This window comes from Phyllostomus discolor, chromosome 12 (genome assembly GCF_004126475.2).
Source record: "Phyllostomus discolor isolate MPI-MPIP mPhyDis1 chromosome 12, mPhyDis1.pri.v3, whole genome shotgun sequence".
Taxonomy (NCBI): Eukaryota; Metazoa; Chordata; class Mammalia; order Chiroptera; family Phyllostomidae; genus Phyllostomus; species Phyllostomus discolor.
In genome coordinates, this window is record NC_040914.2 from 76150747 (window position 1) to 76439104 (window position 288358).

Genomic DNA, 288358 nt, shown 5'->3' on the forward strand with positions numbered 1-288358 from the left:
AGGAGGGGGCGAGGAAGCAAGGGGAGTGACTGACACAGGGCACAGGGTTTCCTTAGCAGTGACGGTTTCATGACTTTGTCAATGTATTCAATGCCACTGAACTGTACACTTTAAAATGGTTAAAACAGTGAAATTTATGTTATATGTATTTAAATATAATGAAAGAAAGTGAGAGAAAGAGCAGTCAGGCAGGTTTGGCAAAGTATAGATAGACCAGCGGGTTATTAGGTGATTTAGGCAAAGGCACAGAAATGGGAGCCCAGGCAACAATCAGTCATGGCAGCTAATACTTCTTTTTTACAGGTAGCAGCAGCACTGTCTAAGTCATTTGTATATATATATCTATCTATATATATATAGATATAGATATATCTATATCTATATCTATATATATATATATATTTTTTTTTTACAAAATGTACCAGGGTGTCTCCTTCGTGCCAAATGCGGTGGGCAAGCACTTTCTGCAATTTCAAAATGTAGAAACCACTCTGTGAGGCAGGTTTTATTGTTTCATTTTACAGATGAGGACAATGAGGTCAGGATTACTAGTTACTGGTCCAGAGCCAAACAAGATAATAAGAGCTGGTAGTGGAACCTGTGTAAGTCCATACTCAAAGGCACACTACTCACAGGTCACTTGCACGAGGTCTTACTGCCCCATTGACAGGGAGGAAGCAAAGGTACGGGAAATGTAGGGGGCTTTCCCAGGCTCACAGGGTATCACATCTACACAACAGTATTTGGGTAGGGTCCTTATTGCTCTTAAATTTTTTTAAATATTTATTTTTCTAGCTTTATAGAGGTATAATTGACAAATAAAGTGTTGATTTAATACACCTTGTATATGTACAGATCTTGAAAGGATTACTGCAATCAGATGAATTAACAACTCCAGCACCTGTGGTGAGAACACTTGCGATCTCAGCACCTTTCAGACATACCACACAGCAGCCATTTTCAGCCTTTTGCATCTTGTGGCGCATGTAAAATAATTCTGTGGCACTCCCCCAAATATATTTTTGTCATCCTAAGATAGGTATAATTTTGATTGACTTACAAAAAATAATAAAAGTAATTACCTACTCTTTTTGCTCCAAAGTGACTTAAAAAAAATCATGTGCCTATACTTTTACATAAGGATTTCTGGTACCAAGAATAAACCAATTAGGTGCAACCTTATTATGCGATGTGACCTACATAAATATATTTATGGTTGAAGACAGGACATTCATACGGGATGGTTATTGTCATTTTTTTAATTTGACAATCTAAGGGAAAAGAGGTCAGTGTTCCTGACTAAACAGTCAGGTATTGCATGTTTTAAAAATTCTTGCAGCACGCCAGTTAAATATTGCTGCTATGCAGTATTACTAACTATAGTCACTATACCGTACATTAGATCTGCAGCACTTACTCCTCTTATAACTGAAAGTGTGTGCCCTTGGACCAATATTTCTTATTTCCTGCAACCACTAGTCCCTGGATACCACTGTTCTCTTCGTTTCTATGAGTCTGACTTTTTTAGATTCCACATGTGAGATCATTCAGTATTTGTCTTTCTGTGTCCAGCATAATGTCCTCTAGGTCCATCCACCTTGTTGCAAATGGCAGGATTTCCTTCCCTCTCGTGGCTGAATAATAGTCTGTTGTATGTGTGTGCATTCCTATTTGCATCTTCTCTGTGCATTCGTTCACTGATGGACACTCGGGTTGTTCCCTGTCCTGCTGACTGTGAATAATGCTTCAGGAAACAGGGGGAGCAGATGTCTCTTCAACATACTGACTTCTTTCCTTTGGATAAATACTCAGAAGTGGGATGGCTGGATCATATGATAATTCTATTTCTAATTTTTTGAGAAATCTTCTTACTGTTTTCCACAGTGCCACTCCCACGGGCAGTATTCAAGGGTTCCTTTTTTCTGTACGTTCTCACTAACATTGTCTCTCTTACCTATTGATAATGGCCATTCTAATGGGTGTGAGGTGATATCTCGTTGTCATTTTGATTTGCATTTCTCTAATTATTAGTGGTATGGGGCACTTCTTCATGAATCTATTTGTTTTCTTTGGAAGAACGTCTATTCAGGTCCTCTGCCAATTTTAAAATCAGGCTCTTGTCATTTTGTTGTTGCTTTTTGTTTTCTGTTGAGTTGCACAAATTCCTTATATGTTTTGGATGTTAACTGATTATCAGATACATAGTTTACAAATATTTCCTCCCATTTTGTAAGGTTGTCTTTTCATTTTGCTGTGCAGAAACTTTTTTTGTTTGATGTAGTTGACTTTGCTTTTGCTTTTGCTGCTTGCGCTTTTGGTGTCATGTCCAAAAAATCATCTCCACAACCCACATGAAGGAGCTTTCCCCACTGTCTTTTCCTTGAGGAGTTTTATGGTTTCAGATCTTATGCTTAGGGGGCAAATCTCATTCTTTTGCCTGCTAATATTCAGTTTTCTTAACACCATTTATTGAAGAGACTGTTCTTTTCCCTTTGTGCATTCTTTGTGCCCTTGTCAAAGATTAGTTGACCGAATATGTGTGGGTTTATTTCTGTGCTCCCTATACACAGTGCCATTGCTCTATGTGTCTATTTTTATGGCACTATCATACTGTTTTGATTACTATAGCTTTGCAATACAGTTTGAAATCAGAAAGTGTGATACTTCCAGCATTGTACTTCGTCCTCAGGATTGCTTTGACTATTCAGGGTCTTTTGTGGTCACATACAAATTTTAAAATTGTTTTTCCCATTTCTGTGGAAAATACCATTGTCATTTTGCTAGGCAGTAGAATGACTCTGTAGATGGGTCTGGGCATGAACATTTAACAGTGTTAATTCTGAGCCATAAACACGGGATTTCTTTCCACTGATTTGTGTCTTCTTCCTCTCTTTCATCAAGCTCTTACAGTTTTCAGTGTACTGATTTTTCACCTCCTTGGTTAAATTTCTTCTAAGTATTTTATTATTTTGGTGTTATTGTAAATAGGATTATTTTCTTCATTTCTTTTTCAGACAATTTGTTGTTAGTATATAAAAATGCAACTGATTTTGCATACTGATTTTGTATCCTGAAACTTTACTGAATTTGTTTATTAGTTCTAATAGTTTCTTGATGAAGTCTTAAGGGTTTTCTATGTATAAGATCATGTTATCTGCAAACAAAGACAATTTAACTTCTTTCTTTTGGGTTTGGATGCATTTAATTTCTTTTTCTTGCCTAACTGCTCTGGCTAGGACTTCCAGTAGTATGTTAAATAGGAACAGTCATTCTTGTCTTGTTCCTGATCTTAAGGGAAAAGCTTTCAACCTTTCACCATCATGCACGATGTTGGCTGTAGACTTGACATATATGGACTTTATTGTGTTGAGGTTTGTTCCTTCTATACCTTGTTGAATGTTGAACTTATCAAAATTTTTTTTTGCATTGAGATGCATTGAGATGATCATGTAATTTCTACCCTTCATTTTGTTAATGTGGTATATTGAATTATGGGTGGGTGTGCCTCCTTCTGCGTCCTGGGTGAGTGGGACTGCTTCTGAATCATGGTTAAGAGGGGCTGGAGCCGGATCTCAAGCTGCTTCAGTTTTGGTTCACAGACAGAACCAAATTCAGTGGGCCTGTTACCTGGGGCATGGCAGGCCTGATTCTTGCTGGGTCCCTTGGCAGATGATGCTGGTGGCAGGGTGAAGGTCAAATGGAGCTGTAGCCAAGTCCACAGGGGGATGGTGGGATGGTCTGTTTCCAGATCTGTAGCTGAGACCAAGGTGAATGGGTCTGTCACTTGGGGGCAGCTGGCTCAAAATGACCCTCCTTGGTTTGGGGCTCCACCAGGGTTTCAACAGTCTACTACCTGAATCCCAAAGGTCCCACAGAGGTGCTTCTGTCCATGGATGGCTGCCAAATTATTGTTGCTAAGGGAGGATATGATGGGGAACCTCCTATTCTGCCATGCTGCAGACATCACTTCTTGGTCCTTAAATCTCTTTTCTTAAATTTTAAAAAAATCTTCACCCAAGGATATGTTTACTGGTTTTAGAGAGAGAGGAAGGGAGAGTGAGAGACAGAGAGAAACATTAAACTGGGAGAGAAACATCAACCGCTTGCTTCCTGTCTGTGCCCTGACTGGGGATCAAACACAACCTGAAACCTAGGCATGTGCCTGACAGGGAATCAAACCCGTGACCTTTTGATGTATAGAATGATGCTGCAACCAAATGAGTCACTCGGCCAGGGCAGTCCTTAAATATCTTGATGGCCCAGAATATCTGTGTGTGGCTGTGGACTGTCCTGTGTCTGGGTGGAATTCACGCCAGGGAGAGATGGGGCTAGAGTGGGTGTTGGGTGTTGCTTTATCCCATTTCCCCTGGGTTACCCTGTGGGCTCTATCTCCAGGACTCCAGTTCACCCCCAAACCTGATTTCTCCCAGCAGGTGCCGGGAACCCACACAGTGCCTTTGTGTGAAGTAGACAAAAGTGCCCTGGGGTGGGGGAGAAATCACAGAAGAGGCCCCCTTGGCTGGAGCAACAACAGAGCATTGTTCCTGGCAGTCTCCACAACCATGGTGGTCAGTGGCACCCAGGGTTCCCCACCTCAGGGAGTGGTGCTTCCGACCATCCAATTTCACATGAATGTAGGCCCATTTGGCATCCCAGCTGCCTCCTCTCCCTTACTCTGCCCTCAATGTTTGTCATCCCTATTGATTTCACCCCTTGGAATCTCTTGATTCTGTCCAATTCTCTGCATCCAAATCTAGGCTCGTCCTGGTGCAGGTCTTCCTCATCTCTTGCCTGGAACCCTGCCACAGCTTCCTCCAGTACTCTCCCCAAATCTACTCAGGACCCGTCCTCCCTACCCCTGGAGTGTTTATTTTCCAACACTCCAGCCAGAGCGACTTTTGAAAATGCAAATGTGATCATATTCACTCTTGCCCCAAACCTTGTAAAGGCTTCCCATCATTTTTAGGATCAAGACAAAACTTGTCTCTTGGCCAACAGGGAGCTACCTGCACAGCCTGCATCCTAACTACCTTTACTGCCACATCTCACAACCTTGCTCCTCAAAGTTCTAGTGGCTGTGTGACCTGGGGTGTGTAACTTAATCTCTCTGAACTTGATGTTCTTCACAAAGAAGGAGGATTAAACTAAGACAGTTGTGGCTCAAGGCATGGTAAATCAACACGTGGTAATATGTAATTTCCTGAGTCAGATACTTGGCTAAACCCTTTACAAACTCTGCTTCTTGATTCCTCCCCAGATCCTCACGAGCTGTGAGTGTGAAGCTCAACCACTCACTGTAGAAGAGCTTGAATACAAAGCCCAGGTCAGGCCTGCTATGAACAGGTGTGCTCAGTTTTCCAGAGAAATTTTTTTGGCAACTAAGGGCTTCATGAATAAGCCACTTTTCTCTACCCTAGTGACATCTTCAGGAACAGAACCATTCTGAAGGATTCCAGGTTGTGCTAAGGTGGGCATTACCTGGTATTGAGGAAGGTGTCTTTGAGATCTTTGCAAGTGCCCAGTGCATGTACATCTAGGTAGTCCCTGATTTCTGGTGCCATTCAGGCCAGAGTGCACCTCCCTCTCTTCCTATAAAGTCCCCACCTACATGACTTCAGCCTAATTAACTTCAGGAACTTCCACTGGATTCTTATATAACCTGATTGGCAGGGAGAAGGGTCCTCTGTGGTCATGGAGTGACTCTTCATTGGTAGACAGCTGTCTTTGCCAATTTCAAACTATTTAAATTTTTTGTTTTAACCAGCTGGATATGAATATTGACACCTTCCTCTAGTTGAGCTTCCTGGGCAGCAAAATGAAAAATAAATAAATCTGAAAAACTGCAAACAAAAAAGAGAAGTCAGTGACTCCAACCCAGCACAATTATAATTTTTTAAGGCTTTTTAAAAAGATTTTAAAAAATATTTTATTTATTTATTTTTAGAGAGGGAAGGGAGAAAGAGAGAGAGAGAGAGAGAGAAACATCAATGTGTGGTTGCTGTGGGCCGTGGCCTGCAACCCAGGCATGTGCCCTGACTGGGAATTGAACCTGCGATGCTTTGGTTCGCAGCCCGCGCTCAATCCACTGAGCTACGCCAGCCAGGGCCCAATTATAATTTTGATTGATTTAATTTTTGACCCTGACTTAGTCATCAGTGTCTTGGAGCCAAGCAGTGTGCAAGGCCTGGGTGGGAAGGAGCAGGCAAACCCATACCTGGGAGAGAGCTACAAGTGAGGATTTTGTGATACTTTGAAATAATATGAAAAACATAATTCTAAGTTTATCTGCTTTTCTGTCAAATGCAGCATGTTAAGAATTCTTATATGGCCGAGTGTTTCTGTTTGGCTGTGACTGAGGCAGTGGGTAGAAGGCACAGCTGTCTAGAACTTGCTCCAGGCCCCATCTCACGATGTCTATGGTGATTGTTTGGAACCCTCCAAACCTCTGTGTGAGTGCACTCCAGTGTTTGGGATTCCAAATCCTGCTTTTGTCTCTTTCCAGCCATGTGAGCTTACTGAGCAATTTTTCCAACCTCTATGGGCTTCTCATTTCCACTTAGGATTTATCTTATTTCCATATCGGTAGCTTTTCCAGACGACCTTCTGTGGTTCTTCTTTGGTATTTCTTTAAGGCATTTTTCCTGCAAAGGAATCCAGTGACCAGCCTCAGCAGAAACCCTGAGTGATAATTCTGGAAAAGACTTAACGAGGTTGCCCAAGGTTGCACAGCTGTTTGCTGCCCTAAATCAGGTTTTTATTATTGGCAAAAAGGAAATGAGCAAGAAACTCATATAAAGCATTTTTTTTTTACCAAATGAAAATAGTTCCATCGTCTTGCGTTTGGATGATCAAAGAAATTCTTGCTCAGTGTAAACAACTCAGAAAATACAGGCAAGTATAAAGAAGAAAAATGAAAAGCAGTGGTAATTCCAGCACACATGAAAAGCAAAGATGATGCCAGTGAATAGAAATAACATTCCTGGGAATTGTCCATAATTTGGGATTTTTTTCTACGAGTACCCACAAACGCGTAGTTATACTATATAAATATATTATAGCAACATTCATACTATATTTATATTCATATAGCTTACATTTACATTGGCACATATTATTATATTGGCACATATTAATTACATATAAAAATATACCACATATAATAAATAGATTTTTACCACGCACGTGCACTCAAGATTGTATTTATGATACTGGAAACCCTTGAGCAACACCAATTTTTGCCGGGGGGGAATCCCGTCAGAGAGGAAACGATTGCACGCTCCTGGAGCAGAGACCCCGAGCATATGAACTACAAGTCCCAGCAACCAACAGCGCGGACCCGGCGACCAGAGTATGAAGAGACTACCAGTACCAGCAGGCATAGCGCAGAGGCCGGGACTACGAGTCCTAGAATGCACCGCTCGCAACTCGCGCAGGGACCTCCGGGATATGTAGTCGTTGGGGGACTAATTCCTATTCATTCAATCTCAAAGAAAATGCAAATTCCTCCAACAGCCCACCGAGGCGACTTCTCACCGGCTACCGAGAAAGCCGGGCGCACCCTGTCTAAGTAAGAACTCTTCGGAGGTCCAAACCGGGTGCGGGAGCAGGACGCGTGCGCATGCTCGGGTGTCACCGGCGCGGGGCGACAGCGCAAGCTAGAGGCCTAGGGCTGTAAGCTCCGCCCCGGCTCTCCGAGCACGGTCCCGGGAACCTGCGCAGACTGTGCAGGGCGGAGGGCCGCGGGAAGCGACTCGTAGCGCCTGCGCAGATCGACTGCTTCTCTCGCGAGGACGGGCGCCATTATCGCAGCTCCCCGACAAACACCACGAGAATTCCGCAGCCCACACGGTAATTGCAGCTCCCGCAGCCGGTCGCGTCTCCACCTCCCCCTTCCCGCGGGGCGAGAGCGAGAGCGAGATCTCCCCTCTTCCCTCCTCCCTTCGCCCTCCTCCGGCCGCGGCTCCCGCGCTCGTCACCCCTACCTAGGACTCCCTGCCTGGCCCGCCAACGGCCCGCTGCCTCCGTCCGGTTGCCCCTTCAGCGCCCCCGGGCCCCGCCGCCCTCCCCCCTTTATCTGCGGGTACTCTTTCCCCCCTCGCCGTTCCTCTCAGCCTTGTCAGCCCCTCCGGACGTCCCAACGGTCTCGGCGTCCCCGGGCACCACCGCGCCTCTTAGTCCTGCCGGCACCACCTTAACCCCCGCTGCTCCTCTTAGCCCCTCCTGGCGCGCCCTCAGCTCTGTCAGCCCCCCCGGGTTCTGCGGCCCCCCAGTCCCTGCGTTCTCCCGTGGGCGCACGGCGCTCTACCCCTAGCATTCGGATACCGGGGCGGCTGGGTCAAAGGGCCGAGCGCAGGCTTGTTTTCTTCCCAGAGGAGGCTCTTGTTTTCTTGTCATTAATTTTCTTTTGCACTTGCAATCTGCCTCCCTCCCCTCCGCCCCCGTGCGGTGCGCCGCGTAGGACGGTCCGGGTGACAGGTCCGGTCCCCGAGACCCTGCCAGCTGCCTATAAACTTGGGGAGCAGCCCTGCGATAGTTGCTCCCAGACGTCCCGAAGGCTGCCCTGCAGACTGACGGCTTGCAGTTACAGGAGGGGGCGGGCTGGGTCTCACTTCTATGGGAAATGGGAAACTGAAAAGCACCCAGAGGAGGACCCTGCGGTGTGGTAGTTCCTGTCAGTCCGACTTCCGACTGGCTGGCATCCTGAGTTACCAGTGTGAGATGGAGCCCCTAGAGTCAGGAACACAAACAGCATCCTCTTAATTTGCTTATAGTTTCACAAAGGGAAATAGGGGCATAAGGTGCCGGGTTAGGAATAGACAACTTTAGACGTCAGAGATGATCGGATCCCGTTATCCAGACCTTGATGAATGAGGATTTCAGCCCCCCCCCCCCCATACTTGTTGCTATTTCTGTGGTTTAATCCTTTGGGAATGTGACCCCATGGCTAAAAAAGACGTGCATTCCACCTCCACTGTGTGAGCGAATTGGACACATTGCCTTAATAGAGGACCGATTTGTTTCTGATGGGACGGTAGGGATTACTTTGATATGGGAAAAGTAAATATTCCCCGAAAAACTGTCAACAAGAGTGACTTCGAGGGATAGAGGGCTTTCCTGCCCGGACCAGGGAGGGCACAGTTTAGAGTCTGGCGGTGGAGCAGGTGATTGCTCTCTCTTTGCAGTTACCTGTTCTTCCCAAATGCCTTTGAATGTACTCCAAAGCCTGATTGGGTTGGTAAAACTAGCACTAAACCAAACCAATTGATGAGAGGAGACAGTCCTTTCTAAGGGTAGAGTTGTAACTGGAAGTTCAGGAAACAAAAATAACTTAGGATATTTGAGTGGTTCTCAATGGCGCTATTCCCCTGCTTTCTGAGACGGGGGGAGGGGGAGGGCGAGTCAAAGGGCCGAGCGCAGGCTGGTTTTCTTCCCAAGGGAGGGAAACAGTACATCCCGAAGTAGATGATTGATCACTTTACATGCAGCTTGTAGGACAACCCTGGTACCAATACCCAGTGGTAAAACAAAACACTGAAACTGCCTATAAATTTAATTCTATACGTTCAGCTCTGTTTCCCCTTTGTTCTGCAGTTCATATGTTCTTGTCATGTATTCTGCCATCGTTGGCTTCACTTTTTAAAAAAGCAGCTGCCATTTACGGATCATGCGTTGTGTCTGGGAGTGCGCTGTTCATGTACAGTGTCCCTCATCACAGTGGCCCGATGAGCTAGAGATTGCCCTGTGTGGTGGGTGAGGCGACGGAGACTCAGGGAGGTTAAGTGACTTGCCTAAGACACACAGAGCCAAGGTTTGAATATCCTTAAAAAATTAAACATACATATATTTAATATTTTAAAAATACTTATTTATTTTTAGAGAGGGAAGGGAGGGAGAGAGAGAAACATCAATGTGCAGTTGCTGGGGGTCATGGCCTGCAACCGAGGCATGTACCCTGGCTGGGAATCGAACCTGCGACACTTTGGTTCGCAGCCCGAGCTCAATCCACTGAGCTACACCAGCCGGGCTTTATATATTTAATATTTTAAAGTAATGTACATGATGAAATGTCGTGAAAAACTTAGAGTGAGAAGCAACAGTCCCCATCCCACCTTTTAGTCCCCCTTCTCAGAGACTTCCATCTTTTTGTTTCTTCAAGAAGTTATTCATAGCTCTAAACAATTATTCATTGTACACGTTTTTGACTTTGTTACGATAATATGATTTAGCTCTTCACATCATATCCCACTTTTTCTACCCCCTGAATTCACTAGTTCAATGAACTTAAATTGTTTATAACTGTGCAAATATTCTTGCTTCCCAGCCAAGTAGTGCATTTCCCTTCTAATACAGCTGTTTGCTTTTTCTATTGTTTGTAAAGGCCTTTCTTTTTCTTTGCATTGTCTGCTTCCATCAACTTCTTACATTGTTTTAAATTTCCAAGGAGAAGTGTCAGATCTCTCTAACCTTACCTCTCCAGCCCTCTGTCCTCTTTTTCTGATCGGGACTGATTACTCCACGCTGGCACAGGCGTCATCCTAATGCTTTCCTTTGTTGCACACCTGGGGTTGTTCAGGACTCTGTGTTTTAATCTTGGCTTTCTTCATTTCAGTGAGAACCTTTAGCCAAGTCGCAGTATTCCTTTTGGGTAACTTTTTAGGATCCTCTGGTTTTAGGGTATTTCCAGAGTGCCAAAAGACATGCTCTTTGATCCTGGGGGCTTGTCCTTCTGCTCTGAGAAAGTCTCTTGTATCATTTATTTGAGAATTTCTTCTACTCTTTTACTCTTCACCTTTCCAAGTTCCTGTTAGTTTGATGATGGACACCTTGACCCTCTGAATCTCTTGTCTTTATTTTCTTCCTGTGTTATTTTATTCTTATTTCCGGGAGAAGACTTTCAGTTCTTATTCCAACTCTATTTTAAATTTATTGCCATTATTGAAATTTTAATTTCCAAGAGTATATTTGTTCTGTCCTTTTTCATAGTAGCTTATTGTTTTTGTGCATCATCTCCTTGATACTGAGGGTACTAATAAGGACTTTTTTCAGTTCTTTTTTTTTTTTTTTGGTTCTCTGATTTCTTGTTTCATCTAGTGTCACTGTTGTCCTTTTAAAAATACTGGCTTTTTGCTTCATATGGCGAGTACTACTTAATTATTGGTAATTGTTGTTGTCTAAAGCAAGAGGAAGCGGATGAATCTGAGTCTGAGGGCTGGCTTTGAAAATGTGTGGGTCTCCCTGTGGGTGGTTGGGAACTTGTTACTCTGCTTGGAGCTGGAATGCCAGATGGCAGGTCTTCTTTGGGCCTTTCTGCTTAAGGAAGACCCCTTCAGTTAGGGGGTGCACCACTTGGTCTAGGAGTCCCCTCGTGTAGCTCTTGTGTGCCAGGACTGTCTTCTGTGTGCAGGCGCAGCCCTCGCTCTCTGCAGAGGGCCCTCCTCTGCCTGTGCCCGCTCTTGTGTGCTTCAGACTGCCATTCCCTTTGCCCTTGTTAGAATCTCTTAGCCTGCCAGAAATTTGCAATATCTCGTCTGCCGTTTTATTTTATTTCTTATGGGTTTATTTGACAATGTTAAAAATCATTTTAATGGGATGAGCAGAGGTCCCATGTGTACTGGCCAGTCCCTTACTATGAGTAGGAATTCCAGAACCTGTGCTGCCATTACTGTGCTCCCCTCTCCTGCCTCTGAGTGGCCTAGGTGATGGCGTCCACCGTCAGTGGACCTGGGGTCAGTTATGATCCCCATGTCAGCTTCCATATTGCAAGTGTGGGCAGATGGCGCGCATTCCTTGTGGAGGTTCTCCTGTCTCTGCAGCATTGGCGGGTGCCAGGCCCCACTGGGGAAGGACAACCATAGATGGGCCTTGTAGCAAAGATTGTGATTTCAGATTCTTCAGTTGGCTTTTCACTGTATCATTGTACTAAAAGAACATTTCAGTGTGCCAAAATGTAAGGAATGCCTCCAGTTAAGGAGTGATTACTGTACTTGAAGTATAATCTTGATGTATTTTAATTGATTGTCCTTTGAAAATTGTGCACTGGGAAATGCATCAGCTGTGTTTGCCTAGGCCTTGTCTAGTGAAGTGGTCCATGGGCCAGCAGCATCACCAGCATGGGGCATTTTAGAGAGTTGCAGACTCAGGCCCTGTCCAGACATATGGATTCAGAATCTGCAGCTTTTGTAAGCTTAATTTTGAAGTAGGTTTAGACTTAGAAAATAGTTGTAAAAATTGTTTAGAGAGCTTCTCTACTCCCTTCACCTACTTTCCCTAATGCTGACATCTTACATAGTCTAATATCCTTAGGAAAACCAGAAAATTAATATCGGCACAGTATATTAACTAAATTACAGACCTTATTGAACTTCATCAGTTTTCCGCTAATGTCCTTTTTCTGTTTCAGGATCTACTCCAGGATCCCACTGTTCATTTGTCATGTCTCCTTAAGTCTCCTCCAATCTGTGATATTTATATAGCCCCAAAGTATCTCCTCCAATATATTTATAAATTGCAAAGGGAAAAATGGTAACTTCACAGTGAAGAGCCTGGCAGAGACCACCCTAACATTGCCAGTAATAAGACAGAGTGACATCATGTGACCTGGTATGACGCACTGAGTCAGAAATACATACCCTCAGTCTAGTCATGAGAAAACTCAAATTGAGGGACATTCACCAAAGTAATGACAAGTGCTTTTCCAGGTTTTTTGGGTTTTTTGTTTAACTGAAATTTATTTTCTCATAGTTCCTGGAGACTGGAAATCTGATATCAAGATGTCAGCAGGTTTGGTTCCTTCTGAGGCCTGCCTCATTGGTTTGCAGTGTAGTGAGCACTGAATATATGCCAGGCACTGCCCTGAGTGCTCTGCATATGCAAACTCATTTGTTCTGTGTAGCAACGTTGTGGGGTAGGCGCTGTTACTTGATAGGTGAAGATTCAGGCACAGGAAGTTGAAGTGACTTACGAGTAATGGAGCTGCTCTGTAAAGCAGGCAATATGGCTTCAGGATTGTATGCTTCTCCATCTCAGGGTGCTAGCTCTCCCCTACTTAGTGCTTACTGGTTGCCTGCGTTAAGCTTTTTACAGACATGACGGCATGTGATCTTCACAGAAACAGGTTGCTGCTATTTTACAGATTTGGAAACTGAGACTCATCTCTCTCGGGAAGCAGAGAGCTTATATGCATACACTTTATTAACATGTACAAAATAATAGCAAACAAAGTTACTGCCATGATCAAAATGCAGAGAACCAAAGAAATGATATGAATATATTTTCCAAATCTATTTCAGTTAGCATTCACTTAATGAATTTTCTGAGGTTTTAAGTAACTTAAAATGATAAGCTGTGTAGTAGAGAAGTGATTTGTATCATAATGGTTTTCCCCAGAAGTTAAAGAAAAATGACTCATTTGGGCTAATAGTACTCCCAGTTTTGTGAACTGATCTTTTTCTTCTAAAACAAGCAATATTGTGACAAATTCAATAAAAGTCTTTTTAAAAATTTTTGTTTTATTTTATTTTGTTAGGAGAAGGCAGTCCCAGATATTTTTGAGAAAGCTAATTTCTTTTCTGAGAATATACCCCAAATTCTTGGGTCATCACCTAGGTGGTGTAATTATCAGTATCAGCTGAGATAAAACCTTACAAAGGCTGTCAGAAAATGTATAAAAGGCAAATGGGAATGGTTTCCACGCTTCTTTCTCTTCCACTGAGGTTTAAAGTTGATTATGAATACTACTTCCAGAAATAAACTTCAGGTTTTGATATAATTGAAAAAAATTATAAACTTAATAAACTTTCTCTCATTTCTTGTGGTATTCCCCCTTACCAAATAGTAGTCTGGGGATCTTTTTCTGATCTACTCTTTTGTTTTGTTTTGAAGATTTTATTTATTTATTTTTAGATAGAGGGCAAGGGAGGGAGAAAGAGGGGGAGTGAAACATCAATGTGTGGTTACCTCTCATGTGCCCCCTACTGGGGACCTGGCCCAAAACCCAGGCATGTGCCTTGACTGGGATTCGAACCAGAAACACTTTGGTTTGCAGGCCCATGCTTAGTCCACTGAGCTACACCAGCCAGGGCTGATCAGCTGTTTTTTAAGTGCATATGCTTTTTTCCAGATTGATTTTCAGGATAAAGCAAATAGTTCTTTTTCTTAAAAACCTACACTTTTCCCAAATATTTTCATTTATTGTTGTAAAGCAGCATATCAACATAAAATAAAATTCTGAAAAAAAACCCCTCTAATCCTATCACATTAATGTTGTACATCTGAGAATACTTTTCCAGTTTTTTATCTTTAAAAGACACTTTTATAATATGATTTGACTACATACGTACATAACTTTCAGTGACTTTCACTTAAAAAATATGACATTGTTATTTTCCCTGTTTCTGTAGTTCTCATGATAAGCTGTAATGGATATATAATATTTCTTTGAGTGGATGGATCATTACTTGTTTAGCTGTTCTTTTATTGTTGGTCATTTAGGTCATTTCTAGTTATTCTCTAGATGGAACGTGGCCATGAGTGGAAGTGTCCAATCTTGAAAGACAGACTCAATTTGCATTTAAGAAGATTGCCAGGTGTTGTATATTCACTTTGATGCTGAAGAAATACTTCCTGTGCTAGATTGTTGCCAAGGAAATAAGAGATAATGAACCACAAACCTTGTTTTGTGGGCTGGTAAATAGGTGTGTTAGGCACAGGTTCTAGATGAGTTTATATTAATGGTTTATTGATAACACCTGTTATAGCTTATTAGCCTTAATTTTTCCTTATGATCTTCATCTGTATCACAGGTGGCAAACACAAGGCTGGTGGGCTGAATCCGGCCCTCCATCTTGTTTTATCTGGCCGAGCACCTTGTTTCTACTCGGTGGCAGCGCTGAGCTCCTTGCCCCTCATTAAGGAGTAGTTACATTTCTACAGTCCTAAAATTATATTCGGCCCTTTGAAGGCAACTGCAAGGCTGATGTGGCACCTGGTGAAAATGAGTTTGACACGCTTGATCTATACTGTATGTATCCTGGAAACATTAGCTATACAATTAAATATGGTACATGACAGAGCAAGACTGACTGTAAAATGCCCATGTAACTTAACCACTTTAATAACTACTTAAATTTGGAAACATTAAACGTTTTCTCATTTTGAAGAAAAGACTTCTGGGGGGAAAATCCATATTAAGGGTCTCAATGACAGTGTCTCAGATAAAAGCTTTACAAGTCCCCACTATACCAGAGGTAAATAAAGATTGTTCCTGTGTTCTATGACTTCATATACATGGTGGTAATAAAAACAAATAACATAATGAATTGTTCGTCAGAAGTGCTCTGATCATTCTGAAATGCTCAGTTTTGGGGGATGTGAGGAGTTTTAGAGACTTTGAGAGCAAATCTTGAGTGGGGCCATATGGTTGCAATTTGCTCTTAAAGAGCTATACTTGTTTTCTTGTTCGTGGCCAGTACCTGGAGCTCATTCAGCACATCACAGAAGAGGAGAATCTTAGCAGTCATCTCTGCCTTCCCAAATAGTTGTGTTTTTTTATTGTATTTTTCCATTACTATTCATCCCCCCAAGCAGATAGTTTACAGAACACTTAACTCTTGGGTTTCCCACTTTTGTCTTGTGCAGGTTGTGAAACTGCTTAAAAATGAGAGCTTCCAATTCTCATCCCGTTTCATGCCCTCTGCCTTGCCTTTGGCTCTGTCCGCTTCCCAGGGCTGTGCTCAGCCTGTCCTCTTGGAAGACAGGGTGTCCTTAGTCATAGAAGGCAAGAAGCATTCCTCAAGGAGGAATTGCCCTTGACCTCTACTTAACCCCCCAGGGCCCTGCTGAGGTTGGGCATCTACAGCATAGTGCCTCAAAGTAAGTCTCTAAGAAGAAGTAGAGCTTGATGTCAGCACCGGGAGCCTCCCATTGCTTGAAACCTGTGGATGATCTTGAGTTAAAATATGGTGGAACCATTCATTAACTTCTTAAGCCACAAGCAGATAGTTTGCCCCAAATCACATGAATTGGTCTCTATTTTCAATTTGCTGTGTCTTTCACATTTATCGATTTAAGTGTTTTTGACCATCTTCCTCCATGGTGGGGAGACAGTGAGGTTTGCCTTGTCCCCTTAAGGAGCCTCACATTGGTTGAGGGGGCTGGTGGGGGTGTGAGGGACTCGGTGCCCCAGACAGATAAGCCACAAGGTTGGATTGCGTACAAGGCACAATCTTGGAAGAATAAAATCTGTCAGAAAACGCCATAGAGGGTGATGAGAGGAGAAGTTTTTTAGTTAAGTCCCTGAAAAAGTTGATAAGTGGAATTGAATGTGGAAATTGACTACCATTACTTTGTCCCAAGTTATTTTGTATTAGCCTTTTAAATAGCATGAATAATGCATTGAAAGTGAAAGTGGGCGGAAGGGTTCAGGTAGGTGTGGAGGCGAGACTTCCCTCCAGAGTGCGTTCAGGAGACCTGGGCCTGCACTCAGCTGTTCAGGCTGTGGCCTCTGTGACTGGGCACAGGCTCTGCCCTGGCAAACCTTTCAGTAATAAAGATTTACATTGTGTGCTTCAGAAGGTGCTGCTTGTGGTCTTGTGATTTTTCGTTTTCCCTCGATGTGAAAAACCACCAAAGCAGAGGCTAACCTTTCTGAACTAGAAGTGGGTGTGGATACACGGGCAGTGAAAACATGGTATGTGTGCTGCTGGCACTTCCTCGTTTGAGTGAACTGATGTCCCCTGAGTGTGGCCCAGGCACAGTCATCTCAGTCTTACTAGTTGAGCAGGGGAGGACTCGGGCAGCAGTTCTTCCTGTCACCACGGAGTGCAGCCCTGCAGTTCCATTGGTAGGTGGATGGCCAGGTTGGGACCTTCTGCTGCCAAGCCTTCCTCCCGGGAATTCGCATCAGTGGGAGCCAGGGATGGGCCTCGGGAGCAAAGTGCTATGTTAGGCTTCATTTTCCATCCAGAACACTTGTGTGAAGACGCCAAGTAACTCGCATTCCCCTTGGGTTAGACTAGCTGACAACAAGGCTGGATGTCCTGTTAACCATTTAAAAGTTGCAGCTATCAGGGGCAAACACAGCTTTCAATTAATTGGTCTTCTGGTCTTGAAATTAAATGTTTTTAGATTTTCGGGATTCAACTAATTTTGCTTATTTTTTTGCAAAATGAGGGCTTAATATCTATTATTTTAAATTTGTGTGATTTAAATTTGTGTAATTTGAAATTGTATAAAATGCAGTCATACGTTAGGGAGGAGAAAGGAAGCTCAAGGACGTACAGTAAGATGAAAGCAAATACACACTGCTTGGGGCTTCCTCTGTGTGTCGTTGTTAATAAAAAAAATCCAGTTCAACTTGCTTCGTGGGTTCTCCTGGGATCATTCAAGAGCTCAATAAGCCTGCTGTGCCTCATTGGGATGTCTGTGAATCCCCTATGCCCTGAATCAGAAATTGCTCTTTATGGTTAACAGGAAGCGGAGCAGGAAAAGCCAACCCAGATCTGGAGGTAAATCCTGTAAAAGCCGAGGCACCTCTCAGGAGGTCAAGATTACTGTTCTTCAATAATAGTCTCTAATTTCTTTATCCCTCAGTCTCAAGATTCTTTGATGCTGCTGACATCATTGGACACTAGGGCAGAAGTCAACAACCTTTTTTGTGAAGTGCCAGATAAATATTTTTGGCTTTGGGGGATGGAGGTCTCTGTCACAGCAGCTTAACTCTGCCCTTGGAGGGTGGAAGCCTGCACGGGCATGGTGTTTTTCAATAAAACTTACCTATAAAAACTGGCACTTGGCCAGATTTGGCTCTTAGGTTGTAGTTTTTGGATCCCCAAGCTCTAGACTAAAAATACCAATGCAAGTTGGAGAAAGGAGTCACGGTGGGGAGTTCAGTAACAGTAAGATGACAATGAGGCACACTTCAGCTGGTGCCGAGCAGAGTGCTGTCCTGTAAGGGGTTACTCTCCGAGTCTCCTTTGTTGTCCACGCGCTTCACCGCTGACCTGGAGAGCTTCGGGCAGTCTGGAGGAGTCCACTGAACCATCTCATCTGTCTGGTGAAGTCACTGAGAGTGGAGGTCAGAAGCGTAGTTTATTTCGAGAAAATCTTGGAAAGAAAATGTCAGTAGCAGCCTCTCAGAAGTATAATTAGCACTGGCAAAGTTATGGTCAAATGAAAATGCTTTTATCCATCCTGCCTTTTTTTTTTTTTGAGAAAAAGTTTCAACATCTCTTTATAGGAATTGGGTTTCTTTCAGGCTCAGAAGTTGCAAGAATATTACAAAGAATTACAGTATAGTCTTCTAGATTCTGAGATGTTAATGTTTTCTATTTGCTTTATCCTTGCTCCTCCTCTCTACAGTTATGTGTGCATATGTATTTTTTTCTGAACAGTTAAAATGCATCTCTTTATCTTTAAAATACATTTGTGTCCAATTTTTTTTTTATCGGCACCTGAGGACATTTTTTAAAATTGCTTTTAGAGGAAGGGAGAGAGAGAAACATTGATGCAAGAGAGAAGCATCAGTTGGTTGCCTCCCATATATGCCCAGACCAGGGATTGTGTCTGCACTTGGACTGGGGATCAAACCTGCAACCTAGGGGTGTGCCCTGACTGGGAATTGAACCTGCAGCCTTTTGATTACAGGGTGATACTCTAACCAACTGAGTCACACCAGCCAGGACTAAGTGTCTCTTTCTTAAAAACGAGAATGTTCTTTAAATAACCACAGTACAGTTATCAAAATTAGGAATTTATCAATGATGTAGCTCTATTATCTAAGCAACAGATCTAATTCAGATTTTACTAATTATCCCAGTAATGTCCTTTATAGCGAAAGAAGAGGGGACTCCTTTATGAACTTTGATGAATATATTTTTTCCCAAGAACATTTGGCTCCCGTGGTGATACTATGTGGACATGTCTGCCAGGGCCTTGCGTGGGTCAGCCAGTGTCCACCACATAATCTTCGTGGGCCTCCCTACACTTCTGTCCATTTTCTGTCTTAGATCACGTTAACTAATTCTGCTTGGTCGCCCACTCTGCCTCTGAGGGGTTGCACTTGCTGACATCTGTTGTGTGGGTAAGAAACCTTTGCAGTGATTTCTGCATCTGCCACTTGCTGCTGTTACTTTTTTTTGTTTGTTACTTGTTCTAATGACTTCAAGTTGGGAGTTAATTTTCTTTTGTTTTGTGTAGCTAGTTAGGATTATAACCCCCCTTAACATTTTGGCATGTGCTAGTTGTTTTGTTCGGTTTCTGTAAAATTGTGAGGTGGACAGAGGAGATTAGGAGGACATTTACCCCTGGGCTGCTGACCACCCCGCTCCCAAGCCTAGTAGTATGAGGCAATGAGCGGCAGGAGCGGATGGGCGATAAAAGGATTCTCATTTCTGGAGGGATCTGAGAGGCAGATGGATGCACCAGCCCAAACTCCAGAGAAGGGCAGGAGAACATGTGGTGATGGCTAACTTCTGAGCTTAGTTAACCAGACACAAAATGAGTCACTGTGGGAGCATTCTCTACTCCTTTCTACCCCACCGCCACTCCTACACTGCTCTCTGCTGTCCTCATAAATATGCATGATGTATGTTTCAGATAAGGGGAGCGGTTAGGGATGGGCCTATCTCTATAAAATAGGGACACACCTCCATCAAAGGCTGTGAAGATTAAATGAGATCGCGTTTAATGTAGTGCTTAGGATTCAATAAATGGTAGCTCCTGTAATTATTGTTATGCATTATCATCAACTTTACGTGCCAGGTCCTGTATCTTTTTATACTTGTCAGCCTCAAATGCTGCTGATTTAATTGATAGAAGTTTCCATATAGTCTGAATTTTGTCTGATGAATTTACATCACAGAATCTTAGAAATTTAGAATTTGACAGGAGCTTAGAGGTGTTTTAAATTAGTATCAGTTGCTGATTAAAAGCTTGGCTGTGGCTGTGAAGTGCGCTTGTAAGTGCAAGAAGCACCGTGACTTGGTGCTGCCACTGAGGAACCTGCCAGTGTCACATGCAGGCCCACACTCTGGGGGTGGGGAGCCCCGCAGCCCGGCCCGGCCGCTGCTCTCAACAGTCACTAGGTTTCAGACGCCCTCCTCTTGTCTCCAGGGGGGTGACTTTTCTCTTGTACTTTGTATTGTGAATTGTGATCACTGTACAGTGTTGTAACTTCCGTGTATTATTTGTTAGTGACAATTTTTTGAGAATTTTAAATTAGATGATTTTAGATAATTTGCAATGTTGAGTATGAGTTTTTATTACCTAAGGGCCAATATTTTTTATATGAACATGTTATCATGGGAAAATGACTTTAAAATTTTACCTCTAATTTAGTATCTGAGCATTAAGTGAGCTATAGTTGGCTTTAAGTATATAATAATCAAAATCAATATAAAGTCTTTCTGAAACGTAACTTTCTTCTATGGAGGTACAAAAATCAACCTACGTCACCTAATTCATTTCACATCTCTGAATGTTTTTCATTTTAACTGTAGAAATGTAGGTACAAGTGCAGTGATAGTAGGAGAGAGCATCAACTGCGGTCTCCAAATACAGTATTTACTGCTTTCTTTTGACTTTTTAAAATAAGAAGATGATTGGAACCAAGATTTTTGCTGTCCTTGCAGCTGAAGGATTGCAAGAGCTGTCAGGGACTCAAAGCACACATTTCATGATTATCTGTACCTGTCTGACCATTTGAGCCTGAGGGTCTTTACTTTATTCCCTGAACAAGTATTTGCGGATGGCTCCCGTGCGCCCGTCATGGTGCTCATGGCAGTGGTGATCCCAGGCACAGAGTACTTGTTTTTACCTTCAAGTGAGACTTCGAGCCACCAGAGGAGCCACTACAGCCCCGAAGCAGCCATAGACAGCATTGCAGATGTGGCTGCGTTCCCATAAAACTTGATTTGTGGACACTGAAATTTGAGTTCCATGTAATTTTACATTTTGAAATATTGCTCTTTTGATTTGACTCATGGGCTGTACAAACAGGTGGAATCATAGTTTTGGTCCTTGGGGTAATAGTTTGCCCACCATTGCCTTAGAATGCATTTGTCGAGTGAGTGAGTAAGATTATATACAGACAGATGAGGGAGCCAGACTGGGAAAGGCTTGAAACCTGGATGGAGGAGTTTAGATGTGATGCTCTCGGTAGAGGAGGGCCATGAACGTGCTGAGCTGGGCTCTGGGAGTTGGAAAATTCACTCTGAAACTTAGAGGATGGATGAGAGGGCCTTGGCTTCCTGCCTCAGCCCTTTGTGGCTTTGGGAGAGACAAAGGGACACTCAGGCTGCCAGATCCGTGGACTCAACTTTAGAGTGTGTCCCAGAAAGATGACACCTACACATCAGAGGGACTGGAGAAGAGTCCAGTTCATGGATGATGAGGCACTCAGCAGACCAGGTTCAGTGGGAGAGAGGAAGAGGGAGTCAGGTTGGAAGCTGTAAGCGTGAAGAAACCATAAAGGCTGGTGATGGTTGGATACTTCAGTGGAACAGAGCAGAGCTAACCAAAAAAGGAGTCTGCAGGGTTCTTTCTCAGAGGATTTGGGATATAGTGGCATCTCCTTGAGCAATCTTCTTGGGGAAAAAGAGCTAATAGGGACATGAGAATACTTCAAATTTGGAAATGTTGGAGCATTTTATTGTCTGTTGTTTAATGAGTATAGGGTGGTTTGAAATACTGGACTAGGGAAAGCATTGGTGAGAGTTTAAGGCAGCAGACAGACATTTGGAAGAGATGGGTGTGAGTCCCATAATCAAAGTGGGTGCCTGCCAGCACCCCCTGGGAGATAGTGCTTTCCATTGTGCTCCTCTGTTTCTTGGAACCCCTGAAGGGGCCTTATTGGTTAGTCAAAGCATTGTAGCTGGAGTGACCCAGCTGACATGGAGCAGCCAGGTGGATGTACCTGCTCTGCAAGGGACAGAGCTTTCAGAGGAAGGTAGAGATCTCAGGTGGACCTTGGAGCAAGGCCCCAGGAGAGGGAGGGAGATCTGGATGGGTGGTCTGAGTGAAGAAGGAAAAGAAATCCCAGTGCCAAGATGCAGTCAGGCATTGATTACAGGACTCTCGTCTGGTTCCTTGGAGAAAAGTTCCAGTGACAGTGGGTTTGGAAACCAGATTTTTAGTTTGGGATCCAGAAGGCAGAGGGAAGAGACAGCGTTGGAGATGGGCTCCAGAATGTGCTCTAGCAGTTCAGCGCAGGAGAGATGTGATGCTGGTAGCTGGTGGCAGGTAGGGTAGACTGGAGAGTTTTATTATTTTTGTTTTTTTGTTTCCTAAAAATTTGCTTATTCTAAAACGTTTTCTTTTGGAATAATTCGAGGTTTACAGATATGAGAGATAGTACGGGTTGTTCTTATGTATCCCACACCCAGTTTTCCCCATTGACAGCATGCATCACCATGGTGTGGGGCAGTGTTTGCCAACATGGAGCTCTTGACCTAGCATGAGCGTGTTCCACCAGATCAGTGATTTTGTACCACTGCCTCCTAACTTGAATCTGGAGAAAAGCCGCTAGAAGAGTGCAGCAAATATACAGGTGCATATCCTTCATCCAGATTCACAAGGGGTTGATGTTTGGCATGTTGCCTTGTGTGTTTTTCCCCTGCATTTGAAAGTAAGTTGCAGAGATCAACTTTGATCACCCCTAAATGTTTGAGTGCTCATGTCTGAGAGCAAGGGCATTCTTTTTCATAATTGCAACTAAAAAATGAACAACAATTTCACTGTCACTTAAGATGCTGTCCATATTTAAATTTCCCCTGAAATTTTTTCTGTGGCTGAACCCCACTCTATCCCTAGGACCTCACCGCACATGGCAGGTCTTAGTCTCGGTTCATCGAGATTAGAGCTCTGCTAATTTGTTTTGTGCTGTGGACTTTTCACGAGTCCTGGCCAGCACATCTGCCCCCGCCCGCCCTCTGCTGCTGCCCTGTCCCCTCCTGACTCTCTCAGTTCTCAGTAGCCTTCCTTGATCTTCTGGGGCTGGAGTAGCTGTCTCAGTCTGTGTTCCCCTAGCACTGTTTTTAGCCTTGACTAAGCAGTAGGTCCCAAGTGTCACTTCTTTGACTTATTACATCATTAGTCCACATCTTAGGGGTGAGGTTATATGTTTGTAGCATATGTTTAGGTATATGTATATACAGTATGTGCCCAGTGATTACTTTTTGAATAATGTATGAATGAATGCAAAAAGATCACCTCATATTAATTGTGTAAGTGAGTTCATAGAAACTCATTCAAGTTTCTCCTGGAACTAAGAAATAAGGTTAAGGTGTTACAGCCTATAGTCAATTGTACATTATTAAACTTATTCATCTTTGGCAGATGTCATATTTTATTTGATCAAAATAAATACTTCACAATGTAAGTAATTTAGTAACTCTAAGAAAAGAATTAAAATATGGGTGTTATGTATGTAAAAACCAAAATTTTTGTTGCAAGATATATTCAGGCTTCTGCAGTATATTTACATTTATCTTTGGCAGTTGGTAAACCAAGTAAAAGTTACTTTTAAATGCATTTATGGTTTATATTTTATAGCAGAATTTATCTGTAATTCACATTAATGCATATGTGGTTTTTATGTTTTTTTTTCTAGAGATGTACCTGAGAGCAGTGGTTGTCCAAGTGTGGTCCACAGAACCCCAGGGGTGTCCTTGAGACCTTTCTGGGGGTCTGTGAGGTCAAACCAGTTTCCATAATGATTGTAAGGGGTCATTGCCTTTTTTGCATGTTGACATTTGCACTGATGGTGCAGGGTCAGTGGTGGTCAAGTTGCTGCTGCTTTTGCATAATTGAAGTGGAGGCCTCAAACTGCAGTTGTACCATTGAATTATTTACTGCCGTGCAATTGTAAAAAAACCTTTTTCACTTAAGAATGCCCTTGATGAAGCAGGGAACATTGTTCATTTTATTAAATCTCAACTTGAGTACACCTCTTTTAAATATTCTTTGTGACAAGACAGGATATATGTGGGAAGCACTTGTGCTGCGATTCGGACTGAAAGGATTCCCTCGCGGACAAGCCCTCCTGCAATTATTTGAGTTGCTAGCTGAACTAGCCACTTTTTTTCCATGGACTGCCAGAAAAGAATAATTGAGTAGAATTGACTAGTTTGACCAAAATTTCCTACTAAATGAACAAAATTAGCTTGCCACTTCAAGGAAAGTACTAACACTATTGCCAGTGATAAAATTTGAGCTTTCAAGTGAAATTGGAATTTCAGAAAGCTTGTATCTCCTGCTCTGAACCTGACAGCTTCCTAATACTTAACGACTTTCCGATGAGATCAGGGTTTCTATTAACGAATGTGATGCTTTTGATAATATACAGTAAACAACATTTAGAAGATCTGCATATCTCATGAATCAATATTTTCCAGATGACAAATGCATAATGTTACAAAATCACACCTGTATGAAGGTCCATTTAAAGGGCACAGCAGACCAATGGATTTTAAAGTCACAAAGTACAAAGTTCACTGATATGGTTTTAGATTCCACATTGCAACAGGCCTTTAGGGAAAAATTAGACACTTGTTGAGTTTTGGTGTTGTATGAAAGAATACCTGCAATTGCCCGAAGGCCATTACAGTACATACTTTTCCCTTCCCCAGCAGCACCTCTGTGTAAGGTTGGGATTTCTTCATATGCACCAACCAGAACAATCTATTGCAACAGATTGAAAGCTGACGCAGATAAGAGAATCCAGTTGTTTCCCATTAAGTCCGACATTAAAAAGGCTTGTAAAAATGCTGAATTATATCCCTCTTCTTGTTAAGATTTTGCTGCTTTTGTTGTTTTGGAAACTACAGTTATTTTTCATAAAAAATGTTTTGTATGTTAATATGTCCTATGTTGGTTTTTATAATTTTTAAATGAATAAAGAAATATTCAAACATTTTCTGTTCTAATTTCAAATGTGATTACTATTGGTAGGTATACCCATTCAAGCACAAGGTTTTGGGGCCTATCTAATTTTAAGAAGGTAAAGGGGGGTCCTCAGACAAGTGCGTGTGTGGATTAGGACAGTGGGTGCTGTGGGATCAGCTTACATCCGGCTTCTCTTTCCTGCATTTTTTTTTTGTGGTTTATATTTGAGGAGGTTTATATAGTTTGGAAAGCATGAATAAAAGTGGCAAATTTAATCAAATATATTAATTGTTAAGGAGAAAGAACCAGTCCTCTGTGGCTAATTTGACCTTCTTTTCCTGATTTTAAACTTACACATTTTTGTGGGGGGTGGGAGGACTGTCTTAAACAGGGGTGTCAAACTCATTTTCATGGGTGGCCACATCAGCCTCGCAGTCACTTTCAAAGGCCGAATGTAATTTTAGGGCTGTATAGATGTAACTACTCCTTAGCAGTTAAATGAGAGCTCCGTGCTGCAGCCGGGTAGAAACGAGGTGGAGGGCCAGATTCGGCCCATGGACCTTGTGTTTGCCACCTGTGGTCTTAAAGAAGAAACAGTGTGGCCTGAATTTTCCTAAGTGGAAACCGGAGGAAGAAGTGTTTCTTGCTTTATGCCAGTTCCCTAGTTTATCTAGTACCTGGCCAGTCATTTAGTCATATTTCTTTTTCCCATTTCATTGTTTGCATATCCCCCTACCAGTCCACACTGAGTTTGGGAGAAAGATAAGTAAGCTGAGTCTTTTCTCCCTATCTCAGTTTAATAAAAATTGGTTTCTTTGCTTACTCCATACTGGTTTTTAATTAATTTATTACTTATATTCAAAAGGATTTGACTAAACAGAATGATCTTTAGTTTTTTGGAGGTTTCCCTGTTTCTAGATAGAGATTTAGCTTTTTAACTAGGTACTAATTAACCACTTTCTTAAGTGGGAATGGAAATTACTGTTGCGATTTTTATGGCATCGTGGACTTGACATTCGGGGGTGGATGTGATAGGGGAGTAAATGTAAGTCCACAATACCATGTACCCCCATATAAGCACAAGGTTTTGGGGCCTCATTAATTTTAAGAATCCAGGGAGGCAGATCCTGCTGTAGGACTTTGGTGACAGTGGTCCTTCCCCATCACTCCTGTCCTGTTCCAAGCATCTTTTCTGTGTAATTGCACTCTAAGAATTGTATTTAGGATCATCTCCCTCTTGTACTTGTTCATGGCTACATCTAACCCTCAGAGTAATATTTGTGTCACCTATAAAAGGAAGTTAGGATAGCAGTAGGTGACTTCCAAGGCCCCTCCAAGATATGTAAGGGGTAGCCCTGGCCAGATAGCTCAGTTGGTTAGAGCCTCATCTTGATATGCCAAGATTGCGGGTTCAGTCCATGGTCAGGGCACATACAAGGATCAACCAGTGCGTGCGTAAATAAGTGGAACAACAAATCGTGTTGTTTTTTTTCCTATCTCCCTTTCTCTCTCTCTCTAAAGTCAATAATAATAAAAATGATATATAAGGGGTATGCCAAGCTTTTTACCCAGGCTTGTGGACTGCATCTCTTGAGTCGTTCTGCATGCATGTGGTGGCTGGTAAATAATTCTAGTAGAACAGGTCACTGCCTGGGAAATTATACACCTGGCTGCCTTGTTCTGCCTCTTGTGGAAATCACCTGGCCCAAAACAGATTCCGCGGCAGGGACTGGTATAAGAACAACTCTGTGACAACTGTTCTAAAAAATTGATGGGAAAAAAAAATCCCATATGTTGAGATATCCCTAGTGAGATGACCCACGTGATGTCATTCCCACAGTGACTGAGACTGTTCCAGAGTCCATACAGGGAGGCTTTGTTTGGTTATTTTTTCTCTTGCTGCCCTTGTCTCGTCATGAGAGCTGATAGTCTACAGTGTTTTCCTTTTTAGCCTTTACTGCTGAAGCTAAATTGATTGCTCAATTACAGGAGCCTTTCTTTTATTCCTGTTTTAGTGGCATTGTGGTTTTATAGTATAGGTATCCAAGGTTAAGTTTTCTGTAAACCTTAACAATGAATTTGCAGTGCTACACTTCAGCTGATGAGCAACAGCTACGTCTATTGCTGACAGTTGGTGAGCAGCTTGTTGCGTTTTCACTGTTAACGTCCTGAGTAAGTGGGATGCCTTTGGTGGGCTCCGAACAGATGAGAGACAGTCTGACATGAGTTATGACAGGATCCAGAGAGCTTTTTTTTTTTTTTTACCAGATATTGGGAACAATGATGGGGTAAAGGCAGAGCAGAGAGGCCCCTGTGAAGGCCAGTGCATGGCTTCAGATGTGTGCAGAGTGCCTGTCGTGAGAGAATTTGCCCACAGATAGGACATGAGAGAAAAACCAAGGACTGAAGGTTTTTGTTCTAAGCAACTGGTGCCATAAATTGAGATGGAAAGTGTGGGAGGAGCAGGTTGGTTGTGGGATTGGGTATTGGGTTCAGTTTGGCATGTTATAGTCGGGACCAGACCCCCAGGGGAGCTGTCCAGTAGCCTGTTTGCTTCGTGGATCTGGAGTTCACATGTGAGGTCTGAGTTGAAGGTGAATCTGCACCACCAGCACATAGACAGTATGTCAGGATGATTGAGAAGAGGTCCAGCACCAGGCCCTGGGCCCTCCGTGTCAGGGAGATGATGCAAACCTTCAAAGAACCTCTGCAAGGCAAGGCCAGCAGAGTGCAGCCAGACCTGGAAGGTGAGGGAGGGAGATCGGCTGTGAAGGAGGCGGGAGTAAGCCCTGGGCAGGTGCTGCGGTGGGGAGGACAGGTTGGGTGGGGGCAGTTTGGTGAGTGGAAAAGCCAGAGTCTGATCAGGCTGGCTCTAGAGAGAATGTGAGGGGAAGAAATGGAGACAAGCATGTACAGGTGACTCTGGGGAATTCTGCTCTGAAGGAGAGCTGGGGAATGGAGAGGGAGGAGAGGGAGGTGGGGAAATAGCAGCACAGTGTGTATTGGGAATAACCTGGGAGGCCGATTGTGAGGGACTCAGAACTGTCGAAGTGCGAGGGCCCCCAGCTGTGAAGAGGGGAGGGCATGCTTGTGGACAAGAGGAAGGCCAGGTGGTGCCCATACCAGCCACAGTCAGGGAAACCAAATTCCAGGGAAGTGGTGGGGAAGAGAAAGCAAGGTTGGCAGCTCACTGAGGGAAGGAGGAGCTGGGATTTGGGAGGGAGAGGAGAAAGTATGACACAGCGGTCCAGGAGAATGGAACTACTCAGAGCAGGGAAGGGCTGTTTTGTTCCTGTGGTCAAGGTTGTGTGTGATGGATGCACACGAGAGTTGTGAGCTATATATGTATTGCTTTGTATTAGAAAACCAATTTCACAGGTGATACACAAATATGGGCGTATAGAAAACTCAACAATCCAGAAGGATCAAGAATGAAGGTCACCTCATTCTGTCTGTAATCCCTTCCTCATGGGTAACCTTAAGTTCAGTATCTCATTTCAGACCATCTGGTGTGCATTGGGATATGTGGACATGTGACTGCGTACACATGCGACTTTCAGAAAACGGAATAGGGGTCATATACATACTGTCTTGCAATTTTCCTTTTATACTCCTTTCTATTAGTATTATACTCTGGAGACCTTTCCTTTGCAGTAAACGTGATCAGACCAGTGTCGCTCACATCGATGTCGGCAGTGTTTCACCGTGGGATGTGCCATCGTGAACCACCTCCTAAGATCGAGCACTTCAGTTGTTGATTTGGTCGGTGGGCTCCTTTTTCATGTGTACCCAAGACGATGCTCTCCTCAGCTACTCGAGAGGTTAGGGTTCAGGATTTTAGGGTGGGTTCAGAGTATTTTCTTAAGCCACTTGCAGAGCTTTTAGAAATCAGGAAGAAGCTTGAAGCCCTTGGAAACTTTCCACTAGACTTTTATGAGAGACAAGTATTTAACTTGAAGGCTCTGGGTCCAGGGAGACCCCGAATGGGGCTTTGGGGTGGCTGCATGTGACAGAGTCCAGAATATGTTGTTTTAAAGCAGAGTTCTAACTAGTCATTGCAATTAAAGACATTATTGAACATTCATCACAGCCCAGTTGTTGTGTTATATTAAGACTGTACTGTCCATGACTTCTGAGAAATGGCAAATTTAATTTGCCAAAATGGCAACCGTATGTATTGTTCTGTTCCAGTTTTCTCGGGCTTGTTGCCCTAGTTTTTTCTATTCAAATCTTCACTGTTAGCAGAATTTTAAATGACTCTTTATCCTGGCCACAGAATCATTTTGAGTAAACAACTTGGATAACGTATGGTGGCCTCATTTGGAAGAGGTTAGGATTCAGGATTTAATGGTGAGTTTGGAGTATTAAGCCACTTGCAGAGCCTTTAGAAACCAGGAGAAGGCTTGAATTGTGCCTTTGAAAACTTTCCACTAGACCTGTGTGTGACACAGGTGTTTAACCTGGAAGCTGTAGATCCAGGGTCATCATGAATGGGCTTAATATATCCACGGTATATCACTTAGGTTAAGCTTGGCTGCATATGACACTGCAGAATATGTTGTTTTAAAGCAGGTTGTTGGTTCTTTTTTTTTTTTTTTTCTTATGAGGAAGTCTGGGGCAGGCAAGTCCAGGATGTGTGGTGGCACTGTAGATACGAGGACCCCAGGCCACATCTTTCATGTTCCTTGCTCTGTGGTCCTGTCCCAGCCTCATCCCTGGAGTCCAGCAGCAGGAGGACAAGAAGGAGGGCAACAGCTGTGTGCCAGCTTTCCTTTGATGAGCTGTCCTGGGGCTGCCATGCACCATTCTGAGCTCATGTCCCATTAGCTCAGACTTGGTCAGGTAGCCGCAGTGTGCAGAAGGTGAGGTGGGGAGCCTCCTCGGGTGGCCACATGGCCCTATAAACGAGAGCTCCTGCTCTGGTGTTGGTGAAGCCTGTGAAACTTGGCAGAATTTTGTCTGTGTGCTCTTTTCCGGGGAAAGGGTCCATAAGCAGTCTGTGACTATAAAGTGTTTTATATCTGTCAAGTCAGAGCTCAGTTGAGTGGTATTATCTGAAAACTGCCGCCTTCATTAAAGTTCAGTGTGTCCCTTTAGTAATCTTTTATACTTTGGTTTTTAATTTGGAAAAAAGAAGACTGAGTTTATGGCATGAGTAGCTTTGATCTTCAAACTGAGCACCAGTTAATCTGTACTTGGAGGTCATCTTCAGGGCGCACAGATTTAGCACGACACCCTATTTCCTTATCCTGACAGGTTCTCCTGGAGCAGTTGCTGAGGATGAAGGTTGAAGAAATTCCCAGTGTTCAGCACAGGCACCAGGTGCAGAGAATATTACTGGATATAACTGAGGTTGGAACTGAGAATTTTCCCCACAGTTTATACCTAAATTCTTATGCCTAAATATTTAGTTTTCTGATCACCTTAAAAGTGTTTTTCATTTTTGGAGAGGTGATAAATGCACTTGATAAAAAAGTATAATAAGGTGAAAAGTGAAAAATAATTTCCTTTACCCTTAGTGTTCCAGGGATATTCTGTGCACACCTAGCATATTTCTTTTTTTTTTATTTTAATTTTATTCTTATTTTTTTATTTTTTATTTTTTATTTTAATCATTGTTCAAATACAGTTTTCTCCTTTTTACTCCCCATCCAGTCTATTTCTTTAAATAAGCGTGTTGTGCACATTTTGCCCCATTTATTATTATGTAGCCCTGCATTTTGGGAGTTGTCCTTAGAGATACTTGCCTCCTTTGACAGTTGTTTGGAATTCCAGTGTTTGGCAGTGCCATATTTTTTTGTTGTTGACGCACATTTAGGTTGCATCCATTCTTTTGCTGCTAAAAACATTGTCTTAGGGTTTGTTTGTTTTTTTTTAGCACAAATCTTTGAATCTGTGTGGTGGAAAGATTCTTGAGTGGGAAAAGGTATGATCAGGCCTGTAGCCAGAAGTGTTTTGATAGCTGTACTCCTTGTTGCTCTTCAGGATTAGCCTCCCACCAAAGGCACAGGAGAGCTGGCTCTCCGTCCCGACTTGCGCCCAGTGCAGTGCACCAGGCCGCGTGCCTGCGGCTTCGGTTTTCTTCCTTAGGGTCACCTTGTTACGCATGGGTTGGATCTTCTGTGTCACTACACTACTTCTTCATCTCTTTTCTTTACTCTTAAAATTTTTCTCCTTTTCTCATTGTTTTTCTGAAGGCATCATTTATTGTGTTTACTTGCTCTTGGATTCCTTCTCGTTTTCATTTCCAGAATTCTTTTTCTTTTGCTTCTAATCTTTTCTGAGTTCTGTCACTTCATTTGGGGCTTTTCTTTTGATGGTTTATGATTAACAGTATAATATTACCTTCATGTATTTTAACTTGTTTTGAAATATTCCATATCACTTTCCTCTCTTTTGGCGACTTATCTTTCTAGCGTGTTTTCACTTCTGTGCGATGTTATTTTATGCCTTATTCTCTTTTAAAATATATTGTATCTGCATGAATTAGACCTCAGTATTTCTTCTGTTGTTCATTTTTATATAGAATTAATTTTCCTGAATATTTAGTAGGGAGGCTTTATTTGAATAGTTTTACTAATTTCAGTGTTCTAGAGCTCTATTTTCTGTGTTTTTTAGGGAGTTTTAATGAATATGGCAGCTGATTTTCGCACCTCTCTTGGCTTTGTTTTTCTCTCCCATATCTAGTTAGACTTTCATTTGCCTCTGTCACTGTTTCCCCTGTCCTGTATATTTTGTAGTCTGTTCCCAGTCATTTCTTTTCAGTGTGCTTGACCTGAAGGGAGCCTTGAATGATTAATTTTGAGTGTTACTGGGGCCCAGAATGTTCTAGGCCTTCCAGACTTGACTGCAGACCTCTTGTATTTGTCTGCTGTGGGAGTGTGCTCACTTCCTGGTCTCACCTGCTGTTCTCGAGTTGACACGTTGCTTCTCTGCTTCCTGCTGCATACCTGCTTTTATCGTGATGATCTCGCAGCTGTCAGTGGTGTGTCCCCGCTTACTTGTATTTGGGGGTTTGTTAGGAACACCTTGTCTCTCAGTTCTGTTACAGACAGTGACCTGAGTTTTGGTTTTGCTATCCTAGTTGCTCCGTGTGTCTTTATGGGAGGATTTGGGGACATTAAAAGTCTTTGTTACTGCCATCTTTGCCTAGTGGGACTATTCAAGGGTTAGGTCAGAGTGGTTCTGAGGTCCTTTGGTTCCCGTCCAGATTGTTGGTCATCAGTCTCTTCTTTGTTAAGGACAGTGAATGCTTTCTCGTCTTTTTCAGTCTTGTGTGAAGTGTATAATCTGGGAATAAAAACACCTTTGCCATTTTAATGATCATACCTTTGGCCAGATGTTTATGTAAAAAAGCTACATTTACTCCACGAAGGAAGATTTGAGAGCGATTAGTTCTTCCTACACGTTGTCTTCCCTGGGAAATGCTGGAGCTGCTACTGTTTAAGCTGTGGAATTTAAATCTGGATAAAAGAGAAAAGGAACCACGTTATTTACAGGAATTAAGAACACATGTACAACTTATGAATTTAATTTAATGCCTGTTGAAATATACCATTAAAAGAAGCTGTCAGGAGATTCCGATTTGAAACTAGAGGATCTAAAATTTTCAGTCATCTCCTCCCTGCTCCACAGGAGTTGTGACTAGGGACCGTAAGTGCTTACGGTTATGGAAGGAGCTGTGCTGTGGGGTTGAGCGCATGGTTTCTGCCCTCGGGGAGCATGTTGTCTAGATGGGGAAAGATACATAAATAATTTATCTTATAAATATTTACTTAGAAATAAAGTATAATATGATACAAAATATTATGGTGACATTGATTCCTGAGTTCTTCAGGACATCCTGTTTTCCAGTACTAAATTTAGATCCCTGGTTGATAGGTCTTATTTGGAATGGCATGGCCTCATTTTTGTTTTGGAAAATAAGTTCACAGTGTTTTAGGAGCAGGAAGAAAGTAACTGACTCTGTCCCAGACACAGTGCTAGGCTCAGGGATGACAGCTCACAGCACAGGTGGCCCAGCCCCGGAAGGGTACAGTGTGGACAGGATGGTGGTGCTCCCGGGCACAACAGTGGGGCTGTGCTACAGCTCAGGCTTGTGCTGGAAGCCAAGGGGAAGCAAAAGAGAGGAACTCGGAGGGGAGGGCAGTTTTGAATAGCAGAAATGGAGTATGGGCATAGCCTTGGCTGAAGGGGCCATTTGGGTGAAATTTGGGAGTGAGAGGTATGTTACTGGTGGAGACAACAGTGTGATGGTTTTCTAGGGTGTGGTGTGTATAGCAGGAGCTGAGACCCCATGGGGAGCAAGCAGGCAGAGGATGGGATGTGTTCTGTGGGCAGCAGGGGACCACTGGAGACTTGGCTTGGGATGACACGTTCAAACCATTTTAGGAAGGTGACTTTGGAGGTGGTGTGGAATGGATTGATGAAGTGAGAGGTTCTCAGGTAGGGGCTAGTCTGGTGGTTAAGGACAGACAAAATAAACATTTTGGGGCTCTTTCTCAATTCTCAAAGAATGCTAACCTTTTGGTGTTTGGGGGCAAGAAGAACTCTGTTAAAAACTGTCTGATGTCCTCTTGAATATACATGGCTAGCAGTTTTCATTTCACAGGTCGTGACCGTTAATCTCCCTCTCCTCTGCCGTTGTGTTTGTTTTGTAGGTGGCAGAATCCCAGTCCTGTGTGAGTTTGCTTCTTCCTCGGTGACTGGCCCCTCTCCTCTCGTTCTGGATGATGTCAGAACAGGATCTGGCGGATGTGGTGCAGATTGCAGTAGAAGATCTGAGTCCCCATCACCCAGGTACAGAGCTGCGGGAGAGTGAATGGACTTGATTCTCTCTGTGCTTTAAACATCCAAAACCTCTTCCAGAAGTTGTCTTTAATCCTTTAAAGAAGGCAAGAGAAAGAGTGATGCATGCTGTGTGTGAAAGATGCGTTCCCTGATGGGTAGCTCTCCAGCACTTTGTCCGCTCTCCCCTCTTCTGACGGGCACAGGCACTGGCAGACGCTCTTGCCCTCCTCCTACCCCACCCGTAGGGGCTCCTGTGACAGCTTTCTTCCTTACAGTGGCCCCTTTCTAAGATTCACTATTGTCACCGGCCATGGAAATCTTACTGTGTTCGTATGTACAGATTGACTGCAGTTTTTTTTGACAACTGCATGATATTCCATTTATAGGTGTCCCCCCCACCCTGCCGTTTCTTGAAAATTCCCCTTGTGGATGGCATTTCATTTTTTGCACTGTTTTTCTATCATATAATCCCCTGCAATAAAGATTCCTGCACATATATCTTGGCAGATATTTTTTATGTTAAGTTTCCAGAAGTAGAATTGCTTTTTGTATGTTCACAGTTTTGATAAGATACTGACAGACTTCCCAGAAATGTTTTACTAAAGTCAGCTGAGTGAGAAGAACTTTTTCCTATACTTCTGCAAAGGCTAGTGATTTTTCTCAATGATGTTAAAGGTGTACCCCTACTTTGAAAACTTAACTAAATGTTTGTTTTAAGAAGGCCCTAAATTTCAAGAACTTCACCTATGAAAAATCTTTGTCTACACTTTTACTTTATAAAAAGATTTCTTAGTAAGTTTCCTCCTTTTTTTCTACCTTAAAGTTTCACATTTCTGTTAAGTTTGAAGTCACAAGTGCACATAATTAAGTCAGAGTGTCTTTTGCCCATTTTTCTTTCTAGAATGGTAGAAATGCTGAACTATTTTTTTCCCATAGAAAAGAGAATTTTCAGAAAATTCTAAGAAAGCATGATGTCTATCCTATATGATCTAAAAAAAAACTTCATTTGGAAATTAGGTATCTTAACAGAAGGGGAGAGTAATATAGATAATTTTGGAATTAAATAAATAGTCATAAAGAAATGAGGCATTCTTCAGGAATACTATTCTTAGTTTCTCCCTTATTTTGCTTTTGATTTTTTTCACAAGTCAGATTTAAAAAAATTTGTCACCATCAAAAGTCTAGATTTTAAACAGCTTCTTCGTGGACCGGGGGCTCACGTCCATCAGCTCACTCAACTTTAGCACCTGTCTCATCCCCGGGAGCTTTCCTAGAACTGCTGCCTTCACCACGAAGCTCTGTGAGTTTTCGTACTTCGTGCTTGGGCTTCTTCACCATTTTGACTTTCTAGACACCACGGAGCAGATAAATACTGGCAAGCCTTTTCTATGTCTTTTCCAGTGCTATCTGGAGTCAGCGTATTGACCACTTCTTTCAAATAATTTGTCTGCAGTTCTCGGGTTGTGATTTGTGTCATCATCTTTTGGATTTGGTGGACCTGTTGATGTGGAGCACAGGATGTCTCCTGAATCTGATGCTTTTTTTTTTAATTGGTTATGCTATTACAGTTGTCCCATTTCCCCCCCTTAATTCCCCTACACCCTGCACACCTCCTCCCACCCACATTCCCCCCCTCTTTAGTTCAAGTCCATGGGCCGTATGTATAAGTTCTTTGGCTTCTACATTTCCTGTACTTTTCTTGCCCTCCCTCTTTCTATTTATTTCTACCTACCATCTATGCTACTTATTCTCTGTGCCTTTTCCCCTTTTCTCCCCCTCCCACTCCCCTGTTGATAACCCTCTGTGTGATCTCCATTTCTGTGATTCTGTTTCTGTTCTAGTTGTTTGCTCAGTTTGTTTTTGTTTTTTTTTAGGTTTGGTTGTTAATAATTGTGAATTTGCTCTCATTTTACTGTACATGTTTTTTATCTTCTTTTGCTCAGACAAGTCCCTTTAACATTTCATATAATAAAGGCTTGGTGGTGATGAACTCCTTTAACTTGACCTTATCTGAGAAGCACTTTATCTGCTCTTTCATTCTAAACGGTAGCTTTGCTGGATAGAGCAATCTTGGATGTAGGTCCTTGCCTTTCATGACTTTGAATAATTCTTCCCAGCTTCTTCTTCTCTGCAGGGTTTCTTTTGAGAAATCAGCTGACAGTCTTATGGGAACACCTTTGCAGGTAACTGTCTCCTTTTCTCTTGCTGCTTTTAAGAGTCTCTCCTTCTCTTTAATCTTAGGTAAGTAATTATGATGTGCCTTGGTGTATTCCTCCTTGAGTCCAACTTCTTGGGGATTCTGAGCTTCATGGACTTCCCAGAAGTCTATTTCCTTTACCAGACTGGGGAAGTTCTCTTTCATTATGTTTTCAAATAAGTTTTCAATTTTTTGCTCTTAATCTTCTCATTCTGGAACCCTTATGATTCGGATGTTGGAATGTTTAAAGATGTTCTGGAGGTTCCTAAATCTCTCCTCATTTTTTTGAATTCTTGATTCTTCGTTCTGTTCTGGCTGAATGTTTCTTTCTTCCTTCTGGTCCACACCGTTGATTTGAGTCCTGGTTTCCTTCCCATCACTCTTAGTTCCCTGCGTATTGTCCTTTATTTCACTTAGCATTGCCTTCATTTTTTCATGTAATTTCCTGTAATTCAACCAATTCTGTGGGCTTCCAGATTACCAGTGTTTTGAACTGTGCATCTGATAGGTTGGTTATCTCTTCATCGCTTAGTTGTATTTTTCCTGGAGCTTTAATCTGTTCTTTCATTTGGGCCTTTTTTTCTGTCTTGGTGCACCTGTTGCGTAGTGAGGGCCTGAGCCTTAGGAGTTCACCAGGGCGGGGCAACACAGTTGCTGTGTTGTGATGCTGTATGTGGGGAGGGGTCTGAGAGGGAACAGTGCTGCTTGCTCTGCCCTCTGCCAGTTTTCAGTCAGTTCCCCCACTTCCCATAATCAAAGTTTGATTGGGCCCTTCTGGTGCTGATTCCCAGATGAGTAGGTTTGTGTAGGGACCTGTGGGTCTCTCCAACAAACTCTGCTGCGAGGCTGGGAGTTTCTTCCACCACCGCAACCCCCACAGATGTTTTCAGTCAGTGGTTTGAGGCTTTATTTCCCCCTGCCCTGGGACCCTGGGTTGCACCGTCTGTGTTGCTCCCTAGTTGTTCCTCCCAGTTTATCTGCATGAGGATGTGGGTCCGTCCATTCTGCAATCTGCCACCTCATCAGGCCCGCCAGCCGCCTTTCCTGCCCCGGTCCTCCAGCCGCCGCCCTGCCCGCCGTGGTCCTCCGGCCGCCGCCTTGCCTCGAGTCTTCTCTGCCCGGCTGCCCATCTCCACCCCTCCTACTGGTCTGGCTGAATGTTTCTTCTTTAACTCCTTGGTTGTTGGACTTCCATACAGTTCAATTTTCTGTCAGTTCTGGTTGTTTTTTGTTTTTAAATTTGTTGTTCTTTTGGTTGTACGAGGAGGCACAGTGTGTCTACCTATGTCTCCATCTTGGCTAGAAGTCTGATGCATTTTTTAGTAAAACCAGCACAAAGTAAATGAAGCAAGTAACGATTGGTAGTTTTTTTTTTTTAAGATTTTATTTATTTATTTTTAGAGAGGGAAGGGGGAGAGAGAGAGAGAAAGAAGCATCAATGTGCGGTTTCTGGGGGTCATGGCCTGCAACCCAGGCATATGCCCTGATTGGGAATCGAACCTGCGACACTTTGGTTCGCAGCCCGAGCTCAATCCACTGAGCTATGCCAGCCAGGGCGATTGGTAGTTTTGACATCAACACGAGCTTCAATCACGGTCTGCCATTTTTTGGCCACAGAGCACGTTTTGTCATGGGTAAGATCCATGCCATGGGAATTAGTCAGGCATTTTTGCCCCGAACATCCTCAGTAATTAGCTTGAATTTTCCTAAATGCAGTGCAACTCTATCATTCTGCATGTCATTTAGGCTCACTTCAAAAACACAAACCTTGCCCTAACTAGTGTGGCCCATTTGGTTAGAGTGTTGTCCCATAAACTGAAAGTTTGCAGGTTCCATTCCTGGTCAGGGCACGTGCTTGGGTTGAGGGGTTGGTCCATGGTGGGTGCCTATGAGAAGCAACTGATGGATGTTTCTCTTTCACATCCAAGTTTCTCTCCCTCTCTTTCTCCCTTGCTCTCTCTCTAAAATCAATAAGCATGTCCTCAGGTGAGGATTAAAAAAATAAAATAAAATAACCCTTGAGACAATCAGATGTGATTTTGGTGCCTTTGAGTTCTTGTGACTAGTGTTTTTCCAACATTTCTTGTAGTGAACCCAGTTGGTGCTTTCACGTCACACTGATCTTTTTTTAGAAACTGGATCAACCACTTTCTTCTTGACTCCCTTTTTGCCACCTTTCATAAGGCGCTTGCTTATTCCTGCCCACTGCCATGGTGTGCTCAGAGAGCCAAAAGCTGGTTCCGTTTTTTAATAAGAAGCACTATCACCTGTTAACTGGCAAAATCAAGAGGCTTGTTCAATCAGATCATTGAACAAGATTGGGGATATGAGTATAGCTATTCAACTACAGTTTTCTCTGTAAAAACTAACCAGTTTGTTTAGAACTAGAACTTGTAGCCTTGACCTCATTAGCACCACACCTTAGATACCATTGAACTTAAAAAAGAAGCAGCCCTACCACTATATATAGCAATGAAAAAAAATCCATGTTTATATTTTGGTAGGTGAACAACAGTTTCTTTAGAAAGCGCACACTGTATTGTTATAAAGGAAAAATGTTCCGGTTACATAAAATTTAGCCATTTTTAGAACTATAAAACTCTTTTTTAAATTTTTTAAGATTTTATTTATTTATTTTTGGCAAGAGGGGAAGGTAGGGAGAAAGAGAGAAACATCATTTGGTTGCCTCTCACAAGTGCCCCAGCTGAGGAGCAGCCTGCAACCCAGGCATGTGCCCTGACCAAGATTTGAACCTGTGACCGTACACTTTGCAGGCCGATGCTCAACCAACTGAGCCATGCTGGTCAGGGCTAGAACTATTGAAATTCTGAGAGGTAACTTCCTACATAAATTTCTTCTCTGTAGATTATAGTCCAAAGAAGGTTTAGAGAAGTCATTTCTAATGTCGTTTTGTTTCATCTCTGTTCCTTAAATAACTGAGAACTAGGATTCATTGGCAGTTTAATGAAAACCTGTGTGCAGAACTCTTGTGAGGCCTTCACAGCCAGAAAGCCTGCAATTTCTGACCCAAAAGAACTCTCGGCACACCTGGCAAATACCAAGGTGCATTACACATGTTTGCATTCAGAATGAGTTTAGGATTGAGATTATTTTCCCCTTATCTCTAAAATATGACCTTTGTGAAATTTAAAAATATAGTTAAGCAAGTAGAAGCAACAAAAATTTCTCATAATCTTAGCAATAAGACTACTTTTAAATTGTTGGCATGTACGTCCTTCCAGTTTGTTCTGATTTCCATTTAAAACAAAAATGTTTAGTTTCTGGTTTTGCAGGTACTCGCCATTGAGCTGCACTTACTTTACCTGTCTGCATGTGACTTTTACCAGACCTCTATTTAATTGTGATGGCTTTAAAATGAGTATTGAGTTCTTTAGTCTAATTTTAAAAGTAATGCATGCAAAATTATGAAAAGCAATTCAGCAACAGACAAAGAAGAAAAGAAACTTGCAGTCCCACAGCCCATGGGAAGGTATTGCTGAACCCTGGTTCCTGTGCCTCTGTCATCTGCCATGGACACGTCTCACTTTCCATGTCTGCTTCACTGCCCTTTGCTTCCAGATTGAGGTGCTCCACTCGGCCAAGGGGTGTGGTTTTTTTTCTGTAGTTACAGGGATCAGCTTTGTGACTCTGGACAAGTCACTTAACTTCTCTGGTGTAAATGTGTGTAATGCACCACGGTATTTGCCAGGTGTGCTGAGAGTTCTATTGGGTCAGAAATTGCAGGCCTTCTGCCTGTGAAGGCCTCAGAAAGCTGTGCACGCAGGGCTGTCTGTTTAGCAGATTAAAAGGATTCCAATAATGATTGTCAGGGTTCCTTTCTGTCCTCCCAGTCCCAGTAAAATTACTGGTTCCTTATGGAGGTAAATAGACTGTGACTGAAGTTCTCAGAACCTGTATTTTGTTAACCACAAACACTTGTAGGCATGGATTTCTCCCCTTTTTACTTAATTAAATGAACATCCATTCCCATCTACTTCTGTGGAGGTAGGTAGGGCATTTTCTGCAAATGGGATCTATAGTGTCTGATGCAAAGATCTTAGGTAGGCAGGCTGCCCCTTGTTATTGTTGGTCCTTGGCTGGTTTCTGCAGGGGAGCTTCGGGTAGTCACCTCTGGGAGATCATTTTACTGCTCTTACTGAGGAACCATGGAGAGTTTGTGTTAGAGTCATAGGCCTCTGCAGTGTCTCTACACTTAAGAGCTTTGAGATGAGTCATTTTATAACAATAGGTTTAAAGGCATTGATGCTTAAAAAAATTAAGATATTATTTGGAACCTCAGCAACATATACAGCCTGTTGAAGTGGAGGTGCTTCGATTGAGATGGGGCCTGGGCCACAGTGACCCATGCATTTGGCTTCCCCTGTGCCTGCCCCCGACCCTCCCTTAGCAGATGAAAAATCAAATGCCAGCAGGATGAGCTGTGTCCACATCTGTAGACAGCCTTGTGTGAGGGGCTGGAGGGCCTCTGTTTGGGGTAGTCACTGTGCCCCTGCTGGTGTCACAGCATGAGCAGGCATTAGTTCCAGCCTCCACGTGGAAGAAGGTGGGTAGGTTTCCTTGAATGAAGGTGGTTGGACAGTTGTGGGCATAGGGAGGATTGGAGGAGGAAGAGCTGGGACGTGGTCAGACAGCACTGTCCCAGTGAGGCAGGCATCGTCCGTCTACAGCGAGTTTACCCAGCTCGAGTGTAGTGTGGGATGCATTTGAAAGGAGGATGGATGATATGCCAAAGTGTGCACGCCCCTGCTTTATTCTCCACGTGTGGACACTCTCCCACAAGTGCTCCAGTGAGTGCACTTCTGTGTGCACATGTACATATACACAATATTATAACATACATGTTCTATATCTTCTATATTTGTATATTGTCATATACTGACATTCATTTCTATAAAATAGATTCACAAACTGATATCACTGTTAAAAAGTGAGTTAAAGCTATTTACTGGGAGGACTGTCCACATTACATTGCTAAGTGAAGACGAAAGGTACAGCTCTATTGAAATAAGAGGGCCTTGGCCCTCTGGTACATATGCGCTATGTTTGTGTCCATGTGTGAACTTGTAGAAAGAGGTGAGGAATACTACATCAGGCAGTTAGCGATAGTGATTTCAGGCAAGGAGATGAGAAGGGAAAAATACTGTAGCAAACTGGAAAATTACTCATGGTATCATGTTCAATAAAAAACGTTGAATACGAAATCTATCTGTCGTTGCCAGTATGGAAATGTTTAGTGATTGACTGGGTCTAGGGCAAGCAATCAGGAACAGAGAAACGTGGTTTGCAGAAATGATGTGATTGTGGACAGTTTTGGTCTTTGATTTTGGGGCTATCTTCAATATTGTTTTGTAGCTAATTTTAGATGACAGGAAGGCAGTTGCTTATCTGTGGGGAAGCCATGATCAGCTGAAAATTGCTGATGGGGAGGCATTGATTTCAGCAGCACTGTGGAATAGCTTTCTGTGCGACTCAGTGTGTTAAGTTTGGGACTGTTTTGATCCTCATCACCTAAGAAAATGTAATAACCAGGAAGGATTTCAATTTGTAATGAAGTAGGCAACAGACAAGACTTTAAAGTGTGAAAATATTATTCATTTGGTTTTGTTATGCTGAAGTTCAAACAGGGTAGCCTAATAGAACATTGAATAAGAAACACATAGTTCTGGTGTTAGGATCAACTCAGCAGCACATTAGGGGATTTATTTATCCAGTATGTCAGCGTGTTTTTTGGGTTTTTTTTGAGATTAAGGAGAGAACTTACTTTCTGTAAGTCATGTCTGAAAATTTTAAGTTAAAACTATAAAAAAGGAAACCATGGAACAGGTTGTGTCACTTCTCATTTAACCTTAAGGTGTCAGATGGTTTACTATCTTAATATTAAAACAGTCCGTAGAACTTTTTATATTGAAGTTTAAATCTTTTGTTTCTGCCTTTGGTTTTCAGTTGTACTGGAGAATCATGTAGTGACAGACGAAGATGAACCATCTTTGAAACGCCAACGATTAGAGATCAATTGCCAGGACCCCTCTATAAAGGTAAAAATACTAGTGTATTTTATTAGTGATATCTTAGTTTCCTAGGACTGCCGTAACAAATTGTCAAAAATTGGGGAACCTAAAACAACAGAAATTTATCCTCTCGCAGCTTTGGAGACCAGAAGTCTGAACTCGGGGTGCGGGCGGGGCTGTGCGTGCTCCAGAGACTCTGGGGAGGCTCTTTCCTGCCTCTTCCCATGTCTGGTGGCTCCAGATGTTCCGTGGCTGTGGCCACATCACTCAGGTCTCTGCCTCTATCCTCACATAGACGTTCCTTCCTGTGTGTCAGTGTCCGTTTCCCTTATTCTTCTCTCTCTCTCTCTCTGTTTTTAAAATTTTATTTATTTATTTGCAGAGAGAGGGGGGGAGGGATAAAGAGAGGGAGAGAAACATCGATGTGTGAGCAAAACATTGATCAGTTGCTTCTTGCACACTCCCAACTGGGGACCTGGCCTGCAACCCAGGCATGTGCCCTGGGCAGGAATCGAACCAGTGACCATTTTGGTTTGCAGTCTGGCATTCGATCCACTGAGCCACATCAGCCAGGGCTTTCTCTTTCTTTTTTTAATTCTCATCCAAGGACATGCTTAATGATTATAGAGAGAGGGGAAGGGAGTGAGAGGGATATTGAGGTGAGAGAGAAACGCTGACTGGTTGCTTCTCGTATGTGCCCTGACTGGGGATGGAACCTGCAACTAGATGTGTCCTGACTGGGAATCGAACCCATGACCTTTCCATTTATGGGCTGATGCTCCATCCACCTGAGCCACACTGGATGGGGCTCTTTCTCTTCTCTTATAAGGACATCATTATTGACTTTAGGTGTCATTCTAATCCAGGAATATCTCACCTCTAGATCCTTGATTTAGTTTTACCTACAGAGACCCTTTTCCAAATAAGACTACATGTATAAATTCTGGGGATTAGGATGTAGACGTATCATTTTTGGGAGTCACTGTTCAACCTCCTACATGGCACGTAAAGCCATTTTTCTCCCTTAAAGATTATGAGGAATCAACATTATTTAGATTGAGATTGCTGCCAAATGAGGCATTTTCCTGTAGAACCGTAGACCTGTTGTGGACATAAGGAAAGAGAGCAATTTGAGTGGCTAACGTTTTCCATTTGTGCCGAAGTACTTCTGTACTACCATTTAAGTCACCTAAATTTTAAAGTTTACTAGATGTGGTCTTGTAAACCATTGAATCAGTCAGTCAGTGATTTTGGATTTTGGGGTTTACGTTTTTGGTTTAGTGTTTACAGAATCATGGAGATAAATATCAGCACATATGAAAAGTTTAAGAAAGCCATGCAAATGAAAACCATAGTATAGGAAGTAAAGAAAAAAAAAAAGAGAGAAGAAAACCATAGTAACTTTTCGTGTAATCCCTCTACTTACATGGGGTGTCTTTCTAGAAACATTCATGTCGCCCAAAACTTAATTTCATTAATGAGGGGAAGCAGCGTAAGCTTAAACATGTAGGTGATTTAAAAGTATATTTACAGTTAAATTTGTTTCACGGTAATGGATAGAAGATGGATGCATTAGTAACACCAAATTATCACATTTAAAAATAAAATGCAGTTGTAGTTTTACCACCAGAGGTACATTTATTATAAGCATAAACAGAGCAGAAATGTATAAAGTAACAGCTGAAAGTGGCCCAGCCCAAGTCCTAGCCCCGCTGTCAGCACATCAGACTGGGGCTGTGGTCTGCACGCCGCCCATGTGCGCTGCTGGAGCCGGTGTGCTGCCAGGTTGCCCGGAAGTCTTCAGGGAATGGATGTGACTGTTTGTGGTCAATATCACTTGATAGAAAAGGTTTATTCAGAATATATTCTCTGCTCTTCTCTGTTGTTTTATTAGTTGGATAATTGATTTATTAGTATTTGTTTTATTAGTTTGTAATTGTTTTATTAGTATGTAACTGCATTTTGTCCAAACTGAGGGCAGGAGTATTTTAAATTTAGAATTAATCGTTTTCCGCACTGCTGCCCCCTTACTGCCATGTCTACCAGGCAGCTAGACTAATGCATTTAACTTCTTCAGCAGTTAAGCTGAATCTGTTGAAAATACACTGTTAAGAGTAAGTATTTTTTCCCTCTCCCAGGCCTTGATGCCCGTGCATGATGTGATATTGCTCTAATTTTGCTTTTTTGCTTCCAATTAGGAGAGCAGGCCTAGCTAACGCTGTGGGTCAGCAGCAGTTAGACGGCATGTCCTGTCCATCCGTCAGAGGCCAGCTTTTTACTTGGGGCAGACAAGCAGAGGGAAAGAGGAAAGAAAGGGAGATTTATTATTTTCAGCTGTTGACTCTCAGGCCAGCCTTTCCACTACATTGAACTATTGGGTGCTTTATGAACTTGCTCCTAACTAGCACTCTGAACCCTTCTGCCAGCTGGTGAGACTAGCCTAGCTCTAGGGTATTTGCTGCACAGTGGAAGTCTGACCTGAAAGCATGCTTCTCATGGCAGGAGTGGCAGTTGTGGGAAGTGAAGAGCTTTCCTGGCTGGGTGTGTATTTGACCCATTTCTTGGGTCCAGAGTCATGCATGACCCTGCTTATTGGAATCGATTGGAGTTAGTAATTGGGACTTGGCTCAAAAACGATAACCGAGTGTGAGGCAGCTCTTCCTGTCAACCACTAGGTGGCAGACGTGCTGTTCATGAGCTTTTCCCCAAGTTTTAACGTCAGGACCGTGGGGATAGTGTGAATGTGTTGGACCAATGGCTTCCATGCTAGTTTGATGTTGCGAGTAAATATATTTTTATAGTTAGATGTGATTAGTTTTATGTGTAAACTTACTGATTAATAGAAGAACATCCTAAAGACTACATACATTTTTATTATATGGACTTAAGTGTTACTAAGGATCAAAACTACAAATAGAAGTAAAACCATGATTTAAGCAATCACATTTTAATACAAGAGGTGAACTTGTTTACTCAAATGTTTCTGGCTGAAAACTAAGAGCTAAAGTGCAGGCATTGTTCTTATTGGGTAGACACAGTTCAAATTAGGAAATAGCCATTTGGTATTCCTTGCAACTATCTCCTTCAAGTTCAAGATATCCCTTTCTGAGTTTTTCTTTTTTTCACTTCCAGTCATTCCTGTATTCCATTAACCAGACAATATGCTTACGAATGGATAGCATTGAAGCCAAGCTGCAAGCTCTTGAGGCTACTTGTAATCATTAGAAGAAACTAGCTGGATCTGGTCACAAACAAGCAGCACAGTCCCATCCAAGTTCCCATGGTAGCAGGCTCCCCTCTCGGTGCGACGCAGACGTGCAACAATAGTGCGATGGTAAGAGCAGACCAGTGGGCCGTGTCCCCTCCTCACCCAGGCTCCCAGTTCATTACCATCGAGTGGCACTGCGCACGAGGGCATCTGCCTCCGCAGTGGCACGGCACTTCTTTCCCTTAGACCCAAACTGAACACGTGACACCCTGCTGGACCGGCTTGGAGTCATTCTCATATTTTCTTTCTGACATAAACCAGACTGGCTCATCTTTTGTTTGGAATTGACCCATCAGATCTTTGAAGACCCATCCTCCCTCCCTCCCTCCTCCCTCCCCTCCCCCTCCCTCCTCTCCCCTCCCCCTCCCCTTACTTCCTCCCTCCCTCCCTCCCTTCCTTCCTTCCTTTTCTTCTTTCTTTTCTTTCTTTTCTCTCTGACAAATCCTTAGATATTTTTCTCCATAGTAGTATTTATAAATTTTACTTGAGTATATTAAACTTTCCATTCATATCTGCAGTTTTTATTGTGCTGATTTAAAAAAAATATTTAGAGCCTTATCTCAGTGGGATGTGTAATAGGGTATGTGCTGTTTGAATTGAAACTTTATGAAGAATCTGGTTAGATTGGAAGGATGTCTCAAAATCTTTGATGTGTTTGGACTTAAGAGGTACTAAGGATCAAAATCCTTATATATTCGTTAGTCCACAGCACCCTGTCACCTACTTGAGCCCCAGGGACAAGCTAAAGCTCAGGCTTTGGATAGCAGTTCCATTCATCCTGTCGGCATTTTTATGCTTTCTCACAGCTGGCTACAAAGAAGCCATATTTTTTTGCCAGTGGCAAAATTTGTCTTTGTACTTAACAAGATCTTGAAGCATTTTTACTGAGGGCCCTTCTGTTGTGGTTCTCTGGATTGACTGCTGCCTCCCGCTTTGTGTGTCCGTGAGGAGTGAGGGCAGTGGGATGTGGGGGGGGGGGGCATCCTGGTAGATGCAGAGGAGTAGGAGCCACAGTGAGACAGAGGGACAGCTGGCCTTGCTGCCAGGGTCGCCTGGATTCCATCCTGCCCGTGTGCCTGGAAACTGGAGAAGCATTAGGGGCTTTGTGGATCTTTCAGGGGAATGTGGGATTGAGGAGTTCCTGGTTGGGATGCTCACAAACATGCCTTAGTTTCCAGGTAGTCACACCTGCCCTGGTTTGTCTGGGGCAGCTGTGGAGGATACCTGCTGGGTGGGAATAATTCGTAGTGCTTCCTTTGACTCTGAAAAGTATCCTGGTGTGTTTGAAACACCTCGTGCCCTTAAACTTGATCTCCAGCTGAGGGTCAAAGACTCTGTGGATCTCCTTCCCCCCAGGGGAACCTGGTGCAGTCTGTACTGTGGCTGAGATGGGGCCTTTTGTCCTGGTTTATGTTTCGTCCTAACAAATCACCCATGCATTTACTCCTGGCAAACATTTGTTGAGGGTGTCCTCTGGGCAGGCAGTGAGTCTCAAACCTCTGAGACCCAATGCTTTTTTTTTTTTTTTTTTTTAAGAATAATTTTTTTGTAATGCCCTCTTACTCTAGAATGCAATGTTTAGATAATATAACTTATAGTTAAAATACGAACATAGTGCCTTTAGTGAAATGGAAGGAGAATCAGAAGGATAGTAGTTCATAATAAAATAACATGTGTTTCAATATGTAAATGGTTGGATTAGATACATAAGGAGGCAGTGAATAGGCCAAATGCCCAAACTCCCATGTTGAGTCCTAGTTGGGGACTCATACTAGTTGGTGATGGAGTATTATAAAATGATGAGCAGTTTTGCTGAAGTTTCAAATAAAAGTATACTCTTTCCCTAGACTTGAGCAATAGTTGAATTCCTGGAAAATTCAAGTTTTATAACTCTCTAAAAATATTTTGTGTGTAAATGTAGAATGGAGTAAGATTCTGGGGTCAGAGAGCTAGAAGCATGTTTTTTACTAATATGAATGTGTGGGACATTTGAACTTTGTGCGAGAAGATTTTTTTGTTAGTTGAGAGTGTTTCATGCATTGAAGGATGTCTTAACCTTTTTGGCCCATACCCACTAAATCTCAGTGGTGTCCCTTAATTCTGATAACCAGATGTGTCCCGCTGGATTTCAGCACTGCCCCACCCCCCAGCCCCAGCACCTCCATTGCTCTGGGGGTAGGAAAAGAATGAATGACATGCTTCCCGTTCATTACTAAGAACCTTGCATATTCTCAGGACAGCCTTCCTCGGTTGGGTATCACTTCTTTACCTGTATTTGGAAGAAGGGATCATGGTTACCTCTCCTATGAGATGAGGGAGGGAAAATGCTGACAAAATCTGTTTATTCGTATTCCACCTTTGATTATTTGTGGTGCTTCCACCAGGTCAGGTGGTCGAGGGTGGGTGCCCAGGGACTGAAGAGCTGCTGCAGCCGTGGTTTGGACCTCCAGGGTGACTTGTTTTGGCGTTGCTTCTGTGTCAGGAGGGGTGTGTTGGGCGAACAGGCCTCAGCCCATCACAAATCACCCAGGTTTGAAACTGCTGGGACGTCCTGGGCTAAGTCATATAGTTGTGTTGGTTTCTAGTTACCAGTTTCATCAGCTTTAAAAAGAGCAGAGAAAGGTGACTTAGGCTAGCGCTGGAGCCCGTTAGTTTCTCTCACTGTTCTCATGACAAAACTGCCACACTCACTCGTGCAGGTGTGCGAGAGAGGGCGGCACCAGTTCTGCTGAAGTTGACTGGTGGTCCTTTGGGTTTTGGACTTGTTTGACAATAGAGCTGCTTGCTTGGGGAAGGGCGTTTCCTGGCTGCAGGGAGCCACCTCTCTCTGGCTTTCTTTGCCTCATCACATTGTTCACCAGCTGTGGGGAGGACCACAGGCAGCTCTCCTGGCCAGGACTGTCACTGCATTTCCCTCTGTGGGGGACGGGTTTCATTATGCGCAGACTTGCCATGGTTTTCTCGGTGTGGTCAAGTTAAGCGTTCTTGTACTAGTTCTGATGTAGAATCTAGTTAGGTTTTCTAGTTTTAAGAACTGTATTGTTGAGATAAAATCAACCTATTAATAGAAAACACTTGTATATTGGAACAAGGCTTATCAATATTATTAATCAATTATTACTAATAAAGGTTAATGTAAGATTAGTCATTAGAAGGAAAAAATATTCCATTTTCTCATAAGCATAGTTTTAAATAGGATGCATGTGAATGATTTTTAAAGAAGACACTAAATCTGGCATTTCTCTCTGGGTAGTTATGAAAATGAGAAAAAAAATTGCCAACAATTGAAAGCTATTAAGAAATTTGGGGGAGAATTAAAGGATAAGAATTTAATCCCAGTATATCAATAAAAATGTATATTTAAATTAGAAAATCACTAACTTATAAACACATAAGTAAATAAGAATTGTGTGTTTTAAGTGTGGATAGTGGAATTTAGAAAGGAAAAATAAAGATTAGAACTATATAGGTCCTAAATTATTTTATATCCAAGTAGTATGCTTTTAAACATTACTTAGGATTCCTTTAGACTCACTTGAATCATTACATTGTGAATGATTTGTTGAAGACTCTGAGTATACTCGTACATCCTAAATGCTGACACCATAAAGGTCTTTTTAGTTGTAACGAAGCCTGTGGATAGTGGGTGACAAGCCGTTTGCTGAAATATCACTCTTCCTTCCCCTTGAAGAGGCTGCATGTGGCCCAGAGCCAGCCCCGCCTGCAAGGGGCTGGTGCAGCCTCTCAGCTGTGGGGCCCAGCTTTGAACCCCAAATCCACTCACCTGTTGGTTATTTCTAACTAAAACTGGCGTGGAGTAGACCATGCTGTCAGTTCTAGGAGTTAGTCTCTTTAATTCCCGGAGCCCAGAGGCGGTAGGCTGCTGCCAACCTCAACTGGAATTTTGGATCCTGATTTTCAGATCCCATACCTGAATGAGACTTTTTAAATAAATTCAAGAAAAAAAGAAAAATCTTTTTCTTTGGTGCTAAAGTTTAATCATTGTAGTAAAAATGGGAGGTCACTTGGGTGGGGTCTTACCCAACAATGGTGTTCTCCTTGGGGAATAGAAAAATCGACTTGAATTCTTTTAGGTAGGTGCTTTTTTCTTACTTGCAAGTGAGCCAGTAATTTGGATTTTGCTCATCATAATTCTAGGAGTTGCGACTTGAGGTTTTAACTCTAAACCTGTTTTGCATTGGTACTAGGAAAGTCTGTGTAGAGTAGGCTAGGGTCTTCCTTTATTTATTTATTTTTAAAGATTTTGTATATTTTAGAGAGAGGGGAAGGGAGGGAGGGAGAGAGGTCAGGAAACATCAATGTGTGGTTGCCTCTTGAGCACCCCCTGCTGGGGACCTGGCCTGCAACCCAGGCATGTGCCCTGACTGGGAATTGAACCAGCTACCCTTTGGTTCGCAAGCTGGCACTCAGTCCACTGAGCCACACCAGCCAGGGTGGTTCATTCTTTAAATGTCCAGCTGGGACTGCCAGGATCAAGTCTATGGCCAGGGCATTTATACTATAGATCAGTGTGAAAACCCATTTTTTGCACGTTTTTGAGTTTTGACAGAGTCATTTGAGGAAACCACAGTAGTAGGGCACAGTAAGTAGGACACAGCTGAGCCTGGTGTTGGCCCGATTTGGGGTGCTGTCCTGGCTGATGATGGCTCTGGAATGCCAGCCAGCACGACTGGCTGCACATGTGGCAGTGGGTTGTGGATCGTGGGACAGAACGGCTGCTTGTCCGGTGGGGTCTTGTGGAAACAGACTATCTGATAAGTCAGATCGCAACTCAAGACCCAGATGTTTTGGGTTTGTTTTTATTGACTGAACATATTGACTAACTAGGAAAATGTTTGTTTCTTATTTTTCAAAGCAATAGATTTCTATTTTGTTATTTTTAAAGTTTTTCTTATAGAGAGATGTATCATGTAAGACATATGGAGGGGCAACTTTTTTTCCCCTCTAAAGTGATTATCGATCTACAGAAAATTAAAATATTTGATCAAGAAATTATTTTAATTCCCTTTAGTATGCTGGTTTGCTGGGTCTCTGTTTTGCTTCCCAGAGAGTCTTTGGTTTTAAACATTGATGGATATTTGCAGAAGGACTGTTCTGGTCTTTCGAGCCCTCATGGCTTATGGGTACAGAGAGGTCTAAGGTTATTTGAATTGTGATGGAATGGTTTGGTCTCAGCCATGAAGGTCTTGTTTAATTCTTTCCTTACCAAATTTTGAATTTTTGATGTTTCTATTTAATTTTGTGTACATATGATCTCTATTCTCAATTGGTCTACACTATCTCACACACCTGCAGACTTTTGATGACTTTGTTGGGATTCCCTGTACATGTCAGGGCTGAGTACTAACTGAAGCATATGAGTAGTTTACACACATACAATTTAGGGAATCATTCACATAATCTGATGACTCAAATACAGTCTCTACTAAAACAGATAAGCATAGTCAAACATGTTAATAGACTGTGCATATTCTAATAATTTGTTGTACTCCTGGTTTTAGAATAACTCATACCTCGGTGACTGGGATTGAGTTGAGTTTGTAGATTAATTTGGAGATCGCCCTCGCACCACCACGGAGTCTTCTGATGGGTGAGCGCGGTGCAGCGCTCCCCTCGCAGAGGGCTTGACTTCCCCGTCAGCAGTGTCGGGGGTTTCGGTGTGTGACTCTCACCCATACTGTGTTCGATTTATCTCCAAGTCCTTCTGAGTATTTTTAGGTGCTGTCATAAATGCTGCTGTATTTTAAATTTCACTGTCAAGTTGTTCATTGGTAGTATATAGAAATATAATAGGTTTTTCTATACTGACCATTATTCTGTATCATTGTTAAATTAACTTATTTTAGGAGCTTTTCTGTAGGGATTTTAAAAATGTGTATGGTCACATTGTTTTTAAATAACAAGTTTTATTTCCTATTAATTTCTACATCTTTTCTTACTTTGTTGCACTGGCTAGCCTCTCTGTTTCAGTGTATTCTTTTTTATATTTTTGCCTTATATCTGATCTTTGAGTGAAAGCATCTCATCTTTCACCATTAAGTGTGATGTTAGTTGTGAATTTTTCATAGACATTCTCTGTCAGGCTGAAGAAGTTCCCTTCTATTTCTGATTTCATGAAAGTTATGTTATTATTTTTGGGATACTTTATCATGAGCAGGTGTTGACTTTTCACATGCTCTTAATGTATCTGCTTGACATGATCTTATGCTTTTCCTTCATGATTCTCCCGTTACACTGAATCATACTGACTGATTTTTGAATGCTAGACTACCCTTGCATTTCTGTTAAAATAAATCTGACTTGATCATAGCGTATTACTCTTTTTATATATTTTTGGATTGAGTTGCTGATATTTAGTTAAGCATTTTTGCCTTTATATTTATGGGGTATATTAATCTGTAGTTTTCTTTTTTGACCTGTCTGTTTTGTTACCAGGTTAATATAAGCCTCAAAAAGTGAGCTAGAAGTTGTCCTTTATTGGCTATTTTCTGAATGTGTTTCTATAGTTTTAGTTTTATTTATCCTTTAACTATTTGACAGGATTTGCCAGTGAAGCTATTTGTGCTTAGATTTCACTTATGAATTCAGTTTCTTTAATAAATATAGAACTTCAGTCAGTGTCGACCCTCTTGAGTTAGTGTTGTTTAATTTGTATCTCTCAAGGGGTTTTCCCTTTTCATCTAACTTCTAGAATACATTAGCATAGCACTTTTCATAATATCCCTTGGAAAGACCACATGATATTTAGGTGACATGTCTTAATAGTTTTTTAGGCTTTTCTTATTACAACTTTTTGAGGAGTGCTGGTCAGGTGTTTTATAGGATGTCCCTCAATTGGCATTTGTCTGATGCTTTCCTCATGATGAGGCTTGGATTGTGGTTTTCGAAAGGAAGACCATAGTGGTAAAATGCCTTTCTGGTTGCATCTTACCGAGGGTGTGTGTTGTCACCTTGGCTATTCCCGTGGGTGTTGACACGTGGATCGCTGGGCTGCGGAGTGTGGGTCGGGTGTCTCCACTGTGTGGTTGCCGTTGTCCCCCACCCCCTTCGGCCCGTGCTCTTTGGGAGGATGTCGTTAGGCCCAGTCCCTACTTATGAAGTGGGGAGGCACACTGCATCCCCTGGAAGGTAGAGCATCTGTACACACTCTGTTGTGGGAAATTTGCCTTTTCTTCCCCATTTATTAATTTAGTCCTTTATAAATGGGTATTTATTTTATACTTTGGGTTAGAAAGCCAATAGAGATAAGCCTCAATTTACAATGATTCAACTTAAGATTTTTCGACTTTACAGTGGTACAAAAGCAATATATATTCAGTAGAAACCATACTTAGAATTTTGAATTCTGCTGTTTCCCTGTGCTAGTGATATGCAACACGGTACTCTGGTGATGCTGGGCAGTGGCAGCAAGCTGCCGGTCCCAGTCAGCCACGCAGTCACCAGGGTCAGCAACTGATACTCGACGGTGTACTCATTGTGTTAGATGATTTGCCCACTGCAGGCTAATGTGAGTGTTCTGAGCACGTTTAAGGCAGGCTGGGCTAAGCTATGATTCGGTGGGTTAGGTGTGTTAAATGCATTTTTGACTAAATGATATTTTTGATCAGTGGTTTTATTGGGATATAATCCCATCATAGGTTGAAAAGCATCTGTACTGCTGGGTTGGCCAAAAAGTTTGTTTAGTTAGTTCTGTAAAATAAAAGACACAGTTTTCATTTTTACCCACAGCTTAATTGATTTGGAAGTTTTGAGTATGTTGACTATGTCCCACATGGTATAACCTTCTCAGTTCATGTCTAGATTTGATCGCTATCAACCTCAACTGGTCTACCCGACCGTGGAGTATTGCCCAGTGAGAAATCTCCGGCATGAAACTTCGCAAACCACTTTTGACACGTTCGATCAGTCACAGCACCTTCTCCACACACTGCACATCTTTTTTTCAGTTGTGTTTTTACCTTTCTTGAAATAATAAAGCATAATATGCCAAAAATGTTGCTTACTTTATTCCACCTTTGATATTAAAATGGATACATGGAAATTCATCAATTTTGATAATTTTTTTTAAAAAATGCATGCTGATATGACAGCTGTCACAATACAGTCTAACAAAATTGTTTCAAATGAAGTTAAAGACAACTAAGTGCTATTAGAGCCATCTTACGGAAAAATACAAACTTTTTGGCCAACCCAACACTTTATTTTGTTCCTCAAGTTGTTCTAGCTTTGGCCATTGGGAGCATTTTCAGGTGGCTCCTATGGCCTTTGACACCCCCCTCTCCACCCCAACGCTGTGTGATTATTTTTGGTCTGAGCACTTCCGTACTTTCTGGCACCATCAGACCCTCCGGGCTCACTCATCTTGTGTGTTCGCCTAGAGCAAGCCTTTCCTCCTTTCATGGGAAGATGGCGTCAGAGTCTGGATCTGGGTACCGGGTGTCTTCTAAGTGTTCCCCACAGGGTGCATTCCTGTGGGTGCCACATGCGGGTGTCGTGCTTTTCTGTGCGGGGATGGGTGCTATTCCTACGTGGGGGTCAGCCCTGTGGTTCAGGTTTCCCCTTTTCATTAGTTTCTTATTAGTAGTTTCTGTAGCTCCTTGGAAAGAAGGAAAAATATGCTTTCCTAAGCAGTGTGCTCTTGTCCTGATTTGCAGCCATTAGTTTGAGTCCACAGGCGTTTGCTAATGTGCAAGCATGGCTCCTGTGAGGTGGGGTAAGGTGCAGGTTAGAACCAGGCTTTCCAGCGTCTGCTCTGCAGTCTCTCTTAAGCAGCTGATTTTTAAAGTTTGTTGCACTAGCTTTTCCCCATTTCTTTGGTGCAGTTGGTTTTTTGGGAGGGGTTGGTTTTATCCTCTATTGTGCTCATCTCATTATACTGGAAAGAAACTTTTAATGCTAATTTATTCCTGTCCCTAAGAGTATTTTTGGGGATCCTGGTTGTTAGGACTTTTTAATCTTTAACCTGCAAACAATAGAAACGAACCCTTTAAAGTAAATTTTAGTAAATGTTTCATTTGAATGCTTGGTGTATTGATTAGGAAACACGAACTGTGTGATAAAGAATCCCAGTACTTGGGCGTTGACACCATGGAGCTGGCCCCTTGCTCATGCTTATGGTGCAGTGTGGGTGCTGCTGGGCCTCCCCCAGCTCTCTCCCCGCCTCCATGCAGCTCTGAGGCTGGTGACTACCATCCGTGCTCTGCCATCCCCTAAGGCCCCAGAGGCCTTCGCCTGGGAAAGGAAAGGCTGGAGAAGACACAGTCTGGCCTGGGAGAGGCACATCCCCGTCCTGTTTACATCCCATCCAGGAGCACTTGTAGCTGAGGATTGCTACCCCCAGCCTCCCCACCCCCCTTTTTGCCCTTGTTGACACTCTAAGACTGGTAAGCAGTTCTGTTTTTGTATGTACATTGCACCAAACTGAAAAATTTCTTGCTTTATTGTGACCCAGGTTTGTGCTCGGTGTGCAGGAGTGTAATTGTGAAAACCAGAGAGAGAGAGTGTGTGCTTCGGGAATAAGTATCTGTGGGGTTTTAGAAGAATCTGTCCGACATATCTTCTTATAAGTAGAAAGCAGAAGAAATTGCTTGAGATTCATGCTGGCTTGCTTTTGTTAATTGAGAGGTTTTCTTTGAGATAATTTACAAAAATTAGAAAATTAATATTATGTCGATTTCCCATGCTCAACTTGATGAATACTCACTTTGAGTTGCAGAAGGATCAGTGGCCAGCAGAATATAATGTAGTGAGGCTCAATTATAGGTGGGAGGGAGACAAAAACTCCCTCAAATAATTTTCAAATATTCTGATGGAACTCCATCCACCCAGCCACAAAACACAAAATTGGAGATCACTGTGTGAACAGAAATATTGCCTGACTTGACTGTCTCACATAGGTAATGAGTTGTGGAGTTCTTTGCAAATAATACAGTGCTGTGTAAAGTTTTTGTCTTACCTAAGCCTTTGAGGTAAGATCTGCTACTGGTTTGGGTTAATACAAAAAGCTCAGAATGTGAACTCCCAAGGGTGGGGCATTTCTGCCGTGCCTGGAGTGGGCTTCTCACTTGCTGCCACTCAGGACAGTGTTGGTGATGGAGGGTTCAGAGAATTGGACCTCTGGGCATTTTAAGTTATTTAAACTTGTCTTTGGAAGATTAGTTTCTCCTCAAATGGAGTGTGCCCTTAGCACCCATGTGTGTAAGGCGAGGCTTAGGCAAATAACCTAAGTAATTGTGGACAGTCTGAATAACTTGATGCAACAAGCCCATGTCCCCTTAGCCCTAGATGGTTGCTGAGTGAACATCTATAGACATGTCACTACTGATATATCAGACTTGGTGGCGGTCGATTTCTTATTCCTGGATGCGTTCTTTGCTTGGACTAAATGCTTTTGGCGCTCATGGAAGCTTTCCTTGATCTTTGGAAATTGGAAATAAGCAGTGACTGTGCTGCTCACACAAACCCGATTCTCCCAGGGGAGCCCATTCTGCAAGGGAGCCTAAGAAGCATTTGTTCAGTTGAACGCAGTGCCCTGGAAGCTGGGTAGGGGTGGAAAATGCAGGCAGAGCTTGTTCGTTGATGTTTGCCCATCCCCTTGAGCTTGACACCTGGATCGGTGTGGCGTTTTCAGAGACATGGAGCTGGCTCTAAATATTAAACTATTTGACTTCGCTGGTTCTAAGGGGTTTTCTGTTTCTCTGTTAGTGTTCAGTAAGGGGGGGCGGGTGTATCTCTGCATGTGTGTCCCAGTTATAAGTCCCTGAAATCTGTATGGGGTTTTAGCAGATTCTGTGTTGGAGTTCCTATGAAGCATTCTAAGCATACACAGACCCAACACCTCTAGTTCTTCAGTAGGGCGCTTGGGTGCCGTCTCTGGTCCCAGGTCTGCACGTGTCCCTTGTTAGGCTCTCTGCACGTCACATGCCGACCTCCTCTCCAGTGTTGGCTGATCCTATCCTGGCCCCCCGCCCCGTTCTTGCCTGCGCTGTACGGGCTCCAAGCTCTGGTTCAAACCAAGGGGCTGCTTTTGTACAACTTGCTTTTAGTTTTCCTTTTGTAATCAAAGCTGGCAGACACAAACTTGTGAACATAGTTTACAGTCTCCATTTTCTAAGTCTTTTTATTCTGGTAGGGTTTTTTTTTTTTTTGGCATAGATTTGAATAAAGCCCCTAAGTGTACATTCAAATGATAGTCCATTTTTTGTAACTGATGAGCAAAAGGGGCAAGGAAGTTGACATTTTAAAGTAATGATACAGGACAGCAATTTCTTGAAACTGACAGGAACTTGAAACCTCCTGCGTGCGACTTGGAAAATGTTTGCCATGAAAACTCTGAAAGCTGAAGATATAAAATAGGTTTCAAAACAAAACAGCTAAGTTGCTGAAACACTGAAGTTGTAGCAGGAATTGAAATGGGGTTATTCCTGCTCTTGTACAGCGAGCGGCTAAGAGTGTGACGCCTGCCTGGTTTCCGGTCCAGGCTCCGTCACCGACAAATGGTGAGAACTTGGGCAGAGTCTCACCTTTTCTGAACGTCAGTTTCTTCATCAGTAAAATGATAATAAAAGTAATAAGTTAGGGTTTGTGTGAATGAGATAATTGTAAACCAAAAAAGAAAAATCAGGTTTAGACTGTAGTAAAGAATAAAAGGCATTTATTTAGCCAAAAGGAGCTGCAGCCCAGGAGATACTGGTTCAGCCAGCAACCCAAATTGTGTTCCACTGAGACAAAAAGGGCTGTCTTATGTGTTGTCATTGTTGTTGTTATTGAATGTATTGGGGTGACATTGGTTAATTGTACAGGTTTCAGGTGTACAGTTCTATGATACATCATCTGTGTACAGTATTGTGTGCTCACCACCCTTCCATTACCATTTGTTTTATTGTTTTTGAGTGATGTGACAGTTGCTATTCATTATGTTACAGATAGTGCTGCTGCTCAATTATTAGAAATTGAGAAAAAATATATGAAGAACAGACATTATCAGTAGGAACTTTATGGTAAATGCTGACCATGCCACGTCATTTTGACAGTTCTTGAGAGCAACTGTCTGCTTCATCAAAAAGGGAACCCCAGCCCAGCCCGTCGCCCCAATCTGTCCTGTCTCACAGCAGCTCGTTAAGCATCAGCCTTTCCAAGGCGGGTGCTCCACCAGCGTTCCGTGCTGTAAGAAGCAGTGCTAGTCCACACAAGCAGTGGGGCTTTCTGACTGCAGGGAGAGGGCTTAAATTCTAGTACTGAGTCTGCTACAAGTACTTTGATTTTCTTGGCCCCAGCTTCCTTATTTGAAAAATGGAGATAATTCAATAATTATAGAAGCTGTAAGTCTGAGATCATGGTGCCAGCATGGTCTGGCAAGGGCTCCCTTCAGGGTTCATAGTGCCTTTTTCTCTGTGTTCTTACCTGGTGGAAGTGGGGGAGGCTGTCTTTTATTTAAAAAATTTCCCGCTCAGACGCTAAATTAGGTCTGTTTTATGTAAATAAGGTATCTACTTGTGCAGTACTGATTGGATAGGGCAGGTCTCAGTCCATAGGTAGAAAGTCAAAGCCAGGGTTTCCCTGCAGTGGCTGACTCAAACAATGTCAACAAACAGGGCGCAGCAAGGGAAGCCGAGGGTCTCAGCGCCCAGAGTAAGGGAGAGGCCCGTGTCGGGACACGGCCACGAGGCTCTCGTTGTTTAGAAAATCTGGGCCCTCAGTTGGCCTGGGGAGTCCATTTCCAGCAGATAAATTCCTTCTCAGGGCTCACATCGAATGAATCTTCCCAGGGTACACAGCATGCATATAGGTGTTTAGTGTTCCTTAATTCTCCACAACTCGGTGAGGTTTAAAGAATTAATATTAATGTTGGTGTTCCCTGTGTCTGGTATCAGGCAGGCCTTGTGATACATGCTGGGTGCACACCAGTTAGACCATAGGGTTCTAGGTCACCCTCAGGTCAGTGTCTTCAGGAACTCCGATGTGTGACAGCATCCTGGGCCTTCCCCTGGCATTGCATTCTTAGGTTTCTGTTCTGGCTTGTGATTCTTAACCGTTTTTCTTTTAGCATTCGGATTAGCAGCAGGCGACTAAGGAGATCTATAGGCAACAGCCAGAGGCTTGCACTCAGCTATGAGGCTCATTCTTGAATTCATTCATGTCTTAAACATACAAGCTTGACTGTGTACTGGTCATTCACCTCAGCAGTTGTGATGCACAGCTGAACAAAACAGACAAAAATACACGGACAACCACAGAACAAACTAAAGTAAAATAATCTAACTGTGTAATTGATGAGACGGTGCTATGTGCTATGGGGGAACAGTGAACAGAACAGACTTGTGCCAGGAGTATAAGGTTGTGTATAATTTTGTTGTTTTAAACCAGGGGCATCCATCAGAATCACCTTGGAAATTGCTTTAAAAAAAAAAAAAAGTCCCAGGCTGCCTGGGGTTGGGCCCTAGCTTCCCTAGGAAATTCTGATATTTCAGAAGTAGGGGGCTCTAGACTCTTGCTTCACTGATTTTGGTTAAGAACGCTGGTTCTGCTGCCTGAAGATTTTGGCTCAAATCTAACTTGGCCAGTTACTAGCTGTGCAGGCTTGGGCAAGTTGTTGACCTTCTGTGCAGTGAAGACACTGCAGTTTCCCCTCTGGCTTCCAGAATTGTGTGATTCCTTTCACACAGAGCCCCTGGGGTTGTCCTGCTACTGGGACTGTCCCTGCTGGAGTCTGTGGGGTTCTACACTCACAGGCACTGTCCACAGGGGTGAATGGTCTTCGTTTCACCCATCATGGGTCACTGGACAAACCTATAGGGTGTGTTTTACTTGTGATACTATGGGTTGGCGAAAAGGTTCGTTTAGTTTTTTTCCATATGATGGCTCTGGTAGTGCTTAGGTGTCTTTAACTTCATTGAAAACAATTTTGTTAGATTGTATTGTGACAGTTGTCACATCAGTGTGCATTTTAAGATTTTATTTATTTATCTATTTTTAGAGAGAGTGAAAGGGAGGGAGAAAAAGAGGGAGAGAAACATCAATGTGTGAGAGTGCCCAACTGGGGACCCGGCCTGCAACCCAGGCATGTGCCCCGAGTGGGAATCGAACTGGTGACCTTTCAGTTTGCAGGCCAGCATAAGCCACTGAACCTCACCAGCCAGGGCTTAGCCTGCATAAAAGAAAAAACACACACACACATCAACATTGATGCATTTCTGTGCAGCCATTTTAATATTGAAGATGGAAGAAAATACTTAACATTTTTAGCTTATTATGCTTTAGTATTTCAAGAAAGGTAAAAATGCAACTGAAACCCCCAAAAAGTTTTGCGCAGTGTATGGAGAAGGTGCTGTGACTGATCAAACATGTCAAAAATGGTTTGCAAATTTTCTTCATACTATTACATTTTGGCTAAATACCTCTTTGTTGTGGGGCTGTCTTATGCGTTAGAAGATGTTCAGCAGCACCCCTGGCCTCTACCCACTAGAAGCCAATAGCAGGAGATAGCTGACATACTCAAAGTATCCAAATCAATAAAATTATTGGTGAAAATGAAAAATGTATCTTTTATGGAAAAAACTAAATGGACTTTTTGGCCAACCCAATATATTTAGGCAAGAGTATTCAACTTATATAATTAGCATAATCTTAGAATTAAACAAGAATATTTAGCTTGTGGACCAGAAGTGCCAGAAAATCAAACTGCGTGGAACTTCGATGTCCAAGGAATTAAAGAGACAGTCAAAGAGAACAACCAGGCTGGCAGCGCCACAGCGCAGCTAGGAGTTTTGCCCTGCCTGGTGACTACCGAAGGCCACGCCCCCTTACAACTTATCAGGGGCCCCTAGCAAAGAAATAGGGCCAAAATGAAAGAACAGAGCAAAACCTCAGGAAGAGAGCTAAGAGAGGAGGATATAGCCAACCGATCTGACGAAGAATTTAGGGCCCTGGTAATCAAAATACACACAGAACTGATAGAGCTTGGTCAAAAAGTGAAAGAACAAATGAAAGATACCTAAAATGAAACAAAGCAAAATATTCAGGGAACCAACAGTGACAGGAAGGAAACCAGGACTCAAGGCAACGATTTGGAACAAAAAGAAGAAACCAGCATCCAACCAGATCAGAATAAAGAAATAAGAATAAAAAAAAAAAAAAGAGGCTGAGGAATCTCTGGGACAACCTGAAATGTCCCAATATCCGAATTATAGGGGTGCCAGAAGGAGAAGACCAACAGCAAGACATTGAAAACTTATTCGAACAAATAATGAAGGAAACATTTCCCAGCCTGGAGAAGGAAATCCAGGAAGCCTAGAGAGTCCCAAAGAAGTTGGACCCAAGGAGAAACACACCAAGTCCCATCATCATTAAGTTACCCAAGGTTAAAGACAAAGAGACAATCTTAAAAGCAGCAAGAGGGAAGGAAAGAGTTACCTACAAAAGAGTTCCCATGAGAATCTCAGCTGGTTTCTCAAAAGAAACCTTGCAGGCAAGAAGGGGCTGGAAAGAAGTATTCCAAGTCGTGAGAGGCAAGGACCTATATCCAAGAATACTCTATATAGCAAAGCTATCGTTTAGAATGGAAGGGCAGATAAAGTACTTCCCAGATAAGGTCAGGTTAAAGGAGTTCATCATCACCAAGCCCTTATTATATGAAATGGTAAAGGGACTGATCTAAGAAAAGGAAGATAAAAAGTATGAACAGTAAAATGACAACAAACTCAAAACTATCAACAAATGAACCTAAAAATATAAAAGAAAGAAAAACAACAAAAACAAAAACTAAGCAAACTAGAACAGGAACAGAATCAGAGAAATGGACATCACATGGAGGGTTTTCAGTGGGGAGGAGGAGGGGAGGTAAAAAAAGAAAAAAAAGAATATTCGGCTTGTCAATTAGCATAGTCTTAGAATGACAACAATCAGAACAGTCTATGGGTCTAGCTATTTCCCTTTTCCTTAATCTTGATTAAATTTTTACTTAATGAGCTTAAACAACATATAGGTAGAGGCATAAATAATGATTTTAAGATTGCAAAAGAATGAATTGAATACATAAGAAAGTTTTTAAAAACAAAATGACCAAGGAATAGATAAATTGATCAATGGAACAGAATAGAGAACCCAGAAATAGACCCATACATATATACCCAAATGGTTTTTGACAAAGGTGTAAAAAAAAAGTTCAGTGGAAGAAGGACAGACATATAGTGAATGGTTCTGAGCAATTGGGCAGCCACAGGCAAAAAAGAAAAAAACACTGATGTCAACCTCAGAGCTTGAAGAAGAATTAATTTAAACTGGATCACAGATTTCAATATCCAGTGTAAACCTGGAAAACCTGTAGATGAAAACACATGCGAAAATCCCTGGGTGCTAAGCAGACTTCTTAGGCTGGACACTGAAAGCATAAAACGGTAAATTGCACTTGATCAAAATAAGAAACATGCTCCATGAAAAACCTGCTGGGAGCATAAAAAGACAAGCTACTGCCTAGGAGAAAATATTTGCAAACCACTTATCTGACAAAGGGCTGGTCTGTAAAATAAAGTACTTTCAAAACTCAACAGTAAATAAACAGCCCAATTAGGAAATGAGTAAAAAATGCCACAGATACCTTACCAAAGAGGAGATACAGGAGGGCAAACAAGCATATGACATCTAGATGTTTAATGTCATTAGTCATGAGGGAAATGCAGATTAAAACCACAGTGATATACCGCTCCACACCTATCAATGGCTAAATAAGAAAAGAGCGACATCACCAAATGCTGAAGAGGATGTGGAGAAACTGGTGGGAGTATAAGATGGTGCAGCCACCCTGGAACGCACTTTGGCAGTATTTTGTAAAGCTACACATGTGCTTGCTGTATGGCCCACTGATCACATTCTTAGGCATTCATCCCAGAGAAATGAAAACTTATGACCACACAAAAATCTGTACACAAATGTCCGTGGCAGCTTTACTTGTGATGACCAAAACCTGCAGACACCTTCGCCTTCTGTGGGGGGAAAGGTTAAACACAACAGTCTACCTATAAGCAAACACCGTGCCATGGAAAACTGCAGCACCAGTACCGAGCGAACTGTGATATGTGCTACTGCTTGGATGACCTTGGCGGGCGCAGTGCTGGGTGCAAAAAGCCAGTCTGTGAAGGTCGTGGGCTGTATGATTCCATGTCTATAACTTTCCCAAAATGTCAGAACTGTAGGTTAGAACAGGTGAGAGGTTGCAAGGGATAGGGTGGGAGGAGAGGGTGGGTGTAGCACGAGGCCGCTCCTTGGTGTTGATGGAACAGTAAGTGGATCTGCACATGATGTCAGATGCATAGAACCACATGTGCATGCATGCACACGCTAGTGAAATCTGAGCAAGGTCTGTAGTCTTGTTAGGATTGTCCCAATGCTACTTTCCTAGTATTTTTACATAATTTACTTTTCTTTATTGTTGACACTAATACAGGTGCCCCCGTTTCCTCCACTACTTCCCCGCCTCCACCTATCCCCTGCTCCCTCTTCCTTCTGGCCATCACCACATTGTCGTCTCTGTCCATGGGTTATGCATTTATGTTCTTTGGCTAATCCCTTCACCTTCTTTCATCCAGCACCCACCCCTGACAGCTGTCAGTCTGTTCCATGTGTCCATGCCTCTGTTTCTATTTTGTTCATTAGATTTCACACATAAGTGAGATCATATGGTATTTGTTTTTCTCTGACTGACTTATTTCTCTTAGCACAATAATCTCCATGTCCATTCGTGCTGTTGGAAAAGTAAGATTTCCTTCCTTTTTTATAGCCACATAGTATTCCATTGTGTAAATGTACCAGCTTTTTTTTTATCCAGTCATCTACTGATGGGCACCTTGGGCCGTTTCCAGGTCTTGGATATTGTAAATAATGCTGCTATGAATGAATATAGGGGTGTAAGTATTCTTTTGAATTGGTTATTTCCGGATTCTTAGGATATATTCCCAAAAGTGGGATAGCTGGGTCAAAAAGCAGTTTTAACTTTTTGAGGACCCTCCATACTGCTTCCCACAGTGACTGCACCAGTCTGCATTCCCACCAGTAGTGCACGAGGGTCCCCTTTCTCCACACCGTCACCAGCACTTGTTATTTGTTGATGACCGCTGTTCTGGCAGGTGTGGGGTGACACTCATTGTGGTTTTAATCTGCATGTCTCTGCTGATCAGTGACTTTGAGCATTTTTTCATATGTCTCTTATCTGTCTGTATGTCCTCTTTGGAGAAGTGTCTATTTAGGACCTTTGCCCATTTTTTTTATTGAATTGTCTTTTTGGTGTTGAGCTGTATTAAATTATTTATATATGCTCCTATTTTGGAAATTAACCCCTTATCCAATGTATCATTGGCAAATGTATTTGTTTTCCCATATAGAGGGTTCCTTTTTCATTTTGTTGATGGTTTCTTTTGCTGTGCAGAAGCTTTTTAGTTTAATGTAGTCCCATTTGTTTATTTTTTCTTTATTTTCCTTACTCCAGGAGACATATCAGCAAAAATATTATCCCAAGAGATGTCTGAGATTTTACTGCCTATGTTTTCTTCTAGGATTTTTATGGTTTTTGTGGCTTTTGATATTGTACTACAGGTTATAGGATGTCACCACGGGGGACACAGGACTTGATATACTACTTCCTTTGTAACTTCCTGTGGATTTATAATTACTTAAAAATGTGTCATCAGGGTTCAACCAGAGAAGTGAAACCAGCAGGAGATAATGTGTCTAAGAGAGAGGGGGGCAGAAAGAGTAATACAGTACCGCCACGAGGGATTTATCACACAGGATTGGCTTACAGAGTTGTGGGAGCAGCCAAGCATATCTGAAGTCTAGGGCAGGTGGGCAGGGAGGGGAGGTCGTGTTCAGCTGGCAGGAGCTGGAGTCTCTTAACACCAGGGAAAGCCTAAACCGTCTTTCAGGGTTTCATCTGATCAGGCCAGGCCCACCCAGCATGTTCGTTCTTTTGAATAATTTTAACCAATTAGGACTTTTGATTACATCTGCAAAATCTCTTCATAGCAACATCCAGATTAGTGTCTGATTGAATGGTGGCCATAATTCAGCCCAGTCAAGAAACTTAATATTGTGACATTTTTTCCATATCAACCCTTAGATAACTACTTCATTGTCCTAGTGTGATATGGATGTCCCATAATTTTTGACAAACAAAATATTCTTTTGTACAATTTGAGGTTGACATAAATTGCATTAGTTGAAAGGTTGTAATTTCTGGCATACTGTAATATTGATATTTAAAAAACAAATATGATTCATTGCTCTTTAAATATTTTAATCTAAAACCATCATTCATTTAAAAAATCCCATGAATAGGCTCTTGACAGCCAGATTTTACATCGTTCCTTTGCTGTTTCACCTTTCAGTCTGTCAGACTCCTTAGTACCAAATGGGGATAGCAGTCAAAGCTAAATTAAACTATTTATTTCCTGCAACAGTAAGGCTCCGAGGGTTAAAGAAGTTTATTACAATTATAAATACACAGTTGAGCAAAATAATGTATTACTTTTGTTTATAATGAATTCTTAATAACCCAATATTTTGAATGTATTCTTCAGATAGATGTGGATTTAGTTTTAGTTAATCGCTGAACTCATGACTTATTGCTCAAAATGAGACAGGGTTCAGCACTGGTTTTATTTCTCTTTCTGGTTTTTATAGTTTTAAGTTCTGAGAAATGTTCCCATAAATAAATATGTGGGAGAGGAAAGAGTTCCTCAAGTCTTCAAGTTACATGCCAGAAATTGTTGTGGTCTATCATCAAAAATTACTTTTGATGATCTGTGAGCTGAATATTTAACTCGGTCCTGTCAGTGTTGTTGAAAGCGAAGAAGGGTTTGCCAGTGGGTCACCAGAGGCACCGCCGTGTTTCAGACCCGTCCTGGGTTCGCACCTCAGGCATTCATTTCCTGGATGGACAGTGCACCTGAGTGTAATCAGAGTGATTATAATTAGAGCGAGTATAATTAGAGTGAGAGGTGATTTTTTTTTTAAAGTGGACCAAACAATTTGACCTCACAAGGAGATAATTTTTAGAAAATAGTACATTCTGAAAGGTGAGGATCTCGACATTGAGATGCTGAGAGCTGCCCACACTTAGGAACCTCCTGGAAGTCTTGGGATACCTCTAGGGCTATGTTTATTCCAACATGAAGCTGGTTGCCTAATAATCTTTAGGAGAAAAGGTACATTTAGTCAAAACAAGCTGCCAGGTGGACATGAATAAACTTCAATCTGTGCATTTCCTGTGGGACTTCTCAGACCTTCAGTGCGCTAATGCCCACGAGGGGACTGCTGTGTGGCCCAGCAGCAGAACTTCCTTACTGTGACCTGCTCAGGGTGTGGGCATGGGTGTCGGCATGTGTATGGCATCCTGGGGGATGCTAGTGTTCCGCAGAATACACTTTGGGAAACACCAAAGTGTTTCCCAAAAAAGGCACACCTTTTTGTCTCTTTCGGTATACAAGAAGCATGAAATCATCAGCTGTATGTGACCAAGTCAGAGGCCACCTGTGTCACTTGCAAAGTCCTCAGGGTTTGGTGGTGACTTTAGGTGTCACCAAAGAACAAGTAGAATAATTGAACAAATGACCTTTCAGTGAAGTGTAGTGGATCATGCTCTTATTTCTGAAGAGCACCCCATGTCCCTGCAGTTTACTCAGGCAGGAGACAGTCTTTGTGTGCCATGGTTTGGGGAGGGGACAGCTCTGTGGCTGTGGCAGTGGGCTAGGTTTTCATGTGTGCTGTTGGCTACGTGAATCTTCTCAAGTACAGGCAGTGCTTCCCCACAGCTGTGTTTTGGAGAGTGAAGTCCAAGAACGACACTCTCTTCAGATAGCATTGCTGTGTGTATCAAGTGCTTGTTCTGGCACTCTGACCTCCACAACAAAGCAGACTCTAAAATTTCCTGGGGCATGAGCCCTGAGGGCTAGCGGTTAATGACTGAGAAGTCTCAGTGAGTGTACCTCTTGAGACAGGCTGTTGGCTACAGGTGAACATAGAGTGTTAACTTCTAGGAAGGTACCTGGTGAGGGTTCACTTCTTCCCTGTGGTCATCTTCCTTCGAAACAAAAACCTGAGGCCACTTGGTCACGGTTCCTGCACTCTCCCAGTGGAACCTGGAGGCGGCCAGTGCGGTGCGGCCCGCCCGCAGGCCCTCTGCTGTGTTTGCCCTTTCTTTCCAGGGCAGCTCTAACATTTTGGCACGATATTGATAAGTACAGTAGTTACAAAAGCCAAGATTTTTCCTGCAGGAATTCATTGGGGCAGAATGAGTAAAAATATCAAGCTGTTTTTCATGCAGGCATGCTACTTTAGAAACCTTATTTACTGTGCGTAATTTGTGACATCTAGATTTATTCTGCATAAAGGTTTAAATACTCCTTTCCTGTATTAGCCCATTGTACAAACTGAGAATACCAACAACAAGGAGGAAGGTTAAGTCTCTATTTAAAAATCCCCATCTCCTGTTTATTCTCTGCCCAGTGTAAGCTGTTTCCTCCTTTAAGTGTGGTTTCTCTTGGAGCCACCTCCCTTCTGTAGTGCTCATCACTGGGACCTGACTGTATTGAATTACTCTTATGCACTCTTACAATGAATGTTGTTGTTTTAAGGTCTTCTTTTTCTTTGTGATTCTTTTGTTCCCTAGCGTCGTCCCCCAGACTACAGTAATACTCAACAATGATCGGCAGAACGCCATTGTAGCCAAGATGGAAGACCCCTTGAGCAACAGGGCACCGGATTCCCTGGAAAATATCATTAGCAAGTCAGTAGCCACAACACTATTCCCCTTTTCACTGCCACTGCCACCATGATGAGTCCCCTAGAGGGCAGATCAGTGTTCTGAGCTGGGCGTAGTGGGGCATTTCTGTCCTCACTCGGGTCGGGCACGTAGGCACAGCCCACAGTTCTTTGCGGTTGGAAGGTCTGTGTCAGGCTGCGGGCTGAAGTCCTGCCGGGTGAACTGGAAAAGAGCGAGAGTGCGGGGTTCCGAGGGAGGCGGTGTTTGGGACTGTTGTGTCCGGTGTAGTGTGTGGTGTTGGGACACTGTGCTGTGTTTTCACAACAGTCAGTCAAGCCTTATCCTCTTACCTGTTCACGGCTTACTCACATCTGTCTGTCTGTCTGTCCAGCAGCATGTCAGGTGAACAGACATCCTCGTGTAAGTTTGCTAAGTGGTGGAGACACTTGGAGGTGGTGGCTTTTTTCTCACACCTTTTTCTTTTGAGACATTTTGAATGTGACCTTTGTCAGAGATGGGAGTGCATAAAGGGCTGTGTCGCCACCCTGGTGTGATGGTGAAGTGTGCAGCGGGTGGCCCTAGGGGCTCAGCTTTTCCTGATAAGGTGACCCTAAGAGGGCTCTTTTGCTTTTTGTTTCCTACCCATGTCTTCTCAAAGTTCTGTTTTGCCTTTTCTCTCAGTCTCCTTTTCAGACTGTTCCTCTTCCATCTGTGTCCTATTTTCTTTGTTGTTGTAGCAGGGTCTCTGGGAGCCCAGCTGTGCTGCTGAGGGCCCGTGTGCTGGGGTGCAGGGAGACAGGGCGGTGAAGGCCGGGTGTCTGGGTGCTCAGTGGCCGAAGAGGTCCGGCAGGTGGAGAAGAGGCAGGGTCAGGCATGCCTCTGGAATGGCTCGGGTGGAGTTAGCCGTCAGAGCCTGAGCCTTTTAGACAGGCCTCTGTGGAATGGAGAAAATGTAATGCCCTTCTCCGGGTAGGGCAAGGATTCAAAACACAATTTGATGTGTAAATAGGGAAATTGTGCTTTTCTCCTTTTTCTCAGTGCATAGCAGTCCACGTGAAGGGATGTTGAAAGGGTCATTAAAAAGGCAAGTAGCATGTCTCTGGATAATCTTTTCTTTTTCTTTTTTCCTTTTTTGAGTACATTTCAGAGCTGGACTGTGTCCTGCTTTTGTGGCAATATCTCATTGTTCTGTGCAGGGTCCCTGGTGGTGGTGAGACTGTTCTGTCAGAGGTACTTGACTGGCTTTTCAGACCCACTTCAGTGTTTTCGTGAGTGGGAGTAATCGGGAGTGATAACTGCATTTTCAAAGGCCGAGTCATTTCTAGAAAGTCTGGGTCAATGGAAGTCTCTAGCCAAACTTCTTAATTTCGTTTTTCCTTTGAGATAGCCTTAAAAGGTACTTTTCTGCGAATGTCAACGTTTGTAGGAGTATCTCAGACGACAGCGTTTAGGCCTTGCGTCACAGACGCTGTGATTTTAGTTCATGGCGTAAACACTGTTTTAAACATGGAAAAGGAGATACAGTTTCCTCCAACCCTGGACTGTTCCCTGGCACTAAATGGCTGTTAATCTCGGTAGAAGGCGCTGCGTGGGAGGACCCTGGCCCGCCTCCCCGTGCGGAGTTAGTCTCTGACCAGGGAAGGAGAGAGGAGCGTGGCAGGGACCGGGCTGGTCTCTGCTGTCCGCTGCGCGGCTCTCACCACACTGATGCTGTTTTTGTTTCCGCTCAGCGCGGTTCCCGGGCGTCGGCAGAACACCATTGTGGTGAAGGTGCCGGGGCAAGAAGACAGCCACAACGAGGACGGGGAGAGCGGGTCCGAAGCCAGCGACTCCGTTTCCACCTGCGGACAGTCGGGAAGTCAGAACATAGGGAACAACGTCACCCTCATCACCCTCAACTCCGAAGGTGCGCCCCCAAAGCCTCCCTTCATTTCCTGAGTAGCAGTGCGCCCCTCGTCTTAGAAAACGAATATATGTTTTTGTTTTTAAAAAGTGATGAAATATAAAAATGATAAAGTGAAAATAACCTGAAAAATTCCAACATCCAGAGCTCTCTGTAAATCATCTGGGATTTTTCTATGTTAACGTACACACTGATTTACAATTTTATAGTTTGCTTTTTTCCTTGGCGTAGTAGAAGTTTTTCCACGTTAATACAGATTTACAGAATCATTTTCAGTCCATTTCATGTATTTAGTCAAGCTTTGGAGGCATTCTAGTGATGGACAGTTGTAATTTGTAGCCGGTGGTATAACTGCTAGTGGGCTCGTTGTCTCGGACAGTAGGTCGGGCCCTGTCTCTGAACTGATGAGGGCCTGACGTGGACCCTCAGGGTGCCTGCACATTCCAGTCCAGTCCACGCCACGCGGCATGTTGGCTCTCCGGGGAGACTTGGAGGGAACAGCGTGGCGTGGCCGGTAGCCTGTGAGTGAACCCGTTTCACCCACACCGGGGTTTCTGTCCCTCCTTCCTCTTTCCTGCCTAGGCCTGAGGTACACTGTCCCCTGTCCCCTGGTCAGTGCGACTGGCCTGGTGTGCCCTTCGAAGGACTCTGCCTCCTGGTACTTTGTCGTGCCTTTGGGGGCTAACTCACTGCTTCCTACACAGTGGTCACTACAGCATGAGGAGAAAGGGGAGAGCTTGGACAAATTTAGTGTTGTTATTGAGGTCAAAAGTCTGAAATTTGTTTAATAGTAGGAACTTGTGAGGTTTTTCTGCTTCTATGGCTAAGTCGTTGATTTTTCCCCAAAACAAAAGGTAGAATTTCTACTGAACAAATATTTTCCTATTAGAAAGACTTGTTACCATGTCTGAGACATTAAAAATAATGTTTTTCTCAAAATTTCTCTTACATAAATTGATTGGAGTGGGATGGCAGAGTAAGGGGGAGAAAAGAGAACTACGGGCAACTTCTTTTTAAAAGTGAACTTTAACTTGCATACCATAAACTGCACTATTTTGTGTCACACACTTGAAGTGGTTTTTAGTGTACACACAAAGCCATGCAACCATCACCACTGAGTCCAGGGCATTGTCATCGCTCTGTAAAGAAACCCCACGCAGTCACTCCCAGTTCTCTTTCCTCCCAGCCCTCCCTCCTCCCAGCCCCTGGCAGGCACTCATCTGTTTCCTGTCTCGATGGATTTGTCTACTATGGACCTTTCACATACAGGGAATCATGTAATGTCCTCCACATTGTAGCAGGCATCAGTATGTCCTTCGTTTTTATAGCTGAATAATATTCGACCACATGGATAAGACCACATTCTGTCTATCCATTCATCTGCTGATGGACACTTGTTTCCACTTTTCTGCTGTTACGCATCGTGCTGCTGGGAACATATGCCTGCAGGTTTCTGTGTGATGGCATGTTTTCATTTTTCTTGGGTACCCAATCAACCCAAGAAATTGGAGTGAAATTGCTGGGTCAGAGCAGTTAGTTTTGTTACACATTAAATTTGAGGGAAAGAGAGATTTGATTTATCCTCATGAGTATTGGATTAAATCACATTTGCACGAATTGCTCTTACTCTTTTTTCACGTGGATTTTGAGTAAATACTCACCAGATCTGGCTCCCCACTTCAGGTCTAATGTTTGTTTGGTTTAAACTGCATCAGTTAAGGAACATAATAGTGGATAATTTGGGGAGAGTTTGGGGTTATCATAAAAGCAAAAGATTTCATCTTTTAAATTTATGTTTCTTAATGTGATTGATTAATGTAAAATATGTTTCAGTGGCGGGAAACAATAGATTGAAATTAAAATGAACATGCAAAAGGAAATCAAAATTTGAGCATATTAGTGCCTGTAAGAAAAAAATATGGATTTTTTTCATATCTGCGTCTAAGTTCTTTAAATATGAGGCGATACACTTTGTGTAGAACATTTTTCTTTTTTTTTTAAACATTTGGTTTCTTCTTTTAAAAAAAAAAGATTTATTTATTTATTTATTTTTAGAGAGGGAAGGGAGGGAGAGAGAGAGAGAGTGAGAGAGAGAGAGAGAGAGAGAGAGAAACATCAATGTGCAGTTGCTGGGGGCCATGGCCTGCAACCCAGGCATGTGTCCTGACTGGGAGTTGAACCTGCAATGCTTTGGTTCACAGCCTGTGCTCAATCCACTGAGCTTTGCTCTTTTTTTTTTTTGAATTTTTTAAGATTTTATTTATTTTTAGAGAGGGAAGGGAGGGAGAAAGAGAGAGAGAGCGAGAGAGAAAGAGAGAGAGAGAGAGAGAGAGAGAGAGAGACATCAATGTGCAGTTGCTGGGGGCCATGGCCTGCAACCCAGGCATGTGCCCTGACTGGGAATTGAACCTGCAATGCTTTGGTTCACAGCCTGTGCTCAATCCACTGAGCTACGCCAGCCAGGGCTAGAACATTTTTCTTTAGCAAAGACTTTGAACAAATTTTATAACAACATTTAAAACCTATTGTTTCCCTCTTTTTTAATAAAAAAAGGAAAAAGAAAACATTGTTTTGATCAAACATAACTTTGATATACAACACAGATTGTTAGGATTGGGGCAAATTGCAGACATCTTTCTGATTTTAAATTTTATTTTGAATAAGAGGTCATAATTCAAGACCAGCCTGTTTTACCATTTCATTAGGAGAAACACTTTGTAATAAATGTGTTTCTCTGACACTGCCCTTGGGGAGGTCCCCCCAGCGGTTTCAGTGTGACCAGAGCTTGGACTGAGCAGCTTTAGTTGGTGCAGTGGCTTGGGGAAGATGACACAGAGGCTGACGGATGGAGTCGTCTCTAAGTCACTGCTGTGTGTGTCATGTTGGAGAAAGAGCTAATCCATTCATGTCTCTTGTATCAGATTCACTGCTGACCTATAGTGGCATCATCTGTTAAATATTTCTGTGAGATTTATGAATGCGCTGAAGATTGGATTAGCTGTCTCCTGCTGTGCCCTCCCTGAGACTAGAACAACTTGCTCAGCTGGAGAGAATGTCAAGTCAGCTAGTTTGTATTAAAGAAACATTAATATGCAAACTGCTAAAGGGCCATAGGCTTGTCTTTAGTTCCTGATTAGAGCCCAGAGCTATAACAAGACAGCTTGTTCTTATCTTCTTATAAAAATATTTAAGCACCTGAAGTTTTAGAGAACCACAGGTATCAAAATGGTTACTTCTGAAGAATTCTAAATGGTTTGCATGAATTGACATGCTGTTTTATATCAAATTTGGAGTTACTTTAATATACTGCAAAGGTACTGTATCATTTTATCCCAGTAATTTGCTTAGGCAGTTCCATCTGCCATGGCATAAACTCCAGTAGAATAAGAAAAATGTGCTAACTTTTGAGAGCAGTGAACAGTAAACTTATTCCCTAGTTTTTACTCTGTCTATCCTTGGAGGTTTTGGTCTTCGTGTACCTCTACTTGTATGAAGTACAGAAAGTGTGTTGGGCATACTCCTTCAAAGAGTATGCTGGCTAATGAATTAGAGAAACAAATGAGCAAACGTGGACCAGAATGGAATCTGTTGATTAATAAAGGGGTTTAGTTAGATTCTTAATGAAGAATTTAAATTTTTGTTGTTTATGCTTGTGGTAATTTTCAGAAAACTTGACTAATCCTGTGCATAAAATGTTGGGTACTTAATTTTAGTGGGAAGGTTGTACTTCAAGTGTAATTGGGTTAATATCAGAGATTGGCCTCATGAATGTTCCAAAGCCCAGTCAAGAAGCTGTCTCATATGGCAGATAGCTGTGATGTGCTCAGTGAGGGCGGTAAAATGTAGTTCATTTTACTGGGAGAAGCAGTTCATTTGTGAGGGGTGGTCCATCACAGCAATGGGAAGCCGAGTCATGTTCCCCGGGATGTTTCTGGTGCCCGGGACTATGAAGTAAGGTTAATACAAATTGCTGGATTCATAAAACATCAGCCTTATAAACATAAGGAGGGAAGTTTAGCCAAAAACATTTCTTGAGAGTTTATTTCCATAATTTGTTTTACATAAACTTATTTTTACATAAATTTTTTGTGTGATAACATTAAAACACATTTTATTAGTGATCATAAAGTGGCTACTAAGAAGAATAGGATTATAGACAGGTTAGTGACCAAAGTAAAATCAAGTTAATAAAGAGGAACTAGTGTAAGAATGTCAGTGGATATTTGAGTGTAACCATATAGTGAATGCTGCGCTTTTCCTAGATCGGAGAAACCGGGCGGGAGGACAGCCTAGAACAGTGTCTGGGAGGATGATGCCACTTCAGAGTGCATTTCAGAGTGGACAGCATGTGACACTGATTAGGGGCACCCTGTCTGTGCCCAGGGGTGACCACTCCTTCAACACTTGCTTTTTCATGGTTGAACTCGTGACAACATCCGTGCTATAAGCAGGCAGAAGTCACAGGGAAAGATGCCTGCCTGGCCCCACTCTGCTGTTGAGGTTTGACCTCCTGGCCATCCCGGCCTGAGTAGGTGGCCTTGGCCTTGGTCAGTGGTGTGTGGTCATGCTGTTTCTCTGAAAATACACTGGCAGCAGTGGGAAAAGAATCGACTCCACTACCAAGAGCTGTTTGTTTTTTTCCATTTTCCTGTATCATTATCCTCTTTGTGACTCAACCTTCTTGAATTGCCAGTTAAAAAACACCAAATTATTAACCTGTGTAAAGCTTAAAGATGTCACATCACTCCCAATGAGCATGTGTGTTTGGGCCACAGGTACAAAGTTACTGTGTCTAAAACCAAAAAGGGGTCAGGGGGTAGGGTGTTACTGGCACTGGAGGTGTCACACGTGAATGAGGTTCACCGTCAGAATGTAAATGCCTCAGTTTATAAGGGCTCAGAGATCGGTGCCAGATTTTAAATGCCACGTGATCCAGTGCTAGGAGGAAAAGCCTCGTTTGGCTCATTCCCGGCCCTGTCCCTCCCAGACTGCCGGCTCCCCTGGTCCTCACCTTCAGCACTTACCCATCACTTAAAAGCCGCAGCCCTTCTTTCCTGGCTCATCCTCTCACCCCAGAGTTAATGATGTTTTCTCCAGAGATCGTCTGGTGTAGGAGAGGGACATGGTGGAGGTGATAGTACATTGAAACGTTTGAAGCAGGAGTTAAATAAGCACCTTGGAGTGAGGGTCAGAGGAGAAGCATGTGAACACTGGGCTTGGGGAGTAAAAACTTGTTGGTGAACTTAAAGCTGGGAAAGGGCAGTCTAGAGATTGGCTTGAATATGGATTTAATACTATTTTGGAAATAGCTCACAAATACCTTGTACTCCGAGTATTAATGTTTGACCCAACACATTTCCTAAAGTAGCTTCTGTGACTGACCAGCCCTGCAGCCCCTGGAGGCACAATGGACAGCGTGGTCCTATAGCTTTAGAGCTCCAGGTGCAGCAGGGCAATGGTGTAGAGGCCTCCCCTGTAGCCTTTTCTAATTGTTCCTTTTTAAGTTTACACAGACATTCGTGTTCTCTGTGCTGCATGACACATTGCAACCAGCGCAGTAGTTGGACGGCCCTGTTTGTTATCTCACAGCTTGCGGGGCTGAAGTCGTGGCTCACAGGCTCACAAGGCCTGAGTCATGCTGCCAGCCGTGCTGGACTGGTATCGGGGGTGTTGGGGACGGTCTGCTTTCAAGGTTATTTGGGGTGTTGGCAGGATTGGGCTCTTTAGTTATAGGACCAATGTTCCTATTTTCTTATGGCTATTGGGCAAAGACTGTACTCAGGTTCTTGTCCCATTGCTCCTTTGTTTTACAGTGACCCTTTAACATCTCCATGTCCCCGTCCCCCTCTGCCACCATCAGAAAAAACTCTGCTTGTACAGGCCTTACGTGATTAGGTCAGGCCCACCTGGAGACTCCTCCACCCTAAGGGTGACTAATCAGTGGCTTTAATGGTATCTATGGGATCCTTTTTGTCCCATGACATAATCATGTGCAGAGGTCACGGGGCCACCTTAGTATTCTGCCCACCACACACTGCACAGCATGGCTTTAGTTTTGGTATTGTGTGTACAGCTGTCTGGTGCACTGGACTCCAGGTGTGTGGGCAAGACTCTCCCAGAGCAGGCTTCTCAGTCTTCTGACCACCTACTCCTTTGTAAACATGGAAGACTTGAACATTGGAGATATCAAAAAAAAATCACACTGATTTGTGTCATTTCAGACAGCACGTGTGTGTCATCATGTGTATGAGATGTCCTGTCCCTTAACTCCTAACCCCAACTGCCGCTCAGTGACACTTTCTCCTCTCCCAGGGATGTCTTGGAGTGAGTCAGGCCCCAGCTCTCTCCACCCCTTCACCTCATGGATGTGGTGGAGACTCTGAGATCTTTTACCGAAATGGAAGAACAGAGCAATCATAATTGTTCCCAAAGATGCGAGCAATTCCCCACCCCAGATTCTGATTCTGGTGAGATAACTGATGGCGAAGAGATGTAAGAGCAGAAGAATTGTGCAAATAATTGAAACCACGCCCCACTAGCACCTGCAGAAATGCAGGGGGTAGGCAGAGGGAGGCTGGGGCGGGACCTGAAATGTGGGGTGGGGACATGCTGAGGCTGTAATTTAGGCCTTCCTTGAACTCCATGCAGGTGGTCGTTAGCCATCTGGGTGCCAAATTGCAGAGAACTCGGCTCGTGGCGGGGCACAGACTCCTTCAGGGATGGTTGAAGAAATTTTTCACTTTAAAGAAGTATTTGAGCATTACTGGTAAAATCTCTGTAGTAGAATTGTTGATCTGAAATGTCCCACTCAAAAAACAAAACAAAACAAAAGTAGCCTGTACCAGAAAAGCATTTTACAAGAAAATGGTAGAAGGTACCATTTCTAGATTAAAATCTCTGTAATTTGTAGTTTGGGGAATGCCAATTCTTACAGATTTCTAAAATTCTCAAATTTTGTTCCATGCAATTGTGAAATCCTGATTTCATAGGAAGGATGACTTGCCGGAAGGCCGCCTGGCCTTCCCAGTTGTCCTCTCCGCAGGGGGCTGTGCATGTGGTTCAGAACACGCCACGCCTTCCCTTCTCTTTTAGTCATTCCAGCCCCTGCCCACCCCAGGATCGCACTGATACACGGTCGGGACGATCTTTTTGAAGCGTCTGTGTATGACATCATAGATATTCAGCTAGCAGATGGCCAGAGTTGACATGTTGTGAAAAATGCAGCTTTATTTTTACATAAATAAAAATAGCCTCCCAGGGCCCTGAAATACCCCAACAAATGATTGTTTATGGGGCAGATAATTATAAGTAGCACAACAATAAAATGTTTCCTGTATTACACATAGGATTCTTACTTTCTACCTCAAGTGGAAGAAATTAATAATTATTATTATTTTTTTGCCTTTTTTATAAGATTTTATTTGTTTATTTTTTAGAGAGGGAAGGGAAGGAGAAAGAGAGAGAGAGAGAGAGAAACATCAATGTGCAGTTGCTGGGGGTCATGGCCTGCAACCCAGGCATGTACCCTGACTGGGAATCGAACCTGCGAAACTTTGGTTCACAGTCCGTGCTCCAATCCACCGAGCTACGCAGCCAGGGTGGACATTAATTATTTTTAATTACAGTGAATCCGTATCCTGGCTCTTGAACACTTTGAACCATGATGTATGTATACAGTAATGCGGCCTGAAGGTTTCAGAACACTGCCTGAGATTTCCTGTTCCCTGAATTCTGTGTGGATTTGTTTCTGTTACCATCCATATTGGAACTATTTCTTTTATTTTATGCATATGTTGCTTTTGAATTCATACACAGTTTGGGCGTCTTTTACAAAGCCAGATGAAAGTTAGTTTGGGTGTAGGTGAAGAATCCACCTTGGCCCCAGCTCATGACCGCGATGAATCTGCTCTCTGCAGACTTGCTTAGAGATGGCAGAGGCCGACCTTGGGGACCCAGATTGACATGAGGTCCGTTGTATTGTGGAACTGACACCATGTTTTGTGTCTTTGAACAACCCTGAAGCATGTAGGGAGTCACAAAGTATTGCCTCCTTTTGGTTTGGTTGTTATCCTTGGGCAGAGGCTGAAACAGGTCAGTAGTCACCTCTCACAGCTGTGAAGAACTGAAGATGTAGTCGCCTTAATAGCCGACCGGCCAGCAGCTCTCAGCAAGGGTATGGTGGCATCTGAGAGCAGAGGCAACATAATTGGGGTCCGCAGGGGTGTCCAAGCAGCATGTTTGTGGAAAGTGGGCACTAGATCCCTCACTCTTTCCCCATGAGAGCTGCTGACACCTTGGGACATCGTGACTCTTGAGATGTTTCACGTGGCTGGCGGCCGGAACACCACAGGCAAAACCACATCATCTTTGGAAAGAGGTGAGGTGGTAGGTTAGGCTAGATTGGTGCGAGGTGGCATTTAGACTACCCAGCCTTGCACTTTATGAGGCCATTCATGCACAAGATGTGCATAGTGCTACTGTCCGCAGATATGGGTTTTGCTGTTTGCTTTGGAGGAGTGAGGATATGTCATATGAAGTCAGCTTAGTTGTCCAGTTGGGTTGGCAGAGAGCCCCTGAGTTGCAGTACTGCATGTGAAGAAGACCTGGTGCATAGTAGGTGCTGAGTAATGATTGTCTGGTTTCTTGCCGCACACAACCCACTCTTGCCCCTGGAAGAGAGATTTGTTTCCTAGTCTAGGCCTTGGGGAGAACAGCGTGACTGGGAGCCAAGGCTGACTGGCATTGTTGGCAGGAATGTGCGTCACGGTCTCAGGGGAATGTGTGTATGTGTGTATGTGTGTTGACAGGTGGGGAAGGAAGCATAACAGCGGCTGGTTGTGTTTCTTGGTTTTGAACCTGACCACGGGAATGTGGCCGTCCTTTTCATCTCAGTGCTTTCTCCTGTTCATTTCATTTTCCTGGCACTAAAATGGAGCCTCAAAACAAGTATGTGTATTTTAATGGTAAGAAAATTCAAGTTACTGTTGAAGGGTTTTCATTGTAGGTTTTTCAGAAGTGCCAGTTAATTTCATTGAAGATTTAAATGATTGGAATAGAAAGCAAGTTTATTTTTCTTATAATTCAACTGGTAGTTTTCTAATAAAGCTACTAGAATCTTTCTATTGTTTCACATGCCAAAACTGGACCAAGCAATTTTAGTAAAATAAATATACCCTTTCTGAATTGTCAAAAGGCAAATTTCTCAAATTTCTCAAATATTTATGTGGGCAGGTACTCTGTCTTGTTTTCCATTTGAAAACAAGACTCTTTCCATGACTCTTTGTCACTGGGAAGAAGTGGGGGTCCAGACGGGGACCCGGTTCCGAATCGGAGGTGAATTAGGGCTGAGAATGTCCAGGGAACAGAGCTGAGTTGGCAGGTGCACCAGCACGACTCGGGCGAGAAGTGCGCATCCTGTGGCCCCGCTGAACCTCTCCTTGCCAGGGAGCTTGGAGGCGCTGCCTGTCTCCCCAGGGTCCCGAGGATGGTGATGGTGGGTCCCTGTCCTCTGCTCCGGGGAGCTGGGTCTCCTGTCCCTTCCTGGGGCAGTGGTTTTCAGCTCTGTTGTTTGAGTTGCTGGAGCCTGTGCTTCCCGGCTGCCTAGTTCAGACTTTTTGCTCTAGAGATGACCATGTAGTCATGAGTCATAGGGCATTTACGTGAAGTTAGGAATGAGTAGGTTGTAAATAGGGTATAAAATGCCTTATAAAATCTTGAGATGTTTGATTGAAATAAAGTTTCTAGATAATTTCCTGCATTACCAGAGAAATTTTAAGTCATTGTTTTCTGGACTGGTAAGAAAAGTCAATTTTTAGACTAATTTACTTTTCTGGGGGGAAGCAACAGTATTCCCTGAAATAATAACTACGGTAGCAGTTTAAAACGACATTGTTGATCCTCCAGAATACTCCAGTTACATTTCTGGAAGTCTGTCCACTTTTGTCCTATCAGCTTTTGTCCATAGGCAAGGGGCCAGCAGGGAGTGGGGTCGTTGTGGGACTTTGAAGCTGACATCTTACGGTGGCCCAGGAAGGAAACAGCCCTCGAGGGCCCGCCGAGCCCACCCCAGCCCCTCTCTCCAGTCTGTGCTTCTCATGCTCCGTGTTGGACAGTTGCCTCCTCAGCTAAGAGGGCAGCGCCACACTTTTCACTCTGGGCCCTTCGGCACTGCCCTTCACAACGCCGTTGGCAGAAACCGGTCTGTGGGCCCTGAGGCGTTTCTGGTTAATCAGTCTTACTGACGAGCAGGTTTTACATAAAGAGTGGCTTTCATTTATAAATTGTTTTTGTTAATTTTACATCATGGTTTGCCTTCAAAAGAATTAAGTTGCATAATTGAAGTCTTTTTTTCATTCTTCCTGTTGAAGCAATTTGAAAATATCTGCCTTCACACACACTCATGTGCTTCCTGTGTCCATGTAAATGGGCAGCCACAGCGCTGGCCTGCGGGCGTGTTTTCTTCATTGTTCCTGGAATTGTGAGGCTCTTCAGTGCGTGACATTTGCAGGAAGCATGGCTCTTTCTCCTGCATGTCACCAGGGCAAAGTGTAGGGTTTAGACAAGGTGAAGTGCTTCTAGTACAGGTGTGAGTGTCAGAGCCCCCCACTCCCCCCTCCCCCCACTCCCCAACAAGCATGTGATTCCAGAGGCTGGGCGGGGCCTCTCCACCACGGTGCCAGTGGGAGACCTCTTGGTGCAGGGACACAGCTTTGGTGGAAGAAGAGGATGGGGTGTGGAGGACAGCCCAATAGGAAGCTAATTCTCAGGGCTGGAGTAAGAAGTAAGGTTCACAGAGAGTTTACACAGACCTCGAGTAGTCATCCCTTCTTGACTGAAGGGCCGCCCTGCCTGCATTCCTTCCACTCACAACCGTCTCAGTATCACTTGGACAAGATGTTGACTCGCTGTTGTGGAAGACAACACTTAGCTCTCGCCTGGTGTTTACATTGCTTTGAATATGTTATGTAAACATAGAGGACTTGCTAAGCAGAGTTCACTTTGCTTGTTATTCCTGAGAAAGGCCATTTCAGTCTTCGGCAGTGTTGGCAGTTAGGCTGAGACCCCAGCTCACCGTCTGGGCACTGGCCCGTGTGCAGTGTCGATGGCAGTCGGGGAGGCAGGATAGCACTGTCCAGGACCCCCTAGGGGTTCAGAATGCGGCCACCCTTTCCTGAGGGCTTACATGGGATCCTCTTGTTTAAATATTTAAGTCCAAACATGCATGGTATCAGTTATAGCATCAGTACCTGAATGTGGGAAGGTTTGCACGCCATAGATTCTGTCCTGTGATTTAATGCCCATGTGCCCCTGGTCCTTCCTGGACTGCTAAGTAGCCCCAGAGGTGACCAGTTGTGTTGTTACCCCATCTCCCATCCGTTTGCTGTCAGCACAGATTGTGCTACTCCCTGTTCAGTTTTCTCTACTCACCTCTTTGGCCAACTCTTCCTGCTCTGGCCACACTCGCTCCATTTCATTCACATAGCCCTTCCCAGCCCAGGCCAGTGCAAAATGCTTCCTCCTCTGGAACCTGCTTGTGGGTGGCTGCTTGCAGTCCTCTTGTTACTGAGGCTGTCTCTTGTCTCCATCTGAAGTGGTCAGCTCTGCATCTCTGTGGTGTGGTGCTTCCCCTCTTGCAGCTGCCACCTTTCTGTTTATTGTACCCCCCCTCCCCTCTGTTCATCAGCTCAGTATGGGTAGTTCCGCTGGCTGACTCAGGGTCTCAGATATCCATGAGATGTATCCATGAATTTCAGTGTGTTCACTTACAACTTGACCCGGAGCAGTGTGGAGGTGATTCTGAACCAGGTGTGGGGAAGCTTGGCCTATCATTGTTTCAGCTAGTGAGGCAGCCAGCCACCGAGGGGATCTCAGGAATCCTGCATTCTAGCAAGCTCCTCACTAAGCAGAGCCTCCATTCCTCAAAGCCCTCTGTCAGGAGGGGCTAAACATCATCAAGAGGTTCAGCCTCCTAGGCCTGATTGGATTGGAATGGTATGCTGGGGTTTGGTGAATTTGGCCCAAGTGGGCAGAGTTTGTTTCTCGGAGCCTCCCACTGATGGGGAGAAGCATAGATGGCCTTTCACCCCCTCACCCTCCAGTCCTTGGAGTCCTTCTGCTGTTCCTTTAGGTCACTGTGTCTGAGGCACATCTTTGTATCCCATCTCAAGGACTCTGGCGTGAATAATGCAGTTCCCACTGAGTCCTTCAACTGTCTATAACCAAGTTTTGAACTAAAATACAGTTTCCTGGTCCCAGAAGACTGTCCCTCTTCTCTTTAGCAGCCCTCCCCCAATTCTCTCCTCCTCTCTTACCCCGTCTCTTCTTCTTCTCCTCCCCGCTCCCCTCCTCGTGCTCCTTCTTGTACCCTTTCTCTCCCCAGCCCCACTTTCTCTCTCTACTTGCTTCACGCCTTGACTGCTGCAGGTGGAGGGTGGATCTTCTTTTTGGAGTAATTAGACTCAGTGGCAGGTATAGAGTTGCCCAGTGAAGTATTTGTAGATAATTAATAAATGCCCAAGATGTTAGAGCCCTTCTGGCATGCCAGCTGTGACCTCATGATAGCCCCTCTGAAAGTCTAATCTCATCGAATTTAGAACATGTATTTATTTTGTTTTCCCGTAGAAAGGCTAAATATAACAGTAGCTGACTGACCTTCAGAAAAAAGCATATATCTGAGCATATGCTCATGGCACTACCTCTCCACCGCAACTGTCAGTGTTTCTGAGAAGTGAGGCTGCTTACTCATCTCTCACTCTGGGTTCCAAACCTCAGACCTGTGATTTGTTTGCTGCCCTCAGCCAAAGCCAGGAGCCACCTCAGCCACCTGCAGCAATCCTTCACCCGCCGATGCACCCTGCGGGCTACGGGGACACCTCACCCGGGCACCTAGCCTTGCCTGCTATCCCTAGAAATCTCACGATTCAGGAGCGGGGCTTGGTTGGGGGGGGGGCGCTTCAGTGAAGGGGACAGGGTGTAGGAGTCATAGACAGCTAGCCACTTGGTCTTTTGCTCTGCTCCAGGCCTTTGGCAAAGCAAGGCAAGCTGGCCACCCTTTCTGGGGACCTCTTCTGTGCATGGAGGCTGGAATGTAAATATCAGGGCGTTTGGGAATGAAGTTCACGAGAAATTTTGAACTAGTGATAACTGTGGCTGTGACATGACTCGACAGCCACAGGTCTAGTAGACACTCCAAAGAAAGCTGGAGTCTCTGAGATCCCAGCCAGCCAGAAGGAGGTTCTAACTCTGCCTGTTAATGTCCCTCCCCTCCCACAGTGGCATACTTGCACAGTGATTGTCCCTTGCACCTTAACTTGCTTTCCTGTTAGGGTCAGAATAGATTACTTGTAAGCTGCTGAGTTTCCAGGGAGAATCGATAGTTCTTTTGGCTTGTGATCATAAGTGAAGTGCTTTTCCTCCTGGGTGGGAGGGAGAGCTCGCCACCTCACTGCCCTCCCTCTTCTCTCCCCACATCAGCGTTATGCCTAACCCGTGATTATCACTGTGGCTTTGCCGAAGGTACAGAAAGTGGGGTCCTTCCCAGTCATGAATGTTGAGGTCTGGGTGTTTGCATTTTAGATGACTACTGAGAAAGCCAAAGGCTGGGGCATGTGGACGCAAGGCTTGGGGGTGTTCAGTCTGTTACTAGGAACTGTTGAGATCTTAAAGTCACAAGTGGTGTGTCTCCACAGGGTTAAAGAAAGAATGAGTAGCAGGAAAGGAAATTTGGTCGTGAGGAGAGGAGAGGGGTCACAGTGCTCTGAGCAGGAGGTTGGAAGGTGCTTCTGATCTGTATATTTCCAGGTTCACTGCTGGGAGGTCAGAGGGGTGAAGGTTACACAGCAGGACAGGGGAAGGACTCAGAGTGAGGAGAGGAGAGTATGGGAAGCGTAGCAGCCCTGAGCCCTTTACTCATGCTGAGCTGGCTGCTGCCCCAGCTCCTCAGCAGGTCAGAGCAAGAGCTTACATCATGTCAATAGTTTGTCTCATTTAGGATTGCCCAGCCTCCAGAGCACTCTTCTCAGAGCAGTCCCAAGTGGAGATTGAGTCACAAGTCCTCTAGACACAAGACTGTGCCTTGGTTCTCATCCCAGAGATGGGCACTCCATGTGGCTGTCCCAGGCTGGGAGCCCAGATTCAGCCTGAACCTGAGTGGCTTCCCTCTGTAATCCCCTTCCGGGTGCTCTGAGACCGCTCTGATGTGCTGCCCTCTGGATGGCGGGACAAAGCTGAAAACAAACAGTCTTTTTTAAAAGCTCTTACCCTGCTGGAGTTGTAAAAGAGAATCTGGGGTTTGTCTGATGTCACCTCTTCCAGATGCATGGGTCCGTGTGTGGAATCCAGGCAGCGTTGTCACCGGGTGCTTCTGGGGGCCGCTGCAGCTACCTGTTATCACACTTGTGAGAGCTCTGGCTGGGCAGGCCATTGGGTAGGTGGCAGATGTGCCAGCAACACACAGCACTCTGCCTTCTGTTTGCTTTTAAGTGAGTTAAGAAGGTGGGCTTAGGCCTGTGGAAGCCAGTCTCCACGGCAGAAGAACATTTACATGTTATAGCATGTTACGTTAATCTTCCTGAGATGCATCAACAGAAACCCAGGCCAGTTCTTTGGGAACGATGTCCTTGTTTCTATTCTTGGTCAGGTGTAAGGTCCCACACCACTGTTTTGTGACCCCAGTCCTCCTGGCCAACATTTGGGAAGTTGGGGGAGTGATTTGCTGACCAGCCCCCACAAGTCCTTCCTGTGTATATTTGAGCCGAGCTCTGGGCCCTTTGGAGTATGTGAGCTTATCTGAGACCTCCTTCTCTCTCTCAGAGGACTACCCCAAACGGCACCTGGCTGGGTGACGAGAACAACCCCGAGATGCGGGTGCGCTGCGCCATCATCCCTTCCGACATGCTGCACATCAGCACCAACTGCCGCACGGCCGAGAAGATGGCGCTGACGCTGCTGGACTACCTCTTCCACCGCGAGGTGCAGGCCGTGTCCAACCTCTCGGGCCAGGGGAAGCATGGCAAGAAGCAGCTTGATCCCCTCACTATCTACGGCCATCCGGTGTAAGTGTGGGGCTTCCTGTCCTCTGTTCACCCTGCGAAGGAAGGACCTGGCTGCAGGGTGGGCCTGGGAGGCAGGACTTTTGGGATGAGTCAGGACCTCCACTATTGTGTTGAGGGGACACTGGTGTCAGGACTTGTCACAGAGCAAGGAGAGGGGATTGTAGATAGAGCATTTCCTTTAGTAAATGCCACCTGTGCCCAGCTCAGAGGAAACACACTGGGAGTGCGGGCCTTTTAGACCCTGAAAATCATTTCAAGTAGCTTCTGACAAACTGCATGCGAAACCAGCTGACTTCAGCCCCGCAGGTGGGGGTAAAGCAGTTCTCAGATGAACAGAGAGTTGTAGGAGTCGCCACTTTTTCTAAGGGACATGAAGTTGATGTGTAGTTAGCTGTGGCATAGGGTCTGTGTTATAACTACTCAGCTCTGAAAGCAGCCACAGACCAAATGTAAACAAATAGGCATGTAAACGTGACTTTCCGAAGCAGGCAGGGGCTTTGTGGACTATCTGCCAGCCCATGCTTTAGAGCATGATGCCTAGTACAGAGGGCACCACTCAGATCTGTGGGCCTGGCACAAATGTGTGTGCAACACATGGGTTTCCATGGTGACAGGGTACTGTGTGATAGCGTGTGACAGTGTAACTCACAGTGCGAGAGGTTACTATTGGGATGCAAAGAGGAACAAAAGCAGTTCTCAGTTGTACGGTGCGCAGTCAGGTATGTGTGAATGCTGTGGCCCCGAGTGCATCACAAGAGGCGGTCAGCCACACCACAGTGGCTGGAGGCAAAGGCCCGACAGAGAGCGGTGGCTTGCGCAGAGGCTCCAATGATGGCCTGGGTTGGGCTCTGGGTTTTGTAGGCGTGATGGTCTTTTGGTGGTGGGCTACTGTTCCCATAGGGAATCATGGCTCTCGGCACGGGGTGCCTCTGATTTGGAGAGGTGCCTTGGAACACATTGGTTATTAGGCAAAGCATGGAGAACATTCCATGGTGGAAGCTGGGCAGGGGTACTCATAAGCATGTAGGGATGGGGACAAGGGGACATGCTGTGCCCAGGGAGTCCGAGTGGCATGGTGGAAGCGCTGTGTGGTCCGAGTGAGCTAGTCCTGCTTCCCTGCATGTGGGGCAGTTGGCTGCCTTCCGAGCTGTCCCTTATTTGGGAACCATTGTAAACTGCCGCCTTCTCAGCGCTAAACTTCAGGTGGACTTTTGAAAGGTTGAAAGTATTTGTTGACCTTTTTTCCTTTTGGCCCAGTTTATTGTTGATTGTTACTCAAAAAATGGGACAAATGAACAGACACATCAAAACTACTGAGCATGAGCTTAAATAGTGGCAGTGTGGGCATTGGATACTTTCTTCACGCCCACCTCGGTCTTAGCTGTTTCTTTGCAGACTCTGGGTGACACGGACATTTTCAGTGATCCTCAAATGGTCTTTCTCCCCGTGTCTCTGTTTTCACGTGGCCGACCTCTCTGGGTCTCCACTGTCATCTCCCTTGAACTTGAGATTACATTAGTAGTGATAGTGTGTTTTTCATTCCTTTGCAACTGATAAGCCCTGTGCCAACCCACCAAGGATGCAGGGTGCTCTGTTCATTTGATTTCCTCTGTCCCCTTTCCCACAGTGTGCCCCGCTCCTCTGTGAGCCTCATTGTTTGAGAACTGGGAGTCTGGTTTTATGATTTGAACTGCCAGTGTCAGCCAGGGGCTGTCTTTCCCTGTGTCTCTGTCATTGCACAGCCATGTTATCCTGGTGCCTCTGTCATCACATGGCCATCTTCTCCCTGTGTCTTTTCTCCTCTCCTTCTAAGGGAACCCGTCATACTGGATTTAGAGCCCACCGTATTCCGGTATGCCCTCATTTTAATGTAATTAATCACATCAGCAAAGACCCTCTTTCCAAGGGAGATCAATTCTGAGGTCCTGGGAAGGACATGAATTTTGGGGTTCATGTCAGCACAGTACACAGGGCCTAGGTTCTTTAGAACTTCGGTAATCAAATGTGTTTCACACAGCTTCTTGGTGGGGGTCCCATCAGTTGTCTGTGGGGAGGCTGAAGCACCGTTTGAATGGAGAACTGGGAGGAAGCTTTGGTCAGTGTAGGCCAGTGGTGAGGCAGGAAGAGCCTGTGAGATGCAGAACAGTTGGGGGCCTGCTCACAGGTCACCTGGGTGCTGTGCTTAGAGAGGCCTGACAGTGACATTGGCCTCTCTCCTCCTATGAACTGAGGAGTGGTGTCACTCCATTGTGCTTATCTTTATTCAGCGATCACCACTGATTGGGGAGAAGGGGCTAACCTGGCCTTGAGGCTAGGACACTGTGGATATGCGAGGTGTACACGGTGCATCAGTGAGGCACGCTGGCCCTACCCACACGAGAGAGTGTGCCGGCCAGTTTCCTCTCACTCAGAGTGCTGAAGATTTCTGTTGTTTTTATAGGCCAGTCACTATAAAGTCAAGACTGTAATTTTAAGAAATAAATTGCTGGCACTCAGTTTTCTGCTTCTCTTTCCCCTGGAACTTGAGATTACATTAGTAGTGATAGTGTTTTTCATTCCTTTGCAACTGATAAGCCCTGTGCCACCCACCAAGGATGCAAGGGTGCTCTGTTCATTTTATTTCCTTTGTCCCCTTTCCCACAGTGTGCCCCAGCTCCTCTGTGAGCCTCATTGTTTGAGAACTGGGAGTCTGGTTTTGTGATTTGAACTGCCAGTGTCAGCCGTGGGTGTTATGGAAAGGGAGAAGGCAGTTAATCTTTAGGAGGTGGCCAGACAGCTTCCTAGGAAGGCAGATGGGCTGACTCACAGGGGCCATCTTTCTGGAGGTGGCCCAGGGGGCTTGCCCGCTGAATGGCTATCCCACAGAGATGTTGAGGGGGCTGAGTGGCTCACCCTCCAGATGACGTGGTTCTGCAGCTCCCCAAGGACCCCGTGCCCTGGGGCAGTGAACCAGAATTGGCCTTAGAGATGCGCTGTCTCCTACGCAGGGCAGCCAGGACGACAGCCCAGCTGAGGGGAGTCATGGGGGCAGAGGCTGTGGCGTGAGATCGATGTCATCATCTTCCTGGTCTCCCGAGTCCCCCCAGTGGGTCTCTTGGGTGCTGTTGAGGGCCGTGAGGCACTTCCTGGGCTTTATGCCATGACCATTTCTTTTCCACTTGGGTGGATGCTGGACAAACCTGCATTTTAAAGCCGGATCTCACTCCTAACTGATAATTCAACTTGTAACTGAAGTAAGGATAATGGCATTCATATTTCATGAGTTTTTCTTATGAGCATCAAATAACTTCAGAGGTAAAATGCTTCACAAGTGTGAATACCAGGTAAATTCAGATAAAGACAACTTTAGGAAAAGTCAGAACAGCAGTGTCTGTCTGGCAGCAGGTGTAGTCAGGAGGCTGCCCCCTCTGCTCTAGGGCTCCTTCCTGGAGCTGGCCCACCAGTGCCACAGGGTTGCTGAGGGCGGAGCTGACCCCAGTGTGTCCTCCCCTTAGGGCTCTCAGCGGGGAAGCATTTGTGTTGCTGATTCATTAGTTTTCCTTGGCAGCCATCAGGGTGGCATTTGTCATCCAGTTGAGTTGCTTTTGGAAGGAATTATGTAATAGGATGTCTTAGGAGAATTTAGAAATGGATAATGTATAACTACGTGAATGTATATTTTTTTTCTCCAAAGGATGTAAAGTAGGTTTTAAACTGGCAAATTGTTTTTTTAAATTTATTTTTATTTTTTAAATATATTTTATTGATTATGCTATTACAGTTGTCCCATTACCCCCTCTTCATTCCCCTCCACCCTGCACACCCCCTCCCACCCATATTCCCCCACTTTAGTTCATATCCATGTGTCATAAGTTCTTTAGCTTCTACATTTTCCATACTATTCTTGCCCTCCCCCTATTTTCAGCCTACCATCTATGCTACTTATTCTTTGTACCTTTTCCCCCTCTCTCCTCCTCCCACTCCCCTGTTGCTAACCCTCCATGTGAGCTCCATTTCTGTGGTTCTGTTCCTGTTCTAGTTGTTTGCTTATTTTGTTTTTGTTTTAGGTGTGGTTGCTAATAATTGTGAGTTTGCTGTCATTTTACTATACATGTTTTTTATCTTCTTTTTCTTAGATAAGTCCCTTTAATATTTCATAAAATAAGGACTTGGTGATGATGAACTCCTTTAACTTGACCTTATCTGAGAAGCACTTTATCTGCCCTTCCATTCTAAGTGAAAGCTTTGCTAGATAGAGCAATCTTGGATGTAGGTCCTTGCCTTTCATGACTTGGAATACTTCTTTCCAACCCCTTCTTGCCTGTAAGGTCACTTATGAGAAATCAGCTGACAGTCTGATGGGAACTCCTTTGTAGGTAACTGTCTCCTTATCTCTTGCTGCTTCTAGGAATTTCTCCTTCATTTTTACCTTGGCTAATGTAATTATGATGTGCCTTGGTGTGTTCCTCCTTGGATCCACTTTCTTTGGGACTCTCTGAGCTTCCTGGGCTTCCTGGAAGTCTATTTCCTTTGCCAGATTGGGGAAGTTCTCCTTTATTATTTGTTCAAATAAGTTTTCCACTTATCGCTCTTCCTCTTCTCCTTCTGGCACCCCTATGATTCAGATGTTGGAATGTTTAAAGATGTCCTGGAGGTTCCTAAGCCTCTCCTCATTTTTTTGAATTCTTTTTTCTTCATTCTTTTCTGATTGTATGTTGTTTTCTTCCTTCTGGTCCACTCCATTGATGTGAGACCCAGCTTTCTTTCCATCACTATTGGTTCCCTGTGCATTTTTCTTCATTTCACTTATTGTAACCTTCATTTTTTCATCTAATTTGCGACCAAATTCAACCAATTCTGTGAGCATCCTGATCACCAGTGCTTTGAACTGTGCATCTGATAGGTTGGCTATCTCTTAGTTGCTTAAAAGTATTGGTTCTGGGGCTTTCATTTGTTCTTCTGTTTGAGCCATATTCTTCCCCCCTTTTGGTCTGGTCGCACCTGTTACGTATGAGGGGCGGAGCCTTAGGTGTTCACCAGGGTGGGGCAACCCAGTTGCTGGGTTGTGACGCTGTATGTGGGCGCGGGGTCCGAGAGGGAACAATGGCACTTGCTCCGTTCTCTGTCAGACTTCAGTCCCTTCCACCGCTTCCCCCAAGTAAACTGGGCCTTGCAGGTGCTGATTCCCATGTGGGCGGGCTTGTGCACCCCGTGGGTCTTTCCAACGACCTCTCCTGTAAGGCTGGGAGTCTCTCCCTGCGCCTCAGCCCCCACAGGTGTTTTCATTCAGTTCCCCGAGGCTCTATTTCCCGGCATTGGGACCCTGGGACTGCCAGGTCAGCCAGCTGCCTTGCGCACAGTGCCTTGCTTCACAATTGCCGCCTGGCTGGGTCTGCCGGTTGCCACCCCTCGGCCGGGGTCTGTCAGCTGCTGCTTGTGCACCCAGGGTCCACCCGGGATGCCTTATGCTGCTGTTCCCAATGCTCTTTGTGCCGCCACTCCTCTCTGCCCGACTCTACCCCTCCTACCGGTCTTGATGAAGGTGTCTATTTTAACTCCTTGGTTGTCCGACTTTCATACAGTTCGGTTTTCTGTCAGTTCTGGTTGTTACTCTGTTTCTAATTGTTATTGTCCCTGTCATGGTTGTGCGAGGAGGCAGAGTGTGTCTACCTACGCCTCCATCTTGGCCGGACATCTTTTGTTTGCCACAAACTGGTTTTTACACAGTTGAATTTACATGTTAATGTTGTATACACCCATATATTCTTTTCTGTTACTAACACATTTTTAAAATCGGGTATAATTAATTAATTCCCTGAGTTATTCAGAAGGTTTTTTCCTTGAGTGTGAAGGTATGAGGAGAATGAAAATGGTTTGTAGAATGTTTCTCTTTACTGAAGCATGCACTTAATAGGATATTTGGATACTGTGATTGCTGTTTCTTTTCTTGAGTTGGAGACCACAGTTGTAGTTGGGCTCCTCTGCAGCTACAGGCAGTAGTTGGGTTCTGCTGTGACCATATAGCTGAAGTTCTGACAGTTGCACCCTCTGTAATTACAGCCAGGAATTGAGTTCTCCTGCAGCTACACAACTGCATTTCACACTCAGGTTCTTCTGCAAAGATAGCAAGTAGTTGAGTTTTCTTGTTGTTAAAGTTGGTCACTAGCCCAGAATTTTGAGAGGTCATCATCCCCTGTGCCTAAAGCCATACCCAGCATGTAGCAGTCACTTAGTGGGTATTGATTAATGATTCTGTGATTATTTTAGAGATGACCTGAAAATCAGAGCAAGAGTTGCCGCTTCATTTATATATTTCCTTTTATGCACCAGGATTGCGAAGTGCTGCTAAAACTATCTTAGGTTTTGTTCTTCTGATCCTATAAATCCCCTCCTTAACCCAATTTCCTTTTTATTTTATTTAGATTACAGAAACTTGGTTTGGTTTTATTGTATATAGAGTCAAAGATGTCTTAAGCATAAGCAAGAATGTCTTTCCAAGACAAAGGAACTTTGATACTTATATAGTACTGGGGAGAACAAACAGTTCCTTTGTTTTGATTAATTGTAGTATTTTGGTCTTCATAGAAACTGGTTTTAGGAGTTAGGCATCAAGTTAATTCTCAGTAGATGGTCCAAACTTAAAGCTCTTAGTAGTCAAAACAGGACGTTTTTCAGCTTAATCTTTTTATTATTCAGTTTTTGAATTTCATCCATTTGTTTTTCCATTAATCAGTGAAGTTTCATCACGGGCCAGCTAGAGAGGAGGTCACCCTGCTGAAAGCATTTCTTGTGGTTCCCACGTTCATGGACCATTACTTTCTGTTGATTCAGCATAAAGAAGATTGTGAAGTGACTAGTGTGAGTTGGGCAGCGCTGGCAATGAGTGTCTCCATTGTCATTTATTCTTCAGTGGCCTCCCATATCACTGGGCCCCTTGTTCTTGATATGGGGTCTCTGGATGCCATTCAGTCACATCTTGAGGGCTGTCTGTAACGTAAGATGTTAGCAAATGTGGGTACCAGGAACACGCTCTTGGGTACAGGGCAAGCTACTGGAGGACTGCAAGATGCTGTATATACCCTCTGTGGCCAGCAGTTCAGTGGAGGTACTGCCTGTGTATCTGGGGAGTAAAAAGTCACCTCTGCCCTTAGAGAGTGTCTACCCTGATCGGGGAGACACCCGGAGAGTTACATAAGCCAGGCTCAGACTCAAGTAGCAATGGGAGAATGTCTTATAGTTTTCCAGTTAATCGACAAACGTTGAAGCATCTACTCTGGGCCTGGATATTCTGGTTCTTGGCATACATGGGTGAACAAAAATAAAGATCCCTGTGTCTGTGAGGGAAACAGAGTAAACACAATAAATATACAAATTCTTCAAAATGTTAAAGACCCAGGACAGGGGTGGAGGTGGGAGGGACCCTTAGGGCCAAATGGACTGGTTAAGGGTGGGATTGTAGAGGTCCTGTTTGAGCCAAGACTTGAAAGAAGGGAGGGAGACAACTGGGAAGACAGGAATGAGCAGAAGGAATTTTGAGCTGGAGTCTGGAGAAGCAGTTTTGATAAAATTGTTGGGCACCTTGATTTTCATGTTCGACATCCAGGGAGTTAGAATAGAGAGAAGCGTTGACTGTAGAGCATCTGGGAAGCTCATGTAAGCCCTCAGCGCCTAGCTTTGTGCCTTATTTCTCTCTGGTGTGGGTGGTGCCAGAGTTATTTAAAAGTTAACCTAACTGGCATGCCTGAGGGGGAGGCTTGCAGCCCCAATCACATTTTTGTGTTCAAGTTGTTCCCAGACAGCTAAAGGGAGGCCTTCATCTTGTGGTGTTTATTTGGGATGTGCTCTTCCAGGTCACCTCTTCTATAAATTCGGAATCACGGAATCTGACTGGTACCGAATCAACAGAGCATCGACTCCAAATGCCGGACAGCCTGGCGGCGGAAACAGCGAGGCCAGAGCCTGGCCGTCAAGAGCTTCTCCCGGAGAACGCCGTCCTCATCTTCCTACAGCACATCAGGTACACTGCGGGGGCAGCGCGGAGCAGTTCGAGCTGCGGGACTCGGGGGAGAGTCCTGAATGAGGCTACTCGCCTGCAAAACCTACAGCTGCTACTTGGAACCCAGTGACTTGAGCCTTAACTCTGGGCACACATGTGCAGTGTAAGTTACTTAGCAAATGCTGCTTATGTGACAGGTTAGGGTTCCCTCCCGGAGGCACTAGAAGAGGGCATGTAGACCAGGGCCACCACACACCGATGTTGCCTGGCGGGGAGGCAGAAGCATGGGCTCAGTGAGGACCACATTGGGTGCTGTACTGAGCAGTTCCTTTACTTCCTCTGTCTGCCTAGTCATTTACCGTGTTGCTCTGTGCCAGGTGTTTGGAGTAGGAGCAAGCACAGCCACAGTTGGGTAAGGGTAGCATTCAAGGTGCAGCTTTTAAAAAAAACCACACGAGGGAGATGAGCATAATTATATTCCCTTGGCCTTTTGGTATTTATGTGGCTGAAAGGATGAAGAATGAGTTTCCAAGCTGTCGCATCTAGTCTCACGCCCCCGCTAATGAACCCTTGTAGGTACCTCCTTTCTGCTCAGTTTGCGAGAGGCCAGAGGCATCCTGGTCTGAAGGCTGCCTCCTCGTGAGTGCTGGGATCAAATGGGTTCTGAGAGAAACACAGAACATACTCCTTTTTTAATCAAAAATTTTAAAAAGAGTACATTGCTTTGTATGGTCTGTTGATGTAGTTCTCTATTTTAATATACTGCATACTTGGCTAAAATTAGGTAAAGCAAATAGGTGGCTCGTTAAAGGGCCTTCTGGGGTTTCTGTCACTGTTTTCCTTCTGCACACTGTGAGCCCAACAACGCAAATCTGTCGTTCAGGCTACTCTGGCCACAGAAATAGTTCGGTAATATGTAATTAAATCAGGATTTTATTATTGGTAGTATTTCCAGCTGGGGTGTCTTGCTTACTTTGGAATTATCAGCTGACATAGAAAGAACTTCCAAATAAATGCTTATAAATCAGATTCTGAGCCAAGGTTAGTGCTGCCAGTTTGAACATAAACGATAAAATCACTATTTTCAAGGAATTTTTTAAAAATCAATTTATTAAAACACTTGTATTTTATCTAACAACACTATAAATTTATATGTGTACTTGAGTTTAAGATGGCTACATTTTATTGCCTGAAATACATTCAGCTGGTTTTTTCCCACAGTCTCACTGGCGAGTTGAAGACCTTAGGTGGGCGTCTATTTAGTGCCCACTATTTTAGAGTTTCAAAGACTAGCTCTTAACAATCCTCAAACTGCAAATCTGTGTGGGCAGCTGGTTTTCTCTAGGTGCAGAGAAGGGCCAGGCTGGGGAGGGTAGGAGGCCCGCTGGATGGCCTCTCCTTTCTGTTTCAGTCTCTTCCGGTGGGCGGCGTGGCCCAGGGCCGCCTCAGCGCCACCCCGGGGCCTCATGTCAGCGTGAGCACCCTTGTCTCTTGTCACTTCCCACGGGTCTTGGTCTGTTCTTGATCAAAAACAAGTCACCAGTGAGAGTTTTTGCACTGGATTTTGTTATCAGTATGAGTTACAAAACATGAATTCCAGCTGGTCTTCATGTTGTATAATTAAAGGGAGCTATTGATTAAATGGTGAATTCAATAATTTGAATCTTAGGTTTGGGAAGCATCATACACAAATCTTCTGCGGTGTTTTTAGAACCCTGGAGACTATCATTCTTTTTGTTACATTTTTGAAAACCAGCAAAATCACTTGATTTTTATTAATGTTGGAGCAGGAATTATTTGGGAAGCTACGTAGTTATATAGTTCTTATTAACTAGCAGAGGGCATTTTACATGTTTTGGTCACTACCCTCTTAAAGAAGTTTGAAAAAGTGTTTTTCCTTGGGTATTTTTAAGTTGACATTTTATAATACTGACACCTAAACTTTTTAATTATGTTTTGAAATAATTTTAAAAGATTTAATTTCTGGCATGTTGCTGTATCACTTTTAAAGAAATATTTGCAGTGGGATCTATATACCATCTCAATTTGATGCCCACCATTAAATCACTAGGAAAAAATACATGAAAGGTTTTCTTCAGTAATCAGACATTTATATTTTTCTTTATTCGTATTAGTTCTCTCACAGAATTTCCTCCTAATGTAATGTATTTATGTTTAAAAGTTTTTATTGATCCATCATAATTTTCTGCAACAAAATGTGTAAAAATTAAAAATGATTTCTGAGCCCTTAATGTTCTAAGTGTTTGAGAAAATTTCTCTGAGATATTACAGTTAAAATTAATACACATCATCAGTACAATCATCTCATAAGGGAGTGGAGCTTTTTTCTGTAGTTACTTTAATTAACCAAGGACAAATATTACTTATTGCTGGTTAAAACAGAGTTTAATATCCACTTTTTTATATTTTTTTCATTTTGTCGATACATCCTGAGGAACTTCATTTAAGTAAGTAGATGAGAACAGTCTATGTTGGTGAATAGTCAGTTCTTTAGTTTCCTTCCATGTGCAGGTCGGATATCTGTTTACCTAACGCTAATTACTAGTGAACTCCATTGGGACATGCTGACTGGGGTTTCAGAATGAAAAGCCTCCTTTCCTGTTCTCTGGGAGTCTGGGGTTGGGGATCAGGGAGGAGAAGGCGGCCTGGGCGTGTGCCTGTGTGGCTCATCTGCAGAGCTGTTGCTGAGCCGTCTGTTTCCCCGCAGAGACCATGATGAGCACGCCACCGCCCGCCACGGAGATACCGCAGCCCCAGCCTCAGGCCCTGCACTACGCCCTGGCCACGCCCAGCAGGTCCAGATCCACCAGATTGGAGAGGACGGGCAGGTCCAAGTAGTATGTACCCCTCTATTAGTCTGTGTCAGCGAGTGGGTTGAGGGGAGGGTGTGCGGGGATCAGGAAGGGGATCAGGGAGGACCAAGACCAGTCCTCCCTGTGTCTCTGGGTCGCATGGATAGCTTGGGCTATCCCCGGGAAGTGCCATGTTGAAGTAGAAGTAGTTGGGGTACGAGCCAGCCCTTAGCATTTCGTAATGAAGGTGATTACTGGGTGACCGCGTCATTGTCGTGGCCCCTTCGTGGCCTTCCTGCTTTGCTGCACCCACTGGTCACTGGCAGCTCCAAGGGTCTGTGCTGCTGCCTGTCCTCCTGGGAGGTATCAGAGATGTATCAGATATTTTTTTCATTTCAGAAACAGGGCACCCTTTAAGTGGGGAGAGAAAAAGTAATTTCCTTTTGGGGTCAGTTGACAAAGCTGGTGGTCTTAGTTATTGTGTAGTACTTCCTTTGGGTTGTGGGGTGCGCACTGAGCTTGTGTGGGCAGTTAGCTCGGCAGTGAGCCCACCTGGCCTCGTTGCCCTGTCTCTGGCTGTGCCAGCCCAGGCGGAAATTTCTCCAGATCCTTCATGGGTCCTGTGGCTGAGGTGTTGGGGGCAGGAACTTTGCTAGGGAACGGGATGTTTCCAGTGAAGTTGGAGTCACACCAGCCTCTCTGTCTTATGCCTGCATTACTGGGCTTTCTCGTGGAACACACGGTCCCATCTCAGGGTGGCCTCAGTTTGCCGTTGCATTCAGCACACTGCCTGAAAAGGGTGGGCTTCGAGAACGTGCTGAGGAGGACTTTTAATTGGGCTTTTCTTTTTCCAGAGGAGATGAAGTAGTTACAGTTAGTGAATCCTTGTTTAATTGATAGTCACAAAAACAGTTAATCTTAGTAAGAAAGTTTTGTGAAAGAATTCCAGAATAGATAACTTGGATACAGGGTACACATAGACCTAGTAAATGAAATCAATAGAAATTTCTATAGTAGTTTACTGTAAGATCCATTTCCATCAAGAGAGAATTTTAAGTAAGATCATGGGTATTCATAGCACTGAGCAAAGTTAAGATTTATAGGAATTATTTATCTGCCTGTATCTACAAACATAAATGCATTGTATAGTTGGATGCTTTGATTTTTTTGGAACCACATTTACTAGTGTTTATTCCAGCTGTTTAAATGGTTATGTGTTCCATGATTTAAAAAATACTGCCTGACCTGTTTTTAGTGTGGGTACATGTGTACAGCTCCCCTCCCTGCAGCCCCACATCGCTGGGTGGCCCTCCAGTACCCCCAGACCGCTGGGAGACCCTGCTGGCTAGTTCCATGAGGCTTCTGGTCCCTCTGAGTTAACAGTATGATTTTTTTAAAGTTATTCTAATTCTCTGGTAAATTCTATTCCCCTTATCTTCTGTTTGTCCTTCACATTCTGAAATTTGCTTGTTCAAGCAAATTTAAAGACTTAACAGAATTTTCTTAGGCCCCATTGCTCCTTTAAGAGTTATTACAAAACGTTCTGTATGCGTTATATACTAAAAGTTTAATTTCAAGAGGCTATTTAGTAGCTAATACTATGCACATATTGTTTTGCACTATTGAAGATTTTAGTCTTTTTTTGAATTGTGAGCAGATAAACAAGAACAAAACTTTCGGAAAGCATTTCTTGTTTCCTCTAGTTTTGATTTTCTTCTGATGCTTCTTGTTGTCTTCTCTCGCTGTGGATCCCACAGGGTCACCTCCACATCACCCAGGTGCCTCAAGGGGAGCAGGTGCAGATCACGCAGGACAGTGAGGTGAGTTGTGGCCCCCAGCACTGCCCAGTGCCCACTCCATGCCTGTGGGCTTTCTGCTGTCTGATCTTCGTTAAATGAGGTGGACGACTGGGGGTTCCCAGGCAGCAACATGGAGCCCAGCGATGACCACCTGACTCTAGTTCCCTATGCATCCCCATCTGGTTTTCTTTGTAAACACTCGCTATGGTTTTGCTTCCAGCTGGAGCTACCCTCTGAAGACCCCTCTTCTCTCTGCCCACCCTCTCTGTCTTCCCAGCTGAGATGCAGACCTAGCTTTCAGCATGGCTCTGACCCTGCTCTCCTGCCTGGAGAGCTCCCCAGTATGCCGGAATGGGAAGAGGAGGTGGGGCCCCCTCCTGTGATTGTGACCTCACAGGTTCTCCTCAGTTCCACAGGCCTAAGCTCAGTCTCTGTAGGACAAATGCCCATATTGTGGGTTGGTTGGGAATTTCTGGGTTTTTCTCCACCCCCCCTTAATATTTTTAGAGATGGAAGGGAGAGATATCAGTGTGTAGTTGCCTCTTGTGCATTTCCTACTGGGGACCTGGCTTGCAACCCAGGCACGTGTCCTAGACTGGGATTCAAACTGGCGACCCTTGATTCATAGGCCAGCACTCAATCCACTGAGCTACACCAGCCAGGGCTGGTTGGGAATTTCTTAAGACAGCACATGTATGTCCTGTGAGCTTTCAGTGCATCTTTTCGTAGTCTCCCCACCCCTCCCACTTCTGAGATTGCCTCAGCTGCCTTAAGTTCATGAGACCCAGGCTTCTTATCACTGGTGTCTGTGCTTTGGTGTTCCACTTTTCATTAATTCTAATTCATGGTAAGGACAGAATTCAGGGAGTCTTTTCCAGCTGCACAGTGCTGTTATATGTGTGTATCAGCTGCTGTAGGGGGTTGGTACATGAAGGTCTGGTTGACCATCTGGGTTTTTGGAAGGTGAGGCCAGCCAGTCGTGGTGCTGATATTCTCAGAGCTCCTCGGGGGGATCTTGTCTTTCTAGCCTTCTTTCACAGGGCATGGGTGGTTGGTAGCTGTCTGTTGTAGGGACACTGTTGGCTGTTTCCTACAGCACTGGACAGTGTCAGCAGACTCAGCGCACTTGCCTTCTTGTGACTTTGTCCCATGGCTGCTAAGTGGTGCTCATGCTCTGTGCTGACCGAGTGTGATGTGGAACAGCGTGCCCTTCGCATGTGGGCCAGGAGCAGAAGAACATACTTGTTTCTAGGCCGTGAAAATAGTATCAGCTGTGTACCTGACCTGCACTGTGGTGTGTCGTTACAAGGTGTCTGGTTTCCTCACATACTAACTGCAAAAGCAGGTGCAGGACCAGCCGCAACTGTGGAAAGTCCTGGCTTGTCAAAGAGCCTTTCAGGAGAAGCTCTTGAGAAAAGCATTGGACTAGTTTCAGAGCTGCTTTGTGGACATTTCTCTGTATTCTAGCAGTCACCTAGGCTGCTTTTCTTAAGCAGATATGACATTAGCTCCCTTTTGACTTTCCAGTTCCCGGAACCTAGGGGCTGAGCTGGGGGTGGAGGTATTTGCTTACTGACGTGTGGACGGGGCGCTTGCCGAGCTCCCATTCTGTGCTGGTTGCTGTGCTGGCTGTGGCTGCCGTGTGAAGTGCAAGTTGGGGGCTCCCAGCACTGTATGGAGATGATTGTGCTGGGGGGCCCATCCAGAGAACAGGGGGCTCTTGGGAGAGGGGCTCTGGGATGTTTTACAAGGGAGATTTTTTTCATTTGGACCCTGAAGGTCTGTCAGTGGGCACAGCATGCAAAGGGGAAGAGATGAGCAGAGGTTCTGTGGGGAGAATGGGGAAACCTGGCTGAGGGAATTCCTATGAGAGGAACAGTAGATACCTGGTCAGAGGAGGGGATTGATTCATTTATATGAATAATTATTTGACTGATTGGCATGTGGCTAGATGAGTGAATGGGAGAGAGCATGCTGGTGTGGCCAAAGCATCAGGCAAGGAAGGGAAGGCGAGCAGCAGGCAGTGATCGAACTCGGAGGTGGTCCTGGAAGACCTGAATGTCAAGGTTAAGGAACTGGAGGTGATGGCAGAGGAATCTTTCAGCTCAGCCTGAAGTGGGTTGTATGGGAAATGTGCAGAGTGGTGCAGGAAACCCGCAGACTAAATGGGGTGTCCCATTGAAAACCAGGGAGGCTTCGTTTTTAAAGGCACAGACAGGTGGGGGCCACACTGTTCAGAGGTGTTACTCTAGAAGGCATGGGCCCTCAATCAGAATGCTTAATTTGCTGTAGCCATTTGAAAAGAAGGAAACTGGATATAATAGTAACAGGAAATAACCAACATATGTTTGTTTCTATATTGTTTTTGTGAGAAAAAAATCATTAGAATATTTCTTGAATTTCAATTTTTAAAATAAGTTTTGCCCCTTTTCCAGTTTTTGTAACTGAACCCCTCTTGTCTAAATAATCCCATATTTTTTGTTTCCATTAGGAATTAAATGCAATGAGTTAGAAGAAATTGCTGATAGTATTAATGCTTTGTAATAAGTTATAATATGCAATTGTCTTATCACAATAGTCTTACTCATGTAAAAATTAAGTAATTATTTTGTCAAAATGAGGATGTCTGTAGAGACATTTAGCAGAGCCCACCAAGCTTAAGGCAATTGTTATTATTTTTTAAACAAGTGAAAATGGCCTTCTAATCGGTGAGATTCGAGCAGGCCCTCGGTGTGGCTGACGGCACTGTGTCCTGCCAGTCACCCTGCACGTGCTAATGCTCTGTAACTGTACAAGGCGTCCCCGTGGGTGCAGAGACCTCTCTGTGCCATTCTGGATTCTTGTGAGTCTAAAATTGTCTCAGAAAATTAGAAAAAAAATTACATTTGCTTTTGTTGTCAGGGGTATGATGTTTTTTGTTTTTTCTTTTTTAAGTTTGTTTTTGCAAGAAAAAACAGTAACTTGTAAACTCAGCTTAAATTTTTTGTTTTGGGTATTTATTGCTGCAAGGGTTGAGTTTTGTAGAATTGGTGTCAATGGTTTTGCAGATTATTCACTAATAGCATGAGGAAGTTCCTGCCATTGTCTGCATCTTGGCGTCATTTTTGTCCTTTATCTCTTTTTTTTCATTCATTTTGCAGGGCAATCTACAGATACACCACGTGGGACAGGATGGGCAGGTAAGTGCTCACCTTGCCTTTACTTCATGCTGGCTTGCCATGGTGGATCACCAGACATTGCATTGCCCAGGGAGGGGCTGGGGAGCAGGGAGCCAGAGGGTGGTGCTGTGCTGCATTAGTCCCAGGGTAATAAAGGCTCTACTCCTGGTGGCTAAGGAGGTCCTGAAGGTTGTGGATGTGTGGACTGCAGGGCTCTGGGCTCCATCTGCTTCTTTGTGGGGTTTCGGCAGCTCTTTGTCTTACGGATGAAATCTCCCTTATTGGTTTATCACTGCTTTCTATAAATTGACATGAATATTGTTTATGACAGTGTTTCTGTGGCAGCTATATATTAGAACAAGGGAGGTTTTTTTCATGGGTATTGCTGTCACACTCCAACTACTATCTTTTTCCTAATCTCAGACAAAAAGTACCTGAGGCAGTCATTGAACATACTTAATGTGAGTTGTCTTTACAAAGTGAGGAGTGATTTGCTTCCTAAAGATCTAGTAAAATTGCTGGTGAATTCGAGGATTAAAATTTTCATGTCCTTTTGAACAGTTCCTATTAGAGTGATGGCTGTAACCTCTGAACAGTTGTCAAAACGCATCTGAATGATACTCCTTTTTTGTAAAACGTATGAACCATAAACAGAGCTTATTTATTGTCAAGATAATAATACTGGTTATTCTCAAAATCAAGTGCACACTCCCTTTTGAAACACCTGTATTCCGTTGTCATTCTCAAGGGCCTGCTGTCTGCCGTGAACGGGTCGTGGAGCATGTATCCCTGGACTAGCGAGTGAAAGGATAGTTCTGGCCCTTGGGTTTTCTGTGGAAGCCTCAGAGTGCCTTGGGAGAATTGCAGTAGACATTAAAGCATTTGTTTAAACTGGAGTTTCTTAGTTTTAAAGTTTCTTCTTGAGCATACACATGAGGTTTTAATCAGTGTCCTGAAGCAGTATTGGTATATAAATATAGCTGCTGTGGAAAAGATCCAAAAAGCCAAAAAATGCAAAATTTAACCCCCCCCCCCCCCCCCCCCGCAGTTGTTTCTCTGTGCTGTCTTGGTGATAAAGTTGTTTGCCAGGCCCAGGAGAAGTTGGCTGTCAGCAGTTTTAATTTGATGTTTCTCTAGGTCAGGCAAGAGATGTCCAGCCTAGGACAGGAGAGGACAGGTCACTATCAGTAGTTTATCTCTTTGTTTTTGACAATTTAGTAGTTTGTATTCATCCTGGGAGTGAAATTTGATTCTAATTAAATGTTGTTAAACTTTAACTGATGAGAAAAATAAGTCTGTTGCTTTTGACTTTCCCATTGTTTCTGTCTCTATTTCTGAGCAAAATTGCACTAGGGATTTTGAAATACAATCAGGTTTTCATATTATATTACTATCATGTCACTGTGTTTATCAGGCAACACCATTCCAAGTAAGTCTTGAACGTGGACAACCCAGCTTTGTGGACAGGTATAGCAGGCAAAGGAGCTCCGTCCACAGTTGTCAGCTCAGGAAGGACTCCTAGAGTTTACATCCAAAGAAGCACCTTCTGAAACTTCCCCAAACAAGAGTGCTCTCTCACTCTGCACACTCACCAAGTGCTGCTGCCTCACCTAAGTTCATGTTCATGCCTCATCGGCCTATTCACATGAGCAGTGGTGATTTACTGCTGATTTATGTCTGTTTAGGCACATCTTCCTCCAAGTTCCCACTGTTTCTCTTAGCAACCTCTCTACAAAATAAACAGAACCACTGCACTGATCACTTTCTTTTATTTTATTGTTATTCTATTACAGTTGTCCCAGTTTTTCCCCCTTTGCCCTCCACCGCCCAGCCTACTCCCCCACTCTCACAGTCCACCCCACACCCCACACTGTTGTCCATGTCCATGTCCATGTCCTTGGGTCATTCATATGTATTCTTTGACTAGTCCCCTCCCCTTCTTTCTACCGGTATCCCTTTCCCCACTCTCCTCTGGCCACTGTCAATCTGTTCCACGTTTCCATGTCTCTGGTTTTATTTTGCTTGTCAGTTTATTTTGTTTATGAGATCCCTCTTATAAGTGAGATCATGTGGTATTTGCCTTTTACTGACTGGTGTATTTCACTTAGCATACTTTTTATTCTCCAGTTTCATCCATGCTGTCGCAAAAGATAGGAGTTCCTTCTTTTTTTTCTGCTGCGTAGCATTCTATTGTGTAAATGCACCACAGTTTTTTTTTTATTCATTCGTCTACTGGTGGGCACTTAGGCTGTTTCTAGCACTTGGCTATTGTAAATAGCCCTGCTATGAACATAGGGGTGCATAGGTTCTTTTGAATTGGTGATTCAGGATTCCTAGGGTAAGGATACTTACTTCCTGATGCTGGGGGCTGTCGAGCCCCTTCTTGGTTCTGTTCCTGTGATAAGGTCATGGGTGTCCTCATTTCTACTAAGATGTGTATTGCTTGTCTTGCTTGTGTTGGCTGAGTGTTTCCTAAGTCAGTGCAAAGCGCCTGTGAAAGCACTTTTCCCCGGTTCCTTGGGAAAGAAGTGTGCTGTGCCGATCACTGCTGCTGCTGCTGCTGCTGCTGCTGCTGCTGGTCAAGCCCTCAGCAAACTTTATTTCCAGGAGAGAAATCTGATGCCTTTACATTGCATTGACTTTACTATACTACATTTACATAACCTTGTAATGTGCTTCTGGCACAGGACCATACTTTTTGAGTCATATATTTTCTTCAAATTAAATATCAAGAGATCCTAGTCTCATCCCATGTCGGGGTGTGGCACCCGGCAGGTCCACTGTGGGTCCGATAAGAGCATATGAGCACCTGGTACTTTACAGACATGGGGGCTTAGGGCAGCTGTGTCCAGTGCTTCCCAGTCCTGGAAGGAAGGGTCTGGAAAGATGACCACCTTGCAGACCCTCAGAGAACCGGAGGTGGGAAGCCACATTTCAAGGGATGGCAGTGGCCACAGCAGGTTTGAGGCATTACTGGGCCTTGCGGTGTGTTCAGGTGTTTCCTGTTCTCTTCCCTCCGTCTTTGGCCGTGCACACTCTCCTGTAGTGATCATTCCTTGTCCTTCATCTAATCTGCCGTTTCTGGCCAGATGGCCAAATTCGTTAGGGTTGAAATTAAGATGCTGTCACTAATTCTGGTCTTGGGTTCTGGACCAGGACACCTCCTTGGAGAAAGACGCATGGGCCTGTGGCTTGTCCTTCAGATATTCACATGCATTTGTGGCTTTGTTCCTGGTAATTCTTATTGTTACAAGTCACATTATTAAACAAGCTAAAATTGTTCTGATTTCTCTTGTCCCCATTCTGACCATAGGAACTATTAGAGTATAGGTGACTTTTTATACCACTACATGCTACTGTCTCCTTTCTTACTCAGTGAGTATTTTTAAATTAGTCATTTACTATGTATCTCCATGGCATCCTGCCAAGAAGGTCAGGAAGAGAAGGAGCCCTGTCCTGGAGGGTCAGTTGCAGCTGCTTTGTTCTGGGAGGTCCTGCCGGGAGCAGCCCTGGACATCGGCCCAGCTTCTGGCAGAAAGAGAGGCCTTTCTCCATGGGCCCTGAAGCCACGTTAGACCTAGTGCACCTGAATCTCCCACTTACTGTCTGTCAGAGGAAGGCAGGGTTGCAGGGCTTCCTACCCCCGGGAGGCTCTGTGATGCTAGGCACTCAAACTAGGGGATGGGGGAGAGGTAAATGACCCTTTGAGGGCTCTTGCCCTGCTGGCCATGTCTGTGCACTCCCGTGGTGCTATCACCTGACACCCTTGTTTTGGCCGCAGAGGAGGCCCATTTTGGGATGGGATATTGTTTGAAAGAGAGCCAAGTGGGTGGGAGAGTTATAACTGGGGTCCGAGTCTTGCTGCAGTGCTACCACTCCATTACTGTGTCCTTTCTCTGCTTGGGTGTCCTCGACTCTGAAATGGGAGCTGCTTCAGGAAGATGTGCCTTCACCAAGGGCGGAAGGCTGACCAGTCTCAGCCTGGCATCTGGTTGGCACCGGATGGATGCTCATTGTACACCCAGGCATCTCCCTGGGAGAGTGGGTGCATTTGTCCAAACCCTCAGAAACTGACTGTGCAGGCAGGGCATGGGAGTCGTGAATAGGTTCTGAAGAAAGATGTTTTTTATGCTACACACTTGGAAAAGTAAGATCTGTTCTGTTCTTGAGTGATGTCACTGGACTGTGATCCTTAGAAATTTTAGGTGTAGGTTCTGGCAGAGAATATCCCTTTAGAATGTGTGTGTGTGTGTGTGTGTGTGTGTTTAGAGACATTATTTAAAAAACTATATACTTAAAGCATGAATGGGAAATACTCCAGTTCTTCTTAAAATTATGGCCATGAATGAACCTTTCAAAGAAGGCAGATCATCTGAACCTCATTACTGTGAAGCAATTTGGATTAGAACTTAACTTTCTTAAATGAATTAAAATTATTTGTTAAAGAAATGCCAAACATAATATAAGCATGTTTTAGTAATCTTAGGGAATGGTTAGCAAGTGGAATCTTGGATGGCAGGAGGCATTATGTTTGTGTTATTGAAAATCCTAGATTATGGCTCACAGTGCTGCCAAGGTTTGGACTTGACTGGCGTGTGACCGTGCAGGATGCTGGGGCGGAAAAAGGCTGAGGATGCTTGTTCTGATTCCTCGGGGAAAACTGCCAGTCACGTCTCTTACCGAACTTCCATTGGGTACAATGGACATCGTGGTCAAGGCAGCCTTTTCATGTGTCTCAGTGGGCTTGTTCCTTTTCCTGAACCAGGAAGTCAAGTTTAAGCAGACATAAACAGAACAGTCTTCAAAGCATTCGTGTTACTTGGAAGGTCAAGGCCCAAAATTCAGTTCAGCCTAACTTTGGTGATTGTGTTTTCTCGGCCTTGCTCCTTTGTACATTGAAAATCCTTGTAAAATTATGGGGACGTTTTAACCTTGGCAAAACATTTTACAAAAACTTTTAAATGAATAGGATCTGGCCCAGTTTTGAGCATTGATGAAAAATGGTGAGGTTAAAAACATATTTCGGGAGTGACCCTTAAATTCTGATTAATTGTATCTGTGTCTTTGTAACACAGTGTTACTGTCCTTCACCTGGAACTTCTTCAGTCATTGTCCAAAACATCTAGACATGTGTCACATAGCAGTCTGCATTTCGCCGTCCAGGGTCTGCTTACTTCCCATGTGGTGTCGGCCTAATGGTTCTGCTCCTCGGGACACGGGCTATACTTTAGGGGAAAGTGAGGATTCGAGCAAAAGGATGCACATCTTGAGGTGGGGGGAACGTTTGCTTTCCGGAATGAGCACCTCTCCTGTGAGTAGGTGTTTCTGGAAGCAGCGGCCTGTGGCACGGGCGGGTAGTCGTGTGTGCTGCCCTCTCCACAGTGTGGGGGGCAGGAGCCCGAGGCGCTCAGTGGACATAGACAATGTTGCTACAAAGTTGAGCCCTTCCTGGGAAAATAAAGAGGATCCCTGAAACCCCTTTCAACTATTAATATTTGGATTTGAGCCTCAAAAGTGGGTCCTGCCACACAGCCCCCACAGAGTGTAGCAGATCAGCACCCAGACCCAGCATCTGGCACTCCCTCCCTCGTTAGGTGAGTTCAGGAAGGTGCTTGGTTGGCCCGGTGGTGCTCTCACACCCTGTGCTTTGCCAGAGAGCTTTTTTCAGTGAGAAGAGGAAAACAGGCACAATTACCCTCAGAGAAGGGGAGGGGAGGATGTGCAGAGCCTGGGGTGGCTCACAGTCATGCTCTGCCCTTGTCCCACCTCCCCTGTGGGACAGGTAAAGCCACCTCTGTACAGCGAAGCCTGCACATTGTGGGGTCTGGTGAAATAAAGCATAGTGCACATCTCTGTCTTGTGAGCCCCTCTGAGGGCCGAGAGGCGAGCACCATGGGTGTGAGTCAGGGCCTGGCCCGAGCTGGGCACCCTCATTCTTCAGATCCCTGCTCTCCCTGAGCCCTGGACAGGAAGCCTTTGGCACGTGGGGGCTCTCGGCTTTGGTGCTCTCAATGGAACAGTGGTGGTGCGTTCCAATCCCTTCCTCACCCCACCTCTTCCCTGATAGCGCTAAAACACTCACAGCTGTTGTGTCCACAGAGGATTTCTGCTTAATTCAGTCTTTAAAGCACCAATGACCTGATTTTGTGGTGCTTCAGGAGCTGATTGCTGGTGTGTTTGGTGTACTTTGCAGTAATACACTAGAACGCTGGGTGTGAACATGCTTCTATTTACATGGCTAGGACTATGTACTGTGATTAAATAATTTCTAAGAGATCTAAATTTGAGCCCATTTAACAGCATCCCCAGGTGCTGGCAGAAAGAAACTGTGGTCTCAGAAGGCTAACCCATAGGAAGATGAGGGGAAACCGATGGGTAATACTTCTAGACCGTGAGAACAAAGACTGTGGGGCAGATTCAGATGTAGTTAATCACAGCACACGCCAGCCTCTCAGAAATCACATGCAACTCAAACAGTTGACTTCAATTTAAATGGTGAATTTGGGGTAAAAAATTCCCAGGTTTTTATGTGGAATATTTGGATACTCACTTTAGATAGCAAGAGATACATACATGCCTTGGTTTTGATTAATGTGTTGTGATCGAACACTTGGCCAAGTCAAAATAATTTTCCAGAAGTATCGTCGTTTGGAGAAACAGCTAAACAATTTGGTTCAGTTTAGGAGACTACGTTGCAATTATAGAATTAAACATGGAAATAGATTGGGCAGGGAGATTAAATTTGAATAGTGGAGGAAAAACGTGGCCAAAAAGAAAGGATGTTCATTCTGAAAATGTCCTCAGTGTCCAGCTGGCTTCCACAAAACAAATCACAATATGAAAGTATAAGGTGTTAAAAGTTTACGTCTGTGTGACAGATGAGGGTGATGGCGGTTTTTGAAACTATGAGGCGTGCCCTGCCCTGCGCTCTGCAGGGGGCTTTGTGGAGTCAACATAGGATGCGGGCCTGGCTTCGGCACCACAGTGGAAGCAAGAGTGCTCCGAGGTCACACGCTTGGTGACATGAAGCTCCCAGCCACATGACTTCATATCAAAACCAGACATCTCCTGTAACTCATTTCAGTGATCTGAAGTGAAAATGCTTTATTTTTTCCCCTCTTACTTCTCTAAAGATAATTGTTTCTTGGGGTTTTCGATTGCATAAGGCATAGAAAATGTGTTCTTTTAATTAGAGCGTCATGTAATACTCCTCAAATTAAGAACATTCTTTAGGAGAGAACCGGCATGTGGGCCTGGTTTCCAGTTCTTTGCCAGATGAGCATTTCAGCCACATGAACAAGGATGTGAATCCTTCTCTTTGGGGTTAATTCGGATGTTTCAGGCAAGATTCCCTGGGAGAAATGCAGCTAAACATAGACACGGCGCTTCGCATTTAGCGTCTGTACTGCCGTTGTGGCCTCTGCTCCTGACGACTGCCTTGAGCATTTGAGTTGCCAGTGAAACCGGGTAATGTCTCCACTTTGTCATGTAAGTGGGAGAGATGGTTGAATAGGAAGTTACTGTGTCCATAAAATCTCAGACATTATTTGACATTGGCATTGCTGTACAGAGGGTTCTAGTTCTAAATGTGCCTGAATGAGAACCAGTCGTGAACAAGTCCTGATTCAGTTGTAGAAAAATACAAACAACCAGAAATCCATACATTTGTATACATTGTATAAGTATGGATGCATGTGTATTTGTTGTGTTTTAAATTATTTGATAAGTTGCAGATGCTAAAAACTTTTATCATAGAACTTGTAAGCACAAGGACACTTCCCTACACAACGAGTTAATTGTCATTCTCGTTTCAGTTACCTCTTGGTGTATTAATAAACCACCTCCAAACTGAGGGCTGAAGATGATGACCATTTATTATTTTTCATGACTCTTTAGGTTTATTTGACCCAGCAGGTGATTGCTCTGCTCCAGGTGGTGTCTCTGGGATCATCTGGAGGCTCAGCAGGCTGCCCTGTCTGGGGGCTCACTCCCAGGGCTAGAGTGTGCTGGCCTACGGCTCGAGCTCAGCTGGAGTGACCACCTGAGTCCCTCAGGTCTCTGCTGTGCAGGCTCCCTGTGTGGCCTGGGCCCTCATGGTATTGTGGCAGGATTCCGATGGGGGATGTAACCAGCATTTAAGAGCTAAGGCTGTGGGCCCTGCAAGCCCACATGATGACTGTTTTCCTGGAGGGGTGGTGTGGGACATGCATGCAGGAATTGTGAATGGGGAAGGAGGAGGTGTGAGGTTGCCCTCGTCCCTCGGTGCCCATGCTGTGCCTGACGTGACTTGACTCTGAGTTCTTTAAGACAGGGCCCGCACCCTGCCCGAGTGCCTGTGAGGCACTCGAGGAAGCATGGGCTGCTCTGGAGTCTGGTGATGCTGTGGCAAGGCAGTGCTGCAGTTGGAGGATGGACATATTTTCACGAAGACAGTTATCGGGAGAATCCCGTGCTGCAACTGCCCCCACCCCGAAATGACCTTCCCTGTGCAGGCTGATGGGTTGGGGGTTAGTGTGTCAATGCCAGTGTTGTGACCTCAGCAGATAGCAGCCCACCCGTGTGGCATAAAATCCACATCGAGAAAATTTATATGATTGATTAACTGTACTTTGTTGAGGTAGCTTGGCTGATGATAAAATTAGGTACATTTTCATAATTATACATCATTAATTATTGAATTGTTTAATCATTTTTATTGTTATTTTCTTACAATTGTCCCAATTTTCCCCCCTTTGCCCTCCTCCGCCCATCCCAACCCTGCTCCCACGGTCAGTTCCCACACTGTTGTCCATGTCCATCGGTCATTCAGACATGTTCTTTGTCTAATGGGGTGGCATCAGCTAATAAAATTACCTAGGTTTCAGGTGTACAATTCTATAATCCATCACCTGTGTATTGTATTTTGTGTTTACCTTACCACCCAAGTAATTATCAAACTGTTAAAAGTCTTGAAATTCTTTTGCTTTTAAACAATTGGATTTTTAAAAATATAGATTTATATAGTTCCTGAGATTCTTTTGCATTTTGCTCATCTTGTTTCTTTGGCAAGTTTAAGAAAAGGCCTAAACATTTATTCATGTGACTAAGAAATAATGCTCCAAAAGCAGTCTGTTTATGAATAATTGGCAGCTGCTGCTGGCTGACCTCAAATTCCTCTTGAAGCACATGCCTGTGGCTCCTCTCGGTTTACTGGGCTCTTTAACACCCAAGGACAGGCACCCATTCCTGAGAGGGTGCTAGTACATTCATTGTGTTAGTTAATACTAAGTTGCTAATAAAGGTCAGGCACAACTAAGAAGTCAGGGGTCCCTTTAACTTTGATGTAACATATGAAGGTTCCCTATCATATACAAATCCCTTCAGACACTAAATTATGCCATTCTTTCCAAAACATCACAGGGAGTTTGCCATCTCCCTGAAGTGACTCAGGTACCCTTTCTGGAGCAGGACATGGGCTTTCTCCCGTGTCAGAACCTCTGGTAGTATTCTGTAGAGGAAATGAGACAAATTCAGGAACTAGGTAAGTGTAACTCCCCTTTTATACATGGGCACAGTAGACAGTCACTTTTCTAGGGTTGTGGAGGGGGGCGAAATCAGGGGTGGATGAAGACCCCAACTCTCATGACTCCTGAAGCTCCAGACTAGCGCCATTTCTCTAGCACATCATTGTCACTATTGTTATCATGGACGTCACTGCCACCTCCACCATCACCGAGGAACCGAGTGACTTTTTTGATTACCTTGAGCTGCGTTCTAATCTATCTTCTCTACTTCCTGACTTCTCTGCCTCTTTCTGTCAAGACCAAGATGACAGTGTTTCTTTTGCCCAGCTCATAGGAGTGTTTGTTGGGAGTAAGGTACCTGAAGCTATGAAATGTCCAAGAAAAGTAAGGGATAAATCCGTGGAAGCTGTTTCCTGCCTTGTTACAGTGTGCATTCAGCAGGTGCTTAGATGTGGAGCAGAACCAGGAAGACGTACAGTGCTGTTTCCAGATAGAGGCTGCATGCATGGTGTGGAATTTGACTCCAGCAGACTGAGATTTAGTAAGATTTGAACTGACTTTGTACCAGACTCTGTTACTAGGCAATATTATATCGAAATATTCAAATCTGGGTCCGTTAATTCTCTGTATCTGGAAGATTTCCAGCCACTCAGAAAATCTTGAAAGTCTTGAGCTTTAGCCGTGCTGCTTAGATTATGGATCATGAATTGGTTTAGCACTGTTTGGGTTAGTGTATATTGTGACACTGATAGGTTTTCTTTTCCCAGTTGTAGCTAATGTCATCTAAAATGTGCATGAAAGTTTATATGTGTCTGTAGGTTAAACTGTGTCAGGTCACTTGATAATCGGGGAGCTTCTGTGTGTGTTCTGGTAAGCCCATCTTTGTAATGATGAGTACACCATGCACACGCAATAGTCTTAAAGTTAAGCAACCCAGTGATAAATCCAGGTTAGTTTCATTGTCTGTTTGCGAGGTAACTTGACCAGTATCCAGCTAACAGTGGCTTTGGCGTTCTTTAAAGTTTTAAAACTTTCTTGGCTTCTTTGGCATTTTTGTCCTGCCTTATATATCGCTTAAAGGTAAATTTCAGTAGCTTTCAGAATTTTTTCCATGAAATGAGGCCTTCTAAACCCAGCTGGGAAAAAGATTTGAAGAAATGAGAAGTAGCCAACATTTTATGTGTAGAACTTTTTTGGAGTGTGTGAAAAAAGTGTGTGTGGGGGGGTGTGTGGGCGTATGCAGGGTGTGTGTGTGCATGCATGCACATGTCGGGTGCCTTTATCTGTAGCAGTAAAATATTCTTGTATTTCTGGGAGGCTTTAATCCACTTTTAATGGTTTATCGCACTGAAGAGAACAATGTGAGCCTCCCAAATGGTATATTCTGATCACTTCACTTCTATTAAAAATGTTCCTTCTCTTCCGGAAAATATGTTCCTGCATTGTATGCCAAAACACAAACAGAAACCTTGGAGAATCTAAGTCGCTCAGGGAATTCATCCCTATAGAAGAGTCTTCCATGCCAGAAGTGGTAGAAGAGATCATTTAAGCCATTAGAGGTCAGAATGGAGTGGGTCTGGTGTTGACTAGTTTCAGAAAACATCCTAGAAAAGTCACAGAACCACTGTGGGTCTTCTGCTGCCTGGATGAGGAGCCTGGCCTGCCGGCAGCTCTGGGCTGGATGGGACTGTGGGTTCATCACCCTGTCTGAGGCAGCTGGCCCGGATGGGCCAAGGGGCCCACGGTATTCCCTGCTGCTGGCTCTGATTTTTCAGGAATCCTTTTGGTCCCCAACAGAGGCTTGTTCTGTGAAGCAAAAGGGGGCCGGGTGCCAGTGGGCACAGAGGACCCGAGAACTCACTGTGCTGTAGCTTTCTGGTCTCCCCTGAGCAGTGTGGACTGTCAGGCTCAGGTGACGATTGGTTGGTAATGCTGATGAGTCCCCTTAGGCCTGTTTTGTCCCTGTAGTTGTAAGGGACAAGACTGTTTTAGTTCGGAAAATATCAGGAAAAAGCTGAAAAGTAGTTTGGGCTGAGCAGGGTGTTATAGTGATTTTTAGAGAGAAGTTGGATGAAATGATCACTTAAATGTATATTTTCAGAATTTAGGTAGTTGAAATGATGATTCTTTGAAGGGACTCTTATTAGTATAGGCTGAATTAGCTCTATGGCAAGGGTGTCAAACTCATTTTCACTGGGGGCCACGTCAGCCTCACGGTTGCCTTCAAAGGGCCAAAAGTAATTTTAGGACTATATAAATGTAACTACTCCTTAACTAGGGGCAAGGAGCTTGGTGGCTGCAGCCGGGTAGAAACAAGGTCCCCGGCCAGATCAAACAAAGTGGCGGGCCGGATTCAACCCACAGGCCTAGTGTTTGCCACTTGTGCTCTATAGTGAAACGCCGAACAGGATTTCCAGTGATTTGGACACGTGGCATGCTGGTCATTGTGCTCATGGCCACCTGGGCCCCTTCGGTTGACTTCCATGTCAGACTTCTGGCTTGAGATAGTCCAAGGAGGGGTGGCAGGGCTTAAAATTCTAGAATCCCTTTTCAATCAATTGGTTATTGTCAGATATATGTTTAAAAGGTTAAGTAGTTTTAATACTGGTAGATCTGATTTTTATTCATTTTTATTTTGCACTTACCTGGGGTGGTACCAAATTATCAATACTTGATGATTGATGGATGGATACAATAGTAATTATTGCCAGTTAGCACTTAGTTAATTGTAAGATACACAAGTTAATTGAAGACATTTTGAAACACTCTTCCATTTTTAAGCCATTAAAAATGTAGCATATATTAATAATTTTAATCATGAGTAACTACCTGGAAATGTATAGAAGAGTACTTATTTAAAAACTGCAGCTCAAAAACCTGAAAAATTGTGGCTCCTCAGTAATTCTAATTTTCTTTTCAGTGGGATTCAAGCTGTTGAACTTTTTCTGTATGGGGAAGTTTTGGTCATTTCTTTGGGCTTTTCTGAAACTTTTTGTCACCCTCTTTTACATGTGTCTGTGTTGCCTGCTAGCAGGCCTTCTGTCATAGGAAGGAACCGCCACCTGGTTGGGTGGGCGGCCTGAGCCCACACCCGGGGCCAGGCCAGTGTACCTGTTGGTTTGCATGGCTATGCAGAGCATCTAATTAACGTGTAAAGGATTCTTTAGACCCAAGAACTTCATTCTATAAGCCATGAGAGCAGTTGCTGTCTGTTGAAAGGAAGCAAAGTTAACCAACCACTCCTGCACCAGAAACTTAGTTTCTGAACTTCTGATTTGTGGAGAGTGGAGGTGGGTGGAGGGTGAAGTTGCAGAAGCAGGAATTTACCTGTTATTAGCTCCAGATGTCTCACTTCCTTTTAGACAGAGAAATTGGGACATTTCACTAGGACATTTTATACCTAGCAGGCCTAGCAGGCCTTGGCTTTTCCCTTGTGCAAATTCTACGAGCTCTAACTGGTCCATGTTTACAAAACCGGCAGATTGTTCTCCCTGCCCCTCACCGTGGTTGTGTTTGGACTCTGGTGGTGCCATTTCTAAAAGGAAGTGCAGATAGTGGAGAAAACTCAAGGGAGTCAGCACTGGTAAGGGCACCCTAATTTGCAGTGTGTCCGGTGCTGCTGGTCCAGAGGCCGCAGATTTCAGGAGTACATTGCCTTCATCGCAGGGTGCTGAGCAGGGAGGGATTGAGGCCATCAGAGGAACCACCTGCTGGACAGTCCAGTGGCAAGAGGCATGAGCAGTGGGGCCTGCAGTGTTCTGAGTTCTCACAGACAAGAAGACACCAGTGAGCCTGGCTGAAATCTCACTGAGCCCTCAACCATTGAATGACATTACTGCAGAAGGAAAAAAATTTCAAGCACAGTGTAATTCTCCACTTTTTACTCACTTTGAGAGTGAGCTGCTGAAGGCACTGCTAAATTCACTATGTGTTTATGAGGAATCCTTCATGGAGAAACCATGGACGCAATCTGATCAGAGTCCCTGCTTAAATTGTGAAAGCTGCTGCTCTAACAGTGTGTTGAAATGGCTAAGAGAACCCTGTGCTGTTTAACTCACTTGCTGAGCTGGCGGGGAATTGGAGGACATGAGGCCCAAATCCCTATCTTTCTTATCAGGAAACTGCAGTCCGTGGGCATTTTCACAAAGACAGGTTTACAGAGGAGCATACAGTGTTCTGTCTACATAAGGAGCTATGAGAGATTTGGCACAGTCCATAGCAGAACCAGTGTAAATGCTAGTATTATGACTTTTTATGGAATTCCAGAGCAGAGGTCAATTTCCGATCAAGTAACACACCAAAGGGTCAGAGTGCTTCCCCTTATTCTGAGCATCCGGAAGGTTCTGCATTTCTTCTCGCAGGGTTAATTAATTTGCAAATATTTGATAAAATTTATTACCATCTTCCTTGACATTTTTTCTAGGATTTTCAGTCCAAAGATGAAACGAAGTATATGTGACATGCCACTGGGTTTGGATTGAAGAGAAAGTGTGGTATCGGGGACAATCTCACGCCTATCTGAGACAGGCATGTGTGTGTGTGTGTGTGTGTGGGTAAGAGAGACAGGGAGAGGGGGCATTAGGAACACATTGAACTGATAGCTGCTTTGTGTATAATGTTCAGGGCATGCAGATAATTTAGAAATGATTTTTATGTGTACACGAATACAGTCACTTATTGTTAAAATTCAGGCCGTTGTTTTATATTGACTCCCAAAGTAAAACAAACAAAACACTTATAAAATGACCCAGACTGATTTGTAATTCTGCCTCTTCATTTGCCCCTTGGAGCTATTGCTTTCTCTCAACAACTATTCTCACTTAATGTTCCTGTGTCATCAGGTGTGTGTGTGACACCCAAAGGTGTGCACTTGGTATTAGGGACAGTCTGTAGAAATCAGCCCTGTGCCTGCTATTGAAAGTTAGTGTAAGCTCTGAGGATGGTGTTCTTGCTAGTGAAAGATGAAAATGGATTTGTGCTGAAGATTTTGAAAGGGAAGCCCTTAGAATAGTGATAATGTGGGCCAACAATCCAGTTCTAGATGCTCCTGTCCATCAGTGGATGCAGGAGTGGGGCAGGCAGTGACCGAGCGGTGAGCTGTGAACCCTCTTAGGTCACACGCCACTGGTGGGTCCATAACATTTGAAGACAATCAGGTAAACTGGGCCCAGTTAATGGAAGGTTTGCTGAAATAGGATGGAAAAAATGTGGATCCTTAAAAATAGGTCCTCGTGATGTTAACAGTTTGGCAAGTCTTTTTGAGAGAATTATCTTCCATTTGGGATGATGCTTTGTTGGCACCTGAGTTGAATTCCCAGAAGCCCCTCCAGAGGTCAAGTACGCCAAGGCCAAATACTCTGTGACTGGCAGGTGTTCAGACAGGTCAGCCAGGAGGGCTGAAGTGAAGGGCTGGAGGCTGTTTTATTCCCGAACACTGAAGTATAGAGGACTTAGCGTAAATATTATAATTTTCCTTGTTTTAAAGGAAAATTATTTTTAAAGTCAAATTGGGCTCTCGAGGTTTCTGAGTTGTATGATTTGCTGTGTAATCGTTCTTTTCACTTTTTTCTGACACATCTCAGTCACACACAAGGGATTGGCTCTGGCCTCCTGGTGCAATGGAAGCAGCCAGGAGGAGTTGCCGCAACTGCATTCAAAGCCTCTTCTGTTTGGTTCTGCTTTTACTGGCCTGTGATCCTGGGCACGTAAGTTAGCCACTGAGGCCCTGTTTCCTCCTGGCAAAGTGGAGCTAATGATAACAAACAAGATGGCATCTGTGCCGAATGCACAGTGTGTGGCCAAGGCCCCAGGACCGCAGCCAGTCCCACTGCTCCCATGTAAACTCACTGGCCCGGACAGTCCTGCCCACCACCAGGGCTTTGGGTCCCTATCGGCTCACATTCTGGCCAAATGATGATTGACAGGGGCTTTTCCAATGACTACAGTAGCTTCTCTGTGTCCTGACACTTGCAGCCACCAGCAGTAGCCAGGACGTCCCCCAGAGAGACACACTGTGTGGTAGAGCAGGACGCAGGGGCATCCCGGTTGTTTGCTCCTTTTGTATGAACCCTTGTTCTCCTGGCTCGGTCTTCTCTAGGCTCCCTCACCCACTGGCTTCCCTCTTGTGCTTGGCCAATGATGGGTGTAGGAAGAGGGAACCCCGAGCTCCAGGCCTTTATTCTGCTGATTGGCCCCAGGCCCTGGCCTGGCTGCACCCTCACCCCAGAATAGCTTGAACTTGTAGCTTAAACTCCTTATCTGCCAAATGGTGCTTCTGAGATGGTGCTTCAGAACAGTTTCCCCTCCCTCCCTCCTTTCTTCCGCCTCTCACTTGCAGTTACTGTGGTGGTGGTTTCTCATTTCCAGTGCATGAGTGATAGCCTGAACACAGCCCCACGCTGGGTGTGACACAGAAGCACACTATAAAGTCTGAGCTCGTTCTTCACGAGCAGCCCACACTTTCCTCGCCAAAGGTGGCCCACCATTGGTTGAATATGAAGTGTTGCTTTTTGAGTGTTTTTCATTTGGACAAAGTGTAAAGCAATTTTTTATACCTGAAGTTGACCATTTGCATTGTTGACTCCTGGTGTCATTTAATATGACCTTGGAGTGGGGTGCCTTCAGCGCACTATGCAGTGAGAGCACACAGTTGTCATATTCAAACCAGGCTTTTCTGTGTTGGCCAAAGTGTTTGCAAATGGCATGCTGTGCTTTAACAGTGCAGACAACTCCTGGTCCCATCTGAAGGGTGCACCAAGGGAGAGAGAAGGATCTGGTTTGGTTCCTGCTAAGGTGTTCAGGGTTGGGAACCCTTCAGAGGCTGGGGCACACTAAAAGGCAGTTGTCCTTGCCTGCCTTATATTTTTCACTTTCTGAACCCCAGAGGGCAGAAACATAGTCTCTCAGTGTCAAGGGGCCAAGGTGAGTGTGCTGTAAACTCCCCACATGCTCCCAGAGAAATGATCCCTGGTGTCAGGAGTCCAGGGACTCGCCCAAGGTATTCTTCCTGAGCTGAACTTGAAATGTATATAAACTAGTGCTTTGAACCATTGAAGGTAACGGCATGTGTGTGTGAGAATGTCCCTTCATTTAAAAGTCCTACAAAAATTAACAACAGTGGGTTTTGAACTGAAGGCTACTAGAGATGCCCATTGGCTCATTAGCAGTTTTTTCCTTGCACAGCGATCTGTCCTTCCAGCAATCTCCAGACTGACCAAGAGTGCCTAGATTGGTCTCTCCCTGAGCTGGGTCCTTTTGGGGATTAAATAGTCCTTGAAACTTCCTCTCCTAAGCATATCTGTTCCACCTCATTAGAAGGAAGGTGACATTGTTTATCTGCCGTCACCCTCTGTCTGAGTTCTGGCAGGTGTAAGTGAGGGGTTAAACAGTAGACATGTATTCCTCCAGTCTGGGGCCAGAAGCTGGAGATGAGGGTGCTGGCAGTGAGGTTCCTATGGCGACCCTCTGTCCCTGGCAGTGTCCTCCCATGGCTTTCCTGGGTGCGTGCGTGGAGAGGGCACTACTCCCATCACAGGGGCCCCACCCTCATGGCCTCATCTAACCCTAATCACCTCCCGAAGGTCCCACCCACAGACACCATCACGTTGGGGAATTAGGGCTTCAGTATGTGAATTTAGGGGTAGGGGGTCATAAATGTTTAGTCCAGAGCACCGTGTCTGTTCCTAGAAGGGATTTGGGACATTGTGACTGAGCTCTGCTATGCTGAAAAGGATTTGGGCCTGAAAATATTTGTGGCTACTTGGTTCTAGATATTTGGACCAGGCAGTACTCTCATTGTGTTTTACCTCAACGTGGCATTTTCTGAGACATTGCCTCCTGGAGAGTTCTTGGCCCCAGGTGGATTTGCATCCCAGTGGCCATTTGCACAGTGGGTCTTGGTGAGGGGACTGAGTGGTCATAAGAGCTGCTCCTATCCAGCATTGATTCAGACAAGTGACACATTGTTAGCATGTAGGAGGAGGTGCCCCTTGTCCTGCAGGTTAATTAAAAATCATTCTGAAGGCAGCCAGTTCTTCTCAGTAGGAAATTGGAATCTGTCTTTTTAAGGGACCATCAGCTTGTGTCTTCTAAATTTTGGCAGCTTCTTATGATGGCCTTTAAGCAACAAGAACAGTTTAAGATTCATGCTGATGTATAGCTGCTCTCACCTGCAGTCCCACCCTACAGTGTTCTTCTCTGTGTGTCTTGCCAGGTGCTGTCATTTTTGTACTGGCTGCGCTCGGTTCAGGAACCACTGGACCCAGCGCACTCCTGCTCCCATACATCTTAGGGTGTCCAGGAAGCCTAAGGCCTGCGATTTGGAAGAGGATTGTTGGCTGCTCCTTTAAAAGGGCCAAGGGGCAAACCAGAGGCCTGCCTGTCAGGAGCTGATGAGTGTTAGGGAGAGGAGAGGAGCTGTCAGGATGTTCCCAGGAAGCAAAAGGCTTGAACTTCTGTCAACTCAAAACAGTTGACCAGGTGGCCCTGGGTATGGAGTGACTGACTGCATTCTAGCTGAGGGCCTGAAAGTGTGAAGACTGCTCCTGGGCCATCATCCCAAGACTCCTACTGAGTGGCTTAAAACGGCATTCCCTCCCAGCTCTGGAGGCCGGAAGTCCAGAGTCATGGTCTGCAGGTGCAGGGCAGCACTCCCCACAACGGCTCTAGGGAAGGATTCTTCCTTGTTTCTTCCAGCTCCTGGGGGCCCTTGACAGCCCTTGGCTTGTGGATGCGTCCCTCAGCCTCTGCCTCTGTTCCCATGGCATCCTCCTTTCCGTGTCTGTGTCCACATTCCCCTCTTCTCATAACGATGCTTTTCATCGGATTAGGGCCCATCTTGCTCTAATTGTGACCTCATCTTTTGCCTCCTCCAAGATCCTACTTCAAATAAATTCACATTTTAGGTTCCAGAGGTTAGGACATGGAGGTATCTTGGGGGAGACAATTGATCCCACTATACCCCTGCCACCATTGGCAAAATGTTGGCCTTCCGCCCCACCTCGGACCCACATCCCACGCCGATGTGTGATAGACCCAAGCTCTGCACCGTGAAACAAGTTGTTTGTGAAGCGATGTGAGTGTGGTGACATTCTGGGTGCTGTGGGGCTTCCCGTGGGAGGTCTGTGTGCCCTCTGTGTCTCCACGTCCCTCCCAGACCCTCCAGCTCACGATCTGATGTGCACATAGGTGCTTACAGGAAAGTGTGCTTGACAGTGGGCAGGGGTTTCTGCACTCCCTGAGGCACTGAGGTCAGCCCTGGAAACGGCGTTGCCTCTAGAACTGGGGCCTTGAAAGGGAGAGGTACTGTCCTCACCACAAAGGCCCTCTGTGATGAGGACAGAGACAAGTTCACACCTCATGAGACTTTGTTTACTTGGTGTGTAATGGTCTTACTATTAATGAGTAGTAGTGCTAGTCCTACTGTTGGTAGTTGGTGTGGAAATCAGTTTCTGAAATTTTCTTAAGAGATGGCAGGCACCGTAGTTTATCAGAATGGAAAAATGACACTGGGCTGACAGGCTCATCACCAGTGTGAGGAATGTAGATGTCCCGTTAGTCTGCATCTCACAACAAATCATCCATTGGCAGGAATAGCGAGGCTGCATTTCTGCAACATGATGAGCTTTTGAATTTATGCAAGGACTCTAAAGGCCTTTCTGCTGTGGGTGCTCCCTGCTGTAGGAGACCCCTGGCCTGGTTTTCCCCAGGGAGGCCTCTGGTCTGCCGATTGCTTTCCCGATCACGCGTGCAGTCTGGCTTGAAGAGTTTGAAGACTGGTACGTCCTATTTTAAAATCACTCTTTCCCATTCCAATTAGAAGGGAATGTGAGTTGACATTCATATCACCCAGTAAATCACAGACATTTATAAAGTGGTACTTTATGAATGCTTCCTACGGAGTTGAACTCAGTAGGAAATATGCATTGCCTCTTTTTAATTTTCCCTTCACCCCGTGGCAGTGAATGCAACAATAGTTTCTGCTGCTACGTGCAGTGAGTCTCCTGAGTTCGTGAACAGTCAGAGCTGCGAGACCGCTGACTGTCCCGGGACAGCCTGAGGAAGCAGCTCTGAGTGCAGGGCTTGTACAGTCTCTGTCCTGCGGGCTGGTGGCCACTTTGTCCACGTCATCAGTCGGGACGATAGCTGGCAGCATTCATCTCCGTGGTTGGGCTGCCAGCTCGCTGCGGTCATGAAGTGTGATGGCTGATAGGCTGGCACACCCTCTCCCTTCCCAGGGTCTGAACGGGGCTATAGTGATGTGATGCATCACTTACAGACACAATTAAAATAAACCTTTTATTTTGATCCTGCTCTGTCTCACCCACTCCCCACCCACCCACCTCTTCTAGAAACTAGAGGTCTGGACCCCTGGGGAAAAGTGGCGGGCCTTAGATCTTACTGTGGCTGAGTTATTAAATCCCCACCCCAAACCCAGCCCCAATCAACTGGAAAGTTTTAAGATGCATGGTTAAGATTTGTTCCCAGGAAAGCTGGCCTATCTGGAATGATGGGGAATGAATACCAAGTATCTCCAGACTTCCGTTTCTGCTTTATTCTGTTTTTTAGGTTTTGATTTGCTTTTGCCTAGATTGTGTTTGAGATTCATGCTCCAGTGCTGGAACAAGCCGCAGAGCATACAGCAGAACCTGCTTTTTATTAACTGCTTGCCACGCGGAATCTTTGTGTGCACAGAATCTGGACCTGGCTTCCTTGGGGCAGCTTCCCATTGGCTCCAGGCTGTAAATCCGGCTTATGGCTATTAGCCTGTTAACTTCACAGGTTTAGCTTAGCTGGCCATAGGATGCTTTCTAAAGTGTTGCATCAGTTTGGGTTGAACCCTGAGGGCCGTGAGAAGTTTCTGTGCTGGGTCTTGTTGAGGAATGATCCCAGAGGAGCCTTGCTGTGTGAGCTCCTTTTTAACTGTGTACTAATGGCGATGTGGTTTATGAAAGCATTCAAAATGGAATCCAGGGAAACAGACTAGTAGTGATCCGTCAGAAGGCTTAAAGGCTTAAGCATGGTAATTTGTTTTTGGCATCTGCTATACAAATACACAAAAAAGATTTCAGGCAGGTAGGTGTCCCAGCCAGTGGTCGTTTGGGAGTGCCCTGGGGCAGGCATCGCTCTCCAGCTCCTCACTGTTGTAACGCAGGGAAGCTGCTCTTTGAATTAATATCCAGATTTTCAGCCTGGTTGTGATCGTGTTCCCTTAACAAGTTCCCATAAACACAAAACAAGGAAGGAAGCGACTGTTTCCAGGAGGCCTCAAGATTAGTGGTCTCATTCCTGACCACACACTCGATGAGACTGTTAAAAGCAGATCTTGTAAGTGCATTGAGGGGTTTTTGTTGGTTTGTTCTGGGGTATTTGGGCTTTTTTCTTTTTTCCCCCTTTTTTTCTTCTTTTGTATCTATGTGTATTCTTGGTTGGATTTGGAATTTTATATCAAAATATTACAGAAAAGTCCTTGGGTTTCTTGCATTTACTTTAGGTTTTGCACTAGTTTTGCAGTATCTCAGTTGGGTATTAAACAGAATTGGTAATGTGGACAGGAAGACCAGATGTGTGCTCCGAAAAACTGCATTTAGATCCAGGATCCCCCTAGTAGGCTGCTTTATATTTGTGTCCTAGACCATTTTTCTTTTGTCCGAAAATAACTGGCTGTGCTTTGGAAATGTGCCGGAGAACCTTCTAAATGAAGCTGGGAAACTAGCTGGCGCCTGCACCCCATCTCTGAGTGCCTCCTGGCCACACGCTGCCTTTTGGGGAGCCCCGCTGTAAGCGCAGCTGCAGGCTCACTGTGGCCGGCAGCCCAGAGGTGCTGCTGCTGGCTACTGGCCTGGGAGCTCACTGCATTCCACTCTGATCTTACTATGTTCCAGAGCCTGTTTGGAAGAGGTACCAAACAGAAAGTGAGCAGGAAGAATGAAGAAGTAGCTGAAAGCTCATCTTTGAGAAATGAGTGGGGAGTCACCTAAGCGAGCTTTGTCCCACAGGAGATGGGGCCGTGGTCGGTTGAGGAGGAGGCGGGCTTAGTGTCAGGTGCCCACCCTCTTTCCCAGTGCTCAGAGTCAAGGCGCTGGAGCTGGGGCAGCACGGGGGTGGGGGGGGGGTCTTGCTGAGGACTCATGGTGGGGGAGGTCCCCCCAGGGCAGGTTTGTTCTGCAGGGTCTGGAGTAGGAGGAAGGAGGAAAATGATAACTAAGTGGCCGGAAGATCTTTTTCTCCAGTGGTGTGCACGTTAAATGTTTAACTCCTTTCTGAATCAACTTAACAAACCCAAAGCAATGTGAAACATTTTAAAGGCAGAGCATTTTGAATGAATTCCCAGTGGAGAACCTTTTCCTGTTTTTATTTTCATTTACCAGCCAGGCTGGTAATGTGCCTACCTTTGCTATTATAATGCTGCACTTTTAGATTCTGAGGTTTTCGACATTATAATTCTTAATATTTAATCAGCTGTGTGGGTCATGTAAAAAGTCACTTTATTGGCAGTGCTGACAGGGAAAAACTCTCTCAGGACACCATAAAGGGCCTTCGGTTTGGAGGGTGTAGGGTGGCTTGTTGCCAAAACCAGAGTACAGGCAGAACCTTTTCGGAAATAAGTTGATTTTATAAGTTTCCTTAAAAAGTGGTTGTATGATTTGACCTTAAATTCACTAATTAAGTGATCTTTTAGAATAGACATCATTACAAAACTGTGACTGCATTAAAATACCTAACGTTTTAGCTTAGTATTTGAAAACTTTGCCTAGATTTTAAGTTCAATCCGGGGTCTGGCAGACCAGTGCTGAGTTAGGGCAGCCACAGCCCACTGCAGCCCGTGCCCTCCCCTTTTTCACCCACCAAAAGGGCAGATGGCTGTGTGGTTTTGAGAACTTCCTACCACGTCTGTTGCCTTTTGCCTTTTCCTCGTTTTGATTTTTCCTAGTTGTTGTAGGGCAGCATTGTCACCCAGCACAACCTCGACCTGAACCACAGACCTCCACTAAGTGGGCCTCTGTGGCCCACCTCACGTTTCACTCAGGTCGGCCACTGGGAGCAAACCACATGTGACACGAGCCTACCAGACATGAGGTTACCCACGTGGGGAAAGTGGGGGCTGGCAACAGGAACACCACACGGACATTCCTACATGGGACGAGTTCACAAAAGGTTCGCAGATGCATGTCAGTCAGGAATAAGTCTGCTAACTAAGAGATACAGGTGCAGATGCAGTGAGCACTGTGCCAGGCCCTAATCAGCTGTCACCCACTTGCGGCTGTGCTGGTCCCAGTCTTAGACTTGAAATAGGGTCTTATGGGACAAAGGCCCAGCTAGTGACATATTGGTAGGTCAGTGTTTCTGTAGTGGCTTCTGTGCTGTGCTAGAGATTTTGAATCTCCAGAATCCCAAGAACATAGCTATACAACCAGCAGCAGAAAGAATTGACAGTTTGCAGAAATGTTTTGAAGATGGGGGATGAGGGCAAGTAGTATAGAATCCTTGAACCATTGCAGTTCAGTCATCACCTTCAGACTTAAAGACCAGGGTGAAGCAAACTGGGGAGAGAAGATAAGGAACTGGCGGCCCCTCCTGTGTCCTGAATGTGTTGCGCGATCCCGCAGAGACCCTCCCAGGTCCCAGTGCGTGTTTTCACCCAGTGCTGAGCATTGACAGGAACAGCGGCAGCCTTGTGTCCATTCCTGGGCTGGCAAAGTGTGGTCACACATTGGATTTTATTTGCCAGGTTGGGGGGCTGTGCTTACAGTCACTCCAAAGAGAAGCAAAGGGACCAAGGATAAGCTGGCCACTGCCGAACAACAGTGGGGTCTCTTGATGGGCCTACAAAAGGTCAGGGTCTCTTCTGCCCTGCCCCGGCCTCTCCAGGCCCCCTGGCCAATCTGGAAGAACTGCGCTCTTTCTAACCAGTTGAATGTCCTGGTCATGGAATGCCAGACAGAGTTAACTCAAGCCTGCAGCCCTCTTGTTATTAGAAGAGCCTTAGAAGCTTTGCTTGGTGCTGAGCCCCTCTTTCCTCTCGGTAACACCCCCACCCTCCACTGGTCTCCTTTGCCATCTCCGAGCTTTCTCGTTCTCTCTGCCTGAGACACTCCTCCCCCCATCCCCCCTTCAAATGCAAGCCAACCCCACCTCTCCTCAGAACTTACCTGAGTCTTCACAGAGAGAGACGTGGACAGGACCTATTTCTACTCCTGTACATAGTAGGTCCTTACATCTCTGAGTTTGATTTTCTGGAGAGGAGGAGTTCGTGTGGAGGGCTGCGGCCCAGGAGGGCAGGTGGGGGGCAGCACAGGGAGCAGCAGGCCCGGGGCGGGGCAGCACCAGCCAGGGCCAGAGGCCCGACACCAGAGTCAGGGCTGCCGAGTAGCTCCAGCTGTGCGGGTCAGTGCACACTGGAGAGCATGCAGTGCAGGGTGGGTGCTTCGGGCATTTGTTCTTCAGAGTCAATCCAATTTAAGATGATTTAGATACCAAATTAAAATTCAAAGAAAAGCAAATGTCTGTCCGTTCCATTAGTTTGGACAGCGTAGGGAGTACCATTTGCTTCCATTAGACACTCACTGTAATCTTGCAATTGAATGTGTCTGCAGTTGGCATGTCTGTATCAGAACCAAGTCACTGAACTCCTAACCGTTCTTACAATGTGTTTGTGCGTGACCTTTCCGGGGGCGCTTTGCAGAGTGCACGGGCAGACGATCTTGTCTGCTCACTGGTGGCTGGCCCTGGCGTGAGAGTGGTAGTTGGGCTCAGAGACCCTTCGATGGGCGTAGCTGTTACCGGGCCCCTTGTGGGAGTCTGGATTGGTCTTGTTCCAAGATCCAAGAGTACAAAGGTTCTTCTACAGCTGGCTCAGTCTTGTGAAGAGGGCCAAGGAAGGAGCATGTGGTGATGGGGGCACGGAGAGGCCCACAGCCCAGGGCAGGAGTGAGGTGCAGTGAGGGGCGTCTGGTCCAGGGGCCTGGCGGTGGGGTGGAGTTGGCTGTCGGTGCAGGCCTGGCCCGTGTGGCCTCTCCTCCCATCTACCTGGCCTGTGTGCCCTGCGCTCTTCTCCACTCACACCTCAGGGGATGTTGTGTTTGTAAGCAAGTCCTCCCTCACATGCCCTTCTAGTTAAAAAGTATCTCTAACTCTTAACTGCTCTTACCCACTTAACCTTTTCTTCTGAAACTCACCATCGGAGTCTCCCAAGCTTTGCCCTGGAACTGCCTGGCTCAGGAATAGCCACATCAACCCCTGCGGTAGACACGAGGAGGACCTGTGTGGGAGTGCGCACGTTTCTGTGCTCCTTTGTCCCTCACGACCAGTTCCTTCCTGTCTGATGGACCTGTGGAGGAGCCAGCCTGTTTTCTCACCTGTTTCTCATCATTAGTCTTTCTCATCCATGTTATCTTCGTTTTCATTTATTTAACCAATATTTATTGAATGTCAGGTATGGTCTTAGATGCTAGGGATTTGGCAGTGAACAAAACAGACGGACAGATACCCCACGCCACTACCGCCTTGTGCCATCCTGGAGCTCCTGTTCTGGCGGGGCAGGGGGGGAGGAGGGGGAGAGTATGTGTTTGGAGTGGGGGTAGCAAGTGTGAGCAAATGCTGGAGCAAGATGCAGTATGTGCCTGGAGGTGGCCAGGGCTCCAGAGAGGGTTACAGTGGGCCTGTAGGAATCCTGGGGTCCCCTTGGCCGGCCTCTCTCGGAGGATGGGAAGAAGGTCAGCAGCAGAGAGGGAAGCACGGTCAACCAGGCTGGACACAAGGGCAGGCCACCAGGCATGGGGCAGCGGAGCATGGGTGGGTCTGCACTGGGGCCTGCCGACACGGCTTGGGGTGTGCACGGGCAAGTCACCTGCCAGCCAGCCCCCCCCCCGTGAGTCTGATCCGGGGGTGACCTCTTCCTTATATGTGGCAGAGCCTTGAGGTGTTGTATGGATGATAACAGTTGGAGCAGACACAGTTCAGTTTGCTCAGTCAAGGTTACAAGACATCTTGACCTGTGATGTTTTAATAGGCTTTGATGGTTTTGCCCTTCCCTTTTTTCCAAAAAAAGTAGAATCACCTCCCCTCCCCTCTGACAGACAGCGGCTCCTAAAACACATCCATGAATAAATACAGCTTCGTGCCTCCCTTGAGATCCCAGCTAGTTTTTCTGCACTAGAGTCCTTTGACCTTCTGTCTGTGCTGGGGTTTGTGAAGTAGTCTCCCTGGGCCAAAGTCAAGGTGCTCCAAGGTTCCCCCTGGAGGCTCCAAGGGAGAATCTATTTCCTTGCCTTTCCCAGCTTCTAGAGGTGCCGCATTCCTTGGCTCATGGCCCCTTCCTCTGTCTTCCAAGCCAGCCATGGCCTCTTTCTCACGTTGCATCCCTCTGCCCCTCTGCAGCTGAGAAGGATTTTGTTTTTCAAGACATGCTGGTGACATTGGGCCCATCTGATATTCCAGGACACTCTCCTCAGCCTGAGATGATCAACTTAGTCCCATCTGCAAAGTGCCTTTTGCCCGTGGCAGGACACTCCCAGGGTCTGCCGACGGGCACCTCTCGGGGCAGTGTTCCTCCCAGCATAGCGGGCTGCCGTCGGAATGTGAGACTGAGGTTTCTGAGAGCTTTCTGCCATCTTCTGTAAAAATCCTATTTACCTGTTTTTCCACTGATGAGTTCCTTGTTAAAGAAATAGAACTCTTGCTTATCAAAACCTTGAATGCTATTTTAAACCCACAGATTGTGTTTCCATAAGGACTCCAAGCCTGCCTTTCCCAGGGCGGGCAGCCCCTCCTCTTGCTGCAGACCCGCGCCTTCTTCCCCAGCTCTGACACTGTCGGGGGAGGCTGCGGGCTGGCTGGGGACCATGGTCACTGTCGCCCCACTGTGCGTGGCCCACAGGTGACCCTGGGAGGTGGTGCTATGGACATATAATTTAAGGAGGGTTGGGACACAACCCCCAAGTAAAAATTCTCACAACTTACGGCACTCACTGTAATGAATATGAAGCCACAGAAATCCCCACCCCCCCACCCCTGTCTTGACCTTCAGGATAGCAAGGCACCAGCCTGCCTTCCAGCTGCTGGAGCACCATGTGGTCTGGGTAGGAAGTGGGCCTGGATGTGGGGGTGCTCAGGAGTGGTGGGGTCACCCAAAGCCTGTCCCTGAGGGCCTTGCCTGGTCCCCACCTCCAGGCCACAGTCCAGGGCACTGTCCCTAGTTGTCACGGGTGATTTGTCTGAAACTTGGTGTCACCCCCTAGGAGCTCTTTTACTGCCCTTTGTCAGTGTCTTCTCTCCTGACCACCACTCCTCACCCAGAGGTCTGCTCGACTCTTTGTGGAGCATTGGGTTTTGTAACTCGCACACGTTCTACCATTTCTTAAATTCAGTGGTCAACTCTTGGCAGCTTCTTCATCTCCTCTGGCTTGAAATTGCTCCAGGGGCTCCTGGAAGAGCCGGTGAACATATCTTGCCTGCGGGTTGAGGACATGCTGCCATCACCTGTCCCTCCTGGCTGCCCTTCATGTCTCCCCAGCCCGTGAACCGAGAACAGCAGTGACTGCGGGAGGTCTTCAAGTGCTTTACCTCCTGCTGCACTCCCTGCTGTCTCTCCCTCCCAGTGTTCTCAGGCGTGCCTTTGGCTGTGTCCCCACACTCACTCTTCAGAAACTTGAGCTGGTTTGTTTTTTCCTGTAAGGCTTAAAAGGCCATCTTTGTGTCCAAGATGTGGATGCTTGAGGGAAGAGCCTTGTGTAGTGGAACAGACTGGTCGAGCACACATACATTCCCACCCGCTCACACTATGCACATACAGTTGCCAACCAGATGTCACTGCAGAAGGATGCACGAGGCAGACGGACCCCACAGCATGGAGTGCAGTCCAGGTTGACCATGGCTCGCACGGCCGTGGTGGAGTCTGCATGCATGGCGCTCGCTTTTACACTGGTGCCGGTGACAGTGCTGATGGTGTCTGCTTTCTCTCCCCAGGTGCTGCAGGGGGCCCAGCTGATAGCTGTGGCCTCTTCAGACCCTACTGCTGCAGGGGTGGATGGATCGCCTCTCCAGGGAAGCGACATCCAGGTCCAGTACGTCCAGCTGGCACCAGTGGCTGACCACACTACGGCAGCTCAGGTGGGTCCTGCCTTTGTCTGTGGACAGGTCCTGGGTCATCTGTAGGCGTGAACACAGCCTGGGTATTTCTGGTTCTCGTGTTCTTACTGGCAGGAAGGTAGTTACCATTGAAAGATGCATAATTTGGACATACGCACTCGCTTGGAATTACATAGTTTTTAAGTGCCTAAAAACATGATGGTGAGAAGCTCAATCCTGGCATAGGTGCCAGTCTTAAACTGATTGTTGAGCTATCGTGCCATATGCAAATATTTGTCTATACATTCAGAGGCAAAAATTTAGTTCTGCTCAGTTCTCCATAAGTGAGGGGACCTTGTTGACCTGAGACCTCGCTGCTCCTCTGTGTGGGACACCCCTCGGCCTCCATCCTTTTCCCAGGGGCAAGTTTGGGGGCACTTGCCTCTGAGCAGCACTCTGCTTGGGGTGGGAGTGCAGGATGACCTGACTCACCATGGGGCTTGCGTTTGGTCCTGGGGGCACCAGGTGGCCAGGTTTCCAGCTTCCCACACCGTATTCTAACATGGCAGCCTGACAGCCTCGTCGGGAACTCCGCATTTGTAAGGCCCACCTGTGTGTGTTATGCGCTTAGTCAGCATGTCTGATTGACCGTGAGCGCCGATGAGCTTCCCATGGAAGCCTCTCATTGTCTGGTTTTGCTGGATTTCCTCCTAAGCTGTCCCTTATCCATGCTTTCCCAGGAGCACTGGGAACTCCAGCATTCACACTCCATTTGGGCACTTTCTAAAATGTCGGAGGAGAGGGCTGCTTCTTTAGATATTTGAAGTGTTCATGGAGCTGCCCCACAGTGAGTTTGCTTCATGGAACAAGCGTTGTGACCTCTCCTTCAGAGTTCCCTGGGTGTGGGGGACCCAGGCCTGCCCTCTCAACTCCTCATACCAGCAGGGAGAGCTGGCAGAAGCCTGACAGCCCGAGCCTCTTCAGGGAACAGTGCGCGTGGGTTCTGTCTGGTTGGCTGGTTGTGTCTAGAACAACCAGTTCTAAAGTTAGTGCACGTTCTGCTTCACGAGCTCAAGCATCAGCCTGGCCCCAGAGGGCAGCCGGTCTGTTGGAACGAAGCACAAGGCCGTGGGTGACAAAGATGTGCTAGCTGCCTGAATTCGCAAACCTCAGAGGCTGCAGGTTTAAATCACTAACCTGACTGCTGAGCTCCAGATGAGTGCCAGTGCGATGCAGGAGCTTTTTGGTGTCCATGGGAAGCCTGGGGGATGCCCTGTGTCTGAAGCAGCCTTGGCCCAGGGTGGCCTCAGAGCGCCCGCCCCCAGGACCCTGTCCATGTTCCATTCTAGCTGCTGGGTGTTGGCTCCTGCCCTGCCTTCCGGCTCACTCCACATTCCTCTCCAGGTCTGCGCCATGCCTTTCTGTGGTCCGGCACTCATAACCTCGTGTGTCTCAATGCCATCAGTCTTTGACATTTAGATTTAGAGCCCCAAATTTCCAGGTGGTCCCCCTTCCCTCTCACATTCTGCTCTGCACTGTGCTCTCTCCATAGCCCTTGGAGGAAAGGAAATTCTTATTTGGTTTGCTTGCAGCCTCGTGAGGTGGTTGCTGAGGAATGGGGCCCCGTGGAGCCAAGTAGGTTGCCCAAGGTGACTCTGGTGGCCAGCTGGGTGAACTCAACAGTCCTGTGAGGACCTAAAATCTCAGGCTTCTGATTCACAGTGAGGCCCCAGTTGGCCCAGAGTTTGGGAAGGTGTGTCTTGAAGAAGCCATGCCTCCGACCCTTCCAGCCGCTCCCACAGCCCAGGCCTGCCCCGCTCCGGGGGTTGGGCTTTCACACAGCAGGGACCACGGGGGCTCCTTCCGCTCTGGACACTGACCGAAATGGATGAGATGTGGCCCGGAGCCAGGGAGGGGTGTGTGCGTGTGGGAAGATGAATTCTCCCCAACCAGCTTTTTGCCTGACCTCTACATTGTTGTGAAAGGATTGTATGCAAGGGCAGTTGGCTCACTGCCGCTGGGCAGGCACAGAAGGTCACACGGTGTGTGCTCTAGGTCTGGGGCTGTGTGCTGGGTCATCTCACTGGATGGTAGGCTTGTGGTCATCGTGCAGATTCTGGAACTTAGGAAAGCTGTGTCCATCTTAGCCCCCTGCTACTGTGGCATCCTGTTAGTGTTCTTTGTGTCGACTCACACCTGGCAGGTCTCAAGACCCATTTAGTGATGACAAAGAGCAACAGAGCAGAGAGTGAGTGAGGTGCATGCTCACTGCTGGGCCTGGGGCCTCTCTCCTCCCTCCCTCTGCCTGCTGCCACCAGCACTGTCCAATCCACTCTTCCTGGTCCAGAAACGTTGGGGAAGCCCCCACCCCTGTCTGCGTCACAGGGCATCCCTTTCTCATTGCTCTCGCCCAGCTGCTCTGTGGGCTCTGTCTGCAGTGCAGATGACGCCTGTGGCGAGTCCTTCCTCTGGAGCCGGGAGGCCTCTGCTTCAAGGAAACACTGTGTTGAACGTGTGTACAGCATTTCACGTGCAGCCTGAACTGCAGCAGGAGTTGTAGCTCCAGCCCCCATATCCAGGAACTTCTACCTTCCAGTCTTTGTGGCTTTCTTTGTCTCTTTCTTTTTGGCCACCATGCCAGGCCCCTCCAGCTAAATTTCCGGCCAGGGAAGCCAGGAAGCCCACCTATGAGAGTCTAGTCTTTGACATCGCCTTTGACAGACAGCTTAAGGGATCCTGAAAATCCCCACATTTCCACTTGAGGTCCAGCTCTGCATGGTCAAGATGGATGATTGGTGACTTATTTCAAGATTATATTTTTCCTGTTAACATACCTTCAAATTATGAATATACATTTAAAATCCTCTTAATATCTGAAACTCATTGTTTAGCACTTCTGTCTTTTTAAAAAAATATTTAGTTTTAGAGAGACAGGAAGGGAGGGAGAAAGAGGGAAAGATATCAATGTGCGGTTAGCTCTCACATGCCCCCTACTGGGGACCTGGCCCCACAACCTAGGCATGTACCCTGACTGGGAATCGAACCAGCAACCTTTGGTTTGCAGGCTGGTGCTCAACACACTGAGCCACACCAGCCAGGGCCAGAACTTATGTTTTTAAAGGGAGAAATGTAGCTATCCCTAAAATGCTTTTATAGAACAATTTTTATAAGGAAAGGCAAAATAGTAACTGAAATTCTAGGCAAATAGGTTAGGTTAAGGATGAGTTAACCACTTCAAGAGTATTTCCCTGGGACAGCAGCAGATGGGAATAGGAAATCAGTACCACGGGCTTTAGGGAGGCTTGTGTGGGAGGGTTGGTCAGGACTGGGCAAGCAGAAGGCCCCACAAGGAGGAACCATAGCCTGGGTTTGTCTGAGCTGCTGCTAGTGGCTCAGGTTCTGGGAGAGCCATCGCTCCAGGCAGGGGTGCACTGAGGACCCTCCCAGCTCTGCTGCATGTTTGCTGTATGTGTAGAAACCACTGGGGTTTGTGATCAGTGAGTGTCCCAGATTTGAGTTGGTGGGTACTTTTATAGAAAAGCCCTCCTCTCTCCCCTCTTGTAGACGGCTGAGGCACTGCAGCCCACCTTGCAGCCCGAAATGCAGCTTGAGCACGGAGCCATCCAGATCCAGTGATGCAGGACAGGCTGCCCGACCACGACAGGACCCAAGATGGCGCTGTCGCCGCTCTCAGTGCCGGCCGCAGCCAACCTCTCAGTTCTACAGGCGCCCTGACCCCACGGCTTTGCACGGAGGTGACTGCACCTATTCTGTTAAAGTGCATCCTGAGCCTCGTCCACAGGGGAGAGTGTCCCGATAAATAAACAGATGATAGCAGCAACCGCCGCCCCTGGCAGAAGACCCCTTTCGTTTGAGTCACACTGTTGGTGTCTGGAGCAAGAGTGGGGAAGCACAGTGTGGATTGCGTTAAGTACATGCAGAAAATCAAGAACCACAATATTTTTCTGTGTTTAAACAGCTTTTTTTAATTTGCTATGGTGTTTATAACAAAAAAGAAAATTGAAAAAAAAATGGAGTAGCAGAAGCCTTTTGCTGTGTGCTCTGTTCAGTGTAATGAAAATAGGTATTTGCAAAGACAACTAACGATTTTGATGGAAATATTGCTTACCTACTTTTCTAGGGGAAATGCTCTCAACACTGTAATTAAGCATTTCTAATGAAATAAAATGTATTTATGACCACAGCAGCTTTAATGTTATTTCCTTTGAAGAGATGGTTTACCAAGGCCAGCCTCTCTCCAGATGGGTACTCAGGGGTCACCCAATAAGCCCTTCCAGTTGTGCTGACAGTACTTGTGGGGTCCTTGCAAAGGAAGGAAGGGTTGCGGGTGTTTCTGTTGGCCCATGTAACAGGCTGGAGCGTCAGCTCCCCCAAACGCAGAACACTGCCTGATGGAGCGTCCCCTCAGACACAGGAGTGGGAGCCTGCCTCGGCACTGCAGGTGCTGTCAAATGACAAGGACCTTCTCCGGCTCCAGAAAGTTGCAGCTCTAGGGCTTCTTAGAGAAAGTCCTGCCCGGAGGAGCCTGCCTCATTGTCTAGAGTGAAGGAACAAAGGCAGGGACACTGTTCCAAGCACAAACACAGAGGGAGTCCCCTTTACACATGACCAGCGTGCGGGGCCTGCTGTTGTCACACCGTTTGGGCAGTTATATCCGTGGGGTGTGGGAGATTCCCACAACAAAACTGCATTCACTGACTTAGACGGTGCTTGCTCGGTGCTTTTTCTGGGAAGCACTCAAAATCGCCATTCCGAACATTCATGCCTCTTCCCGTTCTGTCCCATGATGGTTCCTGGGCTGAATGGCTATACCAGGGCATGCTGAGGGGTACGGCAGGCACCTCCCCACAGTGGGACAGCATGTCACATTCCATGCCTGCGTTCATCCTCCAACAATGGGCATCATGACGTGAAGACTCAGGACCTCCCCGGACAGTCACCTGAGAGCAGTTGTTCTCGAGGAGATGGAAATGGGAAGAAAGACCAGTCACACTGCTGGAAAGAGAAGGTCTAACTAACATGTGTCTGGAATCCTAGGTGGGGGAAGTGAAGACAACAGAAAAAAAGATGACATTTAAGGGATTCAGGGGGAAGAACAGATCCCACATAGAAATAAAAATAAGTCCATGCCTGGACACACATGCCTTGACATTAAAGATCAAAATAATTCTGAAAGCAGCCAGAGAGAAAGGCCAGACCACTGACAATGGAATGAAAGAATCACAGCAGACTTTTCAGTAACCACTGGAAGTCAGAAGCAGAGGGTAGTACCAATGAGGCATTGAAGGAAAAAAATTCTCTACAGTGAACTTTGTGGTTCAAGAATGCCAGTGACAAACATCATTTGACCCAGCAGTTCCACTCCTGAGTATACACTTAAGAGAATTTAAACCATATGTCCACATGTAAACTTGTATATAAATATTCATAGCATAGCAGCACTATTCACAGTGGCCAGAAAATGGAAAGAACCAGGTGTCCGTCGAAGGATGAATGGATAAACAAAATGCGGCCCATTCATACAATGGAATATTACTCGACCATGAAAAGAAATGAAGCACTGACAAACAACATGAGTGAACCTTGAAAACATCATTCTGAGTGGAAGAAGCCACATATAATAGGCTGCATCTTATATGATCCTGTTTATATGGCATGTTCACAATAGACACATCTACGGAGACAGACAGCAGATGAGTGGTTGCCCTGGGCCGAAGGGAGGGAGCACTGGGGATGCGGGATTTCTTTTTCAGGTGATGAAGATGTTTTGGTGATGTCAGCACAACTCCGTAAACTAACTAAACATCTCTGAATTGCACTGAAGAGGGTGAATTTTTTGGTATGTAAATTATATCTCGAAGTTATTAAAAATTGAGCGACATTTAAATAATGAATGAACAAAAATGAAGGTGGTACCTGCAGATGTAAGGAGCTTTCTTCAAGAGGAGAAATGTGGATTCCGGGAGGAGGTTCTGCGCAAGCGGGAGAGGGAACAAGCAGGACAGTAAAGACACGGATACGTCTGCGTGCTCAGCATGAAACTGTCTCACTGAAGCTGTCAAAAACAAAATCCTGGGAAACATTACTCTCTATGCTGGGATGGCCTGGAAAGAAGTTAAATTGTTTTAAAGCTCTCTTTTATTGCCCTGGAAAAAAAGCATCAAGATGCTGCATCAAGAAGACGTGAAACTCAGTGTCTGTGACAAACACTGAAGAAGCAGTCTAGAAAAAGTCAGTGAGGAGTGGGGTACTTCGACTCCGTGATCAAGGAACAGGACCTGCTCGGCATGTAGAGCACTGCACCCAGCAGTCAGGAGCACACGTGCCCTTTGGAACTTTGTCAAAGTTGGCCACGGGCCAGGCCATAAAGGTCAAATAAGAAATCAAAATGGGAAGTGTTTTTAACAGACAGTTAAATATGACAAAGGGACTTAACAAAACTCGTGGGATCCTTCAGTTATATTCCCAGATTGGGACTACTGGATCACATGGTAGTTGTGTTTTTAATACCCAGACTTTTGCATGGTGGTGGGGCCCGTTTACAGTACCCACCAACAGTGCACAAGGGTTTCCTTAACTCCACGTCCCTGCCAGCACTTACTATCTCTTGCCTTTTTGATAATAGCCACTCTACCGGTGTAAGATGATATCTCATGCTTTTGGTTTGTATCTCTCTGATGAATAGTGATGTTGAGCATCTTCTCATGTACCTGTTGGCCAGGTTTGTCTTATTTGGAAAAATGTTTATTCATTTCTTCTCAATTGGATTGTTTGGGTGTTGTTTGTTTATTTTGCTATAGAGCTGTGTGAGCTCCTTATTTATTTGGATATAAACTGTTATCAGATGGATAGCTTGTTAAGTATTTTCTCCCCATTCTGTAGGTTGCATTTTCACTTTGCTGATTATTTCTTTTGCTCTGCACAACCTTCTTATTTTGGTGTAATCTCACTTGAATATTTTTACTTTTGTTGCTTGTGCATTAGGTGTGATATCCAAACAAACAAACAAAACAAAACAAAACAAAACCCTGTTGCTTAAACTAGTGTCAAAGTTCTTTTTCTCTTTGTTTTCCTCTAGGATTTTCATTTTTTCAGGTCTCATATTTCCATCTTTAATCTATTTTAGGTTAATTTTTTGTGCATGTTTTTAAGATAGGGGGTCCGATTTCATTCTTTTGCGTGTGAATATCCAGTTTTTGCAGCACTGCAAGAGACTGTTCTTTCCTCATTGAATATTTTTTGTTCCCTTGTCAAATATTAGTTTGTATAGGTGTGGGTTTATTTCTGGGCTCTTGGGGGGTTTTTTTGCATTTTCCATGTGTCTGTTTTTGTGCTTCCAGCTTTGTTCTTCTTTCTCAAGATTGCTTTGGCTACTTGGGTTCTTTTTTGGTTCCATTGAGAATTTTAGGGTTGTTTATTTCTATGCAAAATGCCATTAGAATTTTGGTAGGGACTGCCTTGAATCTATAGATGGCTTCAGGTAGTATGAACATTTTAACAATATTTTTTCCATGAACATGGGATATCTTTCCATTTATTTCTCCTTAACTTCGTTCATCAATGCTTTATAGATTTCAGTGTGCAACTTTCACCTCCTTGGTTAAATTAATTCCTAAGTATTTCATTGTTTTTTATGCCATGTAACATGGAATTGTTTTATTTATTTCTTTTCAGATAGTTTGTTGTTAGTGTATAGAAATGCAACTGATTTTTGTATATTGGTTTTGTATGCTACAACCATACTGAATTTGTTCATTAATATTACTATTTGGGGTCAGGGGCGGGGAGACTTTAGGATTTTCTCTATATCAAATCCTAGCATCTACAAACAGTTTAATGTCTTTCTTTCTGACTTGGATTCCTCTTCCTTTCCTTTCCTGATTGTTCTGGCATGGGTTTCCAGTATTATGTTGAATAGAAGTGGCCAGAGTGGGCACCCTGTCTTGTTTCTGATCTTAGAGGAAAAGCCTGTTTTCATACACTGTTGAGTATGATGTTAGCCTTCAGCTTGTCATATATGGCCTTTATTATGTTGAAGTATGTTCCTTCTGTACCCTATTCGTTGAGTTTTTATCATGAAGGATGCATGTTGTCAAATGCTTCTGCATCTATTGAGATGATCATATGATACTTATTTTTCATTTTATTAATGTGGCGTGTCACATTTATTGATTTGCATGTGTCAGATCATCTTTGTATCCCAGGGAAAAATCCCACTTGATCATGGTGTGTTGTACTCTCAACGTGCTGTTGAATTCGGTTTGCTAGTATTTTACTGAGAATCTCTGCATCTCCATTCATCAGGAACAGCAACTTGTAGCGTCCTCACGTGTCTTTGGTATCAGGGTAATGCTAGCCTTGTAAAATGAGTTTGGGGATGTTCCCTCCTCTTTAATTTGCTGAGAGAGTTTGAGAAGGACTGGCCTTAATTCTCCTTTAAATGTCTGGTAGGCTTCTCCAGTGAAGCCGCCTGGTCTTGGCTTCTCTGTGTTGGGAGGTTTCTGATTACTGTTTAAATCTCCTTCTTCATTCATGGTCTCTTCAGATTTCTATTTCTTCTCGATTCAGTCTTGTTTCTAGGAGTCTTCCATCCATTTCTTCTAGGTTATCCAGTTTATTGATGTGTGATTATTCATAGTCCTTCTCTTAAGATCTGGTATCCTGTGGAATCATGTGAGATGTCTTCTCTCATTTCTGATTATACTTATTGAGTCTTCTCTCTTTTTTTCCTCATCTAGCTAAAGGTTTGTCGGTTGTATTTGTCTTTTCAGAAACCAACACTGTGAGCTATCTATACATTTACAATTGTTATATCCTCTTGCCAAACTGACCCCTTTATCATTGTATCATGACCTTTGTCTCTTGTTACAGTTGTTGACTTAAAGTTTATTTTTTATATAAGCGTAGTTACCTCTACTGTCTTTCATTTTCCACCTTCATTGAATATCTTCCATCCCTTCCCTTTGAGCACATGTGTGTCCTTAAAACTGAACCAAGTCTCTTTGTGGACAGCATGCACTCGAGTCTTCTTTTTTTAATCCATTCAGCCACTTGATGTTTTTTTTAGATTGGAGATTTTAATCTATTCACACATAAAGTAGTTTTTGATAGGTAATGACAGTGTCATATTACTGTTTTTTTTGCTGTCTTGTTGTTTCTTTTTCCTTCCTCTTGCTGTCTTCCTCGGTGAATTGATGACTTTCTGTAGTGGTATGTTTGGTTCCCCTAAACTTTATCTTGTGTATATCTTCTTTAGGATTTTGCTTTGTGGTTACCATGAGGCCTTACCTAAGACATAAATATAACAGGCTTTGTAAAGCTGTAACAACTTTGATCTCATGCGAAAACCCCATACTTTACTCCTCCTGCCCCCAGTTTACATCATTTTATGTGTGTATCCACTGACAAATTAGTATAACTGGTTATTTTTAATACTTTTATCCTTTAATTTTTTAGTATATTTTATTGATTATGCCATTACAGTTGTCCCATTTTTTTTTCCTCCCATTTATCCTCCTCTGCCCTGCACCAACCACCCCCACTCCAGCATTCGAATCTCCTTAGATCACGTCCATGGTTGTACACATAAGTTCTTTGGCTTCTACACTTTCTACACTATCAACCTCCCCTTGTCTAGTTTGTACCTACAAATTATGCTTCTTATTCCCTGTACCTTTTTCCCCATTTTCCCTCTCCCCACTGATAATCCTCCATGTGATCTCCATTTCTGTGATTCTGTTCCTGTTCTGGTTTGCATAGTTTGTTTTTGTTTTTGTTTTTTAGGTTCAGTTGTTGATAGTTGTGAGTTTGTTGTCATTTTACTGTTCATAGTTTTGATCTTCCTCTTCTTAGATAATTCCCTTTCACATTTCATATAAGGGCTTGGTGATGATGAACTCCTTTAACTTGACCTCATCTGGGAAGCACTTGATCTGCCCTTCCATTCTAAATGATAGCTTTGCTGGATAGAGTAATCTTGGATGGAGGTTCTTGCCTTTCATGACTTGGAATACTTCTTTCCAGCTCCTTCTTGCCTGTAAGGTTTCTTTTGAGAAATCAGCTGACAGTCTTATGGGAACTCCTTTGTAGGTAACTGTTTCCTTTTCTCTTGCTGCTTTTAAGATTCTCTCCTTATCTTTAATCTTGGGTAATGTAATTATGATGTGTCTTGGTGTGTTTCTCCTTGGGTCCAATTCCTTTGGGACTCTCTGAGCTTCCTGGACTTCCTGGAAGTCTGTTTCCTTTGCCAGATTGGGGAAGTTCTCCTTCATTACTTTTTCAAATAAGTTTTCAATTTCTTGCTCTTCCTCTTCTCCTTCTGGCACCCCTATGATTCAGACATTGAAATGTTTAAAGTTGTCCTGGAGGTTCCTAAGCCTCTCCTTAGTTTTTTGAATTCTTATTTCTTGGTTCTGTTCTGGTTGAATGTTTATTTCTTCCTTCTGTTTCAAATCAATGATTTGAGTCCCTTCCCTTCACTGTTGGTTTATTTTCTTTATTTCACTTTGCAGAGCCTTCACTTCTTCCTCTATTTTGTATCCGTACTTAATCATTTCTGTGAGTATCCTGATTACCAGTGTTTTGAACTCTGCATCTGATAGGTTGGCTATCTCCTCATTGCTAAGTTTCTGGAGTTTTGATCTGTGCTTTTATTTGGGCCATATTTCTTTGTCTGTTATGTTGTACCTGTTACGTTGTAAGGGCAGAGCCTTAGGTGTTCAGCAGGGTGGAACAACCCACTTTGCCGGATTGTGACACTGTATGTGGGAGAGGTGTCAGACAGGGAACAGTGCCTCTTGCTTGGCTCTTGCCCCTCTTTCTCTCCTTTTCCCCACTGCCCACAAGTGAATTGGGCCCCTCTGGTGGGTTTGTGTATGTTCTAGGACCCTGTGGGTCCTTCCAATGGACTCTCCTGTGAGACTGGGAGTTTCTCCCACCACCGAAACCCCCACAGATTTTTACAGCCAGAGGTTCTGAGGCTTTAGTTTCCTGTGCTGGAGCCCTGGGTTGTACGGTCTCTCTCTTCCCCCAGTTTTTCCTCCTAGTTTACCTGCGTGCAAATGTGGAACCGCCCAGCCCACCAGCTGCCACCTCGCCCTTTCAATCTGCAGCCGCAGCCTCGCTGTGCACCCTCTTCACCCTGGCTGCCTGTTTCCACCCTTCCTACTTGTATGGATGAACGTTTCTTCTCTAACTCCTTAGTTGTTAGATTTCTGTGCAGTTCAATTTTCTGACAGTTCTGGTTGTTTTTTGTTTTCAGTTGGTTGTGGTCCTTCTTTTGGTTGTGCGAGGACGCAAAGTGTATCTATCTATGCCTCCATCTTGTCCAGAATTTATCCTTTAATTTTTTATATGAGAGTTAAGTGATTAACACACCATCATATCAAGAGTATTACAGTATTCTAATTTTGACTATACTTAACCTTTACCAATGTAAACTTTTTATTTTCACCTGTTTTTATGTTACTAATTAGTGTCCTTTCATTTGAACTTGAAGAACTCCTTTAGCATTTCTTGTAAGACAGGTCTAATGGTGGTGAACTCCCTCAGTTTTTATTTGAGTAGGAAAGTCTTTCTCTCATTTCTGAAGGACAACTTTGCCTGGTGTTCTTTGGCAGTGTTTTTTTTCTTTCAGCACTTCAAATACATCATCCTGTTGTCTCTTGGCCTCCATAGTTTCTACTGAAAAAACTACTCATAGCCTTCTGGAGGTCCCCTTGTATGTGAGAATTTTTTTCTCTTCTTTTAAAATTCTGTTGTTGATTTTAGACAGTTTTATTATAAGGTATCCTGCTGAAATTCATTTTGGGTTGAAATATAGTGGGGTGGGCAAGAATCTATGAGCTTCATGAACTTGGATATCTAAATGTCTCCCCAGATATGAGAAGTTCTCAGCCATTTTTTTTAAATAAGCTCTCTTCCCCTTTCTCTCTTCTCCTTCTGGGACTCCAGTAATATGTAGTATTTTCTTTTTCTTTTAGTATCCCATAATTCATGTAGGGATTTCTTCACTCTTCTTCTTGCTCCTCTGATTGGATGATTCAAATGGTCTGTCTTCTAGTTCACCAGTTCTTCTGCTTGATCCAGCCTGTTGTTGAAGCTCTCTATCAGATTCATTTCAAACATCATATTGAACTCTAGGATTTCTGTTTTGTTTGTTTTTTTAAAACATGTTTTCTGTTTCTTGTTGAACTTCTCATTTTGTTCATGCATTGTTTTTCTAATTTTATTTAGTTTATCTCTGTTTTCTGGTAGTTCACTGAATTCCTTTAAAAGATTATTCTGAATTCTTTTCAGTCATTTCATAGACCTGCATTTCTTAGAGTCAGTCATTGGAGTTTTATTAGCTTCCTTTTGTGGTATCATATTTCCTTGATTATTCATGATTCTTATGGACTTCTCTTGGTGTGTGCACATTTGAAGGAGTAGGCACCTTTTCCAGCCTTCACCGACTGGCTATGGCAGGGGAAGTCCTACACCAGTCAGCGCATCTAGGAACCTGGGTGGAGTTCACGGGCAGGCTCAGCCTGGTACCTGGGTCAGCAGATGAGCAGGCCTGGCGCTTGGGTCCACAGGGTTGGTCCTGGAACCTGGGCTTACTGGGACACACCTGGCACCTGCGGCTGGCCCCGGAGTCCATGGTGAGGTTGGGCACTCACTTTATTCTCTCTCCCCGTGCAGAGGGTGTCTCTCTCTGTGCTGGGCTGCCAGGTCTAGGGGAGGCAGTGACTGGGGTAACATGAAACAGTCTTTTCTACCCTCTTCAAAGTGTCTTTTCTCATCTGGGTTTAACCCAGGTGCTGTCATTCCTCACATGGAATCCTTAACTCTGGTGAAGGCGTTTTCGTGTGTGGATAGATGTTCAAATTAATGTTTCTGGAACAAAATGAGCACCAATAACTTCTATACCAGAATTTCACCGAGATCACTCTTCATAGTGCCTATCTTAAAGAAATCTTAGCCTATAATTTAAAATTTTGTTACAAGGAAACTGCAGGCTCAGATGATTTCACTGTTAAATGTTTCAAATATTTAAGAAAGAATAGGAATCTGTTATAAACTCTTCCACACAGCAAAAAGGAGAGGCTCATATCCTGTCTTTTTTCATGGAGCAATATAACCTTGACATCAAAACCTGAGAAGGATGTTGAAAAGAGAAAAGAGAACTGCAAGAAAGAAAATTACAGACCAGTATTTCTCTTGAAAATCCTAAACAATCCCAAGCAAAGTATGAGCAAGCTGGATTCAGTGATGCTGAGTGATAACTTATCATATCCAAGTTGGGTTGGCTTCAAGAATGTAAGTTTTGAATCATATTCAAAAAAATTTAATCAACGTAACTTACCACATCAACAAAGAAACAAACCATGTGGTCATCTCAATAAATGCAGCAAAATCATTCGTACAACTCAACACCCATTCGTGATTAAGAGAGCTTTTAGCAACTAGGAGTGGAAAGCAACTTCCCTAATCTGATCCAACAACAAATCCATTATTTGCAGATGATATGGTTATATAAAAAGAAAAACCAAAGAAATCCAAAAACAAAATATTAAGTGAATTTTGCAAGATCCCTGGATTCCTGCTCAACATATAAGAATCAATTGTACTTCTAAATATTAGAAACAAATGATAATGATCACTTATAAATGTTTGATAGCCTTTCAGATACTTCAACTACTTGGAAATAATCTAACAAAAGATACCTGAGGCAGAAAGTTGCAAAATGTTATTGAAGGAAGTGAAGAAAACCTAAGAAATGGAGTCACAGGGCATGTCTGTGGATTGCACGCCTTAGTACTGTGAAGAGGTCAGTCCTTCCCTAAATGGTGGGTCCAGTGCAGTTGCAGTAGAAATCCAAGCATGGATTTTTGTAGAAACTGACACAGTTATTCTGTAACGTATTTGAAATGCAACAGGCTAAGAAGAGTGAAGACAGTGTTGAAGACTTCGAATGACTTTGGCGGACAGACATGCTCTCAGACAGCAAGGCAGTGTTGGTGTGAGACTGGACAGAGGGGAACAGGCAGAATAAGGGGCCTGGAAACAGACCCACTTGTGCAGCTTTTCTTGGGTGATACAGAGACACTACAGCCAGTCAGGAAGGACGCTGTTGTCAATAAGTAGTTCCAGGTCAACTAGATATTCACAAAGAAAACAATGACTAATCCCCATCTCGCAACTCACACAAAGATCATTTATGGAGAAAATGGGAAAGGAACACGTGGAACTAACTCTAAGGACATAATTAAGGACATCTCTTCATGACCTTGGAGTCAATAACGGTTTTTTAAACTGAATACAAAAATACTGACTATAAAGGAAAAGATGGGTGAACTGGCATTCATTCCAACTGAGAACTTAGGTTCATCAGAGACAGCATTAAAAGAGGACAGAAAATCAAGCCACAGAGTGGGGTAGACATTTGCTCTCCTTTTAGCCAATAAAGGACTTATTTCCATGATGTGTAAGATAATAGGGCGTATTACCTGTGAAGTAACAGACAGACAACTCTGTGTGTGGACGGGCCGAGCCCAGAGGGGCCTTCAGGAGCCAACAGAAGGATTGGGGATGGAGGGGAGAAGCCGCCCTGATCACTTTCAGAAACAGGGTTATGACTCTCATTCACGCACCACTGCTGAATTACCTGAGGAATAATGAATTTTTGTTCCTCCACCCCTCAAAAAAAAAAAAAAAAGGGGGGAGGGGGACATGAACATGTAATCAAGATCTCCAAATGGTCAATAAAGATCTGAAAAGGTATTCAACCTCACTGGTCAAATCAAAACCACCGTGATACACTTCCAGAATCTCTGAGACTTAAAACACTGACGATACTGAGGGAGGTGAACTATGGAGCTTCCTGTGCGATACGGGTGGGGATTGGTGAAACCACTGTGGTACATAGTGAGGCGCCTTCTCCTGACGTGAGCACACGCACGCGGATCATGCAGCAGCCCCTCTGGGCTATCTCTGTCCAGCAGCACGTGGGCTTCTGTGTGCTTCAGAAGACCTGCCAGGACAGCCCTGCAGCCAGTTCATGAGCCCCACAGGGGACTCAGATGTTTGTCACCAGCAGGATGGGCCACTCTTCACAGCTGACTCATTCCACGGGGCACGGAACAGCCATGGAAATGAATGGAATGCCGCTCCTGCAGTCACACCGACGAGTTGCACACACGTGGTGAGGAAAGAAAGGATGCCGTTAGGCCTGTTTGTGCCCATTTCAAACACAGGCCGAACACTGGCTGGCGGACGGAAGCCCCCCTGGAGGAAGACGCCTTAGTGATGTGGGAGCCTGGTGTCCCTGCGTTCTGTATGCGTGCCCTTTGGGAGAAGGGGTGCTGTGGTTACGCACTTACCTCTGTCATTCTTCAATCTAAACTTAAAAAAAAATTAAATAAAATATACACACATACGGGAGGAGTTTGCCATTGTCAGACATGCGCCAAAAGAAGTTTTGAAGACCATGCTTTTGTCAAAGGGAAAGTGATCCCGGATGGGAGAGCTGAGATGCAGGAAAGTGGTAAATGTATGAATAGTCTAAAAAACTGACAGTGTAAAGGAAATGGGGGGGGGGGGCTTAAAAATAGATTTAGAGTATGATGAGGGGAGCTAGAGCGCAAGTCTCAAGCAAAGGTGGGATATTGCTGATCCAGCCCAAGACACTGGCGGGTGTCTGAGGGTGGCGCCGCAGCCCCTCCGGGCAGAGTAACCCCGTGCCCTGAGTTTCCCCAGGTTATCTGACTGCCACACCACCCCCAGGGCGCCCCGCAGAGCAGGGGCGGAGCGTCCACCCTTGTGCCGTGTCTAGTATCTGTCACTCTGTACTGCTTTCCTTGAAAAGATCCTCTAAAACTACGTAAACTGCAGGCCACACAAAACCTGGATTGTCCTCCAGCTCCCTGGTTCCTCAGGTAGAAAGACGGCGGGAGCAGGGCAGCAGGAGGACCCAAAGAGAAGGACCACCGAGGTGGACTGGAGTGTGGGAATCTGGGTTTCAGCTCGGGTCCTGCGCTCCACCCCTTTGACCCTTCGGGTCACAAGCCGCACCTCACTACTGCCTGAACCCTGAGCCAGTCCGAACCCCCGAGCTGAGGCCCCTTTTGTGGGGGACGAGCAGCAGCCTCTCTCCTAGGCAGACCCGTGCTCCCCCCTTGGCCCCACCTGTCAGAGGAAGTGCACCCAGAAGGAGACCAGGAGACCCTGCCCAGCACTCACCTACCCATGGGGCTGGTCTGGCTTAAACATCCCCTTCAAATCACTCCCTTTGACCACGCCCTTCCCAGCCCTGCTCAGGCACCAGGTGGTCAGGAACAAGTGAGCCGGGAGGACTTGCCCCCTCCCTGCCCTGGCTGATGACCTGCTCCCTGGGGGGACCGCTGGGTGTGACCACACGGGGGCACCTGGCCCCCAGCCAGGCTGAGTGGGAGTGGGTCAAGGCCTGTTTGTGGACTCCCAGGCTCTCTGCTGACCCCTGGGGGCGGCATACCTAAGTGATGACCTCATGCTGGCCACAGGCCTGGGGCAGCCCCAGGAACCCCGTGAGCTCCAGACCTGCCTTATCACAGCCCAGCAGCTCCCTCTTACTCGCTTCCTCCAGCTCTCCCTGGTCTGTGGTTGGGGGATTTTCAAGAATGACCTCAGTGCAGTGGGCGAAGCTGACTCGGGCTGTGGGCTGCTGACGACAAGGAAAGCCTGTGTGTGAGCTCTGTTGGAGTTGGTCACAGACCCTGCAGGTGGACCTCTTGTGTCCCCAGTACAGTTTGCTTTCTTCTCATGCTTCCCTTTCCAGCTGGGACCAGAACCCCAGGGGTTCCAGGGTACTGGCCTGAATGCCAGGAGCACCCAGGCCTTGCTCCTGCCAACCCACCCCCCTCAGCTGGTGGAGTCATTTTGCTCATAAGCCACGGAGCTGAGGCTTTGAGGGCTAACCATGGACAAGGGTGGGCTCCTAACCAGGGCCAGTTCATCCTCCCACAGGACACTGATCAATGTCTGAAGACATTTTTTTGGTCACACTGGGGCGGGGGTGCTGTTGGCATCTAGCAGGTGGAGGGAGGCAGGACCTGCTGGCGCAGGAGCTGATGTGAGTGAGCAAAAGGGTGGGAGGGAGGGAGGGAGGAAAGCACTAAAGGCCCCTATTTCCCCGGTGAGGCCAGGTGCCCTCGGGGCCCAGCTGGCTTCCCATCCACGGGACACTCCTTTCTTCCCCTGGCCTGGCTGTAGGGGTGACAGTGGAGCGACATACAAGGGCAGAGGCGAGAAGTGTGTGGAGGGATGCCCTAGCCCCAAGGGTGGGTGTTCTCAGCCTGACGTCTATATGCAGCGTTTACTGGAGGAGTGGGCAGTGCATCAACCAGATCAAGGCCTTCTTGTGGAGGCTCAGGGTGCAAGGGACATGCCTGCCCTGGGGGCCTTGCTCAGACTCATGGCCAGTGCGGGGGGCCCTCTTTCCTGGGATGCCTTCACAGTCCCTCCCGCTCTGGGCCGTCCTCTGGGAGGAAGGCCCAGGTGGCAGAACGTTTGGGTGTGGTAGGGGCAGCAGAGGAATGAGCAGAGGTGAGGGTGTAGAAGGACTGGCCTCCACACCCAGGGCCACGTGGATGAAACAGTAGATCCACGCAGAGGCGAGGGAGTGCCCCACAGAGCGTGCTGCCACTGTGCGGGGAGCGCTGTGCGGGGTGAGGGCCAGCTGTGACCTCCACAGCCGAGCACTTGGGCATGCGTCCCCTGCAAACACAGGCCCTCCACGAGCCTCAGTGTGGTCAGAACCGGAAAGCAAGATGGTCCGTCTGAGCCCCGCCCCAGCCAGGCTGGAGAGCAGAGGGCCCACCTGTGCTCAGCACTGGCCCGTCCCCCCACACTGCCTTCTCCTTCAGTCTGTGCAGCTCCTCTCATCTGCCCCCGTGTTCTTGGCCTTGGCACATGGCTGGTTTCACAGGATGTCTGGTGTCTCCTGGAGATGAGACTCCAGTTGGGCAGGAACAGCAGGAGGCATGGCCGAGCCTCTCCGTAGGTCCCTATAGGGGCGGGGAAGCAGGGGGCGGGGTGGCCGGGTACACGTTTAATTAGTCCCATTACTGGCCATGTGAGTGTTGACTGTTTAATTAATACGGTGTCTGCCAGGCCTCTTCCCTGCAAAGTTACTCTTTCCCTATTTATTGAAAATAAGTATATTGTAGGCAAGTACTTGAAAACTATGTAAACATCTCATGCTTCCTCAGACTTGCACTTACTTGTCTGTTCGTCTGCCTATGAACTCATGAATTACAATTTTTTTCCCAACAGGGTGTAATCTGCGGCTCTCCGTGCACCCCGTCCAGCTGGCTCCCGAGGCACTGACAGCGCCCAGGCTCCTGAACGGCTCCCCGGCCGTCTGACGTGTCACGATGTTCCAGGAGCATCTGGTATCTTTCCTGCCCAGGCTGGAACTGGCCGTCTCTCCAAGGAGTCCTGTTCACTTTTAGAGGGAGATGGTATTTAGAAACCAAGGTCTGGGTGCTGGGGGTGCTCCTGCTCCTGCTCCTGGGGCATCCCAGGTGCAGCCCTCCCAGTGAACAGAACTGGGCAGTGTGTGTGCGCACACACATGGGTGTAACAGATACATGTGTGTATGCGGTCCACACCCACACAAATGTACACTCACGCAAATGCACTCACTCGCTCACACACTTTTGTCCGTACTTACCTGCCAGCAAGTCCCTCCAGTCAGCCAGTTGCTGGCTCCCCCGTCCCTTGCCGGTCGGACTGTTTTGACTTCACTGGTGCACAGCGTTTGTCACTTGATCCAGACCAGGATTCTGTGGCCCTGAAGAAGCATCTCCCTCAGGCCTCTAATTTGACAGAATAAGCATGTGGGTCCACCAGGAAACCTGGACAAGCAGGAGAGCTCCATTTGCAATTGAGGTCCTCTGAATAGGTTTCTGACCTTCGCTGTGTTCTTTATAAGAAGAAAAAGTTGCAAAACCAGTCATGCCCACTGATGTCTGTGAACTGTGGCTTGGGCGTCTGACACAGAATTCTTGACTCCTGACCTCGGGTCAGGGTCAGAGGGCTGAAGCCTGTGGAGAGGAGAGAATGTTTTGGCAAAACAGCTTGGACTTGGCTCCGAGGCAGCGCAGTGGAGGAGAGAGCACTCTGACCTGTGTCCGAGGACACCTGGGACTCCCTGTTTGCTGGGGTCACGATGGACGCCGCCCCACAGCTTCCCTCCAGAACACTGGCTTGGGGCCAGCACCGGCTGCTGCTCACTGGACTGCTGTAGAACAAGGACGGGGCCGGGAGAGGCAAGTCCAAGTCGGAACAGCCAGTAAGCCAGTGTTCCCAGCTCTTTCCTCCCCCTGCTGCTGGCCCCTGTGTGCCCTGTCTCCTTCACAGACGTGGTTGGTCCAAGGGGAGACCACACCTGGCTTCCGTTTCCTTGGCTGAGGCACCTGGGCAGGGCCAAGCCTACTTCCCACTTCTACCACCGTTTGCTCAGCCGATCACGGGTGTTCTGGCCGAGAGACCCCACCCTCCTTTCTCCCCTCGCTGGGCTGCAGAGTGGCCTGGCTGGAGCCAGAAGTACTGAAGGAAAGGCCTGCAGGAGGGTCTGACAGAGGGGCAATATTAAACCCCCAAACTCAAGACCTTTCTCCCCATCCTGCAGGGCTGGATGGGTCCCACGAGCCAAGCTGTGAGGGCCAGGCAATCTCTGCTGGAGGGGAGGGGCACAGACTCGTGGCCCCCAAACAGACTCGTGCCCCCACACAACTTGCCTTGAAACTAAAGGAGCCCCTGTGCCCCTGGAGAAAGAGAACACGGGAAGGGATATCAGCCATACTGGTTCCCAGGATCCAGGAGGTGCATTCGGATGTGGTGCCAGGCCCCTCGGGACAGGCCGTCAGCCTCCACTCCAACCTTGAGGAGGAGCAGCTGACTCTCCCGAGACCGCTGCCCAGGTGGCCCAGCCCCGGCGTGTGCAGACCCCGAGGCCCTTTCTCAGCGGGAACTTAGTGGTCCTTGTCCCTCCTGGGGAAGGAGGTCCCCAGTTAACTTCTGTTCATCCACTGGTGTTTCTCTTCGTGGTCTCACAAGGCCCTCTCACGTGTCAGAGGGACCCTATTATTCCAGAGTGGTGATGGCAGACAAAAGCCTGGTGAATTGCACATGTCATATCAGTGAAATGTATGGTATGTGAATTATATCACAATAAAGTTGGAATTGTTAAAGGGCCTTATTCAAATTACAATAAATAAATTAATGGAAACAGCATAACTGTGGGTTCTTTACTATGCTTTCCATCACCCCTTTGCTCTTCCTACAAATGGATGTAGAAGGGAGGTTGGGCGCCTTTCTGGCTTTCTGATGAGGAAGTCACGTGACATCACAGACCCAGACAGGATGCGGAGGGTGAGTCTTCGGTCCATAGATTCTGACTGTGGCTCTTTCCCCATCTCCCTGGGAGCTGAACTGTCACGGTTTAACCCTGCCCCCCAGCCCTGTCTAATGTGGTCATTTTCCAATGGGATGGATTAATCAGATTCCCTTGACCTTTTATTGCTTTTCTCTGAGCTCTCTTCACTTTGACCTCTCTCTAGGACAGCACTGTAGTGGTCAGCTTTCACGGTGACCCCACTGACCCGTGCCTCTTGGTGTTCACACCTTCCCAAGCTGAGTCAGGGGTGGTCTGCATGGCCAGCAGACTGTGGTGGGACTGACGTAGCGGAGTCCCAGGGCAAAGCTGTGAAAGGCACTGCGGCTCCGCCTCGGTCTCTGGGGTTGCTCGCTCTGAGGGGAGCCGGCCGCCATGACGCCACAGGCCCTGTGGAGGGGCCACCTGAGGTCTCTGATCACAGCACCAACTTGCCACGTGAGGAGACACCTTGGAAGCAATCATTGCATCCAGCCAAGACTTCAGTGAGACCCGCAGCCCCAGCCAACCCAGGACCACAACTGCCTGAGAGACTGCAGCAAGAATGCCCATCAAGCCCTCTCTGGAGAAAGGGGCCCTGGTCACAGTTGAGGCAAACACCGTCACTGCAGGTAACGTGGGAAACAGACCCTGCACCCAGTGCGCTGAGTGACGGAGAGAGCGAGATTTGTAAGCAGAATGTGAGTGTGACCTCTTTTAGTTTCTTATAGTAAAATGAGAGATGGATAAGCTGAAGGATGGATGGTTAAATATAAAGGGGACAGCTTCTGTGATTTAAAAGAGCTTGTTTTCATTCCCAAACCCTCACAGTGGCAAACAACGCTAAAAATAAGAAATGGGAGGAGTGTGTGTATTTGGGGACACATGCAGGCTCTGGGGCCAGCCTCCAAGATGGCGGCAGTGGTCCCCACCTCACAGCATTCAAGCCCTTGTGGGCTCCCCTCCCACTCGGGACCAGGGCTGGCCCTGCACGGTCAATACGACATGGCGGGGTGACAGTGTGGGACTTGCCCTTGAGGCTAGATTAGAAAAGCCTACAGCTCCACCTTGGTCTACGGGATCACTCACCCTTGGAGAAGCCCGCCGCCATGCTGTGAGGACGCTCAAGCAGACGTGTGGAGAGCATCTGAGGCCTCAGCGGCCAATACCAGTTGCCCACTGTGTCAGGAGCCACCTTGGAAGGGGTCCTCCGGCCCCAGTCCAGTCTTCAGGGGGCTGCAGCCCCGCTGACATGCGACCACAACTGCATGACGTAGCAGAAGTGAGAACAGCCCAGCCAAGCCCTCCCCACAGTCCTGGCCAACAGAGAGTGTAAGAACCTAAGTGATTTTGCTGTTTTGGGGCACCAAGTTTTGGGGTGCTATGTAATAGCAACAAATTACTGAAATAAGCACCCAGCTCCACACAGAGTATAAAGAGGGAATGCACCGTGTTTTAGGAGCACAGGCAAATCATACCAACTATTTTTCCTCCCCAAGACACTGGCTAACAACCCTGGGCTAACTGCCCTCTGACCAGCAGCAAGTACTTGCTTTGAGGTTTCAGCTTCGACCAATATTGACATGTCCACTGCAGTGCGCAGGGACACGGGGAGGCGTCCTCATGGCTTTGGTCATTTAAACAGGCCCGCCACCAGTCACCCTCCCTGAATGACAACCAGCCTAGCAAGCTCACCTCTTGGGTGGCCGTGTTTGGTTCGATTCCTCCTGAAGCTGGGCACGCTGTTAGCAGAGGGCACACTCTGTGTCTGCCCCGTGAAGGGAACGCTTGCCCAAAATGCCTGGTCAGAGCCCTGCGGTGAACAGAGACTCTTGGCCTCGCCGGAGCTGTGGTGATAGCTGGTGGATCTCGGAGCGCCGGTGCCCCACCCCAGCCCCGAGGCTGGCTCCGTGTCCGGAGTTTGACCAGGTTCTCTCCAAACAGACGTATCGGGGCTCTCATGTGCAGCATGCGGTTGAAACCACCGGTTTAAAATGTACAGATTCATGCTTGTAAAGTTTTTCGGGGCCTTGTTTACCAAATAGAGCCTCTTGGTTAAAAAGTAGAATCCAACAAATCCTGGCAGTCCACATCTGAGGAAACTGTGTTTCTGGAAACGGTGGTCTAACTGAAATGTCTGTGTTGAATCGCGTTTTGCCACAGGAAAAAGTGCCGTGGTGCTGGGCGGGCAGGGTGCCCGGCCTGGCTTTCTAAACAGCAGTGGCTGTGGACACCGTAGTTAACCGGTTGTGTGCCCACCTTGCACGTGGTTTCCCAACTGTGCAAACCTCCTCACGAAAGGAAACACTGGAGAGAACCCATGTTTTATTAACCCCCGAGGCTCCTTCAAACAATAGGTTCTCAGGACTCAGAGTTTCCATCTGTTATTGTCAGACAGAGCCAGGAGGAGATTATAGATATATAAAGAAGCTTGTTTTGAGGAATTGGCTCACAGGAGCGCGGGCCTGGAGAGTCTGAAGTTTGCAGGGCAGGGCAGGAAACTCGGGAGCTGACGCGGCTGTCCAGAGCGGAATTTCTCCTTCCTCGTGGAAACCTCTGTTTTTCTCCAGAAGTCGTCAGCTGAGTGGGTGAGGCCCACCCACATTACGGAGGGTGATGATCTTTACCTGAGTCTGGCAGCAGAGGCTGGACCGTGCCTGCAATTACCCTCACAGCAACCCCAGATGAGCATTTTATTGCATCAGAGATGACAGCCTGGCGAGCCATCCCGGGTCCCAAACTCGGCCTGGGACCCTTCTGTCCCGTCCTCACAGGGGCCTTTCCTGGTCACCCCTAAATAGAGACCCAAGATGGAATTTTCTGCCGAATACACCTCTCTCAGGCACTCCGCGTTTCCCCTGCTCATCTGTGCTGATGGTCCATCCGTTCTCAATACAGTGTGAGCTCCCGAGTTGGGAACTTGCATCTCATTCACAGCAGGGTCCTTGTTGCTGGATGAAAGTTGTCCAAAAGTGTGCGTTGAATAAGTGGACCTTCGAATTCATTCCGCGTGGCGCTTTGCACACATTGTTGCCCCCAGATGCCCACTGTGATGGGACCACTGAGGACTGGGATGAGAATCGTGAGGCCACGGCCCTGAAAGGCAACATCCGGACAAGCCCTGAAAGGGAAGCCCCACCAGGACTAAGTTTGGCATTTTTCCAACTAGACCTCATGGGTGTGCAATGTCTCACCTCCAGGATGGCTAAGGGCTTCATTGTAAAAAGGTTCAAGTCCCAGCCCTGCCACCTGTTAGCTGGCGGACGTGGGCAAGTCACCCTGTCTGTGCCTTGCCATTCCCATCTGCAAGTTGGGCACAGTAGTACCAGCAACCTCCAGGTGGCTGGGAGGGTGAGCGTGATTGAAGTGGGCGGGTTGCTGGGGACAGGCAGAGGGCGAGGGGCTGTTTGGGAAGCTGGAGGGGGTGGTGGGAGGTTTGCTGATGTTTGCGAAGGAGGAACCAATCGATGACTGAAATTGAGGCACAGAGAAGTCAGGATTGTTTTTTTTTCTTTTACTTTATACATGTCTGATTTTGAGGATGAGAAAAATCCATGCTTGTTGTAGAAACTTCAAAAGTACAGAAAAGTGGACAAAGAGATATAAAGACCCCCCGTAACCCCACCATCCACGAGATGTCCCACAAAGAGCATGTACTGTAGGGCAGCCGGCACAGCCTTGCCTCCACACCCTCACCCAGATGCTAAATTCAATGTTTTCAGACATCAGTAAGATGATTTAAACTCCTAATGATTTTATTTTAATGCACTGGTCCTCTATCTTCAAGGTTTTATTTTGTTAATTCTAGATAATTGATTACATTTAAATATACGTTTATCTATAAACCCTGTGGAGGTAGAATTAATTTAAGCATCGCCCATGGGCTGCCGCCCGACCCGTTTTGTGGCATTTCCCAATTTGCCATCCCTCTATTTTGGGACATTCAGTTTCTGGTTAATTAGCACACCTGCACCCTCCTCCCTGGACCTTGGATTGCTGCTGTGGAGGAGATGCTGGGGAATGCCCGTGGCAAAAGCTAACCGCATTTTCACGTGCAGATACACATCGGATCGGCTACAGTCACAGGCATGAGTTCCGGCCTGGCTCCCAGGTGCCCCAGCCCCCGGGGCTTCCCAGGAGCCACTGTGATAGGACCAGGGGATGATGGGGTCTCTCTTTTGAATTCAGCAATAACACTTCCAAAAATGCTGCAAGTATTAAAGTATTTAATCCCGAACATCATCCCTACGAGAGGGTACTGTTACCCGAATATTAGCAGTGCATACACAGAAGCTCACAGGGGTTGAGCAACTTGCCTTAAGTGGCACAGCCAATCAGTGGTGAAGTCCCATTTGAATCCAGGCAGCTGGGTTGCAGAGTCAGAACCTGACCCCTGTGGGCTGCTGCCTCTCTGGGCCATGTGGTGTGGGTGCCGAGGGTTTGTCTCCCTCTCTTCCTTCCTCTGGGGACTGATGGAGACCTCAGAATGAGGCTCCGAGAGCGCCTCCAACGGCTGGAACCCTGGGTGTCAGTTCTGGAATCAGGAATCAGAACAGAGACTAGGGACGTGTCTTTTCGGTCCCCCAGCCTAACAGCTACTGACACCTGTTTCTTGAAGATGTCTTCATCAAGAAGAGAGGACACCTAAGATGCCCCTTTGGAGGGTTGCATGACCCCCATACCAAGAAACATACCGTGATGGCCTCCTACAGTCAACAGTTGGATGGGAGCATGGACGTGAGTGTGCAAGCACGTGTGTGTGAGTGTGTCATTGCTGTAGTCTCTTCCTGTATCCACCATGGAACCCCCACCTGGTGCACGGTGGGAGCTCAGTGCCCACTGTGGGGTAATTACGGCATGTCAAGCTCTCATGACTCAGTTTCCCTGTAGCTCACGAGAGCCCAGGATGCCTTGGTAAGCAGACAGAACAGGCAACTCAGGGGCCAGGGGATGTGTGAGGGCTCAGAGGAGAGGTGGGCTCAGATGTTTGGCAATCATAGCCTCCACTGGGCACGTAAAACCGCTTCCCAGAGTTTATTGGTCAGTGGATTCTATTTACATGTTAAAGATGAAGACCTGGGCTCTGGAAGAAAGGAGGTGGCTGAGCATCCTGACACAATTAGGAGTGCGCTGGATTTCACCGGCCATGCTTCTCTCCAGGTGCCCCAGCCTCTCTGAGCCCAGGAAGTACAGTGGTCTGAGCCTAAACCCTCCAAGAGAGGTCCTGAACAGAAGCCCAGCAAAGCCCTCCCCTCCACCCCGCATCCAGAGACCCGCAGCCTGGTAATCCCCAGGGAGGACTCCTGAATTCCCTCCAGCAGGTGCGCCCTCTGCTGCCTGGGGAAGAACAGTTCAGAGGGTAAGAAACCCTCTTCAAAGAAGCATCTAGCATCTTCCCCACATGCTCCAGTTTATTAAGGAGAAAGCAGGAGGGAAGCCAGATGGAGAACAAGAGCTGGTCCATCTCCCCTGAGCACAGCCACTGTGTCCCCAAGCACGCAGAACTGATTTCAGTTGGATCCCTCTGAACCAGGCAAAAGCAGGGTTAAGTGTGTGCGAGGGGAGAGGGAATCCCAGACTGCCTGGAACTTGAGACTTCCCAGCTGAGCGCGAGCCAGTCCAGGAGACAGAGTCAGCGCCCTTGGCTACTGCGGGTACCTGGGCCAATGCATCAGGGAGGACACGTAATTAGCTGACCTGCCGCACTCCACACAGCAGGACACACGGCAGACACCCACCGCTGCCTCCGGGGTAAGTGCAGGCTCCCTGGCTCAGGAGCTGGCTCTGGGCACCAGCCTGGACATGGAAATTAGTGCTTTCTTAGGAGTTTGAATGTGATGCTATAAGGGCAAACTGTATTTTAAGATTATTATTAATGCATTCCGACTTGCAATGAAATCATGGGACAAACGCTTGTCTGGGAATATCTTTAAGCAAAACAAAGCATTCTGCTTTCCCGTTGAAAATTCCGAGTGCTAGGAGCGCAAAAGCAGATTTCATTTGGTAGAAAGTGGTCTGTCTGCAGTCTTTGATCTGACCGCAATCAGGGGCTTCCTCCTTCCTTAAGGTTTTCTGTCCATTATTGCATTATTCTTTCTTTTTTGTGACATGTCCCTAGTGACAAGCTTGTCTCTCAGCACCCGGGTTCAGATGTGCCATGAACAAACCCCAATTAGCTATTCTTTTTGCTGAATGTGCATCTCATTACGGCTTTTCCAACCAAGCATGGAGGTGTAGGGCTGCGTCCCCCCAACCAACCAGTAGCAGAATTGGGGATCTAGAGCTTGTGATTGTACACAAGCTATCTTAAGCACGCGCCACTGATGATAAGCCACTTTTACAGTACGTGTGAGTGCTGGTCTCTTAACGACAGTTTCATCTGAGCAAGTTCCGAAGCGGGTCTCTTCCTGGTGCTTACTGACATGTCTGTTTCCCATTATAAAGTCGGGCAATGAGCGCAAGTGACAATCAGGGTTCCGCACACGAACTTCCTGAAACTCCCTGGGAAGGTTCTCCCATAAAACGTAAACTCAACCCAAGCTTTCGTTCTTGGCGGGTATTTGCCGTAAGCACCCTGGTCTGGAGCTTCCCAGCTGGGAAGGATGGCGGCTGGGATTGTTAACAGGGATGTTTGGAGGAGACTGGAGAATCGGAACAGGAACGAAAGTGTACGGGGTTTGCCGAAGGCCGTTTCAGAAGTTCCGTTTCTCCTCCGTGTCATTACGCTTTATGTAAAAATCTGGCATGATGTAAAATCTTGGCGAGCTGTTGCCATGTGTTGGCTATTGCTCATGCCTTCTGTGTCCTGAGCTGTATTGGGGGAGAGGGCGGAGGTGGCTTTTTGGTTATTGGAAACATTGGCGGGATTTCCTGCTCCGTGCGGACGGCTAAGAACTCGGGCTTCCTGACCATGCTATGGCCTTTGTCCAGTCTGTCCCCGCTGGAGGTCAGGCTTCCAGATTTGAAAATGCCGTCTATCTGCTGTTCCCACAGTCTTCCGGCACTGGGCTCTGAGGAGGGTCCTTCCCACCCTGGGGCTCGGCGTGAGCTGAAAAGACGGAATGTGAGCTGGGCGGGGTGGTGTCTTTGCTGCGGGACCTGAGTGCACTTGTTCCTACACTTGTCTGCTGGGATCCTGTCCTTTCAGTTCTGTGTCCCAGGACGTGTGTCTTGTGGCTGTGACCCCGGAAGGAAGGAAACCCAGGTTTGGGGTGAATGCATCTTTTCATGGTTTTGGTTTTTCTTGAAATGGTGTCCTAATTTGCAAGAGTTTGAAGGCCCTTCAGAAAAAGGACTGGCCTGCCTCCAACTCTCCAGACCTGGGTAGAGTCTGTGAGCAGGGAAAGGCCTTCAGGTGCCCCAAGTGCCCTTATTGCCACCTCTGGGTTTGGCAGTGTCCAGGGGAGCCTCATTTGCACCCACTCCCCTCCTCCCTGACGAGAGTCTAGAAGGAGGCAGTAGCTGCTTGTGGGGTGGGTGCAGGTCCTCTCTGCCTGAGCACTTTCCCTGAGACCCTCTCATGGAGGGGCTGCTGGCTGGGCACTCCCCAGAAGAGTTTGGGGCCCTGCCCCACCGAGCTCCCATTATGCAATGCCAGGGGACCATCTGGGTGGGGGTGAGGGGCATCTGGCCCCCTTTCTCTTGCAGCGACTATGCTCTCGCTGCATGGGGGCTGTGGGTCCTGCCCCCCCAGGACCTGCCAGGGGGTGCCTGGGCCTCGGTCAATCACCCATCACTGTTGGTCACCTTTACATCCATGTCTGGGAATCACCAAGCCTGTTCCCAGGGGACTGAGATGTGTTGTGTCTCCTGCATGCCAGGCTGTCTTTGGTGGGTTTTAGTCCTCACGAGAGCACCCCACAGTCCAGCAGGGTGAGTTGTCTTAACCTCATTTTACAATTACAGAGTTTGGGCCTCGGGACGGTTAAGACACTGGCCAAGGCCTCGTGGCCCGGAAGCTCTGAGCCTGCCAGCAACCTGGCCATCCTGTTGTGAGGTCATTGCCTCCCAGACACTATCTTAAAAAAAAAATGCCAACAGATTTATTGGAATGTAACTCATGTTCCATACAGTCCACTCGTTAAAGAGTACAATTCAAATAGTTTTTAGTGTACTTACAGAGTTGTGTAACCCTCACCACTATCAATTTTAGAACATTTTCATCACCATAAACGAAACCCATTCCCGTTAGCAGTCAGCCCGTCCCCCTGGCTCCTGGCCACCCAGGCCCCCTTCCTGTCTCCACGGATCTGCCTGTTCCGGGCAGTCCCTGTGAAGGAGTCAGGCAGTTCGTGTTCCTTCGTGTTCGGCCTCTTCCACTCTGTAGCACAGGCGCTGCAGGGTGTGTCTGCAGTGAGGTCTTAGCCTTTCCTGGTGGAACCAGCAGACTTGCATGTGGTCCCTCTTCACCGGCTGTGGCTCCGCGCGCAGGACCACTTCACCCTCCTCGTGGCAGTCCCGTGTTCTGCCCTGTTCTCTGTGTCGTGACAAAACCCCTCTCCACTGCTCCCTCGCCCTCTGTCCCCCAGTGAACACGGAAGGCTGCGGACCCTGGGCGGCCTTTGGCTGGGTTCGCTGAGTTAGCAGCCTGACCAGCATTCTCCTGCTAATGGCATGCACCTGTGGCTGCTTTCCTCCTGGAGAGGACGCCACTTGGATAATAAGAGGAATTTTGAACACTAAAAGTATAAAGAGCCTCTGGAACACATGCAGCATTTTCAGGGGGCCCTGGGGGACACTTTCAAAATACTGTATGAAATATCTATTTGAAAACAAACATAGTGATCTCAGGCAAGATTAGTAAATATGTGTCATTTCAGATGGATAAAATATCGAGGGCCTGAAGCACTGGGTTGTAAAGGATCCCAAAGCGCTTGCTGAGATTTTGGTGATTGATTAGTGATGCCTGCTGTGGACTGGGGAATGGGGTAATAGCAAGTGTGCTATGCTTTGGCGTCTGGTTCAAATTTGGTAAGAAGAGAGAAAGTCACTGGATCCCAGAGGTCAGGACTGGGGCACATCTAAAAGACAAGTACTTACACCAGCTTGTGTGTGTGTGTGTGGACACATCCTTAGACCCAGCCGTGCAGTGACCAGGCCAAGTTTCAGGCAGGCGAGGTCTGGGCGCAGGCCCAGCAAGCTGGCTTCAGGGAGTCCAGGAGGAAGTCATGTCCCAGGTCAGCCACCTCTGAGTAATCGAGGATTTAAAAACCAGAATCCACTGCCTCGTCACATCTGGCAATATTTGGGCTCGCACAATGCATTTCCTTCTTGGCCAGTGGGTCCCAACAGAGGGAGACGGCGTGGATGAGGGCCAGCCCCACGGGCTGGGTTCCAGCCTCCCACCACATGTCCCACACCTCTGAAGTCAGTGCATTGCAAAGGAATTGCAAGCCCGTCCTCTCCCCCTGCACCGTCCTGCCCCCTGAGCCTCCCTGCTCATAATTAACAAACAGTCCTTGGCAGATAGGACTCCCTAAGGAATTTTCTTCCAACACAGACTGAGCTGAGCACAATAAACTCCCACAGATGAGACTGGCTGCCTAATGGGAAGAACCCTGTGTACTTTCTCAAGGGAGTAGGGTGTCTGGACGCATGCTGCCAGAATTCTAGAACTTCCTTCAGTGTCACCTTACTTATCTCCTTTGTTTGTTACCTCCTGCTTAATTTATTTCTTGAGAAAGATCAGGTTTTTCCCTTAACAACCAATCCAGACAACAAACATGACCAGAGAGAGGAGCTGTATGGTTAGGCTCTCCCTACCTGGGTTGACCAGAAGTTTCTCTTCGGGATGTTGACTTGGAGCGTCATCCACCATCTCCTCTGCCCTGCAGCCTATGGGCAGGTGAGCTTAACCGGCCCGAGGCCCCTCCTGGGCTGGAGAGATGGGGCGTTCAACCTGAGATGGGGGCCGCCAGCTCTTGACGGGACAGTGCTGGAGCCCAGATTGGCTGCCACCCCCACAGCCCTTGCTGGCCTTCAGTGGGCATGTGCCGAGGAGCCCCTGCCCTCTCAGGCTTAGGAGCGCACATTAATAACTGTTTAAAATGGGGTGACTATGGTAAGCTGACAAATGGTCCCAAAGTTGTCCACGTCCTCATCCCCAGAACCTGTGGCTATGTGACCTTACACAGTGACAGGACCCTGTCGATGTGATTAGGTAAGGGTCTGAGATGGGGAGGTCTTTCTGGATTGTCCAGGTTGGCCCAATGTAATCACAGGGTCCTCATAAGAGGCGGGGGGGAGATTTGGCACAGACAGAAGAGGAGGAGGAGGCCGAGTGACATCAGAGGCAGAGCTTAGAGAAGCGCAGCCACACGTGAGCTGAGGATCGCCGGTGCCTCCAGAAGCTGCAGGGGCAGCCACAGACTCTCCCAGAGACATTGGAGGAAGCACAACCCCACTGTCACCTCAATTTTAGTCTCATGTGACCCACTATGAGAAGATAAATTTGTGTTGATTAAAGCCAGTGAATGGTGGTAACTTGTGGCAGCAGCCATAGGAAATCTGTGCAGTGACTGAGGTCAAGGTCATCAGCTAAGATCCTGAGTCAAAGTGACTGAGCTAAGATCCAGGACCTGAATGCAGGCTTGCTGACCCCAGGGTCCATGTTCCTTCACACCATTTTTTGTATCATTTGGAAATGAATGAGGGTGGAGGAGAGATGACTTTTTTCCTAGCATTTTTGCCCTTCTTTCTCTAAGAAGAAATGAGGCTCTTTGCTTACTCAGAAAATGCTCCCTGAATCCCTCAGCTTATGAAGCCATTTCTCGTGGGGCAACCCAGACACCCCACACTCAGCTGAGCCAGTATGAAGGGGCAGCGGTAACCCAGCCCTGGCGCTCTCCAGCGGCCGGTCCCACTGGTGCGCACCAGCCTGGTTTGTGGAAGAGTGGGCTCTGTTACAGAGGAATTGTGGCCCTAGGCTGGCCCCCTCTTCCCCAGCACCTGCGCCACCTCAGAAATGGGCAGGTGCCTCCTGCACCATCTGGGGTTGGGGGACTGTGATGAGGCTAAAATGAGAGGGCAAGGCCAAAGAAGCTCAGGGAAGTTAACAGGCCCAGTTACTGTGTGAGCAGCTTCAGTGAGTTTGGCTGTTAAGATAAGTAAGTAATTCCATTTCTTTCTTTTTAGAATGTGAGCTGCATGCGATGTCATTGCACGGGTTTGTAAGGATCAACACCAGAGTGTGTGTGCCAGGTCTGTGTGGACTTTAAGCGGAGCAGGGCAAGGGCACGCCTGAGCACTTCCGCCAGATTTATTGGCTCAAATCATTGTTTATGCAGAAAACTGTGCCAGGAAACCGATATTACCAGGATATTCAGGTTTCACCCAGAACCTGCCAGGCGCTGAAGGTCCCCTCGATGTCTGATGCCCCTTTCCTGGACTTCTCCTGCCTGCTGCACTTTAAGAAGCTGAACCCAGATGCCTGGTGGGCATTTTAGCTGACCTGTCCTGCCTAAGGGATGCTGGGCAATGTCTTAGATCCCGGGGTGCCCATGAACCAGGGGGCTAAAAACGGAAATGTTTTCCCTCTCTGTTCTGGACCCAGCTGTCTGAAATCAAGGTTCAGCAGGTTCTCTGTCTCTGAAGGCTCTAGGGGAGGACCTTTCCTCCCTCTTCCAGCCCCAGGTGGCCCCAGACGGCCCCAGGTGGCCCCAGGGGTTCTTGGAGTGCAGCTGCATCTCTTTGGTCTCTGCCTCTATCCTTACATGGCATTTCCCTGCATGGACAATCTCATCCTGTGACCCTTAACTTAATCACGCCTGCAAAGACCCTTTTCCTAAATAAGTTCACAGTCACGGGTTCAGGGGACTAGGACAGGGATACCTCTTTTGGGGGCTGTAATTCAGCCCACTCCAGTCCCCAAGCTTAGAGCGGTGTGTGGGGGGCAGAGGGGAATGCTTGAGGTGCATGGAACAGAGATGGCTCAGCACATGGCCGGCCAGGAGGAGGCCCCACCCAACTGTCAGGGCAGGGTTAGGGTGGTGAGGATGGGGCAGGGAGTAGGAGCCAGTAGGAGAGATGTTACTTGGCTCCGAGGCAGAAACTGGAGCAAGAGCCCAGATCAAGCGTGGTGGCTCCCTTCCAGGTGGGGCTGGGGGTATGGGTGTTGTGCTGCCTGTTTTGGGGAACAGCACCCCTCGAAGGTCCCCCAAGCTCCTGGGTGCTGTTTTCTCTGCTCTGGGCATCTAGAGGAAGCTGATTCTCCAGGACTGAGTCAGGTACCAGGGTACCCAGGTTTGTTTTGGTCTGTGGTCTGCATTTCTCCTTGAACCCGAGCTTGTGTGTTGAGAGTTCCAACTCGATGTGGCTCAGCAGGGGAGAGGGGTCCCGTGGGCACAGACACACCCAGGGATCCAGCATGGTGCCGTATGGCTTTGAACAAGGGTCTCAGGCCCCAAGCTTCATTCTTCACATTTGTAAAGCAAGGGGGTGGTAGTGCATAGAGTTTCCAAGTTCCACCCCTGGGATAGAGAGCTCACCACTATGTCCAACCATCAACCCATCTGCCCCTCCTGGCCAGGCCACGTGGATGGCTCTCTGCCTGGACAGGCCAGGACTACAACCACTGGGAGGCAGCCCTGGGGCTGTGGGTCCACAGTGGCACCAACTACTCACCATTCTATGTGTGTTTATGGAAATGGCTGCGACGGGCAGGATAGGAGACACAGCAGCGACAAGGAGAGGAAGCTTCCAGGTTAGCGCTCGAGCCCCCCTGCTGGCTCTGCTATCAGTGTGGACTCTTCAGGGAGGCCGGTGCTGGGGATGAGTTCACTGTTGTGCCCAATGTCTCCTGTGGGAGGGAGGAGCCAGCTGCTCTTCCAACTGCGAAGACATGGTCCCACAAACCTGCAGGGCAGGTGAGTCCTTAGGACGAGGGGGCTTCAGGGCTGAGTCACTGACGTAGAGAAGCTCCAGGCTCCTCTCCGTCTTCCGTCAACCCGGACAAGCTTTGTGCAAGTGCCCCATTCCCGGGAAGACTTCCTGCAGAGTGGATCATGTGGGTGCTGTCGTGCGGTAGGCAGACGGCCCCCAGCATCAGGACACGCCGTCTCTCAGGCAGGTGGCCTCAAGATGCTCCCCGTGACCCTTGCCTTGTGTGGTCATGCTCTGGCGTGATCTCCCACAGGGAGAGGCGCCAAGGCCCAGCCAACACAGGGGTGTGAGGGGGCCACCCCTGAAGTGGGTCAACCAGCCCATCCAAGCTTTGGATGACCCCAGCATGACGTCTTGATGGCAGCTGCACGAGAGACCCCATGCCAGAACCCCCAGCCAAGCTACACCCGAATTCTGGACCCACAGAAAGTATGAGGTAATTGATAACTGTCATCATGTTAGGACACAGAGTTCTGGGATGACCTGTCACGCAGCAACAGAGAACTAGTCTACCAACACAGCCAGGTAGAGGAAGGGGTTGGTGGCTCACAGCTGAGACCCCCTTTGGAAAATTGCTGTGTTCCCCACGATTATGTTTCTGGGGGGGCAGCCTGGGGAAATGGCTGGTGCATGACAGGCATGAGTGGCCAGCCTTCCTGCCTCCCTGTGGGCGTCCCATTTCAGAGTCCCGGAGAGTGAGATGCATGCCTGGGGCCCAACCACACGCCAGCGCAGCTGCGTCTGCCTGCACGCCTTGGCACTCCTTGCAGACGTTGCTCCCGGGTGCGCCCTCGGCGGAACCTGTGCAGCCACATCTCTGCCTCTGCGTCATGTCCTGGGAACCCGCCTGGGACACAGACCCGGTGGCTACTCCCTGGCCCCTCCAATGTCACATGGATCAGATCGTATCGGGCATTTGTGTCCATGCTCCTGTCTCTCCTCCCTCCCCGAGGACAGGGGCTTCATCAGCTGGCTCACATTTTACCCCCAGACACGTGGCAGACTCTTGCACACGTTTGCGGAGTATAGCAGAAGTGCAGGGATGGCCGTCCACACGGGCGACTCAGGAAGACCCTTCTGTTGTGAAACAGTGTTCCTGAACCCCTCCACATATCTGGAATTTTGTTAATAATCCATCTTTTGCCCTCATTAATCAGATGCTACAGGAAGAAAACTCGATGAAAGGATTAACATTGGCTTTCATGGACAAGTCCAACCACCCACCCCTTCTGAAATCATCCAGCCTAGGGCTTCTCGAGCTAGTGCATCAGAGTTCCCTGGAGACCGAGTTACAACAGATGGCAGTTAAACAGTTAAAGTCAGAAACCCATAGGTTTCTGATTCTGGGGCCTCAGATCTGTGTTTCTAACCTGTTCCAGGTGGTGGTGCTGCTGCCGGTCTGGGGCCCATGCTTCCCCCTCCAGCTCCTTGGCTGGGCTGAACTGGCAGCTCCTCTACCCCTCTGAGATTCTCACCCACCTTCTGCTGCAGGGCTAGCTCTACGGATGTTGCTGGGTGTCCCCATCTGGTTAGGATGCAGGTTAGGGACAGGGTCTGCATTTAAGACCCATGGGCCATGTCACAAGTGAGCAGTTTCACAGGCCTCTCAGACCTGCCTGAGGTCACCACAGCCCTGGAGCCCAGCCTGCGGCCTCGGGCTCTGGTTCTTCCCCGTGATGCAGCATGAACCAGCACTGAAAAGTGCTCCTAGCGTGTGAGCTGTAGCTCTCAGCTAAGGACCACAAAACACACTCACTTTAAGGTAACTTCCCTAGAAGAAACATCGCTGTTCCATCAGAGGGGCAAGGGGCAGGAGATGGCCACTGGGGATCAGGGCAGCTGGATCTTGAGAAGGTGGGCCCTCCATGGCCTTGCAGCCAGGAAAGGGAGCTGGCCCTGCATGCATTATTCACGAGGGGCCCCAGTGAGGCAAGAGAGACATACTTGTGCAGGCGCCTCCCCTCGCCAGCCCGAGGGGAGGATCCTTCCTGTCTCTTCCAGATCCCGGGGGCTCTGGGTGTCCCTTGGCTCGTGGCCACATTGTTCCGGGGTCTGCCTCCACCTTCACATGGCCCCTTCTCTTGGGTTCACTAGGATGACCCAGAATAGTCTCCCCCTCTCAAGATCCTTAACTCAGTCACACCTGCAAAGTCCCTTTGTCCTTGTAAGGTCACAGTCACGTGGAAGAAGACATGATGTCTTGGGAGGGGGGTGATCAACCCTCACGGATCGTACTGTGGGCCGGTTCTCTGAGAAGAGCCTGATGACTGCTCCGGAGGCCTGTAGGCCTGGCAGCCCCGGGCCCTACCCGGCCGGCTCAGGGCAGAACAGCAGGAAAAGGGCTGAGATGATGCTGAGAAGCCCTCCACACGGGGCTAGTGCAGAGAGTGTGTGACACGCTGTGGCCTGTTTTCTTGTTATGTTTTCCTACACCACGTAATTGTAATTTTTCCATAAGTAAAAGATTGTATGAACCACTGACAAACCGTTTAAATTAGACTTACTCTGAAAAAAATTTTTTCCTCACTTTTCCACCCTTCCTTTAAACAACATTGGGATATGATTTTTACTTAAAATTTCAGCAGTACAGTCTATCATGTAGTGCAGGGTTCTAAGTGGGCTCCCTTGGCCAGCAGCAGCATCTGGGAGCCTGCTCAAAATGCAGATTCCCGGGCCCCAGACCTCCCAAATTAGAAGCTCTGGGTGAGGCAAGCATCTGTGTTTTATGGGCCCTCAGGGCACTGATGTTGTGCAGGTGTTCAAGCCACGCTCCTAAGGAGCACTTCCTCCCCACGCCCACGCCTAGTAGGCACAGCCCCAAAGGAGCAGCCAAAGAGGCTGCTGGGAGAAACTCTTTCTGCACTGGTCTTGTGAATGTGCTGGGGGAGGGGGCCCCCTGGCGGAGGCCAGCACAGGAGGGCCGCCCAGGAGGGTACTATGTAGTAAACACCGGCATCCAAGGAAATCCAGGCTACATCCACCCAGAGCTCTGGGGAGCCTCAGAGGCATCACTGGCCAGGGTTCCTTGCAGAAATGCCCATGTAAATACAGATAGTTTCAAGTGCTTATTTTAAAAGGAGAAAATAAAAGCTCAGCAAGAACTCTGTCAACATGGACACATGTATTCTAAAATGTATATGGAAAGGTGAAGAACCTGGGAGAGCTAAAGCAACTTTGGAAAAGAAGACTTGAGTGGGCGGAATCACTGCACCAGATATGCCAGCACATACACGGCGTCAGCCATCAAGGCGGTGGTGTCAGCAGGGAGACTGACACACGGATTGATGGGACGGAACAGGAGGCCCAGAATTAGACCCACATAGACATGTCTGACTGCTTCTCGATAAAGGTCAGAGGCTCTCCCAGGGAAAGAGATGCCTTTCACCAGTTGGTCCCAGAGCAGCTGGACATCCAGAGGGAAATGAGCTGCCAGATAACCCTACGCCTGAAACCAAAATGAATGCAGAATGGGTTGTGGGTTTAAATGGAAAATGGCAAACTACAAAACTTCAGAAAAAAACAAACACAGGAAACAATCTTTAGGATCTAGGGGCAGGCGAAGAGTTCTTAGACTTGGCACTCAAAGCATGCCCTGAAGTCCATAAACTGGACTGGATCAAAATGAAAAACTTTGCTCATTGATAGACTCTGTCAAGAGGATGAGGAGCTACCAAATGGAGAAAATGTTTGCAAACTGTGTGTCCAATAGAGGACTTGGGTCTCAGGTATACAGAGAACTCGCCAAACAAAATGGTGAAAAATGATCCAGTTAGAAAATGGGCAAAAGACATGAACAGGCACTTCCCCAAGGAGGCGATATGGATGGCAAATAAGGAGGCTGTTCCCTGTTATGGGCTGTTGGGGGAGGCAAACTACCACCACCTGAGGTGTCACCACAAGCCTCTCAGCACGGCCGCAGTAAAAACAGTTACAATACCCAATGCTGGCAAGGATGCAGAGAAACTAGGTGTCTCGTCCACTGCCGACGGGAATGCAAAATGGCACCACCCCTCTAAAAAGCGGTTTGGTGGCTCCCTCTAGAACTGAACATGCAGACCAGCAATTACACTTTGGGGCATTTATTCCAGAGACATGAAGACCTGTGGTCACACAAGAACTGTACATGCGTATTCATAGCAGCTGTATTTCTAAAAGACAAAATCTGGAAAACAACTCAGATGTGTTTTTTAAAATTTTGATCACCATGGACTATTATTTGACAATAAAGAGAAACAAACTCTCAGTAGAGAGCGGACTGCACCCCTCCCTGCTCCCACGCACACGCGTGCCCACAGAACTGGTGGAACCAGAATTTGCTCCGGAGATTGCGCCAGCCACCTGGCTGAGCTGTTGCAGTGATGTTGCAGGTGAGCCCGATGTCAACACAGGGGAGACAGGAGTAGGGAAAGATGTGTGAGACCTGCTGTACACTTCTTTACAGTTTCCCATGAATTTACTATTTCACGATTGACAGTTTAAAAAAAAGAAAAAAAACAGAAAAAAGCGCCATAGATTCTCTTGTCCCTTTAATCTTTTTAAACTTGGAGAACTAAGATCTTTAAATAATTAGCGTCTGAATTACTAGAGGGCTCTGGGGAGGCCAGGGTTGCTGAGACTCAGGCTTTCTCACACACCCATGGGGAGAGGCAGGACTTTCCCGGGAAGGTCGTGACCCTCTCTGAGCCTTGGTAACTGATGAGTAAACTATGAAGTTGTCAGCTGTATTACTCAGCATCCATTCAACAGATATTTCTGTTGCACATTTATTGTTTGCCAGCACAGAGGAGGAAAAGTGAAGCACAGAGAGGTATGGCAACCTGTCCAAGCTCACACAGCTAGTGAGTGGCAGAGTGGGTTGAACCAGTTCATTCCGGTTCTTGAGGCCACATGGTTAGCCAAAATTAACACAAAATTAATGCAAAAAAAGCTGGTGCCCGGCAGCCACACACTCCTGGAATTCCTTCCCCAGGTAGGACAAGTCCATTCTAGGTCATCCAGCTCTAGAAGGCATTTCTCTGGCCCCAGGAGGCTGATGATCACACCACTGATAAAACTAAGGGTGAGCCTGTGTCCTGGCCGCTAGGGCTCCGCTGAGAAGTGCTGGGCAGCCCATCCCCTTCCCTGTGGCTTCTGACCTGGGCCGGCCCGCTCTCCTCCACACAGCCCAGGGCACAGGAGGTGAGGCTAGCTTCTTGGGCAGCAGTGCTCAAGGGAGGAGGAGGAAGCTAGACCTGGCCCAAGAACGCAGCCTTGCCTCCGTGGGGTCCTTCAGCAGTCACAGCAAGTCTCCTGGCCCCGGACCAGCCTCTGTCCAGGGCACCGGCAGATATCGGGACAGGACGGGGTCTGCTCTGAGCCCAGCCGGCCCCCATAACCGCGCATGCGCAGCATGTCCAGCGCGTCCCACACACGCTGCCATGTGGTCCCGCGGACTTGACCGCCTGATGAGAAGACAGTTTGGTGAAGAGGTGAGCAGTGCCCTGGAGGCCTGAATTCTGCCTGGAGCCCTGGCTTTGACCCTTTGTGCTGTGTGACCTCAGGGGAGCCCCTTCACCTCCCCGGGCCGTGGCCTCTTACCCTCAGGCTCTGACGGGCTGTGCAGTGGGGACCCAGGGAAGCCTCTGCCCTCCTTTCCTCACTGCGGCCTGGTCAGAGGGGAGTGCTGTTACCGCTCAGGCGGAGGGGCCCCTCTCCTTTCTGTGAGGAGCAGCAAGCCTTTCTGGAATGGCGTTGTCTTGGTCCTGTGGGTCACCTGTCCCCAGCATCATTATGGAGAAACAACGGGTTGGCTGTGAGGAAGAAAAAGCACAGCGACACTGCTCGGTGCTGCTCTCCCCAAGGCAGCCTCCTCTGTGCCGCCGCATTTGGATGGGGGCGGTCGTCTGGCCGCCACCTTTCGGGTGGACAGTGGCGGTCAGCGCCCAGCCGCAGCATCGAGGGGGCCGCTCCCGCCTCACTGCAGCCGAACCCACAGCTGTACGTGGCGGTGCCGCTGGCGGCCATCACTCAGGTCAGAGGTTCCCAGACCTCACGGTGCCGGCTGGGGGTGACTCTGGCGGTCTGGGGGGGGCCTGCCGACCATGTCTCAGAGTAAAGATTTATACATGTGTAAAATAAAAATTACATTTTGGGCGCACAAAGGAGGCCAACAGTACTGCAGCCCAGACACGCGGTAAAACGGGCCAGGCAGAGTGCTGGGTCTGCCTCTGAGGAGACAGAGAGGCAGCTCCAGCCGTGTCTGCGCTTCAGTGCCTGGTGAGTGGACAGGGCACGGGCGGGGTCGCCGGCAGCTGCACCGGTGACAAGTCTCAGGCGTGGTGTGGGAACCTACCTTTTGCACTTGAAGGAAACACTCCATTTCGGCTAAGGTTAGTGAAAATGAAGAGGCTGTTGCTTTCCCAGTCAAGTTCAGCGACTCCCTTCACGGAGCTTTTCACACAGGAGATGGTGGTGGGTGGAGCCAGGTGAAGAACCTGGGCGAGAGAGTGCAGCTTCAGAAACAATGGGGCCTGCTCCTGGAGAGCACGGACGCTGGGCTCCCCGAGGCTTCCAGACTAAAGCTCCATGGGCAGAGCCCAGGGATCTGCATTTAACCTCCTGGGTGGGGGGTGGGGGGCGGTTACACTTATGAAAGTTGGCGAACATTGTGATGATGCAGGGGGGCTTCTAACAATGAGAGTGGTGCTGGTATTTCAGCCACAGGCCAGGAATGGCCAAGCAGGGACCCAGAGGTCCCCAAGGCCAGTGCTAATCAATCTTTCTTCTCTTCTCTTTTCCTCCCTCCCTCCCTTCCTTCCTTCCTCCCCTCCTCCCTTCCTTCCTTCAACGATCTCTCCTGTGGAATGGTTCTCTCTGTGGCTGGCTGGTTAGTGAGAAGTTGCCTTCGTGCTTCCAGAGGTGGAGTGTTCCCTCTGGGTGGAACTTCTCTGGAAGTCTTGGCAGTACTTTGACTTCTGACCTTCTTCACGGCTGTGCACACATGTCCCTGGGATGGGAAGGCCTTGGGCGCAGGCTCTGGCCAGCTGCCCGGAGATGGACCACAGCAAGGGCAGGAGTGTCCCGCCCCTTCTGTGTGGAGGTGCCAGTTTGGGGGCTGATCACGGATTTAGGAGCAGTCTGTCGGTCTGGTTGATTCCCTGCTTCATCTATGACCCAGAACTTCAGCTCCCTCGTCTGCAGAGAGGACTGAACAAAGCACAGGTGGCAGACACATCATCGACACGCCAGATAGCCTCCTTTTCCTCTCGTCTCTGGATGGAGTAGGCTGAGCTGGCTCGGATCCTGCTCTGCCACCGACTAGCAGTGAGGCCTAGGGGGAAAGGAGAATAAAATAAAAAGAAGATAAAGTTGTGACTCAAACTCATACAAAGGACACACAACCCAGAGATTTTGTTTAACTCATGATCTAATGAGGGGTCCAGTTGGATATTATGAGCTTTTCCGAGGGGAGTTTGGAGAACCACACAGAGGCGGTGGGGAGTGCCAGGCGCTGGGCTGGCCCTGGGGCCAGGAGCCACACTCCACCCAGACACTGTTCGTTTGCATTTCTATGGCCAAGCGCCACTTGCACTGACGTCACTTTTTACCATCACCACTTGTCAAACAGCTCTGAGACAATCAAAGGTGGAGACCAGACAGGATGCTCAGTTGCTTTTAGCCCATTTCTAAGTCTTTTGCACATTTTCCTTACACTTGTAACTGTTGAATAGTAATGTTTCTCTAATCCTCAAATCGTTGTCAGGGGGAAAGAAGGATACCCTGGGAGGGAGGGGTCTGCAGAGGCAGATCTGTGTGGGCGTTGCATCGATAAGCCTGGGGTGGCGGTGCATGCAGCTCAGGCTGTGGGTCCGTGTCCATGGTCAGCTCAAGGCCCCGGCTGGAACCCGGGCTAGGACTCCCTCCCCACTCCATCTGTGCTGTGTTTCTCCCTCCCCTCCTCTCCTTCTCATACTCTTCCTTTGGGGGCAAGGTTCCTGCCTGGAAGCCTTGCACACAGGCAGCCTGTGGTGCGTCCATCAGTATGAAGTGCACCATGGCTACTCTTGCGCTGCTGGGAACAGCACAGTGTTTTTCCTGGTCGCCAATTTTCCTTCTAAGCCAATTGCTCAAAGTAACCAAATACCAGAGTTTTCAGCAGAGTCCCTCACGCCACGTGCAGAGATGAACACCCCTACTACTGGGTCAGGGCGGACACCTGGGATGTGATTTCCACAGAGGGCGAGGGCTGCAGATGCAGGTGCCAGAAACGATCCCCAGCCAGGTGGTTGTCCACCCTTGTGGGAGGTGCTGGCCAGCCAGGGTCTGGAAGTCACAAGAGTGTTCTGTTCCCAAGGAGCCTCCTTCTCCCTGCTTCCCTGCTTTTCTAGGAAGTGGGGAGCAGTTTGAAAAGGAGCTTTTGCCCCACTCCCTAAACCCTGGTCTTTCTTAATCGGAAAGATGTCAGTGTGAGTGCGAGGGGAATGCGGCCCCTCCATGGGGGAAGGAATGTGAACCCATGGGTCCTTTCCTGACCGTGGACGAGGCCTCTCGAGGGCTTGGTCAGACCAGGGTTTACGGAAGCGGGAGTTGGCTCGGAGCGTCTGGGCGCTGGGGCTGCCTGTTCCAGTCCAGCTGCTCGCAGTATGGAAAGCTCCCTCTCCTGGATGGAACGGGTGGGGCTTTCGCCTGGATCTGTCACTAGCAGGACCAAGACACCCCCCAAGTCTGCGTGGGGATCTGGAGACAGAAGCTAACGTTAGCTGGTTCCACGGTGGGGGGCCGTGGTCATGGAAGGTGGGGAAGCATTTGCCCCAATCCATTCCTCAGCTTTGGATTGGCCGAGATCGAGTTTTGAGGATGGGAACGATCTTCAAAGGAAGCCAGAGCAGGCCCCCGGGGGAGCATGTCCCTTCCTTGGCGGTGCCTCTGAGCGCTCACTTTCTCCAGGGTTCGAGAAGGAGGCGGCAGCCTCTTCCCTCGTGTGCACATCGCAGAAGCGGCCGATGATGAAGCAATCTGTGCCTCGGAGCTTTGTTTGCATTCCATGCGGTGAAGTCACGGGCCCTTTAGGGAGGCACTCCGAGCTACGGAGATGGGAAAGGATGCCAAGGTGGCCCTCCCCAGAACCACAGGCAGCTGGTGGAAGTGGCCGGATGTCCTTATGGTCCCCTGAAAACTGGTTAATGGCTGGCAGCAGGGGCTGCAGGCTGGGCGTCTCCAGGCCACTGGTGGCCGCAACCATGACCTGAACCCTGAACTCGGCGGCTGAGTGCAGGCGGGTGTCCACTCCCAGAGAAGGCGCCACCCTCCGGCCTGGATGGCTCGGCTGGGCTCACTGTGCTCAGTGCTCACCCGCCAGAAAGCCTGAGTCACCGCCTCCCAGGCGGGCCTCACAGGCGAGGACACAGTTCCCATGCTCCTCCGCGTCGGCTTCTGGCTGGCAGAAGGCACTGCACGCTGGTTGGCCTGGGCTGGAGAAGGGGAATGTGGTGGGCAGACACTGTCGCTGGGGTCTAGCACTGGCCCTGAAGGAGACAAACTGTGGGGCAGAAAGGCAGGCTGAGCAGCCAAGCCAGTCTCCCGCTGCGGCCACATGCCCTGGGCCTCGGTGGGGGTTTGGTGTCGTCTTTCTTGGATCTCAGTCAGGGGAGTTTGTTTCTGAGGTTCTGGAGAAGCCTTGTCATGAGGTGCGAGATGTCTGTCCCTTCCGCACTGGCGTGAGGTGGCCGGGGGCCTGCCTGGTGCCAGGCAGAGTCTATGCTGCGGCTTCCTTCCTTCGACCCCGTCTTTGCCAACACCGTCCTAGAGGTGAGCCCTGCTGTGGAGATTAATAAGAAGGATAGGCACAGAGACTTTAAGAGATTTATTCAAAGTCAGACAGAAAATAGGAACTGAGCAATGCTGTTCAATCTGTGCCATGAGCTGTCACTTCCAAAACTATTGATGGAGGCCATTGGACGGACTGGTGGGTGCAACCATCAGAATGGCATCATCAGCAGAGAAACACAATCACCCTTGAGAGGAATCTGACTTTGGCTGCACAGCCCTCGAAGTCTGGCTGGAGGATCGTGATGCTGGCTCGTGTGTCCGAATCTGGCCCTGGGCCTGTGTGGGAGTGAGTAGGTGAAATTCCGTAAATAGTTAAGCATATCTATGTTTTATTCCAATGACCTAAGAATAATAAATCATTCTGCCTGTTGTCCAGTAATCTTTAAGTCTTGCCTTCCTAACTCCTAGTTGGCAAAGAAATTGCTAGACCAAATTACACAGTTCTGATGTAACTACGTAAATATTAACAAGCTAGATCCCTGCTGTAATCAAGTTCACGCTATAATTCTGGCTTTCTTTTATCAGAATATGCCTTTTCTTTCTTACCCCATTGGCTACCAGAGTAGACATTCATTAAAACGCACAGAGATGATGTGGGTCTATCAGCCCCATCGAAGCTATTTCCTCCCCGTTTCAAACCCACACAGGAGTAAGACGATCTGAGTGAGTCAGTCCGTCACCAGCTGCAGCAAAGACCAGCAGGTTGTACTGGTTTCATCAAGTCCCCCTCCTATGCACACCCCCCTCCTCCACCTGAGGATGTAAAGCAAATCCCAGTGGGACTGACCTGCAGGCTGGGACGTCCTGGGCCTGCTCCATTCATTACCAACCCCCGTCTGGCCCTTCTCCGGGACGCAGGGCAGCAGGCACACGTGCCTGGGTCTGTGGCTGTGTCCAGGGCTGCGAGGTGGGGACTGTCTGCTTCTTCTGTCCCTTCTGTGTTTCTCAGGGTGGTTCTTTACAGACGGGGACTGTTCTCCATTGACCATGAGGCTGCCCTGAAGTCCAGCTCACACAGAATCATGTCTGGTTCCAGCAATTGGCAAATGAGGTGGGAGGGGTAACCAGGCATTTGTCCCAATGAGCCCCCAAACAGCCAGGCCCATGTCTGTGGGATATGCACACGGGTTTGCACACGCATTTGTTTGCTTCAGTCGCTTGCAGTCAGTAACTGTTTGATGCTCGAATGGCTCCGTCGCTGGCCGCTGGGACGGTGGAAAACCCTTTCCTGCGTCCTTTTAAGTTCTCATTGAAAGCTTTTTTCACTTGAAATACTTGTAATCATTTCTATTGTACACGTTGATGAGTTTGGACAAATTTATGCATGCACGTAACCAACACCACAATTAAGATCCATTATTTTCATCATCTATAGTCCCCCTTATCTGCTTTCTCTCACATGGATTGATGTCTTTTCTAGAGTTTCGCATCGATGGGATCATACAGAATGCACTTTTTGAGTGTCTGGCTTCTGTCACGGAGCACAGTGCTGGGACCTGTCTCACAGTACTGTTGACCAGGGGCTCGTTCCTTTCTGAAGTCGGCAGTACTCCGACGTTCGGGTGTACGGCGACTCGTGTTCGCCTGCTGATGGACATTTGGGCTGTTTCCAGCTTTTGGCTGTTAGGAATAAAATCACTATGAACATTAATGTACAAGTCTTATTACGGACATGTGTTTTCATTTCTCCTCTCTAGGAGTGGAGTTGCTGGGTCTCATGACAAGTGTGTGCTTAACTTTACAAGCAGCCGTCAAACTGTTTGCCAAAGAGGCTGCTCCATTGTGCATTCCAGCAACAGTGCGCGAGGGCGCCAGATGTCAGGGCTGGGACTGGGTGGGCAAGCGAGGCACCTCGGGCAGAGGTTAAGGAGGTGTGCATACTCAGGGGTCCCCATGGTCAGCCTGCATGATCCCCAGAGGGTGTGCCTCCTTAAATGTTCACCCTAGATGCCTCACTTGCCCCCCTCATCCTGGGGCTGCCAGTGACCCCCACTCTTGCCGGCACTGGGTCTTGTCAGTTGTTTAAATTTATTTCAGCCATTGTGATAGGTATGTATGTGGTGGTATCACATTATGGTTTTAATTTTCACTTCCCTAAGGACTAATGATTTGGAGCATCTCTTCATGTACCCATTTGCAACCTTGGATGAAGTGACTACTTACATTTTTTACTCATTTTTGATTGGGGTATTTGTGTTCTTATTACTGAATTTTGAGAGCATTTAGACGTAGTCTGAAAAATAATTCAAGCTCAAAAAAATAAATGTAGTCTGGACACAAGTCTTTTATGAAATATGTGTTTTGTGAATATTTTCTCCCAGTCTGTGACTTGTTTTTTTATTTTCTTAATATTGTCTTTTGAAGAACAAAAATTTTTGTTCAATTTACCAATTTTTAAATTAATTTATCCTTTTTTGTGTCCTCTCCAAGGATGATTTGTCTATCCCAAGGTCATGAATAATTTTTCTTATGTTTTCTTCCAGAAGTTTTATAAATTTAGCTTTTACATTTAGATCTATGATTCATTTCAAGATAATTTGTGTGTATTGTGAAGAAAGGGTTGAGGTTCATATTTTTTCCGTGAGGATGTGCAGTTGTGCGAGCACTGTTTGTTGAAAAGGCCATTCTTTCCCCCACAGAGCTACTTTGGGAACTTGTTGTGAATTAATTGATTATTCATGTGTGGGTCTCTTTCTGACTCTTTTTCTGAATGTTCCAATAAAATTTTTTCTTTTTTTAAATATATTTTACTGATTATGCTATTACAGTTGTCTCATTTCCCCCCTTCACTCCCCTCTTCCCTGCACACCTCCTCCCACCCCATTCCCCCCTTTTAGTTCATGTCCGTGTGTCATACTTATAAGTTCTTTGGCTTCTACATTTCCTGTACTATTCTTACCCTCCCCTTGTCTATTTTCTACCTACCATCTATGCTACTTATTCTCTGTACCTTTTCTCCCTCTCTCCTCCCCCTCCCCTGTAGATAACCCTCCATGTGATCTCCATTTCTGTGGTTCTGTTCCTGTTCTAGTTGTTTGCTTAGTTTGTTTTTGTTTTAGGTGTGGTTGTTAATAATTGTGAGTTTGCTGTCATTTTACTATACATGTTTTTTATCTTCTTTTTCTTAGATAAATCCCTTTAACATTTCATATAATAAGGGCTTGGTGGTGATGAGCTCCTTTAACTTGACCTTATCTGAGAAGCACTTTATCTGCCCTTCCATTCTAAATGAAAGCTTTGCTGGATAGAGCAGTCTTGGATGTAGGTCCTTGCCTTTCATGACTTGGAATACTTCTTTCCAGCCCCTTCTTGCCTGTAAGGTCTCTTTTGAGAAATAAACTGACAGTCTTATGGGAACTCCTTTGCAGGTAACTGTCTCCTTTTCTCTTGTTGCTTTTAAGATTCTCCCCTTATCTTTAATCTTGGGTAATGTAATTATGATGTGCCTTGGTGAATTCCTCCTTGGGTCCAACTTCTTTGGGACTCTCTGAGCTTCCTGGACTTCCTGGAAGCTCAGAGAGTCCCATCCTATTTCCTTTGCCAGATTAGGGAAGTTCTCTTTTATTATTTGTTCAAATAAGTTTTCCGCTTATTGCTCTTCCTCTTCTCCTTCTGGTACCCCTATAATTTGGATGTTGGAACATTTAAAGATGTCCTGGAGGTTCCTAAGCCTCTCCTCATTTTTTTTGAATTCTTGTTTCTTCATTCTTTTCTGATTAGATGTTTCTTTCTTCCTTCTGGTCCTCACTGTTGGTTTGAGTCCCAGTTTCCTTTCTGTCACTATTTCACTTATCATAACCTTCATTTTTTCATCTAATTTGTGACCAAATTCAACCAATTCTGTGAGCATCCTGATCACCAGTGTTTTGAACTGTGCACCTGATAGGTTGGCTATCTCTTGGTCGCTTAGTTATATTTGCTGTGGAGCTTTGATCTGTTCTTCCATTCAGGCCATTTTTTTTTTTGTCTTGATATGCCTGTTACATAGTAAGCAGAGCCTTAGGTGTTCACCAGGGTGGGGTAACCTGGTCACTGTATTGTGACTCTGTATGTGGGGGTGGGGTCCGAGAGGGAACAATGGCGCTTGTTTTGCTGTGTGTCAGATTTCAGTCCCTTCAGTCGCTTCCTCCAAGCAAACTGGGCCCTTCTGGTGCTGATTCCCACGTGGGTGGGTTTGTGTACATTCTAGGACCCTGTGGGTCTCTGCAACGAACTCTCCTGTAGGGCTGGGAGTCTTTCCCGACACCTCAACCCCCACAGGTGTTTTCAATCGGTGTTTTGAGGCTTTATTTCCCCACGCTGGAGCCCTGGGTTCTGTGGTCTATCCCACTCCCCAGTTTTTCCTGGTTTCTCTGTGCACGAATGTGGGGCTGCCTGGTCCCCCAGCCGCCTTGCATGCTGTGCCCGTCCACAATCCATTGCTTTGCCAGGTCCGCCAGTCGCCACTTTGCCTGTGACCCCTCTCAGCCACAGCTGCCTGACTCCGCCCCTCCTACCCATCTGGATGAATGTGTCTACTTGAACTCCTTTGTTGTTGGACTAACACACAGTTCAATTTTCTGTCAATTCTGGTTGGTTTTTGTTTTTAAATTTTCCTTGTCCTTCTTTTGGTTGTGCGAAGAGGCACAGTGTGTCTACCTACGTCTCCATCTTGGCTGGAAATCTCTTTTTCTGTCTTTGCACTAACATCACACTGTCTTGATTGTTGTAGCTGTATAGCACATTTGAAGTGATATGTCTTCTAAATTTGTTCTTCTTTTTCAAAATTATTTTGGATATTATACTTCCTTTGTGTCTCCATAGAAATTTTAGGATCGGCCTGTGTATTTCTACATAAACAGCCTCCTTGCCTTTGACTGGGGTTGGTGGGAATCTGCCGGCCAGCTCAGTAAGAGCTGCCGACCAGCTGACTGTTCCTGGGTCCTTGACTAGGGTTGTCCTCGTCTTTCATTCACCTTCTCCTTTGATTCAGGTCTGCAGCTTCTCTCTGTAACGTTTTGGAGTTTTCATCATCAGGCCTAGCCACATATGTTGTTGAATTTATCCCTGAGCATTTTAGGATTGAACTCTAAATGATATTTCATGTTTTTCAATTTCGAATATCTTGTCCCTATGTAGAGAAATATTGATATTGACCTTTATCCTGGACCCTGCTTAGTTCTTGTTCCAGTAGCTTCTTTTTAATTCCTTGGGATTATCTAGGTAGATGTTCACATTGTCCGTGAATAAAGTTCAACTTCTTCTTTTCCAACCTGCATGCCTTTTATCAATACTTTCTGTCCTGTTGCCCCGCCCAGGACCTCCGGCACACGGCAAAGAGAAGTGCAGGGAGAGGGGACACGCTTGCCTTGTCCTCGTCTCGGGAGGAAAGCCCAGTATTTCACCATCAAGGACGATGTGAGCATCAGAGTTTATACACGTGCCCTCCGTCTGATTGAAGGGTTCTCTTCTATCCCTAATTTGCTTCAGGGTTTTTTTTTTAATTCATAACTGGATGCTAGGTCTTGTCAAAAGTGTTTTAATGTATCTTTGAGAGGATATTATTGTTTTTCTCTCTTTTTCTATTTGTAAGGTGAACTAGGCTGATTGATTTCTTGATATTAAACTGACCTGGCATTCCCAGGACTTGGTAATAATGTGCATTATTTTCAAATGTTGCTGAAAGCGATTTACTCACATATTAAGGAATTTTATGTCTGTGGTCATGAGGGGTTTTGGTCTATTATTTTCTTGTAATGTCTTCATCTGGTTTTGATACCAGGGTAATAGGCCTCATAACATGAATAAGAAGATATCCCTTCTCCTTTGTTTTCTGAATGAGTTTGTGTAAGTTTGGTTATTTTTTCCTCAAATGTCTGGTAGACATACAGCACTGAGTCCATCTGGATCTCAGGACCTAGGTGGACTTTAATAGCATCACCTCGTCTTTATTTTCATGGTCACTTACACTTTGGTCCATTGATTCTGATCTTCACTTGCAGTAGCAATGTCAAGGTTGGTTTCCATGCATATATTTGAGCTTACACATAAACCTGTTTAAAGTAAGATAAGTGGACAGTGGAATAGGGGCATTTAGACGTGGTGAGAATTCTGCATAGACATGGAAAGACTGAAGTATGAAAAACGCTGAGCAGGCCAGAAGGGGTGGCCTTGGGGACATCTCGTCTCCCGAGTCAGTGTGCGTGTGCGTGCGTATGGAGGCACCAGCCAGGTTCCGGCTGTTGGTGGGGGAGGGTCTCCCTTTGACCGGATTCTGTATCTGAGATGAAGAAGATTAGATTTGGTGACAACTGGAACTGTGTTTAGGAGAAAAAGCTCTGTCACTCAAAGCAGCGCTTCCCCCAGATTATCAGAGGATCTTTCTATCTTGTCATCTCAGGCTAGACAGGTCTTAGAAGGGCTGTCCCGACACTGAGGAGCAGAGCTGATTCCCAAATGCCTCCCTCTGGATGTGGAAGCATAATGTTTAAAATAACTGGCCAGTTGATTTTTTGCCCTGTTCTTACCCCTCAACCCTTCAATAAAATTGATGCTCTGGGAAGATGCACCCGTGTTGTTCATGATGCATTCACCCCATTTCATGAGTGCTGGCTGGGCACGTTCCAGAAGTTCTCTCCACCCCCAGGAACCTGAGCTTCTAAGCGAAGGACTAGGTGCACCTCTGTGGTACGAAGCCCCAGCCCAGACAAGACAACCTTTCCAGGTGGAGTCAGGGATTTCTGCTTCCCCCATCCAGTCTCCCTCCACCAGTGGGTTCCAATATTTGCCCTGGACAGTTTCCTGCCATCTCGAGAAAGTTGTGCAAACCCTTCCAGGCTGTGCATTCCCAAGGCTTCGCCCTGGGGGTGCAATGGGACCCCTGAGAGAGCCTTTCCCAGGTCCTGCTGCCCACTTCCTGTGAATCTGGTCACGGAGCTGGGTGCCCTGCTCACTGGGCTGCAAGGAAACCTCAGGGGGAGCCGAGTGGAGGCGGGTCTGCTCTCAGCAGCATTGCCACCCATTCTGAACATGCACACGCACTGTTCAAGGAATGAGAGAGAACAGAGAGAGTCCTTCAACTTACGGAAAACTTGTACCATCAAGTGAATATGCAAGATACATACTTTTGTTCCTATAAAGATCCTGTGCTTACCAATATAGTGTGAATGGTTAAGAGTAGGCAAAATGAGTTAATAAAAACAACTTGTAATAGAGTGCTACAGAATAAAATCCCCCAAACAGTGGAGAGGTGTCTGGTTCGTTCACTCACGGAGAGCTGTGTTCAGTGCCCTGCCATGCCACTCGCTCTGTGCAAATCTGTGCAAATCCATGCAAGTCGTTACCCTCTCTGAGCCTCCAACCCCCTCGTTGGCTGGATCCACCTCAGGGCTGCCACAGAGCTTAGTGAGCTCTAGGGGCAGCCTCGGGCCATGCCTGTTGGTGGAGAGGCGGAGAACCCGGCTGCTGCTCTTGTTCTCCCTGGACGCCACCGAGCTCGTGATTGGGGGGCGGGGGCAGACTCATCATTGTCTGCTTCAGTGCTTTGCACATTATTATTTATTATTGCAAGTGCTGGTTGTATTCTGTTAATTTATGTGAGCTGCTGCTGCTCTGTCTAGACTCGCCCTGGCGCGACGGCCAGGGCTGAGGACTCAGTAGGTGACAAGTAAATGCTCGCTCAGTGGATGCCACTGCCTGGCCAGCTGCCGGAGTTGCTCTGAGTTAATCCTTAAGTTCTTTGGTCTCTGGTTTGAAAAAGTTGCCAATTTGGGGCTGAATCCTTCTTACTATTAGTCAAAACCTCGTCATGTGGCAGAAAGAAAGCTTTGTAGTTTTTAGTGAAAAAGGCTCATATGTCTGAATTAAAAGGACCGCTATACAGTGTAGGTGAGGGGGTCTTTCTTTAGAGCTTAGTACGGCCCAGTCCTTACGCACTGTTGCATGCGATCCGAATGCCAGACCACGCCCTGTGTCACCAGAGGTGGAGTGGGAAAAGGGTGCGGATCTGCCCCACATGCCCCAAAGGCAGAGCCAAGAGACTCCTTGGGTCTTTGGGGAGGATGAAGGCCAAGGGTGTTCTCTAGACAAACCACACTCACATGGGATGCATGTGTTCCTAAAAATCACCAAACTGCAAAATCATGTAATTAATAGCCACAGGGCTTGTGGGGAAAATGGGGTTGTGGGCACAGCACTCAAAACTTTATCAGTGACATGCAAAGATAAGAATCTAATAAATACGGAGCCCTGATCCTGTGTTGAATGGTTGAACATGTCACCAGTACAGTAAACACGTCACCAGGCAGAGTTCGCTGGGACACGGGCCTGGGAGCGTCGCCACAGCCAGGTCAGATGCCTGGTGGTCCCCAAAGTGGAGGGTGTGGCCTTCGCTCTCTGAGGGGCACTGGGAGCAGCCCCTCGGGCTTTGAGGTGTGTGTGTCGTGTGTTCAGCAGACGCTGTTGTCTGCACACGAGTGCTCCTGGCGGACGAGGTTGTATGTGAGATAACATGCCCTCTGTGTTACGTTCAGACTGATCCCTCACGCATCAGTCACGTTGGAGCAAATTCACATTTTCAAAACAAGCATTGCAGCAGGGTCGTTGTGCTGGGGGCTTGAGCTGTCTTACAGAGTTTCTTCAGAAGAATGATTGCTTTTCTCAGCCAGAGACTGTTGGAAAAATGAAAAGCAAAACAAAAGAAAGCAAACAAAACACAGACTTGGAGCGCCGTGGAAGTCTGTGACCCCGTCCAGACGCAGAGAGGAGGCCAGTCAGTGCTTCTCGGCTGTCCCTTCCCTCACAGGCGCGTCCCCAGGTCTGCTAACTCTTGGGCAGGGAAGAAAGCATGGTTTCACATTTCCACAATTCCGAAAAACACACCAAATTCCCCTCTGGCTGGAGTGCTGCGCAGACTCTTGGGGAATTCAAGCTGATGAGGCGAGAGAGGCTCAGTGAGGTTGCTGCAGATGTGTTTGGTGGGGCCTGGGAAAGCAGACTCGGGAGGCAACCCGGGGTCCGTGGGGTGTCTCGGTGGACACTCCTCTAGGAGAGGGACATGGGACAGGGCCAGCCTTGTCCACTGCTGATAGGAGCATGCGCACTCCCCTCAGACACGCCCATGGTCAGGACCCACTGCTGTGACATCCTGGTGGGTGGCTTGGTATCTCCAGCTGTCCACATATGACGGGCCTGGGCAGGATGCTTCGTGCTGCCCGTCTCTCCTCCCATCTTCAGGGGAGCTGAGGACAGCAGCACTCGCTCTTGGCCCCTTCGGGCCCCATCAGCTGTTAGAGGACACTCCCAGCCTCTCCATCTGCTTTGCATCGTGGCCTGGAGAGCCAAAGCTTCACGATCACTCCCAGCCACATGTTTTGGAAGTTGCCCTCTGTGAGCTGGCCGTGTGATGACTTCAGCTGGCCACGCTCTGCGTGGCCATGGCACAGGACCCACCACCTGCCTCCCATTCTAGCTCAGAACTGGGAGAGCGCTCAGGGCCCCAGGGTCTCTCTGTCCACCCCCCGCCCTGACCTTCGGCTCCCCTGGCCACCACCAGCGCCAGAAGAGACTGCTGTGGCTCCCACCTCCTTGGTCATTCATTCACTGGGACTCAGCCAAGAGGCACACTCCACACGGGGTGTCGGAGACCCAGCTGGCTAGCTGCTTCCATCACTCCCTCCCGGGTGACTGGAGTCAATGACTCTGCCCTCCCCAGCCCGTTTCTCTCGTGAGAGCAGGATTCAAAGCAACAAATGCTCAAGTTCTTTGCAAATGTTAGCATCACATGTGATGTCTCCATGGGTTTGTCTTGTGTCCCTGAACGGGTCTGAAGATCCACCAAAGCCGGCCTGGGGGTATCGATGGTGAGTGTTAGATCATGGCTAGAAGGCCAGCTGGGGCCCAGTCCTGCCTCTGCCGCAGGCTGTGCTGTGGCCACCTGTGGGACTCAGTTGCAGCAGCAGCAGCCTAGTGACAATACTGGGCTTCCTGGACCTGTGTCACAACTCCAAATGGTCCCGAATCTCAGGCTCCTCCCCAGGGAGCAGTAGACCAGCACCTGCCTCGCAGGGTTCATGGAGCTCCAAGACGGCGACGTGTGTGCACTGGCCTTCTGTCTCAGAGCCTGGCCCGGGCGCCACTGCCCCACGGCTGGCAGAATGCTGGCCCCCAAAGGCGTCCGCATCCTGACCCCCAGAACTTGTGCATATGTGGTCTTACATGGCAAAAGGGACTTTGCAGGTGTGATTGAGTTAAGAGGCTTGAGGTGGGGAAGTGACCCTGGACCCCCGAAAAGGGGGGCAGGAAGGTCAGAAAGGAGCGGAGAGGAGACAGGGTCCCAGGGAGTCAGAGAGAGCTGGGAAGATGCTGTCCTTCTGGTCTGCGGGACGGAGGAAGGGGCCAGGAGCGAGGCCGGCAGCAACCCTGGAAGCTGGAGAAGGCCAGGGAGGGAGTCCTCCCCTGGGGCCTCCCGAGGAGCCAGCCCAGGGAGACCACGGTGGACTTCGGCTCTCCAGACTGAGGAGAACCCTCTTGTGTTGCCCTAAGCCACCCGGTTTGTGGTCATTTGTTCCGACAGCCACAGGTCACGGAGACACCCCCTCCCGTGTTTCCCCCTCCTTCCCTGGACTGACTGTAAATACAAGCCCAGGGGCGAGACTGTGGATGGCAACTTGATGACCGCTCCGTTCCGAGGTCAGGTAGTATCGGCCGAAACGCACGGCCCCCGCCCTGCCCTGGCCGACTGCAGTTTCCGCAGCCTCCTGAGCTACGCAATGCTTCTGTATGTGGAGTCCGTGTTGTTTCTGGGTCCCCTCAGTGTGCCTGTCCAGTGTCACACCCGCTGCAGACTTGCACAGCAGGGCTGCTGGGGTCAGCTCCGGATACCGCTGGCTCGCTCCAGCTCTGCTGCCACTTACCAAAATACTTTTGGCATTGTTGAAAGCATCCATATTTCATTCATTTGAATGTTCCCAGTGGTGACTTTTATCTTGCAAGGCTGGATTTGAGTTTCAGCACAAAATGGAAATGTCTGGAATGGAAACTCACTCAGCGTCCTTGACGGGCGACTGCCCGGCTGGATGCCCAAGTTTCTCTGGCAGAGTGGGAGCTGGGAGCCCCCCTGGTGGCCCTGGGGGAGGACTCTGTGAAACAAGACATGGCGTCGGGCCGGCAGGGCGCTCCGCACACAGCAGGTCTCCAGTGGAGGCCCCGGCGCCTGTGGAGGTCTGCGTGGATGTGGGTGCAGTGAGGGCGCCTCGGAGAGATGTGGGGAGGCCCCGTGGTCGGCTCCAGCAGGAGGGTCGCCAGCATGTTTGGGGTGACGGTGGTGTCATAGCAAGGCCACCTTCGTGGTGTGTGTGGCTTTGCTGTTAGTAAATGCAGTCTCATGACGAAGCGCCCCCCTCAGGTGTGGCTGGTCACAGCGTTGGGCCATTCCACAGCCACTCAGGAGACGTGGGCGTGGAGACGGTGGTGGGCTGCGGTGGGGCTCCCTTCCGGGTGTTATCTGATGGCCTAAGAAGAAGGTAATCTTTCTAGGGTGTCCTGTGCCTGGTGACGTTGCCCGTAACCTCCCATTTCAGCAGCCCTTCTGCTTGCGAACAATTTTCACACAGCCTTTCATTTCCCTTTTGTGCCCCTCCCTGTCAGGCACCCCAGAGCTGGGTGGGGTCAGAGCCCAGGGCCCCGAGGCCCCAAGCTGACGGCTGAGTCACGTGCTGGTGGGAAATGCTGGCCGGCCTCTGAGTCCAAGCAGGAAGCAAATTCTCTGTGCTGCTGGAACATGGAAGTGATAAGATTTAATGTGTGTTCAATATCGGAAACGTCTTTCTGTGGCTCTCCGATAGTATGTTATTGATAAAACACTGAAGTAGCACAGTGGTCCTACTGGATAAGATTTGAACGTATCTCTTCCATACTTCTTTTTGTGTAAATGGATTTTTTTTATACCTACTGTCTAAATACTTCGGAGTGTTCCTCGGACTGTGGCCATCCTTCCTGACAGGACAAACTGTGTCTCGGTGACCTTCCTTCAGTGGCTGCATGGCGCCCTGGTGTGTGGGCGCGGTCGGCAGACTCTGGCGGAGGGTCTCCCAAGACGTGCCAGGTGCTTTCTGGGCCTGAGGCTCAGAAATGAAGAAGAGGGATGAGATCTGTGCGGGTGCATCAACGTTCATGTGATAAATCCCTCATTGATGGATTTAGGGGACCCAGTTTTTCCTACTACAAACCCAGGTCTCAGTGAGCATCTTTATTTATCCATCTCTGTGTGAGTGTCCTGTCAATGCCTTAGAGTAAGTTACCAGCAGTGGGATCACACAGCCGGGAGTAAGCCCATTGAAAATTTGGACACGTGTTTAAGTAACCCCTAAAAAGCCTGCAGCCGCTTCCATTTTGCCAGCCCGGTATTTCCCCATGCCCCTGTCGCACGGCACAGCCACCAGTGTGACCCTGCTGTCTCATTCAGGACACGTCTCGTCTCAGGCGCTGGTCATGGCTGGCTAGTCAGGCGTGATAACTGCTCGTGTTTTCTCTGCTCTGATGACGTGGCCGTGAGGAGCACAGGTAGGGAGGCCCCAACAGTGCAGTGTGGGGGAAGGGGCGCCCCCTGGGGTCGGCAGGGAAGGCTGCTGGCCGGACCTCAGCATTCCTTGGCACAGGGCCGTGGAAGAACCTCTGAGTTCCTCCGTGGGGCCCGTTGCTCCCCCTTTATCTCACAAAGGCTCCTTGTCCTGAGCCCATATCTGCTCAGGACTTTTCTCTGACCCAAACCGCTGGTCCACGGCTTTGTTCTCCCGAGTGACGTTTGGGATTTCAGCGCACTCAGATGTCATCTCAGAAGTTGGGAAGAATTTGAGGCTCATTGACTGTTGTCAGTGACACTGCTGGAGAGGGTTCACTCCCGGTGACTGGCGTTGGAAGGGGCCTGATGTTGGATGGAGCGCTCCACTGTGCCTCTCTGCACGGCGTGGGGTGTCCGTGCCACTGGGACAGGGTGAGGACACCCACGCAGGCCCACCTATTCCGACAACCAGGGCTGCTTATTCCTGATTACTCAGCTGCCCAGCAACCACCAGCTGGGTGCTGGGACCTCATGAGCCACAGGGTGCAGATCAGGCCTAAGGACCTTGCTGTTTCATAGGGGCAATGATGTGTCATTTTGTTTTTTGTGGTCGGCTGATTAACGGCCCCCACAAGATGTTCCCAGGATCACAGACAGTGGGACTGGCCCGCAGCATCTGTCTGTGACGGGATACCAGCTGCTGTATTCAAAGCCATCCCTGCCACTCAGGGGAGACCCTGAGGAGCAGGGTCAGATCTGGGTTTCTTTCCAGTCTGGCCCTGCCCCTGCTCCTCACCGCCTCTACAGGCACCGACAGCCGCCTTCTCACCTCCCAATTTCTGTTATTTCAACACAATTTCAAACACAAATGGCTGCAATAGAGCAAAGGCATTCCCAAGGGGTGCAGCTGTCATGGGGCCTTGGGATGACATGGGCAGAGTCGTCTCTGACTTGGCCATGAGGCTGGGTCCAGATGGGGGGTTTGTTCTTGGCTTCTGGTCTGGACAGAAGGCGGGGTGGGAGCCAGAGGGCGGAAGCTGTGTCTCTGCAGGGCTATGCCACCTCCTTCCCTCCAGCTCTTTCTCTGGGTTCCGGGAGGGACTTGGTCGTCATGAGCTGGGAAGATAGCTGCGTGTCTGGGCACTGTGTGCAAGGCCAGTCCCTTCTGGAAGGATCATCAGCCGGTTGCTTGCAGGCTGATGGAAGGCTTGGTTTGCAGAAAGACAGTTAACCAGAAGTCGACCTGTGGATGGGAATGTGAAGAACGGTTTCTGATCCCTCAGGAGGGCCTGTGCCCCAGGCAGCCTCAGCAGACAGGTGGGATCTCGTGGAGGGGGAGGTCCTCGATGAGGGGCCCTCAAAGACCCCCGTAGGCACTCGTCAGCTGTGTGGCCTCCTGGACAAGGGACTATTCTGTGCAAGTCTCAAATTCTTCACCTGCAAAGGGGGCAACAACCCCCGGGTCCAGGGCCTGAATGCAGAGGGCTCACTGCCTGGTGCAGCGTCGGAGGCGGCCTTTGAGCAGATCCGGAGAAGCTGCTTTTCTCTCTGCCCAGAAACAGGCCCACTTTCTCACTCACTTCCTCTGGCTGAATTGATGTCCTGGAAAAAAAAATCAGAAACAGTAGTCCTTATTTTCTTGTCAGTTTTAATTGGCATTTTTCTTAACCACACAGCTTCCTGGGTTTTATATGAAAGGGTTGAAAATACAGATAAATTCTGTGTTCCTGGCAAGAAGCACCCTGCTATAACAGTCCATCAAAGTAGGCGCAACTGATACACTGTGGGAGGGGACCCCTGAGGACCTATTCACTGTTGCTGATTAGGAAGAGAAGGGAGAGGAGACCTGGCTGACCCGCCCGGAGTCCCCTCCATCCAGAGATCCTTTCCTGCCCACGACAAGTGGGCCCCTGGGCAGGCGTCTAGCCAGGCGCCCCTTAATCCAATCTGTTTTCCTTCTTGAGAGGATTAAGTGGTATTACGACTAAAAATGCCGGGTGGTGAGCACCCAGACTTTTGTTGCTGGATTAAGATAAGTGCCTCTGAGTGAGGACTGTGCCTGAAGCTTCATCCTGGGCTTGGCCACGGCAGAGGGTGTAGGGACAAATCTGTCTCCTGAGCTCAAAAGCCTTGACATCTGTGGACAGGCTGGTGGGAATATAACTACCGGTGCCGGCAACTCTGGGTGCCGCAGGGGACTGAGACAGTCTTCCGTGAAGTTTCAAAGGCTGCGATACCATAAAACGTGGACTGAAAACCTTTGCCCCTCGGCGGGGGAAGTGATGAGGAAACCTGTTGTCTGTCCAGGGCTTTGAGCAGAGGGAGCCGTTTGCCATGAACAATCAACTCAGACCTCACCGTGTGTGGGTCTGGTGCCCGCATTTATGCCGTCTGCGTGGCACAGAGTCACGAAGACAGGAATTCACTTAAAGCTGAGGCCAGACGCAGGGAGCTGGTAAACGCATATACATTCTCTCAACTCGATGTCGCTGGGACACGCCCAGAAAACAGCTCCTCCCGGACAGGAGCACACGGTAAAAACCACATTAGAGAGAAATGAACTCTCCTGAGGAATAATTAACCAACACAGGACCAATACTCTGTCAACCAGAAATAAACAATATGAAATAGATGTGTTTATTTAAAATTATGACATATAAAAGGATTCAGAACGAAAGACCAGAACAGGAGAAATGGTTTTGGAATTGAACCAGTGGAATTTATTTAAATGAAAAATGTAGTCATTAAAATAAAAAACTCATTGGATAAGTTAAACTGTAATTCTAACAAAGCTGATGAGAAAAGCAGCCAATTTGGAAGACAGATCTGAGGAAATTACAGTACAGAAGAGAAAAACAGGCCTACGGAAAAGGGGACGGAATCCGTTAGGAAATGGAGGATAAAAGGCCCTGGCCCAGTAGCTCAGCTGGTTAGAGCATCGTCCTGACATGCCAAGGTTATGGGTTTGATCCTCAGTCGGGGAACATACAGGAATCAACAAATGAATGCATAAGTAAGGGGAACAACAAATTTCTCTCCCCCCATCTCTCTCTCTAAAATCAATTTTAAAAAAGAAAGAAAAGGGAGGATAGAGTGGAAAAGTCCAGTGACAGCTGCCAGAACACAAATGAACAGGTAGAACCCAAAAGAAGCGATATCAGGAGATGTTTGGGAGGGGCAGGGGCCTTGCCCTCCCGGTTATCTAACCATCCCCCAACGCTGTGCGGATTCAGAAGCACGTGCAGAGAAAGGTCAGGGATTTAAAAAAATGAACAATAGAGTCTAACATATGAAAGGAGAATTTAATTTAAGAAATTGGTAACATTTCAAATGGAGGAAAGGATCATTCAGAAATATTGTTAGTACCATTAGTCTACCTTTTGGAAACACATAAAGTGAGAGCCCTACCTCACACACAAAATAAATTCCGTGTGGACTGAAGAGCTAAATGCTCTGCCGTCCTCGGCACGCTCCCTCATTACAGACGGAAATGCGTCCCCGAGCCGTTGCTCTGTAAACCAGCCACGCTAGGTCGCCTTGTGACCAAGAGCAGGACCTGCAGCTTCTGGCGTGGTTTCCGATCTCTGCTCCTCCACTCGATGCCGTGTGGCCTCGGGCACGCTTGTCAGACCAGGCCCTCACGCCCTGTCTGTGAGGGGCCTGAGACCGTCAGCCTCGCAGCGCCGTGTGGCGGGCAGAGCCTGCCTGCTGAGTGACTGTCTGCCTGCCTGCGTGGCAGCCGTGATCTGGCTCCCACCAGCAGGGCTCTTGATGGCTCTTTCAAGCAGGGAGCCGCCTACCCCAAAGGGTGTGAAGTTTTGTTCCTTTTCGGAATATGCTGACGGTCACCAAGCTGGAACACGTGCTGGACACAGCCAGAACTCGTCTCCTGAATGGGCAGCATGACCTCAGTTGGGAAAACACTCCAGTAATTGTCTCCAGGCCCCGGGGCAGCCTTTGATCAGGAAAATCTCTGTTTATTCTATGATATAAATATGGAAGAAATCCATTTGTTTCAAAGTGGATGCAAGTGAACCCCAGTGGATGTGCCTGCCACGCCAAGCTGCCAAGAGCTTTGAGGGGAAGGGAATGCCGAACCGGCCAGGGAATGAGTGGCCTCTCACCTACAGCCTGGGCCCACTGGGCGCTGCTCACGCCAGTGGCCCAGGTGTTGTCCCTGAGCTGCACTAGCTCATCTTCCTGGGCCCTCCTTATGCACAGTTTGGGGTCACTGACACAGTTTGGGTCCTTAGCCAGAGCAAGGACTTCCTGCTATTTCTGTGTGTGTGTGTGTGTGTGTGTGTGTGTGTGTGTGTGTGTGTTAGCTGCCTTACTCTTCCCAAAGCCTCTGATAGCATCTGGCCTGGGCCTCCCACCCTCCCTGCCTTCCTTCTTTCTATCACGTGCATTTACCAGGAGCCAGTCCTGTGCCAGGTGCTAGAAAAACAGCCAAGGCTTAGAAGCAGTACCAGTCTGTCTGGGGAGAAGATGCAAGGTCACACCTAGGAGAGGTGAGATGGTGGAGACGAACCTCAGCAGCGATGGAGCAGATGGGAGCCGAGGAGCGCCTGGTCTGACCTGTATGAGTGAGGAACAGCAGAGTGGGGTGAAGGGGGTACAGTGGGAAGGGCAGGAAGCCCAAAGGGCCAAGTTCAGCACATGGGGCAGTTCAGTACAAAGTGCCAAGCAATTAACAGAGGGGGCAGGTGAGAGGGGAGGCAGGCCCAACTGTTCTATTAAACCCTTAAACATGTTAATGGAAAGAAGCCCAGACTTTGTTGGGCTTAGAAGTGTCTGCTCTCAGTCATTTACACTTTAGTATGAATTTAAGCCAGGATGTTGCTTTCTGTAGGTCGATTTTCATTTTATACTTGGTTTCTGATTGTGGAACAAAAACTGTGCTCCCTGAAAGCATTCCAAACACTTCAGATTGTGAGAGTGGGGTTTGGAAGTAAGAGATGATCAGTGGTCTGAATATACCATGATGGTTCGGGCCACAAGGCTGAGATTGTGCATCCGGGCTGAGGTACTCTGTGGGCAGGGGCAGCTGGCCAGCTGGTTGCACAGCCCAGGAGCTCTCCGGGGTGGTCCGGGATAGGGCCTTGCCCCGGGGAGCTGAACTGCGTTACCAGCTGCAGCTGTGTCTGTTTGTTGACTGGGCTGTGTCTAACTTCGATAACCACGCACAGTGTTGCCATGAGGTGCTGTAAATAGAATAAAATATTACTAAATATTTGCTTGGCGTCAACCTAGCTCTCTGAAGTCCTGTTGGGAGGAAGTGAGAAGATAAGGGATCGCATGCGATTAATGCCGGCTGCCTTTGCTCTCACAAGGCGGCTGCAATCTGTCTTGTCCCTCCAAATGCCTTTGCCTTCGATACATTACATTTAAGTTCTTTCTTGCTATTTGAGGCTCATTTTTCTATCTCAGTTTTCAAGGACAGATGTGATCATTGATGCAACACATGCTGCATTTGAAATGTTTTAGGTTAATTTTTGCCTTTGACCCCCAAGGTTGTTGAAGATAGGACAAGTTTTCTCAGTTCGCCTCTGTGATCACCGCGTGGCCTAGCAAACTCCATTCATTCTGATGCGAAGGCAGGGCTACATCCTTGTTTTTCAACCTAAAATAATGGAATGAGGAGTCTGCTGTGTCGGACTTTGCAACACTTTTCATATAACTTTGTGGATGTGCCCCTGAATTTTGGACTAGAGTCTCTCACCTCAGGCACCAGTTAAATGCCAATGTTCAATCTTAAAGATTAAAAAAAAATTGTTTTAATCTTAAGTGACCTGAAGTCCTGGGGGAGGGGATCAGTTTGGCTTTACAGTGGCATCGGTCAGGGTTCAGAGGGTGGTCGTTTGGGAAGTGTCAAACACACACACACACACACACACACACGGGGGCGCGTCACTGCCCCCCCCCCCCAGCGCTCAGCCGTGGGGTGGCCATTGCTGTGTTCTCCATCCCCCGCCTCCCCTCCCACTGGGCTACGTGGGGGCAAATCCCAGACACCCTTCCCAGATAATGCGCTGAAATCCTGACTTCTCTGTCAGGCAGCACCAGCTTTGCTGCCTGACTTCTGCCAGCCTCGCGTGGCCCCTCTACACCAGCCAACAGCTGTCCTCACGTGTTTGCTACTGTCCTTTAGGGGCACCTGGGAGAGGCCCAGGGCTGGGGGCTCCTGCTGCTCAGTCTCACCTTCCGGATGTTTGAAGGGAGCTTTACTGCCAGGGCCCCAGGGGTCCAGGAAGATAGCACACCAGAGTGGGGGTGTCAGGCCCCGGCTGGGCCTCTGTGTCCCAGAGCACCTCCAGAGCCAGGTAACTGCTGTGCAGGGAGATGATGGGGAGACCGAGGTGCACAGTGGGTGCTGGAGAAGGCTCTGGGTGGGGCAGGTAAGAGAGGGACACTCGCTGCCAGACCACTGTCAGGCTTGTCCCTTCAGAGTGAGGTCAGACCCCTCCTGGATTCCAATGTGCTTGCCCAGTTTATCAAGTCAGATTCTCCGCCTTCCCCGGTGGGGTCAGAAGAGGCTGGACCTGATTCTGTTGCCATTTTTGGGAGGAGAGAACAGAACTCATCTAAAGGGGAGTGTTCTCCAAGGTCACACTGCCAACTGTGTCCCTTGTGGCCACAGGGCAAGGGCCAGAACATTTGTTCCCCTTTGCAGGGCGGCACCCAGCCCATTCCTCCGCGCTGTTCCAGGGAGGGCATGTGCGAAGGTACCTTTCTACGGGGCCTCCAATCCCTTCCTGGGCCACTTCATCCTGCCTGGCGTCGGATGGGGTGTGTGGAGGTTTCCCTGGGTCCGTTTCCACAGAGAAGACTGCAGCCGTCTCAGCGTCCCCTCGTCTGTTGGGCTGGTATGCCCAACCCCTTGCAGATACTGTTTGTCCAGCCCCTGCCTCTCTCCCCGACCCTGCAAGAGCACAGCGCATCTGGGCAGAGCTGAGAGAATCACTCATCTCGCTCTTTATCAGCCCTGCTCAGGGCTGCCAGCCTTTGCAAGGCTCAGTCCAGGTGGAGAGGAACGTAGTAACATCTGGGTATGTCTGAGACTCAAGCTAAGAGAACATGTTTCACCAAGAAGCAAGAGGACTGATGAGTCAGGTGGTCTTACTGCCAAAGAGCTGCTTCCCTCTCCTGCCCCATTGCTCCCCGGGACACGGATAATACTGGCTGTCGGGGCCCAGCTCCTGGTCCACTCTTAGCACGTACACATGTTGGGAAGATTCTGTTCTCTCTTTAGGTCCCAGTTCCGGCAGAGCTGGTCTTTAATATCTTACACTCAGCAGACTCCTACATATACTCCAAAGCCCAGCTCACATGCCCCTCCTCTCAGGGTGGAGATGGTTTGCTGTCCTCTGGGTCTTTGTTGTGTCCCAACGTAGAATCTGCCATGGGTCACATACCTCTGTCACTTCCTGTGGGCAGGCAGGGAGACAGCTCCTGGCACATCTGCAGATTCAAAAATCATTTATGGACTGAACAAAAGCAGAGAGTGCAAACTACCCCAAAGCTGGTAGTCTTCTTGGGGGCCCTCATCGAATGGGCCTGTTTTAAAGGAGCTCTTGTTCTTTCCTCTATGAGCAAGATAATGCCTGGGAAGCCCGCTTTCTGGAAGGGAACCTGAGCTGGGCAGCTGCCGCAGTGTGCCCCCAGCCCACCGCAGAGGCCCTTGCCCACCCTGGGCCTGGTTTCGGTGGGCCGGACGCGCCCTCCAACACTTTATCTTCCCGGAGTTGCTTTTGTCTGGTTTCAGTTCTGACCTCCTCGCCACCAGCCTGCTCGGTTGGACTGAGAGGGTTGCTTGCTGTTGACTGGAACTGGTTTCTGGGTGTGGCTCGCTCATCAGGGGAGAGAGGGAGAATGTCCTTGGGGGGCTGCCTGCTTGGCCAGTGTCCCTGAGAGGCCGACGGTGTGGGGCTGACACCCTCCCACCTGTCCGACCGCTGTTTCTTCCTCCCGCAGGCAGGCTGCCAGGTGAGGCCCCTGAATCCAAGGGAAATTCCCATTTCCCAGTGTGGAAGTGTCACTCCCCCTCCTCCCCCCCCGGGCACGGTGACTTCGGGCCACCGTGGATACCTGAGAGCAACGAGTGGTCCTGGTGGCAGCTGTCACTTGCCAGGACTGTCCCCTGGACTTGCGGCTTTGCACCTGTCAGCCTGGTGACCTCGGTGGCAAGGGAGAGGGCTGGGTGCTGTCGGCCTCTCCTGAAAACTCAGTGATTGTATACATTTTCCACAGTAAGTAACAGTTTAAGCTCACCTCTAGATGAACACTCTTTTAAAAAGGTTATGACAGTGTGGAGAGCTGGGGGCTTGAAATATTACATAACATGCCGATGAAAAGCAATTTCGAATGACTTTCCTCTCAGGGATCTGACTAGAGCCGAGGTTTGGTTTGGGAATCAGTATTTTGAAGGGCACTCTGGGCAAAGGATCAGGGTGAAGGACCGGCGTTCTCCTTTTGGTGGGCACCCGAGCTCTGTGGGGAGCTTGCTAGATTACAAGTAACTGAGCCCCTCCACTCCCAGGTGGAGCCAGAGCCTGGAGTGGTGCCCAGGAAGCTGCACTGCAAGCCAGCCCCCCCGCCCCCCGAGAACCCCACCGTAGGTGGTCCTCTGACCGCGCATCGGAGATCCCCGTCTGGGTCATGGGAAGGGCTGAGTGAGCAGGACTCGTAAAAACGGTGCTCTGCGGCCGCGTCGCGCTGTCGAGCTTTGAAGCCACGGTGCCCAGGAGACGTTGCATAAACCTTGGCTTAGGTGGAAGGACTGGGTCTGGACTCTTGGTTTATTTATTTGTTCATTTTTATTGCAGTGAGATACACATAGCATAAAAGCCACCATGGTCACCGTTTCTAAGTGCGCAGTCAGCAGCACTGAGTTCCTTCCCACTCCTGTGCACCCACCACCCCCGCCGCCCTCAGAACTCCTCATCTTCCCAACTGAGCCTCTGTCCCCACTAAACACCAACTCCCCACCCCCTCCAGGCCCTGGAGACCACCGTTCTCCGTTCTGTCCCTGTGGCCGACTCCTCCAGGGACCTCGGATGAGTGGACTCATGCAGTGTTCGTCCCCTTGGGACTGCTTTGTCTCCCTCAGCAGAACGTCCTCAGGGTTCACCCACATGGTAGCGAGTGTCAGGACGCCCTCCCTGTTTAAGGCTGGATACTCTGCCGCGTCGTGTTTTATCCACTCACCTGCTGATGGGCACTCAGTTGGCGTCCACCCCTCGGCTGTGGTGAGCAATGCTGCTGTGAATGTGGATGCACAAATTTCTGTTCGAGACCCTGCTTTCAATTCTCTGAGTATTTACCCAGAAGTAGAATCGCTGGATCATGTGATAATCCCACCTTAATTTTTTTGAGGGAGCTGGAGTCATGGTTTATTGGACACTTGGCATGCTCTGCGACACGGGGGAACGCCTTCCCTGTCGCCTTTCAGGGGTGTAGTTCTAGAACTCACTTCTCATCGGCCACATCCCCTCCTACCTCCAGTCTCAACAGAAGGTGTTCACGCCGGGGCTTCCTGCCGTGGAGCACAGGTGCGGTGAGCCGCAGCCCCAGGTCCCCCGAGTGTTCTTGCAGCCTGGGGTCCTTCCTCACCCTTCTTGACAAATGCCCACTAGCGGGGCGTTCACATGCCCAGCCCTGCCCTGCGGGTTTGGGGCCAGAGTGGGGAACAACAGCACGTCCAGGTATAGGACCTGCAGTTACAGGCTGTCACAGTGCAGAATGGGGACAGAGGGAGGACAGGACACTATTTTTGGTGCAGAGGGAGGTGGGGGGAGGTGTTAACAATCAAGCAAAAGAGTGATTTCGGCCCAGCTGTGGAAGCGTGGCAGGACCCCTGGATGGGGCACTAAAACTCTGCTCCCGGGACTCGCCCCCGAGGCATGAGTTGACGTTGTGGTGGGGAAACTGAGGGCAGGGGCAGAGGGTCTGGATTCCTCGGGCCCCTGGAGGGGATCATGGCCATCAGTTTAAAAATGTAGTCTCAAAACATCCAGGAGGAAAGTGCTTTCGAAAGTGTTTAAGACTCACCAATTTAAACACGCAGACATGCTGTTTTGTCCTTAAACTGGGGTCCCTCAGAGTGAAACCCTGTGGGGCAAAGCTCCCAGAATCCCAGAGCTGTCAGCCAGCCTGGCCGCATGCAGACCCTCCAAGGAACTCGGTCATCTCCGGACGCGGCCCAGGCGGCCCAGGCTACCAGCGGCTGGCCATGGGTGTCAGCTGAGCCAGGACACGTTGCCCAGGCTTCAACTGTCAGCTCTTTCTTTTTAAAAATAGGATAGGAAAAGGAAACCCCTGGAGTAAGAAAGCCAAATAATTGCCATGCTGTTCAGTGAAGTGGTGGGTATTAGCCTGGACGTTGCTTGTTGTCGGACAACAAAAACACAAGCAAAGAAGGAAAGAGAGATCTATTTTGCCCAAAGTAACTTCAACCAGTTACTGGATAGTGAGAAACGCCACCCCCCCTCTAGGTCATTGGTAGTTCTGAGAACCCGCATAGAGGATCTTGGTTGGCCTGCAAAGTCCCCATGGTTGCTTAGCCTAATTTATTCAGTTACCTAGCAATAACTTAAAATATGGAGACTGGAGTACACTGGGAGTGTGTGTGTGTCCCCGGTGGAATCATGGAACAGAACTGGCCATAAAGTTCCCTGCTCTGAACAGTGTCCCTTTGTGCTGCCCCAGCTCCCTGAGGGATGCTGCCCGTCAGAGACGGTCCTTGAAACGTCTGCAGGGACACTGGCCTCTGGGGAGACACTGCTCCAAGTGACACGTGTTAAAATCGCATCTGCTAACGTCCCTTGTCATAGTCACGTCTGTCACACCACTACTAGTGTCTTCCGTGCAGACTGGGGGCGCCAACTGGGCTCATTCTCCAGCAAACAGCCGGTGCCCTGTGCACCCACCGCGTTCTGGTGAGTGTTGTCCGTCCTTGTGCTGGCCCCTTCTGAACTGCAGACCTCAGTTCACAAGATGGAGCTCAGAGTCGGGAAGGAAGCATTACATAATTTTTAAAACACCTTAGTGTGGGCGCTCACGAGTTAATCACTACTGAAGCTCAGAAGTTGCTTTGGGTAACAAAGTTGCAGGACCCAGGAAATTCAGAAAACTTTTTCTTGGTTAACCAACAGTTTTGCAAAGGACGTGTTTCTGCAGAGGAGCTAACTGTCTTACACCAAACACAGATTTTCCCAGGTCCGGCATACAGTGAACATTTTAAAAATTAAACTTTCTGCTTCCCCAGCCCTCGGGGTCCGGGAGTGGGTGAACCCAGCAGAGGGCTAACTTGAGAGAAAACTGGGCGGAGGGGGTGAGGTGGTAGGCGGAAGGGGCAGGCATCTGAGACGGTGGATGGAAAAACAATTCTAAGAACAGCAGCAAAAGGAAGGTTTCATCTTTAAATGTGTTGGAAAAAAATTAGCATTTGGCTACAATTCCGCACCAGGCACTGCTTTGCACTGGAGCTGATCGTAACCTTCTGAGACGGGCTGGCTTCGGTGGTAGAAAAACATCGAGAGGCCGTGAGCAGACCGCAGGCAGGTATCCGGTTTCCAGAGGGTTTTCTCACATCCCTATAGGGTGTTTTCTCGTGTGGGGTAGGGGGGTGCTGCTGCTCCGCACGCCGAGGGGCTGGCCGGAACCGGGCCTCGGCAGCTGTGGATTTTGGCCGCCCCAGAGGCCCAGCACCCCTGTGGCCGATGTCTGCCCGGCCCACTGAACAGCACTGTGCTGGAATCTGCTGCTCCGGCGGGTCTGCGCCAGGCCTGGAGCTGGTGCCTTCCCCGCTGAGTCACAGAGAGCCAGGCGCCCCTCTGTGCTAATCGGAAAGAAACCATTAACCTCTACCTGGGTCCCTGGATGAATTTTTTTTTTAATGTGAGAATCACTCAGCAACTGGTAAATCCATGCACTCCATTCAGAGAGGCTGCCTGTCGCTTCCTGGGTCTTCTAAGGCCCTAAAGACCTGCCTGCAGCATTGGGACCGTTGCCTTGGCCGTGACCGCTCACTGCACGTTTCTTACACAAACAGCCGTCTGATGAGCTGCCAGACTTAAACCATTTGGGTTTCACTGATGATTTTGGACCTGGGGCAAGTTTCTGTCAAGGGGATTGGCTCCAAATGCTGTTCCCTCCTCGCCTGCCACAAAGGCGTCCCGTCGCATGGTGGATGCCCCCGGCACCGATGGCCCTGGTGGTGTCTGCCGCCCCACCAGAGGGTGAGCAGCCCAGACAGAGTAGCCCACTTCCACACGGTCCGGTTTCTGTCACCCTGTCCTGGGACTCAGGTGAGGGAACGGACCAGGTGTGCCAAAAGCCTGTCTCGACACCAGTGTTCCCCAGGTGGGGTCTCTCCTGTCGTCGTGGTGGGGCTGCCGGGCTCTGCACTGCGCACCTGGCTGACACCTCTCTCCGGGCCCCTTTGGGCGTAAATTAGGAGGGTGCTCCAGACGGTTCTCCGCTGTCTCTTGCCACGCTGACACCTGGGAGTCAGTGAGGCTACCTGGTGTTTGGGAAGGAGAAAAAAGAATAGGAAAATAAGGTAGAATTTGCTGGTAGCCATGCAGATTTTTCTCTGAGTGGGGAGCAGCTTGTGCCCCCCACCACAGGCGAGGTTGAACTTCATATTTGCATTTTGGGGAAATGAGTGAGGTGTGTGGGCATGGAGGGCGGTCACCACCATCTGTGAGGTCCCCAGCTCAAAGATTTAGGGACATAGCGGCTGTGCTCGGCTGCCATCCAGAAGGCCACGTACTGGGGGCTTAAACAATAGACATTTATTTCTCACAGTCGGGGGGTCGCAAGTCCAAGGCCAGGGCTGGCTGCTCCAGAGGCCTCTATCCTCAGCTTGGATGGCCACCTTCCTTATGTGTCTTCACGTGGCCTTTCCTCTCGAAGAACGAGAGCTCTGGTGCCCCGTCCCCTTCTGACGAGGACAACAGTCCTGTTCCATCAGGGCCCCACCCCTATGACCTCACTCAACTTTAATCCCTCCCCCCACAGGCCCCTTCCCCAAATGCAGTCATGTGGGGAGGTAGGGCTGCCAGGCGTGAGCGAGTTAGAGGGACCCGGTTGGGCCCCTCCCACGTGTGTATTTGTATTTTCAGCCTGTCTCCATTGCAGCGCAGAGCTCTCTCAAGATCTCTACAACAGGCCGTGACATCACCACCAGGCCCCACGCCAGCGTACTGAAATCGGGTGTCTTTTCCGTTAGTGTAAGGAGAGGCAGTTTGGTGAGAAATTCTTGAATCCACTCGTCTGGCACCTTGAGGAGCTCCCCAGGCCTTCCCCACGGACATTAGGCTTGGGGAGCGAAGAGGGACGCGTACGGGAACGGTTGCTGGGTTCTCAGCTCTAATGTCAGCAAAGAGCAGTCAACAGCATTCACTGTTTCGAATAAGTTGTCCACGCCCCAGATGGCAGTTCAGGGGGAGCGAGTCTCCATCCTCATGGAACCTCTCACTTCCCCGAGTTCCCTTCTTCCAGGGATCGTCTGTGCCTGCACAGACCTTCACGCGCAGGTCTCCTTTACGCCAGAGGTGGGTTGGACTTCACACAGTGTTCCCCCCTGCTGACTTCATTTGGCTTACCTGCAGTCACTGCACTTCCATAGGTGCGGCCCACTTCATTCCTCTGAACAGCGGCGTCGTACTCCATGGGGAAGGTGACCCGCGCTGATTTCACCTGCTCCCTGCTGCCAGCGTTGGCGCTGAGCTGAGATTTCACCATTTCACATCACACTGCACCCACATCTTTGCACCACACAAACCCAGGATGCAATCGCTGTGTCCATGTAGCTTTTAAATGTTGGTGCATCAGTTTAGATATCCAGTTGCAAAGTTGTCTGCACGTTGTCCGATGCTGTGTATTAAAGTTCCTTCTGATCTGTGTTGACCTGGTGGGTGCATGGGGCCCCTCCTTCCTGGCTTCAGTTGGCCTGGTGGCAGTTCTGATGCTGAGAGGACAAAGCAATGGACAGGCTGCCTGTTCCAGCTCAGGGGTGGAGTGTACTTGCATGGTGTAGGCGTCCATGCGTCTCCAGCTGCAACTCCTGACCCTCCCGGGCTTGGCTTGCTCCCCGGGACGGCGAGCCTGCCCCCTTGTTGGAACAGTGGGCTCCATTCTCATTTGGGAACAACTGGGGGACCTGCATGAAAGAGGGAGGACCTGCAGGTGCCTCATCTGTGCCATTGTGTCCGCAGCCAGCAGGGCAGCAGGGGGCTCTGCCCTGTTGTGTGTGTGTGTTAGTGTAGGGGGTGCCCATGGTGACTACCCCTGGGAAGGCAGGAGAACACGTAAAACGTGCGTACATCTGTAGTGAGGAGTTCCTTCCCAGACCTGTCTCAGAGTAAGCGTGGGACCTGAGGGAGCACCACCGGCCAGCGTCCAGCCAGGTAACGGCTCATCCTTCAAAGTGATGAAAGCGGGGCGCAGGATCGGCAGCCCCTAGGGCGTGGAAATGGAGCGCGGAGGATTTATGGAGGTGTGCTCACAGTGCTGCGGACGGAGCAGAGCGCCGCTGCTGCCTGCATGGAAATGGGAGAGGCCACCGGGAGCCATAATTTCTGATCTTGATGTTCCCGAAGTAGAGTTCGGACACAAAATACGGAGGCAACAGCTACTTGTGGTCCCCTAGTGCCTCTTCAGTCAGGAGCTGTTAACATGTGCGCTTTGGACTTCCCTGATGGTGGTTTCATTCCTCCGTTTTTCTTGTTCATTCAGTAGAACTACTGTACAAACACTGACCAAACCCTACTGTCTATTTGGAATGGAGGGGAGGGCAATTTCTCTGCTGAAACATCCACTTAGGTGACTGCCCACTCCCCGCTGTTGTTACAGAAGAGAATGGAATCTACCTGAAGCAACAGACTCCCTGATTCATTTCTGTATTTTTAATCATTTTTCAATGACATGTCGTAGGACTTCAAAGCTGTCTGCACCTGGGGACTCCATCAGGCACACGCTGAGCCAGCTCCTGGGGCTGAGAGTCCACCCAGCACGGTGGGCACAGCTCCGTCTGTTTTCCCCCCTCTTGGTGAATGCTGAACCTGTTCATGTGTCGTAGGGTGTCAACCTGGACCAGGATAGAACTGAGTAAGCCTTCCTGGTGAACAGGACACTGGAACTCCCCTCCCTGCATCTCCATTCCCCTCCATTGCTGTCGTTTCTTCCTGGGACTGGCCGGTCCTCTTCGAAGATGAGCACAACAGTGTCCCCGCAGTGGCCTGCAGACTGTCCTCTGGGTCCATTCTCTGCCTGGCCCTGTGGGTCTCCACCCTCACCATGCTAGACCTAGAGTCAGGGGTGTGCACACCAAACCACGTGTGCTCTGCAGGGACAACAGAGAGGATTTTCAAGGGGCACTTTGATTATGTAACTGTGACTTGACTTGCTGACTTCAGAATCTCCCATGTAAGATGTCACTCCATGCTATTGCATCAGAAGAGGAAGAAATCATTCCTTTCCTACTCTCATGGGTATTTGGTTGCCAATATGTGGTCAATTAAAGTTATATGACTTCCAGCCCGAGAGCACGGGGCTGTGGGAGTTAGAGGGGCACGGTTTTGTGAGTCTGTGAGGCACGGCCACAGTGGCCACAGGAGGGAGTGGCTTTTGAATTGGGTTTTGATGGGGGTCAGGAGGAATGAGCCGAGCAAAAAGGGTGGTGGGAGAGCAGTACTCATACAATGGTTCTCATGGTACAGTAATAATAACAGCTGTAGATCATTGTGATTCATTATGTACTAACCTATGCATTTGCTTGTTCAATCCACAAACAACCCTGTGAGGTAGAGACCATTACGCCATTTTATAGAGGAGGAAACTGAGGTCCAGGAGATGAAATAAATATCCAAACACAACCAGTAAGTGTCAGGATTCGAGCCTAGGCAGCTCCAGAGCTTGTGGCATTAACCAATATTCCAGAGGCAAGAATGGCGAATTTAAAGGGAACTGTAATAATGATAGATCAGATTTTTAAATACACACTTGTTAAAGGATCTTGACAAGTAGGACTCATAGCCATTGTTTCAGGAAGGGAGTCTGTCTTGCAGAATGAACTAGCTTCCAGTAGCCAACTCAAACCTCCTGTCAGCAATGGCGAGCAGGCATGTCCAGCTAGCTGACGGCAGACGTACAGAGTGCTTTTCACTGTGCAGCACCCACGGGGGGGCGGGGGGGGCAGAGACAAAAACCATGCTGCTGAGAAAGCGACTGGCTTGAGGAACAAGTCACGCCAAAAAGAGATCGTCTTTGTCTTTTAATTCAAGCCTTTAGCCTGTTTACATCTAATGCGATGCTGATATATTCGTGATGTCACTTCTCCAACATTCCCATCCAAGTTACTATGTGCTTTCTATTTATCCCAACTACTGCATGTAGCTTTTTCTTTTTTCTTGACTTGAAAAATGATTATTTTTTATACTTTCACACCCTCATTTATTAGCTTGATGGTTATAAATACCTTTGTTGTTTTTTTAGGTTGCCATAGAAATTGAAATATGCATCTATGACTTGTTAAACTTTCATAAAAACTAGTATTTCTTAAAAAGATAGACAACCCAATTTTTTTAATGGGCAAAAAGCTTACATAGGCCCTTCATAAAAAGTCTCTAGCTGGCTAGTAAACGTATCCAAAGATGTTCCATGTCACCGGTCATTAGGGAAATGCAAATGTAAACCACAACAAATATGACACATACCAGAATACTTATCATTTTAATCTGGAAAATTTCATTTGATTTATCTTCCAGTTTACTAATTCTTTCCTCTGTTAGGTCTTATTTATTAAGTTCTTAATTCCAGTTACTGTGCTTCTGAATTTTATGACTCCTGTGTATAGTTTCCACTGTTTCAAAATTCTTGATCTTGTCTTTTTATTTCCTGGAATATTTAAAGAAATTCTCCGAAGTGCACATTCTGATAACCCCATTACCATCTTCCATGGCTCTGTTTCCAAAGTCTGTCATTTCTTTGTTTCTTGATCATGTTGCCCATCTCCTTGTATGCTGTGTTATTTTGTATCCTGTGCTGGACATTTCACATGAGGAAAAATGTAGAGATAACGTGAAGCTTAGGACAATGTCATCTTCCTCCACAAGAGGACTTATGTAAGCTTCTGGGGCATTAGGAATGCCATTGTCCCAGCAGGCTAGTCAGGGATTATTTATTTTGAAGCTGGCCTCCAGTATCTGCAAGGGATGGGCTGTTGCCAGTTTTCCTTTACTCCTGGAGCACAGTCCTTCAGGGTCCCAAGCTCAGCCTTTGGTGTTTTCCAGATCCTGCTCCTAGCCTGTGCCCCTTACACTTGGAGTCTGTCAAATTATCTGTCCAAGTGTCAGCTCCTCAGTTGCCTCCCTGGAATGGGCAGATGACAGATGTCTTGAACGGAGAGGAGACTCCAAGTCAACCTTCCCTCTCTAGATAATGTCCTTCTAAATCTCACTCCTACAAGTCTTCACTGCTGTTAACTTGCCTTCAAATCTTTTTCATTTTTGTGTGTGTGCATTTTGTCCAACTTTTCTAGTAGGTGGGCTGGTCCAAACGATCCATTCCACCGTGACTAGAAGAGGTCTCTAAAACAGCATCTAGACCCAGAAGAGCTGCTGACTTAGAAGGTATGTAGGGTCAGGGAGCTACAGTGATCCCTCAGGAGCTTCAGTGTGGAAAAGTCAGATTCTTGAGAGTGTTTGCCACTTCCTTCAAAAAGGCTTGGTCCTGCTTAACAATGCAATAAGGTGACAGGTGAGGCTTGTCTTGTGTGAGGCTAGAGGACCCCATCAGAAATACTAGGAGGGCATCTCTTGTAGAAGGTGGGAAGCTGACTCAGTCAATGGCTGTGAAAGTTCTTTCCAACACAATGGACTCCAACACAACACAGACTCCAAGGGAGTCTGGCCAGAGCTGTAATTGCCTGTGGCTCACCGGTAGGGCACGCTCCCGTCTCCAGATTCCTGGGCCACACTGATGAACTGCTCCCCTCAGACCACAGGGAGCAGCTGCCTCTTACTCTGGAGGCAGGGAGGCCGGCCTCAGCTCCTCTCCTCAAACAGGTGTTTCCCACTCACACGGCGGGATGCAGTACCCACCCTCCGCACCCTGAGACAACAATGGACTGGCAGCTAGGACCAAAGCAGTAATTCAGATATTTTAACCATAAACTTCTCCTTTGCTTCTGTTAAAAAAAAAACTCTTGGGAAAAGCTCGTGTGTCATTATAAATGTGGTGTTTCACTGTTGCCAAGACCCTGTGTTTTCCCACATAGTCCTCGGATCCTTCCACAGCCAGTGTTATTGCCATCCCCATTCCACTGACCTGCAGCCTGAAGCTCAGAGAGAGGGGCCAACTTGCTGAGTGTCCTCAGTTTGCGGGAGCTAGTTAGCGTCGGTATTGTGTAAGCTACGTGAGGGCCGGCAGGTGTTTTTGTCTCTTTCGTCCATCTCTGTATCCCTCAAACAGGTCTGCTACCTCATAATCAATCAATCAGTGCTTGTTGAATGCATGCATGAATGAATGAATGAATGAAGTGGCAGTGCTGGAACTTGGAACTGGGTCTTTTCATTCCAAACCATGTGTGTTTCTCACTACCGTGGTGACCCACACCACACAATGGGAATGATTGGCGAGTCCTTCTGAGACACTTTTATGAGGAGGTGAGGGATATAATCTGCACCCTAATGTGTACATGAGTTCCCTGTGGTTCCAGTTAAAATGTAGATTCTGATCACCAGGACTGGGTGGGGCCTGAGATTCTGCATCACTAACCAGCGGGCAGGGGCTGCCCAGGAGCTGGCTTATGGACCATCTGTGAATATCGTGGGGTTGGGTCATCAGTGACGAGGAAATCCAGAGTTAGGGATCTCACATGGAAGACTTAAGTCCATAGGAGGTGATGAAGAGCTTTGACCTGAGGGCCTGGGTTCAAATCCTGCCTTCTGCCCTCCATGTAGGATGTGGCACATCGACCACTGTCCTGAGCCTCAGTTGTTTTTTATACAGCCTTGTTAAGATATCATTCACTCATTTAAAGTGTGTACACTTTGATAATTTTTAATGTGCTCACAGCATTGTACAACCAAACCACAGCCAATTTTAGAACTTTTCATTGACCCAAAGGAAACACATTCACAGTTATTCCCCATATTTGCCCCCCTCAGCTCCTGCAACCACGAGTCTACTTTTTGTCCCTGAGGATGCAACTTTTTTGGACATTTTATATAAATGGAATCACACACTATGTGGCCTTTTGTGACGGGCTTATTTCCCTCAGCATAATGTTCTCAAGGAAGGCTCATTATTTTTCTTTCCCAAAGGTTTAAAAGTTTTCTTTCTATAAATCCCAGCTGGTGGACACCAGTGCCTTCACTGGTGGAGGCCGAGCTCCAGCACCAGCCTGGGGCCCCACTCTGCCAGAAGCGCTGCTCTGAGGACCAGGGTGCCCTGGCGGGCAGGAGCCCGCACAGCCCAAAGTCCTGGGTACAGAGGAGTCAGGGACCAAGGCCTCAGCCAGAGCAGCCCCGTAGCCACAGAGCAGGCACATGATGGTGTGGCCCACTTCCAGCTTGCTTTTGGGGACCAGCAAGTGCAATTTGTCCCCAAACTGCTGTCCCATGTCTGAATGCTCTGCAGGCAGCATCAGTTCCCACACTCCTGCTGTTTTTCATTTTGAGATCAGGTTTTTTTCTGTGTAGCATTCTTTGATTGTTCCAGGGAAGGGTGAAAGGAGGTTTGAGGTGGTTTGCGTGGGAAATAATGCAATAATTAATGAATAATAATACAGGAATAAACTCTGTTTCATGCACTCACAACTATAAACCTACTTTTGTCCCATCCTGCATTTGTACAGTTCTCTGCTTATGGCTTTCTGCTTGTGGAACAGATCAGAAATGTAGCAGGTTTGCAGGTGGTGGATCCTGAAGATGGGCCCCAGAGATTCCACTTTCCTCTTTCCCTCATGAGGTTCTGCTTTAGCTTCTTTCATTTTTTTTTTTTAATCTAATTTGTCCAGTGTTTGCTCAAACAACTCCCAGCCAATTGGGGGAGCTTTCTGGCTTCTTCTGACTTTAGCCATTTCCCCCCAGAAGATAATTTGCAAAGATCTTAGGGTCTGCTCCCCAAGAGTATAATAGGAACATCTCTGGTCTTCTCAGTTACAAGCTCAGGTTCTTGCCTGTCTCTACCAATTACTCCCTGACTTGGGGAGGTCACATTCCCTCTCTGGTGCTCAGTGTCATGTCTCAGTCCAGAGACCCACACCTGTCCGGGTCCAGCGGCTCAGATTACCCTCTGGGCCAGTGCAGACCTCAGATCCCGGGCCCCAGCATTACCAAGGTACACGAGAACAGAAGAAAGAAAACACCCACCAGTTCATTCCTTCTCATGGCCGAGTAATAGTCTATTGTATGGATAGATCACATTTTGTTTATCCATTAGTTTGGTGAACATTTCAGTTGTTTTTGGATTTTGGCTATTATGAATAATGTTGCTACAAACATTTGTGTACAGTCGTGTGGACACATATTTTCATTTCTCCTGGGCATATACCTAGGAGTGGAATTGCTGGGTCATGTGGTCACTCCTAGCTTTACCTTTTGAGCAGTTCTTAGACACAGGGGCTTCACCACCGTGCATTCCCACTAGCAGTGTGTGAAGTTTCCCATTGTCCCCAGCCTCGCCCACACTTCTCATTTTGTCTGTTTGGTTAGAGCTATTGTAAGAAGTGTGAAGTGGCATTTGATTATGGTTTCATTTTGCCTCTTTTTCTTTTTTAAAATACATGCTATTGATTATGCTACTACAGTTGTCCCATTTTCCTCCCTTTATTCCCCTCTGCCCTGCACCTCTCCTCCAACCCGCATTCCCTGTCCCCTACCCCATTAGTTCATGTCCATGGGTCATATATATAAGTCCTTTGGCTTCTCCATTTCTTATACTGTTCTTAACAACACCCCCCCCCCCATTCCCTGTACCTTTTACCTGCTACTTATTCCCTGTACCTTTTCCCCCATTCTCCCTCCTCTGCTTCCCTGATGATATAACCCTCCATGTGATCTCCATTTCTGTGATTCCAGTCCTGTTCTAGTTGTTTGCTTAGTTTGTTCTAGTTTATTGTTTTGTTTTGTTTTGTTTTAGGTTTGGTTATTGATAGTTGTGAGTTTAATGTCATTTTACCATTCATTTATTTGGTCTTCTTTTTCTTAGATAAGTCCCTTTAACGTTTTATATAATAAGGGCTCCTTTAACTTGACCTCATCTGGGAAGCACTTTATCTGCCCTTCCATTCTAAATGACAGCTTGGCTGGATAGAGTAATCTTGGATAGAGGTCCTTGCCTTTCATGACTTTGAATACTTCTTTCCAACCCCTTCTTACCTGAAAGGTTTCTTTTGAGAAACCAGAAATCTCATGGGAACACCTTGCAGGAAACTGTCTCCTTTTCTCTTGCTGCTTTTACTATTTTCTCCTTATCTTTAATCTTGGGTAATGTAATTATGATGTACCTTGGTGTGTGCTTCCTTGGGTCCAACTTCTTTAGGACTCTCTGAGCTTCCCTAACCCTATTTCCTTTGCCAGATTGGAGAAGTTCTCCTTCATTACTTTTTCAAATAAGTTTTCAATTTCTTGCTCTTCCTCTTCTCCCTCTGGCACCCCTATAATTTGGATGTTGGAATGTTTAAAGATGTCCTGGAAGTTCCTAAGCCTCTCCTTAGTTTTTTGAATTCTTGTTTTTTCATTCTGTTCTGGTTGAATGTTCATTTCTTCCTTCTGGTCCAAACTATTGATCTGAGTCCTGGTTTCCTTCTTGTCACTGTTGGTTCCCTGTGCATTTTCCTTTATTTCACTTTTCATAGCCTTCACTTTTTCCTCTATTTTGTGACCATTCTCAACCAGCTCTGTGAGCATCCTGATCACCAGTGTTTTGAACTGTGCATCTGATAGGTTGGCTATCTCTTCATTGCTTAGTTGTATTTTTTTCCTGGAGCTTTGATCTGTCCTTTCATTTAAGCCATTTTTTTTTTCTAAGTGCACCTGTTACATAGTGAGGGGTGGGGCCTTAGGTATTTTCCAGGGTGGTGCAACCCCCATAGGGTTGCGGGGCTTATGTGAGGGAGGAGTCTGAGAGAGAACAATGCCACTTGCTCAGCTCTTGGCAGGCTTTCAGTCACTTCCCCCACTACCCACAAGCAAACTGGGCCCTTCTGGTGCTGATTCTTGCGTGGGTAGTTTTGTGCACGTTCCAGGACCCTGTGGGTCTCTCCAGTGAACTCTCCTGTGAGGCTGGGAGTTTCTCCAAGAACCTCAACCCCCACAGGTTTTCTCAGTCAGAGGTTTTGAGGCTTTATTTCTCCACACTGGAACCTTGGGTTGCACATTCTGTCTTGCTCTCCAGTTATTCCTTTGGTTTATCCACAAGCAAACGTGGGACTGCCCGTTCCACCTGAGGCCCCCTTGACCACCCCATCGGCCAACTGCTGCCTTACCAGGAGTCTTCTCTGCTCTACTGCCCGTCTCTGCCCCTCCTACCAGTCTGGATGAATGTTTCTTCTTTAACTCCTTGGTTGTTAGACTTCCATACAGTTCTATATTCTGTCAGTTCTTGTTTTTGTTTTTAAATTTGTGGTTGTCCTTCTTTTGGTTGTGCGAGGAGGCAAAGTGTACCTACCTACACCTCCATTTCAGCCAGAAGTCCTCAATTTGCATCTTTTTCATGTGCTTATTGGCAGTTACGTATATCCTTTGTCTTTTTATTTTTGAATTGTGGGAATTCTTTATGTCTTCTAGATACAAGTTGCTTATCAAGTAACTGATTTGCAACTATTTTCTCTCATTTTACTTTCTATTTAAAACATTTTTATTCTGGAATATAAACCTTTTTCCTTTTTTCTGTTTTTTATTTTTTTTATTATTGTTCAAATACAGTTGTCTCCATTTTCCCCTCACCCCAGCCATCCTCACCTCTCCCACTCAATCCTACCCCCTTTGGCTTTGTCCATGTGTCCTTTGTAAATTTTTTAAAGTATAGTTGACATACAATATTATATTAATTTCACATGTACAAACTAGTGGTTTAACATTTATAAACCTTATGAAGTGATCACCACAAGAAGTCTAGTAACCGTCTGTCCCTGTGAAAAGTTATTGTGATATTGACTGTATTCTCCATGCCATATTTTACATCCCCTGACTTACTTGTCATAACTATAACATTGTACCTCTTAACTCCTTTTTGCCTTTTTGTACCTCTTAACTCCCTTCACCTTTTTGCCCATCCCCCCACTGCCCAGTTTGTTCATTTGTTTAGTTTTTTATATTTTTCATACAAGTGAAATAACAATCTTTTTCTGCTTCTGACTTACTTCACTTAGCATAATACCCTCTAGTTCTATCCACGTTGTTGCAAATAACAAGATTTCATTTTCTTATGGCTGAGTAATATTCCAGTGTGTGTGTGCATGCACATGTTTGTGAACACCTCACTTCTTTTACATTCAGCTCTTGATGGACACTTAGGTTGCTTCTGTGTCATGGCTATTGAAAATAATGATGCAATGAACATGAGGGTGCATATCGCCTTTTGAATTAGTGTTTTGTTTTCTTTGAATAAGCACCCAGTAGTGAAATCACTGGGTTCTTATTTTTCTCTTGTTATAGCCTTTGTTTTAAAGTCTATTTTGTCTGGTATAAATATTGCTATCCCAGCTTTTTTTCTTTCATTTCCATTTTCATGAAATATCTTTTTCTATCCCTTGACTTTCTGTCTGTGTGTGTCTTTCAGTCTGACATGAGGCTCATGTGGCTGCATATGTAAAGGGCTTGTTTTTTTTCTTCTTTAATCCATTCAGTTACCCTATGGCTTTTAAATGGAGCCTTTAATCCATTTGCATTTAAAGTAATTATTGATAGGTATGTACTCATTGTTATTTTAATTGTTTTCATACTGGCTTTATAAATGGTTGGCCTACTACTACCATAACTATATATTTGCCCTTACTAGTGAGATTTTTTTCTTTTATATATTTTCTTGTTTCTAGTTTTTTACTTTTCTTTTCCACTTGAAGAATCTCCTTTAATAGTTCTTGTAATGCTGGTTTGGTGGTGATGAACTCTTTTAGCTTTTGCTTGTCCTTGAAACTCTTTCTCTCCCCTTCAATTCTGAATGACAACTTTGCTGGGTAGAGTGTCTTTGGTTATAAGTTTTCCCTTTTACCACATTGAATATATCGTACCACTCCCTCCTGGCCTGCAAAGTTTCTGTTGAAAAATCAGCTGATAACCTTATGGGCATTCCCTTGTATGTAACTAGTTTTTCTCTTCCTACTATTAAGACTCCCTCTTTGTCTTAACTTTTAACACTTTAACTATGATGTGTCTTAGTGTGGCTTCCTTTGGGTTCATCTTGTTTGGAACTCTCTGTGCTTTCTGGGCTTGGACTCCTGTTTCCTTTGCCATGGTGTGAACGTTTTCACCATTATTTCTTCAAACAGGTTTTCTGTCTCTCTTTTCCTTCTGGGACCCAGTGTCCTGTGACTGTTAATATGCTTGATCTTGTCCCAGAAGTCCCTTATGCTATCCTCATTCTTTTAGCTTTTTTTAAATTTTGATTTTCCAATTGAGTGATTTTCACTATCTTGTCTTCCTGATTGCTGAACCATTCTTCTGTGTCATCCTATCTGATGTTGATTCCCTCTATTGTATTTTTTTTTTTTTCATTTCAGTTGCTATATTCTTTAGTTCTGATAAGTTCTGTCTCTCTCTCTCTCTGGTTTTTTTGTTTGTTTGTTTTTTGTTTTTTTTTTTACAATTATTATTTCTGTTGAAGTTCTCATTGATTTTATCTACTTGTCTGCATGGTTTGATGAGCATTTTTGTAACTATTACTTTGAATTCTTTAGCTAGTAGACAGCTTACCTCCATTTTATTTAGACAACTTACCTCCTCTTTTATCTGGGGTTTTGCCTTTTTTGTTTGTTTGTTTGCACTTATTCTTTTGTCTTCTCATTTTTCCTTTCTGCTCCTATGTATTATGTAGATCAGCTATGTTTCCTGGTCTTTAAAAAGTGGTCTTATTTAGAAGGTGTCCTGTGGGGCCCGGTGGTGGAATCCCCTTTGTCATCAGAGCCAGGTGCTACAGAGGTGTTCCCTGTGTGGACTAGTGTGGCCTCCTGGTTGGGCAACAACTACTGTAGGCAGGTGAGGCTGGTTCCTGGCCCAGCTGGCTGTGAGGCCTGGTCCCAATTGTTGTAAATATGCTGGTGTGCAAGGCAGGTCTTTAGTGTGGTTGGCTGAGAGGCCCAGCCACACTACTGCAGACACACTGCTGTGTGCTGGTGGTGACTGAGACCACCCACCAGGTGTTGCAGGGTAGGAGCCACTTTGGAGTGCTGCCAGCCTGGGTGGGTCCTCAAGGAAGCACCAGGATGGGGGGAACACTGTTAGCAAGGTTAATGGAGAGGTCAGAAACGTTGCCTGCCAGTGTCAGACCAGCTAGGTGGAAGGAGAGGAAATACGAGGGAAATGGTACCTTCTAGTGCTTCTGACTCAGAAGAAAGTTCCAGCAAATCCCTATCCCTCCACCATACACATTACATATATTATTCAATGTATCACCTTCATGTATGACCCGGGTGATTTTCAAACTGCTGCCTCTGGCCAGGTGGGTGGGGAAGACTCAGAAAGAGCACAACCTTGGCTTTCTACAGTTCTCTGGCTCTCCCAGGCCTATGCCCTACTGGTTTTCAAAGCCAGATGTTATGGGGGCTCCTCTTCCTGGTGCATGTCCCTGAGATTGGGCCTTGGAACCCTCATTCTTTAGGAGTGGACCTTCATGGTTGTGATATTCCTCCTACCTGTGAGTCACCACATGGGGAGTGGGAAATAGGGTAGGCCCTGACTAGACTGAGTCGCTGCCTCTCCTATCTGTCTCAATGTGGCATTTTCTGTGTCTGTATTTGTAGAAAATCTATTCTGCTAGTCTTTAGGTCACTCTCAGAGATGGCTGTTCTATATGTAGTTGTAGTTTTGGTGTCAACAAGAGGAGGTGAGCTCAGGATCTTTTACTCTGCCATCTTTGACCCAAAGCCAGGAGCCTTGCTCTTGAATGCCCAATTAACTTACCTGTGAAATGTTCCTATGGTTGATGCACTGTTCCCACAGTAAATGCGTCTTCAGATTGCTGAGTCACTGCTTTCTGTCCTTTTACTTTCTAGATGGTGTCCTTTGCACCACAGAAGTTTAAATGTTAAGTATAGTACATCTATTTTTTATTTTCTCATTGTGCTTTTGGTGTTGTATTTAAAAAACCATTGCCTAATCCAAGGTCATGAAGATTTGCACTTTTGCTTTCTTCTGAGAGTTACAGTTTTAGCTTACATGTAGGTCTGTGAGCCTCTTCAAGTAAACTTTTGTATGTGCTGCTTCATAGGCCTCAAACTTTATTCATTTGCCTGTAGGTGTTCAGCTGTCAGCATCATTTGTTGAAAAGACTGTCCTTTCCCCACTGAATTGTCTTGGAACCCTTATTGAAAATCAATTGACCATACATGTGAGGGTTTAGAACATCAGATTTTTATCTTTGAACTCAGGATAAAAATGAATGCTGGCATCCTATTGCTATTACAAGGGTTAAATAAAATAATTCACATGAGGAGCTTCCCATACATGGCCTGGCATCTAATGGGCACTCAGGGGTTGGGCAAGGATGTGGTGGTGAGGAAGACTGTGTAGGTGCAGGGGGTGGGCTGTTCTCTCCTGGAAGAAGTGCACTGCTGCAGAGACGCCGGCTGGGAGGGGCAGGCCAGGGGGCTGTGGCTGAGGCTGGGGGTAGGGCTTCACTCCTCCCATCCCTGTCTCCTTGCCATGCCAACATGACCTGGCCCATGCACACCCAACCTGGCCAGCACTCGTGGAAAGAATTACTCTGTCATTTCACAAAGATGGACGATGATCTCAGGTGAGGTGTAGGGGTTTGGAACAAAATGTCCTTGGTAACAAAGGCTTAGAGTAAACCTGGCCCCAAACAGTGGTTTCCAGGGAGGCCCTTTTGCCCAGATTTTCTCACTGGGCGCCTGCTGCCTGCAGAGCAGCTGTAGGAGTCATTTCTTCCCTCCAGAGTGTGGCTCTCCTCAGGCTTCTCGAAAGAAAAGGGTGTGGGGGCACCCAGGGAGTGTCCTTCCCCTGCCAACACCGACTTGGGGCCATACTTGCATTGTTCTGCTGTGGGCTGAGGGCTGAGGCAAAGACCGCCATCCCCATGGGCTTTCTCGGGAATTTCTGAGTGGGCTGGTGTTTCAACTTTCTTTCTACTAGAATGTTCTGTGCAGCTGGATTCAATGGAGTGCCTCCAAACTTGGGTGGGGGAACATGTCCTCCATGTTCCACCTCGTGGAGCATGAGTGGGTGCTACTTCATTTCACTTCATTGCATGAGATGACACCCTGTCTCTGGTTGCAGGGAAGATGTGGATTCCAAGCTGTTTCTCATACTCTGGGAATCCTGCTTGCACCAAATTCTACTTCCTGTGCAAAATCATATGCAAAAATGAATTAGATAAGTGTCCTGGCAAGAGTTATTCTTCCATCTCAGCAGCCGCTCCCAGGGAAGCCCAGCCTTGTCCCCTACAACCTCCACCATCCCCATCAAGAGCAAGTTCTCATCCCTCAAGGGTAGGGAGCGCCCATCTCTCAGGGTCTCTCTGACCTGCTCTCCACCTGCTGAGGCCAGCAGCACCCTGCTCACTCAGTGGCCACACCGTGCAGACCCTCACAGGGGCCAGATGCCACAGCAGGAGGCTCTGACGAGCAAGTCTGATTTAGTGCAAGTGGAGCTAATGAAGAAGAGCCAAATCCTCTTTCCAGGCAGCCCCCCTTGACCAGAGCCTCCACAATGCTAGGACGGTGGGTCAGTCTGGCTTGCTCACACCTTCCATGCTGCAGTCCCCTGCGGCCTCTGACACTCATGTAGCCTCAGCTCTTCTGAAACCCCCATGTCCGTGCCTTTCAGTTCTCTGTTGTCATTATGTGACTGTACTTCCCCATGAGGCAGGGACCAGTGATCCTAGTTACTGCTGCGTGCTGGCAGCTGGTGGGGGTGCTGGGGTCTTGCTGAATGACCACAGGTTAGTGTCAGGTCTGGCCCTTCCTGTGCCCTCTGATCCCACCCTCTCTCTGCTAGTGAGAGACTTTTCTAGCACCTCCCTCAACAGCTCTGACAGGTACCTGACTCCTTCTTCCTCCAGGATAATACACGAGACCTCTGCTGTCTCTCCTGTGCCCTAACTCCATCCCAGGCAGCTGGTCCTGTCCACGTGTCCACATGGCCTGTCCCCTGCTCCCCTGCAGGGGCTGTACCTGCCCCCTGCCCTGCCCTGCCCTGCTTTGTCAGGAGGAGGCTCTGGAGCAAACAGCCCGGCCCTTGGTCCTCAGACCGCCCTGGATGGCTTGGGCTGCAGCTAAGGGGAAGGAGCCACACAGAGGCAGGAAGGCTGCCCACTTTTCAGTGTGACGCTGGGCTGGGCTCTCACACTCACTGGCCTCGGTTTCCTCCAGGGTGCGGGCGTGGTCACTGAACCCAATGGAGACTAGTGGAGTGGAGGGAGTACAGTGCCCAGCTGTGCCTGGCCTTTTGGGAGAGCCCACAATGGCTGGGCACCATCACTGTCCTGGCCCCTGTGAGGGCACAGCCGCCTGCCATTCTTCCCAGTGCTCCTGGGAACAGGCGTGTTTGCTGTGAGAGCTACTATGAAGGAAAGGACTGAAGCAGTGAACATGGAATCATGGTTTGGGCTGTCAAGGGTAGGAAGAAAGCCTTCTCCTCGCATGTTCTTACATCCAACACAGCTTCTTGAAGCAAAAATAGCATCTGAACCTGTTTTTCAGCTTCTCATTTTCCTTCAAAACAGAGCTGCATTTCATCAAAACCTCTAAATATTTATTTTAACATTCCTCCTATAAGTTAGAATTATTTGCTGCATTTCAGGGATGTTTTGTGTTTCCTGCCATGCAGTAGCTTTCTGTCCCACGGCGCAGCCAGCAGTCTCCACACCTTGTCATGGGCGGCGGGGGCCAGGCTGTCGTCCTCATGCCAGGAGCTCCAAGGGCCACAGCCAGACAGCACAGGCGAGGCCTCCTCTGGTCTCCATGGGCAGCCTGTGGAGGGGGGTGTGGAGGGTGCTGGTTCCACAGTGGCTGGGGTGGCCGGGGGAACCTGCTTCTCCATGGTCTATCCCACACTGGTGACTTCACACGTGCAGCATCCAGATGCCCTGGAAACCACACAAAGGGACCGAGGTCGCTGTTCTTATCCACACTGCGGTTGTGACCAGGGGAGACTCGTCCAGGCATGAGCTGGCCATCTCTAACACTCACCAGTCTCCCTGTAAAACAAAGAGGCAGCAGGCATCCGGCGCAGAGACTTTGGTGGGCCAGAGAATCTAGCTAGAATCTGAGGATTTAAACAAAGGGATGTTTTTAGGGTGCAGACCCTGCTGCCTTGCCAGCCTCTGGTTCCCGGACACCGTGCCATCCCCACCAGTGGCCTGTGGGACACAGGGAGCCCCAGCTGGCAGGGGCAGTAGGGAGCCTAGGAACTATCAAGGCTTTTGTTGACTACGTTAAAAGATCAATGCGATAGGTTCAGTGATTTCTTTATGCAGTATTAATGCAAATTCGGATTTGGGCGCTCATACATCAGTAGTAAAAACAATGTTTTTGCTGAACTGGGAGGGGTATGGGGCAGAAACAGTCTCGCAACCAATGCTGCCCCTCAGGCAGGAACTGCATCAGAATAATCTCCCGATCACGACAGCGGCTGAGCTTGTCCAAATGGACCACAGGAGCAGCGGAAGGAGACCGCAAATCTGTGCGAGGAAGCCGGCGTTGAGTTACAAAGCAGAAGAGGCTTCCGCCGAGCAGTCCACGCCTCCGCGCTGTGCTCCCGCCATCAGGGGGCTCCGGGTCAGGGTCCCTGGGAAGGAGACGGAGTGGCCCGCGGTGGCGTTGACTGGCTCTGTAAATGCACCCTTACATTTTGGTTGCATTTTATTCAAGATGCACTGGAAACTTCAAAGTTCCCAGTGAACATTGTACCAGAAAACTTCAGTCCCTGAAGCTTTTAATGAAGCGCAGTTACCACCTGGAAAGCTCGTCTGTGGAAAGACGCCAAAACGCTGCCCTGCAAAAGCCAGGGAGCAGCAGAGGCACCAAGTTCCGTGAACTTGGGGCTGGGCTTCATGTGCAGTGCTACAGTTGTACTCTGGAACGTTCTGGACTTGAATCTTCTAATGAAGTTCACATTTTTTTAATTGGATAAATTTACATTTTCTGCCCAGATGGAATGGAGTTGAGACAGCTTAAGATTTTAAAACATTTCAAAAGAATCCTGAATAGAAGCAGCTTGTTTGGTGAGTTCTGCCTGGTGAACCCTTTGTTGACGGGCAGGTCTCTGGACGGAGGCAGAGACACAGCCCCTGCCCGGATGCCCGGCTGAGACAGCCTCGCAAGTCCGCGTGGAAAAGCCGGGGCTGAGGAGACCCTCCACTTAGCCACTGTCCTCTGGGCTGGCCATGTCTGTCAGTACCTATGAGGAGAGTATTTTTTCAATAAAATATTACACTTTACAGAGTCGATCAGAGGTGTCAGTGCTTTTGAACGTATCAGTCACAAAGTATAACACTGAAGAAGACTGGTAATAATTTATGAAAAAGTAAAACTAATAAATGATGAAAAAAGCATTCTTCAAAAAATATCGGTGACATAGGGTTAGAGCCAGACACGCTGGAAAAATGAGTTAAAGTTGGTGAATGTGTAGCAGGAATAATTATGCTGCTTGTTTTTAAATGCCCAGATAATAAATACAAAGAAATTATTAAAGCTTTGCTTTAATATATATGATACAGACTTTGAATAATTTATTTCTGATAATAATTATAGCTATTTTATAGGCCCACCAATAAAGAAAATAAAATTGTCAGATAATAGGATTTCAAAAAAGTATGTGTTTTAAAAATTGTTCCAGTGCCCCTTTTACTGTCCCCCGCATCCTGTTTTGTTTCATTGGTTACGTCATTGCCCTGACTGTACTGCGTAACACCCACCTGTGGCATTATTTTGTTCCTTTTCTCCTTAAAGATACAAATATCTTACCTGTTTTATAATCATTATTTACTTAATCCAAATATTCAACAAATACTTAATGCCTACTCTATGGCAGATACTGTAACTTTGTAAACCCACCATGTAGTAGGGTTATAACAATATAAGGCTTCTTAAAGTTCTGTGGATGGATGGATGGATGGATGACAGTTGGAAGGATAGGTGGATACACAGATGGGTGAATGGATGCATGGGTGGATGCATGGGTGGATAGGTGGTTGTTCAATGGATGGATAGAGGGATAGTTGGATGGATGGACAATGGACGGATGGGTTGATCAATGGAATGGATGCATCGATGGATGACTGGGGAAGTGGATTAAATTTAGTCATTCATAAGGGCATCACTGGTACTTTAAAGGTGAGTTTTCTTCTTTTTCTGAATCTGAAACATGTTCTCCTGGTTCATTACAATACAATGTCTTTGTTGGCTAGCTCATTTCACATTGTTCTGGGCTCTGTGAGCCCCTGCTCATCAGGGAAAGTGGGTGAGAAAATAAGGGTTAACATAACCCTCACAATCTTTGCTGGGAAACAGCTGGCCTTCGGGTTTTGGAATGGTGCTCTGTGGAATCCTTCATGATTGGACAGTGCATTTGCCCACTGGGAGCTAGGACTAGCCAGGGAGGGACCCTTGCAGCGAGGGAACCCTTGCATGAGGCAGGATCACATTCTACAAGTGTGGTTTCCAGATTGACTCAGCAGGCAGCAGGCAGATGAGACCCACCATACCTGTGGATGACAACCTTACGTCACAGAGCATCTTTTATCCAACCTGGGGCCCGTGTCCATCTCCTAAAGTCCTACCCACCTTGACTGCCTCTCCCAAGAGGCCGCTCATCATCTGTCCATACAGAACATACCTCTGCCTGCTCTGGGCTCCCCGAGCCTTTGGCTCATGCTGCCCCAGGTGACTATGGCTCATCTTATTTATCCAAGTCCCCATGAGCCTCCAATATTGGTCTCCCCTGATCTTACGGAAGGAAATTGAATGAGGGTGTGACTACCAGGGCGAATCTTCTATTCACCATTTCAGTCAGGTGCTTACTCAGGAGTTTATGTTTGGAAGCTTCAGAAATCCATGGCTTTGAGCTGTCTCACAGAGTCAAATCTCAACTTCTCAGTTCCGAGGGTTCCAGGGGGAAATGACTCTGGGGGTAAGAATTGCTGGTGATCCTGCTCTGTGTCAGCACTGCTCCTAGGGCTTTATGCACATTAACTTGTTAACCCACACACGGACCTAGAAGTGGGTGCTGTCATCACTCGCCATTTTTAGTTGGGGGAACTGAGGCACAGAGAGGTCAGGAAACTGACCGAGGGCCCACAGCTGTTCTAACAGCACAGTCAGGACTCACAACAGATGGGCTGACCCCACAGCCTGCACTTGTTCTCTTTTCCTGCATTTTATTATAAAAAACTCAAACACGAAGGAAAATTAAAATGACTTTACAGCCAACAGCCACATACCTACCCACCACCTGATTCCACCATTAACATAAAGTGTGTTTACTATCACATGTCTTCTCGCCATCTCTCCATCCTCCTGTTCATCTGCAGATCAATCTTGTTTCTGTGTGCATTTCAAACACAACTGCCCTCGCCCCTAAACACTTGACCTCACATCTCATCAATGACATTTCCATATTTGTTTTATGTGTTTGAGCAAAATTCCCATGCAGTGAAATGCATAAACCTTGGGTGTGATAGTCTCCAAATTTTAACAAAAGCAAACACCTGTGGCATGCCTCCCCTATGAGATCTGAAAGTCCCCTCACTTCCTGGGCAACCCTGGCTCCCCCAACCCCACTAGAGACAACCACTGTTCTGGACCTTTTTCATCATAGGTTAGTTTTGCTTCTTCCAGAACTTCATGTACATCAGAATCAGCATATTTAATCATCAGTCTATACTGCCACTTGGGTGAGGGGTTTTTCAAGGGCTTTGCTTTCTCTGTAAATCAGCCAGGGTTCTCCAGAGAAACAGAACCAATAGGATATCTCATCCCATCTTATGTTATCTTATCTCATCTAAGATAATCTTACCTATCCACACATGGAGAGAGATTTTTTACCTTTTTTAAAAAATATATTTTATTGATTATGCTATTACAGTTGTCCCATCCCCCCCTTTATTCCCCTCTGCCCTGCAAACTCCCACCCACCTGCATCCCCCACCCCCCAGACTTAGTTCATGTCCATGGGTTGTACATATAAGTTCTTTGGCTTCTACATTTCCTATACTATTCTTTACCTCCTACTGTATATTTTGTACCTGCCATTTATGCTTATTCTCTGTACCTTTTTCCCCATTCTCCCCCTCCTTCTCCCTGCTGATAACCCTCCATGTGATCTCCATTTCTGTGATCCTGTTCCTGTTCTAGTTATTTAGTTTGTTTTGGTTTTGTTTTTTTAGGTTCTATTGTTGATTGTGAGTTTGTTGTCATTTTACTGTTCACTTATTTAATCATCTTCTTTTTCTTAGATAAGTCCATTTAACATTTTATATAATAAAGGCTCCTTTAACTTGACCTCATCTGGGAAGCACTTTATCTGCCCTTCCATTATAATGATAGCTTTGCTGGATAGAGTAATCTTGGATGGAGGTCCTTTCCTTTCATGACTTTGAATACTTCTTTCCAACCCCTTCTTGCCTGAAAGGTTTCTTTTGAGAAACCAGAAATCTCATGGGAACACCTTTGTAAGAAACTGTCTCCTTTTCTCTTGTTGCTTTTACTATTTTCTCCTTATCTTTAATCTTGGGTAATGTAATTATGATGTGCCTTGGTGTGTGCTTCCTTGGGTCCAACTTCTTTAGGACTCTCTGAGCTTCCTGGGCTTCCTAAAAGTCTTTGCCAGACTTTGCCAGATTTCCTTTGCCAGATTGGGGAAGTTCTCCTTCATTACTTTTTCAAATAAGTTTTCAGTTTCTTGCTCTTCCTCTTCTCCTTCTGGTTCCCCTATGATTCGGATGTTGGAATGTTTAAAGTTGTCCTGGAGGTTCCTAAGCCTCTCCTCAGTTTTTTGAATCCTTGTTTCTTCATTCTCTTCTGGTTAAATGTTTACTTCTTCCTTCTGATCCAAACCATTGATTTGAATACTGGCTTCCTTCCTGTCACTGTTGGTTCCCTGTGCATTTTCCTTTATTTCACTTTTCATAGCCTTCACTTTTTCCTGTATTTTGTGACCATTCTCAACCAGCTCTGTGAGCATCCTGACCACCAGTGTTTTGAACTGTGCATCTGATAGGTTGGCTATCTCTTCATTGCTTAGTTGTATTTTTTCTGTAGTTTCGATCTGTCCTTTCATTTAAGCCATTTTTTTCTCAGTGCACCTGTTATGTATTAAGGAGTGGAGCCTTAGGTATTTGCCAGGCAGGGCAACCCCGGTAGTGTTGTGGGGCTGTATGTGAGGGAGGAGTCTGAGAGAGAACAATGCCACTTGCTCAGCTCTTGGTGGGCTTTCAGTCACCTCCTCTGCTACCCACAAGCAAATGAGAGAGAGATTTTTATTTTAAGGATTGTGGGGCCAGCAAGTCCAAAATCTGTAGGGCAGGTCAACAGGCTGGAACTTGGCAGGACATCTGTTACTGTCCTGAGGCAGAACTTTTTCTTCTTTGGAAAACCTCAGTTTTTACGCCTAAGAACTTCAACTTGTTGAATGAGGCCCACCCACTTTATGAAGAATAGTCTCCGTTCTTGAAAGCTAGTTGATGGTAAATGCTGAAACTGGTGTCGGACCAAGCAACTGGGCACCACAGCCTCTCCAAGTTGACACATAAAATTAACACACACTGTGCAATGCCTCTGAGTTGAGACCTTCTGCCCCACCCTGGCTGAGACTGTGGGAAGGTGGTTCCTGGAGATCTAACTGGAAGGGAAGGGCTGTGTCTCACCAGTCATTGGAGGGAGCCCATGCTGGGCAGGAACCACAATGGTGGTGGTGAGTCTGTGCCTCCCTCCTGGTGTCCCGTGTAGAAGCAGCTGTTGTGTAACAAAAGGGATTCTTTGCACCACTCTCCACGATGATTCGCTCCTCCCAATAGATGATCTGGTTATGTTTTAATGAGAATAATATTTGCTTCGAGGAAGGATGAACCCAGCCATGTTTTTATGTCAGCCAGATGTCCTCAACTACTTACCTCCTCCCAACATTAGGAATCTGGCAAAACCTGCACTGACGTTTGGTCCCAAAGATCCCTCTCCCTGGGCCCCGCCTCTCCCAGCCACCCTTTATGTGTTTCCAGGGAATGTAATCCATGTAGAGCTAATTCATTTACTGACTTCCCCAGACTAGCACCTACGCAGAAAAAGCAAGCCCAGGTTTTTCATCAAAATATAGACTTTAGTTAGGAGTGAATTGGCGCCTGGGTGGCGTTTCAACTCTTTTTTTATAAGCCTCTTACTGACCCTGTTGTTTTGAGCCAAGTGTTAACAGGACCTCCACTTCATAAGACTGATGTTTGGTCCAGAACTCAGAAGCTCTGGTGTTTGAGTGGGCACTGAAATTGGCCGAACATTTCCTACCGATTTTAGGCTGAGCAAAGCCAGGCAGTTGGGAAAGACTAGACTCTAGACAAAGTTGTTAACTCTTTTTTGCCTTTATATTTTTTAGGCTGACAACAGGTTTTGAGCAGGGAACCCAGGGCCCACCACTGTGACAGGTACAGCTCAGTGTCACTTGGTCCTCTGTTGGTTGCGATGGCCCAACAGTATGTGGCTATGTTGCCTTGTGCAGGGTCTTGAGGAGTCTAGGTAATTTCTTCTTTTTTTTTTTTAACGGCCCTTTTTCTTTGGCCAAAGAATGGAATGTAGAGAAGTAATTTTGTCTGTTTCTTTTCTCTAGAACTTCATTCATTCATTCTTCATGCACTTATTCAGTAATTTTATTGAACACTTATTGTGTGACAAGCATGACAGTAAGGGCTGGGCATCAGTGATGAGCACATATGTGTGCCCTTCTAGAGCTGACACTCTCATGGGGGAGATAGGTGACTCACAGGTAAATAGTCAAATAAAAATATGATTGCAACTTGTGATGAAGGGAAAGAACAAGGTATGACAAGACCAGATCTCCTCTGGCAGGAGGTCAGAAGTCGGAAGCTTGAGAAGGAAAATGTGGGGAGCGGTGAAAGGAAGAGCATTTGGCTGGGAGACAGCATATGCAGGACCCCGGAGTCACTGCAGGACAGGGTGTGCTCAAGGACCAGGAAGCTGCCACGTGGGAGTGTTAACAAAAAGGAGGAGGCAGGGCCAGCTCGTGTTTGGCTCAGAGGTGGTAGCAAGGAGTTTGCAGTTTACCCAAAGAGTGATGAGATGTTGACACATGTGCAGAGGGACTTGGTCCAGTTTTTATTGTTGTTGAAGTCTTGTTTATTGGAATAGAATCTACATTAGTTAAATTCACTCTTTTTGTTATGCTGTTCTGATTTCAACAAATGCTTACCGTTGTATATCCAACATATCAATCAGAATACAGAAGGGCCTTGACTGGTATGGCTCAGTGGGTTGGGCATTGCTCCACAGACCAAAAAGTTGAAGGTTCAATTCCTGGTCAGGGCACATGCCTGGGTTGTGGACCAGGTCCCTGGTTGGGGGCATGTGAGAGGCAACTGATAGATGTTTCTCCCGCACACTGATGTTTCTCCTCCTCTCATTCTCTCTCCCTTCTCCTCTCTCAAAAGATAAATTAAAAAATTAAAACCTTTAAAGATACAGAAGGTTTTTACATCACCCACACCCCAAACTTCTTCTTGACCTTTATAGTCAACCCCTTTCCATCCCATAGCCTCTGGCAGTCCCCATCTGATTTCTGTGACAGAGATTGGTTTTGCCTTTTCCAGAACGTCATCGAAAGGGAATGATCCAGACCCTCTGAGTCTGTCTTCTTTCACGTGTCATAATGCATCTGATGCCTGGGTTGGTGCGGGCAGCAGCAGTTTGCATCTTTGATTGCTGAGTCTGTGATTTGGACGTATTGCCATTGGTTTATCCAGACACCTGCTGAAGGACGTCTGGGCAGACTCCAGTTCTCGGCAGCCGTGCATAGAGCTGCTGTGGGCTTTGTGCTCAGACTGGTATGTCTGCCCCTCTCTCCCCACTCCTGGCCAATGCTCCATGCATATGTGTAGGGATTTCTGGCTGTACATAAGAATATATTTAATATTATAAGAAATTGCGGAGCCATTTCAAAGTGGTTGTACCATGAGGCATCTCCACTGGTGAAGCCCTAGGCTCCAATCTTGGTTTCTTCAGTGTCTCTCTTCTCGGCCCTCCTGGTGGGTGTGTGGTGGCTCCTCCCCAGGACTTTCATTTGCATTTCCTTATATTGATATGTTGTGCATCTTTCCATGGCCTTCCATTGTTTTTAAAAGGAATTTGTTTTGGGTGTGGTGGAAGGAGCCCCAGCCTGGGGCCTGGGGCGTGAGTCCTGGTTTTAGCTTAGCTGCTAACTTGCTGTGTCATGTTGGGCAAAATCCCTTCCCCTAACCTGTTACCGGGGATAATAGTGTGTCACGGGGTTGTTATGAGGATGGAGGCCAAGGCAACATGTGGAAGTCACTTTACAGTTGCACGTTTGTTACTGAGCAGACCAGGACCCATTCATGTGGTGCTTTGGTGTATGACCCAACGATTAATGCTGGTAGAAACAGGTCTTTATTTACAACATTCCAGCCTTGGGAGAGCTTAGAGCCCCTCAGCTCAGAGCCTCCTTTCCCATGAGACCAAGCACTTCCTGTGCTCCCCACAAGGCTACAAGCCAAAAACACCCCCAAAAGTTCCCTATATCTTATCTGTGCAGGATATGAAATACACTGTCACCAGCCTCCGTGTAATAGTCCAGAAAAGCATGTGCTGTGTTACTCTGTATCATGGTGAAACTCAGGAAAGGCCCGGGTCTTAAAAGTCCAGGTAAAATGCAGGTGCAGCAGGTCAGGGTCTTGCAAGAAGTCCTTTGCAGCTCCAGAGTCAGCGAGAGCAGGTATGATCACAGCAGCTTCTCCTTTCTCATTAGTCCAGGCTGCATGGCCCTCTCCCTCACTATAAACTACATAGCTGCTTGCTCACTTCTCCCTTCTTACTGCTTGCTTTCAAACTTCATGATCAGCTCCCCATTGGCTACCCACTCGCTCCGTTTAAATTCTGACTCCAAGCTCCTGGCTTCTCTCAAAGGTGCTGTAAAGTCCCCATTTCTGACTCCTCCCACAATGATCTACATCACAAATCAAAACCTCACCCATCTCCCTTGCCCCAGCACAAGCACGGCTTTTTAACATAACTGTAAAGCTAGCCAAGTTGTCATAGTAATGCAAAGTAACTCTCAATGGCTGTGCTCTGCTTTTCTCATCCCCCAAGCCAGGTTAGTGGGGGGTTTTCCTAGATTCTCAGGCACCCTGAGTTCTGAAACCCATTTCAGGTTTGTTACATCGTCCTTGTTATAACTCCACACCATGCTTTGTTTCTGCCAGTGGACTTAGCAAATTTCCTCCTTCCTCCTGCAGTCATCATGATGAAATCAATAACCAAGATGGCTGTGATTAATCTAAATGCAGAACTTTACGGTTAGCAGGTTGCTTTCACATACTTGTCATTTTATTTTCTGAGGTAAGGGAGGTGGATACACAGTGACCCATTCTTTCTGGGAACTTGTTTATGACACCATCCCCCAACTCCACGCATCCCATTGCCTGCCCTATCCCACTCCTCCCACAAGCTCCCCCGACAAGATCCCCTTCGGAGCAATTCCATGTTCCCACTTTCTCGAGCCAAGCACCTTGGAATCATTCTGGATTCCAGCCCCTCTCTCTCACACCCACATCCAGTCCTTCAGCAGGTCCTCTGGTGCCATTTTAAAGATAGATCCAAAATCTTGTCATCGTCTCCGTTACCCGGGCCCAAGCCCCACCTCTCACCTGGACTATTGCAATGGCGTGCTGACAGGTCCCCCAATCCCTGCTGGCCCCGCAGCCAGTTCTTCCAAGGTGCAGCCAGAGAGGTCCCCACACCTCCTGCTTGCCCGCCCTTCTGCCCAGGGTGGGAATCCTAGCCCTCTGTGTGGGGACCTCCTGCCCAGACCCATTGCTGCCAGCTTGCTCCTACACTCCATTTGGGCTCTGCTTGAAGGCCACCGCCCCAGACACATTCTGTCCCCCACGGCAGTCCCAGCCAACACTGGATGTACATATTCAGTATTTCGTATCTGTCCTGCCTCTAGGATACCAGCCCTGGGCTGTGGGGGTTTCTGGTCTTGTTCACTGCTCAATCCCGGTGTCACAGGTGGGCACAGGTAACCAGGTTCTTGGTGATCGGGACAAAGAATTGAACCGAACACCCAGGGTTTATAGCAGAGAACTTGGGAGCAGGCCAACTCCAAGCAGACTGACCTCATGGGCTGGAGGGTTTCTATTCTTATAGGGCGGATCCTTCCTGGCTAGTTTTGGTGGGCTTTACTGCACATGTACAAGTAGTTGTATTACTTTAAAGCTACAGCATGTGTGGTCTCCCATGATTTTCCCTGATTGACCACCAGGGAAGAGGTCCCACAATGCTACCAAATTGACACCCATTTCTCATGGGGTCCCCCTGTACTAGGTTCACCTTTCCCTTTGCCAGAGAATTACAGCTCTCCATGTTAGAGATTGGTGAAAAGGAAAGGAGTTATTTATCCAAGTTATACAGACTTAAGAGTAATGACTTAATGTCTTTATCAAAATCCCAAAGTCCCTTAAAACACCCACAAACACACACAGTCCTTCCTTCCCCCCTTTGCTCAGTCTGGGGTACCGTATCTCAGGGAAAGAAACAGAAGTCCATAGCTCAGGCAGCTTCCGGTCATTCCCAGTAATCCATGCTTGGCTGGTGCGCCTCCCTCGGTTCCCAGCACCATCAGCTGTGTTGCTGGGATCTCCAGCTTAAGCTGCGTGGTGGTTCTCTGCAAAAGGTGCGTGGTGATTCTTCTCATGGCTGTGGGGGGGAGGGGCACTCTGGCCAAAGCCACATGGTTCTCCTCACCGCAACAGCCACATGGTCCCTCTCCTTACATGGCTGCAGGAGTCTCCACTCAGCCAAAACTGCATGGTTCTCTCTCCAATGGCCACTGAGTCTGGGTTTAAATATCCTTCCAGCTTTACTGGGCTGCCATCACGAGTCTGCGCAGGGGTGGTCCCATGTCATGGAGCCAATCATTGTGAGATGCAAGCTCTCACGCAGGCACTGTAACTAGGGGGAGTTGCCTCCCAGTTACATCTTGGGGGGAAGTTCCTTCCATCCCCCTGGCTCAGAGCATGGCCACAGCTATTTAACATATCTATGCAACCAGTTAAAGGTTATAGATGTGTTAAATGACCAGGCCAGAGGTTAGCTGCAAAGCTGTTGCTATGCAAAATAGCTCTGAATGGCCCTGCTCCCTGTGTCCCTTCCCCCAACTCACACCTGTGGTGGAGGGTGAGGACATCCTATATATCTGTCTAATATTTCCTGGACATCTTGAGTTCTGAACCTCATTACAAATCCTTCTTGTGGGGGCTCCCAGGTTGCACCCTCGTACACCGGGACCCAGCCTTTGGCACATGTGGGGTCCGTGGATACTTGCCCAACAAACAGACACACAAATGACTTGATGAATCAATCAGGAAATGGTAACAGCCAAGAGCTGTGGTAGTCCTAGCGCAAAATCCGTGTCAAGAGGACAATTGTTTTTCTGAAGCCACCAAGGAGTCAGAAGGGGCCCCTGAAGGTTGCATCACCAGGGGCTGGCCAGATTCACACAGGTGGTTACTGAGTGGAGGTGTTCAAATGGGGTGAGCAAGGGGACCCATTAGGGTGTGAGAAGGAAGGATGAAAACTTCACAAACTTCTGAATATCATTCTTTTGACACTGCAGTGTGTATGTGTGTTTAACAGTGTCTGCAGTGTAGTAATAGAATAGCATATGCGGGTGATCTTTGAAGAAGGAGACACGATTATTTACGGATGGAGATGTGCAGTTAGAAAGTCGAGAGACTTGGTTGGATAAACTAACAGGTTTGAAAAGAGGCATAAGTATATCCCAAATATTGCTTGGAACATACTTATACTAAAAATTATTTGCTGTGTATCTGAAATTCAATTTAACTGGGTGTCCTATGTTTCTGTTTGCTACATCTGGCACCCCTGCTCCCGGGAGGCCTCCAGCACTGTCTGGAGACAATTTGGGTGCTGCCACTGGGGGGTGCTACTGGCATCCAGTGGCAGAGTGGACGCCCTCCACACAGGTCAGCCCCTCACAACGCAGAGTGGCCTGGCCCCAAATGTCAGTTGTGCCCAAACTGGGAACCCTCCTTTAGAGGCAGGGCTGCTTGATGGTAGGGGTGGCTCTCTGGTCCTTGGAGCCCTTGGGGTAAGGGGCTTCCTGCTTGGGGGCCTCAAGGCCTGCTCCAGGAAGCAGGGCAGAAGCTCACTGGTTGCCATTTTACAGTCAAGTTTTATTCAAGGAAAGGAAGACCAAGCACCATCAGAAGGGCCATGCAGACACATCACGGCCACCTGATCTGGGAGTGCAGTGGCCAGCTGTCATGAAGAACTCGCCCCCCTTTTCCAATGATCTTCCCGCTTATTTGTTCTTCAGAGTATTTCCTCCATCCTCCCCAACGCAATCCACACACATAGTATTGAAAGGCCAACAGGAGATACTTTCCACTGAACAATAGCCCTTTCCTGCCAACCTTCCCATCTCAAATCCTACTTACCACCCCAATTGCTCTTATTTCTTTTAGTTCTGATTATTTTTCACAAAATGTACATATTTTGCTTGTATTGCTACTTCTTAATTTTTTACATTTTTTGCAAATTTTGTCTCCTATACACAATTCCCCACCCTGAATATTCACATTCTGGCCACTTCTTCCCAATCTTCCTAATATAGCTTAATGGTGACCCCGGCTAAATCAAATATATCGTGTGTAAATTCTAATGGGCTATGTAAATAATGTTCACGTCAAACTGCATGATGTCTTATGATCACATTTCTTTTCTTGTACAACCTTCTGTTTCCTCTGGGCTTAGTAAATGCTTCTCTCCTACTTGCTTGGTTTTCCATGTGCCTGTCCCCTCTAGTTTTCTCCATGCCCTTAAACTCAGCTCTCAGACTTTTCTCCAAATGGAAGGCCATCAGACGGTTCATCAGTTCCATTTTCCTTCATGTGTTCTCTCTGTCCTTGCTGAGCGCTCTTGCAGCGTACACCAGCGCTCTCTCCGCCCTTCTTTCTATCCCCGCCCCCCGGCATCCCCACCATTCCTGCCTCTTCTTTGCTGGTTGGAAGCACCATTTCCTGGACCTCGTGGCTTGCCTTCTTGTGGTGTTCTCCTTCCTTCCCTGGCTTCTTGGGAAACTGTGAGGTAGGTAACCTTAAAAAAGGACCTGTGTGCTTGAAAATGCCCTTATTCTGCCCTCATACCAGCCAACAGGTCTGACTGCAGAATTCTGGGTTAAAATCATTCTTAACCTAGCAGTAACTGAATACCAAAGGCACTTCTTCGTCATACTCTAGCATCTGGGGTTGCTGTTACGAAACGAATGTCATCTGATTCCTGATCCTTGGTGATCTGTATTCTCTCCGGAAACTCCTAGGACCCCTCTTGACCGAGGGCTCCCTGGACTCTCCCAGAGATGGGCTGCGGCTCGTGTCTCTTCTGATGACGCGTCTGGGGACTCCGCAGTGTCTTTCTCTCTCCAGCTTCACGCCTCTCGGTTCTAGCAAATTTTCTTTTATTGTTTCTTTAATTATTTTGTGTTCTATAGCTCCCGTTGCTCATGTCTTGGGTCTTTGGAGTTAATATTTTCATTTTCATATCTTTCCCCCCACTATTTTAATCTCTCAATCTCTCTTTTTCCCTCTAGTTGTTCAACGTTCTGGGAAATTTCCTCAACTATTTCTTCTGACTTTTCCATTGATTTGGTTTTGTTTTCTTTTACTAATATGCTTTAAATTGAAAATTATTTGAATATTTCTTTTTATATTATTCTCCTCTTATTTAATCAATATATTATCCTTTTTCTTCTGGAGGTTATTAAATGTGCTTTTTCTGAAGTTCTCTCCTTTCTGTGTTTTCTGTTTCCTGTGAATACACAGAATTTCCTCTTTGTTTCCTTTTTCCCTCTTTTTTTTTTCCACAGTAGGGAGCTGGTCTCTGTCTTTTTTTGTGGTAACCTCACCCAGGATGCAGTGGTCCCTGGCTGGCCACATCCTTAGTGTGGACACGAAAGACCTGGACTTTGATGCTGGGACCACAACAGGGCTTGTCAATGGACTTTCAGGGAGGCAAAGACATGGAAACCAGCTGTTCCACTGGAGCATTTCCAAACCTGTGGCCATCGCTCTTGGGATGGCAAGTTTTCTGGAGTGGTGCCCACCAATTTCCATCGGAGGGTAAGGAAGGATGTGAACCCGGCTCCAGACCCCAGCGGTGAGTGGGAGAAAGGGGAGCAGCTTTGGGAGCGTGGCAGGTAGCCTTCAACTGATGGTTGGGTGAGGCAGTAGGCGCTCAGCTCACATTATGCTTTGGATCCCCCTGTTTGGAACTTCTAGCCTGCAAACCGGGACAGGGGGAGGGATGACTGGGTGTGGGGAGGAAAGGGGCCCAACCAGAGCTCTGTTTCCATCTTTGTGTGCACTCCCACCTTCGGGGCTTCCTGGGGTCTTCTCTTCCTGAAGTGCTGGCAGGCTTTCTCCCTGAATCAGATTGTTTCAGTGGGGGTTCCTCTCTGTAGGCACCCAAGTTCCAGGTTTGTCTACTCTCCTCTCAGTTTCTCGGACCCCCCGGTTTTCTCTCCTCTTGTGTTCCATCTTTCCTGTGATGTGTCTGCCTTTTAGCTCTTTTACTTCTGATGGGTTTGTGCCTTCATCTGGGCTTTGTTAAGGGGCAGGAAAAAATGGCATGGCATTCAGTCAGCCAGACTTGACTGGAAATTATGACAACTTTTTCAAGTTTTCTGATTATTATCTAAGAGAAAGTCTCCATTAGGTATTATTATGACTTCCATACCTCTCACAAAGTGGCTGGTCTCTCTTTTTTAATGGAGAAAGAGAAAGCCACCGGAAACCACGAGCATTTAGCTAGAATTTAGTATGAATGTATCATTGTATTTTCTTTTCATGGGTTCCCTCATTTTTTAAAAGCAAGTGATACTGACACCCCATTGTTGGTAGTGACATAAATTTCTTTTGAAAATAAATTTAGATATTTAAGAAATGAGTTGACTTTTTAAAATATGTTAAGTGAACAACAAAGATAGGCATCATGGAGATGTGACGAACATCATGAGGGTGTTTGTGCATGATTGCTTGGTTGGAAAACCCTGAAACAGTGGAGAATCCCTTATACTGTTGCTGAGCAGACCTGAGTTTCAGTCCCAGCTCTACCTCTCAGGGCGGTTGGCCCTTCGGCGGCCTGTTACAGTAACCTTTTAAGAACTTAATATGATGATGACATAAAGTGCTCACTAGATGTGTGTGGACATCACTGCCGTAGGAGATTAGTCACCAAGTCCCTGTCTCTGACTGCTCCACTCCAGCCCCAGCCCACCAGGCACATCCAGTAGCTCCAGAAATAAGAGATCTGTCTTTAATTCTGCCAGGGCCACACATGGGAAGGGCAGGCTCACAATATCTGCTTCAAACATACACATCTAATAGTAAAAATAATATTAAAAAACTCCTATTGACAGATATTGTATCTCTTGATTATGCTATTGCTATAATAGCATATTGCTATTACAGTGGTCCTGATTTTCCCCCCATTCCCACTCCACACAATGTCCCCCACTCCCTCAGGCAACACGCCCACCATTGTTCGTGTCCACGGGTCATGAGTACAAGTTCTCTGGCTTCTCCATTTCCTATACTGTACTTTACATCCCCATGGCTATTCTGTAACTACCTATCTGTACTTCCTAATCCCATCCCTTCTTCACCCATCTCCCCACAGCCCCCTCCCATCTTGCAACCATCAAAATGCTCTCTGTATCCATGATTCTGTCTCTGTTCTTCATGTTTGCTTAGTTTGTTTTTCAGATTCAATTGTTGATACTTATGAATTTTTGCCATTTTATTGATCATAGCTTTGATCTTCTTTTTCTTAAGTGATTCCCTTTAACATTTCATATAATAGTGGTTTGGTGATGATGAACTCATTTAGTTTTTTCTTATCTGGGAAGCTCTTTATCTGCCCTTCAGTCCTAAATGATAGCTTTGCTGGGTAGAGCCATCTTAGCTATAGGTCTCTGCTTTTGATGATTTTAAATATTTCTTGCCAATCCCTTCTAGCCTGAAAAGTTTCTTTTGAGATATCAGCTGACAGTCTTATTGGAACCCCCTGCAGGTAACTAACCTCTTTTCTCTTGCTGCTTTTAATATTCTCTCTTTATATTGGCATTTTAATTATGGCATGTCTTGGAGTGGGCCTTTCTGTATCCATCTTATTTGGGGCTCTATGTGCTTTCTGGACTTGCATGCCTATTTCCTTCAAATTAGGGAAGTTTCTTTCATTATTTTTTCAAATAGATTTCCAGCTTCTTGCTCTTTCTCTTCTCCTTCTGGCATCCCTATGTTGTGAATATTGAACCTCTTGAAGTTGTCCCAGAGGCTATTTATACTTTCCATATTTTTGTGATTTTTTTCTTCTTGTTCTGATTGATTGTTTTTTTGCTTCCTTTTGTTCCAGATCATTGATTTGGTTCTCAGCTTCATCCACTCTACTGTTGATTCCCTGTAAATTGTTTTTTATTTCAATTCCTTTGTTTCTGACTGGACATCTTTTATGCTCTTGGGGTCCTCACTAAGTTCACTGAGCATCCTTATAACCAGTGTTCTAAACTCTGCATCTGATAAATCACCATTTATCACCATTTTGTCACCATCTTATTTAGCTCTTTTTCTGAAGTGTTGATCTATTCTTTCATTAATTTCTTTGTCTTCTCATTTGGCAGGCTCCCTGTGTTTGTTTCTGGGTATAAGGTAGAGCTATTTTGACTCTGTGTCTTGGTAGTGTGACCTAATGTAGTAGGTGTCCTACAGGGCCCAGGGACACAGTCTCCCTATCACCCAAGCTGGGTACTCAAGATTCACCTTCCATGTGAGCTGAGCACTCCCTCCTCTTGTAGTTGAGCCTTGGTTGCTGTTGGCAGATCAATGGGAGGGATTTACATAGGCTAGTCAGCTGCAAGGACTGGCTGTGACCAGCAACTACCAACCTCCACCCACTGTGGAGGATCAGCTGTGTCAGGTCAGGGTGGTAGATCTCTGATGTGGTCTGCAGCTGTCCACAGGGTGTTCTGGCTCTGTGGTTTCCCAGGTGTGCAGGCCAAAGGTCAGCCCCTACCTGTGTTTTCCAGGGGCCACCCTGCCTGAGCTATAAAGCAATCTGAAATCGCTACTACTTGTGCTGGGCTTGGAGACTCCCAGGCAAAGCCTAGCCATGAATCCAGGCTGGCTGCTCCAACTGCCAGGCCTGGGGCTCACTGAGGTCAACTGATGCTTGTTTGGGAGGATTTAGGAAATTGTGAAGCATAAGCCGAGACCATCCATACATATAGAAAAGCAGCTTGAGTAGATCCATAAGTTGGGTGGGGTGGAGTCTCTGGGGATTTCCAAGGCAGGTAAAACAGTGTTAACCAAGTTGATGGAGCCTCAGATATAGCACCACCTTGCTGGCTCTGTAGGGAGAGGGTCAATGGCCTTTGCTCACCTTGGTGCCTGATACTTCAGTTTCTCCCTGCATGCCAGTGGTCCCTTTCAAGTTGCCACCCTGGTGCTGGAGCTCAGAGGGAGTAAGTTTGAGCAAGTGAGTCCATGTGTGGGTTCTTTAAGAGGAACTGCTTGGGGCTCCAGCAGTTTTTTTCCACCTACTCAATCCTCGCTGGTTTTTATAGTCGGAAGTTGTAGGGACTTATCTTCCTGGCACTGGAACCCTGGGCTGGGGAGCCTGGTGTGGGGCTTGGACTCCTCGTTAGTGAGATATCCCTTCCAAATTTTTATCTACCACACCCTGGCGAGGGACTAGCCCATTCTGCGTCTGTGCTTCTCCTACCAGTCTGGATGGATGTGATTTCTTTAATTCTGTAGTTGTCAAGCTTCTGTTCAGGTCAATTTCTAATGGTTCTAAGTGATGGTGGTTCTATATTTTAGTTGTAATTTTGATGTGGTTGTGCGAAGAAGTGAGCCGTGTCTGCCTATGCTGCCATCTTTAAATTGGGTGTTCTATGAAAACATCGTCTGTGGTTAAATAAGGAAACTACAGAGAGTTTATAAATTGGTGTAAGATCAGAGCTGTCCTACCTTAGGAGAAATGCCCTTAATCCTGAAATTATGTACTTCTTATTATTTGATACAATGATAATAGAAGGTAATGATCTCTAGGTTTTTCATTTAAAATGTGGAAATAAATAAATTATCATCCCTGTATTAGACCAAAAAACTTTTCTGATAATTTTATTGATTTTTGGACATCTGATACTGGCCAACATGGAGTAACAGGAATGAAATCTATTGTCCATTGTAAACAATCAGAAAATTGGATGAAATATTAAAAAAACAATTTTCACACATTGGAGACAGAGAGTACAATGGGGAAAACAAATAAGGCCCCATGATACCTCACTGCAGGTAGGGGATGAATAGAGGTGGGGGTCTACTGAGTGGAAAAGATAGAAATTGGAGTTTAAGGAGGCCAAATTAGCAAGAAGTGGAGGACAGAGAGCTGGAGAGGAAAATGCTGCCAGGGGAGAACTCCAGAATTCTGCAGAGAGGCCCCCCAAGTTGTGGCTGAGTGCTGATGTGCACGTGTGTGTTAAGAAACTACAGAAGGCTAGGGGAGGGAACTGTCCAAAGGAGCAAGCAGAACAATCCTTGGAGCTCACATCAGGCTGGGGACGGCTTGTATTTATGACAGTCGGGGTGGAAAGACTAATCATACACTGGGAATCGACAGAATCATCGGAAGAGTATTTTCCTGAATAATGATAGTAACAATCTTAGCCCAAGTCTGTACTGGGCTAAGATCTGTACCGGATCTACCCTAATGTCACTTAAAGCATGATCGCCAACCCCTGGCTGTGGAATGGTACTGGTCCATGGCCTGGTAGGAACTGGGCTGCACAGCAGGAGGTGAGTAGCAGGTGAACTAGTGAGTTTCACTCACATTACTGCCTGAGCTCTGCCTCCTGTTTCACCGCTCCCACCTGGTCCCCATCCGTGGAAAGACTGTCTTCTATGAAACTGGTCCCTGGTGCCAAAAAGGTTGGGGACCACTGACTTAAAGCAAGCCGCAGAAGGATTGGACTGATCCCAAATAACTTAACTACACACCAGGATAAAATGCCACACATTTAAAGGAGTACAACAAGAGCCAGAAAGCAACAACAGACATTTACAACATCAGACATTCTATCAAAAAATAATCATGCACAAAATAAAGCATAACATTAAGTGCCAAAATCAGGAGAAAAATAAATCAATAGAAAAATACCTACAAGTGTCAGAAATGATGGAATTCACAGTTAAGGATGTTAAAATAACTATTTAAATATGCTCCATATGTTCAAGAAGAAGAGGAATACATAATCATAAGAGAGATAAGAGAGAAAAAAGTAAAAGATGGAACTTCAACAAGTGAAAATTTAATAATACCTGAAATGAAAAACATGCTGGATGGGACTCCCAGAGGAGTAAACACTCTAGAAGAAAAGATCAGTGAGTTTGAGGGCATAGATATTCAAATCAGAACAGAGAGAAAAAGGTCTAAAAAGTAAAATAACAAAACCCTGGTGAGCTGAGGGATAATATCCAGTCATATGGCCTATGTACTCAACATAAATTGGAGTCCTAGAAAAAGGAGAGAGAGAGAGAGGCAGGTACACAAAAATATTTTGAAGAAATGGTGGCCAAAATTTTTCTGAATTCGATGGAAACTATAAATCCACGAATCTAAGAAGCTGAATGAACCCATGTAAAATAAACATTAAGAAAACCATATTAAAGTACATTATAAGCAAATTGCTGAAAACCAGAGATAAAGGGAAATCTTGGGAGCAGCCACATCCAAAATGACACACCATAGACAGAGGCCTGGAGCTATGAGGCATAGCAGACCTCTCCCCAGAAACCATGCGAGCCAGAAAACAATGGGTTAGCATGTGTGAAGTGCTAACAGGTGGGGGTGGGAAGGAAACCTGTCAACAATTATTATCCAGGAAAAATATGGTTTAAAATTGGAGATAAAATGAAGACTATTTCAGACAAACAGAAACAGAATTTATTGTCATTTGCTTCATTTCATTTTCAGCAAATCGGCTCTACAAGAAATATTAAAGGGAGTTCTAAGAGAAGAAAAATAATTCCAGACGGAAATTTAGATCAACACAAAGCAGTGAAAAGTGCCAGAAATACTAATTATATAGGTAAATGTAAAAGAAGTTTTCTCAGTTCTAGATCTCTAGAAACGATAATTCTCTGTTTAAAGCAAAAATAATTAACAACATATTTGGGGGTTTTAGTATATGGGGCAGTAAACTATATGATAGTAATTGCACAAAGGATGGGAAGCAGGCTTAAGAGTAGATTTTTGAGTGACTCTTACATTGTATGAGACATGGAATAATATTATTTGAAGGTAGACTGTGATGAGATATAGATTATCCTCTGTAACTAACCTCTGGAACATTCAGTAAAAACAAAAAATTAAGGTGTAGCTAATAAGCCCATAGTGGAGATAAAAGCATATCATTAAAATAAAATCCCCAGTTAATCTGAAAGAGACATGGAAATATCATGGAAATAGATTTAAATTCAACCTTATTAATTAATCATAATTACATTAATGTGAATTCTCTAACATTCAAAATTAAGGCAGAAATTGTGAGATAGGATAAAGAAGCAAAAACCAAGGAAATTCTGCCTACAGAGGTTCATTTGTGGTAGAAAGGCACAGACAAGTTCGAAGTAAGAGGGTGGGGAAAGATTTATCTTGCTAACATGAGTCAATGGAAAGCTGTAGTGACTGTATTCATACCAAAGTAGATTTTGTACCAAGGAAGATTTCCAGGGATCAGGAAGTCCATTCATGACGAAGGTATAAATGTTAAATGCTTAGATTTCTAATAACAGCTTCAAAATATATGAAGGAAAACAAGACAGAACTAAAAGGAGAAATGAATAAATCACAATCACAGCTGGAGGTTTCAATATCCTTGTATCAGTCAGGGGAGCAGAACCAGTGGGAGGTTCTATGTATCAGGAAGTACAAGAAGTGATGGGCTGGCCACGCATGTCGACAGCACGCCAACGTGGGTGCAAGCGCTGCCAGTGCTGTTCACAGGAGTGATTTCTTCTTTCCCTGCGGAAGCCTCAGCCCAGCTTTTAAGGTCTTTTGACTGATTAAGTCAGGCCCTCCCTGCAGTATCGTCCTCACTTAAAATCAACTGATTAGGAACTTTAATCACACGTGCAAAATACCTTCACAGCAGCACCCAGATTAGTTTTGCTCGGATAACTGGGGACTGTAGCCTGAGAAACAGACACATCAGAAGCCATCAGAACTGGCTCCCAACAACTGCTAAAACAAGTAGACTGAAAATCAGACTGAAAATGTTATCAATTAACTCGACGTAATTGGCATTTACAGGACATTCCACCCAACGACAACAGAGAGCACATGGAGCATTCTTCCATATGGACTATATTCTTGACCATAAAATAGGTCCTAATAAATTAAAAAGATTAAAGCCCTACAAAGTATATTTTCTGACAATGAGGGAATTAATTTCAAAGAGGTCAGGGGACTTCTCCAAGACCAGGTAGCCAGGAAGCACTGGAGCTGGGATTTGAACACAAACGTTTCCTGCTTTTTCAAGCTGCACCCACTTCCTACTGCCCAGGGCTGGTGACCAGATCACTGAAGAGTCAGCGGGCTTGTGTCTGGTGGACTGGAGACGTCTGGCATCCTGCACCAATTGTACTCTGCAAAACGCTTCAAGTTGCTGGTGATAGTGTGTTATTAGTACCAGACTGCACAAGCATGAATTTCAGCCTCATATCCATCATCATGAAGGACCTCACGTGCTCCATCCCTGGAGTGCTTTGTCTTCAGAGACGTCAGCGTGAACTGATAACCGCTGGCCTGTCTCTCTGGAGGACTCAGAGATGCAGTGGAGCAAACATGCGGAACTGGACTGGGGCCACCGGGGAAGCTGGCTGAGGAGCCTGTGTCCTTTCAAAATTCAGAGGCCTAGGAGAAGGAGATTTGTTCTGCAATGCCAAGGAGCTTGGCCAGGGCCATCCGGTAACCTCCAGACACGGCCAGCATCCTCTCCAACAGAACACGGGACAGTGGGGTGGTGGCGCCCTGAGCCAGCTCAGAGAGCTTCGCACACCACCCTCTCTCCTATGAGATAATAGCAGGTCCTGCTCCAAGTGTCTTGAACTTGGAACGTGAAACATTAGCTGAGGGAGATATTAAGGTGGGAAAAATTGTGTTATCACTGTCTTGTCCCTTGGCAAGTTTCTGAGTTGCCTGTGGTGGGTAGACTGTGACCTGCCAGTCCAACCATAATCCGATCATCTATCAAAATGCTTGTATGACCAGTCCATCATTTTGCTTACTTGTCTGCTTTTGTAGTAAGTTTGGGTAAAAAGCAGCTTTGAAAAAAAGAGAGAATTAAATCCAAACAGATGTTACACAGAAAACGTATGTGAACTGTAGATAGTAACGCAATGGTTCTCGTGCTGTGCCCGAGAGCTTTGGCAGCGCAGGGGCACGGCCCGTTCACATGTGGCACATGGCAAGGAAGCTCCAGTTCCAGAACAATGCAAGCTTTTCCGAGGTCATAGAAATCACAGAGCAAAGGAGAGGGCTTCCATGTACTTATCCAGTGATTGGCAGGTGATAATGTTTTATTGGAGCAGAAACATTTCCCAACTAATTTATTCCTTCACTCATCTGGCTAAAAAGGGGGGTAGTTAGAGGAGAGAATGAGAAAATAGAAGCAGATTAGGGGGCTAAGTTGAACTCGTTTGCCAAACTACACATACCATGTGCCCAACTTCCATAACTAAAATGAAATGTTGAATTAATCACAACAAATTAAAACACTATTTATTGAGGGATAGAGGGGTCCAACTTTTTGCAACTTGTGGAATTTCCTCTGTTCCTCCTATTTTCCCCTCCTCAGTCCTCACTCCCCACTGGCAAATGAACTTATTTTTCTTGCCATGTGAATCCATCAGAATCAGAATGCTAGCTCTATTGGAAGCAACATTTTTACGGTTCCTCTGAAAGAGAAAAAGGTGTCAGGTCTCCACACTGGCACTTGGCATCCCAAATATAGCCCCAGGGATGCACCATGACACCCTGCTGGCTCCTCCTGCCATGGTCAGTCACAGTCACAGCTTAGCCAGCCTTTTCTGTTGGAGCAAAGTGAAACCCACTCATTAAATTCTTTCTACATTCCGACTGCCACCTGGCACCGTTCTCATGGAGGTAGTATTGACTCTTGCGATCCAGAGCTTCTGAAATCTCCTTGGGCTATAACTTAGGCAACAGTGGAATTTGATGGTTTGTTTGCTCTCGTAGGAGTTTTGTGACTTTTTGATCCTATTTCATTGGCCAAACCACAGAGACCGCCCCACTGTTCCCTCCCTCTGACATGTGATGCAGAAACGGAGATGGGTGGGGAGAGCTGGCTCCTGGATGTGGGGCAGGAGGAACCATGGAACTGAGAGAGACGGGGAGGTGACGCCTGGGAGAGGAACAGGGAAGGTTGAAGAGAGCTCTGGTAAAAGGGGCCCTGGGGGGTGGGCTGTGAGAATCGAGTGGAGGGACAGGAAGGGATGCTGCAGATTGTGAGCTGGGTGCATTTAAAGCACTCTGAAGTACTGGGATAAAAGGGACAATGCCCAGTGGGGACTTGTTCAGACGGCGGGCCAGACCCTTCCCAGAGGTACCAATGTGCGGAGGGGTCATCATTGCCATTGGAGGGGAGAACATGAAAAGCATGTCTGTCAGCATTCTGGCCATTTTCAATATAACCAGGAGTCTGTTTTAAAACTCGCTATGTCAGAAGAGCAAAAAAAGTAATATTTATAAAACAAATGTTCATTACCTAACATATTTTGTGTAGACTTAAGTTTTCCTACATGTCAGGTTTGCTTGAAGAGGAGTCACAGTGCCCAGAGGAAGAGGAAAACAAAAATCACTCATTCACAGAAAGTAATTATGGGGTTCCAATTGCAGCCTTGCCTTGGCCACAGGGTACTGACCGCTGTCTGATGGAAGATGCCCCCTCTCTTTCAGAGTCAGGCTTCCTGTACTTCCACAGACCCACGGGATCAGACCACTTCATTGGCCATCAGGATTTTCCCCTCAGATCCCAACCCACCTCTCCCCATCCTTCTAACGTGGCTGAATCACCATTTGCTCTAGGTTAATAATTTGTGTTTGTAGTTCTGTTTATAGCAGTAATTCTCATAGTGGGGTCCCTGGACCTCAGCACCACCTGGGAACTTAACAGAATGCAGATTCTCAGGCCCCACCCCAGATCTGTTGAATCTGAAGTGCCAAGGGTGGGCACAGCCATATGCCTTTTGATAAGCACCCCAGGCAATTCTGACATTTTGAGAACCTCCATTCCATGGAATCATGCATGTAAACGGGTGGATTTTAAGCAAGTGAATTACATATCAACAAAGACTTCAAAAACATAAACAAGAAGATACACTATCTGAAGTAAAGATGATAACAGTGAATTTTGGAGCTGATAACATGGAGAAGTAAGTATGTGACGACAATAGTACAAAGGGTGGGAAGGAAGGAATCAGTGGACACTGCTGTAAGTTTATTACACTCTGTGTGAAGTGGTGTTACTTAGAGATACATCTTAATATGTTCAAGTTGTATTTTTAAGCCCTATTGAAACCACTAAAAATTTTAAAAGGTATAAAACTTAAGGAAATAGTAGAGATAAAATGAAATCACAAAACTACTCAATCCAGTGTAAGAAGGGAAAAGGAAAAAGTTTTAAAAGGGACAGGTAAGACAAATTAAATATAAATAGCAAGATGATAGATTTAAATTCAACTCCCCAATAAAACAATAGAGATTATAAGATTGGGTTAAAAAAAAAGACCCAACCATATACTGTCTCCAAAAAAAACAACACCCACAGTATCAAAATAAAAACATAGGCAGATTGAAAGTAAAAGGACAGAAAAAGTTGGACCATGAAAGTACTAATAAAAAATAAATAAATCTGGATTGGAAATATTACCATCATATAAAATAGATATCAGAACAGGGAATATTACTGGAGAAGAAGAGCAATATTTTATAATAATAATGAAAGTGCCATTCTACAGGAAGACACAACAATTGTAAATGTGCTTGTATCCACTCATGAAACAAAAAGCAGAGTAGAAATAGAAAAATTCACAAATGTAGTTGAAAACGTCAATGCTCCTGTCTGTAAGTTACAAAGCAAGTGAGCAGGAAGTCTAAGGATGTAGAAATCCTAATCACGGGTATCATCCATTTGCTCTAATTGGCATTAATTGGAAAGTCTTCCCAATATCAGCAGAATACACATTCTTACAAGTGCTCATGGAACATTCACCAAGATAGACCATATTCTGGACCATGAGACAAAATCTCAACATAAGATTTGAGGAGTGAAATATGTTATTTGTCCACGATATTAAAGTATTTAATCTACATCTAAAATCTGCAAATTGAAAGTTAAACAATATACCTTTAAGTAAACCATGGGTCAAAAAAATCAAGAGAGAAATTTGAAAAAAAGTTTTAATTGAAAAGAAAACACAACATATGACAATTTGTAGGATGCTAGTAAGGCCATACTTGGAGGAAAATTTACACCATTAAATGTATATATTGAAAAAGAGAAAGTTCTCAAATCAATAATCTAAGCTTCCATTGAGAAGAGTTTGAAAAAGGAAGAGCACAGTAAATTCAAAGTTAGCAGAAGAAAGGAATCTATAAATAAGAACAGAAATCAATGAACTTGAAAAGAGAAAAACAATAGAGAAAATCAACAAAACCAAAAGCTGTTTCTTCGAATGCAACACAAACTGATAAGCCTGTAGCCAGACTGATTGAGGAAAAAAGAGAGAATCACAAGTTACCAACATTCAAAGTGAAGTAGGGACATCACTACAGATCCTACAGACACAAAATGGAATACTAAGGAACATAATAAGGGAATACTAATTTTATGACAATAAATTTAGTAATGTAGATGTTCTGAGTAAATTTCTTGAATGGTACACACTACCAAGCTCAATAAAGGAGAATTAGGTATTCAGTAAAGAAAAGATCCTATTATTGCCGCCCATCTTGTCTGTCTGGTGGGAAAGGTGTCCTGTGGGAGAAGGTGAACCTTACGGGCACGGGTGAGAGGAGGCACTCTAGGCGGAGGGGAAAGCCCGCCACAGGCAAGAGGTGGGAGAGCGCGGGCATGTCTGGTGGGTAGTGTGCTGGAGTGCCTTTGGGGAGCAGGGAGAGCCATGGGACTCGTGTCCTGTGTCCCCAAGCTCTGATGACTATGGTAGACGGTGGGGACTACCGGAAGCTCTCAGACCTCTGGGGCTCCAGCCGAGGTTTCAGCTGTGGTCCTGGTTCCACTTGGAGAGAGAATGCACAAAATCTCAACAGCCCTAGCAACCGCTGGATCTCTGTGAGCCAAACTGTTGTCCGCCCTGTTCTTATTTGTTGTAGACCCCAGGCGGGAATGGCAAGCAGGTTGCTACCCCCTGCTGGAACTGCCTGTGAAGTTGGAGAAGTGAGAGCCTGTCCCCTGTGCCCCTGGGGAGCTGGGAGGGTGGAGGAGCCAGAAGTGGGAGGGGAGGCATGGCTTTGGCGGGAGCAGCCAAGGATCTGAGGCACATGCAGTCGACCCTTGAACAACACAGGTTTGAAATGTGCGGGTCCACTTATATGCAGATTTTTAAAAACACACGTGTGCAGTACTGTAGATGTATTTTCCTTATGATTTTAATGACATCTGTCTAGCTTACTTTATTGTAAGAATATGGTGTGTAATACATACAACATACGAAATGTGCGCTAGTTGACTATGTTATCAATAAGGCTTTTGTCAACAGTCAGTTATTATTAGCTAAGTTTTTAGGGAGTCAAAGGCTATATACAGATTTTTACCTTTCAGGAGGGGGATCGGTGCCCCTAACACTCACGTTACTCAAGGGTCAGCTGTATTTCAGAGCTCTGTCTGGTGGTCTATTTGTCCAGGTGCCACTAGAGAACAGAGGCAACCCCCAGCCTCTCATACCTGCTCAGACATCTGCCAGGAGCTCCTCATTCCTTCCCATCCTGCCCACCTTCAAGCACACGTCCTTCTCACGCCCACCCTCTCCCAGCTCTCTGCTCCTACCTGGGAGGACGAAACTTCCTTTCCAGGCTTCCCAGCGTGGAAATTCAGCTGCGTTTGGGGAAGGCAGCCAGACTTGTGAGGGTTTATCCACTGGCTTTGCCTCCCAAGCCTCCTCACCCATTATTAAGCAAACTGGTTTTCCCAAGATGCCAACCCTTCTCCCTTCCTCTGGCCGAGCTCTTTGGCAAACCAGGGTGATGCCATGGGAAACAGAGTTCAGCCTTGCCGTACCACTGGGTCAGGTGCAGCAGAAAATGAGAGGCTTGGTGGAAATGGGGGCCCAGGAGAAGAAGTGGTTAAAGGAACGTGACGGGCAGCTAATCATCCGACAAAGCGATGGAAGACTTCATATACTGGGAGAGCTGACTCCAGCAAGCCAGCATTGGAACAGAGCTCTAACTAGTTTGAGGAGGGGCAGGCGAAGAGAAGCTCCAAGTCAGCACACATCTGCCCCTGCGGCTGCGTAGAACGCCAGGAGGGTGGCATGCCAGCTGGTGGCCCTTCCTTCCCTGTGGGATGGGAGCCACGCATCACTGTGACGGATTCACAGGACTCCGTGTTGGGAAGGACTGCTCCGCGTCCTGGGAACCTCAGGCCCTTCTGCGGTGACCATGCAGGAGCCGCTGAGGGAGAAGCGACAGTGCTGCCGTCTGCCTGCAGCTGGAAAAACCCTTCGGAAAGAGGAGGGCTCAGCTATTCAACGTGTTACGTCTGCCATTCCCCAATGGTGCAGCCAACGAGAAAGCTATTTTAGAGCAAGAGACTGGAAAGAAAAAGGCGATTTTTCTTGGCCGTGTGGTCTCAGTTTCCTCCGCTTTGGCACTGGGTGTGTTTTCTCTCCTCACTACTGAACGGCAGCGGTGCCCGTGGGCCTGCCGCAGGGGGTGGGGGCTCCGCCCACCCGTGCCCTCCTCATCTGCCCATCAGCTCAGTCACCTCTGAAGTTTGCAAGGAAGTGCCACTGGCCACGCAAGCAAACAACCAGTGGTGACAGAGAAAACACCCACGGCCACACGGACCGCACTCATGAGCTGTTACTTCAGAGTGTGCTGGGAAGTGCTGGGGGCGCTTGTGAGCTCGCCAATGTTGTGTCCGTAGTCTTGTCAGTACGCAAGTGCTGCTGACGGGCTTACTCAGGGGGCACTCCCTCTCGCTGTCCCTCTTGGGCATGAGGACATGCGCACACACACACAGACTCACACAGAGACTCACACACAAGCGCACACACTTACACCAGTCTATACACACGCTCACAAACACATGTGCACACAAACACATATGCACACACATACACACGTGAGTAGACTCACATAGAAAGCACACGCATACAAACATGCACAGATACACAAACACACATACCAACACACAGTACACACACAGTCATACACTCTCACACAGACTTGAAGACAGGAACACACTTGCTCACACACTTGCATACATGCTCATAGGAGTTGTTCTGGGGAGAAGGGAAACAATGTAAGTGCCCTAAACTCTGACATTATAAAATCGCCTCACCAGCAGTGGGTGTTGTTGTTGATCATTACTGTCGTTGCTGTTCATTACTGTTGCTGCTGTTAGTGAAACCGTGTTGGATTCCAGGGGCACCAGGAGGCACGTGGGGTGTTTCTGAGGTACGAAGGCTGGCTTCGTGACCTTCCTTCCGGGAAGAGGAGCTCCCAGCCCTGGGTCTCGATATTCTAGGGCGTCATTTTTCCCGGTGGGATACTGGCTTTGTCAGAGGGTATAGATCAGGTCATACTGATGGATATCTAAACTGGGCCTTTTTTCCCCTTTCCTTATAAATCAGCCAGTAATGAGAGCTCATGCACTTCACCAGAAGCCTCTGGAAGAGGAGCTGCTTTGTCCCAGCCACCCTGGGAGCCATGTGTGCGGACCTGGCTGGCCCCGCCGCGGGCTCCCCCTCAGTGATGTGTTTGGGGGAAGATGAGCCAGGCTCGTATCATGTGCCGGAGAGCTGGTTTTGGCACTGGCTCCTCAGAAGCATTTAGCTGCCGGGTTGCTGGCTGTCTTTTCTCCCAGAGAGGACCGACCAGCTAGGAGTGAAGAGTCAAAAGATAGCTCTAAAATATAAGTGCCAGCTGTGATTGGTGCACCCCCCCCAATGTGGCAGGGCCCCACTTCCCCTGACAGAAGGTAGCTCAGTCCAAGTGGCACGGGCTGCTGCTAGGATATGTCAGTTGGGGCTTTGGAGTGGTGTAGGCTTGAGCTCGTTTGTGTTGGAAAAAAATGTGTGCAAGCTAAAACAAACACCACCTCATTGGGAGGGCCCCTTGTTGGGTTCTGGTCTGGCTGGGGCATGTGATTGGCCAAAGGACTGGAGGAAGCAGCCATGACTGAGCGGGGGTGAGATCCAGAGGCACCACTGCTGATACAGACCCTTGGGGACACTGGACTGTGGACATTCACAGGACTCCCCAAGGCAGGGGGCAGGGGATGTGATATCAGGATTTGTCTTGGAAGAAGGTTCTAGTGACTCCACAGGTGGCAAGGGTGGGAGGTGGTGGGGTGTGGGAGGTGTCCCCTGTCATAAGGAGGAGCCAGAGCCAGTGGGATTCTGGCCCGCAGGTCAGGTCCAGCCGAGGTCCCTGCCCAAGGTCGCTGGTGGTCCAGCTCTGCAGGCTTGTGAGCCCTGAGCAAATGGAGTGGGGTGTGGGTGCCCCAGAGGGCCCCTGCTTGGAGGCACTTCCCAGAGAAACCCTTCAAAGCTGAGAGCTTCCTGGGTCTTGCCAAGATCCGCAGAAGCTCAGCGCGTACCCACGCCCCAGGGGACATTGCGTCTGCCCTGATGCAACACTGCAGTCCCCTGGTCAACCCGAGAACACGTGCTTTCTGTTCATAGCCAGATTCTGTATAGATTGTATTGCACACAGGAAGGAAAATCTCCGTGTCTCCTAAAGGCAGCATTTCACAGCATCTCCATAATTAGAGCAACATTAAAATAATACAGGAAAGTCTGCCTCACTCTGTTGGATGATGCTTTTTGTGGTAACAGATTACACACCACGGACCCGACAGTGCCCGCCCCCCACCGGAGTTTATTTAGTTGGTTTTTTTTTTTTTGAACTTGAAGAAGTCTCTGTAAATTGAATCTCAGCAATGCTGAGAGAATCCCAAATGTGGTTTATAGAAACAGTTTAAAGTAGTCCAACTTATTTCCAGATTGCCTGCATTATTTTACATCTGTGAAATCAAAACCAGACAGAATGCTTTATTAAAATGCTGTGCCTAAAGCTAATTTTTCTCCCATGTCTAATGCAATAGGTCCCAACTTTTCAGTTTCTCTGTATGTTTATCTTGGAGTGTCTCGAATCTCATCAGTCAGGCCTCTCGCCTCCTCCCGTGCTGCCGCCTGTCCCTTTCCCCCACAGTGGGGTCTCGGAGAAGGGGCCTGGGCATGCAGGCAGGGTGGGCGGGGGCAGCCTGGATGACGCAGCCTCTCCTGCGGGGACTGTGGCGTCCACCCCGCTGGGCTCTGCCTCTCTCACACCAGCCTCCTGGATCCTGTTTCACCATTCCTCATTCCGTGACCCATTTCTACTTCGCAGCTCTGGTCTGGCCCCAAACTGATTCACACTCACAGTTTCCAAGCAAAGCATGCGTGTCTGTATCCCTGCTTTTGCCCACGCTGTTAGCCCCCACCCCAGTGCCTTCCCTCATTGGCCTGGAGAACTCCTACTCATCCTCCTAATGTCCGTTCCTGTGGCACCTCTTCTGTGATCCCTTGCCCACCTCAGACCCCATGAGCTGCTCTCTTCCAAGCTCCCACATCACTGTGCATCTTGTTATTACAGCATCTGTCACACTGTGGGGCCCATCTGTTGTCTGTTTAGTGCAGACCTGGCATGGCACAGCTGTCATCCTGAGGGCCATGAGTTGCCTGGACTGCTGCATTGAGAAGGATTCTGAGGCTGAGTATGACATCTTATTTAGTGCTGTTATCATGTGCAAGCAAGGAGGAAGTGGCAGCTTCTGGACAGGCATCTGCCAGTGACGGTCTGGAGCCTGCAGTCCTCACACCTGCGGCAGCGTCGGACTACCCCGGCGGACTTGTTAAGCACAGCTTCCTGGGCACCACCCAGAGCTTCTGATACAGGAGGCTTGGGGGGTGGGCACCAGTTTTCACTTCTAACAAGCTCTCAAGGGTTGTCAGCGCCACTTATTCTCAGGCTGAGGGACAGTGACCATTGTTCCAGGCTGGCAGCCTCAGCATTCCTTGGGACCCTGTGAGCAACGTAGACACTTACCTGGCCCGGACCTAGTGCAAGAGGATGTACATTTTAAAGAGACCCCCAGCTGGCTCCTCTCAGTATCAACATGTGAGGCCCATAGGGCCCCTTAAGCTTCCTGCTGCAGGGCCCAGCTCTCGTGTGTCCCAGGTCCTTGTGTCACTAGCAGCCCGTGCACAGGGGAGGCCCCTGGTGCGTGCTTGTAGAATGAGTGCTCGGGAAAACAAGGGTGGCCTCGTTTTCCTGTGGGAAAAGGAAAAGCGTCTTTCCCAAACCTTATGTATAACATGTCCCCTGATGAATGAGGGGAAGATGCTCTATTAAAAGCAATGGAAGGGCATTGCGTACACAGCTGTCTTTTGCACAGTTTCTGAAGGTTCGAGGAATTGTGGCTCCAGGAAAACACACGTAAAATAAGATCAGGCTTCACCGATCCAGTTGTGCCTTTGTGAGGCTTTCCAGAGTACGGAACCGCCACTGTCACTTCTGACGGCCACAAAATCTGAATGCACGTTTCAGGACGGCAACAGCGAGTGGAGCTGGAGGGTAAACATGGCCATTCCTGGGTGCCGTACCCCAGGAGCAAAGGGGTACAAAGGTCTGTGAGGGTTGTGACTATTCACCCCAGTTGGTTTCTCAGGGTGCCCCCTGATCAGAGTCCAGGAGGAATGTTGGGACATGTGGACGTGTGTGCCTTTCACAGGTCAGGAAACTCCTCTTGGGAAAGCCCTGGGCGTGTTCATCCACTCAACACTTACCTATTGTGCTCCTACTGTATGCAGGGCACTGGGCTGGGGACTGGAGAAACACGCTCGTAGGAGGAATTGTTCCCTGTGCTGGTTGTCACTGTAGAAAAAGCCACAGAAATGTTAACTAAGCAGGAAGGACACAGGCTTCAGAAAAAGGTCAAGGGCCTCACGCATGATTTCTAACTCCCACGCCCTTCTCGCTGCTGTGCTGACTTTTCTGTCTGGTTTCCTCGTCTCGACCCATCGCACTGCGGAACCGGCACTCACACGCAGGGCTTCAGTCCGGTGGGTCCAGGCCCACACAAACAGCTAATCTGGGTACGTCAAGCCAACATCTCCCCATTTTTTGGATAATGTATTTTTTTCCTCGATCTGAAATGTTTGGATTATTGTGGACTTGCTCGCAGCAGTGGCGAAGACCTTTGAAGGCCGGTTTCAGGCCCAACACTGCCCATTTTTTTAGGAGAAAAGAGGGAGCTTAGGGGCCCATGGAAGGGAAATCATGCCTTGCCCTTTCCCTCCGTAGCCCCCACTCGGCAGGCGCCAGGCCAGACAGTTGGCGCACCTCACCCTCCCGACTCACGTGATGAGAGAGACGACATGTTCATGAAACGAAGAGGGGTTCGCGTTCGCTGGAGGAGGGAGGGCAGAACACGGAGGGCAGCAAAGGCTAAGCAAGAAAGGTAAACTGGGATGAGATCACACACAGCCGTGTAGTACATGTCTGAGATTCATCGTTGTTCTACAGGAACCAGGGAGCCGTCAGAGACTCTGAGCGGGGGGCAATACAAGCACAACTGTGCGTTAGAAGCGTCCCTGTTGGGTTTGGCCAGGCTGAGATGGAGGCTGAGGCTGAACCAGGGAAGGGAGTGGCATTGGCTGGAACTAGGACAGTGTGTGTGTGTGTGTGTGTGTGTGTGTGTGAATGGTATTGTTACACATTGTCATCGTCTGACTTTCCAATTGACTTACATGGAACAGTAGTTTCTTGTCCCCTCTGTAACAAAGTACCGTAAACTTAGTGGCTTTAAATAACAGACATGTATCCTCTCACAGTTCTGGAGGTTAGACATCTGAAATCAAGGTGTGGACCTGGCCAAGTGCCCTCTAGAAACTCTGGAGGAGGATCCTTCCTGCCTCTGTCAGCTCCTGGGGGCTCAAAGGCTCCTGTCTCGTGGCTGTATCCCTCCAGTCTCACCTCCATGGTCACATGGTCCCCTGTGTGTCGCGTCTCCCTCTGCTTCCCCTTTGAAGGGTGTTTGTGGTTGCATTTATGGCCCACCCTGAGAGCCCCGGAGCATCTCCTGAATCTACAGTGTCCTAGCAACATAGGGTAGCATTTGCGGGTTGCAGGGACTGGAACCTGATGTCTTTGGGCTTCTGTTCAGCCCCACATGTGGTTGAGGGTTCACCTACATTTGGTGGCTCTCCATCATGTGGAAGTGGCTCCCATGGTCTCTGACCTCACCCAGACCTTGTCACTGGGAAGCACTTCATGGCCCCTGATCCCCCAAGGAACCTGGCAAGAGGGGCCGGCAGAGGCAGCTGCACCCCTGCCTGGACAGTGGTGCAACTGACTCAGAGAGAGTAAGCAATGTGGCCCAGCGTGCCCAGTCAGCGAGGCACCAACAGACACAAGCCACGTGCTTTGATGATGGGCTGGAGGGGCAAGGAGCGGGGCTTGGAGACAGGACAGCAGGGTGGCTGGGCTGCCTGGGAAAGCAATTGCAGAGAAGCTACGCAACCCATCGTGCTGGGGAAGCTAGGAGAAAATTTTACTGAAAGGACCCTTCGGCTGCAAGTAAGAGAAACCCAGCCCAGCTGCCTCAAGCACAGATGGGAATGCTGCCCTGGGGTGGCTGGCCATAGAGCTTGAAGGTTTGATGGGCGTGTTTCCAGTTCAAGGCTCTGCTTTCTTCTCAGGAGGACCTGGTCCTCACTGTGACAGGGCAGCCTCTGGAAGGTCTGGTTCACACCCCCTTTCTCCAGGACCCCCAGCCACATTCCAGGACCTCAGGTCTTGGGCCTGACTCAGTCGCTGTCCCTCTGGACCGGTCCCTGAGTCCAGGGGACAGATGCTCTGATGGGCTGGATGACATGGCTGTTCATGGCACCGGTCAGCCTGGCCCAGACCATTTGACCAGAGGGAGTCAGGGGCTGGGGGAGGACAACTGGGGTCCCAGCACCAGGAGTTGGGGCGTGGATGCTGGGTGGAGCTGTGGCCAGCATGTGCGTATTGGACAGGAAGGTTGAGCTCTGTCTGGGGACGTGTTAGTCTTGGGACGCCAAGTGGCAGAGCCTGCTCCAGAGCCTGCCTTCTGACCAGGCTAGACGGTGGCCGTCCCCAGTCTGGCAGAGTTGGCAGGAGGCCGCCTACAGTGTGCACGCAGAGCTTGGGGGTGCAGGCTCGGCTTCCACCTAGGCCTTCCCTCCTGAGTGTGGGGGACAGAGCGCATTTGTAAACAGCTACAGATATTTAAGACTCTGGCGACCACATCAAATGAGCACTGAAAAAAAATGAGGGCAGTTTCATGTGAATACAATTTCACATGTCTGCAGTCAGCTCGGTTCTCTCCAACACCAGTGAGGTCCTGAACTTTATAGGAAAAAGGCTCAGCTGTTTACATTCTCATGACAGTCCTGTGCTGGGGGCAAAGTCGTGAGCCTTCGAATCACGGCAAGGGGAGACAGACGGAAGTGCGTGTTTACTGAGCATCTGCTATGTGCCAGGCGCTGTGTTGGGCATCTGACAGACATATCACTTTAATCTTCAATGACCTTGAGAAGGGGCTCTGGTTAGCCTCATGTATGAGTGAGAAAATTGAGGCTCAGAGACGTGCAGTGACACAGCAGCAGGTGGCAGAGCAGGACTTGAGCCCAGAGGATGATGTGTGCTGTGCATTTCGGACGTGAGGACACAGGAGCGAAAGTGTTAATTTCCAGCTGTGCTGGAGTAGCCTGCCATCCCTCTCTAGACAGCCTCTCAAATGCCACCCCTCTCCAGAGAAGGGAATCAAGTGTCGGGTTTGAGAGTCTCTGGGTTTCCCTAGACAGGGCTGTCAAACTCATTTTCACCGGGGGCCACATCAGCCTCGAGGTTGCCTTCAAAGGGCTGCATGTAATTTTAGGACTGTATAATGTAACTACTCCTTAACTAGGGGCAAGGAGCTTGGCGCTGCCGCCGGGTAGAAACAAGGTGCTGGGCTGGATAAAACAAGGTGGAGGGCCAGATTCGGCCCGCGGGCCTCGTGTTTGCCACCTGGGCCTTAGAATCTGGAGGGAGCTACTTGGGAAGAGAGTGCAGCTGGACTTGGAACAAATGTTGCATTTACAGCATTGTCCTCAGTGAGCGGGATCTGAATACCTTGCAATATTTCCCAGTCTTTGCGGACGCTGTCTGTGGAAGGTAATCTCACCTCTTATTTAAGCTGGACCACCTCGAAGCCTGGTCCCCCACATCCTCCCCTCTCCCGCGCTCAGATTCTGCCAACTTTGGGCTCAGTGCTACAACCCTATTTTATAGACCACAGAACGGGTGGTCCATTTCATACCGGGTTCATATAGGAACGGGTTGGTCCTATTTTATAGACCAACAAGATGGGTGCCAGGGTCTCCACTTCATACACAATGACCCCGGATTCAGGTTCCACAACTGGAAGGCAAGGGCTAGGGTTCAAATTCAGGCCTTCAGACTCCAGACCCATCACTCTAATGGCCACGGTTGCTCATCCACTTCGTACGTGTGTTCATTGTATGGTGTGCGGGTGTCTCTGCCTTGCTTTGTTTTCTTACCCGGAGATTTCATTTCCTCCCCTGTAATGAGCACCCGGAACGCTGGGAGGCACTTCCGGCTCTGCAGGCTCTAGAGGGCAGTAGAAACCAGGCTGGGCACTGCCTTTCCACTCCCACAGCCCTTCCGGCTCCCACATGTCTGTGACACCTGCTTTAAAGACGAGACCCCTGAGACCAGGGCATGGGGCTGCTTCTGAGGGAAAGCCGCTGTCCAGCCAGTTGGCTGTGCAAGGCCTAGGGGCCAGGATAGCGTGTGTGCTAAGTGGGTGTGTTGCCTGAAACCTGGCTCTGGGTGGGGTCTCTGTGACCCTCCTAGGTGCTGTGGCTCACCCACCAAGTGGCACCTGAGTCCCCCAGGCTCTTGTCAGAGCTGCGTGTGTCATCAGTGAGGATCGATGCAGTCATCCTGCACCCTCTCTTCCTTCCCCTGCCTGCCCCTCTCTGCTTGTCCCCTCCCCTGCCCTTCCACCCCCTCGTTGTCTTCTTTCTCTTCCCCTTCTCTTCCCTCCCCTTCCTTCCACTGACTGCCCCTGATCTCCCCTCCCTCACGCTACCCCTCTCCACCCCTCCCCTGCCCTGCCTTCTTTCCCCTCCCATCTATGAGGGGAACGGCTGGCACCCTCCTTGCTTCAGGCAGGCGGGGTGCTCTGGCAGGTTGCCCTCTTGCTTGTGAAATCAATTAGTTTGGCACCAGCGCTGCCGCCGTTGTCCAGCTCATCCTTCATTGCGCGGGGCCCGCGCCAAGCACAGCACAACACATCGCTGGTGCTGTCCTGCCAAGCGTGCGAGCCGCCACGGATGGCCAAGCAGTGTGGGTCTGGGAGGGGAGCGAGGGCAGGGGGACAGTGCGCAGACTGTACGCTGCTCTTGAGGGGAGTGTCCAGAGTCAACAGCCGGGGCTTCGGCCCCTGGGTGTGCAGAGGAGTTAACGAGAGAGAGCTGTGTGTGCTGTTGTTGGGAAGTCCAGTGCTAATGACCTGGGTGCTCTTTGCTTTTGTTCTGGGTGCTTCTCTCCATCTGGCCTTAAGCCTCTGAGGGTCCCTGTCCTGATTTCCCTGAGGGCTCCTTTCCTGGTCACCCAGAGAACCCTCATTCTCTCGGACCAGTATGGCAGTGTTTGGGCAGGTGCTGAGAAGGACTTGAAGATCACCAACAGGAAGGAGAATGTGCACCAGCAGTATGGATAGAAAGTCAGTGTGTGAATGGCTTTCTGTAAGTCCTTGCTACTTTGAAAGTATACGTGTTGGCAGGAACTGGCAGTCCGGGTTGTCCACAGCCTCAGTCCGTCCTGAGCACTGCAGGTGCTAAGCTCTTAAGGGTGCTCCTTTCCAGCTTGAACACCGACTGTGGCTGAACCCTGGGTGTGGGGGGAGGTCAGAAGTGAGAGAAAAGAGGTTCAGAGCTGTGTAAACCGTAATAAAGGCTCTCAAATGCTCTAGTAAAGCCTTCAATGTTCATAAAACGCCAGGCCCAACTGAACACTGCTCGAACCTCCAGACACTCGTTACCTCCTGTGACAAGCATGGAGTTGGGTGGGGCTAGGACCGACCAGCAGCTCCCCTGTGGCACTAAGGACCCCGCTGGTCCTACCTCTCCACCCTGCCATTCCCAGCCTGCTGGCTTTGGTTCTCAGCTCCCCCTGCAGCACTGTCCCGCATCCCCAAGCATCAGCATGACTACTTGCTGAAAGCCCCAAGGTACCCTGGGTTCCACCTGGGCCCGGGCGGCAGGGGCGCCCAGGCTGCAGCCAGACCAGAACGCAGCCTGAACCCGGTGGGCACTGGATCTGAGCTCTGAAAGCCTGGGTCTGGGTCTGTGAGGTGCCTCAGCAGTGTGATCTCACCTGACCCCTGGCAAACAGGGGCAGTAACATGGAAAGATGGACGAACTGCCTCTAAAGGTACTTTGAACAAATCTTTAATATACTTATTTTCCTTCACTCAGTCACAGATGAGAAAAACAAAGAGCTGAGGGAGCTCGATAAACAAGAGGGGGAGAAAGACAGCATTGAGGGACAGGGAATAGAAAAAGTGTGTATTGGGACAAAAAGCAGAATTCCATCAGCATCTCCCCTGGGAACCAACGGGTAGACTTCACTCATTTATTTATTTCCTAAACACCAAGACAGGGTAATAGGTCCTGTTGAGAATATACAAAGAAATGATACATTCCGGCCATCACAGAACACAGCCAGATAGGAAGTGATGATTATGTGCAAGCGGACTGCGGGGACGGCTCTGCAGCGTTGCTGGCGGTCCTGCTGGGCTCTTCCCGCCGGAGTGGGGCGCTCATGTGCTTCTCTCAAGCCTGCCTGTGATGAACTGCCTTTTTGCACCCCCCCGCCCCATGAAATTCATAAGTTGAAGCCTTAACCCCCAATCTGGTGGTCTCTGGGGGTGTGGTCTTCGAGGGTCGGTAGATGTGGCCGTGAGTGTGGGACCCTCATGACGGGATTAGTACCCTTGTAAGAGGAGAAACAAGTCTCTCTGTGTGTCGCTGTCTCCATCTCTCTTTTTTGAAGATTTTATTTATTTTTAGTAACAGGGAAAGGGAGGGAAAAGGAGAGTGAGAGAAATAGCAAAGTGTGAGAGAAACATCGAATGGTCGCCTCTCCTACGTGCCCCAGCTGGGGACCTGGCCCACAACCCAGATGTGTGCCCTGACCAGGAATCGAACTGGCGACCTTTTACTTTGTGAGACAATGCTCAACCAGCTGAGCCACACCGGTCAGGGCGTTCTCGCTCTCTCTCTTTCACTCTTTCTCTCTCCCTCTCCCTCCCCCTTCTCCCCAACCTCTTACCGCCAGGCAGGACGTGGCAAGAAGGCAGCCACCGGGGAGCCAGACAGAGAGCCCGTGCTGAAACTCTGAACTCAGCTGACCCACGATCCTGGGCTCCTGGCTCTTGAGGGGAAGGGGCTTGAGATCCAGTAACGGCCTGTGAGCCTGAGAGTCACTGTGACCTCAGATCTCATGGGACGGTCTTCCCATCACATTCCCCTGTTATGACTTATCATCTTTCTCCACAAGGTGGGCCAGCGCTGAAATCTGTCTTCATTTTCTGAAAGTTACAAAAGAGACATGCTCAGAACTGCCAGGTCTAGAATTCTCACTTTACCTAGCTTGAACCAAAGAAACTGAAGCTCCACAGATCCCTGGCACTGGCACGGCCTCCCGGACCCCTTCTCCCTACAGGGACACGCTCACCCAAAGACTTCACCAGGCGCAGGGCCATATTAGCCAGATTGGGCAGTTATAACAAAATGCCATAGACTAGGGCTTACAACAGGAGCTCCTCACAGTCTGGGAACGGGGACATCCGAGGTTAGGAGGTACTGCAGATGCAGTGCCTGGTGGAGGCCCACTTTCTGGTTTAGAAACACTCACCTCTTTTGCTATGTCCTTACACAGAGGAGAGAGAAGGAATATCCCTCACGTCTCTTCTTATCCCAGCATGAGGACTCCACCCTCTCGACCCCCCAGGTCACTTCCCAAAGATATCACCTACAAATACCAATATTTGGGGGATTAGGGCTTCAGCATATGGCTTTTGGGGGGACACAAATATTCAGTCCGAAGCAGATGATGATAACAATGATGGTGGTGATGGTGATGGCGATGGGGGTGATGGTGATGATAACATTGTTGATGAAGGTCAATACCTGGTGAAGCATGGGCTTTGTTCCAGCCACTCTTTCAAGCTCTTGACCTTGATTACTTGGTTATTTCATCTCACATATCTGCTAGGTTGGGGTTATTCCTTATTCTCCTCTTCCAGATAAGAAACTAGAGGCCTGGAGCTGAAATAGCTTGCCCAGGTCACAGCCAGCAGATGGCAGTGTGGTGGCCAGTGCAGAGCTCACTCTCCACCCCCTCAGCACGCTGCATGGTCATTCCAGCTGAGGAGGGAGGAGGCTGCGATTTTTAGAGGAGAGGGGAGAGTCGATCTGGGCACAACTCAGGTCAGGCAGATGTCAGTTTCTTTGCACATACAGGGCAGTGGGACAGGGAAGAAACAGCCTGCAGTAACTCCTACCCTCTGCCCGGCAGGACCTCACAACTCCCAGGCCTGGTGGCTTTGGGCTCCAGGTGCCTGGCCAGTGTCTGGAAGCGATTAGCTCTCGCCGGGGAGAGCAACATCACCATCCTGGCTCTTCCTACCTTGGCGTGGGGCGGGACAGCCCAGGATTTCACACCGCCTCTTCCCCTGCTCCCCGTGTTGTCATCATTTGCTGTGGGGCAGATTTATGCCACTACTATTTTCCAATCCAGTGGTTTGTCAACGTTTCGGTGAACTTGCATAAATCTACCTTTCCCATGCCAGGACAGAGGCGGCCAAAAGGAAACTATCAGCTTTTGTTCTGCCCTTTTAAGAGGCGATTCAGGGACAAGAATAATGTTGTCTTTTGCAATTCAGAGGAGGCTAAGCACATGGAGTGGATGGGTCCCGAGGGCGGTGGCAGAGTGAAGACACGCAGAGAAGTGTCTGGGGGTCTGGTCGGGAAGACCCGACTCCTCTCCCAGGGACAATTCTCTCTAACTTCAGCCCCGATGGAGAGCCAATCTGGGTGAGGAGGCCCATGCTCCAAGGCATGGCAATCTCATAAACCACCTCTTCTCAGCATACATCTGGGCTATCTCGTAATCACTTATAGACCTTGGCAATAAACAATGTGCACACAGACATGCTTTCAGGAGAGTGTGAATTTTCAGTGTGTACAAACAAAATCTCCCAGCCTTAAAAAAGAACGAGAGGAAGCCGATGGAAGGTGGCAGAGACTGTCTGCCTTCCCGGCCTTGCTCCGCGTGCAGCCTGGGCACCAGGGCTGTGCCACCAGATATGGTGGGTTTGGGGTCCTCGGCGAGTGGTCTCCTGAAAATTCTCGACTCGGTTCACACTAATGTTTTGAGTTGAGGCTGTTGCTGAGTGACAATTTTTTGAGCAAGGGAGAGGTTGGTTGTTGGTGAGTTTGGAGGCCGTGGCCCTCTGCCCTGCCCCCTACCACCCTCCAGGACTGAGGCTGCAGGGTAGGTTTGAGGGTGTCTCTGGGATACAGGGTGGGCAAAAGTAGGTTTCTAGGTGTCTGTATGGAAAACAATACAACAATTAATAAATGATAATACAAGAATAAACTTGGTTTCATATACTCACAACTACAAACCTACTTTCGACCCGACCTTTCTTATCAGGGCTTGGCACACAGGTGGTGACAGTCCTCACCGGATGGAGCAATCCAGCAAATAACGGCACGTGGAAGTCTGTTTAAAGGAGCAGTGGAAATGGGCAATTGCTCTGAGACCTTGGGGTGTCCCAGAGGCGTGAGCAAGAACAGGGCTGGGGACATCCAGAAAGGGCCCCAGTGACCCCGATTGGTTTCAGTACCCTGAGTTATCTAAACAGGAATCTCTTCCAAAGTAATTTATATTCTGTGTACACTGGTTGAGGACGTTCTCTGTGGGCTTGGGAAGACAGGCGGGAGCTCCGAAGACAGCCGTGAGGATGATTCGATGGCTGGATAACCGGTCCCATGATGACTGACTCGGGGAACTGGAATTATTTCACCCAGAGGAGGCCAAGACACCATCCGCAGAAGTGTCCCAACGTCTCAGGCCAAATCAGCAATAATCTATCTTTACTTGAGATTTGCGCTGTGACTCATCCCCATCTGCCCAGCTGTGTTCAGAACATTGGCACCTCTAAGGCCAGCCCTACCCTTTCAGTTTGTGGGGAAAGTGAGGCCCAGAAAGGGGGAGGGGTGTGGCTCACCCAAAGTGACACTAACAATGTGAAGTTGTGCTCACAGGCTGAATGCCCGGAATCCCAGCCTTGATTTGTTCGGTTGGCACCCAACCTCGTCAGCCATCAGCTTTGAGGAGCTGGCCCCGGGTCAGATCTGCTGCTGTGACCAGCGGGAGAGGGCTGAGAAGGAGGATGCTGGGATCCAGTAAGAGGTGGCTCTGAATGGGATTTTCCCCATTTGTGATCTTATGAGGAAAGGGGCCCAGCCTGTCCAGCTCTCCCTAGGTCCAGCAGAGCCATGACTGGGGAAACTGCTCTGCCAAGCACGGGCCCCACCCATGAGGAGAAGGAGAGTTTGGTAGAGCCCACTGAGAACCAACCACTGAAAGTAACTGGAGAGATGCTGTGAGGGAATGGAGAATAAATGGCGTTTAGCGGCTGTCTGCCATGGACCACCAGGGTGTCTCACATTTCCTGTGTCTTCACGCTGGCCCTTCGCACGGAAATATCAGCTGCTTCTTGTAGACAGGAAAGTGGGGCTCAGAGACAGCAACAAGTGGCCTGAGGCCACACAGCAGGAAGAACAGGAACGGGACTCGCATGTGGTTTCATCCCACACCAGGAATCTTTCCCAGAGACCAAATGACCTCCATGCCAATCTTTTCCCTGCTCTTTTGGACAGCGAGTACTGCCTGTGCCTCTAGTGAGATGTCTCAGAGTGGACAATGTGATCTTGAAAAGCCAGCTTCTTTCTGTCTGGGTCACGTTCAACTTGGGTTCTCAAGAGTAGGAACATCCTGTTCAGCTGGTCATAATTTGTCTGTCGGTTTCCACTGACCGTCTTCAGTCATGGCTGCCGCCCATTTCGTTGCGATTTACTGGTCTTGGACCGCATCGCCGAGGCCGTCACATCTAGGAAGCTGGCTGTTCCCTCTCTTGAGGCCTTTGGATAAACCATGCTTGCAGGGGAGAGCTGCCATTCTGGCCTCCGCAGTGGAGTAAGCGCATCCCGAAGTACAGGCAGGAGATGGGAGAAGACGAAGACAGTAGCCCAGACCTGCCTTTGGCTCGGGGCAGCGGGGTGGGCTGCCTCCTTGTACAGAGAGATGGGGGGCTCCCTGGCCACAGAGCAGAAACCAGCAGGGACAGCCTCCTCACACGGACTTAGGCACAAGCTAATATTTTATCTTTCCATTCCCAGTACTGGAAGCACAGCAGTACCTAGTCAGTGTGTGTCGTGTGGGACTGATGTCTTTAGGAAAGCGGATGTCTTTCCTAACTGTGTGAACCAGCATCTGTGATGACTGACCAGATGTGGAGAAAGACCTTTCCCACCGTGTTAATTATCATGGCTGCATTGCAAACCACCCCAGAATGCAGCTGCTGAACACAAGTGATGCTTACCAAATCACACCGTTTCTGTGGACTGGGAACCCACGAGCAACAGGGTGGCACTGGCTTCACGGTCTCTCAGTCAAACTGTCACTCGGGCTGCAGTCACTTGAAGGCCTGCCTGGGCCTGGAAGGTCCAGCTCCAAGCTCACGCCTGGAGAACTCGTGCACTGGCCGTTGGCAGGAGGCCCCAGTCCCCACCACATGGATGTCTCCAAGGGGCTACTTGAGGGTCCTCACAATATGGTGGCTGATGTCCCTCCCCCGCCAAGAGCAAGCGATCAGGACAGCCAGGCACAGCCTGCAGTATCTTTGCACTCATCTTGCAAGTCGCACACCATGAGCAGTGAGTCACTAAGTCCAGCCCACACTCAAGGAGAAGGGAATTAGCTCCCCCTTTCTGAAGGAAGGAGTGTCCAAGCCTTTGGGGAGCATTTTAAAACCACCGTGCCCACCAAATCTAAATAAAGCTAGACCATTTATTCATTGGAAAAATAATTAATGAATACTTGCTCTGTTCTGAGTTCTGAGGGCAGGCAGACATAAGTGGTCTACCATGGAACTCACATCGTAGTGGGCGAGACGGACAATACACGGGTGTATTCCACATTGTATGTGCTGAAGAAAAAGCTCTTTAGAGGATGTGAGTGAGGGTGGGGATTCTACTTTGATAGAAACGTGGGGCTGAAGTGGGGTGAGAATGCAGAAGCCGTGAGACCAGTTCACGGCTACGGCAATGGTCCAGCCCCGCACCCTTCAGTAGAACCTTCTTCCTTGGATGTGTCCTACATCTGCACTGTTATGATCGCCTCCGGTTACGTGTGACTGTGGATTGCTGGGAACGTGTCTCAGGTAACCAAGGCACTGAACTTTAAATTTCATTTGAATCTAATCACTCTGGCTTTAAATAGCCACTCGTGGTTAGCGGTGAGCACAGGGGACACTGCAAGTCCAGATGCCAATGACTTGGGTCTGGGTGGCAGTGGTGAAGGAGGTAAGATGTGGCCAGAGCCTGTGTACATTTTGAGAGTTGGGCTGATGGATTTCTTTTCTTCAAAGTTTTTACTTACTTTTTTTTTAGAGAGAGGGGAAAGGAAGGAGAAAGACAGGGAGAGAAATATCAGTATGTGGTTGCCTCTTGCACACCCCCCACTGGGGACTTGGCCCAGCAACCCACGCATGTGCCCTGCCTGGGAATTGAACTGGTGACTCTTTGGTTCACAGTCCAGCACTCAGTCCACTGAGCCACACCAGCCAGGGTCTGATGGATTTCCTGATGATAAACTGTGTTGATGAATAACAGGATGAGTCATTAGTGGCCCAGGCCTCAGGGTTGTGAAATCTGGGTTTGAATTCTGGCTTTATTCATTAGTGGTTCTGTGAGCTGGTCAAATCCAGAAACCTTGCCAAGTTTACTAAAAACAGAGGCAGTCACCATGCAAAGTTCTCAGGGCTTCAAGTGGCCCCAACAAGTGGCCAGGATGAGAGCCCCACTTTTATGGTCCCTGCTCCGTTTAGCAAGGAACACTGCTGCCTCCTGGTGTGCTTCTGGTGGCCCGTGTCGGCCCGGGTTCCGCTGGGGCTCTCTTCAGCGCGTCTGGGAATCTCTGGGATCTGTGGTAAGGTCTGCCCTGATGGCCCAGCTCCAGCCTTCTCCCTCCTACAAAATGCCCCTGGGGATTCAAACTTCTGTTTCATCTGAGAGACACTTCATCAGGCATGCTGAAGGCCTTGCTGGTTCTTTCTGAGGTGGCTGCAGATATTTTCCAAGGACAGCCTGTCAGCTGCTGTGCACCTGCTAGTCATACAGCTAGGGGGCCCTTGGGTCACAGCGAGAGCTCAGGGCCAAGTCCCCGGTTGCGTGCCCCTGTGGATTTTTGGCTAAGGAGGGAGCCGCAGATGAACGCAAGCTTCCAAAGGAAACTGGCGGGGTGCTGGCCTGGCCCGCCTGGGAAGCTCTGCAATTTAGGAGCTTGTCCTCAGCACGTCCCCCAGCCTCCTGGCATCCAACAGCCCCAAGACAAAAGGACTATGTGAGAGCAAACAATGGAGCTTGCCAGAGAAAGATGAGACCTTTTCATTATAAAAAAGGTGTTTTTGGAGAAAAATTCCAGCCAACATGGGGCAAGCGCCTGATAGATGAGAGTGGAGTCCACCCGGCCCCGAGGTGCCCTTGTCTTTGCGGTGGGCTGGGCCAGCAGGAGAGCATTCCACCGAGAACCTCAGGCCTCTGAGGATGCTGAAAGTATGCGGATCGGAGAGGTCATCTCCAGCCTCTGTGCCAACTGTTGTTTGAATAAAGGCGCCCTTGAACCCACCTCTCTCTCCTTGGACATTCTTTGGTGAACGTCCCATCTTTTCCTCAAGAACCAGTTAGCCCAGACCACCCACATATTTTCACAGCAAAGCAAGATCTAATTTCAGGGTTCCTGGTTTTCACAGATGGCACTTGTCTGGGGGTGTCTGGGTAGGGGATGGTGGCCCCCAGCACAGTGTGGACAGTTGGCAGCACACACCAACAGGGCTGTAGAAACCCATTGACTATCCTGTATTTCCTGCATTGTTTCGTTCGAGCCCCAGCAAACTGAGGGCCTCAGACAGGGGGCGATGAGGAGCAGAGTGGCCTGCCCGGGATCCGTGGAGCTGAGGAGCCTGGTAGTGGGTTCACGCGTGTGTTCTTGACAGCCCAAGGCAAGCGCTCTGTGCTCTCACCTCTCTTTGGTGGAGAAACCAAAAGCGAGATGGACAAAGGGGCATGAGGACCACAGAGAGGGGCCAGGCTGAAACTCCGAAAGTTTCCAGTCCAGGCAGCCCCAAAAGATTTCTCCACCGGCCTGAGTCCGAGAAGGCACACCATGGGGCTCATCCCGCCTGCCTCTGGTCACCCAGCCATTTGTGTGACACACTACACTGAGCACCTCCAGGCCCCACCCCTAGGCAGCAGAGACAGTCAAGCAGGTGGGAGGAGGCATTCCTGTCCCTATGGGAGGATGACAAACTGATGAAAGGGACGTGTGCATATAGTCAGTGAGCAAGGAGTGATGAGGGGCATGCAGGCAGTGGTGGCACCACAAAACTCTAATGGGCTTCCTAGAGGAGGTGGCACCTGGAAACAGGTTAAACCAAGCAGGAACCAGCAGGTGAAGCAGTAAGCAGAGACGGACCCAGCATGTGCCTGGTTTTCAAAGGTGGCCCAGGAGGAAGTCCCATCATATTCAGAAACTGCCTCCTGTTCATAGGCAGAAACCTTCCTTTGGGAAGAGCTGGGACGTCATTGCTCTGACCCTCACATTCAGAGTGTGAACCAAGGGATTGCAGAAGGGACAAGACCTGTCCTCTGTTGCCCAGAACTGAGGGCTGGTTTGGACCAGAGTGCTTTCTGCACACTGGCGCCCCTCCACCCCCGGCTGAGCTGAAACAGAAAGACTGGCTGTCCCCTGTTACTGGACAGATGACCTGTGATACAGAGAAAAAGAGTTTTCAGGAGCTTTGCCCTAACTCTGCTTTGATGGGTGCTGCTGCTTTTTGTCTGCCCAGTTCTGGGGCTAGATGTCACAGCCATGGCCAGGTGAGGGCAGCCTGGACAAGGAACCAGCAGCTTGTTTTCCTTTGCCTGGTCTCACTGTCAAAGCTATTGGATGGGGAAACACATCAGATGTAACTTTGTAGAAGACTTCTAATAAACAAGATATGCTTCCAGTCTCCTGCGAGCCCCTGAGGCTCTTACTCGCTACGTGTGAACTGCCGTGACCTCTTTACTGCTCGCCCACAGATGCCCTCCACCCATGCTCCAGCCGAGGTTCCTGGTGCTGTCCCACTGCCCCAGCTGCAGGAGAGGCCGTGGGCAGCTCTGGCCTCAGAGACCTCTGGCCCTGCCTGCGTGGGGCCCCCGTGTGTGTGGTGAGGCGGCCAGGGTGTACAAGCTCCCAGTCTTTTCAAGCACATTGTCACTTGGGCAGGGACCTGGGGAGTTCTGTGCTATCAGGAAAGGAGGGGTCCCCTCTGTGTCTGTGGACCCCCCACCAGGCCTCAAACACTGTCACTGTGCTGAGCACACTTCTCCTTAGACCTGTGACATGCAGCAAGCCACTGGCCCACTCTTAGCTTCAGTTTACCCATCTAGATCTGTGGTGGCAAACTCTTTTCTGTAAGGAGCTCCATGGTAAATAATGCCATTGTCACTTAATCTTGCTTTGCTTCTTCTTTCTGTCATTTCTAACATTGGTAGAACACCAGCCTTGGTTTACAGGCCACACACGAATGGGCCCTGGGCCAGGTCTGGCCGAGAGTTGGCAATACCCTGTGCAGACTGCAGAGGTGAGAACAGCAGCGGCCTCGAGGGTCACAGAGAAGTGCCTGGAACAGCACCTGGGACCTGGCAGAGTATTAGCTCTCATAGTCACTTGCGTTAGCTCTGTGTTTTACTGATAAGGAGACTGAAGCTTTGAAAGGATGAGAATTTCTCAAAGTATCCTGGCTGCTGCTTGGCAGGGCCTCTGTCCCAGCCTGGTCCTGCAACCCTGTCATCTGTGCCTTGACTAACACACAGGTCATACAGAGGCGTCTGTGCTGTCACCAGGGGCTCAGCCTGTCCCCTCGGCCCTGCTCCTCCTCCTTTCTCCTTCTTTCTCCCTGCAGGAGGAGACCCCTCCCCAAACTAGGGGTTCCAGGGACTCCAGCAAGGCCCCTCCCAGGGAGATTGCATCCCAGTGATCCCAGACAGGGCAATGCTGAACACAGAGCCTGGCATCCGTGGGCTCCTTCCTCATGGTGCTCAGGTGCCTGAGACCTAATTACTGCTCATGCACACTGGCCATTGTTATTACTCAGTCATGAGACTGATCATCACACCACTCTCCACACACTCTTCATGCCTGTGACAGCTGCACGGAAGGTCAGCACTCACAGTCTGTGCTTCACTTGGGGAAACAAGGCCCAGAGCTTGCCCAGACCACAGGAGCCGTGGCAGACCCAAGTCTGTTGGTCAGGGGTGTTTGTGTGGCTCCGGCCCCTGTCCCTCACCATAGAGGTCCCTCTGGGTGAGTGGTGTCCAGCTGTCCCAGCAATGGACCCAGATGTTCCCATGGTCAGCCACCCATGCCAGGCCAAGGGGAGCCATGGCTTGGAGCTGCATGGAGACCTCATCCCCGAAGGCCTCTGGAACAGGGGATGTCTCATCTTCCATTTCATGGCCCTCATCCCAGACAGAATCAACACAGAAGGCAGTACTGGAGAGCACATCAAATCCAGGTTCATTTTTCCTTAGAACCCAAGCTTTGGGGTGCAGAATAGGCTTTGTGGCTCTGGAGAGGAGCTATGGAAAATGTGACCGAGTTCACACTTTCAGGGCAGGGCCTGATGAGGGTGCATCATTCCTCACCCTCCTTCCAGATGCAACATTCTCAGCACCCATCTCTGAGCCAGCGCCTGCCAGTGTGGAGTGAATGACGGGCAGCAGTGGGGGGTTTGCAAGGGCTCTGGGTGGGCAGTCCAGCAGCCCCAGTGGGATAGGGCCCCCCAGGGCAGGCTTTGAGCGCTGGAGGGTCATGCCTGTGAGGTTCTTAGTGCTGGGCACAGAGTCCTCTTTACTGTAACAAAGCTTTACCATGCAGTGCAGGCAAAGCTTGTGCACATCCAGGTAAGGAGCCCTGTAACAAATGTAAGGCGAGTAAGGCTTCAGGAACAAAAGAAATGCTCAAATCAGCCATCAGGGAGTTGGAGCTGAGAGCGGGAAGTGGGCAGGGGAGACCCAGAGGTGGGGGAGACTGGACTTGCAGGGGACACACTGGCCCAGCCAGGGGCTTGAGCAGAGGTCACCCAACTTCCCAGGGAGGCAGGAGCCCCCAGCCGCACAGGGCAGCTTGGACATTGCCGAGACCCAGGCACAGGAGGAAGAGGGTCTTCGGAACCTCAGCTGTGGGTCCCCCACCGCCTCTCTGTGCCCAGAGGCCTCCCCCACCATCAGCACACCTGCTGTTCAGGGTGCCAGGGTGTGCCTAGGGGTCTCACCTGCATTGTGCCTCCTGCCTTCACAGCAGCCCGGCTGCGCAGGTACTTGTGCTAGGGTCCTGGAGCCTGTAACAAATGATCACAAACCAGGGGCTTCACACAACGGAAGTTTATCCTCTCACAGACCTGGAGGCCAGCAAGGCCGTACTCCCTCTAAAGGTTCTCGAGGAGGATCTTTCCTGCCCCCTCCTGCTCTTGGTGGCTGCGGGCACCCCTTGGCTCACAGCCACATCCCTCCATCTCTGCCTCTATCCTCACACGGCCTCCTTCTCTGCATCTCTGTGTGTCTCTCTGTCTCCAGGTCCCTCTCTTCTCACAAGGGCACCAGTCATTGGGTCAGGGCCCACCCTCAGGGCCTCATCTTGACTTAACCACACCTGCAGAGGCTCTATTTCCAAACAGGCCACATTCACCAGTACCAGGGTTAGGACTTCATTAGTAGGCATAATTCAACCCAGAAAGTATGAATTTTGAAATAAGATGGTTTTTGAGAGAAGTGTGTCGTAAACAGCACAGAGTGGCTAGCAGTGCCCAGGGCTTTGGCTCTGAGGTTCCCGGGAGCCGAGCCAAGTGGAAGTGCCCCCGTGCCTCATCCCCTCCCTCCAGAACCTGCTCTCCCCTCACTGTGGAACATGCCCCGGGGAGGTGGGTGGAGAAGAGAGAAGAGATGCCTTGGCCTATTAAAATGGCTGAAAACCATGTTGGCCAGAACACAGGGTTACCTTCCTGAGAGGAAACCAGGCATAAGTTGAGGACAGAGCAAGGGCAGCTGGCTGTTTTGGGGTGGTTACAGACGTCTCTGCTACTGTCCCCACGTGATTTAACTTGGCCTTGTGAAAGCTGAAGGTTGTAGGTGGGGCGGCGGCGTGTTTTTCCTTGAGGAGTCTGCAGCTTTTCACTATCACTCTGGAGCCCTGGATCCAACCCGACGTGGAAAACGGAGTCATTTGCTGTGAAGTTGAGTTGGAGCTCCAGCTTGGATGCTGGCAGCCTGACTCCCAGCGTCTAGGAAGTTGGCGAGCGGTGTGCTGCAGGCGTCCAATAGCAACCTCAGCCTGTGCCAGTTCTTTATTTATAATGTAAAAAGCAGTGGAGCACATTCAAAGGTGTCATTGAGGGAGCAGAGACCTATCGTATATTATCGGAATGTTACGGACTTTCTTTCATGAGACGTCCTTGCTAAAAGCATGCAACCTTCCCAGCACCCTGATTTCACCGCAGACATTACTGGAAGCTCCTTGCCACAAAAATCTGAGGGAGCTGATAATTTTAAGAAAATAAATGGTGAATGAGGGAAATAATGTCCAAATACATAACCTCAAACCACATAGAGAGGTTTCCCGATAGAAAGTCAGCATCTTATGACCCCTGATGATTTTCCTGTTTGCTTAAAGGGGTTCTGGTGGCCCAAGGGACAGGAAAGAGAGCCCAGGGGGTTCCTGAATGGACTCTGGTGGCCCCGGGGACATGAGGGGGAGCTGAGAAGTTCCCTGAAGGGTGCAGGAGCGCAGGACTGCCAGGCTGGAAATGTGATTCCTGGCAGAGTTCCCCATTTCAGCTGTATTTGGAGAGGGCCATGTTTTTTAGGATTCTAATCCTGTATTCCAACACCCTTAAACACCTACCATCAACCTCACAATCTTTTCCTTCACATCAATTTAATGGGCTGAGCTCCAGCATGGCAACCCCAAAGGTGGAATATAAGATCCTGGAGTTATGCTGGAATGCTCCATAAGACTTTGCACAGAAAAACCCGCCCGAGCTGGCCCCACAAATAACCCAGGCAGGGCCCAAAGCATCGAGACGGCCGTCTCCCTGTCTCAGCACCCGCCATCACCGTGACAAGGTGTCAGAGAGGCGCTGTCCCGTCAGACATTTTTAGGAAGAGGAAACTGGGTTTTCTGAACCTTGTGAGGGGGGAGAAGAGTGATGTGTGTCGGGACACGTGCAGGCCAGGAAACCGATGGGTTTAACGAGGACCTGGACAGGAGTCCTACAGACCAAGGAAAGTCGAAGGGAGGCCAAGCCTCGGGAATGTTCCGAGGAGGAACAGGGGCTGGGGGCACTGGAGGGTCTAAGACAAAGAGAGGGCCCGGGCACATGATAAGGGAACCAGGGTGGCCTCGGGACAGGGTTGTGTGGGTCAGGGCAGGGGGCGCTGCCTCCTTGCCAGGGTTCCAGGCACGTGAAGGGGCCTGGGCAGTGGCCTTCGGAAAAGCTGAGCAGAGCCCAGCACCACTCGGTCCCAGTGGAGGCCGGGCTTGCTCTCGCCCACAGCAGTGTGGGGCGTGAAGGGTCCATGACTCGCTCTGGTCTGTGCTGCGTTCTCCGCGCCCGAACTCAGCCCGCTCTGACTGGAGGGGTTCCTGCTGCCGGCCTGGCCCTGGGCTCAGGGAGGGAAGGGCCCTGCACCCGGCTGTCCCATGCCTGGTAGAGCAGATGTGCAGCCCAGACGAAACCTGGTGAGGGCAGGGCAGGGCAGGGCGCCTCTTCCAGAACTTTTCATTGACTTCTTTTCACCCCCGAATACTCCAGGTGTGATTCTCAACAATAAGGATAGTCTCTTCCACAGCCACAGCTCAACTTTTAAAGTCACGAAATTAACATTATTACACTCCTGTTATCTAGTCTACAGACCTCATTCAAATTCTGCTTTTTATCCTGATAAGGTTCTTTATAGAAATATATACATGGCCCAGGGTCCGAGCAGGAGCCAGTGTTGGCCATGTTTGTCATCGGGATGCAGATGGCTCTCTGGCAGGACGTACCTCAAGCCTCCTGGACATGAGAGCCCCATCGTGCGTCTCCGGCAGGAGCAGCATGGAGGTGGGCTGTGCTGTCCCATGTGTCCTGCCCAGAGGCACACGATGTCAGTGGGCCCCTCGCCATGATGATAAATGACCACTGGTTAGGGGCCCTCCAGGTTTCTCCACTGCAAAGTGATTGATCAGTGTTGTTAAGACCTTGGGGAAGCTGGTGCAAAGCACCACAGATGGGGCGGCTTAAAATGACAGGAATTTGTCCTTTCACAGTCTGGAGGCCGGAGGTCTGAACTCAGGGTGTCAGCAGGGCTGTGATCCCTCTGTAGGCTCAAGGGGAGGGTCCTTCTTGCCTCTTTCAGCTCCTGATGGCTCCAGGGGTCCCTTAGTGGTGACTGCATCGGTCCAGTCTCTGTTCTGCCTTCTCGTGGCCTCCCCCTCTTTGGTCTGAGAGCTCCCTTTGCCTCCCCTATAAGGTACAAGTGACTGCAATTAGGGCATACCTGATAGTACAGGAAAATCTCGTCTCAAGATCATTAACTTAATCGCATCTGCAAAGGCTGTTTTCTCCTGTAAGGTCACATTCACAGGTTCTGGGCACTCGGGTGCGTACCTGTTTGGGGGCCCATTATCTAGTCCACCATAACAATTAATAACTATTTTCTGATATGCTTCAAGAATATATAAATGTCCTGTAGTATTTCATTAAATTGCATGGCTACTAAATTAGATTTTTTTGCTTGTATCATTTTTTCTATGTGTATTAGTAAACATCCTACTATAAGTAAGAGATCTCCTTTCTCTACCATTTATTTATGTTTTTATTTATATATCAGTATGGGCTCATAGAATTTATTTTATTTTATGGGTTTTAATCCATTACTGTCATTACATATTTGATGCCCAGATTTGTCTGGTGGAACCGCCTTCAAGCTGATTCCTGTGCCCTTTGACCTGTCCCCATCACTCTTTGAGCAATTCCTCACTTTCTGGTGAAAAAAGACATTCCCGGCTCATCCTGTGCTTTCTCTGCACAACCCTACAACCCGGCATTTTTTCCAGGAAGCCTTCTCTTGCTGGAGAGTGGCCTCTAGAAACCAAGATCTGGGAAGTAGGTGTGCGTGTTGCTGCCGACAGGACACAGCTTCTGGGACTCCTTAGTGGCTTGAACGAGGAAATCTGAGAGAAGGAGGTGGAGCAGGGAAAAAAAACACAACACATTTATACCCATAATCTCTCCAGAGGATGTGTATGCACACGATATACGTGTGACTGTGCGCTCTTGCTGCTACTGCCAATCCCAGTCTCGGATCCCCGGCTCATGGCCGCCATCCCCCGTCCTGTTCTGTGCTGCAACTCTTCTTCCACGGGGAGAAACCTGGCTTCTGTCGTCTTCTGTGTGCTTGCTTATTGTTCCGTCCTAGAGCAGACAGGAGATAGTTTCAGAGTTGCTACCCCACACCACTGAGAAAAGGAAACCCATTACCCAAAGTTCAATATTTCTTACATTTCTTTTTGTCTTTAGTCAAAATGCTGTTCAAACATGGCTTGGGTTTCCCCCCTCCCTAAACTTTATTAATTTGAAATACAGTGAGGTTCTTTTGCTCTATCTGTAATCTGTTGAGAGCAACACCCTTTTTTTGAGTGTGTGATATGTCAAGGTGGGTTCCACAAAACCACACACAAGTGCGTTCAGAAAAGTGTCTAAGTGTACGACGCCGTATTCCATCTCTGCCACTGCACTGTCCCTTGCTTCCTGCAGATAAACAGTCTCATTTGTTTCTGGATTATTCTTCCCATGTTTTTCTTTGCAAAAGTAAGCATATTTTTTATTATGCCACTTCATTTTATCAAGAAGGTGGTATACCTTTGTGCTTTCTTTTTTCACTTAACAACAAATCCTGGAAATTATTTCATCTGAGAGGACCGTCTCCTTTTTCAGAGCCGCATAGTACTCCACCATGTGTGTACGTACCCTAGTTCATTCCACCTCTCCCCTGCCTACCGGCGTTTAGGTTGTTCGCAGTGTTTTGCACCCTTGTGCACATGAACTTCCATTCTGTTAGAGTTGTATCCAGAGGAAACGTTAGCAGTGAGATTGCTAAAGCAAAGGTGAGCCCACATGTAGTTTATTAGATATGCTGAATTTCCCTCCATACACATCATACCAACTGGATTCTTACCAAAAGCATTTGAAGTGCTGATCTCCCCAAAGCATTGACAACAGAATGTAATGGCAAAGGCGCCTTAAAATGGTTGTGCTCCGAGGGGTGAGACGTGATGTCACAGCGCTCTTTTCATTTGCATTTCTGTTGTGAGTGAAGTTGAGCGACTTTCCATAGGTATAAAGGCCATTCCCATATATTTTTGGTGCATTATCTCTTCATGTTTTTGCTCACTTTTCTCTTGGGTCTTCGGTCTCCCCCACCCTCAAGTGTTAATAGTTCTCTCTGTGTAAGGTATTATCCTTCTATTTTTGATATGTTATATTTCCCCAATTTTTATTTGTCCTTTAAATTTTCTCATTTTGTATTTCTTAACCACGGACAGCTTGCTTTTTAAATTATTATTATTATTATTTTTCTTGTACTCTTAGCTGGTAGATTTTCTAAATTAAATCTTTACTTTTTCTTTAGGGCCATTTAAGGTTTGCAGCAAAATTGAGGGAAAGGTACTGAGATTTCCCAGGCACCCCCGACCCCACACACACGCACGGCCTCCCCTGTGATCGACACCCCACCAGAGTGGTACCTCCGTTACAAAGGATGAACCCGCATTGACACCTAGTCATTACCCAGTCTGCAGCTCACACTAAGTTAACTCTAGGAGTCACTCTGTGGATTTGGAAAAAATGTACAATGACGTGTACCCCCATGACAGTATCACACAGAGCATTTTCCCTGTGCTAAAAATCCCCTGCGCCCCACCTCTTCGTCCCCCGGCTCCCTGAACCCCCAGCAACCGCTGGTCTTCACGGTGTCTCGCAGTGTTGCCTGCTCCAGAGCGTCCTATACGACCGCACAGCGCACAGCCTCTTCACACTGGCTTCTTTCCCTTAGTAACATGCAGTTACGTTTACCCCGCATCGTCTTTTCATAGCTTGATCGCTCATTTCTTTTTAACGTTGAGTAACACTCCGTTGTACAGATGTACCACAGTTTACTTATTCATTCATCTAGTGGAGGACATTTTGGTTGCTTCCAAGTTTTAGCAATTATGAATAAACTTGCTATAAACATCTATATGCAGGTTTTCATATGAACATAGCTTTTCAAACCTCTGGGCAAATACCAAGGAGCACAATTACGAAATAGTATCGTAAAAGTGTATCTGGCTTTGTAAGAAACCGACGGACTACCTTCTGCAGCGGCGGCCCGTCTGCACTCCCACCCGCAGCCAATGAGAGCGCCCGCTGCTCCACGTCCGTCCTCGTCAGCATTCGTGGGGCCGGTGCTCTAGGGTTCTGACCATTCTAATAGGTGTGTGGTTCTCCCTATCGTTTAAATTTGCACTTCCCTGATGACATAAGATATGGAGCATCTTTTAATGTGCTTATTTGCCATCTGTGTATCTTCTTTGGTAGGGTATTTGTTCAGATCTTTGGCCTATTTTTAAATCGGGTTATCTGTTTTCTTATTAGTTTTAAAGATTCTTTGTATATTTGGAGTAACAATCCTTTATCAGATGCGTCTTTGGCAACTATTTCCCGCAGTCTGAGCTTGTCTTCTCATTCTTTTGACATTGTCTTTCACAAAACAGTTTTTTTGTAATTTTAATGAAGTCCAGCTTATCAATTATTTCTTTTATGGGTCATGCCTATGGTGTTGTATCTCAAAAGTCATCACTGAACCCAAGGTCGTCTAGGTCTACTCCCATGTCATCCTCCAGGAATGTTACAGTTTTGTGTTTTACAGTTAGCTCTGTGATCCTTCGTGAGGTATGTGTGTGAAGGGTGTGAGATCTGGGTCTGGATTCATTTTGGTTTTGCATGTGGACGTCAGTTGTTCCAGCGCATTTGTTGAAAAGGCCGTCTTTGCTCCATTGTATTGCCTTTGCTCCTTTGCAGAAGATCTGTTGCCTCCATTTATGGGGGTGTGTTTCTGGGCTCTCTATTTCGTTCCGTTGTTACATTTGTCTGTTCTTTTGCCAACAGCACACTGTCTTGATTACTGTGACACTATAATGAGTTGTGAAATGGAGCAGTGTCAGCCCTCGGCTTTGTTCTTCCCGGTCCGTGTTGAGTTGGCTGTCCTGAGTCTTTTGCCTCTCCCTATCAACTTTAGAATTTGTTAGTGTCCACAAAATGACTTGCTGGAATCATGATTGGGATTGCATTGAGTCTATAAATCAAGTTGAAAAGAACTAACATCTTGACAATATTAAATCTTCCTCTTCATGAACTTGGAATATCTCTCCATGTACAGAATTTCGTTCTTTGATTTTGTTCCTCAGTTTTGTAGTTTTTCTCATATGGATTTTATACCCATTTGGTTAGATTTTTACTCAACTATTTCATGTTGTGGTGCTAATGTAAATTGTGTTGTGTTTTTAGCTTCCAATTCACATGTTCGTTGCTGGTATATAAGAAAGCGATGAACTCTTACACATTAACCTTGCGTTCTGCAAGCTTGTTGTAATCACTTATGAGTTCCAGGAGATTGTTTTTTCATTGATTCTTTCAGATTTTCTACATGGACAATCATGTCATCCACCAACAAACACAGTTTTACTTATTCCGTCTTAATCCGCATACCTTTGTTTCCTTTTCTGTCTGATTGAATGAACTGGAACTTCCAGTCTGATACAGACAAGGAGTGGGGAGAGAGGAGGGCATCCTTGACGTGCTGCTGATCTTGGTGGGAAAGCTTCGAGCTTCTCATCATTAAGTATGATCTTAGCCATAACGTTTTGTAAATAGATCAAGTTGAAAACTTCCCCTTTATTCTTAGTTTACTGAGAGTTGTTTTTTTTTTAAATCATGAATGGGTGTTGGATTTTGTCAAATGTATTTTCTGCATCTATTGATATGACCGCGTCTTTTTCTTTTTCATCTATTGATGTGATGGATTACTTTAATCGATTTCTAATGCTGACCCAGCTTTGTGTATCTGGGATAAATCCCACTTGATCATGGTGTGTAATTCTATTATACTTTGTTGGATTCAATTTGCTAGTATTTTGTTGAGGAGTTTGGCATCTATGTTCGTGAAAGACCTTGGTAATGTCTTGGTCTGGTTGTGGCATTAGGGCAATGCTGGCCTCACAGAGCGAAGTGTTCCCTCTGCGTCTGTCCTCAGAAAGAGATGGGACAGAACGGACACAATTTCATCCTTAAATGCTTGGTCGAATTTAAGGAGGAAGTTCTACCAGTGAACCCATCAGGGCCTGGTGTGTTCTGCCTCTGAAGGTTGTTAATGATTGATTCAGTTTCTTTGGTAGATACAGACACACTCAGGTCACCTATTTCTTCTTGTGAGAGTTTTGGCAGAAGGTGTCCCTCAAGGAATCGGTCCATTTCACCTAGGTTATAGTTGTTCATTGTATTCCTTTCTTAAACATTTAATATCCATAGGGTCTGTAGGGATTCAGTTTGAATATTAGTTATTTTTTGTTTTCTCTTTTTTCTCAGTTACCCCAAGGCTATTGATTTTATTCACCTTTTCAAAGAGCCAGCTTTTGGTGTGTTGGTTTTCTCTATTGATTTTCTTTTTTCAATTTCATTGTTTTTTTGCTGTAATTTTTATTACTTTTTGTCTTCTGCTTACTCTGGATTTCATTTGCTCTCATTTTTTCCAGCGCCCTCAGATGGAGGTGTAGATTGTGGGTTTTAGATCTTTCTTCTTTTCTGATACGTGCGCGACAAGCTTTCCTCGAAGCCCTGCCTCTGAAGCTCTCACAGATTTTGATAAGTTGTGTCTTCATTTTCATTTAGTTCAGGTATTTTTAAATTCTCTTAAGATTTCTTCTTTGATCCATACATTGTTTAATCTCCACGTATTTGGAGATTTTCAAGTTATCTATCTGTTATTGATTTCTACTTCAATTCATTGTGTTCTGTGCTTTTTAAATTTTTAATATTTAAAATGTGACTAATATATTGTACAGTTTTGGATTCTGTAATGTTCCTCTGATGTGTGTAGATTTTTTTGTGTTTGCCTTTTTTATTGGGCAGTTCACTTAGCTGAACAAGTGCATACATAGCTCAGATGTCAGACAGGGATTAGGGCTGAATTTCAGTCTCTCTCTGCCTATATCTCTTCCTGGATCCTCCCTGCCCCCCACCCATCCCACCTTACTTTCCAGCTGTACGATCGCTACAAATGCTGTCCTTTTGTTTTTTAAACCCAGTAAGATCATGTGTCTTCTATTAGAATGTGAGCCATCTGTGCAGTGCCAACGGGTCTTGCCAAAGCAAAACACTATAGAAATGGGAACTCACCCAGTATCATCCCCTTCATCTCTGTGTAGACACTCTTCCATATTCTCCTGCTTTCAAATCCTCCCAGTTCCTTCAGGTGTCTAGCACTTACAGTTGTTATGTGTGGGAGGGTTAATCTTATGGGGGTTAAGTCACCATTAGTGTAAATGAAATTTCAGTTGCTTCGCTTTGTGTATTAGTTGGTGTTATCCTAACTTATTTATTTAGCCTAAAGAACCAGTGGATTTTTCTTTATTTTTAATGTCTGATAGTTTCACTAGGGTATGTCTCAGAGTTTATTATTCCAAGTGAATTTTCCCAGGTATGTGGTGGGCCCAGGTGTATAGATTCGGGTCTTCTATTTCTGGAAAGCTTTATTGCATTTAATTATTTTTTCAGTGACCCCAATCATACATAGTTGGCTCTCATTACTTGTCTTCTGTTAACTTCTTTTTCTCTAACACTTTTTGCTTTTTTATTTCATCTCGCTTTCATTCCTATGGTCGATTTCCTGATCTTCTTCATTGGTATCATTCCAATTTTATTCAAATTTGTTCTTGTTGGAGTACTTTTAATTCAGTCTTTGTTTTTTATGTGACTTTGTCTTTTTCTTCTATTTCTTTCTTGAGTTTATGTTATTTCTTCCTGTGGGGTTTGTGTGTGTGTGTGTGTGTGTGTGTGTGCACGCGCGCACGCGTCCATTCTGTTGTTAGGTTTGAATTTACATCTCAAGGTGAGTTCCACATACTCCGATGCGGGTTTGAGAACACCTTGCAGTTTGGAGCGCCATCTTCCTTTCCTTCTGCTTCACTGTGATGGGAGATAGCAGTATGTTTAATCATTTTTAAAATGTTGTGACCCTACTAATCTGTTTATTTTTACAATAGCTTTTTTCTTTTGCTAACACTGTATTTTATTGATTATGCTATTACAGTTTTCCCAATTTTTCATCCTTTGTCACCCTCCACACAGCTCCCCCCAACTCCTTAGGAATCCCCCACCATAGTTCATGTCCATGGGCCATGTGTGTAAGTTCTTTGGCTACTCCATTTTCTAGACAGCACTTTACATCCCTGTGGCTATTCTCTAACTACCTATTTGTACTGTTTAATCCCCTCACCGCTTCACCCATCCCCCACACACCCTTCCCATCCTGCATCCATCAAAACACTCTCCACATCCATGATTCTGTCTCTGTTCTTCTTGTTTGCTTAGTTTGCTTTTTAGATTCAAGTTGGTAGATATGTTTTTATTGCCATTTTGTTGTTCATAGATTTGATAATAAGTCCCTTTAACATTCATTATAATAATGATTTGGTGATGATGTTTTTTCTTTATTTTTTTCTTGTCTGGGAAGCTCTTTATCTGCCCTTTGATTCTAAATGATAACTTTGCTGAGTAGAGCAAGCTTGGCTGTAGGTCCCCACTTTTCATGACTTTGAATACTTCTTTTTTTTAGCTTTATTTTTTTATTTTATTGATTATGCTATTACAGTTGTCCCATTTCCCCCTTCACCCTCCTCCAACCTACACATCCTCTCCCACCCACATTCCCCCCTTTAGTTTATGTCCATGTATCATACTTATAAGTTCTTTAGCTTCTACATTTCCAATACTATTCTTGCCCTCCCCCTGTCTATTTTCTACCTACCATTTTTGCTACTTATTCTCTGTGCCTTTTCCCCCTCTCTCCTCCCTCCATCCCCCTGTTGCTAGCCCTCCATGTGATCTCCATTTCTGTGGTTCTGTTCCTGTTCTAGTTGTTTTTCTTTGTTTTTGTTTTTGTTTTAGGTGTGGTTGTTAATAATTGTGAGTTTACTGTCGTTTTACTGTTCATGTTTTTTATTTTCTTTTTCTTAGATAAGTCCCTTTAACATTTTATGTAAGAAGGGTTTGGTAATAATGAACTCCTTTAACTTGACTTTATCTGAGAAGCACTTTATCTGCCCTTCCATTCTAAATGAAAACTTTGCTGGATAGAGCAATCTGGGATGTAGGTCCTTGCCTTTCATGACTTGGAATACTTCTTTCCAGCCCCTTCTTGCCTACAAGGTCTCTTTTGAGAAATCAGCTGACAGTCTGATGGGAACTCTTTTGTAGGTTACAGTCTCCTTATCTCTTGTTGCTTCTAGGATTCTTTCCTTCATTTTAATCTTGGCTAATGTAATTATGATGTGCCTTGGTGAGTTCCTCCTTGGGTCCAACTTCTTTGGGACTCTCTGAGCTTCCTGGACTTCCTGGAAGTCTATTTCCTTTGCCAGATTGGGGAAGGTCTCCTTTATTATTTGTTCAAATAACTTTTCCACTTGTTTCTCTTCTTCTTCCCCTCCTGGTACCCCTATAATTCAGATGTTGGAATGTTTAAAGATATCCTGGAGGTTCCTAAACCTCCCCTCATTTTTTTTTTGAATTCTTGTTTCTTCCTTCTTTTCTATTTGGTTGTTTCTTCCTTCCTTCTGGTCCACTCCATTGATTTGAGTCCCAGTTTTCTTCCCATCACTATTGGTTCCCTGTGCATTTTCCTTCATTTCACTTAGCGTAGTCTTTATTTATTTATTTTTGTCTAATTTGTGACCAAATTCAACCAATTCTGTGAGCATCCTGATCACCAGTGCTTTGAACTGTACTTCTGATAGGTTGGCTATCTCTTAGTCGCTTAGTTGTATTTGCTCTGGCACTTTGATCTGTTCTTTCATTTGGGCCATTTTTTTGTCTTGTCGCACCTGTGATGTAGTAAGGGGTGGAGTCTTAGGTGTTCACCAGGGCAGGTCAACCCAGTTGCTGTGTTGGGGGAGAAAGCTGTTCCCCAGCTCTCAACAGGCACTTCAGTTCCTCCTAGTATGCCACTAGTGCCTTTCAGGCTGCTATTCCAGTGCTGGAGCTCAGAGGGAGTGAGTTTGAATAAGTCCATGTGTAGGTCCTTTTAGAGGGACCCGTTGGGACTCCAGAAGTTTCTTACACTGACTCAATCCCTGCTGGGTTTTGCAGTCGGGAGTTATGAAGACTTATCTTTCTGGTGCTGGAACCCTGGTCTGGGAGGCCTGGTGTAGGGCTGGGACTCCTCACTCCTGAGATATCCCTGCCAAAATTGTATCCACCACATATGGGTGTGAGACTAGCCTGTTCCAGGTCTCCACCCCTCCTGCCAGTCTGGATGAATGTGGTTTCTTTAATTGCGTAGTTATAGACTTCCACTGTACTCAATTTCTGACAGTTCTGGGTGATGGTTAATCTATATTTTAGTTGTAATTTTGATGTGGTTTTGCAAGGAAGTGAACCATGTTTACCTATGCTGCCATCTTGACCAGGAGTTCCCCCCACGTTCCAAAACCTCAGCTCTTGTATTTCATGGAGAGTGTGTGTGTACATGCATACACACATAGTCACACACACACTCACTTGCACACACACACGCACACACACACACACACACACACACACACACAGAAGCTGTATTACTTTACAAAGGCTCTGCAAGTAGCTGAGCCAGGGTGAGAATGGAAAATCTAGAACTTGGACTTTTAGACTTTTTTTTTTACCTCCTTCAAAGGAGTCAAATTCTTCATGTTAACAGATAAAGGTCTTTTACATATCTGCATTTTATGGATAGGGTTGGCAAGTTGGGGTGGTTTATAAGATTCTGAGTCCAGGATAACAAAGAGCCTTAGGGATGAGCATGGAGAAGGGGGTATGTTCCTCTACATTTTCATGTTTTGTGTGATCCTAAATACCATGCTCTCTCTGTAGGGCACATCCCCCTTTCTACCTAGAAGTGCCTTTTTGAGACTACACCTCAAATCTCATGTGTACTTCTGAGAGTCTTCTGTGTATAAGTATTCTGACTTATCAGGACTCTTTTTCTAGTATTTTCACATTATAATGGATTTTCTCCTTCTGGGAGTGCTCTTAGCCCAGTCTCCACTTCTATTTTCCATGCAGCTTTTCCAGACTCTTTCTGTTCCCACCCAGCTTTCTGCAGCGGGAATTCAAGAAATAGCTGTTTGAAACACATGTTTATTTTTCTACCTACAGGTAATTTTTACATTTTTGGTGTTCTTTGTCATGTTGATATGCTGAAGGCATGGAATTTGTGTGGTTTTGCTCTTGCCACTCTGCATGATTTTTAGAGGGTGTTTGGAAAGGTTCAGATCTAGGTGGGCACTATTATCTCGGCTGCCAGGGAAGGCCTAACCCCTACCTCTACATTTTTTCAATAGGGAACTGTTCATACCTTGAAATGAATAAGCTTGGGGAAGTACTGAGCTTACTTTTGAATGAAAAGAGCAACGAATGTGGGCACAGAAATTAAATACAAGGGAATGTGTGTCCACTCAAAACTAGCCTGCTCCATAAAGAGGCTGTGTTCTGTGTTCCCTCAGAAAGGATTCATTGATCCCTCTTGACAAGAGCATGCCCAGGTTTTCTCCACGAGTGCCCATCTGCAGTTGGCTTGCAGCAAGGGTTTCAGAGAGGGAGGATGCTCCCCAGAAAGGCTAGGTTAGCTCTTTGCTCAGTGTTTTTAGAAGTTAGGGTGTCCAAGGGAAGCAGCCAGGATCACTTTTGGTGTTCTGAAAGAGGTGTGTTGATGTAGTCCACTATGTAGGTTTCTCTACTGCTTTTTTTTTTCTTTTAAAGGTTTTATTTATTTTTAGAGAGAGGGGAGGGAGGGAGAAAGAGAGGGAGAAAGAGAGGGAGAGAAACATCCACGCGCAAGAGAAACATTGACTGGTTGCCTCTTGCACGCCCCCAGCCTGGGACCTGGCCTGCAGCCCAGACATGTGCCCTGACCAGAAATGGAACCAGCAACCTTTCAGTTCACAGGCCGGCACTCAATCCACCGAGCCACACCAGTCAGGGCTCTCTACTTCTTTTTCAGGTTCTGTAGACTGTTTATTGAATAAGCACAAACTCAAGATGCTAATATTTTTCTGGTGCATTAACCATTTCATCACGAGGAAATGTCCCCGTGTCTCAGGCAACACTTCCTTCCTTCGAGCTTCGTGTGGAACGCTGGGACAGCTACACCAGCTGTCTTCTGGTGATGTTTTGAATGATTATTTTCATTCCATATTTTTATTTTTCAAAACTTTCTGCCTTACAATTTAGGTATGTCTATTATAATCAGCAAATAGATTTTAGTGTTTACATTTTTACCTAGTCTCTAATAATCGCAGTCATTAAGTTGCAGTAGACAATTTGCATTTAAGGAATTACTGAACTATTTGGATTTATATCCACCATAATTTTTTCCTATATGACTCATCTCTTTTATATTCTCTTTTTTTCATGCCTTGCCTTTTTTGGGACCATTAAAGTTTTTTATTATTTCATTATATTCCTCTATTAACTTTTATAAGTCTTTTAGTGGTTATCCCAAGGATTAAAACAGGCACATTTATTTATTACAATCTAATACAAATTATCACCTTGGCCTCTTCCTGATGATATAAACTTAGAATGACTTAACTCTCTTTAAGTCCAACTGCTTTTTGTGGTTTTGTGGCAACGTATTTTAATTCTACATGTATGAGTACTTTGAACCCCACAATTTATTGTATCATTGCTTTGTGCAGCCAATAGTCAGGAAGCATTCATTGTATTTATCCATATATTTACTCTTTCTGTTGCTTCCCTCAATTTCATGTTCTTCTTTGGGGTCATTTTCCTTTTGTCTGAAAGTCCCTTTTGGACTGCCTTTGTTTGTTTGTTTGTTTGTTTGTTTGTTTGTTGTAGCAGTTTTTCCAGCAACGAAGTCCCAGCTTTTACCAACCTAAACATGTCTTCATCTGACTTTCATTTTTAAGGGTAATTTAAATAGACACAGAATTCTAGGTTGGTGCCTACATCTTTCAGCATTTTATTTTTTCTATGCATTTTAAATATATATTTTATTGATTGTGCTATTACAATTTTTGTCCTTTGCCCCCTCCATCCAGTACCCCCATTACCTCCAGTAATCCCCCCAGACTTAGTTCATATCCATGGGTTGTGCATACAAGTTCTTTGGCTTCTCCATTTCTAATACTGTCCTTAACCTCTCCTTGTCTATTTTTGTACCTATCAATTATGCGTCTTAATCCCTACAGCTTTTCCCTCATTCTCCCCCTTCCCTCTCCCAGATGATAACCCTCCAAATGATCTCCATATCTATGATTCTGTTCCTGTTCTGCTTGTTTGCTTAGTTTGGTTTTTTTTTTTTTAGATTCACTTGTTGATAGTTGTGAATTTGTTGCCATTTTAATGTTCATAGTTTTTATCATCTTTTTTTTTCTTAAAGAGGTCCCTTTAACATTTCATGTAATAATGGTTTGGCGATGATGAACTCCTTTAGCTATAACTTGTCTGGGAAGCACTTGTATAAGTCCTTCCATTCTAAATGATAGCTGTGTTGGACAGAGTAATCTAGGTTGTAGGACTTTGCTTTTCATGACTTGGAATACTTCTTGCCAATTAAAGTTTCTTTTGAGAAATCAGCTGAAAGTCTTATGGGAACTCCTTTGTGGGAAACTCTCTGCTTTTCCCTTGCTGGTTTTAAGATTCTCTCTTTATCTTTAACCTTTGGCATTTTTATTCTGAGGTGTCTTGCTGTGGCCCTCTTTGTGTCCAAGTTGTTTGGGACTCTCTGTGCTTCCTGGACTTGTATGTCTAGTTCCTTCACCAAATTAGGGAAGTTTTCTTTCATTATTTTTTAAAATAAGTTTTCAGTTTCTTGCTCTTCCTCTTCTCCTTCTGGCAACCCTATGATTCAGAAGTTGGTACATTTGAAGATGTCCCAGAGGCTCCATATACTATCCTCATTTTTTTGAGTCTTTTTTCTTCTTGCCATTCTGTTTGAATGCTTCCTTCTTCCTTATGCTCTAACTTGTTGATTTGAATAACAGCTTCATCCCCTCCACTGTTGGTTCCCTGTAGATTTTTCTTTATTCCACGTAGTATAAACTTCACTTCTTCCTGAGTCTTTTTTATGTTGTTGTCATTCTCAGTGAGTTCTTTAGGCATCCTGATCATCAGTGTTTTGAACTCTGCATCTGACAGGTTGGTTATCTCCATTTTGTTTAGTTCTTTTTCTGGTGTTTGTTCTGTTGTTTCATTTGGGCCATATTTCTTTGTCTCCTCAATTTGGCAGCCTCCCTGTGTTTGTTTCTGTGTAGTAGGTAGAGCTGCTTTGACTCCCTGTTTTAGTAGTGTGGCCTATTGTAGAAAAAGCACCTCTAAATTGTGTGGAGGGGAGTGTTAGGTAATCGCCAGGGTGGGGCTATCCACTTCACTGCCTTGTGGCTCTGCGGGGGGTGGTGCTCAGAGAGGGGACCGTTCTGCTCCCCAGCTTTTGAAGGTTTGCCTGAAACTTGCCCTATTTCCAGTCACTTCATTTACTCTCACTTCCCAGTCATTTCCCTTACGCCCTGTACACAACTGGTAACCTTCCAGGTGTTGTCCTAGTGCTGAATTCCAGGGGGGCTGTGTCTGCATATGTTTTAAGTCTGTGCAGTCCCTTTAAGTGGAGTCTCCTGAAAATCAAGCAGTTTCTTCCACCACCCTGATCCCCACTGGTTTTACAGCCAGAAGTTATGGGGATTTTTCTTCCTGCCACTAGAACCCTGGGCTGTGCAGTCTGGTCTAGGGCTGGGATCTCTCACTCCCAAGGTATCCCTCTTGATCTGTATCCACCACACATGAATGTTAGACCACCAGTTCCACTGCCACCCCCTCTCCACAACACACCACATCTCTATACCTCTCCATCCATCTCAATGTCTCTGTCCCTCCTACCCATCTGGATGAGTGTGGCTTCTTTAAATCCTTGGTTGTCAGACTTCCATGCAGCTCAGTTTTCTAATGGTTCTTGGTGTTATTTGTTTTGAGGTCTAGTTGTAATTCTTTCTGTGGTTGCACAAGGAGGCAAAATGTGTTTACTTATGCCTCCATCTTGATTGAAAGTCTATCTTTCAGCATTTTTAAAAATAATTTATCATTTTAAACTTTTAAAAATATGTTATTTCTTTTTAGAGAGAGGGGAAGGGAAGGAGAGAGGGAGAAAATCATCAGTGTGTGGTTGACTCTTGCACACCCCCAACTTGACACCTGGCCTGCAACCCAGGCATGTCACTTCACTGGAAATTGAACTGGTGACCCTTCAGTTCACAGGCTGGTGCTCAATCCACTGAGCCACACCAGCCAGGGTTGTCTCTCAGCATTTTAAAGACATTATTTTAATGCCTCTGCACTTCCATCCTCTCTATTGAGAAGTTGGCTATCAATTTCACTGCTGTGCCTTTGAAGATAATGAGATTTTTCTCAGGCTCCTTCTAAGATTTTTGTCTTTTGTTTTAAGAAATCGAAATATAATGTGCCTAAGTGTGGTTTTCTTTGTATTTATCATGCTTTGGATTTTATGGGCTTTGGGGGGTTGATTTCTTTTATTACCTTTCAAATATTCCTTCTTTGTTCTTCCTTTTCTCTTCTCCCAAGACTCCAGTTACTTCATATTAACCTTTAACCATTATCCTTTGTCTCCAATATTTTTTATTAGTTCTTTTCTCTTGTTTCAGTGTGGTTATGTTCTTAACCTGTCTTACATGTTACTAACTCTGTCTTCTATTTTGTCTCATATAGGTATGTTCTTCCTTTTCAGATATTATATTTTGCCTTCAGTTCTAGAATGTTCTCTGGTGAATTTTTCCAACTTTTCCTCTATTTTCTTGAACTTACTCAACATGGTTAAGTTTAAAGTGTTTGCCTTCTAAATCTGGCACCTGGTTTATTTCTGGGTCTCTTTCTAAGACCTGTGTTTTTTCTTGGTTTTTGGTTAGGTGGTCTTGTCTTTTGTCATGACAAGTTATTTTTAATTGAATGCTAAACACTGTGAATAAAGAGCATTGTAGAGGCTCTTGTTGATGCTATTTTTCTCAAAGAGGCTCTACGCTCCCCTCTCCTGGGATGGCTTTAATCCAACCAGGGATTCTGCCAAGTAAGCAGGCTGCAGCTCTAGCAAGCTCAGTGTCCCACTCGTTGCCCTCTGGCTCTTTGGGATTTTCAATGGATAGCCTGATGTGTTCTTTTTCACCCCTCCTGGTGGTTCATTAAGTGTAAACTTTGCTGTGATTCTACTTCTTCAGCTCCTCCGATATATCCCATTTTCCCACAACTCCAGAACTTACCATGAGCCTCCAGGGGAATAATCAACCATATCCTTTAAACCTCTCAGGTCTCCACTGAGTTTCACTAATTCTCCACCCCCCAGCAGTGGCCCCTGGGTACAAACCCACAGAGACTGGCAGCCTCCTGCCAGTGCCTACAGTTGGCAGGTGCTCCAGAAAAAAAGGAGCAGTGGGAGTTAGCATACCTCCCTGGTCCTTCCCTTGCTGAAGTCCTCCTCCTGCTCACACCACTCAGCAGTTCCCGATGTCTTTCAGCAGTTCTGTGTCCTCCAGAGCTTTCCATTTGTTCTCAGCAAGAGTGACCACTGCATGCTGGCTCTTGTTTCCATCTGGAGCTCACTATGAGGATTCTGAAGCCTGCAGCTCTGCGGTTCCCTCTGATAGCGCATCCTCCAGTGAGATCTGGACAAGGCCTTCTATGTGGGCCAGAGGTCACTCCCACCACATGTAGAACCTGGATCGTTGCTTTTTAATGGAAAAAGCAATGAGGTACCAGCTCTGCTGAGATGCTTTGGGATTCATAATAGGAAGCGAGTGTAGTTAATCCCACACTTCCCATTGTCTTAGAACAATGCCAGCCACTTTCTTGTCCTACTGAAGTGCCCTGGACAGGCCAGGGCTAGCTCCGCCACAGTTGCAATCTCTTCTTGGCCTTGGTTTCCTCCTTCCCGAATCCATAAAACCAGCTTCCCACAGTCGTGCGGGCTCAAGTGAGATGATGTAAGAGGAAATGCTTTGTCACTTGTAAAACACTCTCTGTGGGCTGTTATCACGTTCTGGCGCTGCCTGCCCTCTCCAGTCCAGCAAAGGCCTCACTAGTCACGTAGATGTTTTTCTGAGGGGGTTATAGGGCCAGAGTATACAGGGTTTTGCAGAATCACCAAATGTGGTGGTTTCCAGAGGGAAGGGAAGGCTTCAGCATGCTCCCTCCAGACTGCAGCATCGGAGGGACCTTGCCTGGCCCTCTGCCCCAGGCAAAAGCCATTGTGAGGCCTGCCGCACATCGGACATGTGCCACCTGAGACCAGCCTGAACCCCGGCATTCGTTTCCTGTGGCTGACCACAAACTTGGGATGGGGATGCTTAAAACGACAGAAGTTTCTTCTCTCAGGTTTTGGAGGCCAGGAGTCAGAGACCAAGGTGTGGACGGGACTAGTTCCTCCTGGGGTTCCTGAGAAAGAATCCGTTCCTTGTCTCTCTCCCAGCTTCTGGTGGCTCCAGGCACGTGTTCACTTAGATGCACCATCCGATCTCTGCTTCCACTGTCCAGGGCCTCCTCTGTGTGTCCTTTCCCCTTTCTCTCCTCTTATGAAGACATTGAATTAGGGCCCACCCTAATCCAGGATGACCCCTTCCCGATATCCTTTATTTAATCACACCTGCAAAGACCCTTTCTCCAAATAAGATCTCATTCACAGGTTCTGGGGCCTGGGCATACCTTTCGGGAGAGGGTCACGTTCAACACACCACATCATGCTTTTGAACTCCTTTGACAGAGGTCCACAGTGAGGAATGCGGTTTTCATCTTGACCCTAACCCTGTGTGCAATCGCACACCCACAGATGAAATACAGTGATATCAGCCCTTACTTACTGTTTCACACAGCAATATTTTCTATTCTGTTCTTTCTATTCTGTTTCCTTCTCTTCCACACCGGTTGCAAACTCTCTAAACTGACTCCAGGCCTCCCGGTGGCCTGTATCAAAGGCTCCTTTTGCAAGGCTCCAGGCTGTCTGTGTAGCACCTGACATTTCAGGTCTGCACCTGAGGCGATCATGTGGACTGGAGAAGGAGGGTTGAGCCCAGTTGCATAGAGCCTCACATGCAGGTGAAAAGCTTAAGTATAAAGATGTTCATAGCAGTGGTATTTATAATAGGGAAGGATGGAGACACCCTCAGTGCTTACCAAGTGGTGGGGCCTCACTGAATGTTATGCAGCCCCAAAGGCCACAGTTAGATATGGGTTAGAAACATGGAGAAAGGCTCCGACACGATGGCAGGTGAAGCATCTAAAGAAGATGTATACTTGGGCACAATGCTACAGTCACAATGCCCACAGCAGTGCCTGGTGCAGAGGAGACACCGGTACATGTTTGCTGACTGAATAAGTGAACAACAGCCTGAGAAAAGCCTAGAAAAGATTTGCTTCCATGTCTGCGTTTCCTCCATCCTCCATCCTCCACACTTTCCCACTCTGTGCTGGTCCTGTTCTTTCTCAGTGCCTCTCAGCCGCCTGTCCCCTGTGGAATGCAGGCGGCGTGAGTGCCCATTCCATCTGTTTTCGTGTGACACAACCCGACCCACCCACAGGGCCCAGTGAGTGTCTGCTGAGTGAGTGAGTGACAGACGACAGAATGGCCTGTGGGTGATGGTTTGGGCATTTCCCAACTTCCCGGGTCACTCATGATGCAGACCGTTTTCTTTCAGATGGCAAGTGTGTTACTAATTTTTCTACATTTGAAACAAAATAAAATAAAACTAAAGAAGCTGCTGCTTCCCCACACAGGTGTCAGAAGGGAGCTGAGTTCCTTCTGGAGAGCAAGATTCCCAACTGCTGGAGCCTGAGGAAGGGCTTGGAAGAACAGAGCTCCCTGCTCACGCAAGCCACATGGTGAAGCGATGGCCCTGAGACGCCACCCCGAGCACCCGGGCTGGGCCATCCCTCCCTGACGACGCAGGCTGTCCTTTTTCCTGACCCTCAGAGCACAGTGGCAGGGCCCAGTATTAATAAGCCACGTGGACAGAATCAGGACACAAGGATCGTGCGACTCCACGGAGGTGAGTCATTTCTTCCCATTTTAATATTGCCGCCAGCACCAACACCACAAGTCTCGCATACGGGATCCTCGCTAGTTGAAGGAATCCTTTTTTCTGGTTCACGTCAGCGACAAACATCGGGGGACCTGCCACAGGGACTAGTGTGTGTGCCTGCCCCGTCCACTTCTCACATGTCCTAGGGAGAACACAGCAGCTCTATTTTAGTAATGGGGAGGAGACCGGCTCAGAGAGGCTGAGGGACTGGGCAAAGCCACACAGCAAGAGGAGTGAGCTGGGGCCTGGTCCAGGTCTCCTCAGTCAGCCTCTCATGACACGGCCTCAGCAGCACTGTGCAGGGCTCTGCCCGCCAGGGTCGTGGCGGGGGTGCCTCGTCATCACTCTCTTCCTCCTGGGCCCATCCTACATCCTCCTGTTGTGCGCCTTCTGCTCTCCTCCCACCCTCAACCGAACCTATGCTGGGAGGGGGACCCCAAGGTGCTGGGTGCCCCAAGGCTGGGGGTGCAATAGGGACAGTGAGGTCAGCTGTGGGTCATGGCAGGGGTCTTGCCTGGCTGGGCCACAGTTCTCAGAAGTGGAGGGCAGGGGCATCTTCTAGAGCGCCCCCACAGGCCAGACTCAGGGGGAGGGTCAGTGCCCTCAGGGCATCCTCATTCATTCACTCAGCAGCCAGTTGGGGGCTGACCCTGGGGTCCAGGCAAGGTCCTGGGCTGCTGCTGCCCCCTGAGCTCAGAGGCTTGGAAGGAGGCTGTGGTTACACTCAAAACGGGCTGCATGCTCGCCTTGTGTTCAGGAGGATGTGTGGCATTCTCAGCAGGAGCCGAGTGACGGGCTGAGGGGGGAGTTCCAGGGCAAAGGCCTGAGTGCAGCCAGCCCACCCCAGGTCCGTCTCCTAGAACAACCAACCCATCTGACAGAACTCACCACCATCAGCGGGCCCTTCCCAACGTGTATCTGGTTACAGCACCAGAGCTGGGTCTGTGGCCGTGCCGTAGAGTGGAAAAAAGAGGGCATTTCAGAAAAAATGTGCAGTGGTATATGGAAAAATCATAATGATGGGATGTTGGGGAGAGGGCAGAGAAGGGCATCTGTGTGAGTGTGTGAGTGTGAGTGTGAGTGTGTGTGTGGAGCGGGTGAGAGTGGGGGTGGACTCGGTGTCTGCGTGTGTGAGACGGTCTGAGAAGGCATGTAGGTGGCTCTGTGTGCATGACCATGCACGGGTGTGTGTGTGCCTGCACGTGTGCTCATGTGTTCACAGCCTTTGGCTCCTTTTCCAAGACACTTCCAGCACGTCTCCTCCTTGGCCCCAGTCCCTCTGGGAGCTGAGCAGGGAAGAGCACGCACCCGCTGTGCAAGGAGAGGCCACCAGGATGCCCCTGCTGGCTGCCACCCCCACGCCCACCCCGCTCCTCCCCACCCACCCGCTGTGCTGGAGCCTCTGCGCTGGCCTGAGACCCCTGACTCTCAGCGCTCCGCCCACTCCCTGGCCTCCCTCCTGGGGTCCCCGCTGGTTTCCTCGGGGGGCCCCTTTCTCAGACTTCTTCAGGTGTATTTCAATATTTTTAAAGTCACCTCTGATGGCACCCTGGTGAGTCTTTGCTTCTGATTTCTCCGTGCTGGCTGCATTCCCACTGGATGCCTGCACCCAAGGGTTAAGCTGGAGACACATTCTCTCCCCTTCTCCTAAAATCTCCCACAGGGCAGAGCACTTCGGGGAGGGTCGAGACAAAGGGGCCCTTTTTAATGGAAAGGAGGGAATCAGTGGGTGCAGATTGGTCAGGGGGCCGGAAGCAGGAACTTTTTCCTCTTGTAGAGGTTAAGTGCAAACAGGTGGAGAAGGAGCATCCATAAAGACGTTTTCCCTGAAACGTCTGCGGGGCTCTGCCTGCTTAGCCTGGTGACTGGACTCACCTGGAGCCCCCACGCACAGGAGGGTCTCTCTCCGGCGCCTAGTGATGTGGCGGCCAGGGCTTCGATGTGGCCTTGTATCCACAGTCACCCATGATGCCGTGCCCAGAGATTTTTCCATGTAGGGGGTGTGTGTGTGTGTGTGTGTGTGTGTGGTGAGGGTTCTAAATTTCTTCCACTTCCTCCAAGTCCTCACTCTTTTGGACAGTCACTGTGGGTTGAACTGTGTCCCCAAAGTACATGTGCAGGTCTAATGCCCCTGCACCTAAGAATATAAGTTGGTTGGAAATAGGCCTTTGCAGGTGTGATCAAGTTGGAATGAAGTCATTAGGATGGGGTCCTTATAAGACAAGGAAAAGACACGCACAGGGAGAGGCCGTGTGACAGTGAGGCAGGGTTGGGTGATTTATCTACCAGCCAAGCATCACCAAGGAGCACCGGGAGCCACAGAAGCTGGAGACATGAGGAACGGTTCTTCCCTAGAGGCTCCAGAAGGAACCAGCCCTCCCAACACCCAGATCTCAGACTTCCGGTCTCCAGAGCTGCGGGAGAATAGACTCCTGTCGTTCAAGCTGCCCCGTCTGTGGACACAGCGGCCCAGACTCGCAAGTGGCAGTCTCTCCAGGCCCCGGGGCTCGCCTGCGCCCCGGGTGGGGGGCTCTCGTAAAGCATGCGGAACGGCCACCCTCGCTTCCCCTGTGTTTTCTTCTTGTTTACTTCTCTTTCCTTGCCCTTTGGTCATTTTACATTCTTATTTCCCATCCCTGCTCACTTCACCTTAGAGTTCAGAAGTGTGGATTTCAAAGCAAAGGACATTTGGAAAATAATTACACCACAGGGTTGCAAGTTGAAATTCCAGTCTTTCACAGAACTCTCGGAGAAGGAATTCTCTCACCCCCGGAAATGCCCTCTCCTTCCTCCTCTTGGGAGCCCCCACACTTCACAATTTCGTTCAGAGGGTGGTGGCAAGATCTTGCCGTGGGTGTTCCTGAACCACACTTGCTAACCTTGAGTATCCATAAAGACAGGAGCCAGGCTCGTGCCGTTGGCCTGCAGGGCCTGGGACCATGCCTCCGGTGCAGCTAGAGTTCCGTGCAAACCCGTGGAGGGAGAGGGAGGGAGGACCCTGTGGCCACTGAGCTGTGCCTGACCTCTGGGCTCCCCCCATCCCTCTGCCGTCTTCCATGCACTTACTCAGCCCCAGTGGCCGACACAGGCCCTGGTAAGCCAGTCCAGTTCCCCCCCGACTCTGCATTGTCACCTTTAAGGGACCATCACCCTGTGGTCACCAGATACCAGTAGAAACTGAGAGTGTGTCGGTGCCCTGGGGCTGCCCTTACAAAGGCCCACACGCCTCTCTTGACATTCTGGAGGCTGGTTGCTCCCAGGGTGTCTGGGGAGGACTTTTCTGGCCTCTCCAGCTCAGGTGGGCCAGATGGTCCAAAGCTGGTGGCCAGCTCTGTAGCCTGGCACAGGGCATGCACATGAGCCTCCTGGGACCTCAGGCCACATGTCTGGCCCTCCTCCTCCTCCTCACGATAATGGGATCACAGCACCTGCCTCCCAGGACCCCTGCGCAGGTAGGGCTCAAGTGACCATTTCATTCTTACTCTGCCATGAGTTGGTTCAAGCAGAGAAGTGCTCTCTGGGAGAAGACTTTTTTTAAGTCCCTACCCAAAGATATATTTATTGATTTTAAAGAGAGAGGAAGGGAGAGAAAGAGAGAAAAAAATTGATGTGAGAAACATCGATCAGCATTGGTTGTCTCCTGCACGCACTTTGACCGGGGATCGAGCCCTCAGCCATTCGGTGCATTGGATGACGCCCCAACCAGCTGGCCTCCCGGCCAGAGCGGGAAGACATTTTTGTAGCAGATTTTGGGAGCTGGCTCTTCCAAACCTGCAACTCCTCTGTTTGGTAATACATCCTTGTTAAGAAATTTGGAAAACACAGAAAAGTCGATAAAAGAGCAAGAAGAGACCCAAAAACAACCAATATTCATGTTTTGGTGTATTTACTTTCAGACTTTTTTTTTTTTTACTGTAAATTGTTTTACTAGTTGGGACTGATCCGGAAAACAATTTTTACACAGCCCTCGGGAGGTTTGGCTGGGTCGGATATCATAAATGGGCTTTATTTTTAGTGCGAGACACAAGAGTTTGGCAGCTGGTGCTGACGTGCCGGGGAGCTGGGGTTGGAGCCCTGTCGAGGACGGATCGGCACGTGGGCCAGTGAGGTCAAGCCGGTCCTCGTCCTCGTCCTCATCCAGGTGAGAACTGAACCACCTGCGGTGCCTGTTCGGCAAACAGCACTGACCCAATCGTTTCTCTGAGGATTTCAGTCCTCCCTGAGACTGCAGACGTAAATGGAGTCGTTTTTCGTCTCACTAAAATGAGTAGACCAAAAAGAAAATGAAAAGTCAAACCAGGATAAGGAGCCAAAGTTCATGTAAATATTTTCACCAATTTTCCAATATTTTTCCTCAAGAAGAAGTACCTGAGAGACCTCGCTGAAGGCCTTGACCGACAGTGTTTGCACTGAGTCCCCGGCTCCCCCGAGACTGTCCTCCTGTCCGACGTCAGGAATGGATCACTTCTGAAGCGGAGGGCCTGCTGGTGGGGGCTGCCCCACTTCCAGAGACGTGGGTGTGGTTGGCAGTGATTGGAGGGAAGGAGGCAGGAAGCTTGTTTCCCATCCTGCGCGGAGCCGTGAGGGGAGGGGAGGCCACGCGTCCAGCAGGCCTAGACGTGAGGGATGTCCCCACGGACTCCGACCCAACAGAGGAGTCAGCGGCAGATGCCCCCCGGCATGTGCCTGTGGGCATCTGGTGTGGCCCCTGCTCACTGCTGGTCCTGACTGAACTCAGTTGTTTTTGAACCAAAGCTTTTCCTGTGTGAGCTGTGCGCTGTAGCAAGGAGGGGCCAGGAAGGGCATGGCACTGGCAGGGGCTCTCCTGAGTCCAGTGTGGGGCTCCTTGTGATGTAGAGGTTGTGCCTAAGAGAGCACAAGTATGTGTGTGAGTGAGCGTGTGTGACTGTGTGTTAGCATGTGTGGGGTGTGAGTGTGCGTGAACATGTATGAGAGTGAGCAGTGTGTGGTGTAGGTGTGTATAAGCAAATTTGGAGTATATACATGTGGGCATGTGTGGTGTGGGTTAGTGTGTAACTGTGAACTTATGTGAGCATGTGCATACATGTGGTGGCGTGCATGTGTGGTGTGTGAGTGCGGTGCCATGTAAGTATGAGCATGTGTGTATGGTGCTTGCACATATGTGGTGTGTGTGAGCATGTATACTGTGTGTGCACATGTCTGGTGTGTGATGCGGTTACAGTCTGTCTTCCCCCCACTCCGGCCTCGCCCACACACTGCTTCCTCTAGCAATGGCGTCTGCACTTTCCTTCTTGCCACTCTACGTGCCCAAGGGGTCCAGTGATGCCCCAGCCGCCCTCACATTTTAGACCTGCTGTCCCCATAGGTCCCTGGGAGGAATGGCAGGGAGGCTGGCTCTGCTCCCGGGGGACACACTCTGCTCTGGGGAGCGCCGGGCTGTGCTGGCGGAGCCTGGCCAGGCAGCCTTTCTTGTGGGCCCTTCCACTTCCTGTCCCTCCACTCTGCCCTCCATTCGGAAGAGGCTCCTCGTGTCGTGTGTTCCAGAGCTCTGGGTGCTTCTCAGCTTCGTTGACAACGGAATTGAAATTTTGGTTTCTAGTCCTACTTACTGGTTTTTCCCTGAGACTTCAGGGAGGAGAGGACAGCAGAACAGTCTTCACGCTTGCAGCTGAAACCGGTAAATGGTTGGGAAAGGCCCGTCCAAAGGTGCCAACGGCTATTGGCAGAGAAACCACCATAGTGGTTTATGTTGACCCCTGGGAACGCTCTTCTTGGCAGATGGGTCAGGCACATGTGGCAAGGTTACTCAGAATGCAACTGACATGTGCTGGGGCGAGGTCAATGTGTCTTTCCCTCTGGAGCCCCTT

At 47.2% G+C, this 288358-nt stretch overlaps 1 protein-coding gene and 1 pseudogene across 1 annotated transcript; one reads left to right on the forward strand and one right to left on the reverse strand.

The window, feature by feature from the left end:
• The first annotated feature begins 7683 nt into the window (after nt 1-7683).
• Nucleotides 7684-131407, forward strand: LOC114488252 (BTG3 associated nuclear protein). The gene is given in 19 exon segments (XM_028501939.2): nt 7684-7848; nt 33540-33678; nt 41831-41922; nt 45028-45129; nt 45131-45221; nt 58697-58703; nt 66843-66959; nt 68666-68841; nt 83650-83657; nt 83659-83891; nt 87273-87277; nt 91721-91768; nt 91771-91887; nt 94595-94669; nt 94672-94724; nt 96437-96499; nt 99619-99657; nt 127104-127247; nt 130770-131407. Coding segments are annotated over 18 exon segments (1512 nt in total). The 5' UTR covers nt 7684-7848; nt 33540-33608; the 3' UTR covers nt 130842-131407.
• Nucleotides 131408-202338: 70931 nt separating this feature from the next.
• On the reverse strand, nt 202339-203094 carry LOC114515478 (annotated as a pseudogene).
• Between the last annotated feature and the right edge of the window lie 85264 nt (nt 203095-288358).